Source organism: Peromyscus californicus, unplaced genomic scaffold, assembly GCF_007827085.1.
Source record: "Peromyscus californicus insignis strain IS unplaced genomic scaffold, ASM782708v3 Scaffold_4__1_contigs__length_199733344, whole genome shotgun sequence".
Lineage (NCBI taxonomy): Eukaryota > Metazoa > Chordata > Mammalia > Rodentia > Cricetidae > Peromyscus > Peromyscus californicus.
This window is the reverse complement of record NW_026294562.1, coordinates 90,721,143-91,009,500: the sequence shown is the minus strand read 5'-3', so window position 1 is coordinate 91,009,500 and position 288,358 is coordinate 90,721,143. Positions and strand designations below refer to the sequence as shown.

At 46.4% G+C, this 288,358-nt stretch overlaps 1 protein-coding gene across 3 annotated transcripts; it reads left to right on the top strand.

Annotated features, from left to right (window-relative positions):
• The first annotated feature begins 46,800 nt into the window (after window positions 1-46,800).
• Window positions 46,801-285,611, top strand: Tead1 (TEA domain transcription factor 1). Of its 3 annotated transcripts, none has more exons than XM_052761369.1 (13): window positions 46,801-46,971; window positions 129,373-129,628; window positions 215,650-215,714; window positions 218,209-218,271; window positions 218,361-218,423; window positions 232,996-233,130; window positions 234,420-234,466; window positions 235,291-235,352; window positions 236,891-237,015; window positions 253,220-253,393; window positions 269,228-269,368; window positions 272,048-272,200; window positions 277,278-285,611. In XM_052761369.1, the coding sequence occupies exons 2-13, from the start codon at window positions 129,472-129,474 to the stop codon at window positions 277,389-277,391; spliced, it is 1,299 nt and encodes a 432-aa protein (XP_052617329.1). In that variant the 5' UTR covers window positions 46,801-46,971; window positions 129,373-129,471; the 3' UTR covers window positions 277,392-285,611. The 3 variants fall into 3 exon arrangements, with proteins under 3 accessions (XP_052617329.1, XP_052617330.1, XP_052617328.1); XM_052761368.1 differs by lacking the exon at window positions 46,801-46,971 and adding an exon at window positions 47,402-47,508; XM_052761370.1 differs by lacking the exon at window positions 218,209-218,271 and having other exon boundaries at window positions 46,802-46,971.
• Window positions 285,612-288,358: the final 2,747 nt, after the last annotated feature.

Here is a 288,358-nt window from a genome sequence, read left to right as displayed (position 1 = left end):
ACACAGCAGGCACTGTGCCAGCTAAGCCATCCCTTTCCTTTTTTAACCATCTTTTCTTGTTTTAACAGCTCTATCAAGGTTTCTGTACATAAAATACTAAAAGCCCACCCTCCAGTCCCCCAGGGATAGCTTTTCCAAGGGTCAGACTGGAGTAACCACAGTCACTGAGGGTTTTGTTTGTTTGTTTTAACTTCCATTTTCCAGACAGCCTCTCACAACTCAGATGCCCTGGATAGAACTCACTATTTAGCTTGCGACTTGCCATGCCTACACTAGCCTTGAAATTTGGGGTTTTCCTATCTCTGTCTCCAGAGTATTGGAATGACAGACCACAGCTTGCCCCACTAATTTTCTTTTCTCTTCTTTCTTTCTTTCTTTTTTCTTTTTTCTTTCTTTCTTTTTTTTCTGAGGCAGGGTTTCTCGGTGTAGTTTTGGTGCCTGTCCTGGATCTCGCTCTGTAGACCAGGCTGGTCTTGAACTCACAGAGATTCGCCTGGCTCTGCCTCCTGAGTGCTGGGACTAAAGGCGTGCGCCACCACCGCCTGGCCCTTCTTTTTTTAATTTTATCGATTTTGTGTGTGTGTGTGTGTGTGTGTGTGTGTGTGTGTGTGTGTGTGTGTACACATATAACAGAGCAGGTGTGGCAGTCAGGAGACAACTTTCAGGAGTCACTTCTCTCCTACCACATGATTTCTGGGGACCAAACTCAGGTTGTCGGGCTTATTCATTTCTCTGTCAATAAGCACCCCCATCTCACTGGCTCACCACTGATATTTTAATCTGCAAAAGTCCTTTGACTTTTGACACACCTTTGTGAACGTTGTTTCTTTCCCCGGAATTAATGAGAAGTTAATACCAAAAGTATGCTGACCAATCATTACTGCCCAGCTTCCAAGGCTGGGCACAGTGGCTTGTGCCAGTAAATCTCAGAACTCAAGAAGCTGAAGCTGGAAGGTCGGCTCAAGCTCAGTTTGGATTACGTAGTAAATTCTGGGCTAGCCTGAACTACAGAGTAAGACTCTGTCTCAAAACAAACAAAAAAACAGCTTCCAGGGCTTGAGAGATGGCTCCTTGATGGCTCTTCCAGAGGACCTGGGTTCAATTCCCAGCACCCACATGGCAGCTCACAACTGTCTGTAACTCCATGATCTGGCACCCTCACATACATATATGCAGGCAAAATATCAATGTACATAAAATAAAATAAAGAATCTGCCTATTAAAAAAAAAAAAACAGCCGGGCGGTGGTGGCGCACGCCTTTAATCCCAGCACTCGGGAGGCAGAGCCAGGCGGATCGCTGTGAGTTCGAGGCCAGCCTGGGCTACCAAGTGAGTTCCAGGAAAGGCGCAAAGCTACACAGAGAAACCCTGTCTCAAAAAAAAAACCAAAAAAAAAAAAAAAAAAAACCAGCTTCCATGAAGGAGCCAGGTATTTGCAGCAGGTACCAGTTTCAATGGTGTAAACATTCTACCCTAGACAGCTTTAAGCTGCCAACGATATCACAGAACAGGAAGTTGGGAAGAGATGTACAGTGCACAGTGTGTCTGCCACAGGGTTTCAATAAATGTAAACAACTCAGGCACATGGATAAGAACAAAGCGTGATGAAATTAGGAAAGGATAAATTTAGGGTTTCTAACTTTGTGCTTGGTGTTTAACACAATCTCTGTGTGTTGTGTGCATAGAGGTATGGGGGGCAGGGTTGTCTGTGCATGTGTGTGTGGCGGCCAGAGGTCCACATCTGGCATCTTCCTCTATTACTCTCCACCTTATTTTTTTAGACAGGGTTTCTCACTGAACCTGGAACACAGCATTTCTGCTGGGGCGTCTGGTCAAAAGTCCCTAGACTATGCCTGTCTGTGCCCACACCTGACTTTTTATGTAAATGTTGGGATCCAAGCTCGTGTCTGTAGTCAGCACTTTACCCAGTGAACCATCTTCCCAGACCTTTGGTCAACATAATTTTTATTATAAATTAATAAACTTTTTTTTGCTTGGGGGGTTGTTGGTTTATTTGGAGACAAGGTGTCACTCTGTAGCTCAGGCTGTTCTAGAAATCACTTTGCAGCCTAGGCTGGCAACTCCCAAGTGATGGGATTATAGATAAGAGCCACCATACCTTGCTTAATAAACTTAAATAAGGTTTTATTTATTTATTCTGTATGTGTATAATATGTGTGTGTGTACAGGTATGGACACGCCATGGGACTTGTGTGGAGATCAGAGAACAACTCTCAGGGGTCGGTTCTCATTCTCTCCTTCCATCACGGGTTCTGGGAACTGGGCTCAGGTTAGCAGACTTGCACAGTAATAGCTTTTACTCACTAAGCTGTCTTGTAGGCCCCATAATCTTAAACTTTTAATAATGGCTATGTATAATAACCAGCTCACAAAATTCCAGAAAACTTAGCAATCAGCCCTTGTAAGCCCACACGCCACCAGAGTCGACCTGACAGACTCTCCAGTTTGGGCTTCATTTTTCCACAAAGAGCTGCTCTTGGCAGCTCAGGACACAAACAGTCCCTGCAGGATGCCCCACCCCTGATCTGTCTTGACTTTGTTTTTCGAGACAGGGTTTTTCTGTGTAACAGCCCTGGCTGTCCTGGAGCTCGCTCTGTAGACCAGGCTGGCCTCGAACTCACAGAGATTTGCCTGGCTCTTTCTCCTGAGAACTGGGATTAAAGGTTTGTGCCACCACAGCCCAGTGCTTTACCTATTTTTTGCCCACTCTCTACAGCTTTCTGTTAGTAGTAGCCTGAATCTTCTCTTTCTTTTCTTTAGGCTAGAAAAAAGAAGAGTCAGCCAGGTGGTTCAGAGGGCAAAGGTACTGGCCAACAACAAACCCGGTGGCCTGAGTTCGATCCCAGGAACCCGTACAGAGAGAACCAACTCATATGAGTTGTTCTCTGACCTTCACATGCACATTGTGGCTTGTGTGCTCAGACACATACATACATACTTACATACATAATACAATTTTTAAAAAATAGCCGGGCGGTGGTGGCGCATGCCTTTAATCCCAGCACTCGGGAGGCAGAGCCAGGCGGATCTCTGTGAGTTCGAGGCCAGCCTGGACTACCAAGTAGTGAGTTCCAGGAAAGGCGCAAAGCTACACAGAAAAACCCTGTCTCGAAAAACCAAAAAAATAAATAAATAAATAAATAAATAAATAAATGGGAGGGGGCTTAGAATATAGCTCAGTTGTTATAGTGCTCACCCACCTAGCATACACAAGACCCTGGGTTCAACCCCCAGACCATAAGGCAGGTTGATGGCACCCACCTATGATCCCTACACCTAGAAGATGAAACAAGAGGATCACAAGTTCAAGAACACTCTTGACCACATGTTGAGTTCAAGGCCAGTATGGGTTAAAGACCCTGTCTCAAAAAAAACCATGTTTTTGAAACTAGTTATTTAGCAGCGGTAGAATTGATGCTAACTGCTAAACATAAATCCTCAGCCTTCATCCTCAATGCACCATTTATGAGCTGCAGATCATCAGCCTCTCTGAGGTCCAGGCTCCTACTTAATAAAATGAGAACAGCAGCCGCCTAGGCAGTTGCGAAGATTAAATGAAATAATGTCTATAAAACAGTGCAGCGTTGGGCATGGCTAAATGTCCAATGAATGGTAGGTGTCATTATCTGCTTCGAAAGGCCACTTTTATGTGGTTGCATATGGGATACGACTTAAAAGAGTTTAGAGTAATAACAGACCCTGATGCATCAGCTCATTACCCAGCAAAGGGCCTTCCATCACCACAGTCAAACCACATTATTCTGATGTTCATGTTCAAATAGTAAAGTCGGAAACATCTCCTTTAGCCACTGAAACACCCATCGGACTTTGGCATACTGATGAGTTGGAAGGGTGCATCCACTTAATTCGTCCAGTCTTGCCTGCGTGGGAAATGCATTTGACAAAGTACACATGATGTAGACCCTCGTGGAACTAACTGATGAACTGGTTGGGGACAGGGACATAGAACATGGTCCCATGAACATGTGATTTCACACTGTGACAAGTGCAAGGTGAAGTCAGCATAAGAAATGATTTCAGGAAGCTCTTCCCTAGCCTGGGGTCTGAAGGGAACGTCCTGCCAATATGAGAAGCTTAAGGAGCTGGAGGTGTGGCTCAGTTGGTAGAACACTTGCCTAGCATGCACAAGGCCCCTAGTTTGATCCTCAGCATGAAAAACTAGGCATAAGAGCACACCTGTAATCCTAACACTTGGATGGTGAAGGGAGGAGGGGCAGAAGTTCAAGGTCATCCTCAGCTCTGTAGTAAGTGAGAGGCCAGCCTGGGATTCATAGACCCCTTGTGCTGGCTAGTTCTATGTCAACTTGACACAAACTAGAGTCATCAGAGGAGGGAGACTCAATTGAGGATATGCCTCACGAAGATTCAGCTGAAAGAAAGCCTGTAGGGCATTTTCTTAATTAGTGATTGATGCGAGAGGGCCCAGCCCATTGTGGGTGGAGCTTCCCCTGAGCTGGTTGGTCTTGGATTGTATTAGAAAGCAGGCTGAGCAAGCCATGGGGAGCAAGCTAGTGAGCAGCAGCCCTCTGTGGCTTCTATATCAGCTCCTGCCTCCAGTTTCTGGCCCTGTTTCAATTCCTGTCCAGATTTCCTTCAATGATGGACTATGATGTGGAAGTATAAGCCAAATAAACCCTTTCCTCCCCAACCAGCTTTTGGTCATGGTGTTTCACCATAACAATAATAACCCTAAGACACCCTGGGAAGGAAGGAAGGGAGGGAGGGGGAAAGATTTAAGCTAAGAACTGTCATGAGTGCCACTTCACCCACCAGAGAGCTGAGGAAAAGCATCGCTCCGCAAAGGCCTCAGAGCCGGTTACATTCAAGGTTCTTGAGGACAGGAGCCACCCGGAGCAACAGCACAAAGAAAAGCGGCTAGTCACTATAAACCCTGCTTTGTGGGTTTCGCCCTTGCTGGCCCAGCTGTTGCACCTCTCCAGCACTTTCTAAGGGGGGCGGGGGAGGGGGCGGAGTGCTGTGCCTACAGAACTCTTTATCTTACTTTTGGCCACAAAAAAGTGATTAAAGTTGGGATCCAATGAACTTGTCCGCTATGCTGATGGAGTAAAACGTTTAAGGGTGAATGAGAGAGGGAGCCCCGAGGCTGCGTTCTGCACTGCGGAAGTTCAGCTCCAGTAGTAGAGAAACCTGAAGAAACCAGTAGCTCTGACTGCAGCTGGGTCTCCCAGGTGATTCCAACCCCTGCTGGATAGCAGCTCCTCCCGGCCAGGCTCCCGGGCTCCCAAAGGGCAGGCAGGCCACTCCACTGGTACCAAAAGAACTTAGACTCCCGTGTTCTTTTAGCCATCAGGTAAATTGCAATTTCTGCCATAGTTAATCTCTGGTTTCTTTGACTTCTTCTGTGTCCTGCATGTTCACAAGTGATTCAGATTTGGCCTGGGTAGTGGTGGTGTTGGAGGCGGGTGGCGGCGGCGCACACTTTTAATCACAGTGTTCAGCAAGCAGAGGCAGGTGGATCTCTGAGTCTGCAGCCTAGCATCCTGGTCTACAGAGCGAGTGAGCAAATTCCAGGACAGCCAGAGCTACACAGAGAAACCCTGTCTCGGAGGAGGATGGGTGGGGAGACTGGCGGGAGGTGGGGGTGGGGGGGTGGTATTGTGATTTGGAGATAAATAGCAGTGGTCTGGCATTTTCTAGGAAGATCTTTGTAATCTCGGTCTCCAGATCCATCCTACAGGATTCAAATCGCAGTCTTTAAAGTCTGCAGGGAGGGGAATTGGGGGTGATTGGGGGAGGGGGTATAGCTCAAGGGCATAGAGCACTTGCTGGGCATGCCTGAGGCTGTGGGTGTTATCCTCAGTACTACAAATGAAGAACAATGTTTTAAAATCCAATATAATTTAAATATGCATTAAAGTCTGAGAAACAATGCCCCATTTGTGTCCCTAGGAAGACCATCTCCTAAGTAACAGGCAGCCAATATTAAGTTCCCTACTGTTTGAAATACCAAGCAGGATTGGTTTCCCAAGCATCCTGGTTCATTCACGAAACTCAGACACTCAACCATTTCCAATGGTGGATCACAGATTTTTTTGGGGGGTGTAATTAATTCTATACTAGAGTTTAACTTGTTTTGTTTTCGTTGAGACAAGGTCTATGTACTCCAGGCTGACCTTAAACTCACTGTATAGTACAGCAAAACGTTGAACTCACTATGTAGCTCGGTGTGGACTTGAAACCTGCTGATGTGGGAGGCATGCATCACCCTGTCCTGGTCAACTTAACATTCTTGACTTATTTTAGAATCATCTCTCCTTTGGTTTCTGACCAATTCTTTTTTTTTTTTTTTTTGGTTTTTCGAGACAGGGTTTCTCTGTGTAGCTTTGCGCCTTTCCTGGATCTCGCGCTGTAGACCAGGCTGGCCTCGAACTCACAGAGATCCGCCTGCCTCTGCCTCCCGAGTGCTGGGATTAAAGGCGTGTGCCACCACCGCCCGGCCGGTTTCTGACCAATTCTTAATTCATATTTATTCCTTCAAAACTTAAACACTGGGTGGTGGCGCACACCTTTAATCCCAGCTCTTGGGAGGCAGAGGCAGGTGGATCTCTGTGAGTGAGTTCGAGGCCAGCCTGGTCTACAGAGCAAGTTCCAGGATAGGCTCCAAAGCTACACAGAGAAACCCTGTCTTGAAAAACCAAAACCAAAAAAAAAAAAAACTTAAATTAATCAATGTTCCCAAAGAGACATCTGCTCAGGCCATGATAAATTTGTCAAAAGTGGATGGTTTCTGGAGGCATTGATAGTAAAAAACGGCACTGGTTGGTGGTGCTGGTTACCCGGCCACAGCAGAGCCCAATGTTAGTTTTTTTTTTTGTTTGTTTTTTTGTTTTTTTTTTTTTTTGTTTTTTGAGACAGGGTTTCTCTGTGTAGCTTTGCACCTTTCCTGGGACAATGTTAGTTTTTTTTAGAGCTTTATTAGGAGGAAAAGGGGAGAGAGAGAGAGAGCCAGGTCTGGGGGGAGGGAGCAGAGTGGGAACAGAGAGAGAGCAGAGAGAAAACAGAGAGAGAGAGAGAGAGAGAGAGAGAGAGAGAGAGAGAGAGAGAGAGAGGGTGAAGGTGGGCATCTGGCTTTTTAAGGAGCAGATTGTGTGACCCACATAGTCGCCAGACCCGGAGAAGTGAGGGCAGAATCCTAACAGGCATAATGACCAAAAGTTGAGTCAGAATCAAACGGTTGATGGATCTGGGGTATTGCTGTGAGCTCGCATCCCTGCTGCGGTTTGAGACCTCACTGCAGCCTTGGTTCTGAGTACACGGCACACTCACTCTGTCCTGTGCATGGCTGCCCCAGCACATAGTGCCAGGCAACTGGCCTGATTCACCCCACATCAGTTTAGAAACTATTGGATGTTACAAACTGTAGTATTTTCATGCTAGTAGTTAAAGTTTTCTGCTGCTAGAGAAACAGGACTGTTTAATGACAGGAAATAAAGACTGAATATTTCAGCCAGGTTGTGCTGGACTGTTTCACAGAGAAACTCTTGTCTTGTAAAACCAAAAAAAAAAAGACTAAATATTTCTGACTGTCACTGCTGAGCATGTGAACATCAAGTTAGTATATCAATCAGTGGGTTGTATTGTGTTCCATGAATAAATGTATCCATCTCATCATTATGAATACTTGCTTCAGTCTTTAATAAATCATAAAACGATATATAATCTACACAGAATTGTTTAAGATAAAGTTCTTTTTGTTTTTTCGAGACAGGGTTTCTCTGTGTAGCTTTTGGTATAAAGTTATTTTTAATTTATTAATAGTCGTGTTTGATCTGCATACCTATTTTATAAACCTAAATACTGAGGAGCTTATAAAAATTTCTCTGGCTTGCTGGACATGATAGCATTATACCTTTAATCCCAGAACTTGGAGGCAGAAGTAGGAACTCACAGGATCTCTGTGAGTTCCAGGATAGTCTGATCTACGTAGAATTATAGGCTAGCTGGGACTACATACTGAAATACTGTCTTTAAAAAAAAAATCTGGCAAAAAGAGGTTACAAGAGGGAAAAGTTTAAGAAATCCTGACCTGAAAGAAGAATTAGGATGGCTTGGTGACTTAAGCTGCCTTTGTCTCTCCAGTGACTTTTAGTGAAACAAAAAAGAATACATTGCTTTGAAGGAATGTTAGTGCAGTTTGCCCCTAAAACTTCCTGTCTTGCTCAGTGGCTTCCAGTTTCTTTTATCTTATTAAAAATAACAAGAAAATGTCTTCCAAAAGGTTTTTTGACCTTTGCAATATGAATTTTTTAAAAAGTTATTTATTTTTTCTTTTGTTCTGGAGCTGAGGACTGAACCCAGGGCTCTACCACTGAGCTAAATCCCCAACCCCTATTTATTTTTATTTTTGTGTGTATCAGTGTTTTTTCCTACATCTAAGTGCATTATGTGTGTACAGTACTAATGGAGGCCAGAAGAGGGCGTTGGAGCCCCCGGAGCTGGATTTACGGATGGTTGTGAGCTGCTGTGTAGGTGCTGGGAATCTAACCCTGGTCCTCTGCAAAGGCAGCAAGTGCTCTAAACCACTGAGCCACCTCTCCAGCCCCTGCAATATAAACCTTTAAGGTTATGGTTTTCCTCTGAAATCAGTGAATATTTTTCTAATTGATTTATGCTGTACTAATTTTATATGATTTTCTTTCCCTTTAAAAATTTTATTACATTTGTTTGGTTTGTGAGTGTGTGTGTGTGTGTGTGTGTGTGTGTGTGTGTGTGTGTGTTCACATGCAGACACACCATAGCATCCATTAGATATTAGAGGACAACTTGTGGGTGGGTAGTTCTCTTTTTCCACCATATGGGTCCTGGGCATGAAACAGCTTGTCGGGTTCAGTGGCAAGCACCTTACCTGCTGAGCCATCTTCCTGGTCCTCATTCTATGCTCTGTAAGGAACATTCCCAGCATGGGTATCCTTAGCAACCCTGTTATTTCCCTTAGGAGAGTCACTCATCCCTTTGTTAATTGGAAGAAGGAAGCATTTGGAAGGAATTTCAATATAGACATATTTCAATCTCAATACAGGCATATGGTCTTATCATTAGCATTCAGTGTTTGTATTTTGCATATCTTCATTGGTGTGTTCATGGAAGAATATCAGGTAATATCCAGAGCTCTGTTGATCTGCTGCCTGGAGTCACACATCTACTGTACCAGGCCCCATACATATTGTCCCATAACTATTCCTTATGAAGATCTTGGCTGTAGGCACTGGAGGCCACTGTGTTCCCATGTAGAATGAAGGCTCTACAGTAGCGCAGAAGTCTCAGGCCCTGACCATCCTCTCATTTGCCTTGTAGAGATCACATCCCTTTGAATAGTTGGGAAGAGGAAACCAGCTTGGATGAGCCACTTCTTGCCCTGTTCTTTGATCTGCTTGCCTAGAAAAGGAAAGCACTGTGGCCTACTAAGAAAGCTTAGAGGAGCAAATGTAACTCCTGCAGGAACCCTCTGATCCCCATTTCTGCCTAGACCTCTCAAGTACGTTTAGTGTTAAAGTAATGGATCAAGAAGCCCAGCATTTATTTAGGGGTGTGTGTGTGTGTGTGTGTGTGTGTGTGTGTGTGTGTGTGTGTGCTGTTTTTCAGACAGTGTCTCACCGTGTTGCCCTGGCTGGCCTGAAACTCCCTTTGGAGACCAAGCTGGCCTTGAGCTCTAGAGATCTGCTTCCCTCTGATCCCTGAGTGCTGGGATTAAAGGTGTGTGCCACCACACCCAGTGGTTTATTTATTTTTATTATTGGTGTATATGTGTTTACCTTCATGTGCGTATTCACACCACATGTGTGAAGTGCCTATAGAGACCAGAAGAGGGCATCAGATCCCCTGAAACTAGAATTACAGACAGTGGTGAGCCACCATGTGGGTGCTGGGAACCTAACCCAGGTCCTCTGCAAGAGTAGTAAGTGCTCTTAACTGTTGAGCCTTCTCTCCAGCCTCATAATATATTTCTTAAGAAGACTCTTTTCTGATGCCCTGTCCAAGATGAGTGGCTCCACCCTTGGTGCCCTGTGTGCAGTCTTTTGTCCTCTGTTAGCTACTGACTGATTCATTTATTTCTCTATACTTTGCAACCAGCATAGCTTAGGTACCAGTTCAGTTATTGTTACTATATTCATAGGAACAAATTAACTCCAGATTCTGCAAAGAGACCACTCTAAGTGGACTTTCCTCATTGATCAAGGATGGACAGAGCTGATCTCCAGCAACACCTGAGACCTAGGGCCTATCTTTGTTCTATTATTATATTTCTGGATCTTAGTTCTTCAGTGGTTTTTTTTTCTTTTGTTGCGTCCGTTTGGTTCGGGTTGTAGATTTATTTATTTTTGTGTGCATGGGCATTTTGTCTGCATGAATATCTGTGCCCCATGTTCTGCCTGGTACCCACAGAAATCAGAAGAGGGAATCAGATCCTCAGGAACTGCAGTTACAGGTGTTTTTGAGCCACCATGTGGGTGCTGGGGATCAAACACAAGTCCTCTGGAAAAGTAGCCAGTGCTCTTAATCACTGAGCCCCATAATTTTTGGTTTGTTTGTTTTCCTAGTTTCTCCTATGCTTGAATTTAAAGGATTGGTTGGAGGTAATCAACAACTTAGACACAGTCCATTAGAATTACTTTTCAAAATATTTATTCATGTATTTATCTCTATGTGTGTACGTGTGTGTGTGTGTGTGTGTGTGTGTGTGTGTGTGTGAGAGAGAGAGAGAGAGAGAGAGAGAGAGAGAGAGAGACAGAGACAGAGACAGAGACAGAGACAGAGACAGAGAGAAACAGAGTAGGGGAGCATGCAGATGCATGCTGTAGTACAGTGCTCATGTGGAGATCAAAGGACAGCCTGTGGAAGTCAGTTCTCACCTTGCTGAGGCAGGGTCTTTCTTGTTTCTGTCACTATACTGTGTACTCCAGGCTAGCTGGCCCATAAGCTCCCTGCAGTTCTCCTGTCTCCACCTCCCATCTCACCGTATGAGTGCTGGGATTCCAGATGTTGCACTACTGCATCCAGTTTTCAGTGGGTCCAGGAATTGAACTCATGACAGAAGGCTTACACGGCAAGTCCTTCTACCCACTGAGCCATCTCTTCAGCCCCATTAGGACTATTTTAACACATAACTTGCCACAGGAATCCAATATAATCACATTATTGGAACATGAAAACAGTAACAGCCATGACCTCCATGTACCCAGCTCCTCCCCTATGCCTGCCCCTGTGCTAAGTGGTACCACCTTAAAGATGCCTTCCGGGTGAGCATCATCATCCTAGCGTGAATTGAAGGCTGGTGGTGGGGGCAAGCTGCCTCCCAGCACATTCTGGTAAATGGCAGAGCAGGAGCTGAATCAGTGTGGTGTGAGCTCTTCCCCTCATCTGGTGCCCTCTGGAATACACAACAGCTGGTGTGACATTAGCAAGGCTAATGGGTAGGCAAGTGTTTGGAGAACTCCACAGAGAACGAAGCATGTTGGAGATTATGGAGACTTGCTGAGAGCTTTGGCAAAGGCGCTGGGATAATAGCCCAGGGAGGGGGGCACAAATTGGTCTGGCTGGAGTGTAGGGACAGTTGATCTTAGGGAAAAAGCCTGACTTGGGCACCTCTGAAACAGGCCCCTCTCCTGGTAGGCAGTCCCCACCTCCAAGGACAAAAACCAGAGCTAGCAGGAACTGGACTTGGCCTAGGCCTTCGCTCTGGGACTAAGGAGAGCATAAAGAATGAGGGATGGTCTTAGCCACTTGCTGTTGGGTCATAGATATTGATTGATTCTGGCCCCTACTGAGGGAAACCAGTAACTCACAACACATGCTGAACATGGTCCATTTTTGAATGCGTTTTAAAACAGAATTGGCCCACGTTTATTCTCTGAAGCAGAGCTCAGCAGACGCACGGATTAGTACATATGTTCTGAATGTTCTGCAGCACTCCAGAGGCAAGAAGGGCCTTTGTTCCCTCATTTGCCCAACAAAAACTTATTCAATGATTTCTATATGTCAGGCATTGTGCAAGACGCCGAAGAAGACAGGGGCCTATTGTCAAAACACACAGACTACTGTGGACTCGCAGAGCTCTAGGCAGCCTTGTAGATGCTATGATACAGTGTGAGTGTGCATGACTACAGAGAAGCAGAGGGAAGTGGAGAGGAGTGAGTGGGACTTCCAGAGACACCTCCCAAGAGGAGGCATTAGCTGAGCTGCCTTCTGATGATTAGAGACTGTAAACTCAACTCCCCTCATGTGTACTGTCCTTTGCTCTCTCTCTCTCTCTCTCTCTCTCTCACACACACACACACACACACACACACACACACGAATACATGCTAACATACAAATAAATGTAAACACACAAATAAACACAAACTTATGCAAACTTAACATACACACATACATACAAATACATACAAACATGCATCCAAACACAAAATACACCAAACAGCCACAAATACATATGGTATTTGAAGCACTCCAAAATATTGTTGGTTATTTTAATAATTTCTTTAACCCTCATAAAATATAAAATATATTAATATTTACATGGCACAAAAAAAGGTCAAAATAGTCCTGTTTAGGTGATCGAAATAGATGACACTGGAGAGATGGCTCAACAGTAAAAGCACTTACTGCTCTCACAGAAGACCTAGGATTGGTCTCAGTACCCAAATGGCAGCTCACAACCACCCTCAACCCTAATTCCGGGGCATCTGATGCCCTCTCCTGGCCTCCACAGGCTCCTTCATGCATGTGGTACACATACATACACCAGACATACCTATTTACCTATAGAATAGATACTTTAAAAATATAGATTATAAGCCAGGCGGTGGTGGCGCACGCCTTTAATCCCAGCACTCTGGAGGCAGAGCCAGGCGGATCTCTGTGAGTTCGAGGCCAGCCTGGGCTACCAAGTGAGTTCCAGGAAAGGCACAAAGCTACACAGAGAAACCCTGTCTCGAAAAACCAAAAAAAAAAAATATATATCTATATATATATATAGATATATATATATAGATATATATAGATTACACTGGAGAACACAAAATATGTTCAAAATCATCATGATGATTCATCTTCATTGTGAATTTAACTGGATTTAAAGTCACCTAGTGATACATTTCTTGGTGTGTCTGTGAGATATTTCCAGAGAGTTTTAAATGAGGGAAGACCCACTCTAATCATGGGTGACATCATCTCATAAGCTTGGAGCCCAGTATAAGTAAACGGAGGGAAAAGTAGAAACCTTGATAAGCCCAGAATGATCTCTCTCTGCTTTTCTGGTCCATTAAGATGTGAGCAAACAGCTATGACTTCCCTGCTACAACAGCCAGGACAGGATGCTGCTATAAATCAAAGAATAAAATGGCGGTGGTGGAGCCCACCTTTAATCCCAGCACTTGGGAGGCAGAGGCAGGGGGATCTTCGAGTTCAAGGCCAGCCTGGTCTACAGAGTTACTTCCAGGACAGCCAGGGCTGCACAGAGAAACCCTGACTCGAAACACAAAACCAAACAAAGGGACGAAACTGACAGCCAGGAAGTAGGCCTAAGTGCATATGGTAAATTTGGTGGGGGTTTTTGCTTTTTGTTTTTTGTTTTAGATGGGGTCTTGTTGTGTAGCCTTGGCTGGCCTAGTTTGAGGCCAGGCTGACCTCAAACTCACAGAGATCCACCTGCTTCTGCCTTTCAAGAGCTGGGATTAATGATATGTGCCACTATACCCAGCCCCAAAAGGCCTTTGTAAACCAGAAGGAAGTGTAATGTAGGAGTTAGATGGGAGACTGGTGAGGAGACAGACTGGGTTCCTATCCTGTCTTGTGTCTCAGGATGTGATGTCAGCAGATCATAGATCGCTTCATCTCTCCATCCTCAGTTTCCCAGCTATACCCTAAGGGTCTGCCTGGGTCAGAGTAAATTTAAGTGATATCCACGTATAGGCTCAGTACATGGTACTTGACAGGGCTCCAGTCATGTTACTTGTCTCTCTACAGCTCCATCAAAGGGAAGAAAGAACAGGAAAGCTGTGGTATTTCTGAGAGCTGTTCAGGAAGCCTTTGGATCCAAAGAGTCCAGGAGTAATTATGGCCCTGAGTGACAGATACGGCCCACAGACAGTACTTTCTTGCCTGGATAATCAGACAAAACACAGGAAACTGTGGCTTGGCAGTGGTCCTTAGATAAAAGGAAGACTTGTAGAGCAAACCAGGAGGCGGGTGTCAGGGAGGGCGCACGGGACGTGGGCTGGGCGGAGGAAGAAGAAGCAGTAAAGCTGTGGAGAAGAAGTCCTGTGATTGATGACGTCTGTAGGTGACAGATAATTCCGGTGATCAGAGCGAGGGCAGCTTTTAACTTCTGAGATGTAGAGATCGTCCATGCCAACTCCTCCATGTGCATGCTCCATCCTTGGCAGGAGATGCCAGCCCAGTGTAAGCCTGTCTCCTTTTGCCTAAGCCCAGGATCAGGACAGTCCAGCTTGCAGGATGTAATGGCTAGTTCTCAGAACAGGCTCCTACCCAAACCTAGCAAGCCCTAGGGAACAGGTTCTGAAACTCTAGTACTTGCGTGAATGCCTGACCCAGAACAGGCACAGGCTCACTTAGTTCAAAGCCAGCCCTCTGGGGACAGGTCCAGATTGTTCCAGAATGTTCCTTCAGCCAAGCTGGCTAGGATCACTGTGGCTCTATAACTGCTGCCCAGCGGGATGTGGGCAAACTACTTAAGATTGAGTAGGGTCAGAAAAGACTTTGGTCTCCTTAGCCCCATCCATCAGCCCTTTCCTCTGGAGGCCCTGGGTTCTGTCCCACCCCACCCCTCCACTGTTTCTCCTCCTGGCCTTGGAATCCCCCAAGCAGAGAGGAGTATTCTTCCCCCGGGGAAGGATTGCATCACAGACTGGGAACGTTCTGTGACGTTTGTTCTACTCGGGTTTAGTAAATATGGATGGCTGCCACCCTTGTGTTCTTGGCCCCTCTCCGCCCTCTGAGCCTAGGTTTCCTGACCCACTTGGCGCTGGACATGTCTTCAGAACAGCCACTAGAGGGAGCCTGCCGGGAAGTTGGTGGACATGGAGGGCTAGACGTCTTAGTTATGGTAGAGTCTTGACATGGTGTTGGGTCAGCACCTAAGAGGATCATGATTATGCTAAATAGACCAGCATTTGGAGAATGTTATAGAGGGGGAAAAACAGTCTAACAAGGAAGCAAATGAGCAAACGAACAGCCTCATATCTCCACATGCTCTGTCTGGGCCTCCCCTGGTGGTCTTCTCAGCCATACCTGGGTCCTATAGCCACAGCATTAAGATTAAAACAGGTTTCCCTAGCCATGAGAACCTACATGTGCCTCACAAAATAAAGGCTGAGGAAACCAATGTCTGTCCTCATTTCCTGGCTCCCTTCCATCTCACTCAGCCAAACAGTACCACATTGAAATTAGAGTTGGAGAGATGGCTGACCAGTTAAATGCTTGCTGCTTATCCAGAGGACCTAAGTTTAGTCCCCAGCATCCATGTGGGGCAGCTCACAGCTGCTTGTAACCAGCTCCAGGGGATCTAATGTCCTCTGCTGGCCTCTTCGGGCACACATACACATGTATGTGGCCAACTGGCAGACACACACACTTAACAACAACAAAATCTTTTAAAAAATAGTAAGTCTTAAGCCGGGCGGTGGTGGCACACGCCTTTAATCCCAGCACTCGGGAGGCAGAGCCAGGCGGATCTCTATGAGTTCGAGGCCAGCCTGGGCTACCAAGTGAGTTCCAGGAAAGGCGCAAAGCTACACAGAGAAACCCTGTCTTGAAAAACAAAAAAACAAAACAAAAAAAATAGTAAGTCTTATAGCTATATGAAGGGCTTGTTATTCCACTAAGATTAAAAATAGAGGTCAGGGGGTTGGGGATTTAGCTCAGTGGTAGAGGGCTTACCTAGCAAGCGCAAGGCCCTGGGTTCGGTCCTCAGCTCCAGAAAAAAAAAAAAAAATTAGAGGTCAGCAAGATGTCTCAGTGGGTAAAGTACTTGCCACCAAGCCTGACCACCTAGCAGTCCCATGTCCTTCCAGGTCACTCCGAAGCTCTGAGCAAGGGTCCCCGATCCTCCAATAAAGAGACCCCTGCAACAGCCCCCTCTCCTTGACGCCGCTCTAGGCTCAGAATTGCTCCTTGTTGGTTTTATTCTTCTTTTGAAAGCCAATGTTTCTCTCAGAAAACCTGAGCCCTTCCATTTACCCAACATCTTCCTCCCTTCCACCCTCTCGACTAACCCCAGGAATTATATGACTCATAATGACTAAAACTCAGACAACATAACTCTGTAGCCATAGGAGGCAGATTCAGTGAATTGTGTTTCATTCTCACTATTGTTAATTATCCATGTAAGAGTCAATTGCAGTTAAATAAACAGAACTCAGAATACCTAAAGCCAAAAGAAGTGTTTATTGGGTCGTGTAACTGAAAGCCTCAATGATCTACCTACAAGTGCAGAGAGATCCAGGTATTAACTGGTGCCTGGAGCCTGCCTCTGCCGCCAAAGTGCTGGTACTAAAGGTGAGAGGCGCCACGCCCAACCCTTGGGAGCCATTTTTTACCTTACCAAAAGTAATATAAAAAATACCAATAGCAAGGTATTGTGGCACACACCTTTAATCCCAGCACTGGGTAGGCAAAGATAGGCGGTTCCCTGAATTCAGTCCAGCCTGGTCTATGGGTGAGCTCTAGGACAGCCAGGGCTACACAGCAAAACAAAGCAAAAATATATCAAATGGATAGCAATGAGACATGTAAGACTTTTACACTGAAAAAAAATGTTACTAAGAGAAATAAAAAGCTAAGTAAATGGGGTTGGGGGGCATATCATGTTCATGAATGAAAGGCTTAAAACATTTTAAGAACTGTAATTTTCTCCAAATCTATCCATAACTTATGTGCAATCCTGATTTTTTAAAAAAAATTTTTTTTTTTTGGTTTTTTTGAGACAGGGTTTCTCTGTGTAGCTTTGGAGCCTTTCCTGGAACTCACTTTGTAGACCAGGCTGACCTTGAAATCACAGAGATCCACTTGCTTCTGCCGCCCAAGTGCTAGGTTAAAGGCGTCCATGGGCCACCATGCCTGGTACCAGGCAATCCTGATAAATTTTATGTCAGCAAAGTTTTATGGATGGAAATTGACAAGTTGATCTAAAATACATGTAAAAATGAAAAAGCCGAGAAGAGCCAAATCCAACTTGGGAAAAGCAAGGAAGAATAAAGTTAGAAGCCTTGCGGTTGGGGGTATGGCTCAGTTGGCAGAGTTCTTGCTAGCATACATAAAATCCTGCATCCTGTAATCCCAGCGCTCAGGAGGTAGAGGCAGGAGGATCAGGAGTTCAAGATTATCTTCAGCTACATAGTGAGTTCAAGGTCAGCCTGGGTGGAATACATGATCATGATATTCTGCTTCAAAAATGGGGGGGAGGGTGGACGAATAACCAGGTATCAACAAAAAGTTTAAAGTAAAGCTATAGAGCAATTACATTCCCAAACTGGAGCTGGAAAACTTCAGCGCAGAGGGAGCTCCAGATAGGAATGCCACTCACATCATTATTACTGCCTGCTCCTCTTCCTCGCTGTGCAGAGAACCCCAGCGTTACAATGAGGGGGCCTGCTGATAATAAACGGAAACATTGGGTGCTTGGGAAATATTTACTGATGTGAAAATAACCCAGCTATGTTTGTAATTTTTTTAAATAACAAATATTACCTCACCAAATGATTAATACCTTCCCATATGTATCCATTAGTGACGGGAGAAAATGGGCAGATACCAATGATTGGATTCTGGAAGAGTGAAGTTTCTTCCTTTCTTTCTTTTTTTTTCTTTCAGTTTCATATATACCTGTGTGTGTGTGTGTGTGTGTGTGTGTGTGTGTGTGTGTGATCATATGCCCATATTCCTCTTATCCCCTTCTCCCTCTTACCGAACCCCCTCTCCCTCCCAACAAGCTACTCTTACTTACGCTTCCATGTTCTTTTGCATGCGTGTGTATAGCCTAATGCATTGATTGGGATTGCAGGTATGAACGTGAGTTGGGGCTGTTTACTTGCGCAGGGGCAACTAACTGCACCCCTGAGAACCCTCCCCTCAAGCTGGCTTTCAATAAAGGCTTTTGTCTCCCGTGTGATCCACAGGATGAGGCAGTGGTCCTGACTCTGCTGAAACCTAGGAAGCACCTGGGTCGCTCAGTAATTCTCACAGGTGAGTGTGTATTTAACACCCACATCTCTATCTCCATGCTGGCTTCCGTGCCTGCTCTGTTGTGACTGAGCAAGCAGCACAGCTTGTGAGCTGAAATCAGCTTCCTCTGCAAACAGCAGCTCTGCGGGGCCTTATCTTCCTGTCCTGACTCCTAAAATGAATATTTATTTATGCTCTAATGAAAAAGGAACAGCCTCTACTGACTGCAAAAAGAAATGTCTGATGTCAAAGCATAATTATTTTCAAAATAAATTGAACACAGTATTGTCCGGGAAGAATTACCATGGTAGAGACTTCAGTCTGCAAGGTTGGAAGACATCCTGTCAATACAGGCAGTATCCAGTCAACAAGTAGTCCATGGTACTAACTCGTTAAACATAATTAGCCTTCATTTGTTGGTTTGTTTTTAAACTATTTAACTGGGTATGGTGGCACACACCTATAATCCCAACTCTCTGGAGGCAGGAGCAAGAGGATCAAGGCCAACCTGGGCTACCTGTTTTGAGGGCAGCCTGAATTCTATAGCAAGATCTTAAACAATGTGTTTTAAAAATCTACCTGAAAGCAAGGCCAAGTCACTGGCTGGGAAGCAGCCGTGGTAGTGAGAACAGCATCAAGTTGCCCTGTGTCTGAGGTAGGGAGAAGCCTGGAGAAGGACATGATATTTTTGGTTTTGTTTTCTTGGTTTTTGGAGACAGGGTTTCTTGTATAACAGCCCTGGCTGTCCTGGAACTCACTCTGTAGACCAGGCTGGCCTCGAACTCACAGAGATCCACCTGCCTATGCCTCCTGAGTGCTGGGATTAAAGGCATGTGCCTCCATCACCGGCAGGAAACTGTGCTGTTCTTTGCCGCTGCCCTCTACTCTCACGGGCATAAACCTGATTCAGGTCTTTCTTAGCATAGATTCCTTCTTCCAGGTTTTACCTCTAACCAAACCCACAATCAAATCACCTTTAAAAAAAAAAAAGCCATCCTTTGCCATTCTTTATACCAGCTCAAATTGGTTAGATTACGGTGAGGCCGCCAATCTCTTGATCTTAGTGGCTTTATGTAGCAATTTATTTCTTGTTTATAGCACTATTCTGTTCGACTGGCTTGAGGCTGAATTCTTTGTTGACACTCAGACCTGGGTGGAGGAGGCTTGTCATGGCTCCCCACAAACGAAGGGATGAGGGCACACATTGAAGTGTACATCTTCAGCTATGATAGCATCAGAGGACATTAGCAGGAAAGTAAAGGAGTAATCCAAAGAGCGGGAAGAAACACAGGAAGCCACACATCTGGTGAATATCTCCTGTATAAGATATATGCATCTCAGCAGGAAGACAGGTAAACAGTCTAAAAACAGGCAACACTGGGTGGGCATGGTGACATACTCCTCCTGAAATCTCAGCATTTTAGAAGGGGACGCAGGAGGATCATAAGTTCAAGGCTGACCTGAGCTATGCAGTGAGCCCCTGTCTCAAAAATAAAAACTGGGCAAAAGATATTACTAAAAAAAATATGGGCAGGGTGGAGGTGCTGGAATGATGCTTCAGTGGTTAAAAGTGTATACTGCTCCTGCAGAGGACATGAGTTTGGGTCCCAGTACCCAAGTCAGATGGCACACAACTGCCTGTAACTCCAGCTCCAGGGGATCTAACACTTATGATCGCCAGTATGATAGCACTGACATTCTTTGCACATACACATAATTTTAAAATAAAATAAAGATTACACACACACACACACACACACACACACACACACACGGTCAACAGTAACCAAAAAGATATTTAATGTCCTTTGTCTTTAGGGAAATTCAAGTCACAATCACAATGAGATATCACTGCATAGTTACTAATATATTTACCATGAAAAAGACAAATAATAATATGTTGATAGAGCTGTGGTGAAATTGGAGTTCTTGTATATTGCTACTGGGAATGCAAATATGGGGTGGCCATTTTGCAAAACCATTTGGTAATTCCTCAAAAAGTTCACCACAAATTTATCACATGGATTAGCAATTATATTCCCAAGTAGATACCCAAGAGAACTGGAAACACATGTCCCCACTAAGGCACGTATGCCAGTATTTATGGTATCTTTATTTATAACAGCCCTGAAGCAGAAACAGCCAAATCTTCCATCAGATGATGAATGGATAGAGAAAATGCACAACATCCATACCAGGGTGCATCACTGATCCATTGACTGATGTGGTGTCACACATGGACCACTCCTGAAGCATCACACTACATGAAAGAATTCAGACACAAAAGGCTACGTATCACATGGTCCTATTTTGTATGAAATATGCAGAAAAGGCCAACCCATAGTAACAGATAGAAGACTACCTGTCACCAAGGGCAGAGAAAAGAGATTGGAGAGTGAGTGCCTGTAAATGGGTACAGCTTCTCTTTGGGGTGAGGAGAATATTCTGCAATTAGTTGGTTACATAGCAGTGGCAGAAAAGCTTCTCTGTGGGCATGCTAAAACCACTGAATGCTAACTTCAGTGACTTTAAAAAGTAGAGCTTATGAACAGAATAAAAAATAAGGAGCTAGAAAGATGTCTCAGTAATTGAGAACACTGGCTGTTCTTCCAGAGAACCAAGGTTCAGTTTCCAGCACCTACATGGAGGCTCACAACCATCTGTAACTCTAGTTGTAGGGTATCCAATGCCCTCTTCTGGCCTCCAAGGACACTGCACACACATGTTGCACAGGCATACATGCAGGTAAAACACCTATACACACAAAAGGCAAAATAATTAATAATCTAGAGACCATATCACCCTTTGAAGATAATCCCAGCAATACGATGTGCTGCAGGTCTGGGAGAGCACCTGTCTTGGTTAGGGTTTCTGCTGCTGCAGTGAAACACCATGACCAAAGCAAACTGGGGAGGAAAGGGTTTATTTGACTTACATTTCCACATCACAGTTCATCATCAAAGGAAGTCAGGACAGGAATTGAAACAGGGCCAGAACCTGGAGGCAGGAGCTGATGTAGAAGCCATGGAGGGGTGTTGCTTACTGACTTTCTCCCCTTGGCTTGCTCAGCCTGCTTTCTTAGAGAACCCAGGACCACCAGCTGAAGAGTGACCCCATCCACAATGGACTGGGGGTGCCATCAATCACTAGTTAAGAAAATTCCCAAGTGGGTGGTGGTGGCACACACCTTTAATTCCTGCACTTGGGAAACAGAGGCATGCAGATCTCTGTGAGTTCGAGGCCAGCCTGGTCTATAAAGTGAGTTCTAAGACAGCCAGAGCTATTACACAGAGAAACCTTGTCTCAATAAATAAATACATAAATACATAAATGAAAGAAAGAAAGAGAGAAAGAAAGAAAGAAAGAAAGAAAGGAAGGAAGGAAGGAAGGAAGGAAGGAAGGAAGGAAGGAAGGAAGGAAGAAAGAAAGAAAGTGCCTTATAGCCAGGTCTTCTGGAGGCGTTTTCTCAACTGAGGTTCCCTCTTTTCAGTTAACTCTAGCTTGTGACAAGTTGACATGAAACTAGCCAGCACAGCATTGTTTGCGCATTTGCCAGTTAGACCCCAGAGCACCATCCTGATAAAGTTCTGATGCTGTCTAGTAAAGCTGAGGTCTCCTCTACCTTACAATATTGCACTCTGTCTTATCTAGCCTCACACTGTATGTATTTTGGTTCTATGGACTTGTATCTGTGACTTTTCTATTGCTATGATGAAATATCATGGCCAAAAGCTACTTAAGGAAGAAAAGGTCTACTTTAGCTAATGATTCCAGAGGGACATCATGGTGGCAGAGGCATGGTAACAAGCAGGGGAAGCATGGGCAGCAAGAGCAGGAAGCAGGCTGATCACATGTTCATCTGCACACCGGAGAGGGGTGGGGAGAGAAAACAGAACATGGGCTGAGGCTCTAAAACCTGAAAGCCCATTTGCAGTATTCAACTTCCTCCAGCAAGACTCCTCCTCCTAAAAGTTCCATAATCAGGCTAGCGTGGTCTACAAAGTGAGTTCCAGGACAGCTAGGGCTACAAAGACAGGCCTTGTGGGTATTTTGTTTGTTTGTTTGTTTGTTTGTTTGTTTGTTTGTTGGGGGGGGTTCCATCATCTCCCAAAACAGTACCACCAACCAGGGATTGAGTGTTCAAATATACGAGCTTCTGGGAGAGAGTCCTTGTTCGAGGCTTTGGACTGTTTGTTTGCCTGGTGTCGTGTTGTCCGCCCCCCACTCCCACTACTAAACTCCTGGGGAAAGAGAACAAATCAGGACCCATTATCTGGCCTAAAATACCATATTTACTTTAGTTCTTCAGATAATGTCACACCCTATGTGAATTTATTTCTACTTTAAAGAAAACTAAACTAAACTAGTGTGCTTTTAGAAAGCTCTCCCATGGCCTGTAAAGTTCTGATGGGCCTGAGGTCAAATCTGCCCCTCAATTTTTGGGAGATCTCCTCCAGCATCTGAATTTCAGTTCCTAGTTGACAATAGCAGACAAAACGGAATTGTAGAGTGACTTTGAAAAGTAAACGAGCCTGGGCTTGGTAGTACAGGCCTGTGATCCCAGCTACCTATGTGTGAGGTTGAGACAGGAGCACTTGCAAGTTTGAGGCCTGGCTGGACTAAAGAGTGAGTTCCAGGCCTGCCTGGGGATGTAGCTCAGTGGAAGCAAGTTTTCCTGCGTGAGGCCATAGGTTCAATTTTCAAAACTAAAAAAAAAAAAAAAAAAAAAACTAAAACTAAAACAAAAGAGCAACAATAACAAAAACCAAGCAAGTTCAGTGACATATATGTAGCACAGATCCTAAATGCACAAAACACTCCATAACGGCTAGCCATTATTGTTCTTATATGGGGCTAATGGGTGGGGCTAAATATGGATTCAAAATGAGATTTACGGCATCCCAAGGCCTTCTTTCCCACTTCCCCATCTTGTCTTTCTTCTCTGAATCTACCTGAACTCACATTATCAGCAGACAAACAAAATATGTGTTAAAAATACAAAATAGGTGTTAAAAAATACATCCTACTAAAGCAATGGCTCTGTGGTTAAGAGAACTTGCTCCAAGATCTTGCAGCAGATCAGAATTCGATTCCCTGCACCCACATAACAGCTTACAGAAGTCTGTAACTACAGTTCCAGAGGATCAGACGCCTTCTTCTGGCCTCCACAGGCACCGCACACACACATGTACGTATATTCATGCAGGCAACACACTCAATGCGTGTGAAATTTAAAAACATCCTCAGGTCACATTGTTTTAAAAGTTTAAGTCAGCAAGGATAAAGGCTGAGAACAAACTGTGAATAGTTGTCAACAACCACTTGTTCCAAAACTCGTCTATCATTTTCTTCATAGTACAAACACGTGCAGGAACTCGAGCAAGAACATGTACTTCATGCACATACACCATTCAGGTTCTCTCGCCGTCTCAGTAGCCAGGACTTGTGGCTTCACAGGGACATGGAGACAGCTTGAACCCACTTTTGATCTTTTACAGAAAGTCCAAGAAGCCTTAGGAAGCTGCAGAGTTCTTGCCGCTTTCCCCCACAAGGTCTGTATACTATTTGGCTTCTGGCCTCTCCTGGCTGTGTCTGGTATCGATGGAATGTGCTTATCAATCTCACTCCGGGGAAAACGAAGCCAAACAGCCTGGTACCCTGGTAGCTAAGAGGCTTGTATAAGCTTGTGACATGTCATCCACAAGTGAGCTGACACAGGTTTTCAAGTTCTTATCTGCTGGTAACTTCTATCAGACCATCATTCCACCCCACGTGCACCCGCTCCTCCAGACTCCAGGCTCCCACCTCCACCCCACTCTCTGTTCAGTCTATTAGCATCGACTGATTGACATTACAGCTGAAAGGAATGACTGGGCCAGTGAGTGGGGCTCCCAGATTTAAGTTTGGTGATAAGCTTTGTCGTCCCCTGAGGCAACAGCATGGGGTAATTGGAGGACTTTGGTATTACATAGGCCTAGCTTTGAATCCAGCTTCCTTTGAAGAGTATTTTTAACCTGCCTTCATATCTCTAAACCTGTTTTCTCATCTGTAGAAGGGCAGCTCTCGGCTCCACCTCACCAGGTGTTGGTGGGAAAAAAGAAGTCACAATGGGGTCAGAACTAATATTGTTAGCAGCACCATTATTCCCCTCAGGATACCAATGGTCACCTAGCAGAAACCCAGTTCAAAGCATGCTCTTTTTGCATCTGCAGCTTAGTTGGTTAAAAAAATTTTTTACTATAGGGCACTAGAGAGATGGCTCAGCTGTTAAGAGTGGTGACTAATATTCCAGAGGAGCCAGGTTTGATTCCCAGCATCCATATCGTGGCTCACAACCACCTGTAACTTCACTTCCATGGGATCTAATGCCCTCTTCTGACCTCTGTGGACACTTGGCACCCACATGGCGCACGGACAGACAGGCAGGCCAAACTCGCAAACACAGAAAAGAAAATAATGTAAGAACTAGCCATGGGATGTAGAGACATCAATCTCTAATTTTTAAAGACAGTAGCACAAGGCTGTTGAGACATTTCAACTATACTTCTCTCGCTGAACAAATTGGCTTTTCCCACCTTGAAGATGAACGTAGCCAAAAGCAACTGGGGTCAGTATTTGTGTGTGTACGTGTACACGTGTATGCACATATCATGGCATGCATGTAGGTGTCTAAGGATAGTCTGGGCTATCAGTCCTTGCCTTCTACCTTGTTTGGGACAGAGTCTCTTGTTTTTCTGCTGTACATGCCAGGCTAGCTTGCCCGTGAGATTTTGGGGATTCTGTCTCCACCTCACTTCTCCCCATAGGAGCACCAGGATTACAGTGTGGTATTGTATTCCCCCAAATATTGTGCATGCTAAAATACTTATCTGGGGGCAGAAATCCATGTGTTCAAGGATACAGACAGGCATGGTGACTCATCACACCTTTAATCCCAGAAAGCAAGCCTTTAATCCCAGGGAGTGGTGGTAGAGAGCAGAAAGGTATATAAGGCGTGAGGACTAGAAACTAGAAGCATTTGGCTGGCTAAGCATTTGGCTGGTTAAGCATTCAGGCTTTTGAGCAGCAATTCAGCTGAGACCCATTCTGGATGAGGACTCAGAGGACTCCAGTCTGAGGAGACAAGACCAGCTGAGGATATGGCGAGGTGAGGTAGCTGTGGCTTGTTCTATCTCTCTGATCTACCAGCATTAACCCCAATAACTGGCCTCGGGTTTGATTTTATTAATAAGAACTTTTAAGATTCATGCTACATTACAGATGTTCATACTCCGTGTCTAGCATTTATAAGGGCCCTGGAGATCCAAACTCAAGTAAGTCATCATGCTTACACAACAAACACTGTCTACACTGAGTCACCTCCTCAGGCCTTGTATCAGCATCTCACTAGGAATGTTGGAGGGAAAATAGTATATGTTAATTATATACTTGAGTAAGTTTGCTTGAATGTGCATGCATGTACAGACAGACAGACAGACAGACAGACACACACACACACACACACACACACACACACACACACACACACACACACTCACACACAGTACCAAGAGTAGGAGCAGTCAGATGTCTGTGTCACCCAATCTCACCTCTCAAGCTGGGAGAGAGCACGTGGGGCCATGAGTCAGGACTGAACACCGTAGTCACTGGAGCAGGGAGGCTTGCAGAGTCAGGGAGCAGTTTCTGCTTAATGAAGCCTCTAGGACTCAATAATTGCTTTGAAATCCACACACATTACCAGGTAGTTCTCAGAACTTGACAAGCCAGAAACCCAAATGTGAGGCCCACATAGGCAGCATCTCTGCACACTGGAGGTTCAGGAAAGGCCCAGGGTCATCTCCCAACCAGCATTGGTGAAGATCCAGCTGAGAAGCATATTTTTCCAGTACAATCCTCTGGTCACCTCTAGGAGACAATTAAAAAAAAAATCTCAAGCCATCTGGAGGAGTAGTCTAATTTGGGTTTGAGGTGGGATATGCTCCAAGCAATCCTAGATACTGGCAGCCTCGCACACACTCTGCACTGGCCATGCCCCCTTGGTTCTATCATTTGGGCTGTTCCCAGAACTCCTATGCATATTGTGGATTTGTTAGTTTGCTTCCTTTTTTAAAATTTATGTGTGTATATGTGTGGGGTATATACATGTGTGTATACATGCGGTAGAGGAATATGAGCATACATAGAAGCCAGAGGAGTATATTGGTGTTTTCTCTATCCTGCTCTTCCTTGGTTCCATGGAAGAGGGTCTCTAACTGAACTTGGAGATTTTCCTTTCAGCTAGACTGTCTGGCTGATGAGCCACCCAGGATCCACCTGTCTTCATCCCCCAGTTCTGGGGTTACAAGCATACACAGTAATGTCCAGCTTTTCTTTATGAAGATACTAGGGATATGAACCTGGGCCCTCAAGCTTGAGCAGCAAGTACTCTTACTCACTGGGCCGCCCTTTCAGCTTTTTCATTCTTTGACATGCGGTCTCACATAGAACTTAAAGGTCTGATCCTCCTGCCTCCACCTCCTGAGTGCTGGGATTATAAGTGCATGCTACCATGCTCCGGTGAGCAGTGCCAGGGCTTCATGCATGCTGGGCAAGCATTCTATCAACTGAACCATGTCTTCAGTGCATGATTTTAAGCCACTAAGTTGAAGGGTCAGTTATCACACACTCAACAATACAGGGTCACAGAGTTCTGAGCTATAGTCCATCACTGTTTTCATTTATATAACTCTTATTTTCAGTGAGGTTAACTGCATCAGGCTTTTCGTTTTGGGCCAGCTCCCAAATCATGACACAGAGGCCAGGCTTGATGGCACACACCTTTGATCCTAGCACTCTCTAGGCAAAGGCTGTTGAATCTCTGTGAGTTCAAGGCCAGCCTGGTCTACATAGTGAGTACCAGGCCAGCCAGGGCTACGTAGGAAGATTGTGTCTCAAAAAAAAAAAAAAAAAACCAAACAAACAAACAAAAACAAAGGAAGAAGAAAGGAGAAGGTTCCTAAATGTATGATTTGTCCCTGTGGCCATTATTTCTCTTTCATTTCACCAAAGTAGTAACTGTCATTTTAAAGAACTATTTCTAATATAAACAACTACCAAAACTGCCTACTGGACACATCTTCAATGAGCCCTGAATCATCCTTGGGTCACACCAAGGTGCCATTATCCTTACAGCCTCCAGCATCAATAGACTCCCACAGTCACCTGCCTGTCCCCTGAAAAGGCCTTAGTTTGCACAATGACGAGGAAAAAGTATCAGCCTGGCTGGAGAGAGCCTCCTGCCCAGAGCAGAGCACTGACCATGGAGGGTGCCAGATTTCCTGGGCAGCTCTAATTCTGCAGATTCTGACTTCATTCCAGATATGCACAGATTCTTGTCAGAGGTCCTGTCCCCAGACAGGGTGTGGAAAATATGGGTGTAAATCTCTTTACACATGGGTTTCCTTGTTTGCATTGATCAAGCCATGAAGTGCAGAGCTGCCGTGAAAGGAAGCTGGCGACATACCACAGCTTTATCTTCCACAGGGACAAAGGACTCCAGGGAGAGGATGCCAGGACAACAAAACTGAATTTCCTTTTCCTGTTTCTCTCTCTCTCTCTCTCTCTCTCTCTCTCTCTCTCTCTCTCTCTCTCTCCCTCCCTCCCTCTCTCTCTTTCTCTTTCTTTCTATTAGTTTTGTTTGTTTGTTTGAGCTTTCTAGTGCTCAAAAGGCCCCTTGCTAAAACCCCACACCCCACCCACAGCCATTGCTGGGATTCAAAGGCAGGCCCCCCTCCCTCCAGGAGCCTTCTGGGTGGCTGGGCATCTGGTCTCTTGCCCTCTTATCTAGCATTCCTTCCCAGTCCTGCCCTGGACACTGTCACGGGTTCCTACCAGCCCTCTGCTTGCTGGTCCTGCTTGCGTCATGTGACAGATAGTTACCCGGTTTGCCTTTCTCACTTGAAACTATGGAGCAGAGTCCTCCCCGCGATCCTGGACTATTATTAGGAGGACCGATACCTCCAGCTTCCCACACTACCAGTTAGTGACTGCATTCTAAGCCAGGGCTCCACTCTCCCAAGACAGTGGCTGGAAGGCCATGTCTTCACACCCTCACATGCAGGGACAGCGAGATAGTGACAAACCCAAGTGGGACACCTAACTAAACATTGGTATCTCTGGGAGTTTGGTCTATTTGGTTTGGTTTTGGTTTTCTATTTGTTCATTTATTTTTGAGGTAGGGTCTCATACAACCCAGGCTGGGCTTGAACTTCTGATCTTAATGCCCTAGCCTCCAGAATGCTAGGATGTAAACTGCCATGCTCACCAAAGCAATGTAAATCTTGAACAGCTTGCATTCTCTCTTGGATCCACTCTACCACAGGGGGAAATAGGTGTCAGTCAAGTAGACAGGGTATAGTGATATACACCTGTACTCCTAGCACTTGGATAGCAGAGGAGTAGAAAATCTGAGGCCCTCCTGGTCTGTATAGGGAGTTCCAAGCCAATTGTGGCTACTTATAGAGACCCCAGGGACGGCTAATCTTCATTGTCAACTTGACGGGATGTAGAGTCACCTAGGAGACACACTTTTGGGTGGTTTGGGGAGGATGTTTCCAGAGAGGTTTAACTGAAGAGAAGGAAAGGCCTGTTCTGAAGATGGATAGCACCATCCCACAGGCTAGGGTTCTGGTATGAATAAGAAGGAAAAAAAAAAAGATGAAAGAGAGCTGAACATCCCTTTCTGCTTGCTAACTGGGATGGGATGACTGGCCACATCACACTTCTGCAGGCCTGCCTTCCCTACTGTGGGGAACTGCGAGCCAGAATAAACCGGTCTTTTCTCCCTTCAGTTGCTTTGTCTCACAGATCCCCCCAAAGAAAGAAACAAGTAATGGGATTCCTCTTCTCCTGCAGGTTACGGATTCACCAGCCACTTGCCACCCAGTGCCACCTGCCTAGTTCTAGAGGCTCCAGGAGGACCACGGTTTTCCTTTCCCATCCGCCTTTATATTATACGTTGTCGCACACACGGAAGAGACAAATACTGGGTTAGCTGCCACCACCCCAAACCCACATTGCTCCTACCTCCTGTGCTCTTAGTGAGTTTTCCATGTTGGAAGGGGCAGAACAGGAAAGTGCGGACAACTAACTCACCCCCTTTTCCTTCTTCACACACAAAGCGGGGTCCACTGACAATGTGAGTCTCCACCCCCAGCTCTGGCACAATAGGACAGAGGTTATACACTGGGAGAGTAAAACTCTGTGGGGACTGTGTGGGAGGAACTGTCTGGAGCAGAGACTGGAAACCTCTACATCTGTCTTAGTCAGTCTCCTGCTGTGAAGAGACACCATGACCAAGGCAACTCTTACAAAAGAAAGCATTCAATTGGGGGCTTGCTTATAGTTTTCGAGGGTGAGTCCATTATCATCATGGCAGAGATCAGACAAGCATGGCACTGGAGCAGTAGCTGGTGTGGGCTTCTTTGAAACCTCAGAGCCCACCCCCAGTGACACACCTCCTCCAACAAGGCCACACCTCCTAATTCTTTCCAAACTTCCACCAACTGGTGACTAAGCATGCAAAAATATGGGAGCCTATGGGAGCCACGCTCATTCCAACCACCGCACCACCTACAAACCTGAAGTTCTTGTAGATGAGGTGGAGGATGATGAAGAGGAGGCTGTTTGCTCAGTAACATGAGCAACATAACAGAGCAGACAGAAGTTTGACAGAACCAAGGCAAGAGGCCTGCTATGGCTGAGTCAACACTGAGAATCCAGAAGGCTGTGTGCACATTCAAGGTTGCCCCACACATAGGTTGTGGGGGTGAACTTGAAAGGATTCCCCAGGCCTCATCTATGCTGTCAAAACAAGGTGAAGTTTTGCTTGAACAAGCTGCTTACAGCCAGCCTCTGAGTATATATTCACTGAGTAATAAGTTCCCTTGCCCAAAGGGTCAGCTACTGAGAGGCTGAACTTAAAAATAAAAGTCACACTCAAGCACCGAAGTCTGGAAGACTGGGCATGCATACACAGGACTACAACCTCTGTGGAGCCCTCAGGGAGGAAGCTTGCAAGTTCTGAGGCCCTGGCTGAATGTGAGGCCACATAAACTTCCTGAACTAAGACAGCAGACTGTCGTCCACAGATGCATCCAACAGTAAAAGGTAAGTTTCCGGTCGGGCATGTAAAAAGATGGAAGCCACTGTTCCCTCCCAACAATGACAAAAATAAATCAACCCTTCTTCCAAGGTCCATTAGAGAAGTGAGGTCACATAGCAAACCTTTGCCGCCCCCAAATTGGAGAGACTTCCAAACGACCACAGAGAGTCACTTCTTCCCAGGTCTGTAACCCTCAAGCTGAAACATCCCTAGTCACACTGCCAGGATTGAACACATCTGCGCTGGGTTGATAACATATTGCAGGCTCCTCATGGGCAAGCCTGGGAGATGAAAACTCCAGGGACGGCCAGTTCTTGGGGTTCCCAGACTCCTGTGAATTTTGCATCCTGGAGCTCTGATAGGTTCTCATGGTGATTGTCAGAGAAACCCCCACCCCCACCCCCAGTGCTTTTGGCAGAGAGAGAAGAAAAACCATGTTGAAATACCAAGCACATTCCAATCTTCTTAGCAACTTCTGCCCCCGGGAGAAATGATTTAGCTAGAGCCGGACCAGCTGGAGATTTAGCAGAGCAGAAATGACAGAGAAAAGGGAGACACTTAACTCCAGCTGGCTCTAGCCTTCCATGGGGAAGAAGAGAATTACTGAATCACAGAATCCCAGCTCCTTCTAACACCGCACATGGACGAGAACAATACCCAGTCCACTCCCGTCTCTTGCCCGAACCAATGGGGAATGATGAGAAGTACTTGTGATGTTCACAACCCAGAAGCACAGGCTCACTGTGAGACTGATCACTAACCACAGGCCTAGAGAGTGCTACATGATACCCAGCTCCTTGCCACTGCATTCTGAGAGAGCTATTGGTGACAATTCCTTCTACCCTAAACATCATATACAACTCCAGCTTATCAAGGAAAGAATTTCAGGGCCTGAAGAGATGGCTCAGTGGTTAAGAGCACTGTCTGTTCTTCTAGAGGATCTGGTTCAATTCCCATTACTCACATGGTAGCAAACAACCATTTGTAACTTCAGTTCCAGGGGATCCAACACCTTCTGACTTCAGCCGCCAGGAACACATGTGGTGTACATATGTGCACAGAGGCAAAATATCCCATACACAGAAAATAAACAAACTCTGTGTGTGTGTGTGTGTGTGTGTGTGTGTGTGTGTGTGTGTGTGTGTGTGAATTACAAACTGGACATATTGCTTCACAGCTGTAATCTCAGGACTCTGAAGTGGAAGGATTGCTGTGAGTTCAAGGCTAGGGTCACAAAGTAGACTCTCTCTCTCTCTCTCTCTCTCTCTCTCTCTCTCTCTCTCTCTCTCACACACACACACACACACACACACACACACACACACACACCATACTCAAAGAAAAAAAAAGAAGATTCTGAAGCATCATGAGTGCTGGGAACTGAATTCTGATCTTCAGTGCTCTTAACTGCTCAGCCATCTCTCCAGACCCCCGGCTTCATTTCTTTGCATATGATTGTTCAGAGGTTCTAGTTCCATTTATTGAAAGATGATATTTTCTCCATTATGCTGCCTTGACATCTTTGTCCAAGACAGGTTGATCACCTTTACCTGGGTCTGTTTTTGGCTTTCTTCTTTTTCTTTCTTCCTTTCTTTTTTTTTTAAGATTTATTTATTTATGTATAATATATATGAGTACTCTATCTGCATGTATACCTTTATGCCAGAGGAGGACATCAGATCCCACTATCTATGGTTGTGAGCCACCATGTGGTTGCTGGGAATTGAACTCAGGACCTCTGGAAGAGCAGCCAGTGCTCTGAACCACTAAGCCATCTCTCCAGCCCCTGCTTTCTTATTTTTCATCAACACCACACTGCTTTAATTACTGTAGCCTTATAGGGTGCATTGTAATTGTAATAAGTTGTATTAGTTTATTTTCAGTTGCTCTTGATAAAATACTATGACCAAGCTAACTTACAAAAGAAAGTGTTCAATTAGGCTTACAGTTTCAGAGGGTTAAAGGCCATCATGGCAGAGTAAAGGCATCATGGCAGGAACAGCTGAGAGTTCACATCTCCAACCTCAAGCATGAGATCGAGAGCATTAAATCAAAATGGTGTGAGTCATTTGAGGCCTCAAAGCTGCCCCAGTGATACAACTCCTCTAATAAGGCCACACCTTCAAATCCTTCCCAAACAGTTCCATCAACTGAGAACAGTTCAAAATAGGAGCCTCTTGGGGCCATGCTCATTTTGACCACTATATAAGTGTTCTTGTTATCCATCCTCCACTGTCAGTGTCCATTTTTCCTGTAGTGTTGTATTTCATATCGTGAGTCATTTATCTCTCCACACTAACTTTAGAATCTGTTTGTTGGGGCTAAAGAGATGGCTCAGTGGTTAAGAGCCAATATTGCTTTTGCAGAAGATTAGCATCCATTCCCGGCACCCATGTAGAGTGGCTCACAATCACTTGTAATGCCAGCTCTAGAGAATCCAATCCCCTATACTGGCCTTGAGCATCTGCCCTCATGTGTATACCCCTGCCCCATACATACATATTTTAAAGTAATAATGTAAATTTTGTTTGTATTTTGTGATAGGATTTCTCTGTGTAGCTCTGGCTGTCCTGGAACTCCCTCTGTAGACCAGGCTGGCCTTGAACTCAGAGATTGGCCTACTCCTGCCTCCCAAATGCAGGGATTAAAGGCCTGTGCTCTAAAGTAAATATTTTTTGTGGTGGTTTGAAAGAAAATGGCCCCCATAGGCTCATAGGGAGTGGCACTATAAGGAGGTGTGGCCATGTTGGAATAGATGTGGCCTTGTTGGAGGAAGAGTGTCACTGGGGATGGGTTTTGAGGTTTCAGAAGCTCAAGTCAGGTCGAGTGACTCTCTCTTCCTGCTGCCTGCCACTCCAGATATAGAACTCTCAGCTACCTCTCCAGCACCATGTCTGCCTATATTCGACTATGCTTCCTGCCAGGATGACAATGGACTGAATCTCTGAACTGTAAGTCCGCCCCAATTGAACGTTTCCTTTATAAGAGTTGCTGTGGGCAGGGCACTGGTGGCACATACCTTTAATCCCAGCACTTGTGAGGCAGGTCTCTGTAAATTCGAGGTCAGCCTGGCTTACAGAGTGAGTTCTAGGACACCCAAAGCTATACAGAGAAACCCTGTCTTGAAAAACAAACAAACAAACAAAAAACAAAAAAAAACTTGCTGTGGTCATGGTGTCTCTTCATAGCAACAGAAACCCTATTTTAAGACATTCTTAAAATCATAACATGAGTTTGTCAATATGCACAAAATAACTTGCTGAGATTTCATTTATTCATTATCTCTGTTTATAGTAGATGATTGACATTTGCTTAATAAGAACTAATAAAGATGAAGCCATCAAGATAAAAATCAAACTTAAAATCAACGGAAAGAGCTAAATGGGGAAAAATATGCGAAAACAGAACACCATTTTGAGTAGCATTACTAATCAGAAGAAGAAATGCATCAGGAAGTAAATGTAAGCAGCGATTCCTAACAAAGTGAAATCAGGAATTTCAAATGTCTTTTGAAGTGATCAGATGTTAATCTAATCGATCACGGCTGTGTAGGTTTTTAGTGTAGAACTGGTAACATGTGCAGGGATCTAAGTAAAAGACAACTTTCTGCTCTGAGAATTGTCTTCCCTATAGACTCCTTTTAGGCTTTCTTTTCTTCCCCACTTCCTTTGGGATGACCTTACTCCTTTCTTTCAGTCTCCTAAGCCTAAAAGGTTGGTTTGAGATTTTGCTTCTTTTCAAATGCAGGCTTGTTTACACTTAACACCGTGGCACATTCTTGTTATTCTAGGACCGGGGAAGCAGAAGCAGGGTTGCTGCAAGTTTGAGACTGGTTTCCTTAAAACGTGAAAAAAGGAACAAACACTCTTGTGAGAAATGACACCATTAGCCAGGTGGATTAAAGTCATGCTTTAAATCCCTTTAAATCCCAGCACTGAGACGCAGAGGCAGGAGGATTTCTGCGAGTTAGAGGCCAGCCTAGGTCTACAGACTGAGTTCCAGGACAGCCAGGGTTACACAGCGAAATTCTGTCTCAAAAAAGCAAAACAAAACAAACAAACAAAAAAAAGGAAAAAGAAATGACACCTGTATAGGGCCAGGAAGCACCCAGAGGGAGGACAGTCAGGGGACCCCAACAGTAGCAATGAAAGTTGAGGGGTGATAGCTTGTAATAGCAGTACCAGCATAACATTACCCAAATTTCTTAGCTATACCTGTAACACTTTATGTGTCCAGACAGGATGGCTCATGTATATAATTCCAGCACTCAGGAGGCAGAGAGACTGCAGGCTTGTCATGATCACAAGATCAGCCTGGACCACATAGAGACCTCGTCCCTAAAGAAAATAAAAACAAAACAAAACACAAAACTGGCAAAGTGAAGAAGCCAGAAATCCCAGCACTTTAGAGGTAGAATCAGAAAGATCCAGAGTTCAAGGTCATCTTCAGCTGTACAGTGAATTCAAGGCCAGCCTGGGCTACATGAGACCTTGTCTCTAAATAAATAAGTAAATGAAATTAATCTCAAAAAATTAGTTAACATATCAATCGTGGGCTGGAGAGATACTCAGCAGTTAAGAGCACTTGCTGCTCTTGTAGAGGACCAAAGTTCAGTTTCCAGCACCCACATATCTATAACTTGCAGTTCCAGGGGATCTGACATCCTCTTCTGACCTCCACAGGTCTCTCTCTCTCTCTCTCTCTCTCTCTCTCTCTCTCTCTCTCTCTCTCTCTCACAGACACACACACACACACACACACACACAGAGGATACAGGTATATACATGCAGGCAAAACACTCACACCATAAAACAGAATAAATATTTCTAAAAGAAAAAAGCAATCAATACATTAAGAAAATTTAGAATTGTGCAAGATCTGAATGGATGTAGAAAAGATTTGAGAAAACTTAGCTTTCTACAGAAGACTAGACAAGAACTTCCTGAATTTGAGAAAATATCCTTACTCTCCCTACCCCTGGAACAAACAATAACAACAACAACAAAACAAGCAAACAAAACCCAAAGCCAACCTGCAATGTAGAAAGACAACACCATAGGCTGTGGAAGTATAGGGCATTTGGTGCTCATATATTGCTTGTGGTAATACAAAACAGCACTTTTTCTACATAAACTGTTTTAAAGGTTTGTATAAAGTTAGACATAGACCAAATCTGTGAACTAAGTTTCTGCCTTCTAGGTATTACCCCACAGAAATAAAATTTAGGACTTGTATAGAAGTATGTGCTTGCTCAAAATTCAACAACTTAAACGGTCATCAGATAGAAGAATAAAAGTTTATTTGTAATAAAATATTTTTCTGGGCTAGAGATGTTGGCTGAATGTTAGCCTTATATACATAAAGTCCTAGGTTCAGTCTCCAGCACCAGGTAAACAAACCACAGTGGTACACTGTAATTCCAGCACTTGGGAGCTAGAGGCAGGAGGATCAGGAGTTCAAGGTCATCTTTGCCTATACATGCAGGCCACTCTGGGCTATAAGAGACTCTCCTCCAAAATGATACCAACAAAACAAGATGGAGATGTAGTTCAGTGGTGGAGTGCTTACCTACCATTTCCAAGGTCCTGGATTCAACCCTCAGCACCATACATATCCTCTGAATAATAAATAACAAACAAATAAACAAACAAACACAGAAATCCAGAAAGTATCTAAAATTACAAAGACTGCAGACCAGTCAGCCATTGAGGAGAAGTTTGGCTTTCTCATTACTGAGGGTCTGCGTTCTCTACACAACCGTCTAAGACATTCAATCACCTTTAGGAGGAAAAGTAAGACGGTCTTACTTTTTCAGAGTTTCTAGTCCCTGCTCTGTTGACTCTGCTGCTTTTAGGCCCATGGCTGTACCTCACAGCAGAAGTGCCAGAACCATGTGTCAGAGTCCAGAAGGGGTACTTCATGGCAGAGAAGTGAAAGAAAGGAAAACTAAGAGACCTGGGGCCCACGACCACATCAAAGTCATGCCACAGTGACCTGTGGACCTCTTATTAGCCCTTCCTGCTTCAAGTTCCACCGCCCCTAAAGAATGTCATCCTGCGGACTCAGACTTTACCAGGTGCAGCATCAAGCAACACTGGAGATTCAAGATAAAGAATTCAGGCCATGCCTGAATATACAATATTATTAAGCCAAGTATGGTAGTTCAAATTGTAACTCTAGTACTTGGGAGGCTGAGGCAGGAGAATTGCCATGGATTCCAGTACAGGTGGAACCACAGAATGATATTCTGTCTCAAACAACACCACCAATCCCACTTCAACATTATTAGTGATTTTTACTGTAATGAAGGTAAGGAAAATAATCTTTCATGGAAAATACAGTTATTCAGGCTGGAGAGATGGCACAGAGGTTTAGAGCACTGGCTGTTCTTCCAGAGTTCCTGAGTTCAATTCCCAGCAACCACATGATAGCTCACAACCATCTATAATGAGATCTAGTGCCCTCTTCGGGTGTGCAGACATACATGCAGGCAGGCAGAACACTGTGTACATAATAAATAGAAAATGACATAAAAAAATACAGTTATTCATACATTACATGTATGTTAGTATTTTAACCATCTATCACAAAGCCATTAGTAAAATTCCCACACATATATAATAAGCCAAATCCATCACTGTTGCTATTTAGTAAATTTTAGTCTTAAAAATCATTTCTTTAGGGCTGGCCAGAAGACTCTGTGGGCAAAGGCACCTGCCATGTAAGTCTGATGACCTGAGACTCACATGGTGGAAAGAGAGCAATGACCCCAGAAAGTTGTTCTCTCACACCACACACATGTCCTGTCACATGTACATCCTTACCCACCCCAAATAAATAAACAAAAGAAAAATATTTTAAAACAATTTCCCTTATGTAGCATGAATCTTAACAGTTCTTATTAATAAAAACAAACCTGGAGCCAGGTATTGGGGTGAATGCTGGAAGATCAGAGAAGCAGAACAAGCCACAGCTTCCTCACCTTGCCAATTCCTCAGCTGATTCTGTTTCTTCAGACTGGAAGCCTCTGAGTCCTCATCCAAATGGATCTCAGCTGAACTGTGCTGCTCAAAGCCTAAAAGCTTAACCAGGCTAGTTCCTGGTCCTCACACCTTATATACCTTTCTGCTTTCTGCCCTCACTTCCTGGGATTAAAGGCTCACTTTCTGGGATTAAAGGCGTGAGTCACCATGCCTGGCTGTTTCCAGTGTGGCTTTAAACTCACAGAGATCCGGAGGGATTTCTGCCTCCCAAGTGATAGGATTAAAGGTGTGTGTGCCACCATTTTCTGGTCTCTATATCTAGTGGCTGTTCTGTTCTCTGACCCCAGATAAGTTTATTAGGGTACACAATATTTTGGGGAACACAACACCACCACACCCTTAGGAGTTGGGATATAGCTTGGTTGGTAGAGAGCTTGCCTAGCAGTCCCAAGGCCCTGAGATCAATCCCCAGTAGAGCATAAACCAGACATGATGATACACGTCTGTCATCCTAGCACTTGGGAGACAGGAGGATAAGAAGTCCAAGGTCATCTTTGCCAACACGTGAGTTAGAGGCCAGCCTAAGTTACATGAGAACTCATCTCAAAAAATATTGATCTGAGACTGTGCTGTGCCTGGCCCTTGCCATAAGTGAGCAAGTATGTGGTAGGGAGATGGGTGAGAAAGAGAAGTGGAGTGGTTTGTGTGCTATGAAGAGAGGTGGGACTGGAGATGTGATACAGGTGAGGAAGAGCCTGATGTGAGGAACCTGCACTGCCTCCTGGGACCATGCTGATGTCCAGGCCTGTGCTGTGGCTGGGGCCATGCCTGGGTTTGTGGTCCTACTGCAGCTGGGGTCTGTGTTGATGTCTGTGGCTTGTGTTACCACCAAAGGCAATGTGGATGTCCGTGGTCTGGGCTGCAGCCTGAAGCCACGTTCATGTCCAAGGGCTCTGCCCCTCACGGGCCTCCACACAGCATCACCAGCGGTGACATGGGCATAAGAGAGCTGGCCCCACCCCTCACCTGGGCAGTGTGGGAGAGCTGGCCCTGGGGGAGAGGATTCAGGACAGCTGGCCCCAATGGTGTGAGTGCTGGAGAGTTGGTCCTGCCCCTTGCCTGGCTGGCAGGAGAGCTGACCTTAGTGGTGTGGGCACCTGAGAGCTGGCAGCCTGGCCAACTCAGCTACCAGTCAGGCCCAGATCCAGGGCTTTGAGTTGGCCCAACCTAACACCTTCCCCATTTGTGAGTTGCTGGAGCACATAAAGTGGCTAGTCCTGAGGTTACATATCTGTAGGATCTCCACAACGCAGGGCAACAGCAGGATATCTGAGAGGAGTGTCAATAAGGGTCTAGCATTGATGATATAGCAGAAACCGGAGGCCTTGAACTAGACTACTGACTCACTGCAATGAACTTACACATGTAAAGCTGTTTGGGCCAAAGGGTGTACTGCATGACACACTGCAACTTCTAAAGCCACTAAGATGAAGGACTAGGTGATGGAGAGGCAGGAAAGACAGGAGTGGCATGATACATGCACAGAAAGCTGCGGTTGGTAGACTGCAAAAGGTAGCAGCTTGTTGCCCAGAGGAGTCAATGAGATGGGTTTTCATTTTTTGTGTGTTTGGTGGGTTGGTTGGTACTTCTTTCTTCTTTTCTTTTCTAATTTTTATTTTTATTTTCATTGCGGGGGAGGTTACAAGAGTGGAGGGTGGATATGAAGGACTGGAAAATGAGTGGGGTGGGGGTGCGTGATGAGAAATTCCCAAATATTCAATAAAAAAATCATATTAAAAAATATTGACTTCAGCTGGGCGGTGGTGGCGCATGCCTTTAATCCCAGCACTCAGGAGGCAGAGGCAGGCGGATCTTTGTGAGTTCGAGGCCAGCCTGGTCTACAGAGCGATATCCAGGAAAGGCGCAAAGTTACACAGAGAAACCCTGTCTCGAAAAAAACAAAAACAAAAACAAAACAAAAGCAAAAACAAAACATTGACTTGAATTTTTTTGTCATGACAGTGTATTTGTCAATATTGGAAGACTGCATTGATCTTAATCTTGTAAAGTTAGCCACATGCTATGTGGTCCTTCCTTTGTGTGTTATAGTGGGTATGGAAAATATGAACACAGGGGGCTGGAGAGATGGCTCAACAGTTAAGGGCACATGTTGCTCTTACAGAGGACCTGGGTTTAATTCCCATCATCCACATGGTGGCTTTCAACCATCCATGACCCCAATTCTGGGGGATCCAACAGACATGTGGTGCACATACATGTACACGTGTAAACATTTCATACACATAATAGAGTGATCTTTTAAATAAACAAATCTTTTTTAATGTAAAAAACATAAGCAATTGTCTAGAAGTAAATATGACAAGATATTAGCAACATGCAGTTCTGAGTGGTAAACCTAGTCTTGGTTATACTAATCTATGTGTTGTATGATAGGAACAGTCTCACTTTCTTTTTTCTACTACTAAGTGGTTAGTTTATAATGAAAAATGGATGGTTTTTATTTTTCTCTGCATACTTTTCTCAGTTATGTAAAATTTACAAACATTTGCCGGGCGGTGGTGGCGCACGCCTTTAATCCCAGCACTCGGGAGGCAGAGCCAGGTGGATCTCTGTGAGTTCGAGGCCAGCCTGGGCTACCAAGTGAGTTCCAGGAAAGGCGCAAAGCTATACAGAGAAACCCTGTCTCGAAAAACCAAAAAAAAAAAAAAAAAAAAAAATTACAAACATTTAACATTTCCTTTTCTTGAAATAAGAGGTAGAAGAAAACCTTCACAAAAGAAAAAAAGAGAAAGAGCTACGTTGAATTGAAGATTTTTGAACAGCTGGTACTTGTGTGAACCTGTGTAAGCACTCAAATATTTGAAGAAAAACTGACCAAACAGGCCTTGTCAGTCATTCACAGGCCTCAGCAGGTAGCAAATGAGGTGGGAGGGGGTGGGTTGAGGATGTAAGACTTAGGAGATGGTGAGAAAGATCTAGTCACAACAGTACCAAGTGACGTGAGCTACAGGAGAACTTGCCTCAAAAAGTTAATCACGTTTTGATAGTACAGAATGCATACATTAATCTGTGTCTGTATTCACAAGGTCCCGTGTGCTGTTGCAGCCTATGTATACAGTCCTGGTCAGCTCAGAGTGAATATTTCCATCTCCTTATTGGTTCTTGGTATTTGGAGCCTTGAGTTTATCCCATCCAGGTTTTTATAAAATGCACGATAGGTTATTGTGAGCTGTAGTCATATTGTGAGCTGCATATATACTGTGAGCTGCAGTCAGCCTATCACTGTGACTCGATTTGCCTGGTAAAATGTGGTATTTGAGAGCTGATTGACTTGAGATCTTTTGGCATTGACTTTCTTAAAAGTATTACTTTTTATTTTTACTTAGGTAAACATACGTCTGTGTCTAGGTACGTGCACATGATTGCAGGTGCTTGTAGAGGCCAGGAGAGGGTGTCAGGTCCCCTGGAGCTGGAGTTTCAGGTGGTGGTGAGCCAGCCACCCTACATGGGTGCTGGAAACTAAACCTGAGTCCTCTGGAAGAGCAGCAAGTGCTTTAAACCACAGAGCCATCTCTCCAGCCCCTAACATTGACTTTTTTATTACTGTGTTTAAAGTGTTCTCACTAATGGGATTTGGTATGATATTTAATCTTGTGCATGAAGGTACACTGATCAGCCCTGCCTGTAACTTTCCTTTTCTTTTTTTTTTTTTTTCCTTTGAGACAGGTTTTCTCTGTGTAGCCCTGGTTGTCCTGGAACTCACTTTGTAGACTAGGCTGGCCTCAAACTCAAAGATCTACCTGCCCCTACCTCCCAAGTGCTGGGATTAAAGGTGTGTGCTGTTTGTTTTTTTAACTGTGTACTCTCACTGTGTAGCCCAGGTTGGCCTGAGACTTGCTTGCTATGTAGACCAAGCTGGCCTCAAAACTCACAGAGATCCATCTGCTTCCCTGAGTGTTGGGATTAAAGATGTGTGCCAAAATGCCCAGCTTCTCTAGTTCTGTCTATCTTACTACAAATGACAGGATTTCATTCTTTACATGTCTACCTAATTTTCTTTATCTATTCATCTGTTGATGAAGATGAGGTAGATTCCTTTCTCAGCTATGTTGGATAGTGCTACTTTGGACGATAAATGTGGGCATACAGTTATCTTTTTGCTATGCTGGGCATTGGCTTTCCTAGATTTTCAGCATTAAATGAAGAAGTCTGTACATAGACTCTGCTCGCCACTGCATTCTTTGAGGCAGTATCTCTTACTTTAAACTAGGGCTGACCTATACAGCTAATCTAGCTGGCCAGATTGCTGCCTCCCCAGTGCTGGGTTTACAGACAAGGCATCATGCTCATCCAGCATTTGTATGGATTTTGGGGATCCATACCCCACTCCTCACTCCACACAGCCAGCACTTAATTCACTAAGCTATCTTTCCAGGTCCCAGTGAGTTTGATTTTTGAGCAGAGAAATCAGATATGTTGAGACAAAAATGGAAATTGGTCGAAGTACAGAGATGGGTTAGTCTAAGCCAGAGGTGAGGGTAAAAGACATGTTATCCCAGGCTAGTCCTATGTCCAGTGGGTTCTGGGCAGAAGAATGTTCTGGTTTAGAGATATGTTATCCCAGGCTTGTCCTATGTCCTGTGGGTTTGGGGCAGCTGAATGGTCTGGTTTAGAGACTGAGGGGGGTTATTTAAAGTGAGACCAATTGCTCAGAGGACTGATGGAGGAGAGACCACAGTCCTTCAGTGGTAAATCTGTGTTTTCTACTTAGCCCAGGCTGGCTTTCATCTCTAAGCGATCCTCCTACTTCAGTCAACAGTGGCTGTTTTGGGTGTTGCATATAGGTAATAACATTCATATTTATTCTGTATAGTAGTGCCAAGTGCTGTGTTAGGAACTGGGGAAGGAGATTATGGTGGGTAAAACAGACAGAAGTCTTTGTAAGGAATTCTTTAAAAAATATTTTTAGCCAGCAGTGGTGGTGAACGCCTTCAATTCCAGCACTTGGGAGGCAGAGGCAGGTAGATCTCTGTGAGTTTGAGGTCAGCCTGGTCTACAGAGTGAGATCCAGGACAGGCACCAAAATTACACAGAGAAACCCTGTCTCCAAAAACAAACAAATAAAAAAAATTAAAACAATGTATGTGTGTGTGTGTGTGTGTGTGTGTGTGTGTGTGTGTGTGTGTGTATGCACTCACGTGCGTGGGGCATCAAACCCAGAGACTTGTGCATGCTGGAGAGGTCTCTTCTCCTTAAGCCCCACACTCTACCTCTAGGAGGTGGGTCTAACTGCCTCTCACTGAATGTGAAGGGGAGTCTAAGTGACTCACTTCTTTTCTAGTGAACAGAATATTGCAGAAAAGAAGCTCCGCCGCTTAGGGGGGTTGGTGCAGCTAAAAGGACACAGTCTTTTCCTGCTCCCTTCCTCCCTCCCTCCATCTACCCTCACCCCACTTGCCCGTTGCTTGCCTTTGAAGTCAAGTCAATATGTGGAGAAGCTCAGGAAGTATGCAGAGTCCAATGCAGAGAGAACTGGGGTCCTTCATAATGGCTAAGAGATGCCTTCCACATAGTGAACAATCTGGCTATGGAGACTCCAGACCCAGGCTGGGGAGATGGCTCATTCGGCAAAATGTCTGCCAGGAAAGCATGAGGACCTGAGTTTGGATCCGCAGAACCTCTGACAAAGGCCAGGCACAGGAGCTTGTGACTGTAATCTCAGCCCTAGCGGGTTAGGGTACAATGGGCAGAGACAGATAAATCCCTGAACCTCATTGGCCAGACAGAGTAGCCAAATCGATGAGTTTCAGGTTCAGTGAGAGACTTTCAAAAACTATATATAGGGGATAATCATGGAAGATACCTCCATTCTTCACTGGAGCACACATGTTAAAAAAGGAAGGAAAGAAAGAAGGAAAGAAAGAAAGGGAGCTTAAGTAGTAAAAACAAATTATTGTTACAAATGCATTTTAGCTTGGAAAGAAGTAAACTTTCTTGGCCACGCCCTTCCTTGGGGTTCTACCAGCTCAGAGAACTGGGGACCTCTTTCTCAGGGAGATGTGTCTCAGGAACCCGAGTGGGATGAGGGGCTCTGTGGGGGCTGGTACTGTTCTTTCATGTGTTACAAGTTAGCAGCTAGCTTTCTTTCTGGGGACAGCTTGAGGGAAATGAACTTTTTGTATCATTTACCTAGCATAAAGTTGCTACATCTCGGGATCAGTGGCCCCTGCAGACCAGTGATCCTTTAAGTTCTATGAAGTGCTGCTTTGGGGATGCTGAGAGCATGGCTAAGCACGAAATCTTAGTGGAGCTGCCTGGGTTTGCATCCTTGCTCTGCATTTACTAAGTACACACCCCAGGCCAAGTTATCTTACTTCTCTGATCCCCAGCTTGCCTGTCTGTAAAACAATAATAATAATAATAATAATAATAATAATAATAATAATAATAGCACTTACCTCAGGGCTGGAGAGATGGTTGAGCAGTTAAGAATGCTTACTGTTTTCTGTTCCCAGAACCCAAATGCTTCTGCTTACAAGTGTTATAACTCCAGCTCCAGGGGATCTCACACCTCCTTCTGGCCTCTGTAGGTACTACACTCTCATTAACACACACATACACACACACACACACACACACACACACACACACATATATATAAATTTAAAATAAAACCTTAAAGAATAGTAACAGTATAAAGGTGTCTGGCATACTGTGCTATTTGTCAGGAATTAGAAACAACACAGACTATGAATATAAATCAGAAGGAATTTGGATTTACACTTTATTATTCTCTGCAACTCAGTTTCTCTTCTGTATAAACTGGGTTAAGAATTTCTACTTTATCCAGATGCAGTGGGGATTAATTGAGATGGTAAATATAGAAGGCTACGAATGACATTGGTCCATGAAAAGTGCTATCATTTTAGCGGGTGGCAGCTGTGACTTCTGCCCTCAGATGGATTCAACCATGTATAGCCCTAAACTCATAGGTCCTGGTTATTGGCCAGTAAGGAGATGAAGGAGAGTGCAATGCATGGAACAGATGGGTAGAGGATGATGACTGACTTCCTGTTTGTGAGCAGGTTCTAGACAGAGTACCCTTAGCTGAATGAGACCTGTCTTGTATAGGTGAGTATGAGTTGTGAACTGATAGAACAAATACTCGTGATATAGCTGGACTGAGTGACTTCCAGGTCCTGGGAAGGAGATGTCTCCTTAACCAGTCTCCTCCCCACCCCTTCCCCCTCCTCCCCCTTTCCTTTCTTTTCCCTCCCTCCCTTCTCCTCCTCCTTCATCTTCTCCTTCTTCTTCTTCCTGCTCCTGCTCCTCCTGCTCCTCCTGCTCCTCCTCCTCCTCCTCCTCCTCCTCCTCCTCCTCCTCCTCCTCCTCCAGACAAGCTCTAATACTTTAGCCCAGGATTTCCTGAAACTTGTGCCACTCCTCCTGCCTCAGCCTCCTGATTGCTGGGATTATAGGCCGGTGCCACTACTCCTGGCTCCAGTCGAACAGACTTTGTTGAAGAAAAGTTTTTTAGTATACACATCAAAGAAAGTGTGTATTGAAGGAAGGAGTTGTATAATGTACTGGCCAAGGAATTATAGCACACCACGAATAGCTTTGAATGTTAGTAAGAATAAGAGAACATCAAATCGCCAGGAGCAAACTGGAGTCTGAAGGGTAAGCAGCCTGTCATGGGCAAGACAAACAGTGGTTTAGAAATTTTACCCACTAGGTAGGCTGGCTCTGCTATCAGACTTAAAATATTCTTATTTATTTACATATGTGAATGTTTTGCCTGCATGTATGTACAGTGTTTATGCCTGGTGCCCCCAGAACTGGAGTTACAGACTGTTGAAAGCCACCACGTACAGTAGCCTGGTCCTCTGCTAGAGCAGCGATTGGACTTTATTTGGTGGTGTTATAGGAGATTATCTGGAAAGAAATACTCCTGCCACAGTTTTAAAGCGAAAAATAGTCGTGTATTTTCGAATAGTCTGTCTAGGTGGCTGAGGTTCTTATTGCCAGCCTGTCATATTACTGCATACAAACCAGAAATAATACATTTGTACTTGACTGTGGTGGACATATATACAGGTGAGAAAATTGTATAGAGTTAAACAGATACACACCGATGTGTACAAGTAGATCTGGAAAATCTGCACGAAAATTAATAGCCTGATTGTGATATAATTTTGGCTGACATGGCACGGGGAAGAGCTGGGCAAAGCGAACAAAGAATGCCTCTGTATTACTTTTTACAACGGATTGGGAGTCTTCAATTCTCTTGACATAAACTTTTAAAAATGCTCCAATGAACGATATTTTTGCCTTAAAAACGCTTTAGTAAACGTTGTTTCTAAGCAAATGCGCTGCAGTGAGTCCCACTAGCTTTCCTGAGTTATGTACACTCCGGGAATCCTCCGGCACAAAACAGGCGCCATTAGTTTGTTCTGAAGCCAAAGCTGAAAGAAGGAAGTCCCGGTACGGGAAGGGCTCTCTCCTTTCTGGGAAACTACGGACTGCAACCGGCCCAAGCTGCCAGCATGTCTGTCCCGGCTACCGTTAACTTTAACCGAGTTTCTGAAGTACTGCAGTGTTGCCCACTCCAAAAACAGAGTTCAAACCGTTTATGATTGACCCTCACTTTTTCCCTAAAGGGACGGCCCGGAAAGACTTCTATTATTTTTTATTTTATGTAACCGGGCGCAGGACTTCTGTAGAGTGCAACTCGCAGCACGGCAAGCGAGAACTCTGGGAGGCTCCAACCTTAGTCTGCAAAGCCTAGGATTTGCGCGATCACCATGAACTTGGGTAAAGCGAAAGGGCTAAGGGAGGAGTGGCTGGCTGGAGAAGCCGCCCGCCCGGGCCTCAGTTTCCAGAAGAGCAATCTCCCCTCTAACCCGGGAGCGCCCGTACCTGCGCGCACCCAGAGGGGGGAAACTGAGGCACAGTAAGCGGAGGCGGGCACGCCCGGCCTTCGCAGAGCCCGGCCGCCCCGCCTCACACCGCACAAAGCCTGGAGCGCGCGCCACCGCGCGCGGCCCGCTCCCCCGTGGGCGCCAAGCCCCGCCCCGCGCTCCCCGCCCCACACACATGACGTCACCGCGGCGGCAGGCCCCGCCCCACCCGGCCCCGGCGGCATGACGTCACCGAGGCCCCACCCCTCCGGAGCGAGTTCGGTCCTGGCGTTCATTTCATTCCTGTCCTCATTCCGCACATTCTTCGCATCGCTCGCGCCGCGCCGCGCCGCCCGAGCCGAGCCGAGCCTCCGCGGCCCCGCCGCCCGCCGCGGGCGCCCCCCAGCACTTCGCACAGTCGCTTCCAGCCCGCGGGGAGTCCGCGCGCCGGGGCCCGGGCCCGGGGCGGCCGCGGCGGGGCGCAGGCCATGCGCTGACCCCCCAGCGCGCAGCGTCGCCCGAGCGCGGGCAGCTGCCCCGGCGCGCCCTGCCTGTCCCGGGAGCCGGCGAGGCCGGCCTGGGACGGCCCGGCGCGGGAGCACCGCGGGGAGTACCGGCTGGAGCAGCGCAGGGGCGACGGCCCAGCGCCCCGAAGTTTGCCGCGCCCGCTTGGGCGGCCGAGGTAAGTTGCGCGCGGGGCGGACGCGGGGGCGCGGGCTGCCTAGGCGTCACCGCGATCGGCGCTTTGTGTGCGGCTCCCGGGGCTCTCGGAGGGGAGCGGCCGCGCCGCCCTTCAAGTTGGGCCGCAGCCCCGCGCGGCAACAGGCGGCTCCGCTCCGCTCTTCTGCGCGCCCCTCTCTCCCCGCGTTCCTCTCTCTCCCGCGCTCTTCGCTCCTTGTCCTGGAAGCGCGGAATTCCGCGCGATCGCGGGTGGGGAGAGCGTCCGGCGCGCAGTCTACAGCCTGCAGCTCGGCGACTCCCCCGGCGCCCGGCCCCTTCGGGGTCCGCGCCGACCCGGGCTCCTCCTCCCCGGAGATGAAAGAGGGCTCTCTCGCCCTTGCCGCCTCTCCAGCGCTGCCGCCGCCGCCGCCAACGCCGCTCCAGTGCACATTCAAGTGGAAAATTTTCAGGAGTCAGCAGAAACATTGTGTCCAAAAAAGACTGAGTCGCAGTTACCACCAAACCCGGGAGCCGACTCTCCCTGGAAAACTTCCCCTCGGTAGGAAATACTGGGGGATTTGTTTGTTTATTGGAGGAGAAACGATCCCCAGGAGGGCAGAAAAATCTGGGGACACTTTTAGCCTTTGTTTGCGGCAGCACCACTTGTTTTCGAAGTCCAGAGGCTCGTTTGAAAGAAAGTTGAACTTCTAGGAGTTTCTTTTTTCCTTTTTAAATGTATTTTTTTTAAAACCAAAGCTACATTCTAAGTTGAAAACAATGAGGGGCTCGCATTTATCTTCCCACGAAAATAAAACCCAGACCACAGTTTTCCTCTCTTTTTAATCGTCTTTCTTTTTAAAGATTTGAAGTTGAATGGTGTCACCCGTATAAAAATATTTATGAAACAATGAAATACCAGCCACCAGCGTTTCTCAGGAGGCTTGTTAAGTTCTTAGAAGCTGTCTGTGATTTACAGAAATGCAAATTGATCTCAGTCAGCGCTGGAAACTTACAGATATTCCAGGAATCGGGAGCGTAGAAAGGCCGGGTTTTAAAATAGCGCATTTGAAAGGAGCCGAGGTCCTTGGAGCAAAAAGGTCTGTAAATATGATCAGATTTCAAAATAGTGAAAGGAAAATATTTCAATTCGTACAGATAATGCAAAGTAACAGAACTCGATCTCCTCTCCGCCTTGTGGCCTGGATTCGTTCTGGAAGTTTAGGTGCTCTGGTGGCTTAGGGTGTGCTAAGTACCTGCAGGTGGTTCCCCGGGTGGACAGATCCTTCCCGTTAGGGAGCCGCGATCTACCCGGAGTCAAGGGGTGGCTTGTCTGTGCAAGCCTGAGCTCTTGGGTGGGGGCTAATCTGCCTTGAGACTGGGGCTGGAAATAGTCCTCAGGCTGCACAGACTGCCAGGGGCTTCCGCCTTTCAGCTTAGTATGCGCTTTTCTGTGAATAGCAGGATCTTTGGGCCCAGACACATCTGAATGCTTATAAGGGTCCGACTTAGATCCAACTTTGGTAAGAATCTTTCCTCTTTAGAAGGAAACAGTAGAGCCAGTTAGAGCACGGTTCTGAGAAAGACAAATGCGTTTAGTTGAACCTTTGTCAAAAGCAGGGTTTTAAATTGTTGATGATTTTAAGGGGGAAAGGCGTATTTTTCTAATCTCTGTATTTCCATAAATGGTCACAAGATATTTTTGTGTAGTATTTCTTTGAATGTGCAACTGTGCTGGACTCTAAGGTTTCAGGTTTTCAACAGTTTGCAATTCTTTTATTTGTTGTTGGTATAAAAAAATGAACTGATAAGCTGTCTCCGTTACTGGGTCTTGCTGATGTCCTCAGTAAACCATTTTATTTTCAGTTTAATGGCAAGTATTGTTGAAACTGCAGACTTAGGGAAATATTAGAATACTTTTTATTTTTTTAAACAAGTTTGAAACAAAGCCAGAGAGACACTTTGCCTTTACAAAAGAGTTAAAAAAGGGGGGGGGGCAGAATCTTTGTGTGAGTTCCTCCTTCCTAGGATTCTTTATAAACTCTAGAGAACACTCTGGGATTATTGGAGATTTTGTACAAGCAAAGGCCAGTATTTATGTATATAGTTAGTGACCTTTAATCTGAAGCAGGCGGACATCCTAGCGTAGTAGTCTGACCCAGGCTGCAGGAACTCTGAATGAGTAACTCGCTTCTCCTGTGGGACAGTGTCTGCTTCCCACACAGCACTGTGAAATGGGGAGGGTGGGCTTGCAAGGGTCACCTGGTGGGGAGTCAGCTTCCTGCCCCTCCTGCTTCCCCCCCACTTGCTGCATACAGCTGGAATTATATGTTCACTTTGGGTGCTGGCATCTTCTGATTAGGGAAGAAGATAGAAAACTAAGAGAAAAACGTATTTTAGTTCAGTAGTACATAACCAGTTTTGATTTTAGTTGGTTCTGATAGACACAGAAGCAAATGTAAGAAGGCATATCTTCATGGGACTATCTGGGGAGGAATATCCGTGGTATCACTGGTGTCTAGACTGTGTTTGGCAACATATTGTCAGTGGACACGTATATAACAAGAGCAGTTACAAGAATGGAGACCCCAAGCATGAGACGGGCCATTAGCAGCATTAGGGAGTTGCCTGCTTTGGAAATGGATAGATCCTCTCCGCCCCCAATCCATGGCGGGTTGTAAGAGAAGAGCCTGAACATCTGTAGGATTGTTTTCCCTCTTTAATCTCATGTGTTACGGGTTAATTGTGAGGGAGCATAATTACACTGCTCGCAAATGGAAATTGTGATGGTGTTTTCTCCCTCCAGAGGTCCGTACAGATAACCGTGTATGATCGGTGGGCTTAAAAATGATGACCATGAGCCCCTCACTTCGAAGCTACCATTTTTTTGCTACTTCATTCTGTTCTCCAATAAAGGGAGTGTGAAAGCAGAAAAAAAGTATATGTTTCTGAGTAAGAGCTGTGCAGAATCTGTTGAGTGATAAAACTTTGAGTAGGGTCTGCGCCCCCCTCCCCCAGGTTTAGGCCAGTGCTCACTCCAGCTTCCCCCCCCCCCCCCAACTGCAAGAAAACACCGTTTTATTGTTAATCAAGGCAGGCCCAGCTTCTCTTTCAGAGTTTGGTGACTGGAATTGCAGGCTGCTTATGCCCTACTTCTGAACTCAGCAAGAAAAATACATTGTTGCTCACCCACATTGATCAACATAGGTTGTGCTTGGCTGTCTGGGCATTGGTGTTAGCTGCTGTCATGTTTTGTAGCTTCGTGTTGCCTTTTCTTAGCTGTAGAGACTTTTAGCTCATCTTAATTTTTAAGTTAGAACCTAAATCATGTAGTATTGATATGCTTTGTTTCGTATTCATTAAAGTATAAGATCAAGCAATCAGGTCTGTCCTTAGCACCGTCTCAGGGCTGGGCTGTTTGATTTAGACCTGTCGTGTGGCAGCTATGGTGCATATCTGAACAGGGTATTCCACCCTGCTGGCTTCCAGGGCCTAGTGTGTAATGCTGGAATATTTGGGTCTTCGTTTTTTGGAGGATTTTTATTTAGTTTCAAAGCTGTGAACCTAGTTGCCAGTCCTTCGAGGCTCTCTTTTATGGGTTTCCTTAATGCTGTCTCATGTTTGAACTTGAGGTTGAAATGTGATCATTTCTTCAGAAATGTTCAGTCTTTGCAGTGGGGCAGAATAGGAGAATCTTGTAATGTGTATTTTTTTACTTGCTCCAAGTGAATGGTAAGCCTTGGTTTTGCAGGGCAGGGATTGGGTCAGTGTTTCCCACAGGATGGGTTACTCTCAGATCCCAAGTTCCCATTTTGTTCACTTCTGCAGTTGGGTGTCTCAGGATGGTTTCCTCAGTCTAGGGGTGGGGGATAATAGGTCTCTCTTCTGATTGGACAATGGGAGTGTTCTCCAGAGAAGCTGTCTTTTCAGTTTTGTGGCAGTCCAAGGGAGGATTGTGCATCCACCCACCCCCATTTCAAGCTGGTATTTGTTATCCTAGTGCTTTCTACCTCCTTTCCATATTCACTTTAGTTTTTCAAGGCTCTTTACTATGATTTCATTAGCTTTTTTTTTTTCTCTTTCTGAAGCAGGTCCTATATAGCTGATTTTCAGTTTACTGTGTAGTTGAGGATGATCCTGAACTCATGATCCTCTTGCTCTGCTGCTCAAATGCTGGGATTACAGGCTGGATTACACCATTACACCATTCTGGGTTTATACCTTTGCTTGGGATTAAACCCTGGGCCTCACCAATGATAGGCAACTCCTGTAACAACTGAGCCATATAGTCAACCCTGTATTAACTTTTTCTTTTTTTTGGTTTTCAAGACAGGGTTTCTCTGTGTAGCCTTGCGCCTTTCCTGGAACTCACTCTGTAGTCCAGGCTGGCCCCAACTCACAGAGATCCGCCTGGCTCTGCCTCCCGAGTGCTGGGATTAAAGGCGTGCGCCACCACCGCCCGGCTTTTTTTTTTTTTTTTTTTTTTTTTGAGATAGGGTTTCTCTGTGTAGCTTTGGAGCGTTTCCTGGGACTCACTCTGTAGCCCAGGCTGGCCTCGAACTGACCGAGATACACCTGCTTCTGCCTCCCGAGTGCTGGAATTAAAGGCGTGCGCCACCACCGCCCGGCCCTGTTTAACTCTTTTTAATTAGGAAGAGAGGGTGTTGGAAACGAGCTTAGACTTAAATGTGAACTAATTTACTGATGAAGAGGTTAAGCATCCACCTCTGCAGGGGGACGTTCTGGGGACTTCTAGGATCTGGCAGCTTTATATGTACATGCAAAAGATGACTGTGGCACTGAGCTCTTACAATACAGGACAGTACTGATAGATAAACTGAAAAACGGCTGCTAATGGTGGGAAATGTTGATTATGTGAGAACATACTGAACTTATATTCTCTGGCATGAACTTTTTAAAAAAAATACATAAACTGTACTGCCTTTTAAAAATATAGGCACAGCTTTCTAATTATCATAATTCAGTTCAGCTTTGCTCTTGGATGGAGTTCAAGCGTAATCTCAATTTAACTTGAAAGGATTTTTTTTTTTAATCTGAGAATGTTTAAGAAAATTTGAGAAGTTCGTCCAAGACTGTTTTGCCCACTTAGGTTTGGAGATGGTGGTGGCCAGAGGAAACCAGGACCCGTTTGCAGTAGTTCTGCTGTGAGTACTGAGAGAGCCTTCTGCCTCCATTTTTTGCTTTGAATCACCTGGAGGACCCGCGTATTAGGCAGTTTTTGTGTCACCTGATGCTCCAGCTGCAGAGTTCTCACTGCAAACCAGTGTCTTGTCTTTAATGTGTAGCCAATTCGATAAAAAGAATATTTTATGATCATCTGCAAAGACAGGAAAATCTCTAGGAAAATAGGAAGACACCTAGAATGCTTATGAATTCACTTGACAAAAGACCTGGTCAGTCTTTCATGCCAACCCAGCCTTTGGAAGGTGATACCTGTTTGTCTTCCTGACACCTTGACTTCCTGATGGCTTTGACAGCATCCTTCCCAGGGCCTCATCTCCTGCTGTTTTTCTATGACCTTACTATCGTTCTCAAGCAAGATGAAGTTGATGGAGAAAGGATGACTTAGCTGGCCGATTCCTACTGCCGAAGAGCATGGAGAACCTGTGCAAACCGAATGACTTCATTTGCTCGGGCTCTGGTGAACTGAATTCACTTCCATGGTGGTGGAATAAAAGGAGCCAAGCGTTTTAAATAGCCACTCCCCGAGGCCTGCCTGGCCCAAGTGTTTTTTTTTTTTTTTTTGTTTTTTTTTTTTGTTTTTTTTTTTTGAGAAAAACGCATTGTCTGCTCTTGCACTAGCTGGGAGCCTGCCTGCTCACCCTCCCCCACCAGCCATGTTCCAATTCTGAAGTTGACATCTGCTTTTCTTGTTCACCTGATCTGTCCCCACTCACAAGCACATATGGAGCGCGCGTGCGCGCGCGCACACACACACACACACACACACACACACACACACACACACACACACGCATTCTGCAGGTAGCCCTTGTGTCTGACATGAAGTGTGTGTGGTGTGTGTTTCAAATCTCCACCGGGGGAAACACAAAAGCTAACAGCACAAAATAAACTGTAAACACCATAGCCGCCGACATGCCTCTGCTGCTGGGCTTCTGTCCCACGCCGGTGCTCTCTGGGCAGGCGAGCCTATTGTTGTGGCAGCAACAGGCAGCAGAAGTTGGGGCACCATATGGCCCATGAGGGCCTCAGATAAGCTGTCTAGTGAGTCAGCTTATCAATAGCACTTTGATATGCCTCATTTTCAGATCACCCATCACCCGGCCTGGGGTGTGCTGATGCCCAAACCATTGTGAGCCCACGTTTCCTTTGCCAGGATCCCTTTTGGTCCTTTCCCCTCTGGCTACCTCCTCATCTCAGAGCCTCTCGGAGATCATGGTGGTTGAAGTCAGTTCCCATCAGCTGAAGGGATGCTGGTACCATCCTAAAGTCCTCAGGTGTTGGCGTTGACAGGCTAGCAGAGAACAGGCTGTCAATGCTCCTTTCTTATTGGCGGAGCCAAGAGTCCCCCTAATTCAGAGCTGGCTTTTGTTTTAAGTACCGAGGAGATAACATTGCTGCTGTTTCTAGTCTGATAAGAGGCTCCTGTTATAGATCCAGAAAACCTCCTGAATTTTCTTTCACCTTCATCACCAAGCGCAAAAAATGATTGACATGTCTGTCTGGAAGGGCTACCCATGGTTTGGAAATGGGAAGTGGCTGCTTTTCATATACAGCAATTGTTAAGAAATGCATCTAGAATATTACTCAGGTGTCCAGAAAAAGCTGAGTCCAAGTCAGAATCACACCATTGGTGAGTGGCTGGAGCTGCAGGGCTCTGTGCACACAGTGGATGGTTTAGGAAGCTTGGCCGTGCACATGACCACTGATTTTTCAGCCCCTGGGCAGATGTTTTTGCCTCAGTTACACATGCCTGGGAAGCCAGGGTGAGAATACCCCATCACCTCCCACCTGTATGTGCACACCCACCCTTCAGGCCCTTCATCTGTTTTCACATTTTGACACTTGGATTTGTAATTGAGGGCATGAAGACCCATTTAGTGACTGATTCACAGTACTTCCTTCTGCTTCATGCCCAGGTCAGCCTCTCTACTCCTGCCTATACCATGAACACCAGCCATAGAGACTGAAGGGCTGGACTCCTTAGTGTTCTGATTCTAAAAGGCCTCTGAAGACGTCTGATCATGGGAGGGGACCGTGTTGCATTTGTTTCTCTCTTTTTAGCCTCTGCTGGAGTCAGGGTAAGTGGTGTCTCAGTTATTGTGAGGTTGTGTGTGCCTAGGCATTTAGAGAAATCTTCGTGGAATTAAAAAACAATGTGCACAAGCCTTTTAAAAATGGTTTATTATTATTGATTGTGTGTGTGCCATCTTACTGGCCCACCTTTTTGTACAAAAGAAGCAATAAAACAATCTGGACCATCCTCTCCATGTCTGGCTTCACCAACTCCTTGGAGAGTCCCCTAGCTGTTCGCAGATGTGATTCCCAGGGCTTCCTGAGCAGATTTCTGCTCTGGTTGCGGAGGTTCTGCTGTTTGAGCAGAGAAGGCTCTAGAGCCCCTCGAGCTGGAGCACTTCGGGGTCAGGAGGGTGAGAGCCCAGCAGCAGCAGCAGCAGCAGCAGCAACAGCAGCAGCAGCAGCAGCTCTGAATCAGACTCACAGGAACCAGGTGCTCAGCTCTGTCCTCATGCTTCTTCTCCATTCATCTGGGACAGTTGTGCGTGCCCCTGATCTTTATAGAGCTGCTGCTTGAAACACTGTGCCTTTAAACAGTGACAGCGACTTGGTGGTCAGGAAAAGGCAGCCAGTGAGCCGTCTCCAGGCCCCTCCAGGACAGATGCACAGAGAAGTAGTGAGGAGCTGGTGGGGAAGTATGTGTATCGAATTTCCTGAGTTCTAAAGGGCAAATCTTTATTTTATTATTTTCACTTTTGTGATGCTAAGCATCAACCACTCAAACTCACACACACACACTTACTCACTCACTCACTCACTTTATCTCTCTCTCATGTATTTCCGCTAACTTATATCCCCAGCCCAGGAGGTGTTTTTACTTTTAATTTTCTATCATATATCTCACTCATGCTGGCCTAGAACTCACTATGTAACCTGAGGATGACTTTGAACCAACAGCCCTGTTTCCATTTCCTGGGATAACGGGCATGCTTCAACATGCCTGGTTTGTGGTGCTGGCAACGGAGCCCTGCGCTCCCTGCAGACAGGCAGGCCCTCTACCAACTGAGCCTTGCGGCTCCAGGGGCTTGAGTGTTGTGGTGCTGGGGTGTGTGGGAATGGGAGGATCGTGGCAGGCCTGATCTTCCATGTGACTGAAGACACTCTTCAGAACCTGAGACAGTCGTCACAGAGGCAGTAGTAAGCACACCTAAGAATGTCACATTACTAGGGGTGAGATGGTGTGCAAAAGTCTGGACTTCGGTCATTCTGGGCTGTCTTGGCTACTGTGACCTTAAGCAAAGTATTTTTTGTTCTTGGGCTTTGGTCTTCATTTTGAGTTTCCTCCCCTCTCTTACCCCCTCCCCCCTTTTTAGGGCAGCATCAAGTCCCCTCTCCAGGGTTTCTCTGTGTAGTTTTGGCTGTTCTGGAACTAGCTCTGTAGAACAGGCTGGCCTCAAACTTGGAGCTCTGCTTGACTCTGCCTCTGAGTGCTGGGATTAAAAGTGTGCACCACAGCCGGGCACAGCAGGGTCTTTTTATATAGCCCAGTTTGGCCTGGAATTCGTGATCCTTCTGCCTCATCTTCTGGAATGCTTAAGATTACAGACTAGTACCACTGTGTCTGTCTGCCTACCTATCTGTAAATCTGGTGAGAAGGCCCCCACTGTACAGTGTAAAGTAAGTACTCACTAGAGTGTTGGACTAGAGGACCAGACTTTTTTTAGGAATTGCCGGGGGGTGGGGGGGGGGGTGGGGGGGGGTGGGGGGGGGGGTGTCAGCCTTCAGGGTCGTTTTGGAGACTAGCCAAGGCTGAGGTGGTTCCTCAGAAAACCAGGATCGTATGCAGGCAAGGCTGAAGCAGCCCTGCTGTCTCTGCCTTCCAAGCTTGGAAGCACACTCCCCTGTGCAGTGAGTGGAGGAATCAATCCATCAGTAAATACATGAGAGTTGAAGTTCCCTTTGCCAAGTAGTAAAAAAGAATTAAATGAAAATTCTTCAGAAAATATGTAATTTATATCTGTCTAAAAGAAAAGCCTTTTTGAGGCATCCATCCTGATTCTGAGCTTGGCGTCTACAAGTTCTTTTCTTTGCTGACTGTTGGAAGGGGCCTTTTCCTAGGGAGACAGTGCTCTGGGGGCTTGGACCTGCCTGGAACCCCGTGGGGTTCTGAGAGCACCTAGCCTTGGGAGGCAGAGAGGGTCCCTGTTCATGCCGAACTGCATTGCCCTTCTTGTAATTTTAATTTTTCAGACATGGTTTCACTAGTGTAGCTGTGGCTGGCCTGGAACTCACTATGTAGACCAGGCTAGCCTTGAAGTCACAAACTCTGCCTCCCCGTGCCTGGCCCTCTAGAGACTGCTTAAGGCAGGCTGCCTGCCTTCTGTTTCCTCACCTGGAAGATGGGCTGAGGCATTTTGGAGTGGCGGTTCCACATTGCAAGAGGGACTGCCCCTAGCTCCCTGGCTCTGTGCTCCCAAAGACCACAGACTGCCCCGTTGGTCTCTGCTCTAGTAAACTCCCCGTTTATTGTTTATTGGCGTCAGGTACATTTCACATGATAATTCAGGTACTTGTGGGGGCGGGGGGCGCAGCTTTTTTTCTCTTTTTATTTGCTGTTTGCATATTCAAGAGGACAGGACATTTGTTAGCCTAAGTGATGAATGCCTAATTCCAGGTATCCTGGATAAATGAGCCAACTCCTTGGAAGCCTACTTGCTTTTTTTTTTTCCTTCTTTTAAATTCTTTCACAATTTCATGTGGGTAGTTTTTTGAAGTCAGCTGTTCCTAACTGGTCCTGCTTTGCTCAGATTCTCAGTACAGTTCAGGGTGTGTCATTGACCCGGAGTTTTTAGCCATTCTGGCTGAACAGTTTGAGTAGTTAAAGCTTGCTCTGTGGGAGCCTGAGCCAGGGACCACCTGCATTTTATCGGCTTCCTTTCCTTATCTCCTAGGAAGCTGTGTGTGGAAGGGGGTGCTACTCAGTCAGGTTTCCCAGTCTGAAAAAGTTAAAACTGAAAATGTTGCAGAGAGGGAGAGGTGCTGGAGGGAAGTTTTTGGAGGTGAGCAGACTGACAGTCATCGAGATTTCAAAACTTGCCCCAGCCCCAGCCCCAGCCCCAGCCCCAGCCCCAGCCCCAGCCCCAGCCCCAGCCCCAGCCCCAGCCCCAGCAGCTTGCCAGAAAGCTAGTGTGTGTATACTTTCAGAGGTTAAGTTTTACAACGTGTGAGCTGTGTCTTCAAAGTAATGGACTCAGGATCTGGTCAGTGCACTGACTGGTGTCTGGTGTACCCGCTGCCAAAATTCTCATGAATTTTGGTGGTGGTTTAGGCGATTAATATTTAGACCTAATGAAAGGAGCTTCTATCTTGTTTGCCTGCTTTAGTGAAAGGAACAGGAAGAACCAGAGAGGGACCCATAGGAGTATTTCAGATGGAGCATATTGGGTTGAGTGTAGCCCAATGATAGAGCTCTGGCCCAGCATGTCCAAGGACCTGGGTTCATCCTAGCATAATCTGAGCCCTGGGAATGAGAAGCAGGCAGATCTCTTGTGAGTTCAAGGCCAGCCAGAGCTATATAATGATACTGTCTACAAACAAAGTATGGGAAACCTTTCACCTACTAAGTGCTAGTAATGTTACTGACTCCTGAATGGCAAATGCTCTATGTAGTTACTGATTAAATTTATATACATATTTACTTATTTGAGGCATGGTCTTATGTAGCCCAGGTTAGCATCAAACTTGCTCACTGTATAGCTAAGGATTAGCCTTGAGCTTCTGACCCACCCCCCTGTTTCCACCTCCTGTGCTAAGATGTAAGCCAGGGAACTGTGCCTGCTGGGCAAGCCCTCTACCGGCTGCTCTTAAACTTGAAGGCAGCTAATGCAATGAAGTCATGAAGGATCAAGTAGATGAAGTCACCCTGGAAGGCACATGGGGCTGCTTGCCCATCATGCCCAGTATGTAACTTGATGTAAGGTGGCGGGGAGGGAGGAGACTAAGCCATTTTGATTGACAGCCCAGTTTTCAGCCTCTGCTCTGAATGGTTTTCTTGGTTCATGGGGCCTTTCCTCTTCCCATGTCCTCCAGTCAGACCCTGATTGTCTTCCCCAGCACTGTGGCCACTGTTGAGAGTTTCTGACACTTGCTCAGCGTGGCTTGCCTTGGCACTCTGTTTTACTTTCAGAATGCCCCAGTTCATAGAACGTGCTATATGGCGTTTCTAATAGATTGGCTGACTCCCTGTTATTGGGCAGAAAGGAGAGTGTCTGGACAGGACGCCTGTGTGGCCTTTGGTCTTTAGCTTTGTGGTCTTGTGGGGAAGGAGCGAGGGCCGTTGGACTGCCAGTGCCTCCCTCTCTTCTTAGGAAGACTGCTGGTGTCCCACACACATGGGTGGGGGAGGTGGGGTGGAGTCTTAGAAACGTTTGGAAGAAATCTTTGGCCGAAACCACAAGTTAGTATGAATCATTCAGTCCTAGTGGGTCTTTTTGTTTGAGATAGGGTCTCAATGTGTGGTTTCGCTGGCCTGGAACTCTCTACGTAGATCCGACTGGCCTCTGAACTCACCGAGATCCACCTGCCTCTGCTTCCCGAGTGCTGGGATTAAAGGCGTTGGATCATCACAAGTGGCTCTGCCAGGGCTGCTCCAGCTGTGCTGTCCAGCTGTTCTATTCAGTTCAGTGTCTTTGAGGTTCCAAGGAGACTGGAGCCCAGGGGATGTGTCTTCATTGGGGTTGTTGACTGAGAGAGGGGCGTTGGAGGTACTCTAGGAGTTTGGGGCTTGGTCCCTTTGCTCCAGTGTGCTGGGAAGCCTCGGCTGTTGTTTCTTCTGTGGCCTTGGCACGTGCTGTGGATGGGACTCAAGGCCCCACACCGGCCAGGCAAGATCTTTGCCATGGAGTCATGCCCCTAGCCAGCCACAGGGCTTTTAGATCTACGATGATGTTGGGATGCCTGCCCCTGGAGCTGCTTGGGTGTGTGAGATGTCCAGGAGCCCACCACGTCCACACTGTCCCTCCAAAGCCAGCTCACCCCCTTGACCTTTTTAGTTGTGATAATTCCTGGGCTTCCCAGCAGGAATTGGGGGAGGTAGGGGAGGTAGGGACTGTTTTAAGCCGGTTCTTAAACACCAGTCATTTAAATGTAAATGCTCCTTTTGTAATTGAGGCCCAGGAAGCTCAGAGAGGTTTAGTAAGCTTTCCAAGGTCACACAGCCAGTTCTTAGATATGTAGGCTAACAAAGGGTTTAGGATTAACTCACCTGTCAGGTTTTATTGTGGAATTTGAATGAGTTAAGATAGGGTGCTGTGGAAACAAAGAGACTCCTATGTTAATGATTTTGCCTTGGAAAGGGGGTGGTGAACAATACTTATCTCTGGCAGTTCCATTTTCTCTATCTTGAGTATAAACGTTGCCAAGATCTTAAAGCAGTTGGGTGTGGCCCAGGGGAGCTTTCCATTTGTTTGGCAGGCAAAGAGCAAAGGTCAGCTCTAGCTTTTGACTTTAGTCTGCAGGACTGTGAGGACCTGGAACTGGCCATTGGAAGTGAGAGCAGCAGAGGGTCTGTCTGCTGCTTGTGTTTTGTAGGGGGAGGAACAAGTATGGTTGGGAAGCTGGGGACTGCTCTGCCCTGCTGGTCTCTGGAGGGGTCCCCTCAGTCCCCTGAAGGCTTCTTTATGCAAATAGATCCTGCTAGGATAGCACCCCCTCAGGTGACCCTGATTTCATTTCTTGATGGATTCCACCCTCCACCTTCCCACCAGACCATCACCTGCTTCTCAGAGGCTGAAGTTTGAGATGGGTTTGGGAACAGGTGGTATTTATCTTTGATACCTTGGTTGCTTTGAGAGAGAGAAATGTTGCAACTTGTTTCCTCTTCTCTCCCTAGGTGCTAGGTGGTGGTTGGGGTCCCTGGTCGCTGTCTCCCTCCCTCCCCTCCCCCGTTACAGCACCCTCCCTGTCCCTTTCTAGAAGCTTCAGCTTTGGAGCTTTGGTGTAACCCTCCATCAGCCTTTTTTACTATTGTGCTTCTTGCAAATTCACCTAGCAGGATGGCTTTGCAGTCAGACCTAGTTCCAGGCCCTTTCTACCAGTGACAGCATGACCTGGGCCAGGCACAATGTCATTCCCTGAGAAGTGGGGAAGCAAGTAGCGCTCGTGGGGGTGAGGCCCATGAGAACATAGACGGCCCTCAAGAAGCTTCCCGCTCTCTCCACCCCAGGTCTCAGTCCCGCCAAATGGAACCTTTCCCATTTGGCTCCTCTGCGGGAAGGGTGAGTTTCATGCTTCCCAACTCTCCTCTTTGCTGGACTTCCTGCTCTTGCCCTACCCCCTTCACCCTTTCTCCTTCCTTCCCTGTCTCTTTCCCCTTTTTTAAGACAATTATGTTGCTGTTAGCCTAGGCTAGCCTCAAGCTTACATCCTCCTGCCTCCGTCTCCTGAACTCTGGGGTTGCAGATTGCCAGGCCTGGCTTTTCTGTCTCGTGCACCCCCCCCCCCCAGGGACACACAGAGACACACAGACACACCACACAGGGGGAGAGAGACCGACACATACACATGGGAGGGGGAGAGGCAGAAACGCACACACACTCATGGAGACACACCCATGGAGACACACAGGGACACACACACCACACTCTCTCTCCTCACCAAAAATGGCCATGGGGAAAACACTCTCCCTCCTCCTACTGTACTGGAGTTCTTGGCTTATAGATCACAGCACTCCAAAGTGTTTTTGCAAAGACAACTAACTCGTCGTGATTTTCATCAGCCGCTGCACTGTGGAGAGTTTGGCTTCCGCCATCTGACTAATGTTTGGCCCCAGCAGCCTCATTGATCTTGAGGAATGCTGTTCCTTACCTGTGCCGTGGACATAGCTGTGGGCTTCTAGGTTATTTCAAGGATTGGCATGGTGCCTCCTAAACAGTGTGATTGTAATTAGGACTGTGGTCACCCTGGAGCTGAGTGCTGCCCGTCTGATCTGCTGTCAGACTTTCCTGTTTCTATTCTGTGTTAGATTTCCAGACTTTATGTCATGAGAAAGTGCAGCCTAGCAGAAGGCCGGGAACCCCCGAAGAGCCGTTTCCACTCAGCAGTAGTCCTCTCTTGGCCCCTCTCCTCCAACCCTGTCTTGAAGCACTTCTGGGTGCCATACTGGTTCATCTATGAAGGCTCTGTGTGTGTTCATACTGTGATTGCTTTTGAAAAACACAGCGTGGGGTGCGTGGGGCTGGAGAGATGGCTGTGTAGTTAAGAGTGCTTGATTGCGCTCTCAGTAGAGGACTGGAGTTCTGTTCCCAGTACCCCTTTCTGGCTTGTAATTCTAGTTCTAGGGGATCCTATGCCCTCTTGTGGCCTCTGCAGGCACATGCACCACCCCCCATAACGGACACAGACACACACACACACACACACACACACACACACACACACACACACTTAAACATTTAAAAAGACATCTTAAACCCCACCAATCTTAATATCACAATCATGCTGGCACCTTAATAATTGCTTAGCATTGCTACTGAGAGCGCCTCGATTGATTGCCTCATAAATGTTTTCTCTAGTTCATTTGTTCAAATCAGGGTCCAAGCCAGACCGACAGGTTAGGCTTGGTTGCTGTTTCTTAAAACTCTATAGGTTGGGGAGATGCCTGGGTGGGTAAAGTGCTTGCCACACGAGCAGTACCAGGACCTGAGTTCTGCTCTTTAGAAGCCACATACAGCTGGAGGAGGCAGCACAAGTGTCTGTAAACCCAGCCTTCCCACAGCGATGTGAGAGGTGGAGACAGCTAGCCTGGAGCACACACCAGTGAGCCCGGGCCCCTGCCTCAAACAAGAAGGTAAGGACTCCCTCCATGACGTGTGTGCGCTTGTACTTTACACATGAACTCTGTGTGTGTGGGGGGGGGGGGAGGGGGCACACCCCAGGGTTTTTTTCATTGTTGCCTCCATCTGGATTTTGCAGCTGAACTACATAGTACAGTTTATCATGCTCTCCGCTCCCTGCTGGATTTCAGCAACTGAGAGTTTAGACCTAGAAGCTCTTGAACCTTGAGTTTGATCTGTTTCCTGTTGGTTTAATTTTTTAAAAAAATTCTGTGTCTGTGTGTGCTCGTGTGTGGGTGTGTGTGCGTGAATGTCGGTGCCTGAGGAGGCTGGAGGCATTGGATCTTTTGGAGCTGGAGTTACAGGTGGTTGTGAGATGTCGATTGTGAGTAGGATTGCTAAGGCATCCCTCCATCCCCCAGTTGTTATTATTTTTTTTTGACACGCACAAAATGTCTGCTCTGTCTCACAGTGGGACCACAATTTGTTACGCTGGCTGCCTCTCTCTGGTATTTGATGAGGACTTTGCAAATGGCTACTCCATATTCCTACTCCATATCCTCTATTTCCGTTCCTTTTCCTTTGTTAGAATAGTTACAAAGATACTTTCCCCCACTGTTCAACCTCGTCTTCCAGTTAAAAGGAGGGAGGTGTTGCCACCAGCCCCAGGCCTTACTTAGGCAAGTGTCTGCCAGTCTGCTGTAGCCCGCCATGTTGTTGTTGTTTTGTGGTTTTAGGTTTTCAGATGTGTTTGAATCCATCCTTGTCCCTCGTTCATGCGTATTGCTGGCTGGCAGTGGTGGCTTCATTGCCTCCCTGTCTTTTTGTGGGGACCTTGTGTGTTTGAATCCATCCTTGTCCCTCGTTCATGCGTATTGCTGGCTGGCAGTGGTGGCTTCATTGCCTCCCTGTCTTTTTGTGGGGACCCTGTGCGTCCTCGATGCCTAGTCTCCTGTGCACTCTCAGGTTTACTGAAGTGTCTCTGCAGTTTCTGTCCCTTCTGTAGGAAGTAGTTTGACGTCACACTTGGTTTTAGCTACATCTCTGATACACTGTGCTCCCGTTTGGAAGTGGACCCCACCTACAGTATCTACTCCTTGATTCTTCTTAAGAATTTTCTATGTACATTTCCCTTGCCTGGCCCCCTCCCTTGGCTCTCATTCGCTCTTCCACATATCTGCTGGTCACCTTGTGTTTTTCCTGAAGAAAAACTTCCTAGAATGCCAGCACTTGGAAGACTGAGGTAGGAGGATGACCGTGAGACCTGCCTGGGTATATAATCAGCCCCCCCCCATTCCCCACGTTGAAGACTAACCATGACTGTGGCTCATGGTTTGCCTTCCCCATGTTTTTCTGTTAGGTGTCTCACCTCCTGTCTACCTAACCAAGGCACGATACCATGATACCCTCACTGTTAATGGTTTTTCACTCTTTTTGGGGCCCCCACTCAGCTCCCAAATAAACCACACAGGGCTTATTCTTAATTATGAATGCCTGGCCTTAGCTTGACTTGTTGCTTGACAGCTTTCCTTAACTTTAAATTATCCTGTTTACCTTTTGCCTTTGGGCTTTTACCTTTCTCTATTTCTGTATCCCTTTCTTTCTTTATTGCTGATGGTGTAGCTGGAGTAGCTGGCCCCTTGGGTCCTCTTCTTCTTCTTCTTCTTGCTCTTCCTTTTCTCCCAGATTTCTCCTTCTGTATATTCCCTCTGCCTGCCAGCCCCACCTATCCTTTCTCCTGCTTTGCTATTGACCGTTAGCTTTTTATTAGACCATCAGGTATTTTGGATAGGCACAGTAACACAGCTTCACAGAGTTAAACAAATGCAACATAAACAAAAGTAACACACCTTAAAATAATATTCTCCAACACTTCACTCCATGGTGATTGGGTCCTGCATACGGCAGGCTCTATTTGAAGATGCTACTAGGGTCATTTGCATACATATGTTCAGTAAATATTGGATTAAGTGATATGAACCCTCTGTTCAAAGTCTTTAAGATACAATATATTTAATGTTTTGGTCATTTAAGGAATTTATAACTAATATGTTATTTTTAATAGGTTAAGAAAAAGTTGACTTTGTCGTTCCCGGCAGATCTCTGTGGAACACAGCTATTGTTTTACCATTGTGGGAATACACACCCTATACGTCAAAAAATGAGTGTGCTTTTTGTCTGACAAGGCTACTACTAAATTTATTTTTAGTTATTCCTGCCTCTGCCTCTTGGGCACTTATGCCCATGTTGGTACATCACTTAGGCAGAAGACAGACAGAGGTGGCGGTGGCGAGAAGGCTCAGTTTTTCAAATACCAGCCATATTCTCTTTAGAAGTTCATTTGGCATTTGGGCTTTCAGCCTTAGCGGATACTTTCTTGTTTTGTTGGCCAAACAAAGCCCTGTGCAGTGCAGCACAGCCTAGAAACGGCGTGAGTGAGGAATTCCAAATTACTGTTGTCCTGACTCTACTGAGCTGACCTCCTGGCCTGGGAAACCATGATACACATTTATTGTTCCCCGCCCCGCCCCTCTGTGCTGTGAGTGCAGGATTGTGGGGCTTGTCTCCACACTTTGCTCCATGTGTACCCAGAGAAGGGGACGGAATCTTGTAATTCACAAGGCAGGCCTCTGAGCCTGCAGGAAAGCTCGGCGTCACAAAGGGAATTTTCCTCACTGTCCTGTGCCTTCCCAACACAGTGGAAGCTTCAGGAGGCAGTGCTGTGAGAGAGAACTCTGGATGGGAGCCACTGACGTCGTGTCTGTCAGTAACTCTGATGGAGGAGCCCTGCAGACGAGCGCCTGCCAGCCCCTGTACTTGGGCCTCCCCCAGTCCCCTAGTCTCCTCCACACTCCCCCCATCCCAGCCTGTGCCCGTGTCTTTCCTTCTTGCCCCTCTTTCCCTCTGTACCACCCAGCTTGTATGTAAATCTGTAAGTGCCTGTGGAAACCACTCTTGAGACTTGCCCTGTGCCTCTTGTACTGCCTTGGTGTTGGGGAGGGGACTCCAGGATCCATGGGTTATTGGGCATGGAGGTGAGAATTCCCCCCAGTGGACTTCTCTGTGATGAATAAACTCATGGAGGTCTTCATGGAGCGTCCAGAAATGCAAGGTCCCAGTACTATAACTAACAACTTTTCAATTTATTCTTTGATAGTTTCATACATCTATAATGTATTTTGATCATACGCATCCTCTGTGAGACCCTCTTAACACCCTTCATATTTCAGGGAACCCCCTCCTTCACCAACAAGCCTCTCCCTACTTTGATGGGTTTTTTTTTGACCCACTGAGTTTAATTAGGGTTACTTGCGTGAGTATAGGAGATTAGGAGGTGGGGTGCTATTCTTTTGCAGAAGTTGCTCATAAGTTCTGGACTGTGTGTTTGCTTGTGTATGTGTGTATGTGTGTGTGTGCATGGGTGTACAGATGTGTACCTCTCTGTGTGCACATGTGTGCCTGTGTGTGTGTGCAGAAGGAAAGTGAAGTCTGGTCCACATGAAAGGGAATAAAAGTGCAGTCGTCCTGCTTGCACAGTGGAGTCTTTATTACCCATTGCTCATTGGTCAGCTAGTCTCCTGGTCTCTCTCTCTGTTCCACCCAGCCATGTGCTTCAGCACATCTTGGGTATATGGAGTCTCAACCCCACACGGGCCTGAATTAAAATATTGCTGTGCTAAATCTATTTTTACACCTAGGGGAATGATATCTGAAAATAACCCTATCCCACCTGTTCTCCACTTTGGGGTAGTTGGGTTGATGTCAAGGCACACTCTGTGGATTAAACTCTGATCACCGGTTGCCATGTGATGATGTCCTTCACTCTGCCTGTCTCTGCCTGAAGAATGGTAACCTGGTGTCCTGTTTATTTTGCCGTGAATAGTCATTTGCACTGTAAGAATGGAGTGTGCCTTCAGGTTGGTTTTGAAGTTCCCCAGTCTTAGGGTCAGAAAGATATTAAAGGCAGTATCTTATCCATGAATCATGGGATGAGTCAGTTCCTGAAACCACTACAAGCCTCATAGTTCTTGGCTACAAGTAAAAGCAGGAAATCCAGGCTTCAACGACTTCCTTTCCCAGTCCCAGCCCCGGCTGTAGCGGTGGGGAGGTTCCGCTGCCTGCATGGGTGTCTGAGGAACAAAGGCTCTCAAGTCAATTTGCTGAAACTGTTTATAATTTGTGGTCTTGCTCTGAATCTCAGGCTGTATTGGCACTCCTTGATTTGCTGTGGAGCCCTGCACAGCCCAGCCCAAAAGGCACAGGCTGAGTCCCCAGAATCGCTGCTGCACACTCCAAACACATGGTGCCAGGGAGTCCTCAAACCTGAGGGCTCCGGAGCAGAGTTCTTTTGTTTATTCCCCTTGTGGGGGAGAGAGAGACTGGACACAGAAACACAGACACAGAACAGAGGGGCGAGGGAGAGAGGCGGACAAGCACTCTCCCTATGCTTGCACTCGTGCGCGCGCACAGACACACAGACACACAGACACACACACACAGACACACAGACACACACGCGCGCGCAAGCTCTCCCCTTGCAAAGTGGGGGAGGGGGAAGGGAGGTAGGCCTTTTTGCCCAAGCTCTGGCCCGTGTCCTGATTTTTCCTGCAGTCGACTTCCTAACGCCACAGTCTTTTGTGTGTTTTCCTTTTGCAGTGTTCCAGGCAGTCTTCCATTTGTTTCTTGCTAAACCACACTGTTTGGTGAACTCTCTTGAAGGAGTTAGGGAGAAACGTGCAGCAGCTGTCTCTGGGCGCCTCGGCTCTTTCTCTTTCTCTGCAGCCTTCTCTCTGCACAGCCAGAGCCATGGGGGTGCTGGGCAGGCTCGCTGTGGCTGTGTTAAGTTAGTGTGCTAGGACTTTATTCCCAAACTTCAGAAAGCCTTTGAGTAATGGGCTTGCCTTTTTCATCCTTCTCCTCTGATGATTGGTGTTGGTTGCAGATTTTGATTAAAAAAAAAAAAATGGACCTGAAGGAGTAGTCTGTCCTTGGAAATTCTGATTGGATTCTAAAATTAGAGTGGGTCAGCAGGCCAGTAAAAGCTACCGAGCAAGGGAAAAACCCTGAGACGTGGAGCGGCTCTGGAGCATCTTTAAGTGGGGACTGTTTGCAGCTCATCCCCAGCAGCCGCCCGGATTTTATTTATTTTTGGTGCTGGGGACCAGAACCCAGGACTTCCTGTTTAGCATGCAACCTAACATGCAGTTGAGAGGACCACCTTATGCTTTTTCTGTCACTTGTGTTTGGGGTGTGTAGATAATTTTTTGTCCAGATTGAAGGACTCTGATGGACTTTGAGAAAAACGGCTTATTTGATCTTAGAGGTTCCAGATACCAGCCTGGCACGTGACTCCCCCTTAATGTGGAAACCATTATGAAAATCTAGGAACGGTAGAGGGGCTTTTCCCTCAGGTTGCTTGGGTACTGAACTGAGATCCAATCCGTTGTTGTTATTACTGTTGTCTTGCATTGATTGGAAAATGTGCGCCCCCCCCCCCCCGTAGATTCAAGGCTGGCATTAGAGACCAAATCTTTGTATTGCTTACTGTCTGTGGACCTAGTTTTTCAGTGGGCCAGGAATTGATTCATTAATTAAAATCAATTTAAATGGATTTGTAAGCCTCCTGTAACAGATTATCGTATTAGCCACCTCACAGAGCAGCCCATGATCTGTGAGGAATGTGCTTGTTTCTTTAGGTGCAGTAGACACAGAAGATGGATTCTGAGAAGTCCAGTGGTGTTTGTCAGGATGGGGCCTGACCTATAACCTCTTTGCCAGACATCTTCCTAGCAGGAAATTATCCCTGATACTGCTCTGAGTGTTCCAGCTTTGTGTGTCTTGTATGTTTTGTATATGTTGTTTTTGTTTTTGGTATTTTTTTGGGTGTGTATCTTACATATTTTTTGGTCTCTTTTGTGTGTGTTGTCTGTTGTATGTTATGTTTTGTGTGTCATACTTTCATGTGTGATGTTTTGTGTGTCATGTTCATTTTGCACTGTGTGTGTATGTGTCCCTGTCCGAAGGCTTCTAGGACCTTTGGGTATACTAGTCGGGATCTGCTTCTCTCTAGGCAAGATTCTTTCTGAGAACCTTCGTCTAAAGAGACAGAGGAAGCAGAACCAGATTTCCCATTTGATAAGAAATGGTCCCTAACCAGCATGCAAGCTTAAAAGGTATCTGCCGGTCTGGCGGTGGAGTTACACTCCTTGGACGGATGATACAATGACGGGATGGACGCCCTTGTAAAACATGGGCTCACAGCAGGGTCGGGTTCCCTCAGCTGCTGTCATTCATGCCACTGTTTTTCGCAATCACACCTGACAGGTAGATGCTTTCAGTAGAAGACCAACCTTTCCTCTGATGTTAGGATCAAAGTGGCCACCTGACCCAGGCTGGGTTAACTCTGCTCTTGGGGCTTAAGGTAGAGTTCCCAGCTTCTTTGATGCTCACACAGTAGTGCTCAGGCAGATACTCTTCAGGCAGATGCTACCTGGGGAGTAGGTGTCTGACAGACACATGTGTTCAGAGAAGCATGGGTGAAGCTGGGTGGCCGAGGGGCAACACAGTGCTTGTGCAGAGGACCAGAAAGACCTTGGGAAGGCTGGCATTTCCTGGTGGTTTTCTGCTTCCTACTGCGTGTCTTTCAGGAGAGACTCAGGGTGTCTGGTAGACCCGTTGCCTCAAAGTGATCCTGTATCCTCTCCCTACCCCTTAGGTGAGCCCGGGTGGGTTCTGCTCATGGAAGCTGTCTGGTCAACAGAGTTGTGAGGAAATGTGTCCTGTGAGTGCCTTGGAAAGGCAGCTTCGTGAGTCAGCGCCTCCCCAAAACAGTTCTGTCTCTCCTTGTTCTCCACTTGCTCTGAGTGACATCCTTGAAGCCCCCCACGTATTTTCTTAACAACAAAGGTATTTGAACCTCACTGATACCCATTGCCAGTCTCCTGCCTCCCTTTCTTCTGCTTGTCCACACTGGGGGTTGAGGCTGTGTAGAGTGTGAGTCAGAGTATGCAGCAGGTGAAGACTTTTCCCAGCTGGCCTTGGGGCACCATAGAGTTCCGGTTAGCTGAGCAACTGAAGAGGTGAGCCAGGTGTGTCGTTAGACCTGAGTGTCCTGCCTGGTGGCCCCTCCCCTTTCTCTCCATCTCTGAGCAATGTGGAAGAAATGTTCTTTGGCAAGTGCTTGCCTGTGATCAATTGTAGAACTATGCGGAGCACATGCTGAGGCTTTCGTGTCAGAAAGTCTTGGAAATGAGTGAGTTTTACTAGATGAGGCACCCACAGCAAACGCCGCTTTCAAGGAGACCAGTAAGATCTTGAGGAGCCCGAGAGGAAAGTGGAGATAAACAGGGAGGAGGGTTCATAGGCACCAAAGACCTTCACTCTAGAGGCAGAGGCAGGTGGATCACTGAGTTTCAGGACAGCCTGGTGTACATAGTAAGTTCTAGGCCAGCCAAGGCTACATAGTGGGAGATTTAAACCTTTGACATAATGGAGTAAAAATCATTTATTCATTCACTTATTCATCCATTCATTCATTTTCTTGTGTTGGAGATTGAACTCAGGGTTTTGCTCATGCCGGATGTGTTTTCTTCTTCCTTGGCACACACATGCACACCCATGCACACCCGTGCACACAGACAGACAGGCAGGCAGACAGGCGAACACACACCCCACCTATCCCTAAAATATTTTTCAGAAGAGATTTAAAAACAACAACTCTAATATGGCTAGGCAGTGGTGGTGCACACCTTTAATCCCAGCACTTGGAGGCAGAGGCAGGCAGAATATGTAGTTAGTAGACATAAATTTGCCACACACACACACACACACACACACACACACACACACCCCTCTGTTGATGTCTTACAAATTTGAAACTGTTTAGTTTGGGCATGATTTGACATTGTGCTTTACCTGTTTTGCTCATGAAGTTTAGTTTTACATTTAAAAGTGGAAATATGTTTTGTATTGAGCCAGGCTGTGGTGGCGCACACCTTTAGTCCCAGCACTCAGGAGGCAGAGCCAGGCAGATCTCTGTGAGTTTGAGGCCAGCCTGGTCTACAGAGCGAGATCCAGGACAGGCACCAAAACTACACAGAAAAACCCTGTCTTGAAAAACCAAAAAAAAAAAAAAGGAACAAAAATCTAGATATGTTCTGAATTGAGTGTGGAGATGGGGGAGGCCGTAGGAAGAAGTTATTGGGTTCAGGGTGTGAGGCTCAGGCTGCTGTGTTTCTAGCCCGTTTAGTGCAAACCCAGCTGAGGCTTAGGCAGTGCTTTGCGGCATGCATAGCTTTTTTTTTTTTTTTTGTAAGTTAATTAATTTGTTCCTCACAGCAGCTTGGCGTCTTGTGTGTGTATGTGTGTGTGTGTGTGTGTTTGTGTGCTCACAGGTGTGTGCTTAGGTGCACATGGACTCCAGAGGTTAACATTGGGCATCTTCCTCAGTCACCCTCCATCTCATTCTCTGAGGCAGGGCTTCTCACTAAATTGGAACTTGGATTGGCCAGTGTGGCTTGCCAGGGAGGCCCCGTGAATTGCTCTTTTCTGCCTCTGCAGTGCGGGTGTTACACGTGTGTGCCGCAGCGCCTGGCTCTTTTAGGTAGGTACGAGGATTCACACTTAGGACTTCATGCTTGTGGGGTGAGGAAGACCTCTGCTGTGCTTTCTTCATTTGTCAGCTTTTGTGTGGGGAAATTGACCCGGGGTGGGGGGTGGGGGGTGGGGGATGGGGGGGTGGGGAGCGGGGGTGACGTTGAGCGAGAAGGGTCTGATGAAGATAAAGGGATCAGGTAGGTTTGGGCCGTACTGGAAAGCATAAGAAAGAGCTGGAACAGGCTCAGAGGATGATTTCTGTTGGTTTTCACAACAGACTCACCCAGGAGTGGGGGTGGGGACAGGGTGCTGTTCCAACTGTTCACATCTGATTTTCTAAGTCAGGATCTCCAGGGGTGAAACTTGGAAGCTTCAATGGTCTAAGGCCGGGTTATTGTGTGGCCTGCTTAATTCTGACCCCGTGTATCTCGTTATCTGGGTACCTGGCATAGAGTTTAGCTGCTTGACTTGTTCCCTTGGTTAGAAATGTAGACTCAGACACTACCTGACTGTGTCAAGTTCAGGTCTGTTGGATGCTTGATTGCCTCTTGCTGAGATTCCAGATGATCGGGGTGTATCGGGGTTAAAATTTAAGAGCCGTGCTGTCTAGAAAGTACTCCAGGGATGCTCCAGATGGAGAGCAGAGAGATAATACATGGCTCTTTCCAAATGTGTTGTTTCCTTGTATAATTTATCTGTGCACAAACTAATTATGAGTCAGGTTATCATTTCTCTTTGGGTCTGTGTGTACACTTAGACTTTCCTACTTTGACATGGACAGATGTCCTCTACATAAAATATGAGACCAGAATGTGCTTTACATAGTTGGATATGTATAGAATAGTTTTGGATGCTGTAAGGAGTGAGGTTGGGATCTAGACCTGATTGCTGGCCTCCCACAGAGGTGACATCTTCTCCCCACTGACTTCCTTTATGTGACTCTACACCAATTTCAGTATATTCTATTTTTGTTGTTGGTTAATTACTGTAGCTCTGTAATATATTTATTTAGTGTATGTGCATGCGTGGGTGTGTTTGTGTGTGTAGGCCAGAGGACAACCTGTTGAAGTAAGTCTCTTTTCTCCCCTGTGAGTCTTGAGGATTGAACTCAGGTTGTCGGGCTTGGCAGCAGGCTTTTTATTTTTTAACCAACTATCGAGCTATCTGGCTGGCTGGTGCTGCCAAGTATTTTAATATCTAACAGTTACTACTAATTTCTTTTAAGTTTACATTTACTTACTGAATTTTGGAAATTGCTTATTTGGGTAGAAGATTACAGAAGGTCTTTTATTTGTTTTGATTAGCCACTTCCTGCCTTTTTTTTCGAGACAGGATTTCTTTGTATAGCCTTGGCTGTCCTGGAACTCACTTTGTAGACCAGGCTGGCCTCGAACTCACAGAGATCTGCCTGCCTCTGCCTTCCTCCTGAGTGCTGGCCTTACCCCACCTTTTAAAGAAACGTTTGGTCTTCTCACTCCAATGTGTTAGTATTTCACTGTTTTGGTAACACGCACCCTTGCAATACATTATTTGAAAGCTTTGTCCTGTTTATTCCTTTCAGTAGCAGAAACTCATCACCGGACTTGCCCACTAGATTCCAGCCTCTCAGGAGACAGTCCTATGTGTGTTGTGTTTACCAGTGTGTGATTGCACATTATCTGGTGTAACAGGCTTTCTTTCAGGCCACCAACCAGCTCCCAAATCATGTCATGGAGACTTAATATTAGTTATGAATACTCAGCCTTATCTTAGGTCTTATTTTAATCTGTTTCTCTTTATTTTTGTTTGCCTTGAGGCTTTTTAAACTTTTTTTTCTTTTTGTATGTTTTGCTCTCCTTGCTTCTTGTATCTGTCTGTCTGGCTGCTGCCTGGCTTCTGGCCTGGGTGGGTCCCTGTCTTTCTTCCTCATTCTCTTCTTCTCTCTTCTCCTATTTTTCTGTCAGCTCACTAGCCCCCACATCCCTCTCCTGCCTAGCTATTGGCCATTCAGCCTTTTATTAGACCAATCAGGTGCCTTAGGCAGGCAAGGTGAAAAAAATGCAGCACATCTTTACATAGTTAAACAAATATGGCACAAATGTAACATATCCTTACATGTTAAACACATGCAGCATAAACAAATGTAACAGACACACCTTCACATAGTTAAAGTAATATTCTGCAGCACAAACAAATGTAACACATTTTTGCCCAGTTAAAATAATATTCCACAACAATCTGGTAACTCTCAAACTTAGTCTAATCATGATCCCTTTTCACCCAAGAAATTATTTCGTGCTCTGGGACTATAAGATGGGTGTGTAGATCAAACACTTGCTGATAAATGCTGAGAACATTGTTTTGCATAAATACATAGTACCAGATGATAGAGGTGAGACTAGAGAGATGGCTTAGCAGTTAAGAGCACTTACTATTCTTGAAGAGGACCTGGGCTTGCTTGGTTCCTAGCACGTACATGATGGCTCACAACTGCATACAGTTCCAGGGGATCTGATGCCCTCTGTCTTCTATGGGCACCTGCATATATGTGGCACACATCTCACATAACTTACATGTAATTAAAATATTTTTTTAAATGGCAGAAATATATTTAGGGCTATTTCATCTCAGTAGCAGATTTTATTTATGTATGTTTTTTTGAGACGGGGTCTCATGTAACACAGGCTAGTGTTGAACTCCTTATGTAGCCAAGGATGGCCTTGAACTTCTGATCCTCCTGACCCCACTCTCCCCACCTCCAGTTTCCAGTGCTGGGATTTCAGTGGTGGGGAGGGGGGTCATGACTTCTAGTTATAAGTGGTTTGAGGTTGAAACCCAGGGCTTAGTATTTGCTAACCAAGCACTCTACCAACTGTGCCACATCCCCAGCTCACAAACAGAAATTTTAAAAATCAGAACTACACTCCAAGGTATACTTTGATACTCACATGCTGTCAATCTACAGTACAGAACTGTTGTATTTGTTTTCTGTAAACCATGATGTTTCTACAAGATTGGGCACAGTTCAATAAAAAACCAAAACCAAACACAAAACCCTGCGGTTCACAGTATACAGCAGCCTTGAATCTGAACTTAGGTGTTTCACACAGCATTTTTGGGGTTTCATAGGTGAGACATCATGCATAGTACAAAGTTCACGTGTTGTGTGTTTAGAACCAGGGTTGTTGTACGTCCTATGATCCATCGTGGCTGAGTGTAGCCTGAAGTATCATGGCTTCATTACATACTTTGTTTTAAATTTTTTTTTTGGTAGTTGTGCTTTTAGAAACTTTATTTTTGCCAATTTTTGGTGACTGCTCACATTCATTTGCTTGACTGTCCCCATATTGAATCTTGACCCACAGTTTATAAATTGTGTTCTGGGAAATTTCTAGCATGTGGATCCTCCATATAGCTTGGTTCCCAAAGGCTCTAGCCATGTAATTGATCATCAGTGACCTGTGGAATTATCTGTCATGGATCCCAAACGAATTCTCCACACATCTTGAGATTGTCCTGTGGTCTTCTTGCAGATACTCCAGTTTTCTGCCATTAAATCAAGGCCGGATGTGGTAACCATTGTTTCAGCGCTCTGATGAAATTCCTGAGAAAGCCTCAAAGAGGAAGAATTTATTTTGGCTCAGGGTTTCAGTGGGTTATGGTGAGGCAGAGGTTCATGGTGGAAGGGTGAAGCAGAGTGAAGTTGCTCACTTCCTGCTGGCCAGGAAGCAGCGAGGGTCCAGGACAAGATACAGCCTTCCTTTACCTAGGCCCCACCCCTGAAACTCGTATCATTTCTCTGAAGGCTGGTGGACCATCAGTGGGTCAAGAGATTGAGAAGGTTGGAGCCCTTAGATCTGGTCTCCTTTCAGTGACTGCACCCACCAGCCGGGAAGTCTTTTGTAGGGATACTGACACCGAAACTGTAACAATGAGAGTGTTTTGAAGTATGATGTTTGACAAAAAGGCATGAATTCATTGTGTAGAGTAGAGACTGAAAGTTGAGCATAGTTGGGGCCATTGGGAAGAAATTCGGTCACTTTGTGTTTAGAACCATCTTACTTTCAGATTGTTCTGGAAAGCCGGGTGGTGGTGGTGCACACCTCTGGAGAGACAGAGGCAGGCGGATCTCTGCAGGGCCAGCCTGGTTTACAGAGCACGTTCTAGGACAGCTAGTATTAACACAGTCAGAGAAACCCTGTCTCAAAACAAGCAAACAAACAGACAATAGACAGATTGTTTTGGTATTACTAGTTGTTTTTAAAAAGTTATTTATTTGCCGGGCGGTGGTGGCGCACGCCTTTAATCCCAGCACTCGGGAGGCAGAGGCAGGCAGATCTCTGTGAGTTCAAGGCCAGCCTGGGCTACCAAGTGAGTTCCAGGAAAGGCGCAAAGCTACACAGAGAAACCCTGTCTTGAAAATCCAAAAAAAAAAAAAAGTTATTTATTTTTAAAAGATTTACATACTTTATTTGGAGGAGTGTGGTTGGCTGCATGTATGTATATGCCTGGTGCCTGTGGAGACAGAAGAGCAGGTCGGATCCCTGGAATTGGAGTTACAGATGGTTGTGAGTCACCATGTGTATGCTCAGAACTGAATCCAGGTCCTCTGCAAGCAGAACAAGGCTCTTGATCTCCAAGCCACCTCTCCAGCTCCTGATGGTACTACTTTTTAATGTGAGAAAATAAAACATAACATTTCATTTATTTTGTGTGTGTGCATCCATATAAGGGTACATGTGTGCACACATGCACATGTTGAGGTCAGAGGACAGCTTGGTGACATGCATCTTTTTACCAGCTACAAAATAAGACATTATGGCCAAGAACTTTGGCTCTTTATTTTGTAAGTAGGGATTCCTTAGTGAAATTTGCACTACCTAATCAAGCCATTTCATTTGCGGTACAGCTAGCCAACTTACAAGTTCTCTACTGCCAGGAGTGGAAGCCCTTCAGTTTTGTAGCTGCTCACACATGGGTATTAAAGTATGCTCAAATAGTGAGAGCAGCCAGCTTATAGGTGAATGAATACACAATGCATTTGAAGTGCCAGGCAGATTGATATTACATCTAATTTAGGTAATTGTGTTGCGCAAGCATGCAAGTGTGTATGTGTGTGTATGTCTGTGTGGGTATTTTGCACATGCATGCAGGTGCTAAGGGAGGTACTCCCTGATGCTAGGGATCTGAACTCAGGTCTTTGTGCTTATGCAGCAAGCACTTATCCACCAAGCCATCTCCAAAGCCTTATAAAAACTATTCTGAGCTCAATTACCACGGCCCCTCTCGGGGAGTTTGTCTTCTTGTTGCTCTGTCTGCCAGTCCCCAAGTAGCTTTACCTTGGACAAGACGAAGCAGGGGCCTGGGCCCAGCTTTTGAGCAGGCCACAGTGGTCCCTCCCCAGGGACCCTAGTGCCTCGCGCACCTTTTGGATTCCTTATGTGTACAGTGTATAGTATTTGGAAAGTGTAGACCCATTGTGTTTTCTTTAATAAAACTGCGTTTATCCTTGTGTGGATAGACTGTGTCCAGATGCTTAGATAGCAGGGGGAACTGTTGACTTAGATTATTTTTTCTTTCTTTAAATAAAGGTTTCCTCCGGTTCATCAGCTTGAAAACTAGCCAGAAAAAGTTGGTCAAAGGAGAAGGCAATATTCCGGAGTGTTTTTAATTTTAGTAACTATATTTCGAGGATAATAAGCGTTTTACTTTGCCAGAAACTGTAGCAATGAAAACAAAATGTAAGACATCAAGCCCAAGGTAAACTTTTTCATCTGAGGCTGGAAGTGGAAGTTTGGGGAAGCTAATTAGGGTAGCTAATCAGCCTGTTCTTAGTGGGCAGAAAAGCCGAGTCTCTCTCTGAGAGGGGTCGTGTCTCGGGTTCTAGCTCACGGTCTTGGGGACCCAGGAGGTGGTGTGAAATCTCAGTTCATTCTTCACCAGAATATGAGCAGTATGATAGAGATTCAGAGAACAAAGAGAATTCCACAGACTCTATACTAGTGGCTCAGGGAACCTCAAGCAAGTACAGGCAGCAGCAGGGCAGAAAGGCTGTAAAAGAGCATCATTACAGGCTACCACATCAAGCCATGTGATGGGGCTTGGGGGGCCTGTCAAGAAAGCCTTGGGGCGGGGGCTCCTGAAATCTTCCTGTGTAGCCAAAAGAAAGTCTTACCCTGCGTGGATAGAAGCTCCTGGGTACAGAAGCTACATGCATAAAAAATACAAATTTCTGTATGAAATCCTGTCCAGTGAGTGCTATGGTAATGTAGAAACTGTAAACACTTTGGCTTACAGATGGAGGCAGCGCTGAGGGCCTCTGGCCAGGGCAGACTCCTCCTTAGTTAGCCGCCTAGCTCCCTCTGGCCGCTCCAGAACCTTTTTTTCTGGTCTGCTCACATTTTTATGGCTTTATGACTAGTTATCTGGAGAGGAATGAAGCAAGGGCTGTTATTTTTTTCTGCTCACTTCCTTGATCCATGCAATACCTTGCAGTCCCTTTCGGGGTTTGGGGACTACCCCATAGAGCAGACCTTTCTGTGTGTTTCCCCTTTCTTCCTGTGGCCACTTCAGATAACCTGTGGTCACAGTCTGCTCCCAGCTTGAGGCTGTGTGGTGGGTTGTGGGACATAGAACCTGGGTGTCTCTGTCTGGGAAGAGGCGGAGTTTAGTGGCGTTCGTTTCTTTCTGTTTCCACTTTCCAGGTTAGCCCCCATGCATTGCTCCGTCCTTCGCTTCATGGCTTTCATCTAGAGTGTTGACGTTGTAAGTATGTGGTGGCCCCTTGAGCCTCCCAGCTCTGCACGGAGCAGACATGGAAAGCTGGGTGAGGAAGGACTGGGAGAAGTGGCCTGCTTGTGTGAGGATGCCTGCGGCATGTGTGAGGATGGCCTGCGGGCTGCGAAGTCCCTAGGTGGGACAGACTGACTCCCCCCTTCTCCCTTCGTTTCCTCCTTCCTTTTTTTTTTTTTTTTTTTGAGACAAGAACTCCTTACCTCTACTTTCCTATGTCTCTAAGAATGACCTTGAACTTCAGCTCTGCCTGATTCCGCCTCCAGTGCTGCAGTTGCAGAGCACCCACCACACGAGTTTATGCAGCTCTGGGAGCCAAACCCAGGGCTGCTTCATGCATTCTAGACAAGCCCTTTAGTTATGCTACACCCCAGCCTCCTTGTTGTTTTTCAGGGACTTTAAAAAAATTATATTACATTCAGTATGGTGGTGGTGGTGGCGGTGGCGGTGGTGGTGGTGGTGGTATTTGCTGAGTGTGTGGGTGTGTGCAGCCATGTGTATATGTGTGGGTGCCAGCAGGATGTCAGGTGTCATTTTCAGTTACTCTCTCTTTACTACTTTGAGACAGGGTCTATTCAGTGAACCAAAAAGTCATGGTTTTGGGCTCTTGGAACCTGTCTTCACTCCTGCCCCCATTTACATGGGTGCTAGGGATTTGAACTCATGTCCTCAATGCTTGTAGAGCAAATGCTCTTACCCATTGAACCATGTCCCCTCCTCCTCTAGCTTTCCTTTTAAATATATTAAAAATAATTGTGTCTATGTGCATATGCATGCACGTGGGGGTACCTGTGGAGGCCAGGCGTGCCAGATCCCCCTGGAGTTGGAATCACAGGCAGTTGTGAACTGCCTGGCGTGGTCTGGAAGAACAGCAAGCACTCTTACATTGACCCACTCTCCAGGCTTCTCCAGCTTTCAAAGCTGAAGCACGCTTGGCCTGAAGGATGCTGAGGCAGGAACTCAGCTGACAGGAGGAGCCTCCGGGAGTCCGTTGCATTCTTCCTGTTTCTGGCTTGGAGGCACAGTGCCTTCCATACTGTTTTATATTTTCCATGACCACAAGTTTGTATCCTGTTCATCAGAATCCTAGATCTGCCACAACCTTTCAGTCTAACTTGGAAAATGCTCTGAGGTGCCCAAGTTCTCACTTCCGAAGCTGCTGTGTGTGCAGTTGGTGCCATTGCATAGTGGTACATCATGGAAAAGAACCCTGGATGCTCCCTATGAATGAAAGCCCGTGCTTGGTTAGCAAGCACAAGGAAGACCTGTTCTTTCAAATACTCAAGAAAGCTTGCTCTGATTTCCCCAGAACAATGGCTAGAAATATTTCAGACATGATGGCATGTGTAACAGACACTTGGGTGTCATATATGCAGGTCCTGCTTATTAAATGGGTAGCCTTTGATTAGCACCACATACAAGCACATGGAGTGTTTGTCATGCTAATATGCCATATATATATAGCCTCCCTAATAAGTAAGGTGCTAACGCAGCTTAAAATTTATATATATATAAATTTTTTTTTTTTGGTTTTTCGAGACAGGTTTCTCTGTAGTTTTGGTGCCTGTCCTGGATCTCGCTCTGTAGACCAGCTGGCCTCGAACTCACAGAGATCTGCCTTGGCTCTGCCTCCCGAGTGTTGGGACTAAAGGCATGTGCCACTGCTGCCCGGCCCATTGCCTCAAAGAACTCCCAGTGTTCTAAACCTCTCAAGTACAACAGTTATTGTTGCTTGTGTGTCTTGTGGAATTGTTAAATTAGTGGAATGCAATCCATTAGGCAATCCAGGCTGCGTTAGCACCTTACTTATTAGGGAGGCTAACAGAACCAGCGGTGAAATTGAGACTTAGCTTGAACTGTCTAGGGGAAACAACACAGATGTGGCTCGTACTAAAAGTTTGATAGATGTCTGTTGGAGCCGGGACCAAGTATCTGGGGTAGCGAGAGCCGACTTCACCGAGCTTTCTGTTTTGTTCAGGGTTTGCTTGAACGTATTTCCCCAGAGATGAAGCTAAACTGGCCGAGGAAACCACTCTGTGGCGCCTTCTAAGTTCAACATTTCCTAACAAGAAATAGGGCTTTACATATATACACACACACACATACACACACATATATGTGGTATATATGTAAACATTTTTTTCATACACTATATTTTGATTATATCCTTTCCCCCAACTTCTGCTAGATCTTCTCCATCCCCTTCTCACTGAGCTTTGTTATTTCTCTTTCTCAAAACAACAAACCAAAATAAAAATCAAAACGGACAAACTAAAAACTTAAGGAGCTGGGCGGTGGTGGCGCACGCCTTTAATCCCAGCACTCGGGAGGCAGAGGCAGGCGGATCTCTGTGAGTTCGAGGCCAGCCTGGTCTACAAAGTGAGTTCCAGGAAAGGCGCAAAGCTACACAGAGAAACCCTGTCTCGAAAAAACCAAAACAAACAAACAAACAAACAAAAAACCTTAAGGAAACAATAAGACAAAAACCCCACCAAAAATAAGAGTGCACGGCAGTCCCGTGGAGCCCGGTTTGTGTTGGCTAACTAACTACCCCTGGACATGGGGCTGCCCTGGAGTGGGCTTGACAGACTAGTGCGCCTCCAGTGGAGGAAAATACTCTTTCCCTTTCCCAGCAGGTATCAATTTTGGAGAATTTCTTGGTTAGGGTTGGGACTTTGTGTCTACTTTCCCTTCTCAGTGCTGGGATTTTGTTTGGTTTGAATTTGTGCAAGTCTTATGAAAGATTGATTTCTTTAAATTGTGCGCGCGCGCGCGCACACACACACACACACACACACACACACACACACACACACACACATGTGAGTACAGTTGTTCTTGGAGGCCAGAAGAGGACATTGGACCCACCAGAGTTGAGTTACAGGTGAGTTGCTGCAAGTGGGTGCTCCGAACTGAACTCCAGTCCTCTACAAGAGCAGTACAGACTCCAGTAGCTGAGCCGACTCAAGTTTCCTGCTGCCATCCCCAACATGGGGCTTGCACATGTGCTCGATACTTAACTCCTTTCTTCCCTGTGGCGGGACAAGGTTGATAATGTTCTTTTAAAACTCTGCTCCCGAGACCTGCATCCATCCATGGCTCCTTGTGGCCAACTGACTGCCTGACTCTGTCTCAAAAACAAAATTCCTCAACTACACGGCATTTCTGAGCTGTGGCAGTGACTTTGAGGCTTGATACTCAGATTTGTTTGTTTTTTTTTTTGAGATAGGATGGTACTGTGTAGCACAGGCTGGCCTTGAACTCAAACCAGTACCTACGTCGGCTGCCTGAGTTGCTAGGATCATGGGTATGAGTCACCCACTATACCTGGCTTCAGTATTCAGATTGTGTGATGGCCCTTGAGTTGGGTTTCACAAATTCTGGATTTCAGAACTTAGCTATTACACTCATAGGCCGTCTTCTAGAGCAGACCGTCTCACACATAGACAAGCCTCTCCTGACTACCTGATTGTTCCTCTTGCCTTTTCAGTTCTAACCTGACAGATTTCTACTTTCCAACATTAGTGTCTACAAGCAGAGAGCGTGTTTGCTAGGGAGAGTCGGGGGTGGCATACATGTGCACTTAGCGGGCCTTTCCGCCTTGTACTTCTCTGACAGAAGGTCAGTGCTGTCAGGTCTCTGCAGGACGCTGATCTTTAGGAAGCATCGTGTGTGTCTGTTGAGCCCTGTTGAGAAAGATGGAGGATTGTAGATATTTAAGTGGAAAGTTCTGCTCATCTCAGTCTTGATTAGAATTCATACTGAAAGCATGTCCACAGAGGGCAGTTTTCCCACAGTGATTCTGGGAGCAATGAAGTTCCATGCAGTCCTGGCCAATAGCAGTGATTTTAGTTTTGAAGAAGTAGCTTCAGGGCTAGTAGCTTCAGGACTAGTAGCTCAGTGGTTAGAGCACTTGCCATGTAAATGTGTGGAACAGAATCCAGATCCTGGCACTGGTGTAATTCTGAGTGGGTGTGGCTGCCTACCCATAATCCCAGTGCTCTGAAGGGAGAGATGGGGGAATCACCATAGCAAGCTGTCTTGCCAGACTAGCCATGTTAGTGAGCTTTGGGTTCAAATGAGAAACCCTGCCTATATGAATACAGTAGAGAGCAAGCTAATCATCAATGAGTATAGTAAAGTATGCATGTGTTTTCCAACTGAAATTTTTGGTATCTTTCATGTGACATCCACCGAGTGCAGTAGTCCTTGGGAAGAGGAGGCTGTGAGAGGACAGGAAAGCTGATGCTGAGGACGGATGTGGAAGGGCTGGAGCTGCTCCTGGCTGAGGGTGTAGCTGGTGCTGAGGTGCAGAGGCTGGATATGGGAGGCCCATTGGTTCCTGGGGTACCTACCACAAGGCTGGGGTGGAGTCTCTAGGCTCTGCTCTGTATTTAGGAGTCTATGTCATAACCTTAGTGACCAGCTGGCCTGTTATACTTTAAACTGGGAAGAGATGTGGCTAGATGGTGGGTGAGGACATGCCCTCTGTCTTGAGTGCTGGATTGAAGGGAGAGAAGCCAGGATCAGAGTGGACCCTGCAGGGGTCCTTGTGGTGGCTCAGGATGAGGTGGGGTGACTGACGGCAGAACACACAGTACTAGGCAGCAGAAATCCTGACCAGATCGGCAGTTGGAAGAGATCATAGCAGCATTCATTCTGTGTATTTTAACCCATGTTTGTGTGATGTCTTCACAGAATTCACCAGTGACTTCTAAGCCAAACCTTGGCCTTTTTCCAGCTCAACTTCCTGCCTTTAAGGAGTATTTCATTCCAAACCTCCCCCGCCCCAACAAATGCCAAGTCCCTCTCCCTGGGTGTCTTTCCCTGAGGGGCCTGGCTGGGATAATAACTGAGGTTTCAAGGTTGGACTAAGTCTGTCCATCCATCTGTTTGTCCTCCCTTCCTATCTGTTTGTCTATCCACCCATCCATCCATCCATATATCTATGTACCTGTTTAGAGACAGGGTCTCTCTATAATCCTGTCTGTCCTGTAACTCACTGGGCAGATCAGGCTGACCTCGAATTTACAGAAAGCCACCTGCTGGATTAAAGGCATACACCACCATGCTCCACCCTCAGGTCCTTTCTTAACTGCTACCCACATCTACTTCAGTCCTTCATGTCCCCCTCCACCAAGGTGGAGCCACCTCTCCCCTCCCCCAGTTGTCCCCTGAAGCTCAGCAAACACGCCCTTTACCCTCCCAAGGTTTCCCAAGAGCCGTGAGGAGGCTGGTAAGAGACAAGAAAAGCGAGTAACAAAGGTGGCCATGGCAGTGAGGTTACAGATTGACAGCCCCAGTTCAGCACAGGGGTCCTCCTCAGGAGCTATTGTCCCCGATATCTGGTCTCTGCCTCCCCTGGGAGGCATACCAGGCTTCTCTGTCTCATCTCTTGCCTCATTACCCCTCACATGTGCTGGCTCCCCATCTCTACTCCCTTCTCCAGCTCCGCTGCTCCAGCTCCGCTGCTCACCTGGGTAATTTGCTGTATTGTGGGACATTTTGAAATAGCCCCTAGCTGTTACGTGAAGGAAGTCTTCCTAAAGTATTTCATGGGATCACCCATCTTCCTTAAAAAGTCTCCTACCGTCTACCCACACGCCCACCACCAACCTGTGTTTGTATCCATCTAATAATTTGAGCTCCTTTGGGGACTGTGCCACTGTTCTTGGTACTCAGGATAGAAGAATCTGAGTGTCAGGGCCTCAGGTTTGTCCTTCCCTCTGCCTCTTTGTTTCTGGAACTGTTGCTGGTGTGGCCTCTTTCTGCTCTTGTTTCATCCACTCAGCTTCACTTGGTGTCTATGGGCTGGGACAGCCTTCCTGGCTCTGCTGCATAGCTTTGGGGGAGCCCCTTCAACGTGTTGGCCCATTGTCCATCGGTATGTGGGCTCACTGTGCTTCTCTTAGTTTGCAGAGGAAGCTGAATAACTCATGAGCAGTGCTTGCCCGTTGGCTTGGTCAGATTAAGCTAAAACGGTATTCACCACCAACACCAAGCATTGGTATCCTTAGTGCGGCCGCCATCACTACCGTTCTTCCTGTCTGTAGGAAATAGATCTTGGTCTTTGTGCTTAGTTGCAGAATTTTCTTTTTTCGAATTTTGGGGTGTGTGTATGTGTTTGCATTTGTGTGGGCACATGTGTGGGGGTGCATATGCATGTATGAGTTGAGTGCATATGGAGACTGGAGGTTGATGTCTGGAATCGTCTTCTTACCTTATTTACTGAGGTGAATTGAAACTCAGAGCTCAGCAATATAAATGGCTACTTCGACTAGCTGCTTTGCTGGGGGGGGGGGGCTTGCCTCCGTCTTCTTCTGAGGCTGGAATTCCTGGTGAGCCTACTCAGCTGCTGGGGTCCGACCCTTTGTCCTTAGGTTGCATGGGAAGCACTTTAATTACTGAGCTGTCTCTCTAGCTAACAGTTGGATTCTTTAGTTGAAGGCGAAGTGTTTCTTGGGTGTGCTTTGAGGTCTGTGCAGTAAGTATGGGCGTTCTTAACCCCTTGTGCATGCCAAGGATTGTCTACAGCTCCATTTGATGGAGGGGAATGTTGTCAGTGGTGACTCCTGAGTGTTTACAGATGTGTCCAGTGCCAACAATGCAAATCCAGTGGAAAACATCACCACAAGGTCTGTTAGGTGATTGGTTCTTTATCATTGCATATTAAAAGTAGGACTCTATAAGATGGGTGGGCTGTGGAATGTTCTGGTGTTAAAAGAGGTTCCCAAATTAGTGATCAAGTTCAGAGCTGTAGATGGGGACAGCGAAACCTAAGCTATTCTGGCTACCTTGTAGTGTGTGTGGTGTGATGGAAGGGTGAAGCCAGGTGAATATGGCTTGACAAGGAGAACAGAGGTCTTCCGAGATGAATTCCAAAGGTAGACAATCTTAAATTGGCAACTTGGGAACCTCAGTAAACACACCTGGTTTTCCCCAGTTTTCACTCCGCCATCCTTTAAATGTTAGTTTCTCCTGCTCATGGCCCACAGTGGCTGCAGAAGCTCCAGGCATCTCCTTGCCACAGGAATGCCCAGGAATAGTAAGTTGTTCCCTTTTCTCAGTAGGCGTCTTTCCCTATTGTTGGCCATCTGTCAGACTTCCTTTTCTGCCTCATTTGGACAGTAAGGTCTAACTGAAATACTTATTCCTAGATGAAACCAAGGACCTCGTGAGTGAAATCACCACACTCAGGGGTCCTAGTGGAAGATGAACACATCCTGAGATTAGGACTCTGCCTTCAAGAAAGGTGGTGTAAAATATTCTGGTAGGAAAACCACATCTCTACAAGCAATAATCTGCGGTGCTATTGGACCATTAAAAAAAAAAACCTCTAGGCATTCAGGGTCTCAGTGGGATAACAGCCCCACAGCCTGTGGCTGTCCCCTGTTACTCCTGGTGGTGTTGGGGTAGGGATAGAGGTTGTAACCCCTTGATTTGGCTTTTTGGTCTTGGGGATAGAACCCAGGATCTTGTGAATGCTTCTCCAGTGCAGTACTTCTGAGCTAAGTCCTCAGTCCTCCTTTTTGGCCTTTTTACTGAATGGTCACCATGTACTGGCGTAGGCCTAGAAGATGCAGCGGAGAAGGGAAGGGACAGGCATGGGCGCATCTTCCTTTCTTTGGCTGGTTTGTTCGGTTGTTCTCAGGGCTGCCATAAAAAAAATACTACAGGTGGGGTGGATAAACAACAGACATTTCTTTTCTCACACTTTGGGAGGCTAGAGTCAAAGATCAAGATGTCGGCACTTCAACGTTTCTCCTGAGGCCTTTCTCCCTGGCTTGCAGACAGCCTCTGCTGTGTCCTTACATGGCCTTGCCTGTGTGTGTGTGTGTGTGTGTGTGTGTGTGTACAGTATGTATGCTGGAAGTGTAGTGTATGTGTAAAATATGTGTGAAAGAGTAACATGCCCTTCTGTGACCTTTATCTCAACTTCTATTTTTTTATACTTACTATATGTGTGTGTGTGTGTGTGTGTGTGTGTGTGTGTGTGTGTGTGTTGCATTCGTGCTTTTGTTCATGCATGTGTACCACAGGCGTGCCTGGTGCCTTTGGATATCAGAAGAAAGCACCAGATCCCTCAGAACTAGAGCTATCATGTTGGTGATGGGAACCAAACCTGGGTCCTCAGTAAGAACAAGGGTTTTGTTGTTGTGGTGGTGGTTATTGTGTTTTTTTCTGACACAAACTTTCTCTGTGTAGCTCTGGATCTCCTGGAACTTGTTCTGTAGACCTGACTGGCCTTGAACTCCAAGAGTCACCTACTTTTGACTCCTGAGTGCTGGGATTAAAGGTGTGGACCACCACTGCCTTGCTAGAATAACAAGTTTTCTTAAGCACGGAGCCATTTCTCCAGCCCCCAAATCTCCTTTCTTCAGCAGTCAAATGGAAACTCATTTTAACTTAGTATCATCTAAGGATATTTAAGGAGCCTACCTCAAAAATTTTCATCTTCAGTCAGTTAGTAGTTTGGGTTTTAATGCCTTTTTTTTTTTTTTTTTTTTTTTTTTGGTGAGAAGAGGTATCTGTTGGGTGTGAGTGGGTGTTAGGTATTGCCCTAGACACTAGGGAAGACAGTGGTCATAATAGTAGATAAAAAATCCTGCCCTGTGGAGCTGACCATGAGTGGCAGGCTTACTGCTCCTCTGTTACTGCCTCTGGCTTGGTCTGGGAGCCTCTACCATAAAATGACTTCGCCACATTCCTCATCAGATCAACACTGTGGTTGTCAGTACCTGTGGCCTGCTGTAGCCAGGGAAGGATCCTGTCCAGTTGGAAGGGCTTCTTGAGAGAATGCAGTTGGGACCAGGGGTTGGAGTTGCATGGGGTGGCCTTCATCCTGTGGAGGCCAGGGGAGCAGTGAGGCAGGACCAAGGTCCAGACAGCTGTCATGTTAGAGGTCAAGGGGTCACCTCCTTTGAGTGATTGGTTCTGGCTTGGCTGCTCCATGGGATACAGGATGCCCAGATACGTTTGCATATCAGATAACATCAGCCCTTTACTGCACATCCATGATTACATTTCAGAGAAGCAGTGTTTGGAGCCAAGTTTACTTTAAAAAGGGACAAATTGAACTTGAAGTGGTACCCTGTATTTTTATTTATTAAATCCCTAACTCTAGGATTTATAATAATAGTAATAATAATAATAAAGGAGGCGAGGATGCTGGGGGGAAAAGGAAGAGAGTATTTTTTTTTAATTTTAATTTTTATTTTTTTTTGGTTTTTCGAGAAAGTTTCTCTGTGTAGCTTTGGTGCCTGTTCTGGAACTCACTCTGTAGACCAGGCTGGCCTCGAACTCACAGAGATCCGTCTGACTCTACCTCCTGAGTGCTGGGATTAAAGGCATGTGCCACCACTGCCTGGCCTGAACAGAGTGTATCTTAACTCAATAAAATAAAAGAACTTGGCAAAAATATTGGACTTGTTTTCTTTTTCTTTTTAGTTTGAGGGATTTAAAAGTTTAATTTTCATACAATATATTTTGATCATAGTTTTATCACACCAACTCCTCCATGTTTCTACACACCCCCCAATCTAAAAAACTAGTAAGAAAAAAAAATTGAACTCATATTCTGTGTCACCCCATGTATGGCTCCCCTGAACTCGGACTGTCGTGTTTTTTCTGCTAAGAGCCTCCTAAAGGCCATGGCTTGATGTCTTAGGCTGGGCTTCATGTCCTTCTCTGGTTCCTTGTCTGCCCCTTTCGGGCTGCTGGGCCTGAAGGATGGGTGCAGAATTCTAGCACAAACTTCCTTCCGTCTTGCCTTGTCCTCTCTTTCAGGACAAGTCAATGTCTTGATCCCTTGCAGATGCTCCTAGCCATTAGGCAGGCAGATGTGTGTAAACTGTCAGAGCCCCGAACCTGAGTCCAGAGCTGAGGAGTAGCAGTGTGTATTTTCATTCCAGACTCTGCCCTTAGGTCAAGGCCTTTTCCCAGTAGTGCTGTGGCCCTGGTTTGTACGTTAGGAATCAGCAAACTTTAAAAGCCAGACAGTAAATATTTTTGACAACACAGGCCATATGGTCTGAGCTACCCACCACCCAGCTCTGAGGAGTCGGTGTACAAGTACCCACAGACCATGTGTAAACCTGTGGCTGTGACTGTGTCCCAACAAGAACTCATTAGGGACATTGAAATGTGAATGCTAAGTAATATGCCCTTTGAGTTAATTTTCAACCATTTAAAAATGGTAAACTCATTCTCCTGCCACGGGCCATATGAAAACAGATGGTGGACCAGATTTGTCCTCTGAGCTTCAGTTTGCCAACCCTCTTCTGAGTCATCAGCTCAAGAATATGATGGATCAGGAGCCTGGCTGGCAGCCCCCACTTTTAGGCCGAGTGGTTTTTTTCCCCCTCAGGTCACAGCGTCTACACCTCCCAGGTGACAGATTGGACCAGGATATTAAGAACTGGGTTTAACTTTTCAGCTGCCCATGGATGCAGATCCAAGCCCACATCTCATAGTTAGCTGTCCAAAGAAAGTGCAGGGTGGATCTGTGACGCTTCAGAGAATGCACCATTCATGCTCAAGTCTACTCAGGGAGTCAGTATTATAATGGGTGTAGTTTATAATGATCACAGACTACAATATCCCAAGTAATTTGGGGCTAATAAATAAATAACCAGCGGAATTGAACACTGGACATGATGTGTCCCTCCAGAGAAATGCCACCTGGTACACACAGCCCTGTGCATGCTCACTATTGTGTCATCTAAGTGGAAAGATCAGGTTAGCTTTGACTTCCTGTCACCAGAGCGGGGCTAGCTGCACGTTTCATCCCAGGATGGGGAGGCAAGACCTTTCATTCCTGAGAACCGTGACAGATGGAGGCTTTGTGCTTTGTGGATAGAAGATGTGCTGGGTGCAGCGGACAATGGAATTACACCTCCACAGAAATCACCCCTGGACCGAGAATCAAGTTTGCACATGTGCCCTGCCTGTAGCATTCACTCTTGCTGAATGCTGAGACGGGCTTCTTATTAGGTTATGTTGGAGTAGTGCTCACCACAATAATACACAATGCTCCTGCGGTAACTCAATAATGGCGGGGGAGGGGAAGGAAGGAGACGGGGAAGGTGCTGACTTGCTTATTTCTGAAGTGCTGGGAAGAGTGGCCAGTTAGGGTTCTGGGTCCACCCCTCTCTGGAACCTAGCATGCTGGGTTTGAATCTGCTAATACTGGGACCTTCAGTTAGGAAGTCTATCTTGGTGGTCATTGGACCAGCATCCTGCCCCTACTGCCTGGCTTCTGGCCCACCAACTCTCCGCTTTGGGGACAATCACTAGATCTTGATGTTTGTGGAAGTGCCCAGTGGGGTTTGTACTAGACCTTTCCTGAGTTGGCTTCTTTTTGAGAGAGAGAGAGAGAGAGAGAGAGAGAGAGAGAGAGAGAGAGAGAGAGAGTGTGTGTGTGTGTGTGTGTGTGTGTGTGTGTGTGTGTGTGTGTGTGTGTGTGTGTCTGGGCGCATGCAGATGTCTGCCAACTCATTCTCTCCCATCTTCTTTCTTGTGCCTGTTTTTTTGCACAAGCAGTTCTGAACACCTTTTCCATTCCTAGCACTGTGCTAAGCATGGGGCATGAGGGACCAAGAGCCCAGGAACAATTTCACCGGAAAAGAAGATGCTGGAAAGATGATCACTTTCTTGTGCCCCTGTGTTTTCAGAACCATAACTCTTTTGTGGTTAGGTATTGAGTGGAGGGAGCACCAGCCTTCTAAGTAAGCTCTGCTACCTCCATGTGCAGTTTTACGTCGGGGGCGGGGGTGGGGGGGGATGGGCATAGGAGTTTGGATGTTGGGACTTGGAAGCTGTTGATGTGATTGATTCTTAGCCCTGTGCCTCTCACTGTGTGCCTGAGAGGCTGTTAAAGGCAGACTGTCATACTTCACTTTGGGATGCTCTCATTCGTTGGGGCTAGTCCTCTGGTGTTTAGACTGCTCCAACAGCAGTCTGGATGCAAGTGCTCAGAGAACTGACCTTGAGGCTGTGTGGGAACCCCTTCCTTTTTTTGAGGAAGAAGCTATTTTCCAAGGAGGGGAGAGGTCTTGGAATTCAAAGTTGCAGTGGATAGTGTAGACCAGGGCTTTAGAGCCAGGGCTCTGGGGCTCTCCATGTAATGACATCATCAGACTCCTGCAGGCAGACCCAACCCACTTCTTAGTCTCCCTTTCCTCTTCAGGCTTCTTGCTGGGAGCCACGTGTTTGGAGAGACCCCAAGCAAAGCTAGGACCAAGACTTTAGGATAGGTGTGGTATGTGCCACCCCCCTCTCCCTGCTCCCCCATAGGCATTTGTTCTCCTTGGAATATGAGCCAAGCAGTTGTCTCTACACCCTGTGGATTTTTTTTTTTTAATTTCACAAAAAAGCCCAAAACAACAACAACAGCAACAGTCCTCTAACCACAATAAAGGAAGCAAAACAAAAGGACAGAGGAAAAAGTTCCCCCACAGTCTCCATGTTTAAAAATAACCAGTAGCCCTTGACCACAGTGCCCGGCTTTCTATAGACTTGCTGTCACGCGGAGGCTCAATCTGCCCTCTGCTCTTCTCAGTAAACCTTAAGTAAATGCTTTCCACATGGCTCTGTCGTCCTCAGGATGACTTTTAATGGTCTTACTCTATCATCCCACAGACTGAATTTGCTTATCCACTCATCTATTATTGGGCATTTAGACGTTTCCCCCACAGTTTTGTGCTGTTATAAATGATACTTTGAGATACAGCTTCGTCATGATTGTAGATTATATTCTTAGGATAAATTCCCAGAAGCAGGATTTGGGGGGGGGGCCGTGTTTAAAAGACAAAGAATATTGCTTCTCAGTGGATATTGCTAAATTGTTTTCCAGAGGGAGCGTCTGGAACTCTACAGGGCTGCAAGCAAGGATGAAGGCCAGGGTTTCAACATCGTGGTCCACTGTAGACGCTGTACTTTTTACAGAGGCTTGTTTCAGGGGTGCACCAGGGTTTAGTTGGTCTTTTGTGGATGGTGGAAATGTTGCATATGGCTTTATTTATTATTCCTCTTAAGCTTTTATTTCCTTTGCTTTTTATAGGCAGGTCCTAGCTAGCTCAGGTCAAATTTTTCTGTGTAGAATTTTTTAGATTCTTGGATTTTACAGATAAAATACAAACCAACTAAATGAACAACTGAACCCCCACCCCAGTGTCTATCTGTATAATAAATACTTTGGACATATTTTATGGTTGGATTAACTGTTTGTGATCTTAACTTCCTTACAGGTCATGAGTTAATAGGGTGACATTTGGAGAGCTGAGGGTCTTTTCCTCTTCTTAGACTTCTCTTTGTTCTTTCTCTTCAGCCCCCCCCCATTTCCTGTCCCCCTCCTCCCGTTTTGTGCACTGTGTTTGTGTCTTTGGAGATAAAAACATAAAAGGATTGGTTTTTAGTCATGCGCCTTCGACTTAGAAACACAGCTTTCCTAAATTATGTGGTGCGGAATGAGGAGAGAATCACAGCCTTGTAACAAATTGCCTGTGACTAAAGTACGAAATCTTAGAAAGGTGTGTTTGAGGTTGTAATCTTAGCTGGTGGTGCAGGGGAGGCCAACGTGTTTTTCAAGTTGGTCTTGACTCACCCTGTTCTTTCTGGAATGTTGGCCATCCTCAGTATGACAGCGTCACCCTGATGACAAGCTCTCTCACTGGGCTGTGCATACCAGGGCCCCAGAACTGGTTTGTTTATTTGCCTGGGGTAAATTGTGGAAACACCTCTCCCCCACCTTGCAGCAGCAGCAGCAGCAGCAGCAGCAGCAGCAGCACCCCCCAGCATCTGATGGGCACTGGGTGACTGTTCTCCAGGCTCAAAGTGGGGATGCCAAGCCTAGGCCTGGTCGGTCTCACAGTGATGCTGATGCCCCCTTCCCCAACCCCCTGTCCCAGTCCCTCCTCCCATAGTTATGGTTGCTCTACTTGGATGATGCTGGCCAGGCAGTTGCCTGGTGGGAGAATCTAAAGTTGGCAGTGTAGCCGGGTGTGTGGCGGCTCTGTTGCTGTTTAATTTGTTAATGAAACAAGGAGCACATTTTCCCCTCCTGCACACCTCTTGGCTGTTTGCAATGAGGCACAATTAATTTATTTGTGCTGTCTGTGGAGGCGGATGCCAGCTAATGCAGCGAGAGCTTTTATCTTTACGTTTGTAATGAAGAGGGGCCGGCTGCTGGCACATTGACAAGGCTTACTGATGACTCACTCACTAGCTGACTGCAGATGCTTTCCTCTGAAATAATAAAATGTACGCACACGCAAGCCCGGTTCCTGTGTGAAACGGGCAGAGCTGGTTTGGGAAAGTTCATGCAGGAGAAAGAGGAAGAAAAAGGCGGGAAGCTCCCCCTGGGCAGCCAGGCCTGACTGGCCTGACTAGGGCAGGGCTCCTCTTGTCCTTTCCGGAAGGGGAACTCCCAGCCTCCCTGCCCTGCTCACTCCCTGGGTTGGCTCCTTTGTGCTCCAGTAGGCAGCCATGCTCACAGGCACCTCTCATGGGGTCTGAGGCTTCCCATGCCTCATCTTGGCTCACCAGGTGAGGCCTGCCTGGGAAACCTCAGCATTTGGGGTCCATTTGATCTCAGTCCTGGGAGTGTACGGGGTTCTCAGACCTGGGCTTCGGTGCTGGCCTTGTTTAGTGTGAGTGGCTCCCTGTCACCTCCTCTGACACTTTATTGAGGAGAGCTGTGTTTTATAAGTTGAAGGCACATGGACTAAGATGACTGTTGTCCTGGCTGTCCAGTTAGGATATTCTGACAGTGAAACAGTTTTGTGAGTTGGATTTGTTGTATTCCTCATTCGAGGGATGAGGAAATGGAGGTGGGTAGAGGTGAAAGTAGCATGTTCATGATCACATGAGAAGATACTGGCCTTAAACCCAGTGTCCAAAACTTAACCTTAAGTCTATGACAGTGATTCACTAAGGATGAAATGAAACGTTTAAAAATGGCTGGCCATTGAAACTCAATAATTAGATGAAATTATATATGTTTTATGATATATATCTCCATAGTTCTGTAGGCTAGCTGGAAACCACAAGATACTTAAAAGGTCTACCCGCAGTTCAAGCACTTAGGTGTCTGAGGCAGGTAGATTGTCACGTCTTGGAGATCAGCCTGGGTCTGGGCCATAGAGTATGGCAAAATGCTCCCTCACCTTAAAAAAAAAAAGGCTGAAAGTCTGCATTGGGTCAGAGAAATGCAGTATAAAGTGTAGTCTAGGTAAAGTCTTTTTCCTGGATCAGTCATCTGGTATAGCTGGTTGTGCTAAGGGCCAAGTGTCAGTGTCCAGTTAGACCTGTCTCCTGTGCCAGCAACACAGACATATGCATGCCTTTCCTCATGCTGAGCCAGAAGGGGCTGTGGAGATCTTACAGATGAGGAGACTCTTAAGAGGAGGCCATTCATTTATCCAACCCATGCACTCCCTAAATAACCAGCTGAGCTCCCGCAGGGCTGGAGGACAAGGCATGGGCTGTGACTGGAACAGGCAGCCCGTGGACGAGAACACAGCTGAATGGCGAAGTCATGGCAGGTGGCAGGGGCAGTGAGGAGGGAAGTCAGGGTACCAGGGCACTCCCAATAGGGCAGAGGGACAGTGGCACCTATCAGGACACTTAAGGTTTTGCAGAAAGTAAAAATTGAAGTTTTTAGCTGAAAAATTTTGGTGCCTTACAATTCTCAAATTCAACTAAAGTTGGTCGCACAGCAAGAAACCACTGAACAAAGGCAATCTGTGGAGAGAAAAGCAGTTTATTAAGAGCAAAACTGCTGGGCTGCGTCAGGTAGTGGACCACAGCATCCAGCAGCAGAGCTTGTTGGGTTTTATATGGGTATATGATGGGGAGGCGACTCAGGAGCTAGAACAGCCAGGTAGTTAGTGTGCGCACTCTTGTCCAGCCAGCTGCTAAGGGCTTCTGAGAAATGTTTTAGGGTTTTACTTCCTAATAAAACCTGTCCCAGTTAGGACTTGCCATCACCCTAAAATATTGCCATTAGTACTGCCGTTTTGGGGCCGTTTTATGACCTAACATTCCAGCCTTTTAAGGATAATAAGGGGAGAAGGTGGTTTGTCCATCTGAGGGGTACGTAGCAAAAGGGTTCTGGAATATTAGGGGCTCAAAGCTGGCTGGCAGTGGTAGGCGAACTGAGGAAATTCCTTCAGAAGCATCTGATTTATTGATCATTGGGTCAGCTTGTTGATTTTTTTTCTCTCCCCAGGGGGGGAAAAATCTGAATAGACAGGGCAATCATTACCATGAGGTGGACATTACAATGAGGTGGACATGGATCAGAGAGGGCTGAGGAGAGGCATGAGCTAAGGGCCCAGAGCAGTCTCGTAGGTTTTTAATCCCCCCTATACCTGGCTAGTACTTACACCCCCAATTTGGATACTTAGCCTAGTCTGATCCTCTGGGAAGCAAAGGTGTTTGGAGTTATCCTGGGATGTGGAGGTGGGGTGGGCTGGAGTGGTGGCCTTTGACAGCCTATGGAAGTGTTCCGTGGTAGGGCCACAGTTCTGAGAGCAGGCTGCCTAGGCCATGAGAGTCAGATGTCCTCTGAACGACAGCAGAGACAGGGCAGAAGGTGGCATTAAGGCTGAACTTAGTTTTGGTGGCATGTGTCTTAGCTTTCCGTGCTTGTCACCTTATCTAAGTGGAGGGGAAGACAGAGAACGTCCAGCAGGAGGGAGAAGAAAGAACCCATATTAGGTGTCCTCAGGCCTAGAAGGCAAGTGAGAGAATTCAGGCTTTCGTGCCCTGTTGACTGACAGAAGTACTTATTAGAGAATGGGTCCAGAGTCTGAGCTGTGACAGATGGATCCAAGTGGAGACTTCCTGAGGCTTAGCTGCCATTGTTGTAGTTAGGATGACCAGATGTGGACTGGTCCAGCCTGGGTTGAGGGCTTTCAAATAAACCCAGTCTCCTGGTGAAGTGGTTTGGGCGCTAAGATCAGTAAAGGGATGAGGAGGATATGTGTCTCCAGAGGCGTCATAAGTGAGAGAAGGTAGCAGTCATGGAGTGGGCTGGTTTCAAAAGACGTACATTTCTCAAAAGGATGGGATGGCCCCTTTAACCTTTGATGAGGACTAGGGAATCTGAAGGTGCTACTGTACCCCTAGAGCCCTAGAAACTAGCTGGGTGACTTTAGAGGTGAATGCTGGGCCATTATCCATCTGATTGTGTGAATAGAGGATGTGTGTGTGTGTGTGTGTGTGTGTGTGTGTGTGTGTGTGTGTGTATGTATATATATATATATATATATATATATATACATATATCTTGAAAGTAAGAATGCTATCTTGAAAGGTATCATTTAAGAGGTGTAACAGACCGCTTCTGCAGTCTCAGTCACAGTGGGGAAAGCTACCCATCCTGAGAAACTGTCTACTATAGTAAGAAGATATTTCTGTTTCTTGTTAGGAGGCATCATATTGTGTGAAATCTATCTGCCAGTCCTCCCCAGGAAAGTTACCCCGAAATTGGTGTGGACTGAAGGAAGGCGGGAGTTGTAAGGCTCCCTGTGGAGAAGTTTGGGTGCAGGTGGAGCATCCCAGGGTGGTAGCCTTAAAAGGGCAGAAAGGCAAGGGTGGAAGAAGAGAGGTTGGAGGAAGCGGTAAAGAGGTTGAGACCCAGTGTGAAAGGACAACTTTGCCCGAGCCTCAGGGAACCAGTACCTGTCTCATAGAAGAAGCTAGCTTTGGGGCCCTGCAACGGATCCCGTGGCTTGGAGGGCTTGCTTATGGGACTCAGAGTAGGTAGGGGTTAAGTTTGGAGGGGCCAGGAAGAGAATGGAGGAAGGTGGGAAGGGGTGCCGGCTCACCCCCTTTGCAGTCTTGTCAGCAAAAGCGTTTCCCAAAGCTGTATCATTGCTAGGGTCCTGGCGACCTCAACAGTGAATGACCGCTGCCTGCTCGGGAAGATAAGAGGCTTCCAGCACTTGTAGGATTAGCAGCCCATTGGTAATAGATGTACCCTTGGTGATGGGGAGACTCCCCTCCTGCCAAACAGAAGCACGGTAGTGTGGCATGTGGTGTGCATATTCAGAATCTATCTGTGTATGTTTTGATGAGCTTGTCTTGTGAGGGGCTCTGCTTTCTGAGTAGTGCCTGGGTGAAGAACAGATCTGTAACCTGGTCAGGAGAGGCTCCAGCATAGTCTGCCTGGTGGGAGCTGGAGTTGCTGAGAGAAGAGCTTCCATCTGTAGTCAGGGTGTGGCAGGGGGAAATAGAGCAGGCAGGAGTGGGTGAGGGTAGCAGCTTTAGGGAGGAGTGTAACTGGATTAAGAGGGGAGCAGGAGTCAGGAGAAATTGGACTTTTCTTAAAAGGGGATGTGGAAGAGGTGGAGGATGGAGGGAAATAGGGCAGAGAGGCTTATGTGTGACAGTAGGTCTTTGAGCGGCAGAGGGTCCAAGTGAGTCTAGAGGCTTCCTGGGCTAATAGGGAGGCTGCCGCCAGCGCCCATAGGCAAGGTTGTACCCAGTTGCATGGAAAGATATGAAACAGGCCAAACATGGACCCTTTCATCTGTCCCAGGACCCCTAAGGCCATTCCCCATCTATCAGCAGGGTAGGCAGAGATAAAGGGTTAATGGAGATCTGGGAGAGCCAGAGCAGGAACTTGTAGGACTGCCTATCAGGACCAGAGAAGGCAGGTGTTATAGGTATCGTAGGGTCTAGGGTCTCTCTCTGTTAGGGACTCCAAGCTGCTTGATAGAGGGCATAAGTGAGAAGAGCAAAGTTGGGAATCCAGTTTCTGAGGTATCCCGCAAAGCATAGGAAGGAAAGAATCCATCCTTAGTGGTGAAAGGAGAATCGATAGAGAGGGAGCTTGAGAGAGCAGTGGGGAAAGCAGAAAACCCGAGTCCTTGACCTGAGGGACAGAGATTGCACCTTGGAAAGAGAGACCCTGTATCCCTTGTTTCCTAAAAGTTGAGTTGAGTGGGATGTGGTGTGTTGAGAAGACCAAGGGACTGTAGAGTAGAGTAGGGTGTTATCTGCATATTGAATCAAGGAACTAGGAGATAGGTGGAGAGAGAAAGGAGGGGAGGCTGTCTTGGAACCCCTGAGGGAGGATGGTTCAAAAAGCTGAAATGCTGCTTTGGTGTTGAGTCCTCCTTGGTGAAGGCAGAGATGGTATGTGAGTCTGGGTATAGATGGACAGTTACCCCCCCCCCCAAAAAAAAACAACAACAACAACAAAAGAAACAAAGGAACAAAATAAAAGAAACAGAGGAACAAAAAAGATCCAGGATGGTAAAGTGAGAAGATGAGGAGGGGATGTGAGAAAACAGTATAAGGGATTGGGTACCACCCAGTCTCTAGGGTGTGGTGATATATTGTATATCCTGATAAAATTTGCCTCAAGATCAGAAAGACAAAACAAGCCACTAGTTTAAACATAGAGGCTGGGCAGTGGTGACACACACCTTTAATCCTAGCACTCTGGAGGCAGAGATCCATCTGGATCTCTGTGAGTTCAAAGCTACCCTGGACTACATGAGATTGATTCACTCTAAAAGAGAAACAGCCCGGCAGTGGTGGGACACACCTTTAATCCCAGTGCTAGGAAGGAAGTAAAATGTGTGGGTGGAAAAAAGCTATAAGGCGTGATACACACACACACACACACACACACACACACACACACGCACGCACGCACGCACGCACGCACGCGCACGCACGCACGCACATCTTTCAGTATTTACCCCAATATCTGGCTCCGGGTTTTTATTAAGACCAGTTAGGAGTTGGTGAAACCATCTACCATTGGCGCTACACTAGGGAGGACTGCCATGTTAAAAATCCCAAGGTCCTGGACCAGGTTCTAGGGGCTGTCAGGTTTTACTGGCAGGATAGGAGTATTGAAGGGTGAGTGAGTGGGCTTGAGAATACTCTGCATTCTGAGAAGGCATTATATGATAGGTTTCAGACTTTGTCTGTGTTTTGAGGAGATATATGTTATTGAGGTTTGGAGTCATCTTAATAGGGGAACAATGGAAAGTCCCCGAAGGAGAGGAAGTGTCCCACACTTTGGGGTTGATAAGGGAGTCTTGGTGTGGGGGGGGGGGTAGGGTAAGGCCTCAGTTTTAGTCAGTATGAAAAGAGGCTCTTCAGGGACTAGAAGGAAGAGGACAAAACCCTGAGAAAGTTGAGAAGAAAAGAAGTGTGTATCTTAGCTGTGGTGTCTCTGCCCAGCAACGGGGTAGAGCAACTGGGCATACTGAGGAAGAGAAGCGTGATCAGGTGGCCTCAGAGGGAGCAAAGAAGTAGGCCAGGAGCCCTGGGCTGGTGGGAGCAGCCATTAAGACTCATGCCAGAGACCCAAGATAAGGCTAAGTCTCACTGAAGTGAGAAGGAGGTATAGACCAAATGGCCCGAATAACAATCAAAAATGACAGACTTGTAGAGAAGCGGGTGTAGGAGGGGCAGGTGATTGAGGATTTGGTTGGGGGATACGTGTTGTGGGGCCAGGCCCTCTATGTCTAAGTCGTGGGCAGAGGAAGTCATGAGCCTGAGACTGTGCCAGCTTTGTGAGTTTTGGTTTTAGCCAGGAGGATTTGATGTGTATGGCAAGAGGCATAAGGGGAAGGGCAGGAGCGGAAAGCAAAGAAGGTTGGGATGTCAGGGACTTTGGACCATTTGCTGGTGCATTGGCAGAGGTCATCAAGGTCAGCTAGAATTGGAAAGTCAAATGTGCCGTTTTCTGGCCATTGAGACTGATTATCGAGTTTGTAGTGAGGCCAAGCCGTATTGTAGTGCCGAGTGAGACGGTGAGACTTAGCGGTATGGGGGTGGGGTGGGGTTGGGGAGAAAGATTTGAGGAGACAGGCAAGAGGTGATGACAAGGCCTGGCTTTGAATGAGAGGGTCCCATGGCTAATGAGATGAAGTCCTGAAAAGGGGGCAACAGAGAAGGAATCCCAGCATGGGGCAGAAGGTGCGTGGTCCACACTGGGGACTGAGTAGAAGACCTATAGTGTACACGCATGTAAGGGGTAGGGGACCATGGATCACCGAGATACTGAAGGAAGGAGGGAGTAGTGAGCCCGGGAGGACACAGAACAGGGGAAGTGCTGTTGGAGAGAAACTCAATCCAGAGGGCATCCTCAAGTGGATGCAGGTTGGTCAAGAGAATGGCTAGATCACAGGGATGGGAATCCCAGACCAAGTGATAGGCGCTTAGGAGGGCACTGGCGACTTAGCGGTGAGAGAAGTTGAGCGGGCAGTTCTGAGAGAAGGGCACTTACTTACCTGGTCGGCGAGGCGAGGCGAGGCGAGGCGAGGAGGTGTGCGGGTGAGAGAGATGGACTCAGCAGAGGCCAATGAGCCGCACCACAGGAGGGCTGAGTCAGCAGTTTTGTTCTGTTAAGGGAGGGACCGCGTAGATCTCCACAGGAGGACCCAGGCTTCCCTCCCTGGGAAGGAGGTGCAAGTAGGCGCAGCATGAAACCACCAAATGAAGCCAGTCCTTGGAGAGAAAAGCAGTTTCCTGCACTGCCTTGGATAGTGGAGGACAGTATCCAGCTGCAAAAGTGTTGGATTTTAAAAGGGTATGTCACAGGGCGAAGCCAGAACAGCCAGGGGGTTAGTGTGGACACTGTCAATAAATGAAGTGCCGACAGTTATGGTTAGAAAGGACCAATCAGCCGTTAAGTGCTTCTGAGAAACATTTTAGCCAAACCTGGAGTTACTTTGCACCTCAGCTTCCCAGGCTGTTTCTAACATGGCCTTGTTAGCTAGCCCCCACTCTGCAGCCCATTTGGAGTAAAGCTAAAAAATAGGTGTGGTGGTACTCATGGAGCTGAGGCAGGAGGATTGCTATTTTTTTGTTTTGTTTTGTTTTTTGAGATAGGGTTTCCCTGTGTAGCTCTGGCTGTCCTAGAACTGACTCGAACTCACAGAGATCCTCCTGCCTCTGCCTCCCTTGTGCTGGGATTGAAGGCGTGTGGTGGATTGCTGTGGTTTGAGGCCAGCCTAAACTACAGTGTTGCTGTTTCCGAATCTTAATTGAAAAGCTCATCCCACCGAGGAGTATGGCTGTCTTTGTAGAAAGACAGTGTAAGATAAACATGTTATATACAGCATATTGTGTGTGGATGATGTTTTCAAAGTTAGACAAGGAGCGTGGTCAGTTGGAGAGTCAGAGGCAAGCGTGTGGGAAATGCCTTCCATGCACTGCAGTTGCAGACTGGGAGTGGGTCTGTGAGGTGCTGTGGGTAAGAAAATTCCTTCTGAGTTGCACTTGGCTTCTTGGCGGCAGGAATTCCCTCACCGGGCTTGTTTAGTTCCCTCTTCCTTGTTTAGTCTCAGTATCCATTTTTTTTCTTTAGGTTTTTAATTTTGACTTTCTGAAACTTGTTAAATGCTTGATAAATGTATTGCCATCAGGCTGCTATTTCCTGGAGACCCGGGATGGGTAAGGGATCTCCTGGGTAAAGGGATGTGGTGATGAGCTGGCCATATCCCCTGCACCTAAGATAGTCTCTGCTGGTAATACATGGACCAGGTCAAGGAAGAGGTGACCAGGAGTATTGTGGGAGGCATCCCTCATGTTAAGTCCTGTGACTGACAAGGTGACCTGATTGAAAACACGGATGGAAGGGGCTGCAGTCTTGACCCATTTGTAGCTGCTGGGAATCCTGTTTCTTGCATTTCCCCCCATGAACAACAAAGCCACTGATCTTTCTTCCAGGATCACAGCAACATTCAGCATTAATGTTGCACCTGTCTGATGCTTCCACCGCCAGTCTACGTGCCGCAGAGGTGGGGCAAACAGCTCTTCCTGTGCTAGCTGGAAGGCTCTCAGAAGACCAGAGGACACAGCCTGACAGCCACGCAGGGGCATTAGGTAGCTGTGACCTGGTATAGTCAGCAGGCAGGCAGACAGTTACTTGAGTGGCTAGCATTTGATACTCATCCCTCCAGGCTAGTCTTATAATGGCAGTGGATAAATAAGCTTGCCTCCAGTGTGTTCCCAGAATATCTCTATCTGCAAAACATTTTGGAGGAGATGTTTGACTTGCAAGCTTGTGGTTGATAAAATAAATATATTTTTTAAAATGTAAACCTCTTGGGGAGAGGTTTGAGTTTCTCCCATCCCCAGGGGAAAAAGAGGCCCTTAGTTCACCTCTTTTCTTCCTCAGTGTAGAATTCTTGCCATGCTTTGTGAGAAGAAGCATCTTTGGAATGTGCCACCTGCAGAAATAGAAGGAGTTCTGCCCAGACCATGGGGCCTGGCTATTGTTTGGGCGTGTCGCAGCCTGACACCCGCAAGGCATTTGAGGGCCTGGAATCCTCGGCTCTTACACTGTGTGAAGGCAGACAGCCTGGTGTTTAACACTCAGGGAGTCTTCCCATTCAGTGGCACCTGGTTAGAACAAAGCTTGGTGCCTAGAGAGAGAACCTAGTAAGATGTAGGAACTGAGTTGGTGAAGGACTGACCGTGAACGAGGCCCTGTTGCATACTCCCAGGTTGTGGTAGAGTAGAGGTCCCCAGCCCCACCTTGTTTTAGTGTGTGTGAATCCAAGGGGCATTTGTTCAAATGCACATTTGGACTCTGGGTCTAGGACAGGCTCTGGCAATCGGAATTTCTCAGAAATTCCCAGGCCATTTCAATAATGCCTGTCCACTGGCTATACTTTAAACAGCCTGGTTCTTTTAGGGTTGAGCCAAGTTATATCTTGAGTAAGTGTCTAGTGTGCGTTCAGGATTGTGAAGAAAGGTGGAAGCCCCGCATGGTGGAAAATCACAATTCATCCTTGTGAACTTGAGAGAAATTATCCATTGCATTACTGTCTGGGATGGTAGGTGGTTTGGGCTTTATATATGTGGCTCTGGAGCCAAGTGTAGGATCTTGTGATGTGATGTATCTAGCACAGTGGGGCCGCTAAGCCTGCTGACTGATGGTTGATCATCTAACATTTGTCGGTGCTTTCATGGTAAAAAAGCATGCGGAGTCTCTAGTCCTCAGGTCCTGCTGTCTCCAGATGCCCAGAGTCGGGAGTATGCCTGGGTGAATAATGGGCCGGTCAGATCTGCTGCGGATTGACAGTTCCGCACATTGAAGACTCTGTGATGTCTTGCAGGAAGGAAGTCTGCTAACTTTGTGTTATTTGAGGAAATTGAGTCCAACATATTTATTTGACCATAGTGTGGGGGTCCCCGCCCCATTTTATTAGTGCACGTTGCTTAACCTAAAGTCAGTAATTGATCCCAGTGAGTCAAATGGGACTCATTTGTCACTGGCAAAACATCAAGTAGGGACTGGGAAAAGATGGTTTAGTTGATAAAGTGCGAGGAGCTGGAGTTCGGATCCCCACTGTTGGGGTCAACCCAGGGCTTTGTGCATGTGAGGCAAGCACTCTGGCAGCCAAGCCGCACCTCAGATCGAATGATTGATGTCTCTTAAGTCAGAGGTTGAAATGAAACCAGAGTCTAGAACCTTCTCACTTGCCCCTGAGTTGCAGTCACGGTGTGGAGGCAGCATGGCAGCTTTGCTCTGGGCTCACTTCTGGGCCCTGATGTGTGACCCTCCAGTATCACTTTTATTAGGTTCCTCACCCGTAAAAAGAGTAGTCGTACTTCCTTGCTTACTTTCTGGGCCTGTGCAGCTAGGTCCCTGACCTTCACAGTGCTTCCCAGCTCCGGAAGATTAGGGACAGGAGCTAAGTGCTAAGTTCTCTTCTCCCTGTGGCCCTCCTTCTTCCTTAGGCAGCCTCTGAATCTAGGACTCGTGCTTCTTTGTTCTCAAAAGCTGCCGTGTAGCTGAAGGGGAGACTTCTCTTGAGGGGTAGGGGTTCAACTCCACCTGTAGGAGTTTTAGCCTATAAGTCTTGTCCAGTGATCTTCAGGAAATGCAGTGGCCTCATCATTGGGTAGACCCTTGCTGTGTGTGCAGGGCAAGCATGCAAGTGTCGGAGGCAGATGCAGTTGACCTTTCCTGGCTCTCTGTGTCGTGGTGGTGTCTGGCCCACTTCCCTCAGCCATGACCAGGCAAGTTTGTCTTTAGCTAAAGGTGCATGTCTGCTGTTGACTTGATTTACCCAGCAGGTACCTACATGGAGTGCATACTCATACACAAACACTTGAGTTTGGAGACAGAGCTGTTACAGAAACATCCCAGCACCCAGATAATGGTTTCTTAAAAGAAGTTAGATCTAAAATTAGGTTAGTTTAGTCAGATTAGATCTTTTGTGCTGATCAAGTATTGACATTCTGTAGTTAATTCTTAAGTAAAGTCCTTTAGCAAAGGAAGTTAAAATACAGAGATTAGGGAAACAGAACCCAGAGTAAATGTCCAGACTCGGAGGTAGTCCAGAAAAGCAGGAGCTGGAACGATGTTTCAGGTGTCTGAGGACTGTTTTTTTTTCTTTACAGTTTAGGAACGCAGCGAAGGCTTCCGTCTTAAAATACACACCATCTTTTCCACGCCCCATGGTTAGCCAGGGATCCCCTGCCCCCTCTTCCTCCAGGCCCCTTTCCTGAGCCTTTTCGAGTCCACACTAGGAAAGGAGTACGACAGATGGAAAGGAAAATAAACTGACAAACCAGACCCTGCTCCGCTCTCTTCTGGTACTGCGGTGGTTCTGGGTCATTCTTGGTCCCAGCTCTGGGGAGAAAGTAGCACAGAGAAGTTGTGGAGCATTTCCAGGAGCAGGATTGGAGTGGATGCCTTTGCCAGCATTCTGTATACTCCACATCAAGACCCTGCCCCCCCAGAGACCACACAGGACACTGAGGCTTTCAGGGGGCAAATGCAATGCCCTGGAGCCCAGCTGCAAAACGTGGCTGGGTTAGCCCCAGATCTCTAGGTCTGGACCACGTTGCACACTCCACCTCTCTCCGTTCTCTGCTTGACCTCCCTGCATCTTTGTTGCCCCTCTCCCCGCCCCCTTCCTTCTCTTTTCTCCCCTTTCTTCCTGTGTTTTTCTTTTTCTTTGACCTGCATTCTGGGATTACAACTGGGACCAAGGCCGATAGATACCGTGAGACCTGTGCTGACAGGCGTACTCCCACCCCTGCCCCAGCCTCTGTCCTGTCTACATCCTTGTCATTTCTCCACCCTCGTTGTTGCTAAGGTGTCTTTGTAATCCCTGTATCTCTCAAGCACCTCACTGTGAGGTCTGTTATTATCTACAGCACAGAGCTTGACCTGAATCTGACTGACTGCATGCCTGCTTGTGGCCAGTTGTGATTTAGTCTTATGCAAGGACAACCTATGTGTGAATTTTAAGTTTATAACCTTATTATTTAAAAAAGCTTACACCACCCCTCAACAAAAAAATATTACAGACCCAAATTAGCCAGACCAGTATCTCAGTTGGAATAGTGATTCTGAAGCCTCAGATCTTCACATTGGATTTTACACTTCACTGTCAGTATGTTTATGTACTAACCCATGACCAAACCAAAAATCCATTCAGAGTTAGAACTAGAACAGTTAGCCTTATCTTCCTTCTGTAACTCATTGCCATTAGCTGCATACCGTCCTTCCTCAGTCCCTAGTATTTAGCCTTTTGATTCTCCTTTCTTCATGTTACCTGTACTCACATATACGTTGTTTCCATTTGTACATATATTATTGGTTAGATTTTCCATATGAATGAGAACATGCTGTTTTTTTGAGATTGTGTGGTTCCATTTAAAATTATACATTCTAATTCTATCCATTTTCCTGCAGATCTTAAAATTTCATTTTTTTCTTTATATCTAAATAGTATTCCATTTCTTATGTATACCAGATTTTTCATTATTCATTCATCTGTTGGTGGACAGCTAGGTTGATTCTAATTCTTTGCTATAGTGAGTAAAGCAACCATAAATATGGGGATGGAAATATCTCCACTATAAGGTATGGTGTCTCTGGGTATGCACCAAGTAGAGAAATAGCAGGGTCGTGTGGTAGTTTTTTAACTTTTAAAAAAAACCTCCAAACGGATTTCCACAGTGTATTAATTTGTACCTCCACTAACAGTGAATAAGGGTTCTGCCCCAACATTTGCTGCCAGATTTCTTTTTTAGAGACATGCTGGCAGGTGTGTGTGCTCCTTAGAGCATCCTGGGCTTGAGTCTAGAGGGAGGACTCAGGTTTGTTTACATAGGCCCTTCTAGTGTCTATCTTAACTGTTTGGTTAGTGGAGGGGAACAAGGGACATATTTTGCTTAGTGGCGGATCCAAACGTTTTGTTTCTCTTACCCAAAACATAAACTAAAAGGAAGCTTGGAGGTGTGGGTCCTGGAATAGCTTGAGTGGGCATATAGAAAGTTATGTGGCAGGAACCATGGAAGACGGATTACTAAATGTGTGTCAGCCTTAAGGAATGGAAAGGACTTGAACCCAGGAAGAAAAGTAATTACCACTCAGTACCTTCAGTGCTGACCTCTAAGTAACACTAGTGGTTTAGCAGCTGTGACGAATGTTTCCTAATTTTAGTCCAAAGAATAGGTGTCTGGCAATGGATCAAGCTTCAGTTTAAACTTCTGTTCTTGAAAAGAGGAAAATACATTTGATTCCTAGAGAATTGGAAAGGTGACGCGTGTCACATCCCCCATAACTGTCCCTTACACCCAAGTCTTAGTCCTGGGCTATCAGATGATGGCAGGGGACGACTTCTGTGGACATGGACATTGTGGAAATCACCTTGCTCACAAACAACTCCCTCTTTCTCTAACAGGCAGTGGAGGAGGCTGTGCGTGCCCCCTCTGCAGCAGGATCCTTTCCTTTGGCTTTCAGATGAGAAAGTTCTTCTTTGTTTCCTGGCTCTTTACTGACCTTGCTGACCACTGTGGAAGAGGTCTTATGTGTGAGCCCTGAAGATCACCTCTACCCGACCACTGACCTCTGGCTTTCCACAGTTCCTGTGTGAATTCAGTATTGCTGAAAAATGACAGGTTCAGAGCTGAGTCCGAAGGAGGGCAACGGGAAAGCAGGATACTGCCTTCACTGAGTTTAGTATTGGGAAGGTGGTGGCACTGGCTACTTTTATGTCAACTTGACACAAGCTAGAGTCATTTGAAAGGAGGGAGTCTCAATTGAGAAAACGCCTCCATAAGATCTGGCTGTGAGGCATTTTCTTACATTTTTGGTTGTGAGCCTAGCCTTTTATGGCTGAACTGTCTCACTAGCCCAAGACATTTTCTTAATTAGTGATTGATGGAGGAAGGTCTAGCCCATTGTGGCTAGTGGTCCTGGTTTCTCTCAGAAAGCAGGCTGAGCAAGCCATGATGAGCAAGCCAGTAAGCAGCATTCCTCCATGGCCTCTGCATCAGCTCCTGACTTCAGGTACCAGCCCTGTTTGAGTTCCTGTCCTGACTTCCATCAGTGATGGACTATGACATGGATGGAATGTGATGTAAGCCAAGTAAATCCTTTCCTCCTCAACTTGCCTTTGGTGATGGTGTTTGAGCACAGCAATAGAAACTCTAACTAGGATGGTGGTCTTTACAGGCAGGTACTTAGGTGCACTAGTCAAGGCTGTGGTGGGATGGCAGCTTGAAGCAGGGCTGTCTAGATGGATTTGGGTGCCCAGGAAGGCTTTAAGAGAAATGTCGGTCTGTTGATGGATGGGTAGACTCATCATGGCAAGATGTCTGAGTTCACTTTTTGAACCCATGATAGACATTTGATATGTTCTACTTTCTTTAAGATCCCATGTTATCAGTCTATCTGTATAACTGTGGAATAACACCCAAACCCAGAATTACCATCCTACTTATTTGTAAGTGTGTAGTTTGAGTGATGTTGAGCACCTGGGCATAGTTTTGCCGCTGTCACCACTGTCTAGCCTCAGAACTCTTCTGCAAAAGTGAAACTCTGGGGGCCGGAGAGATGGTTCACAACCATCAGTAATCCAGTGCAGGGAACCTGACACTCTATTTTGTCCTCCATGGGCACTGCATGCTCATGGTACACATTTGAACTTGCAGGCAAATACCTATACTCATTCAGAAAGGGGGGACGGGAAGACACTGGAACTCTGTGCTCATTCCTTAACTCCCCATCATTGGCATCCGTCATTCCTCTTACCCTCTGTCTTTATGAATTTGATTCCTCCAGCACCTCACATGAGGGAGGTCATTCCAGTACCAGGCCCTTTGTTCCTGGCTTATTTCACTCAGTGGCATCGTGTAGCATTTGCCATAATCACCTTGTTTTTTAAGTATGGTTATTCAGGGTCTCATTTTTACTCCTGGCATGTGTGAAGTATTCCTGTCCAACATGCCCATTGTCTTCCTCTGTCACCAAGAAGTCATCCATGTGCTCATCTGTCTTCCTGTCTATTTAGCTACCAAAAGCAGGTGATAAGCCCTTCGTGCATGTTTAACTTTGTGAAGAGAGCGATTGAACCATTGGATGCAAGAGGCAAAGATTCAAGTATTTGATCTCTGATCTCTGATCTTTCTTCTTCTATTCAGCTGTCTCAACTTTGGTCTGATGTTTACCCAAATCTTCATTAGAAACAGTCTGAATAATTTTTAAAGTATGATTTAGAATGAATTTATTTTGAGCGTGTGTATGGTGTGTTTGATTGTGGGTACATGTGAGCCACAGTGCATATGTGAGGAAGTCCTATGAGAGCTTTCAGGTGTCACCTCTTGCCTGCCTTCTGTAGTACTACATAAATTGTTTGTAGTGCTGCATATCTTTATGCTCACTCTGGTCTCCTGTGGAGTTTGTGGTACATTTCTAGGGGGTCACAGAATCTGAGCCTCTTGAGGCTGTCCCCGGTGTAGCTAGTAGACTTTTCACAGTCACCCTAGTGTATTGTGTGGTTTACTCACCATCATGCTGTGATGTTCATGCCACCTTGAAAGGTCTGCTGATTAGTAAGTCTAAAGCAGTGTCTTAAGTTTGCTCGGACGTGGCCCATTTCCCTCTCTCTTGGTGAAGATGCATATGTGATTACTGTGGGTTCTCCATCTGGTTCTAGTTGTGCTCTGTGGAGATTTCCCAGTGTAGATTTTAATTGTTTCATCACCACCAAGGTTGGTGTTATGTGGGAGGAAGTCAGGCCAGGGACTCTTTCCTGGCCACTGAGGATGCGGAGAAGCGGAAAAGCACACTGTGTCTTGTTGGGTCTCAGCTCCACTGCGTCCCAGTGGCTAGCTTGGCTCTGGAGCAGCTTTGCTTTTCTGTTGCCTTTTCTAATGTTTGCCTTCAGCTGCCTTTAACAACATGGCGTGTGTGTGTGTGTGTGTACATGTGTGTACGTGTGTGTATACACACACCTGTGAGAGCATATATGTGTGGAGACTAGAGACCAACCTTGGATATTGTTCCTCAGGTGCCATCCACCTTCTTTGAGACAGGGTTCCTCAATGATCTTGGATCTTGCTGAGTAGCCTGGGTGGCCAGCGAGCTCCGGGGTCCAGCGAGCTCCAGGGGCCAGCGAGCTCCAGGGCCCAGCGAGCTCCGGGGGCCAGCGAGCTCCAGCGAGCTCCAGGGGCCAGCGAGCTCCAGGGTCCAGCTTTCTTTGCCTCCCCAGCACTGGTATTACAGGTGTGTATCAGTGTACCCTGTCTTTTTTCCTTCTTTTTTCCTCTCTTTCTTTTAGTAGGTTCTGGGGATCCGGTCCTCAAGACTATGTGACAGGCTTTGTGCTAACTGGACCATCTCTCCAGAGCTTGATTGCCTCCTCTCCCATTTATTTTGAGGGCAGAAAGCAACGGTGTCCCCCTGTGATCTTAGTTTAAAATGTGTTCACATCATCCATAGTCGAGGTAGCTTTCTATCCCATAGCACCTCGTGCAGAACTGCCATACCTCCGGCAGTTTGTTTTCTGCCATTATAGATCAGAAGACGGACTAGACCTTCCTTGACACCCTTCTCCCTCCCAGCCTTTCTAATAGGTCCCTGGTAAGACAGCCGGTAGCTGTTTATTGATCATCTCCAATGATGGGAGGGTGAGCGCCTCAGAAGACAGTTAGACCTTAGGTTCAAGGTGACAGGACTTGGGTTCTAGTTTCAAGTTTATCTCTATCAGTGGTATGACTTCAGGTGAGTAACTTAATGTTTTTAAAGCTTATTTGTTGTTCCAGATACTGGAAAGTAAGATTACATTTTTACCCCGTAGTTACAATGAGGATAAACAAAATAATAAAACTATGGTCCAGGAATGTGAAAAAATGAACTTACAGAAGTAGAAGGCAGGATGGTGGGTGTCCAAAAGGTGGACATCGGCAGGCATTGGAAGATTGGAGAATGAGATGGCGTTTAGAGAGAGGGTCAGAGTGTCAGTTAGGGATGAAGAAAGCACTCTGGCCATCTGTTTGACAGCACAGTGACAGTAGCTAAGAACGAGGTGTGTTTCGAGGGCAGAGAGGTGGCTCTCCAGGTGCTGATGCTTGCCCCCAAACCTGACAGCTTGAGTTCTGTCCCCTGGAACTCACATGGAGGAGGAGAGAAGAGAACAGAGTTCCTACAAGCTGCCCCCCCCATCTCCACAGGTGCGCCCTGGTATGCACGTGTGCACACACAATAGATGTAAAAAAGTTTTTATTTTTTAAAGATAACATGTGTTTAAAAAACAAAACTAGGGGGATGGAGAGATGGCTCAGCAGTTAAGAGCACTGGCTCTTCTTCCAGGGGACCCAGGTTCAGTTCCCAGCACCCACATGGCAGCTTACAACTGCCTATAATTCTACCTCCAGGGGATCCGATACCCTCACACAGACATACATGTAGGCAAAACGCCAATGTACATAAAGTAAAAATAAATAAATTAAAAAACCAAAACAAAACTGGAGTTTTTTTTTTTTTTTGGTTTTTCGAGACAGGGTTTCTCTGTGTAGCTTTGCGCCTTTCCTGGGACTCACTTGGTAGCCCAGGCTGGCCTCGAACTCACAGAGATCCACCTGCCTCTGCCTCCCGAGTGCTGGGATTAAAGGCGTGCGCCACCACCGCCCGGCACAAAACTGGAGTTTTAAAAAAAGACGATACATGTTTGAGGTGATAAATGCATTAATCAACCTGATGAGATCATTACACAGTGTGTATAGGTATCCAAAAGTATATATTGATTCCCCATGTATTAATAGAAAATTAACTTTACAGAACATCAAGTCCTTATGCCTCATGTATGGAACTATGGGAACGTTACTGTGAATGTGATGTGCTGGCTAGTTTTTGGTCAACTTGATACAAGCTATGTTCATCTGGAAAGAGGAAACCTCACCTGAGAAAATGTCTCCTTCATTAGATTGGTCTGTAGGCAATGTCTGTGGGGATTTTTTTGGGCCCACGGTGGGGTTTATGTGTGATGCCATTTCTGGGCAGGTGGTCCTGGGTTGTTCGAGAAAGCAGGCTGAGCAAGCCATGAGGATCAAGCCAGTAAGCAGTATTCCACCATGGCCTCTGCTTCAGCTCCTGCCTCCAGATTCCTGCCATGGCTTTATTTACTTGGTGCTGTGACTTGGGATATGTAAGCCAAATAAACCATTTCCTCCCCAAGTTGCTTTTGGTCATGGTTTTTATCGAAGCAATAGGAACCAAGCTGAGATGCTTAGCATCTTGCTAGTCTGGTGCAGAAGCTGTAGCTTTGCGTCTCACTTCCACAGTGATTCTGAATTTGGAGTTTATTCTTTTGCAGTGTAGATGGGGTGGACATCCTTTTTGAGTTTATTCCAGCTGGGGCTGTGACCTGCCTGCGGGGCTGGGCAGGGCTGAACTGCGTCCAGGTTTGCACCTTCTCCACTTTCAAAGTCTGATTATACAGGCCCTTGTTTGTCTCTCTCCCCTTTCTTGGCTGGTTTTCCTGCCTTGGCATCCCCACTAGAGGACAGATGAAAACATTGCGAGGAAATGAAGCTCGGTCCACATGCTAGTATCTGTTCCCTTCCACAGAAAAGCACAGGGCTTTGCTGACAGTAAAGGCAGAGTTGGGTTTCCAGATGCATAGCTGTGTGCCCAGCCCATGGCCGTGCTCAGTAAGCTTTGCTTCTTCTAGCACTACTGTGGGAAAGCCGAGATGATTCCGGAATGGTTCTGGCAGGAGGCTGAACTCTACTTGCCTCTTCTACTCAGCTCCAAGTCTCAGCATTTACTTCCCTTTTGTGTTTACTCAGACACTAGCTGGAGATGTGAGAGTTCCCCAGTCCTGATTCAAGCAGACCCATGAGCTCTCCATGCCATTGAGATTTACTGCTGTTAAATGTCTAATGGGACTGATGCGCATTGAGCAGAAACAGTTGCCTGTTAGGTGTGTTGCTGAGTATATTCCTAATGATTGTTTAACTTTGTTTCTAAGAAGAAAATTAAGAAACTGTCAATGTGATGCTGATTAAAATTTTAAGTACCTGGGAGGCTGAGACAAGAGAATTACCATGAATTTGAGGCCAGCCAAGGCTACATGGTGAGGTCTAGGCTAACTTGGGTTAGAGAGCAAGGCCCTCACCCCTAGACCTTTTGAAAATGAAAATGGTTTGTATGTTAACCTGATTTAAAAAGCAATTCTTAAGTAAAATGTGCCTGTGAACAGGACTATTTAAAATATTACCCATCAGTCTGGAAGGGTATCCAATTAATAGGACCCTTGGAGACCCTAGTATGTTGGGCTTTTTAGTCACCCTTTACTGGGTACTGGGAGAGAGGGAGGCAGGATCCTTATGGGGCTCAGGGCACAGGCACTTTACCAATTCTGGAAGTGTTTTTATGTTTCAGATAACCAGCATTGCTGTGCCAGTGAAGTATGCTGAGGGGGTGAGTGGGGGAACCTAGTATTGTCTGGAGCCGGATTCAAGAGGGCAGACGATCTCTTAGCTCACTGCTGAGGGACTGTGTGCTGCATCTGGTCTTCAAACAGGTGGTTAGGAAGTATTACCAGAGTTAAGGGCTGCCTGGATCAATGGAGACATTCTTATTTGTGCAGAAAGCACTTCGTGTCAGTACTGTGTGAGATCCGTGGTTCCTTCTGGGTGGGGTGGGGGTGGGAATAGGGGCTGGGGCTTGTCTCCAGTTTGCACTGGTAGCCTTCCAGTTGTTCCTGTCTTTTCCCTCTGGCGACAGTCCTTAGGAAAGGTTTGCAAGGATGTTTGGCACCACAAGAAAACTTTGGACGAAATGCTGAATTTGACACAAAATGAAACATTGAAACGACTATGGTCTTGAACCTCACACGTCTTTTGAAACGGTGATGGTGGGGTTTCAGGTGCAGAAAAATGCCAAACATTAGATGTTAGGTGGACAGTAGAACCCCCCAAGCCGCAAGGCAGAGTTACAAGTTATTAATGTAAGAAAAAACCCTGAATGTATGGTTCATACTGAGTATCTTGACGGTATGATATGGATAATATTTCCTGGTACATTTCTTCATGTTCCATGTGATGGGTATTTATGGAGAGAGCTATTCCTCAAAAACTAGATTTGAAAAAAATCCAATTAAATGTCTGAAGCACAAACTCTCCAGTTTGTAGGTGGGTGTGTTGGATTTATACTATCAGAGGCACACTGGTGGTTGTGTTGATGGCCTGTAAAGGAAGCCGCTGACTCGGTGGGATAAAAATAAGCGCCTAGGTCAGCCTCCCCATGCTGCCACCTGGCTCTTCCAGAAGAGCAGGCTTCCGAGAGGCCCTAATGGGCTTGTTGAAAGGCCCCACTTGGCTTCTTATTAATGTCCCTCTCTGAGCAGTGCTCAGCTCTCTGGCTAACCTTGTCAGAAGGTTACCCTCGGCCCTCCAGGGCTCAGCTAATTTTAAACCCAGCCAGCCAGTGCGGTGGCATTGTGCTGCGGAGACATCAGCAGCTCCCTGGGAGACGAGGCCGGGGAAAGATGAGTTGAGCCCGTGTATTTTTCTCATCCTCCTGTAAGTGGCCAGGCACACTGACCAAGCAAAGAGAGCTGGGATAATAATGAGAGCTTTTATGGTAAACACCAGGATTCTTACAGAATTTTGAGCTGGTTGATGCATGGTGTGCTGAGCTCTGCATGGACTGTCTTGATTATGACCACTGGGGTAGGTGGGATCCTGTGTTCTGGGCACCAGGCATGGGTTGTGAAGATAGGATCGCTTGATAATGGGTGCCCTGAAGTTCCTCACTGATTCAGTTGGGAGAGGGGCTGTTTCTTCCAGGCTACGAACCCAGAAATGCCACCATTCCTGCCTGTCTGCATGTCTCCTGTTGTTGTGGCTACCACTAAACTATTCTTTGTAAAATCTTTGTTGCTTTGAGCATTTGCAGTAGTTGCTTGTTTAGAATATTGTGGTGTCTTAGAATACTTGTTATCCCTTTGTTTTAACATAAAACATAAACCAACTACAAAGCAATGTGACTTTCGGGGATCTCCACCCCACCCCACCCCAAAATTAAGTTACAAAGAAAACTTAGAGCCAGGCATGGTGGTGCATGCTTATAATTCCAGTACTCAGGAGGTAGAGGTTTAAAGATCAGGGGTTCAAGACCAGTCTTAACTATACACTAAGTTGGAGGCTCTCCTGAGCTGCATGAGAACCCCAAGAATCTGGAGAAAGCTAAACCCAAAAACAAAATCCCAAAAGTTAGGGGATTTTTTTTTTTTTTTTTAAATCTTAGATGCTGATGCTGAGGAGAGACCTGTTTGCCTTCACATCCCCATTTTGGGAATCTCCTATGCTTATTACTAGAATTAGCTCAGCCTTCCTGGTATTTCAAGGCATTCCCAGTTTCTTTCACACCTGTGAGATTTCAGTGGGAGACTTCATCTGCCCAATTGATGGCCTGATCTTGAAGGTTACTTGTCAGGTCCAAAGGAGAGCCTTGGTGCTGGGTCCACACCCACCCACTTATAAAACAGTTTCCAGGAGCCAATTAAAGAGGCTGTGTGTGGAGCAAACTAAGATGAAAGAATGATGGACGTAGAATCAATAACCTGCTAACTCCATAGGGTGATTGAAGTTCACTTTATTTGAAATGGCCAGGCTGGCCAGACCACATCAAGCTAGCAGTGTACCTGTGTGCATGAGGGCTGTGGCACGGGAGGGAACTTTGATTTCATTTTAGAAAGGAACAGAACAGCGAATAAATGCTTTTTTACTAGCATTTTCTTTCTTGAAGGCCTACCTCTCCTACTGTAGACCTAATTAGCTCTGTGGTGCTGGAATTTCGTTTTGAGAACATTAAAGCTGAGCAGCATCGGGGATTTGTAGAGTTGGGAGTCCTTGTATAAACCTTTTGACTCAAATCTGACTTTCATGTATGCTATTGGAAGAAAACCCTCTCTCCAACTTGCCCCTGAAACAGTTTTTAAAAGCACCTTCAAAATGGTCAAGTATCATAGAGACAGAGTTCCTCTGGCTTCTGCGGGAACTGGAGATTGCAGATCTGCAGTGGAGATGTTAAGAAAGCAGCTAGGAATTCTCAAGTGCATTTCTTAAAGCGGGGGCCTCTCTCCTGCACCTATTCAAATGCCTGCCTCTTTTCCTCCCTAGGCCCCTCTTTCTCACCTCCCGGACACTTCCCTCTTGTACTTGGCACGGGTGTAGACAGGCCTGCTGTTATTTTTGTAGTAACTTGATACTTAGAGCAGCCCCCAGGCCTCAGGAGGTGAACTGGCCCCAAGTTGAAAAGGCAGCTCAGGCCCATTCTGTCATAGTCCCCCAAGCAAGCCAAGCAGCTGCTTTGGGGGCGATCACTAGTGAGGACTTCATATCACAGCTCAGGAGGTAGCAGACCCTGCTGGGAGGTGGGGGCTCAGCCTTGGAGTCAAGAAAGAGAGGGTTGGTATTGAGTCCAGTTGGGGTTTGGGGAAGTGGGAAAAAATATTTTCAGGACAGTGACTTGTTGCTTTTGCTCTGTGGGTCTAGAGTAGGGTATGCCTGAATTGGTCTTGGAATTGTTTAGGTGAGGAGGGATTTTGTGCCCCCCTCCTCCCTCCTCCAGGGTCTTAGTGTGCAGCCCAAGCTGGCCTTAAAATGGCAATCCTCCTGCCTCTCCCTCTTGAGTTCTGGAATTATAGGCATGTAACATGAAGCCTGACTTGATTTCTTAAAAGTCATAAAAATGTGTTAAATTTGATGTTTAAATAAATTGCTGTATACTGAACTGTAGTCGGTGTTAGGAGGGCTCCACAACTGAATGGAAAAGAGTTCTTGCCTTTGAAAATTGGTTATGCAGAGTGGACACACATTTAAACTGTAGTTACTAAATATTGTCACATCTAAGATTTATTCAGCAGTTGCTTGAGAACCTGCAGCATGCCAACAAAGTCAAGATGCATGTCACACTGGAGTGTGGTGTTGCACACTTTCAGTCCCAGAGCTCAGGAGGCAGAGGCAGGCAGATATCTGATTTGAGGCCAGGCTGGTTTGCATAGCAAGTTCCAGGTCAGCCAGGACTATATAATGTGAGTCTCAAAAGACAAAAGGTGTTCACACTAGTCTGTATACACTTAGCTAAAGCGGTGTATAATCTGGTGGTGACAGAGACATACTATCTATTAAGGATTTCTTTACCATGGTGATAATATTCTAATTTTTGATGAAAAGAAACTGGGGCACAGTTATTAAGTGCAGAATTAAAAATTCACATGGACTATGTGTTCACTTAACAAGAGTAATTCATTGTTCCAGAGAGAGAGAGAGAGAAAGAATAGTCACTCCCTTATCTGGCTTCAGCCAATTTCCAACCAGAGTGCCAAGATTGTTTCTCCTGGTGAGTTTGATCTGGGTAGAGATTGGGTTGGCTTGGGGGTGGGGTTTTAAATGGCCCTTGAGTTCGCATCTTTTGTAGTGTGAGACCTGTTTTACTGTGGATGCTTCATCTCTGGGCCTCCCACCAGTGCAGATTGTTTGTCACTTGAAGGGCAGGGACGGACAGCTCATCTGGTACCCACGGACATTCACACACACAGGCACTGCTCTGGGTTTTTGGTTAGCCTCCTGCGTTAGCGTGTGTTGACTTTGCTGGCCTTTGCACAGTAGCCTGGAGAGGTGAGGCTGGAATCACCACACTGTCACTCTCAGCCTCTCTTTGGGGACTAGGGAAATATGCTGGAAGACTGAAGACAAAGTTGGGTGAGCATTTATTGGAGCTGAGTCGTGTCCCCCCCCCCCCCCAACCCCCGCGTGCACACGCGCGCACACACAGAATTAATCCATGGTTTTAGGCTGTTCAAACAAGGCACCTGTGTAAACCGTCTCCCTGAATTGTCTCTCTGAGTTGTCACTGTCACACATTTGTAAATTTGGAATGCTTAAGAAATTCCTGAGATGATCTAGAGAGTTTTTCTGGCCTCAGACCATACCAGAAAATGCTTTTGATCTAAAAACTCCGGTTTCACACTGATGAAATAAATTTTTTTTTCAAATCATTTATTTTTATTTTTTGTTCGTTGGTGTTTTGCCTGCATGTGTGCCTGTGTGAGGGTATCAGAAGCCCTGGAACTGTAGTTACAGACAGGTGTGAGCTGCTATGTGGGTGCTGGGAATTCCAGAGGAACCCTGGTCTTCAGGAAGACTAGCCAGTTCTCTTAACCACTGAGCCATCTCTCTAGCCCCCTCCCCCCCCCCCCCAAAAAAAATCATACCCTTATCCTTTCTCCCTCCACACACAAACACACATGCATAAAGCACACACACACACAGAGCTCACATGCTTTTTCTGGAACACAGTTCTGGTGTTTTCTGGCCTGCTCTGTGAACAGTTCCAGCTCTGCTCATGGCCTGTGAAGCCCATGTGCTACAGGCCTAGAGCCTGGAGCCTGGAGCCTGAAGCTCCATCATTCTCTCTTGGCTCCAGCCTTCTATGCTTTCATGCTTGGCTATGACCTTAACACATTAGCACTGTTATACTCTTAGAGAGTTTACTGCTCAGCCTTCACTGTATCCTTCCAAGAACTTGAGTCACAGAATAGACTCCCATTTCTGTGCTCCTGGGTGCATCCAGTAGTCAGTACTCCTGCAGTATGTAGTAACATCATTCAGTCAATCGTTCATGTTTTCAGCCATTAGCTCAGCACATTAGTTATTCATCCAGCTAATATTTGAGGAGGAGGGTCAGTTAACATGTGCCAAGCATTCTGTTGAATATCAAGGACAGAAAGATCCCTGAAGGCTCCCAGACCGGCAAGAGTGGCAGCAGGCAGACTGTGTCCCCTTAATACACTGACCATTTGAAATGCTACCTGTGGGAACACAGAGCAAGCAGGAGCGTTAGGTCAAGTTTCGAGGGGATCTTGAAGGATATTTAATGTGCCTTATGTCTTCTGCATATATTGTGCTTACCGAGTTAGGGTGTCTTACTTAGTTTCTATTGCAGTGATGAAACACCATGACCAAAGGCAACTTTAGGAGGAAAAGATTTTCCATGTAGTTTTACAGGAAGTGAGGGCAGTAACTAAAGGCAGGAACCTGGAGGCAGGACCTGAAGCAGAGGCCATGGAGCAGTGCTGCTTACTGGCTTGGTCCTCATGGCTTGCTTAGCCTGTTTCCTTCTGGCACCCAGGACCCCAGTCCAGGGGTGATACCATCCATAGAGAACTGAGCCCTCCCACACCAATCAAGGAAATACACCCAGGCCTGTCTACAGGCCAATCCTATGTAGGGATGTCTTCCCAGAAGACCCTAGTCTGTGTCATGTTGACATACAAAGTAGCCAGCACACAGTGTTTATTGATTTCCCATCTCTTGTGCCTGGATATGGATGAGGAGACAGAAGAGTATGGACCTCATTCAATAAATGCTTTATTACATTGAAGTAGAATGACTAGAAAATGGAAATGTTCGTTTTATGAGAGTTTGAAAGACTGCAGAATAGCAAAATTAAAAGTACAGAAATAAATTATGGGATGGGGATGGGGGCCGAAGTAGACTTTAGGAAATAACCCAAATTTGGAGACCAGTATGGCCTTCCAGTTTGCCTGAGGGCCCTCCAGTGTGGTTCAGTGCATTTTGGCAGCTGGAGTGGAGGCTAAAACCTTTGCTGACTATGTGGTTACCCCCGCCCCCACTTTCTTTAGAGATCTTTGTAAAAAGCTGTGTGTGTGTGTGTGTGTGTGTGTGTGTGTGTGTGTGTGTGTGTGTGTGAGAGAGAGAGAGAGAGGGGGGAGAGAGAGAGAGAGAGAGAGAGAGAGAGAGAGAGAGAGAGAGAGAGAGAGAGAGAGGTCATGAGTGACATCCCCACCCTCACTGGGGAGGCTCCAGTGCCTGTTCCCATTGGATGGTTCTTCTGCTAACCCTCGGGTGCTCATGGCATCACATCTGAGAGCTGTTGTGCTCAGAACTACTGGAATAGACTCTGAGGAACCCAGAATCAGAACCATCCTCAAATACACAGGCGATTTTCGCTGTTCTTTTTTATCTTTTCCTCCCCCACCATCCTTTGGAGATAAGGTCTCTCTGTGTAGCCCAGGCTGGCTTCAAATTTGTGACCTTTGGTACTGGGCTTACAGGCAAGTGCCACCATGCTTGGCTGGGTCCCCCCCACCCCCTGCCAGGATTTTTATTGAAGTGTAACTAACATGCTTAGAAAAAAGTGCATGCGTCATCAGTATCGAGTCCCTGTATTTTTCCATTGTGAACACTTACGAATCCAGACCTTTTTGTTTTGTTTTGGATACAGGGTCTCTTGTAGCCCAGGTTGACCTCAAACTTCTTTGTAACTATGTATAAAATTTATTAACTCTGTTCCTCTTACAGTCATGTGCCATTATTCTCACCCCTAGTAACCTTGATTAGGCTTTTCTTTTAATTGTCTTATTTTAAAGGATAGGGTCTCACTATGCTACCCCAGGCTGACCTTAGACTTGAAGATTTTCTTAACCTCAGTGCTGGAATTACAGGCATGTGCTGCTGCTACCCTGGCTGATAGATTAGTCTTGTTGGTATTTGAACTTGTTAGAGTAGATCTCTCTTTGCATCTGGTTTATGCCACTAAACAGCACCATTGACTGCAATAGCAACATCCCACAGAACTTTCACTGTGGTAGCCACTAGCCACGGTGACTCCTAAGATCATGATTTGCTGCTGATTTAGTCCTAGCAATTGATATTAAATGCACTCGTCATTAACGGTTACAGTGTTGGACTGTGGGTTTTTTCTAATATTCTATTTTATGACTATGATGCAAGCTATAAATCCTGTAGTTAATAAGAAATTGAGCATCTCCGGAAAAAAAAAGTGGGGGTGGGGGGGATCGAACATCTCTAGCTGCCCTGATGAGTGCTCATATAAATGTTTGTGAACCCAGCTTCTAAAGAACCTCTCTTCTTTGTGGGCCTTGTGAGGATTTGGAATTGCCAAGTCAGCAAGTATGCATCTAGTCAGGTCTAGTGGTGCATAGTGACTGCCAAAGAGTTTTCTAGAATGCTTGGACTACTATATACTCTCATCAGCCGTCTGTGAGGATTCTGGGCACTCAACATCCTTGACAACACTTGTCAGCCTTAGGCTTTTATTTTAGGGCCTGAGAAGATGGCTCAGCAGGTAAAAGTAATTGCGGTGGGGCCTGATGATGTGTTTGAAACTTCCAGAATCCTCCATCTTCTGTAGTAAGATGGAGATAGAGGTGGGAGTCATCCAGAGGCTCCCCGGCCAGCTAACCTAGAATAGACAGTGCAACAACAGAGACAGGGAGAGCTGATGGCAGACGCTTTCCTCAGACTTCCGTGTAGGCCACGTAGTGTCAGGGTGGACATGTTGTGCTAGGTATGTTGAACACCTTCCCGTTGTCTCTTTGCTTTTTATATAGTGCGTTGGTTTTTAAAATATTTTTTCATTTTTGCTGTCTGATTATTTTGTAGGAATTTATTATGTATCAAGTGATTGTTTGGTGACTTTGCAAACTTCTTTGTGGTTTCATTTTCGAATCTTAGTCAGGTTCATACTGTGTAGCCCTGACTAGCCTGGAACTTGCCATCCTCAGTCACAGAAGTCTGCTTTCATCTACTATTCCCCCGATTTTATTTTCTTAATGCTTCTTGAAGTACAAGAAGTTTTTACTTGTAACAGTCCCTCAGTCCCCTCCCTCCCTCCTTCCCTCCCTTTTTCCCTTTATTGCTTTTTTGAGGGTTGGTTCTCCATAGGCTGGCCTTGAATTCCTGTTTCACTCTCTTAAGTAACTGTGATCAAATATTTGCTGTTTCTGTCCACATTTTGTCATTATTATTATTATTATTATTATTATTATTATTATTTTTAACTTTACTTTTGTGCACATGAATACAATTGCCCAAGGAGACCAGAGACCATTGGATCCCTGGAGCTGGAGTCACAGGCAATAGTGAACTGTTATTAGGTCTTCTGCAAGAACAGTGTGTGCTCTTAACGAAGGAGCCATATCTCCAGCCCCGCTCACAAAACATTTTAGATCTATTTACTTATTTACTTACTTATTTACTTACTTATTTACTTACTTATTTACTTACTTATTTACTTACTTATTTACTTACTTATTTACTTACTTACTTATTTATTTATTTACTTACTTACTTACTTACTTACTTACTTACTTACTTACTTACTTACTTACTTATTTATTTATTTATTTATTTATTTATTTATTTATTTATTTATTTATTTATTTATTTATTTATTTATTTATTGTGTGTATGTACACATGCATGCATGTATGCCACTGAGCAGATGTGTAGGTATAGGACAACTTGAGGCAGTGGGTTTCCTCCATCTTTAGTGTTGGGTCTTGGAGTTGAATTTAGGTCAAGTGAGCTTGGTTGCAAGCACCTTTGCCTGCTGGCCTAACTCACCAGCCCCATTTTGTCCTTTGACAGTAAGAATTTGATACATTAAGGTAATCTTCTGGGTCTTCTTCTGAAGTCTTTATTGCTTTTGAAATTCAGATCTAAAGTCTCTTTCAGGTTGATTGTAGAGTATGGTGTGAGATAAGGGTCATTTATTTTGTTCAGATAGATCCTGATTACCCTTATTTATTGACACAACTGTCTTTTACCCTTGTCACAAACCAAGTGCAAAGGTTTGCTTAGGGTTTGTTTCTGGACTCTTGAGATACTGGTCTGTTTTGTACCTTGGTGACATGGACTTACTGTGTAACCCAAGCTGGCCGCAAACTTGCTGTGTGACCCAGACTAACCTCTAACACAGGATCCTCTGGCCTCAGCCTCCTGGATGCTGGGATCATGGTCTGTGCCACAGTGTCTGACGTGTGAATTTTAATATAGGCCATTGTAAGTCATTCAGCGTTGGGCTTCAGAATTGCGTGAGTGTGGATTTGTTGCACCAGGTGAGTCTTACCCACAGCTTTAGCTAGCTTCGTTAGTTATTAGAGTCCTAATGGCCACTGTCCGGAGTCCTGGAGGTAACACAATATCAGTTTCTGTGCCCTAGGTGTTTGGGACTCAAAACTGAAACCCAAGTATGATTTAGGTTAACTGTCAGGATGTCTGCTGGGGTCCTTTAGAAATGGATCCTCAAGGAGTGGTGTCCTCATTTCCGACCTTGTTTCTAGAAGAGTGTGCTATGACAGATCGTTTTTTGATTTCCTTAGTTTGCCAGGGGATGAGGGTTGTTTTCCTTCTTGGTTGTGGTAGAGCCTAGATTTTGGATCTGCAAGTGCTGGAGAGATCCATGAGGAATCCCTGCGTCTTCGGAGAAGATTTGATACAGTGTTTGTGGTAGGTGAACTTGAGCAGGGCTTGGGCTCCTTAAGTGAACAGCTCAAAATGCCATCTTGGTTCAAGATTTCTGTGTTGTCTGTCTGACCTGTGTCCCAATGAGAGGTGAGCTGTGGATTGCCCTTCTCTCTCTGTTCCTCCAGTGTGTCCATCAAAGCCATTCTGGTACTGGTGGAGGCCCAGACCAAAAGAGTAATTATAATTCCCAGAAGCTGGAGAGGAAGGCAAGGATGGTTCCCCCACATATAGTGGGAGTGATGTTTCTGATGCAAGGGAGTGGGCATTCTGAATCACCTACAGGGTGGGGGGCACATTAGGGCAGATCAGCTGCTGGACTCTGGTGTGAGTCCAGAGCTAACATATCATTAAATTGGCTGGCAGCAAAAAGTGACACTAAATGAATGTCTTTTGTAATCAGGGGTGACTCCTGAGGCGTTTACCTATAGATCTGCCACCCAGGGAGCCAGTGTTCCTTGGTATGGTGCTCACTCACAGGCATTACTTCAGGCATGTGGTTGAAGATGGTTTCTTACAGGGTTTAGCCAAACACAATGTACGTATTTATCTGATATGTTTTAAAATATGAACTGTCGGCCTAGAGAGATGGTTCATCAGCTATGAGCACTGACTGATCTTCCAGAGGACCTGGGTCCGATTCCTACATGTTGCCTTACAACTGTTGGTAACTATACTTTCAGGGGATCTGATACCCTCATCTGGTCTCTGTGGGCACTAGGCATGCATATAGTGAACATAGATACATGCAGACAAAACACCCATACTCATGAAAATACAATAAGAGTAAAAAATAAAAAGAAATAAAAATAGGAATTGTCTACTTTCAGATCTTTAAGAACCATGAGTGTTTCTGTGTGGGAATGTGCATGTATGAGTACAGGTGCCCTGGAATCTAGAAGCCAGAGCTGGAGTTATAGGTGGTTATGAACTGCTTGATGTGGATGTTGGTAACTGAACTCTGGTTCTCTGCAAGAGCACTATATGCTCTTAATGGCTGAGCCATCTCTCCAGCCTTGCTAAATGCTAAGATACCCTGAGGATGAACAAGACTTTCTGAGCAAGGAAGATTATGGTTATGTTTAGGTTACTGCCTGAGAAGTGTTCATCTTACTAGTGTTTTTTTTTTTTTTTTTAAGCATATATTATGGTTGACTTGTCTAATCTGAAACATGCGTTTGTTCTGTAGACCACTTGGAATTCAGGAGGCACTCTTGGGGTTTTGTCAGTTAACCTCTGGGCAAGGTTACTGGTTTTCCTCTTGAGACACTGACGGCTGCTTGAGGGTAAATTGTGGTCTTCTCTTGGAGCTGGAAGATCATCAGTATTAGGGTTGAAGTCTGTTTCTCCAGGACAGTTGTTTAGCTGGGCATATTCATTACACCTCTCTTGCTGTGACACTAGCTGGCAGAAGATCTTGTGGAAGGAAAGGCTTATTGTGGCTCACATTTCAGGGGGTTAGTCCATCATGGCCAGGAAGGCACCGTGTCAGGAAATTGAGGCAGCTGCTCACATGAAGTCTGCAGTCAGGAAACCGAGAGTAACAAATGTGTGTTCAGCTTTCTCCTTTTTATTCAGTCCAGGACCCCAGACTGGTGGATGGTGCCACCCACATTTAGTGTAAGTCTTCCCATCTCACTTGACCCAATCTAGATAAGCAGTCACAGACATGTCGTCTTTCTCCTAAATGGTTCTAGATCCTGTCAGGTTGACAGTCAATGTAACTGTCACACTGGAGGGTCTGTTCTCAGCCTGCTGACTGCCTCGTGTTGTGTTCACTGTATCTTTACATCAGGTTTTGTGCATTGGAGAGGCTGGGGGTTAATCGCCTGGCACTGTGCGTAGGTGGCTGCATCTTTTGAGGAATTCCCAGATGAAGGAGAATTGTGGTCACCTCGGATGGAGGTGGAGGTGGGAGAGAGGGGCAGAATTGCTATTTTCAGTGGTTCATGAATGGAGAGGGTAGTTCCTTTATTGATTGGTAACAGTGTGGTAAGGACTGTATCACATAAAGTCAATCCAAGCTTTTCCTGAGCCATCACGTGGGCATACCCAGACCTGATGGGACTGGGAAATAAGAATATCTCAGGATGGTAATGTCAAGCCCTCCAGTGGGTGCTCAGGAATGGTGGACTGGGTGAAGAGTTCTTGGCCTGTGGATGGGTTTTGTTGATAGGAAGGTGATTTTTGAAACATATAAGAAATAATTATGATTAGCCTTTCCTTCGTACCAAATGTAGAGGGAACCTGTTGACAATTGGAGCCCATGACACCAAACAAGGCTCACTGGTTGCTGTCTGCCGTGTGATAGAAATTGCTTCCGAGTCCGTATTCTAGAGAGTTCTGCCATCTCTGACAATTACACATACTCTTCAGTTCCACCCCTCTGGCTGCTGAGCCCCACATGACTAGGCCACTTGTTAGCAGGTTTGTGAGTGTCTGAGATGATAGGAAAATAATTACATGCCCCACTTTACATATGCAAAAGCAATTAACTGTCATTAGTGCCCAGAATTCCTCCCAACTGCCCAGGGAGGTGAGTCAGTGTCATCACTATTCATTAGGAATTAATTAGACTGTGCGTGGTGATGTCAGCTGTGGACAGAGCTCGGAATTCAGCAGTGCCTTCCTCCTGCCTGCCGAGGCTGGCGAGTGAGTCTCATCTGCCTGTGGAATTCACTCCGTCTCCACAGGAGACTCCGATGCTGTGAAGCTTTGGCCAGACTTTAGGCAGCTTCCATCTCTGTACCTCCTAAGGCGGAGATAATACCCAAGGGCAGAGCAGTGACAGGAGGGCCTACAGACAGAATCTGTCACTGTTCTTCACCTGGGATCCCTGGGAAGCTGTGGAATTGTATTTAGATGTGCTGTCTGAGATTTCATTGGAAGGAAAGTTCCTTGTCGCCCGCCTCAGTTTTTTTTTTTTTTTTTTTTTTTTTTTTTTTTTTTTGGATGGAGTGTAGCTTTTTCCTCACATAAAACATCTGGGCTTTTGTGAAGATCACTGTGACCTTCAAGCTATCCAATTCGTGGTCAAGCTGAGTGCTATAAATACCTCTCTGTGTGATTCCCTTTCCCACACCCCTCCTTCCCCCAATGGCTCCCGCTTCTGGCACCTCTTGAGCTAGTGAAGGTCTTGGCTTATTAGCCCTCCTCCCACCCACCTTTGCTCCCCCTGGCCTTACCAGTTCCTCTCCCTTGAAGAGGAGCCTCTGGTCCTCACTTCACTTTCCCCCTCTCCTGCTTTCCTTACAGTTTTGTCTTCTAGTTCTCTCTCTTCTCTAGTGGTCCCCAGAAAAGGGAAAGAGGGAATGTCAGCCGTTCCTTTAAATAAGCGCCCCCCACCCCCCAGGGGTTCTTTGTAGCTTTGGAGCCTGTCCTGGCCTCGAACTCACAGAGATCCTCTTGCCTCTGCCTCCCGAGTGCTGGGATTAAAGGTGTGTGCCACTGCCGCCCAGCTTAAGTAAGGTTTATGATCAAAGTAACCTTCCTCTTAGGATTCAGACCGTATTTGTCTCTTGCACATAACTACTAGTTGTTGGTAATAATGGCTGATAGATAAGATGTGGGACCATACACACTCTGTCTGGCTTGTGTTTCCTTTGACATGTTTCTAATATGGTGATTCCCCCCACTGCCATTTTCTTGTGGACCTCTAATATGCTCTTCAAGCACTCCATCACTGAGCTCCATCCCAGTGCTGGAGTGGTTTCTTTTAGTACTTACTAGTCAGTGGAAATTTAGTTAGTGTGAGTTCGGGGGATGAGCTGTCATGTTATCAAAACATGCTCAGGTCATCTGGGTGATGCTCACTCCTTTATTAGCTATTTCTGTATCAGTACTGTGTCATCATTGGGGTGAAAATGTTAGGGTGAACATAATGGTCCCTTTCCTGGAGTGCATTGGGGTGCAGAGAGAGGGCACAGTAACGCAGGAATACAAGATAGTGGGTGGATGGATGAATTGGCCTACTTCATGGCTAACAGTGGACACTGAGGCACATGAGATGTGGTCCTGGGTACTTAGGCAGACATCTAAGTCCAACTCATAGTCTGGCTCCTCTCCTCCGTTTTCATAGACAATTAAGACACTGGCTAGAACAAGGTTTTTGGATTTCCTTGACCCTCATGCTCAGTGGTGTTTCATTAACCACAAGGGCTAGTTTTAATGAAGGGGTAAGATGTTTCCATGGTGAGGGCCTCATGGGAATCTGCCACAGGAAGAGCACCTTTTCTTGTCACATATCACATGTGTAGAGTTGGTGTCAGAAGCGCCTGCATTTGCCCTCCCCTCCCTTCTGTCCTCAGGCTCTTAGACTCGGCTGTGTGGGTCAAGTGCACTTATGACACCTCCCCCTTGCTCTTAGCAATCTTCTTGAAGTGTTGGTGGGTTCTGAGAAAGGAATGTCCATGGCGGAAGGGCGGCTGTCTAGCCAATTAGCAGGCTTTTCGGGTTATTGTTAACAGCTGTGTTTTGAGTAGTGCGGGGCTAGGAAATTTTAGGAGGCAAGGGGCCTACAGAGTGGTGTTCGTGATGGAAACTGAGGTCCTTTGACTACATAACACGTACACATGTTTTTGTTGGTTTCAGCAGTCTTTCCTTGGAGACACTTGAACCACCTTGCCCAAAAGAATATGAGAAAGTTTGTGAGAAAGTTTGAACTAAGGTAGATATTAGGGAGCTAGTTGTCAACAATGTGAAATTTCTGTTTGGTCTTCTGAAGACTTTTAAGATGCAAATCCTTAGTAAATTGATTTCCTTTTTAAGTGAGCTCTCAGGGGCATACCTTTATTCCTCTACTGTCCTGTGTTTGGGGTGTATTTTGGCATCACGGCATGCTTTGTCTAGAGAGGATTGACCGGATAGTCAGTGAGTGAGGGCACATGATTTTTCAGATGACAAACTCTTCCTTTTATCTCACTGCAGTCAGATTTCAGCTGCTCCCCCCCCCCATTGCTTTTCTACATTTGAATAGAATTTAATATCTCCATTGTGTAAGTGAAAACTTGAGCTTTAAAAAGATTAACTAATTTAGTTTGAGCCATGTGACTCTCGTGAGTGAGTCAAGTTTTGAATCCATATCCCAGTTTGAATGTAACACACATACACACACACACACACACACACACACACACACACACACACACACGTCTTACTTCTTCATTCTGAATCGAGGGAAATTGGACTTTCATATTCAAAAGATGTGTGGGGAAGGGAAGACATCAGCTCTGCAGATGGCCTGTGAATAATCCATTATATTCTGTAGTGGTGGTGATGGTGGTCGTCTCACTCACTGTGTTGGCCTTGGTTTCTGGGTCCTCTCATCCCCACCTCCAGAGGTCTGAGATGACAGGCGTGTGCCACTGTACCTGACTTGATTAGATCTTAATGCTGGTAATAAGCAGGTGCTTTTTGGTGTGCATTCAAATCAAGGTAGATTGAGCAGTAACCAGCTGTATACATGTAGGATGCTCGTAAAGTATGACTGATACTCTCACAGTCACTAGAGTGACAAGGACAATTTCCAGGATGAGGTGGCTTTGGAGCTGAGGAGTGGAATGCCAGGATGGTTATTTTGGTATCTAGTATGGGGCGCTTTCTCAGCCAGCCCCACCAGCCTTGTGATCAAAACTCTCTGCCCATACAGGGGCTCATCTTACAGTTGGGTTGTAAAACCAAGAACCCGAGTAGCTCTGTAGATTTTGTGCCTGGTGTGTTTTTGGGCTGTGCGCTGCTTTAGGTCCAGAGGAGGTAACTTCATCCTGCTGAGCTCCAGAAGGATAAATTGCAAGAGCCTAATCACAAAGTTCTTTCTTTCCCTGTAAATGAATCAAAATGTGGGAGTGTTTAGAGCTATGTTTGTGCTTCCTGGGTGGATGGATCAATTAATGTGTGTGACTTTTAGCCTGAGAAGCAACTTGAATGTTGTCTGCAAGCCTTTGCCGCTAGTCTTCTGAGGTGAGGCTATCTTTGGTGGACCGTTTGGCTAGTGGATAGGCTTTCCTTATGGTGGAGTCTTCTTCCAAGCATCACAAAGTGGGGCTATCCCCTCCCTTGTGATTTCAGATGCACTGGTGAGGGGTGAGTGGTTATGAAGGCCCATAGGGATCCCAAGGGTTGGTCAGCCGGTAGGAAATGGATCTTTGAGGAGAGGCTGACCTGAAGGATGGATAGATCCTCAGGGATGATAGGGTCAAGTTAAGTGAGGAAATGGGTGTTGACCTAATTGGCTGTGCAGTGTCAGCATCCCAGTGTGAAGGTGGGAGGTGCTGAGGAGCCAGTGAGTGCCCTCCCACTGGTAAGTTCCAGCATAGCCTGTGTGACCAGCTGATGAGATAGATGCTCTTAAGACTTTGGGTGGGGGTTGTTGGTATGTTTTCTTCTGGGGACTATACTTTTAGTTGCATAAGAACCTTCTTCCTAGGCCTCCAAAGGCCCAGGCCCCTCAGCTCTCACTCTGCTGAATTCCATCCCTTGGCTATAGTGGTTGAGCACCCACACATCTAATATATATCTTTAAGTGCAACTTCCTTGAGTGAATTCATTCTGCTGGGATCTGTCCTGGCTTGGCCTATGGTTTTATATGTGTGTGCATTGTTTTTTTTTGTTGGGAAAGAGGCTAGCCACTATCAAAGAGTTCCCTCCTATTCTCGTAATTTCTCCAGTAAGCAATCACTAGGGTGGTTACAGCTTAGCTCAGATTTTATAGTACTCTCAGATCCCAACCCAAAATGTAATCACTTGAAAATTCAAAAGGCCCATGAGGCAGGCAGGCACCCAAAGTTCATCGTGGGGCCAGTCACAAAACCCTTTCTTGTTTCATAATTTATACCTTGACATTGGCAAGTTTTGACGTCCTGTGTAAGCGTATGTGTGTTGGTACGGGGCTGTCAATATTTTGCTGACATGTTCTCTGAATGATGGCTTAGAGATAACAGTTAAAACCAAGCATACTACCTTTTTTAAAAATACAAATGCTAGCCAGGCGGTGGTGGTGAACGCCTTTGATCCTAGCACTCAGGAGGCAGAGATAGCGAGATCTAGGACAGGTACTGAAACTACACAGAGAAACCCTGTCTTGAAAAACAAACAAACAAAAAAGCCAACCAACCAACCAAACAAAAAAAAAAAAAGCTGCCAAATTGAAGAAAGCCAATGTGAGGAGTCCAAAACCACCTATCAGTTAGACCGTGGATTGTGCTCTATTCTGAGGTTCTGTTGACCCACGCATTGGTGAGAGGATACGGTTGGGAGAGGCAAGGGAAGAAACTCAGTTGTTTGTGCTCAGCTGACAGCACCTTGGAACATGGGCATGCTTTCCTCTTGCCTCTTGTGTTGAAATATTGCAGGGATATAAGGGGAGCAGCAGTGATCACATGAGGCCCTCCCTGCTCAGGCACACCATGATTCCTTTCCCATCCTCCTTCTTTTGGGGAGCCCTTTGCATTAATGATCTGATGTGGTTTTCACAAAGCAATATTGATATGTTAGTGTGCAGCCAGCAGGGAGTACTGGATTAGATCATTTTCACCTTGGTGTCAAGCCAGCGTGACATTTGTTTAGAAAGCTTATCCCCTTGTGACTATAGGAGGCATGTATAATTGAAAGGGAATGCGTTTACATTTTGGAGGAAGATTTCTTGTGGTTCTGTTATCTCCACTGCCCAGAAGAATGAAGGAAAGATTGCCCCACAGTTTCCAGATGACTGGGAGAGTATGCTGCAGGACCGGCTGCTGCCCCATAGGGATGGGGACATCCCCACAAGGGTGGCAGGTGTGGAAGCGGACTGGACTGGTCTCTGCTTCATTCAGGGTTAGAGTTTAGGACCGGGTGACCTGACTCCACAGGGGTCCACAGGTAGGAGCCCCAAAAATCAATGTGCTAGGTCTCGGTCAACTGGTACTACTGACTGGTAGGATGAGTACCTGCGGCACTAAAGTAATCTCATTTCTCCTGTCCCCCACTCTTGCATGATCTTGTATTGAGATGGTGTGACATTTCACTTAGGATGTCAATTGCTAGAGTGAAGCTGATATCTTTTATTTTACTTTATTTTTTTAAAAAAACTTGTTCTGCTATGGGGATTTGACTACCCTTGAGTATGGCACTGCTTGTAGGGTATGGGTACTTAGTAAAAGATTCTCACGTGAGAGCCTTGCAGATGTAGCTCTGAGTGATTGCCTTCATTGGTGAGACTTTCCTCTCATCGAGGAAGATTACCTGGCTTCAGCTGGCCGCTAATGTTTTTGTAGGGTGCTTAACACGACACACAGTGAACACAATCATCTGGGATCTCAGAATTCCACATTCTTCACTGGAGTTATTGTCCACAAAACACTAATGGCCAAGACCCTACAGTGCAGCTCATAGGAACAGTGTGTGGATGATGATCCCGTCCTTATACTATTTTATGATTTCTCTTTTAGGTTTGTTTTCTTGAAAAGGCTCCAGGCTTCGGCTTGGAAAATCCAACCGCCAAAATTGAGCCCAGCAGCTGGAGCGGCAGCGAGAGCCCTGCCGAAAACATGGAAAGGATGAGCGACTCGGCAGATAAGCCGATGGACAATGATGCGGAGGGGGTCTGGAGTCCTGACATAGAGCAGAGCTTTCAGGAGGCCCTGGCTATCTATCCGCCGTGTGGGAGGAGGAAAATCATCTTATCAGACGAAGGCAAAATGTATGGTAAGTGGCCTGGAACATTCCTTTCAGGGACTGCAACCTGCTGTGGTGGGAGGGATGTTCTCTGAAGCCAGCTCGGATGCTCTTTGTGGAATGACAATTGGATATCCCAGGGACCAGGGCTCCACTACAGAGGAGTGTCAATAAGGGATACTGGGATAACATCTCTTGGGGTTTTCTCTTTCTTCCTGCTTGACAGGCCTTCTGGCAGATGCTCTGAAGGTCCAGGTGCCACAGTGGCATTCATGCAGGAGGGAACAAGTTCTTCAGAACACGCCCTCCATCTCAAGGGAGTCCTACCATTTAGCTCCACATAGCTGGTGTCAGGAATGGGACCGAGTCTCCTGAATCCTTCCCACCCTTGCAGGAAGAGCCTGTGATTTAGATTTGTATATGACATTTATTTTTATTGGCTGGGGATGTGGCTCAGTTGGTAGAGTGCTTGCTTAGCATCACAAAACGCAAGGTTTAATCCACAGCACTTGGGAAAGTAGGCATGGTTGTGCACGCCCTGTAATCCTAGCACTCTGGAAGTAGAGGCAGGAGGCCCAGAAGTCCTAGTTCATTCTTGACTACACAGAAACTTTTGGCCAGCCTGGACTACAGGAGACCCTGTTTCAACACTATGCCCCTCTACAAAAAATATTCAAATCCCCCCCCTGAACTGGGCAGATAAAACAACCCTGAACTGGGCAGATAAAACACACGCGTGGGCTTGAGCAGCCTGTTGGACTCTGCTTCCCACTTGCAGTTGAACGGCCAGCTGAGATGCTGTTGTCGTCTCCCCCAAGCCCCCCTAAGTACCAGCTTCGCCTTCTCTGGGTGAGGTCCTTCCTGTAGGTAGGCTCCAAAGGCAGCTGCACGAGGAAGGCAAGCCCAGCTTTCCGAATGGTTCGGGATTGCCAGCAGCCACAGCTAGTGTGATGCTTGCCTCCACAGTGTTGGGATGTCTCTCTTCTTTTCCAGAATGCTTCCAGCTTCAGACCTGTGCTTTTTGGCCACCTACCTTTTAGGGAAGCAGATGGCAGGTGGTTGCTTGTACATAGTGTTTGTCTAATTGAGTTGACAGAGTTTGTGTTGTCACCAAGTCTAAAGAGATGCAAACAGCGTAAATTCCAAGAACACCAGCTCATCAACTGCCCGAGGCCGTTAACTCAACAGAGGAGTGATTTATTTCTCAGTAATTCCAACTCTTTCTGTAATAGGATGTTGTACCTTTAACCCTGCACTTCTCTGTCAGCAGCCCAAGGAGGCTGTGCTCAGACCAGCAAAGGCTGCTGAGGAGGAGAAAGCAGATGGTGGCACAGCTGCCACCAGCTGTGGCCCGCCTGCCCTCCCCCTTCACCATGGATGATGTAATGGAAACAAAGACACTTTTGCTCTCTGTGGCACGGAGCCTCTCAGCCTGTCATGCACCCGGGAGTGAGAACCCAAACTTGTGGCATTTGTTTTAGGCTCTTGTGAGTTCTGCTGTAGCCAAAGAATCCTCTTTGTATCTAGGGTAGCAAAGTTGGGCCAAAACTGCTCAGCTGCCATGGGTGGATGGTTTCGGGGCCTTAGGTGTCCTGAGTCCTGTCGTCCCCTGCTTCCCCTCCCGTGGCTTTCATTCGTTCGTTTGAGATGACTTTGTCACGTGTGGGGAAGCGTAGCTTTGGGACATTGCGTGTGCAGCTCCCACTCATTGACTCAGAAATTGTTTTAATCTAGGTTAATAGTGTAAGCTGGGTTTGGTAGTGTACACCTGTGATCCCAACACTCAGGAGGCTAAGGCAGGAGGATAAGTGGGGGTTTAGGGCCAGCCTGGGCTATCTAGTGAGACCATGCCCAGAAAACGACAGTTTGTTTGTTTGTTTGTTTGTTTTTCTCCATTGAGATTTTCCTTTGTGGATAGTTGACCATTTTGCTATAACTCATTGTGAACTTTTTATGTGAATATATCTTTTAAGGTCTCTGGCTGTGAACTGAACCACGGGAAACTTCAGATTTGAGTTGTTCTGTCCACAATTAACCTGATCACTTCTGCCCTTGATGTTGTCTAGTTTTGAGCTCCTGGGAAACATAGTCAAATAAATGATGACCACAGGTCCTTGGGGATTTGCCATGTTGGACATTGTGGTTTTAGGGCTTGGAACTTAGCGGGTTATTAGATATTGGTAAGCTTGGTGTTGGCTGTGGGACATGTCTGTATCACCAGGGTACTTCCCAGTTCTGTTTTTGAGATGGGTTTCTTTTTCCTTAAGTCAACACTATCCGATTATTGTCTGTGTTGGTAGCCAGCCAGATTTAAAATGAGGCAACCCTTTTGAGGGAACAGCTTCAGGAATCACAACTCACTAGGGAGGAAGAGTCTAGGACTGGTTGTGGGTTTTCACAGGGCAGAGAGTACAGAACCTGTAGGATTTTGTTTCCTGACTGGGGAGGAAGAGATGGATTTTCTGCGCTGAGCTTGCAATATCCTGGTCTTTCCACGGAGGAAACACTCCCCTCAGCTCTCCATCATTGTGCCATGTAATAGAATGCCCTTGCTATCTTGGCACAAAGTGTAGTAGTTCCTGGACTAGGGGAGGTGGAGATTGGACCCCCACTTCATGGGAGCTGCCTCTGCCCTGCCAGGGACTTTGCAAGTAGAGAAAGTTGACTTTCCACAGTGATACCTCAGCCTCTTGGGGACAGAGTCACGTGAGATATAGTGTAAGGCCAGAACCACCTCTGTAATCAAGCTTTTGCCGTCGCATACAAGAATCAGAACCTAGGTGGACCAGGAATCAGCGGTCCCTAAGAGCTTTAAAAACGAATGCACTGGGGTTCTCTGCAGTCAGTCATTGTGTGTTTTCCTTGAGAATGCTGCTGTTCCTCTGAGCATTTGTGGAGTTCTTTGTGATGTCACGAGTCCTGAAACATTGGAAAAAGCAGGGTCAGTTGCTTTGTTTTGGTAACGAGATTTCCATCATGGTTGACAGGAGAGTAAATGGAAAGTTCTTTATGATAAGCTTTCGTCCCTTGGAGAAAATGGCTTAATTTTCTGTTACCTTGGATTTCTGGGCATCTGAGGCTGTGTATCCGGCCTCTGTGTGCCTGGCCGTCTTCTCTGCTCCCTGATGTACAGCGCTTATTCTCAGGTTCTGCCTCTGCATTTGCTCTAAAGGCACACAGACCTCTCTCTTTAGCTCTGCCCCTCATTTCTTATCTTATTTTTGCATAGCTGTGTGTTTCTTCTTGTAGTGGGGAGGCTGGGATGGGAGGGAAGTTTTTAGTGAATGTGCTTGTCTAAAATTAGATTTCAGGGGAGTACACCCTACAGTGGAAACTGACAAAACAGAGCACCCATCCAGGGGAGTACCTGTGTCTGTTTCCCCTGTAACTGAAGACACCAGTCTGGCAGTGTGGTCAGATGTCCTTGGAATCCTACAAGGGTTGGGACAGAAACCAGTTTGCAGTGCTTGTCAGCCCTAGAGGCAGACAGGTGCAGTACTTAGCAGTTTAGACTGTGTAATTAATATGAATCCTGGCCCTGCACTTTTAGGTCTCCGGCTTCGGGCAAGTTGCCTTCTTCCTTCTCCCTGTCTCAAAGGCTGAAGATCCAACTTCAGAGGATTGTTACAAAAAGTAACTGAAGTGATTGTGATCTGGTATTGCACATTGGGATTGAAAAACATCTTACATACGAGTGCTAAATAAGTGTTTGTGAACCGAAAACATGGCAGAGGCTTCTGCCTTGTGTTGTCCTAAGGCTTTATATGTTATTTCCAGCTAACTTCCCTAAGAGCTCCCTGAGGTGCTGTGATGAGGGGGCTGGGCAGGGAGGGGCCAAGAAGCTGTGGATGTGGTGTCTGGAAAGTTTCAGATCTAGGTCTGCCTAGCTCCAAAGCCTGGCCTGCTCCTGCTAGCCTTTCTTTCCATCCTTGGTAGAAGCCATTGCCCAGGGATCCAGCAGATCAGTGTTGAGCACCAGCTGTATGCCAGTCTCATGCTTGGGGTTGCCAGGATGACGGCAGGGAACCAGACAGACACAGTCAGAGTCCCTGCCCTCATGGAGCTGTCACAAGTTCATTTGCCGGCAACTGACCTGAGGTCAGGGCCGGGTGCCAGAGATTTCTGGGAAGTCTGAGGACGCTTTGAAGATGGTCACCTTCTACTTAGCCTTTTGAAGCTTGTTCTTGGCGACCAAAGTCCAGGACACCTGGCCTGCTGCTGGCAGGAAGAGAACACAGCAGGGAGGGTCCAGATCACAAGGCTGGCCCTGATGCTGGCCAGAAAGATGTCTGGAAGGTTCTAGTGTCCTAAGACTCTGCAGGCACAGCCACTGCTACACAATGACTTTCTCCTTCTGTGAGCAGACACCTCTAGCCTCTTTCTTGAGAACAGCTGGGTGGGAGGCAGCCCCCTACCCAGCTTTTTTTTTTTTTTTTTAAGTGGTGCTGGCAATTAAATCCAGGATCTCATGCATGTAAGACAAGGCTTCTGTCAAGTGATTCATATCCCCAGCTTTATGTGGGGGGTGTCTTTTGTTGGGATGTTAGGTCCGCTGGTCAGTCTTAGAGAACTAGCTAGTTCAGGGGGACAGGGAAGATGGATGTGTGCCTCTCCCCCATTTCTAACTCCTGTCTTGCCAGTCACGAGCGGGATTTGGGATTGCCTGTTGGCCTGTATTTTCAAGAGGAAGGGGCTTGCTCAGTGAGTCAGGACATCTGCCCAGGGACATCAGAATGAGTGTGCATGGGTGAACACAACTGTGTGCCCATCAGACAGCTAGAGGGGCCCATGCTGGCTCTACCCAGCCCTAAGAACCATTTAAGGAGAGGCAGGACTGACTGTCTGTGCCTCCACAGGAAAACTGCTTTCATGGTTCATTTTGGGGTTGAGGACGGTGGCTGCGTCTGTGGAGGCTCTGGTATGTAAATGATTACAGACTCCAGTGCCTACAGTCGCTGGATCTTAGGAAACTGTGTCTTGGGGCCTGAGATGAACATATCTTGCTAGTTATCCGTCTGAGCATCCTATGACATCTTTAACTCCCTCCCTTCCTTCCTTCCTACCTACCTACCTGTTGTTTCAAGACGATTGGTTAAAGTGTGAAACACACAGAGCTTTACCCTGGGACCGTCGGGAAACAGGGACTCTGTGTGCTTCCTGCAGACTTTTTGTAGGGTCAGACGCACTGAAGTATCTTGGATGCTTCTCGCTTGCGCTCTCAGAACCTCCGCTGTGGGCAGTGGTAGAAAAGGGGAGAGGAGAGAGGGGCTTGCTCATTTTGTCGCATAGGTGAAGGCAGAGGACCCTTGTTTTTGTAACGTGTGTTGTCAGTTCTTCGTTGGAGGATTAGGAAGGAATTCTGATCCAAAGAGGGACACCAGGGGAGCCAGGGTGAGTTCTGGGCTCCTCACTGCAGATGAGTAATAGGGGATTTTGACCCAGCTTGGTTCCTGTGAGACTAGCCCCTGTCATCAGTATTTTGATTGGGAAATAATGGGGTGGGGGTGGGGGTAGACATGCAGGCGATTATTCCCGAGGTGTGTGGCTTAGTAATGGGTCATGAGGGAGGAAAAGGAAAAAAATGCCAAGTCATTCTCAAATTCTTCTACTTCTTAAGGACTTTGCCATGGCAGTGGACAGTCAGGAGTCAGGTGGATTTAGAAGTCACTCACTGAAGTGTGTGTTCTGACTATGAGTTGGGGACAATATATAGGAAGTAATGAAAACAGATGACCTGTTTGAATTGCTTTTTAGAATGCCGTTGTTTCCTTAGTCCTCCTAACAACCCAGTGACAAAGGAACTCTAGGAATCTCCATTTTGTGGCTGAGGAAGCTTGAGGTCACACAGCAGAGAAGCTGGAGTGGACATTTCTAGCCAGGTCAGTCAGTACAACTAAGTGTACCATGGAAGTATATTTTGTTGTCGAGGTACACACTTTAGTGTTGTGGGGAAAGGTGTGGGGAAGGAGGGAGAGAAAAATGATTGGGAATTTTCTGCTTTGGAGCCTGTCCTGGAACTTGCCTTGTAGACCAGGCTGGCCTCGAACTCACAGAGATCTGCCTGCCTCTGCTTCCCGAGTGCTGGGATTAAAGGCGTGCGCCACCACCGCCAGGCTTAATTTCCATATGTTTAATTCAAGGTAGATGAGTGGGCAAGTGAGAATGAGAGATAGACAATTACCTTTTATAACTTTGAATTTTGGGGAAGGAAACACTTAGTGGTTTCTTTAGATTATAAGCCCCTTCTGGCCAAAGATGATGAAGGCATATTTGTAGGTAGTTGTAGGTGACTTCACACATGATCAGTCTTGTTCAGGGTGGTATAGCCATAGACCTTGACAGGGAACTTCACAAGACTTTTGGAGCCTGAATTTCAGAATGGCGGGGTAGAAAGGGGAGAGCCTCTTACCATGAGTCTGAGCAGGGAAATGAGGATGCCACCTGGGCAGGTGGTATAGAAGCTGCCAGTGTAGCCAGGTACTGTACCGAGGAGGGCATGTGCACCACACCAAGATGTCTGGCACTCATTCTGAGTAGAGTGAGACCTCTGCAGCGTTTTGGGAGAGGTACATGACTGACATGACTCACTCTGTGTATTACAAAGCCACTTCTTCAGGCAAAGACGAGTTAGATGCCTCTTACCACTCTTCCGTTGGCATTGCAGCTGATGCTAGAGTGTGCCTTGCAGATGGGGGAAGTTTCCAAGGTGGAACCCACGGAACCGGCTGACCAGAAGTGGTTTGTAAAAGAATGGGAGGTTTATGTTGAGGTTACTCCTGGGTGATGGAGAGGTAGGTGGACTGTGGAATGAGGTGGGGAGTAGAGACAGGAGAGGCAGGTTTGGGAGAGGGTGGGAATGAGGTGCCTTGCGTCATGTACTTGTTCCAGGTATCTGTCGATGGGGCTTGCCCTGTGAGGTGTTAGAAACTCGGGCCTAGAGCTCAGGTTGGAGATGGACGAAGGAGGAGAGTGCATTCCCATACTCCAGGAGTGGTGGTGCGGCTTGTGTGGCCTGATTAGCAGTTTAGCAAGGCCGAAGCTGGCGTGGGTTAAAAGACATCATTATGTGTGTGTATTGTACAGTGCACACACATGTATAGGACTCAGAGGATAGCTTGCGGTAGTCAGTTCTTCTCTTCGACCTTATGGGTTCCAGTCATCCAACTCAGGTCATCAGGCTTGAGGGGACAAGCATCTTTACCTGCTGAATTATCTTGCAGGCCCCTGGTGTAGATTTTAAATGAAATGTCTGGAGTTGTGAGGAGAGAAAACACATTGCTTCCTATCTCTCCCCCCCCCCCCCCAATCCAATTTTCCTTCCTTTCTTTCTGACAGGGTCTTATATAACCCAAACTTACTATGTAGCCCAGGAACATGACCTTAAACTTCTGTTCTCCATGCCTTCACCTCCCTAGTGCTGGGATTGCATGAATGGGATGCCATGCCCAGTGTGTGCAGTGCTGTGGTTGAACATAGGCCTTGTGCGTGCTGGGCAAGCACTCTGCTGAGCGACACACCAACCCCGAGATGGCCTTTTCTGCTTTTTGAAACGAAAGAGTCTGGTTCCTCAACATGATTATCAGCAGCAGAAACTTGAGCTAAGAGGGGAGGGGAAGAGAAGGAGAGAGAGGGGTGGGGAGGGAGAGGGAGAGAGGAATGGAAGGAATACTCAAAGAATCTCTGGGAGTGTGCTTTGAGTACTTGGGTGAATTAGGTGGTCATCCAGGTTTGAGAACCACAGGGCTGGTGGGCATAAAGTCTTTCGAATTGCCAAAAGAACCGAGTGACTCCTGATGTCCTCCTCACACTGTGAACTGGGTGACTTCATTCAGTCTGCCTTTTACCCACCAGGACCATTATCATGACCTAGGCTCTGGGGTGGGTGTAGGTGGTGGTCTTTGACCACATGTGAAAGAGACATGATACCTTGGATGGCTGTCAAGTTAAGAGAAGACTAATTTTTAGGGCAGGAGATGGGTGTGGCCACATGGTGAGTCAGGGAGAGCAGTCTGTGAATTGCGGGTGTTTTTGATGGAGCAAAAGCTAGAAGGGACTTTGGAGGGCTGACAGTGATTAAGGCCACATGGCTGAGCTGGCCCATAGCTGTGGAGGAGTGGAGTAGGCTTCGTGCAGCTGTGGGAGAATGGGACCTAGACAGACAGGGTGAACAGAATTGCTGGCTGAACCACAGAGGGCCCAAGGGAAGTTGGAGGTTACTACTTTCTTTGTTGAAAATTTTATTGAGATAATTATAGATTCATATGCAATTGTAAGAAATAATACACAACGGGGTTCTTTGTGTGCAATTTGCTCATTGCCCCCATGGTTAGGTTTTGCACAATTGTGATACCATAGCCAGGATGTTGACATCAGCACAACCCATTGATCTTACTAAGATTTTCCCAGTTATACTTGCGTGCGTGCGTAGTCAGGCTCGTTGGGTTGTGTGCAGTGTCTTCTCTGTTCCATCAGTCAGAATGCAAAACCCTGGGTTGCTCCTTATTGACCCCGCCACATTCTGTATTGCCCTTTCCTTACCTATCTCTGTCTTCTGGCAACCACCAATGTATGCAGTCTTTTGACAGTGGCATCCCTCACCCCCCCAACTCAGTCCCATTCACTCATTTCCTGGAGACGATCCAGTTATATGTGCATATCAACAATTTATCCCTTTTTATCATTAAGAAGCATCCCACAGTGTATGTGAGCCACAAAACTTTTGTGTGTTTGTAGGTATGATGCAGTATGCGTGTATGTGGGTGTGGAGATCTATACACACACACGTGGAAGCCAGATCACATCAGGTGTCCTTTTCTGTCACTCTCTGCTTTTTTCCCTTCAGACAGTGACCCTTGATGAGTCTGGATCTAGGCCTAAAGATCCTCCTGTCTCTGTCCCCTACAGCACAGTGACAACAGGTGTGTATGCTGCCATGCCTTGATTTTTACATGAATGCTGGTATTTGAATGCAGGTCCTTTATGCTTACACAGCAAGCATTCTTAGCCACCGAGACATCTCCCCATCTCAGGTTCAAACGGTGAAACATATTTTGGAGAGCATCTAGATTGACTGGCCTTTTGCTACCTCCTCTCCTCTGGGAGCATTTGTTTTTGGATTTCTAGTGGACTCTGTGGGGTAAATAACTCAGGAGGTGGACGTTGAACTCCCAGGCTGTTTTCCAAGGTGGCTGCACTGTTTCACATTCTCCCCTCCATTCTCTGCACCCTCACCGCCTTTTCATCCTAGCCGTCTCTGTTTATGTTCCCCATTGTAAAAAGGGGGTGTCACACTAGCCCCTGCTTTCCTGGTTCGCATTCCATAGGGACTGCTAAAGTGGACTATCTTTTCCTGTGCTCATTTGGTGGTATACATCTTCCTTGGTGGTGACATCACTTCAGGTGTTTTTTCTATCTCATAATTGGAGTTTTGGAGAATCTTCTAGATTAAGGGCTTTGTGGGATTCATGGCTTGAAATATTTTCTCCTTTTTGTAGTGTTTTTTTTTCTTCTATCTTTTTTGTATTGGGGTTGGAGGGGTGAGCATCAAAAAACCCAAAATTTTTCAGGTTAGTAAAACTTTTGAGTGGGGAGTGAGTAGGATTTTTGTTTTTTCTCTTTTTGAGACAGGATCTGGCCTGAGACTGGCCTTGAATGCCTGATTCTTCTGCCTCTTTCTCCCTAGTGCTGAGATTTTATGTGTGTGCCACTGTGCCCAGCTGGGTAAAACTTTTAATTAGCAAAAAGCAGAATCTTAATTTCCCTGCTGTCTAAGGGGTTAGCATTCCTTCTGTGAGTCATGCTCAGTGCCTAGCCTAGAGGCTCTCTGTTCTGTTGCTTTAAAAGTGTCATGTTTCATACCACATTGTGCAATCCATTTTCAATTAAATTCTGTGTCAGGTGGAGAGCTAGTTTTTTCAAGGGAGGCTATTGGCATGATTAAATATCTTAGGTCTATCCATAGCCTGACATCAGAGTGGGAGCTGGTGTGTGTGGGGATGGAGAACATGGAAGATGTCGAGGGCCCCAGTCATGACAGATGGAGACTGTTGGCGGCCCTGTTGAGTGAGAGTTGGGACGGGATTGCAGGCTCTTGAGTAGACAGGAAGATTGAGTGAGTTTTGTGGTATGGACACTGGTATAGCCAGGATGTGTCAATGTGGGCTGTGGCCATGGAGACAAGGAAGAAGACAAGCATGTGGGGCCATCAATGATCTGTGTTGGTTTAGAAGAAGTACAGTGTGTATTTCTGAATAAGGTACCTGATCACCCTTTCTAGGGAACTTTAGATGACCCCTTGGCTATGGGTAGAAAGAGCTTGATAAATTTGAATAGCTTGAACCCAGTAGACAGCAGGTGGCAGAACCTGAGGAGAAGGGACTTGAAGGTTAGAAGACATGCTTCCTTTTTGTCTGGTTACACACCATATGTATTTGTGAGGTCTCCTTAGACCAGTTATCATCAGCAGAATGGAGACAAGAAAACCAAGGTATTCCTCCCTTCTCCTTAGCAGCGTCAGGAGAGAATGCAGTCATGTGTGAGAACATGCCTCCAACAGAACTGGTCTAGGGTTTTTGGGAAGGCTTGGCCCAAGGAGTGTTGTTAAGGAGAGATTGGGCAGAGTTTCTGCAAAGGAAGAGTGGATTATGTGTAGAGCAGACTTTATGGGCCTGAGTTACATGTGATGGGAAGGACCTGTAGGGGCCTGTTGTTGGGCAGAGGGGAGGAGCCCCATAGCGGGCAGGAGGTTCTGCAGCCTCAGGGAGAGGGGAGAAGACAGATGCTGTCTGATAGACAGACAGACAGACAGACAGACAGACAGACACACACACACACACACACACACACACGCACCCCACCTTCCCCTTGCCAACCTCTACCTCTAGAGCCCCATGTCCTTGTTTGGTGATGGGTGGCCCCATGTCCTTGTTTGGTGATGGGTGGTCTAGTTTTATGTTTGCATCTCATTCTGTTGATACTGAAACCTATCAACAAGTCTAAATTACCATTTCTATATAACCATTGCAATGCTTTGTTGATTACTAAGTAAAGGTTCTTCTTGGTATCTTTCAACTTAGTAAATTTAAAAGATTATGAATGCATTATGTGGGTGGGATCACAGAGAACAATCTGGAGTCATTTACAACTTACAGTGGGCGCTGAGGGGAAACAGGGCTGCAGTACTCCTCTCTATGATAGGATTTGGTATTAATGGGATTTTAAAAATAGTGAACATATGTTGCTTTTGGAATTAGAGGAAAAGAGATAATTATATCAAATTTATTTTTTCCTCCAAGTCAGTACTACTCGTTAAAGACAATTGTGAAGAACAGCAAATAGTAGAAAGGGAGCCATGGTGCCTGGGTGCACTGTGGCAAGGTGTCCCCAAGGTCCTGCTTTGGGAAGCCACAGAGGGATCCTGGGGTGGAAGGGTAGGGATCAGAGAGCATCTCTTCTCTCACTTGTGGTGGCTGGGATGCCAAGCTTGGGGCACAGGGGGTCACAGGGTCTGTGCTGGGGTGGAGAGACAGAACAAAGTGTTCTTAGCATGGGTTTTAGGACACGAGGCAGGAGCTCAGCAGGTGCCCAAACACTTGGGTCTGTCAGTCAGCTGTCCAGACCAGTCAGGGGTGTCCTGTATTATGCCTTGTGATAGAGCGCTGGGGTGGGTGGGGGAACACACACACATCTATTCTTCAGATGCCCAGAGGATGGGTGCCATCAGAGGGAGTTGGATCTCTGCCGAGCTGGGATTTTTTGTCAGTCAGCCTGCACTTGAGAATAGACATGGTGTTTGGGGGAAATTTTTTTTTTTTTTTTTAATGCCAGTAGTTTTTCTGATGACATGCTATTCTTTGTAACAGATTCCTGGCAAGCAATCTCCTACCTGCCCTGCCTTTAGGCACAGTTGGTGCGTTTAGCATTTAAAAATGCTCCAGGGACTTTATGGCATGTTGCAAAATCTCGCTTGACTCTAATCACTCATTAGATTATAGTTCATTGCAGATGGGTTTCATTGACCTCATGCTTCTGTTACATGTCTGTCTACCCTCCTTCCCTTTCCACAAGGCCTCCTTTTCAGGTAAATAACAAAGTCAAATCTGTACTGTGAAGCCCATCTGGATATTATTTTTTAAACTTCTCTTCCTGTAACATTCTTTCTTTCCTTGTTGGCCTTCTAGAATGCACACTGCTGCCGGGGCCTGTAGGTTTATTGAAAAAATTAATTTCCAGTCATTGCTGCACACCTTTAATCCCAGCACTTGGGAGGCAGAGACCAGTCTGGTCTACCGAGTTAGTCCTAGGAAAGCAAGAGCTATGTAGTGAGACTGTGTCTCAAACGGGGAAGGAGGGAGAGAGAACCTGTGCTCCACAGCCATTTCCTGTTATTGTCACACACCCCCCCACGGGGGAAGGGGCAGCCCTGACTGTCCTGGAACTCACTCTGTAAACCAGACTGGCCTCAAACTCACAGAGATCCACCTGCCTCTGCCTCAAAAGTGCTGGAATTAAAGGCATTCACCACCATGCACGGCTTACAACTTTTTTTTTTTTTTAAGGAAATGATTTGAGTCATTACCTGAAAATTTTCTGTAGAGCATTGTTCTTTTTGCAAGTGTCAGAGAAACTTTTAGATAAGTTAAAAAGGAGAATTCTCTGGAGGATATGTAATTGATGAGCCCAGTGCCAGTTGACATGTATTGTATGTTTATAAGTTCAGTTTTCTCCATGACTTGCTCTTGCCTGTCCTCTTTCTGTGTCACCTGTGAGTTGCTCGCTGCAGGATTGAGATGACCCGGCAGCTGTCCTCCTCGTGAATGATTCTGTTCCAAGCGCAGTTGCTTCCGTGACAGCTTAGGAGAGCTGGTTGTTTATAACCACTTTCTGAGTGAGGCCCCAGCATGGTGGTGTCCTGATAAGGACACGCATACCTCTAAAGTAGCTGCAGCCTTAAACGGTTGATTGTGAAAAGGGGATTGTGGAGGTGGAGTGCCCCACATTAGGTATCGCCTGTTTTTCAGCTTGCAGACTCCACATTAGGATGTGTGGTTGCGTTTACTGTCTTGCAGCAACACACAACTCTCAGTGGAGATGGGATGTTGACTATGAAAGATCCTGTCAGGTTGTTTAGGTTACTAGGGTTGTAAGCTGTGTGTTGGGCAAGCATTCTCAGTGCCTGTGTTCCCTGTGACAGCACCCTTGGGCGTTTCTAGCTGCAGAGGCTTCTCAAGTAGCTTGAACACTGGCATAGTGATAAGAGCCCTTTGAAATGTGTTTAACTATGGCTGGGCATGAGCACTGGGGAGACAGAGGCAGGCAGATCTCTGAGTTCAAGGTCAGCCTAGCTTACAAGTATGAGTTCCTAGACTGCCAGGGTACACAGAGACCTTGTCTAAAAAACAGAATAGAAAGAAAGAACGGTGTGTTAACTGAAGCCTGGACTGAATGGGGCAGGTATTGTGACAGGGAATCATAGCAGTGATAATAAAAACATTTTTATTTTTATTGTGTGTGCAGTGTGCCAGGTACTGTTCTAAATACCTAACTTATTTAAGTCTCTGGATTTTTACAATAGCTGCCATCATTATTTCCATAATTCATACAGCAAATGACTTCTAAGGAGAGAGCTCAATGTGACCATTTTTTCTTAGAAGAGGTCCAGGGCATGGTGATGTCCTGATAAGGACATTCACACGTCTAAAGTAGCTACAGCCTTGAACATCATTACAGGCCAGAAAAGTCTAATTAATTGCCTGGGATTATATAGCTAGTTATTGTTCCAGCCAAGCCACAAGGCACAGTTTGGGTCCAAAGCCAGAATTCTGATCTTGCTGTCCCAGGAGCCTGGTGTTTCCACACTGCTATCTGCTCGGGTAGTTTTGGCTCCAGGTCACAGTGGAAAAGGGAGAAGGTATTTTCCTGAATCTGGGGGCATCCTTGATTCCACTCTCTGTTTGGGAAAATCCTACTGGACTTTCAAGGCCTTGTAAAAATAAATATCCCGCCGGGCGGTGGTGGCGCACGCCTTTAATCCCAGCACTCGGGAGGCAGAGCCAGGCGGATCTCTGTGAGTTCGAGGCCAGCCTGGGCTACCAAGTGAGTCCCAGGAAAGGCGCAAAGCTACACAGAGAAACCCTGTCTTAAAAAACCAAAAACAAACAAATAAATAAATAAATAAATAAATAAATAAATAAATAAATAAATAAATATCCCTTCTAGGGCTGGAGATGGCCGAGCAGTTAATAACATCAGCTGCTTGTGAAGAGGACCTGGGTCCAGTTCCCAGCACCCTACATATTGGTTCACAACTGCCTGTGGCTCTCGTTTTAGGGGAATTTGACTCTTGGCATCCAGGGCACAAGTATGCACTTAGTGCATATGCATATATGTATATATACATATACACATAATATACACACATCTACGTATACACATACATATACATATATACACACACATAAGTATGCAGGCACTCATCAGTACACATAAAATAGAAAATATCTTAACAAAGCCATTGGTCCCTGAAGTCTCAGGCAAGGAGGATCGCTAGCTCCTGTTCTAGCTAGTACACTGTTAATCATCCGGCAAAGAGCTCTGCAGACTTGACTCTTTTTTTTTTTTTTTTTTTTGGTTTTTCGAGACAGGGTTTCTCTGTGTAGCTTTGCGCCTTTCCTGGAACTCACTTGGTAGCCCAGGCTGGCCTCGAACTCACAGAGATCCGCCTGGCTCTGCCTCCCGAGTGCTGGGATTAAAGGCGTGCGCCACCACCGCCCGGCCAGACTTGACTCTTAAGTTATGCTAAGATCTGTAGAATTCAGTTTGGGTTTGGGTGTGTTTGTCTGTGTGTCCCCAGCTCCCAAGGACTGTCCAAGGGCAGATGCTGTGACTTGACCTCTCTCTGTACCCCTGCCTCAGCAGAGCATCGGCTTCAATGCAGACTTTCAAGCATGCTGGGCTCTGTGGAAGGTGTTAGTAATAAGCCTACCATTTATCCCGAGAGGATTCCCTTCATTACATCTCACCATTTTTTTAAATCACATTTAAGGATGTTCTGATGAAATAATGAGAGTAGCTATTCATTTCTTAGATAAGAAACAACCCAGGAGCCCAGGCTTGCTGCTTCTGGTGAGAGGAAACCTCAGTGGGGCCTTGACGGCCGCCGTGTCTATGTGCCTGAGGTGTTTTCAGTGGCAGGCGTGAGGTACACACATGGATACATGCTTGCATGTTGCTTGTCACAGATTCTCTCTGCGTTCAGTTTAAGTTATTTGAAAGGCGTTTTGAAGCGTGGTCATTCTCAGAGGACGTTGTATGTGTAAGCTGTTGGGGAGCTCAGCTTACCAGTAACTTACCAGGCTGTGGTCCTGGCTAGCTGCTGGTTTGCTTAGGGACTTGTGAGCTAGCTTATCGGAGTCCATAATGCAGGGATTGAGCATAGAGCTAGTGTGGAGCATCTAAAAGGATAGGACGGGGTATGTGATAATGAAGTTAAGGGAGAGCCAAGATGGTGAGGAAACACCCTAGAAGAGTTCAGTTTCTCTGTTGATGTACCACACACAGGGGTTAGGATATTCACCCACTGCTTGGGAGAATTATTCTTCCCTCTAAGAGACTGTCTCCATAGTCCTCTTGGTAGATGAGGAGGGTTTGAACCTGGGCAGAGGCTGTGGGAGTGGCAAGGACAGGGTGTAGGATGGGATTGTGCCTTTAGGTCTTTATAGCAGAGACTAAGTGTTAGAGCTTACAGTGCTGGGGTGGTTGGTGGGATGGAGCTTTTGCATCTGCATGGCTGACACTGTCATTGGATGGTAGACAGCAGGGAGGAGCAGGTTTTAGGGGGCAGCTTTGGCGCGGTATGTTTGGATTGGGGAATTTCGATGCAGTGGGTCTCTCCACAGGCATGGGACAGGTCAGGATTCTTTGGAAGACATCAACACAGTTTGGGGTTAGGACCTTGGAAGTGGACCAGATCGTGTTGGTCATGTACAGGATGGAGGAGGAGTGAGAGGAGAACCAAAGGAAGCAGTGAGGACCACCCCTGGTCAGAACTCTGTCTAGCTAAGCCATGTGGACATGTTAGTGAGCATCGAATGTGTTCAGTATTCAGACATGCCGCCTGGCCAGCTGGGATGCAGGCATGATGGTTTTCCTGCCAGCCTCGGGAGATGCCTAATGCCCTGCCCTGCTCTACTCTGGAGCTCCCTACAGGACATTCCCTGGTCACCCCATGATTCTAGCCTTTCCAAACACCTTTACTGCAGCCCCCCCCCCCCCCCCCCCCCCCCAGTGGTGAAGCCAGCAGGCGGGTGGCGGTGGGTGGGGGGAGGGTCCTCCTTTCTAAACCCACATTAACTTGGTAATTTGGGGCCCGCCCCAGGGTCTAGGAAAACCCAGAGATCGTTGGTAGGTGGGGCCTGTTAGAGGATCAGGGCCTGCCCTTTCTCAGTGTCAGCTCAAAGGTTGCTTCCCAGTCATTTGATACCTTCATGTGAAGATGTGTTTGAGCCCAGGCTGGGGCTTTCTGGGGGTCTGGGAGCTCTGAGGACGTGTGGGCCTGCATGTGCTCCTGTGGGCTGGCGTGGAGGGGAGGGCAGGCTCACAGCAGCTGCTCCTGGAACTAAAAGCTAGGGGATCTGGAGAGGGCAGCCGGCCGCCTCAGCTTTCATGGAAGCTGCTTCCAGTGAGGCCCTTTCCTGGTTTTAGTTCTGGGGACACGCTGGCAACCTTGTTTGCAGCTGCTCCCACATGGCTGCCACCTTCCGAAATCCAGTCCCAGGGCTCAGACGTTGTTCCCAGTGTGTCCCCAGCCTAGGATGGGTATCCATTCTAAATTCCAAACAGAAACACTTTGGAGAGTAAGTGTTGTAACGACAGCAGGAGAACCAGAGTCAACCAGGACCATGGCAGGCAAAGCAGGAAATGGGATCTTCTTCCCCCATCCCAATAGCTCCCTTTTGGGCTTACACTGTGCCATCCCCCAATCCATGACATCAGGTAGCAGGGACTTTTAGATATGGGTACTTTGAGGTTTGGTCTGTGGAGCAGAAACTTCAGGGCCCTCCCACATTGGCGATCCAGGAGAACAGCAGGTGGGAACCCTGAGGAAAACCACAGGACGGACTGTCTGTCTGTTCCTTTGAAAGTCCGTGCATGATGGTCCAGCATCTAGATGCGAGTGATTTGATTTTCAGGACTTGGGATAGATCTGAACATTGAGTAGCTTCCTTGGATTTTAGATAGGCACTTGCCTTCCCATGGCCAGGGTGGCCTGCTAGTAGCACATGGCTCACAAGAGCCACTTTCTCCTCCAGGCTTCTGTGACTAGCTGAACTCCTGAAGCTGAGGCAGTTTGCAGGTGCAGAGCAAAGCCTGAGGCGGCAGGCTCCTGCAGAAAGGAGGGGGAGCTGGTTACTTGCCCCTCCTGTATTGTTTCCATCTGAGCAGCTGGGCCTCTCAACCCTTGGCAGAGCAGGGGCTTTGACAGCAGAAGAGGTGGACGCCAGGGCTCTGTCCTGTGTCTGTCTTAGCCAGCACCAAGCCATTTCTCATCCAAGTCTGGCAGAACTCAGATCACCACAGGGCCTCAGTAATAAAGGACAGAAAAGGTCACTGGGTCTTCAGATGGCACCCTACAGTTCTGTCTCCCCTGGGGGTCCTGGGTGGTTTGTGTCTCACCGTTCTCTCCTGTAATTAGTACTAAGATTGCCATGTTCAGTGTGGGGTTCCCAGTTAGATTTTAATTGTGGATAAAGCAATTGTTTTATTTTGTTTTTTCGAGACAAGGTTTCTCTGTGTAGCTTTGGAGCCTGTCCTGGAACTTGCTCTGTAGACCGGGCTGGCCTTGGACTCACAGAGATCCACCTGGCTCTGCCTCCCGAGTGCTGGGAATAAAGGCGCGCGCCACCACCGCCCAGCAATAAAGTCATTTTTTTAATTCAAGCATGTGATATGTGAAGGTTGTGTTTTGCATGGCAACCCCAGTTAGGAACAGGTCAGCTTTGCTCACTGCAGAGGCACGGGGAGCCAGTCACTGCAGAGGCACGGGGAGCCAATCACTGCAGAGGCACTGGGAGCCAATCACTGCAGAGGCACGGGGAGCCAATCACTGCAGAGGCACTGGGAGCCAATCACTGCAGAGGCATGGGGAACCAATCACTGCAGAGGCACTGGGAGCCAATCACTGCAGAGGCACGGGGAACCAATCATTGCAGAGGCACTCGGAGCCAATCACTGCAGAGGCACTGGGGAACCAATCCTTGCAGAGGCACGGAGAACCAATCACTGTAGAGGCACTGGGAGCCAATCACTGCAGAGGCATGGGGAACCAATCACTGCAGAGGCATAGGGAACCAATCACTGCAGAGGCACTGGGAGCCAATCACTGCAGAGGCACTCGGAGCCAATCACTGCAGAGGCATGGGGAACCAATCACTGCAGAGGCATGGGGAAGCAATCATTGCAGAGGCACTGGGAGCCAATCACTGCAGAGGCACTCGGAGCCAATCACTGCAGAGGCATGGGGAACCAATCACTGCCGAGGCACTGGGGAACCAATCACTGCAGAGGCATGGGGAGCCAATCACTGCAGAGGCATGGGGAGCCAATCACTGCAGAGGCATGGGGAACCAATCACTGCAGAGGCATGGGGAACCAGTCACTGCAGAGGCACTCGGAGCCAATCACTGCAGAGATATGGATAGCCAAGTCGCTGCAGAGGCACAGGTGGGCCAGTCACTGCAGAGGCTCGGGAGTTAGTCACAGTAATCTTTTATTCAGTCCAGTGGCAGTTGAGTGTCAAGAACAACATATAGCAGATCCTGTCCCAGGTACTGGAGGTACTGCGGTGAGTAAAACCAGGTGTGAACTCCTGAATTGGTGGAGATTCCAGTGGAGTGTGTGGCGGAATGTGTGGCAGATTAATGGAATATGCGAGCTCCATACCCAGTCAAGAGAAAACAGCCAGCAAAGATGGCTGTTACCCCCTGTCACTGTACTCCCCTTCTCTTGCCTGCTTCCCAAACAAGCCCCTTTCTATTTTCATGTGTATGTATATGTCAGATAATGTGTGTAGAGTCAGCACATAAAACATAGTATTTTGTCTGCCCACATAACCCTTGTGTGTGTCCCTGTCCGTCTATCCTAGTGCCTTTATGGAGGCTACATTGGTACCCTGTTCTATCACTCTTTGAGACAGGGTAATAATCCTCCTGTCTCCACCCTGTACAGTGAGCGGCAGTGTTATAGCCCCATGCTTTCACAGCAAGCACTCTTACCCACCTACTCCTCTCTCCAGCCCTGAAGTTGGTTTTTAATGCATGCCTGTGTACTAATTGGCTTAAATTGAAATTGTTAGAGAGCTGATGAACCTGACGCCGTCTCTTTCTTTTCCAATCTGAAAAGGCAGGTAAGGCACTCTCTGTTTTACCTGGCCAGGGAAGTCTGGGATCGACCTGCACACTTGTAACACCAACACTCATGGGCTTAGTTGAGAGGACAGAGAGTTCAAGGCCAGTCTGAGCTACATATCTAGACCCCACCTCAAATGCTACATGAACAGGGTCAACATGGTGGCTCAGCAGCTACCAAGTCTGATGATCCAAGTTTGAGCCCCAGAACCCATACAGTGGAAGGCGAGAACGGACTCCTGTGTTGTCCTTTGACCCCATACCTGCACCGTGGCATGCATGCCCGAGCATAAACAAACAAACAAATAAACAAGAAAAGGAAACATTTAAATGGCACACAAACAGTGAATATATTCAAAAGTAAAGATATTCGTTTGATTTCATAAAATAACTATGTTCTTTGGGAAAAGAAATACTGGGTTTATGAAGGCTTGGCTTTTAAGGAGTGAAAATTATTCTAAATGTCAGCCAGTTTGATGATGGGAATTTGACAGTAGAGGCAAATATTTTCCAAAAACCGTTGACAAGCCTGTTGACTAGAGGCAGACTGGTAAGCGAGCCTTGCCGAGGACTCACTGGGCGTTTTTAGAATACCCACAAAATATGTTTGAGAAGGTACAGACAGAAGACATATTATAGCACGTCTATAGCACACAGATTTCAGATGTGAAAATAAACTGGTGCCTCACCGCTGGGCCCAACTGTATCCAGAGTGTGTGTCCTGTGCCTCAGGCACAGCCCAAGGTACCTTGGAAGGGCTGACTGCTTGGAAAACTTGGAGTAAGGTAAAAAATCCAGGTGTATATGGATAATTAGAAAGAAGGGCAATAGCTTTCCTGTTATAGGCCAGGGATTCTTTTTTTTTTTTTTTTTTTTAAAGGGGCGGTCATATATTTAAACCTGGAGTGTTCAGTGAGGCTACTCACTGTGACGAGGGAGCACGCTCCAGCATTATTACTCTCACTTTTGACTGTAAGGCCTTTGAGTCCAGAGTCCTTTCTGTAAAATGGGTGTAGTGGGGCTGACAAGATGGCTCAGTGGGGTAAAGGTGCATGCTACTAAGCCTCGTGGCTCAGTTCTGTCCCTGGAACTCACACGATGGAAGGAGCGCAGGTTTCCCCAAGCTGTCTCTGGCCTGCGCACACACACATTGTGGTGACACCGTAAATAGATATATGCCATTTCAAAAATGTGAAAAATAAAGCTGGGCGGTGGTGGTGCACGCCTTTAATCCCAGCACTTGGGAGGCAGAGGCAGGTGGATCTCTGTGAGTTCGAGGCCAGCCTGGGCTACAGAGTGAGTTCCAGGAAAGGCACCAAAACTACACAGAGAAACCCTGTCTCAAAAAACAAACAAACAAACAAAACCCAAAACAAACAAAAAAAGGTGAAAAAATAAAACCCATGTGGAAGATTACTTATGCTGGTTAAATGAGGTGACTTGTACTGGTCCCTTCTCCTGTGCGCAGTTTTTATATAAGCTCCGGTATATGACTGCCAACATCATCCTAACCAGCATTGCTTTTGTTAGTAAAGATTTATTATTTTATTTAATTTTTTTAAAGTTAAAATATTACATCGTTTCCCTCTTCCCTTTCCTTCCTCCAACCCACCCCACCCTTTCTTCTGTTAAATTGTTGTTGTACATACAAATGTGTATGTATTCATATATATGTATATATATCCTGCTAAATTGTTTTTATTACTTTATCCTTACCGTGTACATGTGTGTGTGTGTCTATGCACATGAGTGCAGATTCCTGCAGAGCCCAGAAATAACATCAGAGCTCCTGGAGTTGGAATTACAGTCAGTTGTGAGAAGCCCAATATGGGTGCCAGGAATCGAACCTTGGTCCTCGAGAACAGTCACATACTCTTAGCACTGAACCATCTCTCTAGCTATATTGTTTGTTGACTGAGACCAGATGATGGAGTAATCTGGGGGCTCTCCAGTTCAAGTTTGGGGTGTATAGCCAGCATCTTTCTAATGCTTTGAGGGGGAACAAGCCGGTGAGATATATAGACACAGAATAGATGGAAGCCCTGAGTTCCAGTGAGTGTGCCTTCCTGCTGGCTCCTCCTCTCCAGATGGCTGCCCAGCCAGCTTGATAATTAGCATCAACAAATGTAAGCCGAGAGTGGAGCACACGGCATGTGGAGGTCTGCGCCTGGCTGGGGGTACGGCTGGGCTCAGCTGGGCTGCTGTGGGCATCACCCTGACTTGGGCCTGTCCAGGTCTCAGCTGGTGTACAGACACCACTTCACATCCTAGGTCTTGCCCAGTGGGCTCAGGGAGCAGAAGGGCCCCAGTTGGGGGCTGTGGCCTCCAGCTGCTTTGAAGCCTGTGTTAGGCCTGCGTCCCTGCTCTGCTATTTAAATCTGTCACTTGCCGGTGACAGCTTCCCACCTCAGCAGTGACAGTGTGCGTGTTACAGGTTTTATCTCATTACCTCTGCAGGGCTCGGTCCCCGGGCCAGCGGACTAACCATCCATGCAGACGGGCCCTGCTCCCTAGGGGCAGCTCCCGAGCCTGAGATGGGCCTCTTACAGTGCCTGTCCCTTGCCCAGAGGGGACCTTTCTCCCTAGCATGACCAGGGATGGGGCTTTTGTTCTGTTCTACCTTGATACTTGGGCATAACGCCTAGATGTTGCCTCTACCGCTTAGCTGAATTCTTTGGGCAGGTCATCCTATCTCATGGGGATTGTTGCTTCAATAGACAGCTTGGAAACTGTTCACATGTATTAATCTCTGTGCCCTTTGGGACAGCATTTGCCCAGTGAGTGACTGGTTAAGTTTGGGCAAAGAAGACAGTCGTGTCCTCACCCCTGTGTGAGGTTGAGAAGATGCATGTCATTTCCTTCGCTGTTGCCTAAGGGAATCTAGTGAAGGGTCACTTGTATTCATTTCCTCCCTTCAGTATGAGATAGGCTCAAAGAGAAGCTCCTGTGTACTTCTCGTTTATTGACCCAAACTTTTGCTGATGTTGCTAGTGGATCTAAGCAGGCATTCCCTCTTAAGGGTATGTAAATTGCCCCAAAGGCACACAAACACTGAATCCCACTATGTATTCCAGACACACAGACACCGCCTTACACGCTAGGACACAGTCATCATTGTGGTTAGTAAGCCAATGGATAGTGTGGGTGGGAGGGGACCTGGGGCTCCCCCTCTCATCGCCAGTGAGAACGTGAGTGGTGAGCTTTCTTGAACAGCAACCAGGGAGTTCTCAAATGTTCAGCAGAGAGCCGTTCTGCTTGAAGGAATCAATCTATCCAAGAGAAGCAAACACACTTCTATGCAGACTCACACGCACAGGGAGCATTTTCATGGGCAGTCTTTGAGTATCCTGATCTCTTAGGGGCTGGGCATGAGGACACTGTGGAGATAGATGTTCCTGGGATTGTTTAATGTATTAGGTCTGGTCTTATACCTAGCAAGTGCCAGACATTCAGCCTCCCTCCTTTCCAACCTCTGACTGTGTTGCAGGAGAGAGGGTTGGTAGAGTCCTTTATTAGTGAAAGGTATGTGAGGTGTTGCAGGCATTGGCCCTGAGTTCCTCCAAGCAGCCTGGTGGACTTCTTGTTATGTGGGTTGCAGGCTTTGGAAGAAGGATTCCTGGCTGATGGGAGGTTCTGTCAGGAATGGGATATCTCTGAAAGACCTGATAAGACTTTGTCAGTTTCAGAGGTGGGCAGGGCCTCCTTTGAGAAGATTCCAGTGATTGAGATACCTGAGCAACAGGCTTTTCCTGGCTGCACCCAGTTATAGGTGACAGGTGGGTGAGTGAAGAACAGGGATTAAGTATTAGCCCCAGGGCCTTTTGACAGAGATGTGGGACCAAGTTAAGACAGTCCTCTGAAGAAATGCTCTCCTGCATTTGAGAGATGAGTTCTATTAGGTTTACCAGGATAAAGGAATGTAAGGTACCACAGAGGTCTATTAGCAAGCTCAACAAAGGGAGCAGTTAGAATTGGAGTTGTAGATTCATCTTTCCTGAAACTCAGGCTAGGGGGTGGGAGGTGAGGCTGTAGGTGACCTCAGGTGTGTCCTAGGACACTCCTTCAGGTGCTTGGGGATACTTTGAGATCACCTTCCTGATTAGAACCCTTGATGGGTGAGCTACAATGACCTAAGATGAAAGGAAGTATTTTTAAGAGTGATTTCCATCTCTGGTCTGGTTGATAACAGTGCCTATCCCCTCTGGGGCATTTCTTAGGCATCTGGCCTTGACCCTCCATTGGGTGGGGAGGGGGGTGGGTTCTAAGGCCTCTTGAGCAACAAGAAAAGGAAAGTAGAGTCCACGATGTCCTTTTTAGCACTCTGAGGAAAGTTTGTGGCTAGCCGTACAAATAGGCTAGCCTGAACACCTGTTGTCTTTCACGGAAGCTGTCTTTGCCTGTGTGATGCTCACACTTACATGTGGAGTGGCTCTCGGGACCCCACTGTGTTGCCCTCTGAGAAGTTCTGGTGTTAGAATATGAGGCTGGGTTGTGCACAGACTAGCTTTTGTCTGCAGAACCTGGACTCGGTCCCCAGTGGGTCATCAGCTTTAACACAAGGCAGTTCTGTGGAACAGCTGTGTGGCTACTGTGAGGATTAAATGAGACACAGGAAAGTTGATATGATGCCAGGAGCATGGTAAAATGGTAAAAATCAGAGTTAGTGACCTTATCTGCCATGCAAATGACTCTTAGTGAAAATTGTAACTCAGATTCTCTAATTGTAAAGGACACTCCCTGCTTTCCGTTTTAGTTGTAGCACTAGAAGAAATTGAAAAGCATTAAAATAAATTCAGCTCTTATTCTGGAAATTAATCAAGTGAATATTATTTTGTTTATTCATTGACCATGCAACGTAAATAGTTTATTTAGCAAAGTGTAAGGAGCCTGGCCAGAAATATTGACTATGGCCTAATTAAGTTAATATTTTGATATACATCTTATCTTTTTTCCCCCTGTGTTTGTAACTTTTTGTAAAATTGAATATTGAGATTATAACTTTTCCTCCCTAGACAGGGTTTCTCAAGTATATCCCTGGCTGTTCTGGAACTCCCTCTGCAGACCAGGCTGGCCTTGAACTTAGATCTGCCTGCCTCTACCTCCCAAGTGCTAGGATTAAAGCATGTGCCACTACCCTTGATTTGAGATTATAGTTTATATACCTACATATCATTGAAAAATCTCTGAAGTTATTTTAAAATCGTTTGTAAGTATGTATCAAGAAATGTGCATAGGGAAATGCATATCCATATATATTCAAATAAGCTTTATTTGTTAATTACCTATTTTTGATTGTGATTAAAGTGATTTCTCCCCACCTCCCCTTCCACAAGTAGCTAATGAGAATATCCTAGAGTAGTAATGTTGGTAATTTTCTTAGTGCAATTTCCAAAATGTAGTTAAGGTGGATTATTTTCTTGAAGAGCTTTGATAACCCTGCCATGTTACCAGTGTGCACCCTACTACAAAAGTAACACATTCAAAACCTTTTCCAAGTCATGATCAGTGCTGGGTCTTTAAATGTAAAACATCTCTGATAGCTAGAAAATACTTACAGCTAGTTTGATCTGTATTTCCAAATGCACACACATGTGTGCTCACTTTCTCTCTTGTGTCTCTGTCTCTCTGTCTCTCTGTCTCTGTCTCTGTCTCTCTCTCTCTCTCTCTCTCTCTCACACACACACACACACACACACACACACACACACACACACACACACACACGCACACACTCACACTTAAAAGCACCTGGTGTTGATAGTTGGAGAGGTGGCTTAGTGGTTAAGAGCACTTGACTGCTCTTCCAGAAGTCCTGAGTTCAATTCCCAGCAGCCACATGGTGGCTCACAACCATCTGTAATGGGATCAGATCCCTTCTTCTGGTGTACATGAAGACAGAGAAGACTCATATACATAAAATACATAAATAAATAATCTTTAAAAACAAAACAGAAACCCTGGTGTTGAGTAGTTGACTGAATTTGGGGTGCTGTATGAACTTTGGGCTTGGAGTCCCCCTTTGGGACTCGTGGCAGGCTGTCTGGGTGAGAGCAAAGACTCCCGCACTGCTGCTGATCGGACCCTTCACCTTCTGGGCAGTTTGCCTTGCTGCTGCCGTTTGGTGATGTCCTCCGGACTAGCTGGCCTCTACGTTCCCAGGCTATTCTGCCTTTCTGGGTCTCCCACCCCAGTCCACCCCACTCCTATATAGAAGTTCATGCCATCACATCCGGCTTTATACGTAGGTTCTGGGTGTTGAACTTCTACTGTCAGGTTTTACACAGCGACACTTACCTGCTAACTCACCTTGCTGGCCTCAATCTTCTCCCTTTTTGGAAATGTCTTGGCTGATGAAGCCCTTGTGGAAGATGTAGATAATCCTAGAGTCTCCTCCTCATCATTTTTGCTTTTCAATTTTTGAAGGTTTATTTGTGTCTGTGTGTATGTATGGGCCATGTGCATGTGGGTGTCTATAGAGGCCAAGGGTGTCAAATCCCCCTGGACCTGTTTCAGGCAAACCACCGGATAAGCGTGCTGGAAATGGAACTGTGGTCTTCTTTAAAAGCATTGAGTACTCTTGACCTCTGAGCCATCTTTTTGCCTTTTTTGCTATAGGGTTTTTGCCATGTGTTTTTGGCTAGCCTGGAACTTGCTATGTAGCCCAGGCTGTACTTGAACTCATCATCACAATTCCTCCCATCTCACTCAGCCTCTTGAGGACTGGGATTTGAGTACGCCACCACACCAGGCTCTTGTGTTATTCTTTGGGGCATCTTTTGTATGCTCATTTCCCCTTCCATGCTTACCACTCAAGTCCCAGTTGCTTAATACAGAAGTAATCTAGCTGTGCTTATCCTTGCAAATAGAAATTAAAGTGACTCCTTCCATTAGATAGTGAGGTCAATAGATAGTCTTGTGGTGGCACCCGCCTTGAATCCCAGCATTTGGAGATAGAGGCAGGTAGATCTCTGTGAGCGCTGGGCCATAGTGAGACCTTGTCTCAAAAAGCTGGTGGCAGGGGAGGAAACTACACCTGTGTTTTCACCTTGCACTCCTACCCTCGTGGCCTCAGCACCCTCACCTTACTGTTTCTGCTCACTCCACGCTTTCGTCCTGTACCTTTACTTCAGCTGCCCTCTAAAAATCCCCTTCCATAAATGCTTGTTGATTGCTGATTGGAAGTGATACATGCCTATCCTCTGGAAAGCTCTCTGCTTCCTGTGATTGAAGACTCTGGCATCCAGTTCCACTTCCACCTGCCGCTTCCAGACCACTCTGCCTGACGTTCACTCCTTCCTCCAGAGACTCCAGAGTACTCATGTTATCTAGCATGTTTTGTTAACTTTGTGGTAACTTGACTTACTTTGATTAATACATCTCCCAGCTGTTAACCCGGCTCCTTAGTCAGGTTCAAGTGGGGTTAAGCTTTCTTCTTTAAAAGCTAGAATTTGATTGTATTTTCCCCCATCAGATACAAGGCATTGACCCACACATAGTAGGATCTCAGAGCTTCAGGTCAAAGACAGGCATGAAGGGAATTGGAACAAGTGAGTGCGTTTATTGAAACAAGCAAATCAAGAAAGGCTTCTGGTGTGTTGAAGGCAGCAGGGTGCTCTGTGTGATTCCTGGAGGGAAACAGATCTTATATTTACAGAGCTTGGCACAAAAGCAGTCCTGGCTCCCTTTTTCCTTCGGATGCTCTGAGACTCTAGATGCCCTGTCTCCATAAAAGGAGCTTGAGTTTCTGTGGTGGTAGTGATTAATGTTTCACGACAATCCCATCACACTGAGGGGAGGGGGAGTGGAGATGTAGGCTCAGCAACTGAATTCCTTTTCTTTCCTCTTTCCATTCCTTCTCCTGTAAATAAGCAATAAATAGAAACACAAATCTGGTGATTTTTTTTTTTTCCTGGTACCATGTTGAAAGTAGAAAGATAGGCGATCATAGCTATCCTGAGGTACAGTCATGTTCTTATTGGGTGGCTGCTAATGGCAGACTAAAACCTGAGAACACAGGTTTATGAGAAGTACTTATCCACTGTTTGCTTGTAATTTACCTGTAGTTCTCACTTTCAAATTAGAAACAACTGTGCACTTGCTTTGCCTTTTCTTTAGACAACTTATTTAAGTTTAAATTACTGAAGTTATAAAACAACCCTGAAAAGTCATGTGCCTGTCCTTTGACAGATGCCAATCAGTGCAGTTAAAAAGTCATTTTAAGGGCTGGAGGCATGACTCGGCAGCTAAGAGCACCTACTGATCATGCAGAGAACCTGAAATTCTTTCCCATCATCCCAGGCCAGGCAGCCCACAACTGCTTGTAACTCCAGTCCCAGGGGGACCTGATGCCCTCTTCTGGCCTCTGTGGGTACTGCATTCACATGTACAAACCCACACACAGACACACACTTAAAAAAATCTTAAAAGAAAAATCTTGAAAGAGGGCATATTTTTCATATTTTTTGAACTCCTCCCAATAATTATTCAGATGGTTTTGAGCCCATTATTGCCAACTGAATTCCTAACTCTGTGGCTTTTATTCCCACAAATCTTTGTGTTTCTTCCCTCTTGTTGCAGAGTCTAGCTTTGTGGCCCAGACTGGGCCTCTGTCTTCCTGCCTCATCCTCTTGAGTGCTAGGATTGTAGGTATGCTCCTCACCCCTGCCTCCTGCCCCCAGCCAGGCCCCAGTCGGATTGTGTGTCTGTGCGTCTGTGTTATCATTACAGAAAACAGCTTCCCAAGCATAACTCTCACAACACTTTATAATTTCATTTACAATCGCCTTTTCAGATACCATATCCCTTACTTAGTTCAACAACTGTAAGACCAGAGGAGTTGTCATTTATTTCCATTCAACAGAAGAAACTGTTGAGAGAGGTGGAGAGACTGGGCTGTGTCCGTAACACGACACACGCATTGCAGTTCGAACCATAGGACCTCCTAGCCCTTTGCTCTGACAGCCGTGTGTGATGTAAGTCTCTGTCTTGAGGTCACTTGTCAACTTGGATGGAAACAATGGTTCGTTCCATCTGGAACCCCATGTGTAGATACACTAGATGGCAGAAGTAGGCGGCTGAGAATGTTGTTTTTTTGAAAGAGGGGAAATTACCAGGTGCTGCAGTAAATTTTTTTCCCTTTAAAAAAAATAAATTAAATTGGATAACAATTCCTTTTTTGGGTGGTGTGAACTGAGAAGACCTGGAAGAGTTGTGCGTGGTGGCCATCAGGAAGCTCTTGCACAGTTCACCAGTTCGGATGAGGGTTGGTTTATGGAAGAGACGGACAGTGGGCGAGCCCACGCTGTGGGCAAGCCCCACTGCAGGTGAAGACACTGTGGTGGACATGTAGGGGATTGTTTCCTACCTCCAGAACCAGGCAGGCTCTGCCCTGAAGGATCTACAGCCACCCATGTGTGAGAGTGATGAGTCAGAGCCTGGCTTCCCATCTAAGATTACTGCGTCCGTGGTGATCTCAGGCCTCCGTTTATTTTAGTCTAGAGACTTTGATCGAGCAGCGGTGGCATCTCCATAGTCACTCCGGACAGAAGGGCAGATGAAGAAGCTTCTGCTTGGGGACCACTCTCTCACCAGCAGAGGTGGCTTTTGGGAGACATGGTTTTTGTTCCTGTTTATTCTAGCCTGGCTCAGGGAGCTGACAAGGGGGTGGAAGACAGCTGAGCCACAGAATTAGGTGTCAGCGGGAGTGGGGGAATAATATAACCTAATGTGTTAACCGATGACCAGCTCTTCCCCTACCCCTAAGGTCTGGTCCCTCTTGATCATACAGATTGGGACACAGGGAGCATGGTGAGCCTGCATGGTGGTACAAAAAGGAAAAGTGCCCTGCCAGCCATGTTTTTTTCTCTAGGAAGACTGTGGTAGGGCATCTTACCTCCCCAGTTTCCACCTCTGCCCCTGAGCACGCGTACTTGTCTTATAAGGCTAATCTCACTGCTTTGTTTACTTTTTGAGACCAAATCTCATTGGAGCCTAGGCTTCCTCTCCACTTTGGTATGCAGCTTTGAAACTTTGAAATCTTAATCCTCCTGCTTTAGCCTCCCAGGTATCCATATTACAGGCATGCATCACCATGCTGGGTGTCTCGTAGATTTTTTTTTTTTTTTTAATTTCATTTACTTATTTGCTGGAGGAGGGCACTTGCCACAGCACTTTTGTGGAGTTCAGAGGACAACTTGTGGACATCAGTTCTCTCCACCATATGGGTTTTGGAGTATCGAAGTCAGGTTGCCAAGCTTGCAAGAGTCTTACCCACTGAGTTATCTCACCATCCCCTTCTCAGATTTTTAAGGGTCCTGTCAGTGACTCTGGTCTATGTACCTCTTGTGAGTTGGGGTCAGTTAGGTTTTTGTGTTCACTGAATTTAGCACACCGTGTTTGCTACAACTTTCATGGCTGGCAAGTTCTGTTGAACGTGTGGATGGGTGGATGGATGGATGGATGGATGGATGGATGGGGACAGTCTGGAAGAAGCAGAGGGAACTGATTGAAATGAGACGAGGTGAGATGCCCCTGGGCACTGGCTGATGAAATTTAACCCAGGTAGGGAGGGGCTTGGGCTGCAAGCCTTATTAAAAAGCTGCCTGCTGCAGAGCAAGTTAACTCCTGCTTTCACAAGAACAGACCCAGTTTATACCAGCGACTGAGCCTGGCTGTGGCAGGTAGGTCCAGTGCCCACATACAGTTGAAACTGTGGCCATGGTCACTGGTATTGTGGGCAGAAAGGGTCACAAGTCTGGTCACAATACCTTTCCCCTCTTTCTAAAGAATTAAAGTCTCCAGCAGTTTTATGCCATTGTGAAGGAAAGTAGTTAATAATTGGAGACTCTGGTAAACAGCTGTGGTCTCTTGACTGCTTACTCTAGAGTGGGAACTGTAGCAAGCACACAGCTAGCTCAGTAACTCTGAAACTGGTATCTGTTGTAACTGTGAAACCCAGAGCTCAAAGGGGCCGGTATTGCAACAGACAGTGCCCTAAGAACCTGGGTGTGATCCAGCATGTCTGCGTTCACAGCTCATGCACTTGTGGAGAGGTCAGCCATGCCAGAACACCACCCTGCTTTTCTGAGGCTGTTTATGAACCTAGATGCCCCAGAGTCCAGCTGAGAATCCTCTTCTTGTGTCTCTGAGAATCATGGCCGGCTTAATCCAAATTCTGCCTCTGGTAATGAGGGTGGATACTCCAGCACACATTGATCTGAGGTTCTTAAGAATGAAGAGGAATGCTTTATGTATTCTCTTAGGCAAAGCTTACTGGATAGTAATGACATTTATTAAATGCAGATAGGTTTCATGTAACCGGCATAAACAACTACTTGGGTCTCAGTGGAGGTATCAGAGTCCTTCCAAGTCCTTCCAAGACCTGCTGGTCACTAGTGGTGATGTGCTAATTCCCTTCAGTGTTGATGTCAGTAAAGGGCTACAGGTGAGGCCAGCCCTTCAGAACCTATCATTGCTGTCTCAGGACCAGCCCGATCAGCTTGGGATCGTGATGGGAGAGGACAGAGCCAGTGGTCAGGCATGGACATTTCAGTTGCGCTTTTGTGCTTGTTTATTGAGTGTGTATAATGTTGAGGCCAAAGAGTATGGTGTGTTTATGGGTTTTATTGTTGGTTTTTGAGCTATATCCAGCACTGTTTTCCATGGGGAAGTTGAATCCCAAATAAGGAGAGATTTATCTCTCTGTTTTGAAATGCCTTTTTTCCCCCCTGAATTAAAGCATGAAAAGTTAAACTTATCATTTACAAATGATATGCGGGGGGGCACTGAGGCGATGGCCTCAGTGGGTAAGCGCTTGCTGTACAAGCATGGAATCCGAATTTGGATTCCCAGCACCCATACAAAAGGTAGGGCCAGTTGCACATGTCTGTAACCTCAGTGCTGGGGTGTAGAGACAGGCGATTCTGTGGGTTCTCTGACCAGCCAGTCAGGCCATATTAGTGGGTTCCATACGCAGTAACAGACCTTGTCTCAAAAAATAAGGCAGAGCAATAGAAGAAGGCACCTAGTTTAGACTTCTGGCCTCAACACATGCATGCACATTAGAAACACACACATGCACACAAAATACTGACATTCTCTCATGCATTTATCTGGTGGTTGTAGCTCCATGATACAATGCATGCTTAGCATGTAGCAAAGCATGCAAAGCTTTGGTCCAACCCCAGGACCCAAAAAACAAAGTTTTTCTGCCCAACCCTTCATTCAAACACTTCTCCATTGTCTCCAGGCCGCAGTGAAGATTACTGTTCAGGAAAGGGTGAGGCCTTTTATTGGTACCCTTGAATCTGCTGTTGCGCTGTGCAGCTTGCTTCCCTGGTACGTTCTGGTGGCCAGGTGCTGTTAATCCAGGTCAAGATGAAGAAAACGCACTTTTGTCAATTCCCCAGGCACGTAGCCGACCAGCCAGGTCTCAGGTATTCCAGATATGAGCGACGTGCTGTTGTTGCGCAAGGCTGCTGCATCGCTGGCGAGGAGATACAGAGGCCTGCCTGCCCCGAGCCCTTTGTTCTCCTGCTTGAAAGCAGTTAATTAGCAACTGTCTCCATAGCAACTACCTCATAGTCCAAAAACATTGTCTAGTTTTTCAGTTTAGCTTATCACACTGTTTACCTGAAGGGCTTTTCAGTGCTCTGAGTCTCATTTGAGTTGGCACCGTGCCTGTTAGGGAAGTGAATTGTCAAGAAAGAAAAAGCACCATGGTAGCCAGGAGCCAAGCAGCCTTCTGACCAGGGCCATCCTGGGTGCTGGATGTGTAGAAAACAAAAGTTACACAGGCCTAATCTTTTTACCTATATTTTCCTGCTTGGCAGAAAACTGCCGTCCTTGCCCACCTGGCCCTGAGTTGGGAGGCTGCTCTCTCCTCTGTTCTTGAAAGGCTTTCTAAGCTCTTTCACATTCCCTGTTTATGGTAAATTTTCCATTATCGCTCATCCTGAAACCCCAGGTGTTCTCAGCCACACAGCATTCTAGGAAATTTCTTCCTCCTGCGGGCATTTCTGAAGGCCCCCGGTTGGTGGATTTAGAAGCGTGTGTGTAAATTAGAACCACTTTGTTTTCCCATCCTAATGAGGAAGGGCTCCTCTTTCCTACCTGCTGGTAGCTTCCATGGCTTATGTGGGCCATGTTTGAGAACAGGCGACTTCAGGTGGCTTTAAGTAAAATAGGAAGGAGAATTATGGCTTTTCATAAGCCACAAAGATGATAATACTTTTCATGGCTTTTGTTGATTGAGTGCTGTGTGTGTGGCCCACCTGGAAAGACAAAGTGGGAGGTGGGAAGGCTCCCTGGCTTCCTGAGTGCCTGCTGCGGTTCACCCACACTGAACAAGTCTTCATGGAACTGGCTCTTCTGGGCTGCGCATAGTGACCCCACAACTTGGCTATGTTGTCAGTGGGGAGCCAAGGTCGGGAGGTCATTGGCTGTCAATAGGTAAGGAATTCTATTCCAGGCTTTCACTCTATAGTTATGGGATTGCTGGGTGGGTTTAGTCTGTGTATAACAAACAGACTGCAGTGTCCTGTACACCTTTGCTGAGAAAGCTGAATAGAGGGGCTGGAGAGATGGCTCAGAGGTTAAGAACACTTGTTCCTCTTGTAGAGGACTCGGGTTCTATTCTCATAACGAACTGTCAGTAACTCCAGTTTTTGGATCCCTCTTCTCTTGCAGGCAAAACACTCATAATGATAAAATAAAAATAAATAAATCTTGAAGCATTATAAAAGCTGGATAGAATTGGGTGGTGTATATAAACTATACCAGTGCTTAGGCCGAGTCTAGGAAAAACCACAAGGCACAGCTGTTCTGTTAGCTTTCCTTGGGCCCTGTGATAATAGAGTACGATATGCTTGAGACCTTGGCTGGAGGTTGTAGCAGGGGAGTAGCTTGGAATACCCTGGAGGGTAGGCAGGTACTCCTTTGTCTGGGGAGGTGGTTCACTTCAGTGTGCAGCCTAGGAGGGGCAAATGCTAAACGGTGGGGATGGGAGGAGACGCCCACCTACCCAACCAGATCAGCTGAAGCAATCCTGATTGTCAGCAGGATCACAGGCTCTGCATCCAGATCACCTTCGCATCTACGAGTAGGACATTCTTTTGAGGCACCCCCCCTCCATCTAATGCCTAAAATAAATGTTTTCTACAAAACAAAGACGGCCTATGAAGTCTCCCTCCCTCAGTCCTTTACATTCTTCCTTTTCCATCTCACTATATAGCTCAGGCTGGGTAGGAACTCACTGTGTAACCCAGGCTGGTCTGGAAGTAACAAACTCTTGATTCTGCTTCCTAAATACAAACATTATTCTTCAGATCTTTTCAGGGAGCGGAAGGGAAAGTGCTGTGTCTGAGCTTGTATTCCAAGACTTTAAATTCAATTCTGTGGCTCAGTCATGAGGATGTAACCCCTTTAAATATGGGCCGAAAAGCCTGGCTTTTCCCTAGTGGAGATCTCTTGTACTCAGCATAGGCTCATTAAAACCTGGCCGTTCCAGGCAAGGCATCTTCTTTTCTTTGAGAAGCACGTTAGGCAGAGCCTGAGGTTAATGTAGTAAACAAGACATTTGATATGATTTAATCATGTCTCCTTGTTAAAAATAGATACATATTTTATGGGCTGAATGAAGAGACAGATCTGAATTGCAGCTGGTTAAGACCCAAGGTGAGAGCAGGTGAGGAAGTGGGGGGGCATTTTCTGGGGGGTGGCCATGCTGGCTTCTTTAGTGCCTGGCCTTTGTGTAGTGTCCTGAGTTTGCACCTATGTTCTTGACTCAGTGTGCAGAAAGGAGTCTGCCGGTGTTGGAAGAGTGAGTGGGGTCATCTAAGGAAGGAGATGGTCTAGATGTCCTGGTTTAATGCAGACATGAACACCAGACTCAGCAGCTTGATGAGAGCCCAGTGGTCCATACATGTGGCTCCTGCAGCAGTGAACGTCATCAGGCAGCATAGCTGGAGGAGAAGGTGCCTTTCATTGACTGACGCATGGAGTTAGGGACTCTTTCCTTCATGTCCTTGGTACATAGGCCCAGTTACTTCTGAATATGTTGGACGTACATAGGTGGACAAAAGGGAGCTGCCTCCTCAGAGAGAAGGCGGAGATTGTAGTGTTTGTTCTGCAGAGGACAGCTCAGATAACGTAGAGAGTCAAGTATCCTGCACAGTATTGAAGGCATGGGGCATATTTGATGTGGCTTAGACTTGGCAAAAATGGAAAAAGCATCTTATACAGTACGTCCATGGGTTAGGGTGAATCAGATTTGGCTTCTGGGTCCAGACGTACTGAATGCATCTTGAAGGTAGCCAGATTGTCCTGCTGCTGCCTCCGCCTCCTGCTAAGTACTTTCTACCAGTCCTACAGAGATAGACTAGACCGCTGCTGTGGGATACAGGGAGCCTGTTTGATCAGGGGCCACATGACCTTTTAGTGATCTGCTGTGCTTAGGGTGAGTCCCCTTAAGATTGTGTAGTCAGAAAACTTCTATCTAGAGAAGGCATGCCATCCATGTGAGGGACAGATACTCATAATGAACATAAGTAATACAATTAACAACCTGCTCTGCATTATTTACTTGTGTCTTAGGGTGTGTGTGTGTGTGTGTGTGTGTGTGTGTGTGTGTGTGTGTGTGTGTGTGTGTGTGTGTATGTATGTGTGTGTGTGGCTGTGCATGCAGTTGTGTCCATAAGCCAGAGGCAGACTATAGGTATCTTTCTCTGTTGCTCTCCTCTTTGGATATTTTAAGACAGGGCCTCTCACTGAGTTTGTCAATTCAGCAAGAGCTGTTAGGATCCTTCTGCCTCCACCTTCCCAGTGCTAGGATTACAGGCACTCACCGCCATACCTGGCTTGTTTGTTTGTATAAACATGGGTGCTGGGGATCCAAAGTCAGGCCCTTGTGCTCACGTGGCACCCACGTTACCATCTAAGTCATCTCATTCCCTATCTGTCTATTTTGAGGGGAAGTTTCAATTTAGAAACATTAGATAGAACCATTGTAAGTGTTGTTTATGAGGTGGATACTTTTTACTACAAGAAATTCTTTTTATTATTTCAGATCACAGCTCCTGTCTAATTCACTGGGACTGTTATGTCATAATTATGCATTGCGGGTGTTTAATTCCTCTTTGACCCTAGAACTAAAGATTATGTAATGTAACCTAGTGATTGTAAAAGCATTGCCACTATTCAAAGAAAACAAAACTCCAGGTACCTTTGATGTAGACTTGCTAATGTGGGGGCTCAGGTTCTTTGCACAGCTTGGTGTAGTTTCACTTGCAAATGACTGCTCCTCACAGTGGCACCTCACACTACAGTGACAGACTGATAGTGACCCTTTCCCATGCAGCAGAGTTTAAAGACAGCCCATGGAGGTTTTGCAATTGAGACTGTCTGCAGAACCATGTGTCCTGTGGTTAGATAAAGATTAGTAGGCACAGAAGGCATTGATTGATACACCTTGTACCTTCTTGAGGATTGATCTATTTAAATCAGGTTAGTTTTATAGCTCATTTGTTGCTTTTCAAAGCTGATTAGGTGATCTCAGGAAGTTTCTTTTATTTATTAATTTTTTTAACCGTGGTATTGTTGAGGGTATTTATTTAATTCATGAATAAATTGAGGGTTTGTGTAGGGTTCTCACTGGTCCAGCTAAGATAACAGTATTTTCCTGTTGGAATGGGACCAGACCTGCTCCCTAATATTCAGGGGCCCCCTCAACAGGTCCCTGCTGGGGGATGTCTTTCAGTATGCTGTGGATATATGTTGTTCCCCTTGGTTAATAAATAAGCTGCTTTGGCCTATGGCAAGGCAGCTTAGAGGCAGGCAAGAAATCCAAGGAGAGAGACAGGAAAGAGAAAGGCGGAGTGAGGGAGATGCCAGACTGCCATCCTAGGAGCAACACATAATGGGATGCAGGTAAAGCCACAGAACACGTGGTGATACATAGCTTAATAGTTATGAGTTGAGTTAAACCATAACAGCTAGCTAGCAAGAAGCCTGTCATAGGCCATACAGTCGATAATTAATATTAAGCCTCTAAATGGTTATTTTATAAATGGCTGAGGGACCGTGGGACCAGGTGGGACAGGTCCCCGAAGCACTTCTCGTACTGGAGGATGCACACAACAGTGACCCTAGTTGAGCTTCTGGATAGTGACCATCATCGGCCCTGGTTATGTGGTGGAGTTTGTAGCCAGAAATCCTGGCATCTTGTCCTAGGTGCTGGTCTAAAAGGTGAAAGAGAGGATCCTCCTGACCCCCAAAGACTCTGCACCACCAGGGAGTATGGCTAGCTTACCCGGTACCACCCGCCATAGGAGGAGTGTGGCTAGCCTACCAGGTACCGCCATAGGAGGAGTGTGGCTAGCTTACCAGGTACCGCCATAGGAGGAGTGTGGCTAGGTTACCAGGTACCGCCATAGGAGGAGTGTGGCTAGCTTACCAGGTCAGCAAGCAGCCCTACTGTGCTCAGGTCTCAATATTGTACTGAATATATTTAAAAACGCAACTAGGGCTTGGCTGACTATGAAGATTCCAAAGCTGGCAGCGTGGTTCTCACCATTCGGTTGGGTTGGAAGACCTTTGCCATCTTGCCTTGTACATGATCCCACTGTCACTCCAGTCTCAGAGTTCAGTGGCAAACTAGGAGCTACCACCTGGTTGTTTGAATTCGCTTTTCGTCTTCAGTTTCTGGACCCCCAGACGTGCTATGCAATTCCCACAACTGTGAAATTGCCTGTAAAAATTGCAGGATACATCAAGCAATCAAATGAATTGGTAGATTGGCTCCCACAGGCGAAGTCCTGAGGCTGCTTTTTGTTTGGGCGGGGGTGGGGTGGGTGCCGACAAACTCTTAACTAGTAATATATGGGTTACGGTAAGAATCAAAAGTAGCACTCTTTGGACAGAAGCAAACCACATTGCAGGCTTAAAAAAAAATGTTGTGGAAAAAATGTAGCGTAACAGCACAGTCAAACTGTCATGTTAATATTCACGATAAAAGCTCCATGTATGAAAGCATTCTCTGCTTGGAAAAAGTATTTGGAAGTGGAAATGTTTGTGTGCATTATTGTGTTGACAGGGGTTGTAGAGGGCTATTGTCTGAGTATGACAGACTGAGATGACTTTCAGGGAACGTCTGAGGGGGAACCTGTTGACTGTTGACCTTCCCCTGTAGAAGAAGGGATGGGGATGGTCAGTGGCCCCTCACCTGAGACCTGTCAGCCATTTGTGTGTGATTCTCTCCTGACTGTATGTAACTTTTTGGTCAGGTGCCTGAGCATGTAGTGTGGAAGATGAGCTGATGGACTCCATCTGTGCAGCTAGGGGGAAGTTATCACCCATGCTGGAGTGTGACTTTATGGGGCAGCCTCTTTGGAGTTGGACTTTTCCTCCCTGGACCTTCTGGGTGGTTTTGTCGACCTGAGAATCCTTGTTTAAGCTCAGTTTCTTAGCTTTCTGCTGGGGAGTGGGATGGGGCGAGGTTCACTGTCTGGAAGTTCTTTGTATGACCTTTAACCAGAGAGCTCTTAGTCTGTGCCTCTGAAGGAGCTTCTTGACATAATGGCTGGCCCTGAAATGAGTTCTTTGCCACAGTCTCTTCCTCTTCTAGTGACAGCTCTGGTTCTTTCCTTAGTTTGGGAAATGGTACTTTTGTCAGCCTGGAGGCCAGTAGACACTTGTGCAAAGGTGACTGGAAGGTGCCTAGGTGTCCCCTAACTCTGCAGGACATTTATAGCAGCCTCTGCAGCACCCTTCTCCTCTGCTTACCCAAAGCACTCAGGCCAGCCTCTTCTGTGTAGAGTAGGTGATCTGAGTGGCACTGGCCTCATTTGAACTCCAGAAGTGGGTTACAGTATGCACAAGTCAGACAGCCATGCCCATGGTGGCTGTTCAGTGCTGGCATGTGTCATGTGTGCCACAGCCAGGGCAGGGCAGAAGAGGATCTGTCTTGGTGGGCCTTCTGGTGGAGCTGAGTTGTCCCTGATTGGAGCATCGTCAGGAAGTCAGCCCTGCCACCTGTGATGGTTGAATGTGAGGGCATGAAGTCTGTAATATGGCAGGTGACTTATGTGCATGCCTGGCCACTGCTGAAAATTAGTAACAGCTGGTGGGAGCAAGATTTCTGATGGTGCTGTGGAAGCTGCTGGAACAAGACTTAAATGAGTCATTTAACTTTCTCTCCCTTCCTTTGCTTGAAAGTCAGTTCCGTTATTATTTCTTGGAGCATATGGTCACATGATATAAAGACCCTTGCCACTGGGAACTCAAGACTTTGCAGCAACAGCCTGCACAAATCCTGGTTGGGACCACATAACCGAGGATGACCCCGAGCTCCCGAGTCTGGGGTGAAGGTCTTTAAGTAAGTGTACTCTACCTATGTCAAAGGGATCCTCCAAGCCAGAGTCAGCTAGATAGAGGTGTCTAGCTAGGATCCCCATGGAAAGGCTGCCTGAGCTGGTGCTGCTGGCCATAACCCCACCTCTTGGGAAGTTCCAGGTCATTCTCAGCTAAGCTACATAGGATGTTCCAGGCCAGCCAGACTAAGTGAGATTTTTGTCTTTAAAAGGTGACAGAGGGCAGCGGTGGCGCTCGCCTTTAATCCCAGCACTTGGGAGGCAGAGCCAGGTGGATCTCTGTGAGTTCGAGGCCAGTCTGGTCTACAGAGTGAGTTCCAGGACAGGCACCAAAACTACACAGAGAAACCCTGTCTCAAAACAACAACAACAAAGACAACAGAAACCTCTGAATTGGGGATGTAGAACTAGTTCTCTTCTGGGTTCAGGAGTGTGTACTGGAAGTTCCCTCCTTGTAGATTTCAGAGCAGAAGGTACTGGGCCCGACTGGGCAAAGGGCTAATGTGGGAGGCCGAAAGGAAAGTCTGTGGCAAGTACCTGGAGTTCTGCTAATGACCCCCAAGGCAGCTGCTCTGCGAGGGGGCCGAGTGGTGATGGCTAAGAGTAGCTGGCATCCAGATACTCCTGGGGAGTTATAGTGGGCACTGGAGGGTGGCTGGAGTGGCTTGGAGGGAGGAGGCTGGTCCCTGTGAGGATGGATGCTTCTTGTGCCAGTGGCTGCAGTGTGAGAGCTGGAGGAAGCCCGGGAAGGCAGGCTTTTTTTGTTGTTGTTGTTTTGTTTTGTTTGTTTGTTTGTTTGTTTTTCTTATGCAACTATGGAAATAGCAGCTTTCGATCACCCACAAGGATATCCACAGTTAGGAGAGCTTCAAGTAAATCATGTTGTAGGATTGGAGGGAGGGAAATGATTGTGAAGGAAGAACTGTGGGATGCAGACCGTCTTCTCTACTGCACCCCACGTTTGGACCTGGGAGAATAACTGTGTATGTTTTCATGTGAGTCCGTCCATCTGATCTGTCCATCTAGGTCTGTATGTTTCATTTCCCCCCCAAAGGTGCATTTGACAGATGCTGTTAAAGCCACGGCCTTTGATTTTTTCATCCTGGCTTTTTTTTTTTTTTTTTTTAAATCCAGTTACTAGCCATGTGGGTTTGTGTGAGCCCCCTCACTTCTCTGGACCCCAGCATACCCCTTCTTGTAGGGCTGTTTGAGGGCTCAGTGAGTGAAGACTACCATGCATGTGGCTTGGTGTGGACACTCCAGGTGTATCAGCTTCCCTCCCTTCCTGACTCCAGATGGAGTGGTTCTGGAGGATGTCAGCCTGAGTTCCAAGTTTACTTTGAACTCTCCAGATTCTGTTAGGACTAGGCAGGGTCTGGAGTCACTTCCAAGGGTGAAAGGAGAGGAGCCACTGTCCATCACATGCAGGTCTAGCTTTCCTGGATGTAGTCGGGAGGTGCTGACGATCGCACTGGTGGCCGAACAAGCACTCCACCGAGGATGTGTTTCTTCCTGTTGCCATGTTGAGCATCCTGGGTCTGAACAGTCGGCCACACACAGGCAGGCTGGCTGTTGTGGAAACTTTTCTCATCCCCCCTCACCTGTTTGTGGCTTGTCTCCCTTACTCATTAGGGCTGGCTGTGAGGGAGATGTGGAAAGAGACAGTGTAGGTCAGTGAGCACTCTCCATGGATGGAGGATTCTGGCAGAGGTGGGTAGAGCTGAGGCCTCAGGGGTGCCAGAGTGTGCTCAGAGTCCATCTGAGCATCTCTCTTAAGTGTGTGGTGTCCTGTGTCACTGGCATTGTACTCAAGTGCTGGTTTCCACCCCAGCTTTTGAGGCAGCCGTTCCTTTGAACTAGATGTATACACAGTGCCTTGATAGGTTGTTGGGGTGTGCAGAGGGTGCTCTGGCTTGCACAAAAGAGGTGCCGTTGGAATCTTGGACATCTTTGATTCACAGTCTCTAGCCCACGGCCCCCCCCCCCCCCCCCCCCCCCCGTCACTTTTAGCCTAGCCAGAAAAATTACCGTGGAAGGGAACGCTGAGCCTGGATTGGGAGGGAACCTCTTAAAAATGCTGGGGCTAGGCCCCCATGTCATGGAAGGGAAGACCAGCTTGAGGGGCAATTCAGGAATTCATCAGGAGCCAAATAACTGTGGAGAGTCTTCATCCTGGTTCTCTCACTGCCAACCAGCAGGGATGGTAGAGAGGTGAGGTGTGACCTCAAGTTCAGCACCGTGTGTGTGTGTGTGTGTGTGTGTGTGTGCATGTGTGCGTGTGCGCGCCTCTGTCTGTCTGTGGCAAGGAGGGGCAAGGCATGTGCTTGTTCCTTTGAGTCCTCTCTGGAGAGGCACCTGGTGCAGAACTGGGCCCCCTAATGGCTGCTGACTGAGTGCTTAATGGAGATGCAGCTGCCGATAAGCAGCCATTGAAAAGGGATGCAGGCCAGCTTGGCAACATCAAAGCAAGTTTTGTTTGTAGATTAGGGTAGGTTTCATTCTGTGACTCTAGAGGCCTTTCTCCAAGTTGCAGAGAAGATGGTTTTGAAAGGGAGGCTGGTTTCTGTCATTCAGGAGGCTGCCAGGGCTGCAGAGTCTTTGTTCCTCTGGGATGGCAAGGCCACTCACTGTCTTCATTTGCGTGTGGAAGTGGGGAGAGCTCCCAGCCGCCCCTTCCTCAGGGGTTTCCATTTGTTTTGGCTTTCAACCCATAGCTAGGCAGGGATGTACTCCTGCATGGAGGCTGAGGCAGGAGGACAGAAAGTTCAGGACCAGCCTCCACAATATACGGAGAGCCCTGTGTCCAAGTAATTACTTTCCAGTCATTCTTTATTGTAGGACATTTAAAATAATTTTAAAAGTGTAGTTATTGATAAAGGGTGTGGCTGGAGAGATAGCTCGGTAGTTAAGAGTGTGTGCTGCTCTTACAGAAGGCCCAGGTTTGGTTCCCAGCACCCATGTTGGCAGCATTATAACTGCCTGTTACTCTGACTCCAAAGGGATCTGATGCCTCTGACCTATGCAGACACTCAAGACACCTGCACTCATGTGAGCATACAGGTGTGCAGGTGCGCACACACACACATACATACACACACACACACACACACACACACACACACACACACACACACACACGACAAAATAGTAAAAATAAATACTTGAAAATTTAATAAATTTATAAATAGAAGAATCTGGAAAGAGTTTAGAAGTATAACTGAATTAGGATGCAACAGTGTTCTCCCATGGTTGTGCGTGCCCTGACTTCATTCCTCACTTAATACTGGGCACCAGCTTGATGCCATTTCTCTGAATCTAGTTTTTGGTTAAAAATTGAGTCACATGTAACCAAGTAATTCCAATGATTTGTGGATTATTGCACTAATTTGTAATATATTCAGAAGCATTAGGGACCAGATGATATTAGAATTGGGTATATCTCTTTCTTATATTTTTTTCAGGACCTAAAGGGTGGGGGAGTCCCACACTTCTTGTGTGCTTTTAGACCCGGGGTGTGTAGGAGAGAAGGTATTGGCAGCAGCAGCGGCACATGGAAGTTGTTGACTGCCTTAAAGATCAGTGAATTCCTTCCTGGCTCCACCCTGGCTCAGGGGGAAACACAAATGCCGTCGTCCTTTTCAGTTCCTTACTGATTGCTGTACTTCAGGGTTTGATTTGGCTCCTAACTGAAATCTTCAGTGTTTCAGAACATACAAGGTTCTTTTTTTTTTTGGTTTTTCGAGACAGGGTTTCTCTGTGTAGCTTTGCGCCTCTCCTGGAACTCACTTGGTAGCCCAGGCTGGCCTCGAACTCACAGAGATCCGACTGGCTCTGCCTCCCGAGTGCTGGGATTAAAGGCGTGCGCCACCACCGCCCGGCCATACAAGGTTCTTATGAAGCCAGGCATGGCTTTCGTTAAGGTGGGACAGACTGGGGACCACCCTGCCTTCCTTTCTCTGGTGGTAAGCTACTGAGGGAGCGGATGCCATGCTTGCACATGGCAAGTAATCCGCTCATGTCCGTGTTCCACGTGGGGCTAGATGGAAGGCAGACCTACTGGCCTTGTTACCCCTGCTTTCTTTCATGTCAAGGTCTTCCTAGTCACGTTCCTGTTACGCCACCAGTAAATGCTGGCAGGATTTTACAGAAGCATCACAAGAATATCCGTCTTAAACGTGGTTCAGCTTCCAGGATACCTGAGTCAAGATTGTCTGCTACTCATCCAGGGATCCCCTTTTCTTCTACACACGTGTTTTCCAAGAACCTCAGAGTTACTCTAATAGTTTAACTCCCCCCACCTCCTTTGAGGGTATTCCTGCTAGAATCTAAGCCTTGAATAATTGAAAGCATTTGTCTGTGTATTCGGGGCTTCCATGCTAGGCCCTAATCTAGGAGCTCAGGAAGAGGTCATTTGGGTGACTCTGAAATTCTGGCAGAACAGTTCAAGAAGGAGGAAGCGTTTACCTTCTGCCTGTGAGACTTGGAGTTCAGAGGGAGAATGCATACTCTGTGGCTATTGGCTTACCACATCTGTGCACATCTTCCCTGTCAGCATAGGGTGATGAGCAGAGGTCATGATGACTCCAGAACAGCTGGCCACAGACCACGGCAGCATCAGAAGGAGAAGTAGAGAAGGCAGAACTGGCAGTGGCCCTTCCCCTGTGGTCCCCCCACCCCTATTTCCTCGATGCCTTCTGTGACTGCCTGGGCAGTATTACCACAGGCCTGCTGGATTGGAATAGTGCTTATTCCTGTGGCTGGTGAGCTGTTCCCCCAAATCTCTGTGACGTTTATACACACCACACGTGGAACAAGAAGCTCATACATGTTCACTAGTAGCTGGATCAGCAGCTGGGGCTGGACACTCCTTGGGCTCCCACTAACTAGGAAATGGGGTTATTTCAGGCCCTGTGCTGTGAGGACTGCTGGTATCTCATTGTTCAGAATCAGTGTATGTCAGGTATGGTGGCACATGCCTGTCATCTTGGCTAGGGATATGGAGGCAGTAGCATTGTGAGTTTGAGGCCAGCTTAGGCTGCACACTGAGACCTTATCCCAGAAAACCCAAACAAACAAAAGCCACTGAAAGCAGAGTTTATAGTAAACTCTTTGGGATAAAAGAAGTTCAGAGAAGAGATACCTTGGAATCCCTCCTCGGACCTAGAAATTGTTAGGTCTTACTTCAGAGGGAGGTGTGGATAGATATGCAGTGGTCGACATAAGGGGATAAATTATCAGTGTTTGGGATTTCTCTGTTCTTGTTTATGGAGACTGACATGGACTTAATAAGTAACTTGTTGATCTCTCGTGCCCCATTTCCATCTTTTGGCAGATGCAAACACCTTCCATCCTTTGTGAATGCTATGTTCACCCATCTGTCATGTGTATAATGTGTTCTCTGCCTTTGAGTTCCAACCTCTTCAAAACTGCTGGCTTCATTGCCTGAGTGCCATCCAGCAGTGAGATCCTGATGCCCCCCAAATGAATTATGAAAAGCTTTTCATAGTAATATAATTGATCCACTGTTGGCCACACTTATAAAAAAAAATCAATGTATTGTGTTAATATTTCATGAATGCCCACGTTGCCAGCTTCTTGCAACGGGACTAAACTATAAAGAATGGGAATTGTTTCCCAATAGCAGAGCACATGGACAGAGTGCCAGGAAAAGAGAGTTTGGGGTTGACTTTCAAGTTGGAAGTGCAGTTGGGCCATTGAGAAACAATCCTCTGACTCATGTCAGATTGTTATAATTATTTAATGTCCACAATGCAGCCTTGTCCCCATGGATTTATACTGGAGAGGTTTCTTACCCACACATTGTGGTTATTAGCTGCAAAGAAAGCGGCGTTTGTTTATAACGACACAGGGTATATCAGTGTGGCAAAGAAAACACTGCAGATTCTGTCCTAGGAAGAAGGCAGGAATTTGGCAGGCAACCTGTAGGAAATTAGAAGACACACTCCGATTACTTCTCACACATGTGGGTGGGACCCTCCAGTAACCATTAAGCACCTTGATTTTTAACCTTCGCTGCACACTGCCTTTACGGTGAAAGTGCGCATCCGCTTTTCATCCACAGAGTATGCAGTGCACAGCTGCAGTGTTTAGTGTGTCATTTATCCCTGAGGAACCCCCTTTTCAGCGTCGTCCTGTTTCCCTTAAATTTGTCATCACTGACATTACACAAGCAGTGATGGGCTGATTTCAGGTCCCTAGAACTCATGAAATGCCATTGTGACTGTGTGTACCTGAACCCCAGCAAGGGCATGAGGAAACAGGCAGATCCCTGGGGACTCAACGACCAGGCAGTCTAGCTCGAAGAGTGAGGTTCAGTGAGATCGTGTCTCACAAAATGAGGTGGAGAAGCCATCATTGAAGCAGCCTGTCCCGATCCCAGCCTCTGCCAATCTCCCTGTGGCTGCACAGGCACGTCTATACAAACTCACACACATCCATGGGGTCTGAGTAGGTCTGACATCCCACATCTCATGGTTTCCAGAGACAAAAAGTTGAAGGAAGACTTTAGGGTGTCCCTGGAAATTTGGCAGCCTTGGTGGTGAGTGGTGTCACCTAGAATCATGATTAAAGGTGTCCAGCTTCTTGGGTGATGGAAACCCTTTGTGTTAGAGAGGTCTGGTAAGGTCCGGCTCTGCAGAGTTGCCCTTCTGTGTGGGCATCCTGCCCTGGCCCTTCCACCATTGTCTGAGCTGTCAGAGGAGATTCATTATCAGTGGGTTTCTCAAGCTCAGAGGGCAGGGAGAAGACATGGAGCCACAGCAGTGTGAAATAACCCTGGGGCACTCAGACACTGGGGTGTGCATTTGGAATTGCACCGGAAATACTTGGAACCTTTATCAGCTCAGTGGTGAAATGAGAAAACTCTTATGACTCAGCTGAATACTGACTTGGGACCATTGTGAAGCAACTGAGCCCTCTCAGGTTTTGCGAGAGCACAAGTAGGAAACAGGCACACAGGCTGTGAACTCCAGGCACGTTTCAGGCTTTTGTTGTTTCTTTTTTGGGTCACAGGAAGTTGGGGAACTCTGGAGGCCTCTGGGCACCATTGAAGTTACCTAGAGACTAGAGAACCTGAAAGCCAGGTGAAAGCCAGGCTTGCGTTTCCTGGGGACAGGATGGCTGCATGGTGGTGGTGTTGATACTTAGGGGACTTAACAGTTTTTTAAAATTAGTTGCATGTGTGAATGTTTCTCTTCTCTTCCATTCCCTCCCCTCCCCTTCCCTCTTTTCCCTCCCTTCCCCTGCCTTTGTTACCCTCTTCCTGCTCTCTTCCCCTCCTTCACTGGGCATCACACAATAGACAAGCGCTTATGTGACAGACAGTACCCTATCCCCAGCCCTCTGAGCCTTCGTTTAGACATTACACTATTTCTCTCACCTCGGTTCTGTATATGCTACAGGAGAATGGAGGACTGCAAGAGTGGCCTTTCTTTGTAATCCATGGGGCCAATTTTAGGCCATTGGATTTAGTGAGTCAGGACTGCTTCACAGACAAGGAAGTGGCTTGCTTGCTGGGTTTTGAGCTCTAACACATACATACTTCTTGCTTTTTTCTTGAGGACAGCGACAGCTTCTCACCCTTCCTGTTACTAGAGGTAAAAGAACCAAGTTGCTGGGAACTCAGCCAATTTAGTCAGAGGAGGGGGCAAATGGCTGAGGGATCAAAATGGCTGAAGGGTCATGGTGACAGGTCATGAAGGATGTTTTATGCTACCCTGTATAAAATCCTTCATCAGTGCGGAGCCTTGGGACAAAGGTCTTAAGAGGAAAAGTATGATGGCGGATGTGACATGGTCCAGCTTGAATGCCATATGCTCTGGGCGCTTGCCTTACAATAATTTCCTTCAGTCCCTCAGACCCTGCTGCTGTGGGGGAGGGAGAGCGGACTCTTCATGGCACCCTCATGGCTGTGTGTCACCCCCACCCTGTTCACCCACGGGCCCATCTATAGCTCTGGTCTGATAGCACTTTGTCTTGTGAGAAGAAAGACACAGTTGTATGTCCCTCGCGCTCATCCCACTCCTAAAGCGTCCCCCTTCTCACCCAAAGCATGATCTCAGCGGGTTCCGAGTCAGACGTGTCACGGAGCCTGTTTGGCAGCAGTTGTCTCCATTAGCGATGAGCTCGCGATACCGTAAAAGAGGGCTTTGGAGTAGGGAACGGATTGGGAGGGAAGTGCCGTTATGAAAGAATCAGAACAGAGTAGTATCTGTTCAGGGTCACGACTGCTGTTCGAGGGGTTCAGGGCAACCCAGACTGTAAAGCCCCTTGGTTTGTTCGGGCACTGGGCATGTGAGTGCTGTCTCCCCCAAATTAGCTCTATTTGTTACCATGTTATCATCATGCTTTGTTGTGCTGTGGACGTTCATACATGAACTTATCAATACAAGCATTTCCAAGGTGACCAGAATTCTACTGCAGATAACAGGGGATCAGAAAGTATAGTTTATAGGGTACGAAATCTTGGCTACCTCTCTTTCAGATGTCGACTGTTGGCAGAGGAAGGGCTGAAGGGGAGGGAGTGTGTGCAGCCCTTGTTGTGCCCTGTTTCTTCCTACCTGCCTTGTTTTGCCCCTGTCCTGGCTTTGAGGAAACAGTTATACAGCTGGTCATCTGTGTACTGGGTTCTTCAAACACCCACAGACTTATTCAGGTAAAGAGGTTGTAACAGTTTAGCTCGTATTTATACCATGCTAGGCATTCTGGGTGATCTAGAGGATATTTCAAGTGCACGAGATATTTGCAGATTGCATGACACCATTCTGTAGAAGAAACATTAGCATTCAGATTTTGGTACGCAGGGTCCTCTTGGAATCAGTCCTCCATAGATACCAAGGGATGCCTAAACACAGATTTCAACAACATAGTTCACACCATTTTTATAACTCTTATTTTACATAAATCAACTTTTTTAAAATTCTCTCAGTTACCTAAGGGGGTAGGTACTGCCATGTTCCTGTTGAATAGGCTGAGTGGATTAAAGGCATGCAAGTTAAATCCCAGAGCTAGTAAATAGAAAGGCTAGGATATGAACCCAAGCATTCTGGCTTCAGACCCCTCCCTAATTAGCCCCAAATATGTAGGGTGTAATATCCCCCACCTGATGGATTCACACTCATTTGACAACCTACAAAATGTGATGTCACCTCAAGAGGAAAACTTTTTTTCTTTATAGTATGTACTCAGATTGCCCATCCCATGCTTTTTACTTTTTGCTTTTCATTTTGCTGTGTGTATGGTGTGTGTATTTACATAGGCATATATGTGGGGAGGCCAGAGGCAAGATAGAAATGGGTCATCCTTTATCACTCCGTCTTATTGCCCTAAGACAGGATCTCTCACCAGACTGGAAGCTTGTCTTTTTGGCTAGGCTGACTGACTAGTGAGTCCTCAGAATCACCTGTTTCTACTCCCTATGCTGCGGTAACAGTCATGCCCAGCTTTTTACATGGGCATTAGGCACTCAAACTCAGGTCCCCATGTGGTAGGGCAAGTGCCCACTGAGTCATCTGCCCATCCTCACGTGTGGAGTCTCACAAGGATGAACACAGAAAGGAGTAGCTGCAGAGCCATGATGCCTTTTCCAGGGACCGTGCCTTGTGTCCTCAGACCCTGGCAGCCACAGGGCAGCTAAGCAGGGGCCTAGCAGTTTCTCTCCCCTGCTATGTATGCACCTTGGAGAACAAGGTGTCATGGGGCAACTTGAGTTTCAGGAGTGCCCTGGTTCTGATATCAGTGTGGCTGCACAGACAAGATTAGCATCCATATTAGTAACGCCCCACCCGGAGAACCCTGCAATTATCTCATGATTTTATCTAATGACTGTTCTTTTCAAAGCTTATTGGGGTAATCTTCCGAGCATGCCTGATTACATGTTGTACAGACAAGTGAACTGAAAAAGCACTTCAGAGCCTAGCCTGAGTTTAATTTGTAGTTTTCGCATTTCAAGACAACATTTTTAGTAGGTAATTGTCCAGTAATTTTTTAAGAATATATGTCAGTTTTTTCCTACTTTGAAGTTTCCGCTCCCTTAGCACATCTCAGCTATGGTAGTGACAGCGAGAAGAGAGTTCCTGTGTGGGTTGTCCCTTTTTTCACCAATGGTGTCTCTGAGCTCTCTAGGACTTTTTTTATATTTTGATTAACATATTTTATGCATATCAATATTTTGCCTACAAGCGTGTATATGCCACATTCCTGTCTGCTAGATTCCCTGGAACTGGAGTTATATACAGTTTTGAGTCACCATATGGATATGGGGGTTGAACACAGGTCCTATGGAAGAGCAGCCAGTGCTCGTAATCTCTGAGCCATCTTTCCAGCCCCTCTTTAGGAACTATGTATTGCCAAATAGAACCTTCTAGCACTTGGTTGTGGTAGTGGTGGGGGGTGGGAGCCAGAGTAAATTGCCACCATGTCATCTGGGGCAGGTTACCTGGTCTCTTGAGCCTGAAGGATGTTTCCATCTCATAGACCCGGCCTACTTTGAAAGGCTGTGTATGTGAGACCACGGTGGAAGCCACTTGGAAGGAATCTGTAAGGCCGGCCAGAGACATACGTCAGCTGTCCTTCTGGGGCTACTGGGGATCTCTTGGGTGACCTGGTTGGTCATAGTACCTTCCCATCCAGAGGGGCTTTTTGTAGTGGGGACCGTCTTGAGCGAAGGGATAGGAGAGTGGGCACTCACGGTCTTCCTCTAAACCAGTGGTTTTCAACCTGTGGCTTGCAACCCTTTTAGGGGTTGCATATTGAATATCATGTGCATATCAGATATTTACATTATGTTTCACAACAGTAGCAAAATTACAGTTATGAAGTAGCAATGAAATAATTTTATGGTTGAGGGTTCAGCACAACATGAGGAACTTTATTAAAAGGTTGAAGCATTAGGAAGGTTCAAAAACAACTGCCTAAACCATTCCGGGCTGGCACTAACCTTTCATGGTAAAAAGCTTTCTGAGAGAAGAAAGATGAGACATTGCCTATGCCCCTGGGACTTTGGTGATGCAGTAACAGTCAGTGGGCAATATACTGCCTCAAGAAAATGGTGAACCTATTAATGGAGGGGCAGGTGGCTCTCAGGTATTTCCTTCAGAAGCTGGGGACCTTCCTACTACTCCCAATGAGCACATATTTGGGTTCAGGGCAGGGGTGTGTGATCAGAACTCCTCATTTCTCCAAGGTCCTTTAAAGTGTGAACTTCATAAACTGGGGAAGAAAGACAGAGTTCTGCCCCTATTTCCAACTTCTTTGGTTCTTTACCTCTCTCCTGCTAAATTTTAAGTCCCCCAAGGGACTCTTAGATTTCTGTTTATTTTCTCTGAAATCCTTTGTTTGTTCATCCACTCGTCTTTCTGTCTCAGATTTATCGCACTGTGCAGTAGGATGTATGGCCTGGGGATAAATCGGCAGCACACCGTGGGTTCTGGTTTCTAAGTGTGGTGGGTATCCAGCTATAGTGAGCAGCTTGTCCAGTTGGCTGCCAGCAGTTGTTCTGCGCAGGTACTGTGTACAGGATAGACTGAGAGTGTGTCAGAGCTGGGAGTTAAGCCAGCAGTCACATTCTCAACATGCCCCTTGCTGGGCCATCCAGACCTTTGCCTTTTTGAGAAAACAACGTTGGATGCTGCCTGATTATTTCCATCCTAGAATCCAGTTTTCAAAAACTGCCCTGGCCCGCCTCGCTTTGGTGACCTTTTCCTTGCTTGCAGCAGTCCTTGCTTGAGATGTGCTGTGTTTGCATGTACTTAGTTGTTAGTGACTTGATGCTTTTTTGCTGTCTGTTGGCTCCTTTTGGTTCTCCTTAAAGTTAAAACACGCTTTGATTTTTTTTTTAAGTTTGCAAGTATATTTTTTGTTTTTGGGGTGTTCATGGGTCGTTAGTCTAAGAAAATAGTTATCTAGCTCTGTAGAGAATCACTTGGTAGCTGATCTCATGCAAATGATGATTGTGGCTTCCTCCTAAGACATCCTGGAGGCAAGGTGCCCGTTCCTCTCTTGCTACTTTTGTTCAAAATGACACTGCAAACTCGGAATGACAGTTATCCAGATTATAAATAAGTAGAACTGCCTTTGTCTTGGTAGGTTGGTCTGGTATTGGACAATCCCGAGAAATACAGACAGACCGACGGACAGGCGCACACACACACACACACACACACACACACACACACACGAGGGGGGGAGATCAGCAATTTTACAGCGTATAAGATCAATATGCAAGAATCAGCAATATTTCTGTAACAGCAGCGAAGCCTCTGCAAAGAACGTTAGAGAAGCAGCTCTAGGGGCAGGTGAGATGGCTCAGTGCATACAGGTGCTTGCTGCCATGTCTCATGTCCTGAGTTTGATTCCTGGGCCCCATGTAGTGAAGGACAGACTTCATTCACCTCAAGTTATCCTCTGACCCCTACATGCAACACACACAGAGAGAGAGAGAGAGAGAGAGAGAGAGAGAGAGAGAGAGAGAGAGAGAGAGAGAGAGAGAGAGAGAGAGAGAATAAAACAAAACAAAAACAAAATACCCAGTTCTGCTCAAAGAATGAAATTGGTTTTTTGAGACAGGGTTAGTTTCTCTGTGTAGCCTTGGTGTCCTGGAACTCACTCTGTGGGTCAGGATGGCTTTGAACTCAGAGATCTGACTGCCTCTGCTTCCTGAGTGCTGCAATTAAAGGCGTGTGCTGCCACCACCAAGAATAAGATTCTAATGAATAAACTTAATGGAATAAATAGGAGGCTTCAACAGTGAAAGCTGTCCAGCTTTACTGAGGAGAAAAGATGTAAACAGAGCTCTTTCATCTTCATGGATTGCAAAATTCAATAGTGTTGATTCTCCCCAAATTGACTTAGCTTCAGTATGAGCTTTGAAAAAATCCAAGCATGTTGCTTCCTTAGTGTGAGGTTGAGAGCCATTTCCTGAATCCATACAATAAAGCAGAGGGACCCAAGAATAAGAACATCCTTCTGAAAAGAAAGAAAAACATAATGGTTTCAAAACTTACCACACAGGGCTGGAGAGATGGCTCAGAGGTTAAGAGCACTGGCTATGCTTCCAGGGGACCCAGGTTCAAGTCCCAGCACCTAGATGGCAGCTCACAATGTCTGTAACTCCAGTTCCAGAGGATCCAGCAGTCTCACCTAGACATACATACATACAGGCAAAACACCAACACATAAAATAAAAATAAATTAAAAAAGATTTATTTAAAAAAAGCAACTTAGCACACAGCTACAGTGATAGACCATGTTATTGGTATAAGCTTACTTAGACAAAGGAAAAAAATGGAGAGTGTAGAAATAAACCACTATTCATGTTGATTTTTCCTAAAAAGGAGCCAATGTAATGCAGAAGTAATAGAGTTTAATATTGTAGTCTTCCATAAACACTGCTAGGAAATTGGATAGCCACACATACACACACAGTGATAATTTTAGGGCCTTATCTCACATTCCATGTACAGAATGTAGTTAAAAATGGGTTGTAGGTCTACCTGACACGCAGAATCTCCCAGAAAAACATTGTACAAGATCTGCATGACCTTGAAGTAGGCAGAGTGTTTAGATTATAAAGCCGGACCCGGAACAATCCATTTTCCTTTCTAGGATATTTGCTATATTTATTTTGTGTATGTAAATGCGTGCATGTGTGTGTGGGCGGGAGGCTACTCATGCCATAGTGAGTGTGTGGAAGTCAGAGGAGAGCTTGAAGGATTCTTCTTCCACCATGTTGTCTGCAAGATTGAACCCAGGTGTTTAGGTATGGTAGTAGGCAGCTTTACATGATACCCCCCCTTCCCCAGGATTTATTTATTTACTCTGCTCTCACTCAATAATTAAAGCCATCGGCTATTCTAGATTTCTGCCATACTTTCTTCTAAGTCACCAAGCCTTCCTGGAGAAGAACTTGCATCAGTGTGTGGGAGTTGTATGTTGGGTTACTTTTTTTTTTTCTGTTTTCTGTGGACCCCCAGAGTATGACAATCTTTGGTTCTTTGGCAAAGAAGATTACATGAGTGATTTTCAAGCCATGATTGATGAAGTTGGAAACAGCCCAAACCAATAAGCAGTCACGATGGGATAAAAGTTAGCATGGATTCAGAGCATGCTGTATGTGCTTAGCTGTACAAGGCTCAAGCCCATCTCTTGATATCATGCAAGAGAGATAAGAAATTATTTTTCCTGTAGGGCTGCCTTGAGCATGAACTGAAAGAAATTTTGTTCAAAGAGTTAGCATTGAGCCTGGCAGTAAAAAACCCATTATTTATATTGCTGAGCAGTTGATTTTCAGGTTTAGGATGCTCGGGGCTCAGACTTTAGAGGTTCCTGACTTAGGTTCCAACTCATAAGTGTTGCCTGCCATGTTCTTTTAAAAAAATACAATTCAGTGGAAAGCCAGAGCAAGTTCTCCTGTTGCTGCAGACATGATTTCCTTTGGGCTGTAGCTCTCCCCATGGCTTGAATTCATAGAGTAACTAAAGCCCAAGAGGGAATTCTTCTCTAGTCCCTGTCTCGGAGAATCCCCTTGGTGAGATTGGGAGGTGCCATTCTGTTATTGTTTTCAGGGCTGTGAGCCTTCTGGATAGAACCCAGTGGAGTTTCGTGAGTGCAGAAGAATTAAGTGACTCGAATAAGAGCATTTAGACTCATTATCTCCAGTGACATATGCCTGATCTGGCGTTATCTCTGCACCTGCATAGTCTGGCTCCAGCCAGCGTGTGTTCTCGGTAGGGAACTGCACTTTCTAATTGTCTCTGCATTTCTTGCATTGCAAGGAGACTGTGCCTGTCATTTTCTGAACTTGGTCTTAGATGAAGTAACAATCACATCTGTCAAGTCAAATTCAGTGCAGAGGATTCCGTCTCGTCTTTGTGCTCTCAGCAATGCTGGAGCATGATGGGTGTCAGGGGAAAGGAAGACTCATGTGAATGAGTTACTTGGCGACCCTGATCTTAGGGAGGGGGAGATTGGAACTTGTGCCTGCAAACTCTGTGTCCTCAGGTACCCACTGTTGTGCCTTGCAGCTTCTCCTGGAGGCAAAATTCCATGGATTTTCTCTTGGTGGCATTCTCTGCATCCCACGTTCCTATTTTCACCCTGGAAGGGTGAAGATAACCCACTTCCATGCTTAGTGAGAGAAGAGAAAGATCCTAGGACCTTTTCTCTGAGCTCTGGACAAACTTCCACAGATGTGATATTTTGTTGTATGCCTCCTTGTGTCAGGATGGCTCGGATGGATGCTTTGGTCCCTTCCCCACCTCTTTTGGCACAGGTTGTTATATCCCTAGCCAATGAACAATAAATGAGAGAAATTGACCCTTCCCGGTCATGGAAAGTAGCAGCTGGTGAAACGTGAAGAGAAGTACGTGTTCCAGAAGGAGAGGTGGTGGGCCGCAGTGGAGTGTGTTTGGCTGAAAAATACGTTTGCCTCCTTCATCCTTATCAATAAAAGATCCTTAAAAATCCAACCTTGGCTCTGTGTATGTGTCCCCTGCCTGTGTGCCTGTGTGGAAACCTGAGGTACATGTTGAGGGTCTTCCTCAATGGCTCCCTGACCTTATTTTCTGAGACAGGGTCTCTCATGGGGCCTGAAGCCCAGCATTTCAGTCAGGCAGGCTGGCCAGCCAGCTTTAGGTGCCCTGTCCCCTATAGCGCTGGGATCTAGGCCTCACTCCCCCAACGTGGGTAAGTTCCATGGATCTGAACTAGGGTCTTCCTGCCTGAACCAACCCCCTAAGCCCCCAGTTTGACTCTTGAGGGCCAAAGGTGCCGCTGTGCCAGGGCCACGGGATGGAGACCTCTTCCTGGCAGACACTTGATTCACAAGAGCGCTAATTATTCCTCCTTCCTCCAGTGGCTTCTCGAACAATCACTCTGCTTGTTTGGTGCCCAGTGTGGTGTTGGACAGTTGGGCCTTTTTGTTTAACTGTATGTTCATATTGTTCTTTATGTACTTAGTTTATAGCTTATGCAGCAGACATTCTGGTCAATTAGCTTCTTGTCCGGCAAACTGGGCGCTGCTGGGCTCCTTTCTTCTTATGTTGTGTGGGTTGGTTTCAAGTTACAGGGTTTTTATTGGCTCCTCTTTGCTGAACCCTGGTTTCCAAAGCCTGGTGTTTATGAGCTGAATTTCTTAAAGGTACAGCTTTCTTTTTTTTTTTTTTTTTTTATGAGTTATAATACCCAATGCATTAGAAAACAAAACAAAACAACAGCAACAACAAAAATTGGGGTGTATGTGGAAGTGTTTGGTGTGTGTGTTAGTGTGTGTGTGTGTGTTTGTTAAAAGAAACATCATGTACAAACCAACAATTTAAATGAAGGATAGGAAGTTGGCTCAGTATATACACCTACTCCCATCCCCAAACTCCATTAAAGACGAGTCACACTGTATAACCCTGGCTGTCCTGGAGCTCCCATTTGTAGACCAGGCTGGCCTCAAACTCCACAGAGTGGAGAGCAGTTGAGGAAGCATATGACATAAACTTCGGGTCTCTGTACACAGGTACCCATAACATGCAAGCATGTACACACACACACACACACACACACACACACACACACACACACACAAGACTTGAAGCGAATGGTTTTCACCTCATTTTTACTTTATTGGTATCAGCCTGGGCAGCCTTATTCTTCGATGGCCTCCCTCTTGGTGTTCATTTTCTCCTGTCCACTCCCACTCTTCTCTTTGGTAGGGTTTTTTGCCTTTTCTCTTCAGTGGGAGTTTTTGGAACCTGCATCAAACACTTTTGGGAACAAGTTGGAGTAGAAGTAAGTAAACTGTTTAAATTCTGTTTTGTCTATGTAGATGCCAGTTCTACAGACCGTACCATCATGGGATATAGACAGCATCACTGTAAAAGTTTGTATTGCTGTTTAAGTATTGGAAAGACAAATTTCCATTTCCACTCTTTTCTTTCTTTCTTTCTTTCTTTCTTTCTTCTTTCTTTCTTTCTTCTTCTTTCTTTCTTTCTTTCTTTCTTTCTTTCTTTCTTTCTTTCTCTCTGTCTCTCTCTCTCTGTCTCTCTCTCTCTCTCTCTTTCTTTTTTAAGACATAGCCTGGTGTAGCTCATGTAGCTGATACTGGCCTTGAACTCATGCTCCTCTCACTTCCACCTGGGATTGCGGGTGTGCACCTTCATGCCCAGCTCCCTGGGATCCCATAATGCCCCCCCTTTGTTGATGCTGGTGAGTGTTACGATGCAGGCACGTTTGGAGGATCGTGTCAGAGGCTGTCCTCCCACACTGAAGCCTAGCATGCAGGGTTTTACCCTGGTCCATTTTGACCCAGAATGCCCTCAGATTCTACATGATAGTCTTGACTGTACCCTTGACTTTCCATAGTTTCTTATGTTACCTAGCGCAGAAAATCTATTAGAATGTTGGGGTTACTCACACCACCATCTCCTTCCTATCCCCTTGTAAGTACCCCTTAAGTTTCACTCATTGAGTGAGACTCTTTACCCAGCTCACTGGGCCCTGTCCTGGACCCAGAAGGTGTGTTGGGGATGACAATGCAGAGTCCTTTTGAGTCGTTAGTGCCAACTGTCATTGAAAGTAAGATACTGCTCATCTCGGTACCTTTGTACTGAGAACTTACTCTTGCTGGCTTTGAGTACCAATTGGTAATGCTCCTACTGATGTCCTTTAGGCTGTTTGTTTATCCTTGTGTTCACTGAGCTCCAGTGTTCCATGAGAAGGAAGCATGAACACTAGGTATGAGTCTGCAGCCCCTACTACCCCTCGCTAGACAGGATTAGTTAACCTGGGATCACAATGTACAAAACACCACAGTTGCCAAAGTCAGCGTATACCAGTACCACCCTACCCTGGAATTTGCTCTTGTTCTTACATAATTTTTTTTTCCCCGTTTTTTGAGACAGGATTTCTCTGTGTAGCTTTGCGCCTTTCCTGGAACTCACTCTGTAGCCCAGGCTGGCCTTGAACTCAGAGAGATCCACCTGCCTCTGCTTCCCGAGTGCTGGGATTAAAGGCGTGCGCCACCACCGCCCGGCCTGTTCTTACATAATTCTTGAGTATGAGCAGATTTCAGAGGCCATTTTCCATTCTTTCTCCGTACCACTCAGTGTGACATTCAAAGGCCTTTCATAGGGCGCGATGGGTAGAAGTTTGCTAAGCTGAGACTTGGGATAGAGGCCCTGAAGGGGGTTAGACCTAGGAATACAGACTCCAGGGAGCCACTGGAGAAAAGACCTAGAGGATGTACAGAAGCCCTTGTGCTGGCAGGGGGAAGACCTAGGTATCTTTGAGGGGACTCTGCTCACTCTTGGCATTTCTCTACATATTATTTCATTAACATCTCCAGTGGCTTCTACTATGTTATTTCTTTTTTCTAGTATCACTGTTTTAATTTCTGAATCTATAGACAAGTTGGCCCTGATGGCGCTTTTATTTATTAATTTATGTTGTATTTGTCTTTGCAGGAAGTAAGGTAGTTTTTTTCCTGGTTAGCTTGGCTGCCCTACTGGGGGATTTGCTCCTGATATCACAGCCCCTAAGTCCTTGGTCCTGGAAGGACTCAAGCCTGGGCTTGGTCTCCCTCATCCTCAGAGATCAGGGAGCGATGCTCCAGCTCCCAGGGCCTTGGCCCGGGGGAGAGACTTGTCTCTCACCTCTAACTGAGCCCTTTGTTCTTCGGTACTTGCTGCTTGTGTGGTTTAATAAAAACAACCTGGAACATGTTCTTAAAATGAAACACGTGAATGAATGTCTGTGTGCACACAGACCTTGTGGCCAGTTCACGGGAGACTCACATAGTAGGTGCAGGCAGAGTGTGCAGCATGCCTCGCCACACCCACTTGGTTCACTCTTCTGTTATGTCCTGTTGTCTGAACTCAAGCTTTGCCAGGTCCCTCCGTCCCTTTGTCAGGTGCAGGGCCCAGTGCTAAGACAGAAAGATGATGGCTTCCCTTCTCCCTCATGTTGGTCTCCTTTGACTTAATACCCTCCCTCCCTCCCTCCCTCCCTCCCTCCGTGTGTGTGTGTGTGTGTGTGTGTGTGTGTGTGTGTGTGTGTGTGTTGTTTTCCAGACTTGCCTTGAACTTGCAGTGTAGCTAAGGTTGATTTCTTTGAACTCTTGATCCTTAAGGCTCCACCTGCTGAGTGCTGATATTACAGCTGTGTGCCCCTGTACCCAGATTGTGCGGTGCTGGGAATTGAACCCAGGGCTTTTGTGCTTTCTTTGGCTCTCAGTTTACCTCTCTGACTCACCCTTCCCAGTCCTGTCTTCAACTCACCCAGTTCATCTCTACAGCTCACCCAACTCATCTCTGGTATCTTCTGAGTGTTCCTATGGAGAGCTTCCCGTTCCTTGCCCCTGCCCAGCTAAAGCTTTCTCCTCCCCGAATTCCCCCAGTGCCTGCCTCTGATCTCACATCTTCCCTTTTACTGTTAATTGGCACCTATTCCCCTCTCACCCCTAGAGTGTGGATGCTCTGCCTCATTATCCTCCTGTCTCTGAGATCTTGCTCCAATATAGTTAAGAAATCCTTGTTTGGATTAGTTTTTTTTATAGCTTTCTAGAGGGCCATCCCCTATAGGAACATTATGATAGTCTCTATTTTGCCTATTAATATGTATGCTGGCCTTGCATTTCATTTATTTTGAAACGTGTAACTAGAATGTAAGGCACCTTTAAGTTGATATGCGAGGCAGGAGCTTTCCTGCCCTCAACAGGTGTGAGAGGATCTGCAGCGCAGTGGGAAGTGACTGGCAGATGGATGCCATTTCTCTTAACTGCCCTTCCCGTGGAGCACGCTGGCCTTCCCTCCCTAGCCATGCCAGTGTTAGTAGGTTTCAGATTTTTATGTGTTTATTCCAAGCTTTCTTTAAATGTTGTGGACCTTAATACCTTTGTGTCCTTGAAAGGATTGTCTGTCCCTAAAGTCAAAGCAAGCAAGCAAACATGAGACAAGACATTGTCAGAGATGCTTCGATTAAGATGTTCAGGGTACTGGTCCTTGCCTGGACAAACCTGATTACTTAAGTCAGTCAGTCTCTCTCTCTCCTACCCTCCCTCCCTCTCTCCTCTTCTTCTTCCTCCACCTCCTAATGTAATTTAAGAATTTTAAGAGAAAAAGATGTTCACAAGGGTTATAGAAGACTGGGGAGGAAAGTCAAAGTGTTTGGTGAATCAAGACTAGACTACTGGGAACCAGTAGTGTTCCCAGAGCTCTGCAGACTTAATGTACAAATGCTGGTGAGACTGCTTCTCCCCTCTGGCTAGCCAGGCTGACATTTCCTTCTGCGTTTTGCACTAATCATTAATAACTATACTGTTGTCACAGCTCAAAACTTTCCCATTGACACTTCAATCATTTTGTAAAGATCTCAAATGTTCAACCTTTATAAAGCTAACCTTTAGTACTCTATTAAAATGTAAGAACCGCTTGATTCCCAGCAAATGCTCCGGCTACTGGATCATGAAAGCGTTAGTTTGTGCCAAGGGCATGAGGCAGTACACTTGTTCCCTTTTAACAAATAATAAGAAGTTTGACTTTTCATTTACACATCCTGCCAATTGCTAACAAGTTTCCATCTCGTTCAAACACCAGATTGATCCTAAGAAATTGAAAATATTGATTTAACCCTCCGTCTGATTCCTACTGCGGGCACCTGCTAGCGCAGCCTTAGCACATCCCGATTGCTTGGCCGTAATTCCTCAGGGGACCACTAATAACTACCACATCTGTCTTTTCATCTTTCGAAATTATGCTAGCAGTTGTCCAAGTCAATTGTGATTCATTTGATAGTGCTCTCCTCCAAGACATACTGCAACCAAATAGACTTGCTCACCAGTAATATATCTGATGACATAGTTAGCTCTCGTTAATTGACAGAATGATTCAGGCTTTTATGGATGGCATTAATTGGTCCCTCGTGTCCATGCAATAATTGACCAGACAGAAGCAGCAGCATTAGCTCTCCTCCAGTCAGGCGAGTTTGGAGATGAGGTTACTGTAGTGAGGATGACAAAATGTCTGTGTTTTTAATCAAGACTTTATCAATGAGTTGGGGGGAAAAATAAAAAGAAGATTCAAGGGGGAATTCAGATCATCTTAACTCTGAACGTCGTGTTCCAGCCTGCAGAGATGCTCCAGAGTGCAGCTTGCCCTTCTCCTTAGTCCTCAGGTGTACTAGGGTCTATTTTAGGCAGCACTGGATGCCCCTGAACCCGAATCAAGGTGACATAAAGGAGAACTTTAGGCAGCTGTTTGTGAAACTTGTCCTTAGGAACCCAACACCCAGGGCATGCAAAATCTGAACACATGGAATTCATCTTCAAGCCTCTTAAAGAGGTCCAAAATGTTCCATTAGTGCTCTGAAGCTTAGTTGTCTCCTGCCACCATGTTCCTGGGGAATTTCCACCCCCAACCCTCGACAAGATACAGCCCCCTCCCCCCAATGTATAAAATTGTTTTACAATGAGGCTGGGGAGATGGCTCAGCAGTGAAGGGCGCTTGGTTTCTGGATCCCATGTCTTGAGGCTCACAGCCACCAGCAACTCCAGCTCTAAGGGAATCTGACACTCTGGCGCCCTCTTCTGTCATTGGCAGTCACTTACACACACCTGCACATACACACATGTAAATATAAAAAAAATGAACAAAAACCAAAAGCTGTATGTAAGTAAGTCCTGCTGTTTATCCCCCCCCCCCATACCTGTTTAGCCATACATACTGGAAAATCCCAAGTGATAATTTTAATTTATATTGCTTTTTGACTTGGTGTGCTTTTTGTCATAATAGCCATTCTTCATTTTTCAAAAGCCCCCGCGGTGCCTCCTCTGTATTTTCTAGATGGAATTAGCAGGCTCTTCTTTGTGTTTGCAGGTTGGTGACTTGTTCACAGAACAGACCTGGAGCTTGCCTTGGGCCAGCCAGGGCTCTGTTTGATGGCTTGACACATGTAATTATGTAAGGGCTTAATAAATGTCTTCTGAATTGAGTTGCAATCATTACCTTTTGAGGAATGAGAATTTGAAGTTGGAGTCCAAGAAGGACAGCTTGGATCAAATTGGATATTGTGAAATCCTGTGAGTAAATGGCTGACCACCAGCCCTGGGACATTATTACAGTGTGGTGTAAAACTATTTGAGGTATGGGAGGCAATCAGTTTCTCTGTGTAGAGGAGAGGACAAGGTGAGGTATGAGGCAGAGTTGATTTTTTTTGTTTTTTTCCTGGTGATTGATTAGCGTAGACTCTTCACACTAGCTTAGTTCCTTGTGCTGTGGGCGGCGACTGTGGGCACCTCACACTCACCAGCACAGGCAGTGGGATCTGACAGACCACACTCCCGTGGCATGATCAGCTGTGCTGTGGGTGAACTCCTCCATAGGTCATAGGCTCTGCTTCCTCCCCAGTCAGATGGAATGTCATGGCCCAGGCTTGAAATTGTCACCGTAGTGAGGAGCTGACTGGACATAGGTTGACAGGGCCTGAGGGTACACACAGCAGATTTTCCACAAATGATTCTTGGTGTTGATTAAACATAAGGCTTTTTGTTGTGGTGATGATACATTTTTAAGTGACATTTTATTTACCCTGTGCACACACAGGTGAGTTCGTGGTGGTTAGAGGACAGCTTATGGGAGGGAGTCTGTTCTCTCCTTTCTGTCCTGTGGGTCCTGGGAACGGAACTCAGATTGTTAGGCTTGCCTACAAGCACCTTTACCCATCTCTTTAGCTGAAGAGGGCTTTCAACTCCTTCCTGATCCTCCTGCCTCCTGTTCCTGAGTGCCGGGACCCAAGTGTATACTGCCATGTCTGGTGTATGTGGTGCTGGGGATCAAACCCAGGCCTTAGTTTATGCTCAGTGAGCCCTTGGCTAACCCAGCGATGTCCCCACCCCGGTGGAAATCCTCCCTCCAGTTGCTTGGGGCTTCCATGGTCCCAGAAAGCATGCTTTTTCTTATCCAGGACCCAACAGCAGTCCTGAGTGTGGGACGGACAAACCGTGCTTTTCTGGTTGGTTGGTTTGACACAGGGTCTCATACATGGCCTTGCCTGGTCTGGAACTCATATAGACCAACCAGGCTGGCCTGGACTTCGTAGAGATCCACCTGCTTTTGCTTCCTGAGTGCTGGGATTAAAGGCCTGCACCATCATGACCCACCAGACCTCACTCTTCTAACTGGAAAACATGCAGCCCTGTGTGTGACAGGATGGGGGGGGGGGGTCACTGTTGTAGGGAAGATCTAGCAGGAACAGTAGAGTTCCACGTTATTTATTCCGCAGGGTGTTTTCATACTGGTCAGAGATGACATCTGCTTCTCAGTGGGATTATAAATGGTGAAATGAGCCGGGCAGTGGTGGCACGCGCCTTTCGTACCAATATTCAGAAGGCAGAGGCGGACACATCTCTGAATTTCAGGACAGCCAGGGCTATACAGAGAAACTTTGTCTGGGGACCCCCCCCTCCCCCAACATACACACACACAAATGGTGAAATGAACAGGTAGGTGTGTATGAGTCCAGTGCTGCCACTCTGCAGTGTGTGTCAAAGCGGCACCATTTACCTCACCATAAAGCTATCAATCAAAAAACAAAACAAAGTTTGTTAAACAACCTCCCTAACCCCCCCCCCCCAAAAAAAAAAATCCTGCCATCTGTTCCTCTTCCTGTGTTGTTGGCTAATGGGGTTGTCTATTGTAGCTTGAAGGAGTTCAGCCAGAATGCTTATGCTTCATCCCAAACTGGACCTTAGGGTACAGGATGGGGTAACAGAGAATAGGTCCAAATACAGAGAGGGCTTTAGGAGTTCAATAGACCCTTGGGTTAGGGCGCTTGGTATCAAGAGGTAGCCAGAAGGAAATGACTGCCTTCTGTTAGGTCATTGACAAAGTAGTCAAAACTTCCCTCTTCCCTGCGGTGCCTGGAGTGGGTTCCGGCCTTTGGAGCAGGCTTCCTTTCATGACTTGGCCTTGCACTTACATGCTCATGGAGATGTGAACCAGCTGCAAGTCAAGCTGGATCTGCCTGCCTGGGGTCACAAGTCTGCTCCACCACATTGGCTTTTTACAAAGTGCTAGGGAGCGCGCGCGCGCGCGCGCGCGCGCACACACACACACACACACACACACACACACACACACACACACACACACACAGAGACAATTACAAATAGTAAAAAAAGACTTTTAAAAAAGATCCATTTTTCCTTTGCAAAGATAACCTTTGAAGTCATTGCTTTGTGAAATGCAGATTTCCTTTAATCCAACTAAATCAGCATCTTCATAGTTTTTATGTTTAGCAATTAAGCACACGTTAATTAATGGTGAACATCCCGTAGTGACTCTTTCCCTCTAGCCAAGCAGCCACGTATACCCCAGTGCAAAGGCAAACAGCTTAATTAACTTACCTTCATCCGCTGTCAATCATCTGGAAATGAACTATTTATAATGCTCAGGAGTGTACACCACTAGCAGAGTTTGAAATCTGCTCAGGGTTGCAAGGAACCAACATGATTACTTCCCACCCATTCCTCTGTCGGGCTTCTTCCCTGCTGATCTTTCATGCTTGCAATCCCAGCATTTGGGAAGTGGAGGGAGGGGGATCAGAAGTTTTAAGGTTTCACCTTGGGAGATGGCTAAGAGGGTAAAGAGCTTGTCATACAAGTATGAGGACTTGATTTTGGATCCCCAGCACCTACATACAGGTGGGGGGATGGTCTGCCTTTCATCCCAAAATTTAAGAGTTGGAAATGAACTATTTATAATGCTGGAATTTAATTTATAATTTGGAAATTAACTGTTTAATTAGTCTAGCAAAGGTGGCTAGCTACACTAGTAGAATCTGTGTGCCCAGAGGTCCCCAATGCCAACCTGTTGGGGTCCACAGAGGTCTCCTAGTGAGATCTGAGCTTGCTTTATACAGCAAGGCTGCATAAAGGGATGGATTGACCACATGCATGGTTACTAAGTATTTGGAAGGGTCTGCACTTGGCTATGCTAAGGGGAGGTCTTTTGCTCCACTGCTTGGTGTTTTTATAAAAGCCATTTAGAAGAGACAGAAGGGGCTGGTGGATCTTGATCCAGGCTCTCCTGAGACTATCCTGTGTTTCTGTCTCTCTCCTCTATATTTCTATCTAAATATTTCTCACTTCTCCCTGCTCAAGTGTACCTTGGGGGAAAAAGTGGGACATGCCCCCCCCACACCAGCCTCAGATTATCACACTGTGCCCACACATACATAAGCACACAATATCCACTCAAACATACATGTAAGTACACACACTCAGACACACACCATATACCTGGAAAAGAAAAAAGAGTCTAAGATCATTCTCAGATAAAGAATGAGTTTGAGGCTAGCCTGGCTATACAAGATCATCTCAAAATTCCCCCCCCCCAAAAAAAAAGTAGCATTTCTCATCACATTCTAGCATTGTGTTTCAAGTTCTTAGCCACGGCAAAGACTCAAAGGGCCCCCACACTGTGGTAAGTGTGGAGTGGGCAGTGCTGGACATTGGGGTGACGGTGTCTGTCGCTCAGGTTGAGTCCGTGTAGAAGCTATCAATAGCTTGGATTAGTCTGGGGCTGTCACACTGTCTGTGACCTAAGAACAGCACAGTGTTCTGAATATCACGGGGTGGTGGCATCCTCCTAAATGTTTCAGAGAAGGTGGTGCCTTGCTTATAGTGATCCTGGAGTGTCATGGAGCGACAGTGTTGAGTTCAAGGTCATCTTCAGCTATATAGCAAGTTTGAGGCCAGCCTAGTGAGACCACAGTCAGTCATCTTCTCCTAGTCTGGAAGCTGGAGTCCAAGGCCTGGATGCCTTTTCCCATGGCTGTTCTTGCCTGTTTTCTGTGTCCGTACATAGTTCGTCTTCTGAGCACAGGCCTCCCTTCTGTCTCTTCTTCTTAGAAAGGACATCATCCCTATCTGATCAGATCCTCTCACCCCTTTATCCTCACTGAACTTCCTAAAGTTGTTCTCTGACCTTTATATGTATCCCCCCCTTTGTACCTCTAAACCCCAAAGAAAAGAAAATAAAGAAGAAGAAAAAAACCCCAAAAATCAAACAAACAAAAAAGATTAAGTCAGGCCCCAGTTCTCCCTGGCTATAAAGGGCTCAGTGTGTATCTCTTGGTATCTCTTTGCTTTCATTTTCTCATCTGTGACATTGGCATTGTGTGATGAACCTCGGGTGTCTTCTGGAGTCAGGCACTCCGTCTTCAGGTTCCTCCCAGTCAGGGCAGTTGCAGATACTCTGAGTGTTCACGCTTTGGGTTTTGAATGATAATGTTTTGTAATTAGGAGGCTTGGAGAGATGACTCTCTCTCTCTCTCTCTCTCTCTCTCTCTCTCTCTCTCTCTCTCTCTCTCACACACACACACACACACACACACACACACACACACACACACACACACACACACGCAATTACAGCGTTTCTCAGCAGAAAGAATGTGTGTGGCTCAAATTGGGGAAATAGCCTGATAAATTTCTTTTGACAGAAAACATGTCACCACAGAAGCAGCTCATAAAAAAAAAGAAGAAAGAGAAAAAAAAGAAAAGAAAAAGAAAAAAGAAAGCTCTGAACATTGCTGTTCACAGACATGCATGGGGAAAGTCCTAAGTAAGCCTTTTTTGAAAATAGTATTTTCATTCCAAGTTAGTTTAAAAAGAACCCACACACTTAAAAGAATCTTATTAGAAAAGTACTGCCTATAATATTTGTCTTTCTGGTTCATTAGTTCTGGGAAGTTATTGATCATGTCTTCTGTGCTAGGCAATGTCTTGGGAACTTGGGGATACAGAAGTTATAGGAAAACACACTTGCCATGAAGCGTCTCAGATGGGTAAACTTGTGTCTTTGACACCAAGAACAAGTGAGACTTTGAAAGTAGAAGGGCCTCTCACAGCACACAGTGGAGGCTTTATTTCAGCTGGTTCTTGGCAGGCGAATGGGGGTTTGCAGGTACAAGCAGTGCTGACATTCTCTGTAGCATGTTCGTAGCGTAGTGGTGTGTTGTAGGGACCTAGTAATGAGTTAGAGACGAGGAAGGCCACAAAGCAAGACTTAATTGAATGAAAGAGAGAATGGTTAGTCTCGTAAGGAAAATAGGCGGAAATGGTGAAGGCTGAGAAGCAGCCATGCAGGATGCTGGGCAGATTGTAGGTACTGCCTGCTCACCCTGGAGCAACTCCCAGACAAGGGGAGTGATCTGCAGGTGCTCCACGAGTTAGTTTTTGTGGACTCAGGAAACCTGCTTTTCCTTTGAAACCTCTAGTGCCTAGAATTCAGTGGTTCTAGGTAGTAGCATGCTAACATTTTATAATTGTGTGTGTGCACACATACACACCCTTAAACACTACATGATGATATCACTAATGTCAAGCATTTGTGTCAATGCAATTTTCAAATACTAAAATATGGTACGATTTTTATTGTAAATTCTAGATAGGCCATTGATTGTCATGAAATACTTGCACTGGATTCCTTTTTCCTCCAAATCTTGTACTAGTAGCTCAGCAGCTACCAGACAGGTAAGTAACCACCCTCCACCTCAGACCTTACAAACATTCGGGGAAGTGTCTGTGTTTCCTCCCTTATTTCCTCTCCCCGAAAGGCTCTGCTGTGCCGCCTTCTCTACCCATGTATCAGCACCCAGCCACTCCCCTGGGTTTCACTTCCATTTGGAGTGAGACTGATGAGTAGGCAGCCCCTGAGAACATGTTAGAGGTGTCATGTAGTGCGTATGTACGAGTGCGTATGTGGCTCGTGGTGTCTTTACCCAGCATCACACTGTTGAGCTTAGAACTCATAAAGGGTTTAACTCGGTTACTTCTCTTTTCCCTCTCCACTGTGGCTGCCTTTATCTCTTTTCAAGCCCCTCTCTTCCTCCTCGCTCCTTATGTCCTTTATGTGCTGCTGGGTGTCCTCTTTTACTCCCTTGGGTTCAGTACTCAGAACTGTGACCTTGGAGTCTGCTCTGCTAGACTCTGCACAGCCAGCGGCCTCCTGGAGAGCTGCTCCACATGGATGGCTCTTATTTTCAAGTTCACCTCTTCAAGATGCAGCTTACTGCCTCCCTGCTTTTGCCTCCTTCTCCTGTGGTATTCTTTGTTTCCAAGGATGGTGGAGCTGAGAGTGCCCGGTGCCACTGAAATCCAGCCATCTTTTCTCCAGTCCTTTCCGTCCGTATTCTCAGTTCCATTTCCTTTTGTTTTGTCCTGTCCTATCTTGGGGTCTTATTTTGTAGCCCAAAGTAGCCTGGAACTCACTCTGTAGCACCTGCTAGCCTTGAACTCACAGCAGTCCTCCTGCCTCAGCCTCCCAAGTGCTAGGATTAAAGGCTTATGCCACCAGGCCGGGCTGATGACCTTTCTTTGTATCCATATTGAGGAAGTCATGAAGGTGGCTTCAGCCCCCAGTCTTGGTTTCTCCAGTGTGTAGGTGTTTGGGCATTCCTTTCTTGAGTGCATGTACCCACCCACAGGATGGAGCCTGACCTCCTGGTACAGCTCTCCCAAAGTTCACCTTCTGTTGTCTGACAGAAGCCTTATGCTGAGATGCTCAGTGAACGGCAGGAGTGGTCTAACTTGTTTCTGCATGGAGCTAAATAGATACTCAGTTGTGTTCATGTAAAGATCTCAGCAAATCAGTCAGCATTCTTATGTTGGGATGATTATTTGTGGTAATGTTTCCCACTTAACTTTCACATGTTTATCTTCATGAAGTAAGTGTCCATCTGTAATGGTTAATATTGGTTGTCAGCTTGACAGGAAGAGTCAAATCTGGGTACATCTGGACATTCTGGACTGGGTCATTTGCAATGGGCAGACTCACATGAAATGTGAGCAGCTCTGTTCCGTGGGTTGAGACCTTGTACTGAATAGGCAGGAGGAAGCCAGCTCTGCTTCCTGGCTGCATTTGCTGTGTGGACGTCTGACTGACATTCCTTCCCTCTGCTGGTGGACTGTACCCTTAAACTGTGGGCCCAAACACAGCCTTCAGTTGCTTGTCAGAACAAAGAGAAGCAGCATTAACACAGTGTCTAGGCTGGCTGTATGCACTTCATGAACTGAGATACTCTATCTCTGTTGGGAGTAGGGGTGCCCCGAATGTCTGTCTGTCGTCGTGTCGTGTGCCCTCCCCCCCCCCCCCCCCCCCCATACAGTGGCACTCAGAATTCTGATAGACATTTGACAGCACCTCTTAGGGCTTTCATGGGATGCAGGGGTGTGCACAGGAAACACTTCCTGTCCTTCAGCTAGGTTGTCCCGGGGGTAGGCATGTCTGAAAAGTGAAATAGAATACCTTCTCCCTCCAGTTATTGACTGTAGCCACCAGGAACTTGTTACTGTCTGACAAAGCCTTTTAGCTTGAAACCCTGCTGTGTGTGAGGGGATCCTGTGGTTACAGAGAGGGACCCACCAAACTAGTTTATTCGGAGATTTTAAGAAGCAGGGAGAGGCAGTTAATAAGGAAAGCTCTGAAAAATACTTAGCCACTGTGCTGTGCCTTTCCCCCACCTACATTTGCTGTCCACTGTGGCAAGGGAGGACGCGACCCAGTGGATGCCTTTCCTCCAGTCCCACTAGCCACCACATCCTCCGCCTCCAGTCTCCTTACAGCAGTGTGCTTGAGAAGATGGTTCCGGAATGAGAAGTGAGTGTGTTACCTTAGCAGGTAGACACCCTTCTTCAGAGCTTTTCATTCTGCAGAGAGAAGCTGGGGGTCTGCTGGTCCCCATGCTGGTTTTGTAGAGTTTGGTTTGGAATGGGAGCCTCCTTTGTGAGCCCTCTGGGCTGTTGATGGGGCAGACGACCTTGCCTTGGTTTGTACTTTGAAACAGTGTTCAGAAGGAAATGGGAGGGTTGTTCATTGACGGTCCCCAATAAAACTGGGACTGCTTTCTCTTGCTGTCCAGATGTGTTTGGAGGGTATGCAAAAGTAGCCAGAAGAAACAGCAGCATTGTAGTAGAGCTCTGAAGAAACTAAGACTAAAATGTTAGTAATTTTGCCACAAGCTAGCACTGTTAATGGGAGAGTTCTAACCAATACTTTTCCCTGCAATTTTCTGTTCACGTGGAGGAAAAGTCTCTTTTAAAGTATACTGCGACCTCATGAAATACAGTTGTCAGAGTTATAGATGTTCTAGAACCGTAGTCAGGACTTGGGGAGGTGGCTCAGGTTGGAAAGTAACTGCTGTGCAACCATGGGTGCCTGGGTTTGGATCTTAAGTACCACAGCCATATTAAAAACTGGGTTTAGCTACCCTTGCTTGTAATCCTAGTTCTGGGGAGGCAGAGGGGAGGGGAGTGCAGGAGCTGAATGTATGCCCCAGGTTCAGTGAGAGATTCTGTCTCAAAAAACAAGGTAGAGAGCATTGAAGAAGACACTCATGTCAACTTCTGGCATGCACGCACGCGTATCTGAATGTATTCAGATTCTTTAGTCTCTGAATTCTGCTAAGTCAAGCTGTTACCAGCCCTCAAAACCACTCCTATAACACATAGAAAAAAAACCCAGACGAGCGTTAATCACAGGAGCCTATTATGTTGATATATAGCTTGTCATAACACATTATAATATTACAGCAAATATATTTAACTCACTGAACGTTCTCAGGGGGCTCCTAACTCCCGTTCAGATTGTTCTCTGAGCCTGTACTGCAAGGTCTAGCTAGCTGCAGAGCCTTGTGATTCTACTCTGTCACTTTTGCTAAAGACCAAGATTTAGAATCCTTTTTCCGGGGGGGAAAAATCAGTGCACTGTTTGCCTGTACTTAAAAGTCTGTCTGGTTTTGTCAGCACCTGCAAACAGGAAGTTGAGATTTGAGGAGAAACCTTTGGCAGTGTGCACCAAGCTCGCTGGCGAGCAAGAGTCTCTGTTGCCTTGGAAACCACACTGCTGCCTCCTGCATTAATGGAGAATTGGTGGACTTCCGGAGGCACTCTTGTTCAGGCTTGTAAATCTTTCCAGAGAAATGAAGGTTGACTTTTAAGACGTTTCTCTGTCCTCTGTCAAGCGTCTCTCACCCCCACCCAGGCTCTTCATGAGCTCAAGAAATTATATGTGGCTTCATAGCTAGTGGTTTCTGTCTGGCAAGAATGTCTGAAGGCCGTTTCCTTTCCTTCATGCTTAAATCACGTTTATTCCAGCCCGCTTTGCTCCATAAATGACTTTTTAAAAGTTATTGTGCGCCTATTAGAATTATGTGGGTTGAAAATAAAGGAAGAAGGAATGGAGGCATCAGCCATGACATGCATTGAAAACCTTCTCATGCTGGAAGGGTGTTCTATGCTTCTAAACTGCTCTTGACTTAAACATTCTAAATTTCCCTAGCCCTTTGTTTTTTCTCATTCCAATGAGGCACCTTAAGATAATGTCCTGGATGTTTTAAAAGTAAACCGGCCCCCTGGACTCCCTCCTCCACATTTCCCCCCAGCTAATTGTTTATCTGGGAGAATGCAAATGGTGGTTTTAAGTCTTCTAAGTCATCCATCATGCCTGGCAGCCTCCATTGTCTCCGTTTTGGGTTTGAGCCAAGCCAGACTCTTTCTGTTGGTCCAGGGGGGTTGGGGGGAGATTTGTTCACCAGGCTCTGCCAGATCTGTTCTTGGGGAGCTGAGCCCTGGTGTGAGCAGATCCTTGCAGGCATGTCAGTTGCCGTCCCATGCACTGGGAAAAGGAACTCATGGGTGCTTGTTTTCTTAGGTCACATTAATAGGAAGTAGCTCCCTATTTCAAGAAGAAGAGGCGGGGCTTGCTCTCTGCCTGTGTCAGAGTTCTTGTTAGCTTTTTAAATGCATTTTTGTGGATGTAATAAAATACTGTTTATAGTCAACTACAAAATAAGTAATTACTGTGCAGCCAATGAAATTCAATATAGGTTTGTCGCAGTTTTTTGAATTTTAATTAAACCAGTCTTCGAGTAAGTGAGAAACACTGCCACTTTTGTTGTGACAAGTGACATTGACAAAATATTAATCTAATGGTTTGTTTGTCTGTAGGCCCTGGGGGTGGGATTTGTTTTTTTAGTTTGTGCTTTCTGAAGTGAACAGAGAAGAAGAAGCTCTTTAAAGCCACTGAACTGAGAGCGCCATGTATGGAATATTCCATCACTGATAACTTGCCAGCCACAATTGCATGTGTCTCCTTTATGGCATGGAAAAAATTTTATGTTTTTAAACCAGATGTCTCTGTGGCTCACTTTTTTTCATATCGTTAAAACTGTAGCTGGGATAAATAACCAACTATTGACTACAAAGCCTAATATTAAGGAGTAACCAGCCCATGTTTCTGTTACATCATTTCCTTTTTATTTTACTTTATAAATTACCTTGTGGCTTAAAAATGACATCTTCGTGGTGGTAGAGGATTCTTTTTATGGCTGAATTATTTAAGTCATTTTCTCTGGAGATTCTTTTAACTTGAATTTAGATAATCATCTGGAAATAACGTATATTAAGCATTTTAAAATCAATATTCTTTCTGTCAATTTCTTGTTCTCCCTCATGGGACCAGGATTTGATATGTAAAAACACAGTTTAATTACAGGTTCTTTTATTTCTGAGTCCTTACTACAAAACAAATTTTAATCAAAAAAGTAAAAATCTTAACGTTTTCTCATCGTTAGAGCTGACCTAAAGCCCAAAGGTTTAAGCGTGTTAGGAATTTGTGACAGAATGGAGTGGCTACTACTTTTCCTGCCTGTTTGTGAGTCAGTTGGAAAAACAACACGGTTCCCGTGAACACTTACTTGCCTGATTAGACTGCTGCCACCTCCATCACCGCTGCCACCATCAGATTGTGGGGGCTTGGGGATGTGTTTGGGGGTGCAAGACGATTGATTCTGGACCTCCAAGTACAGCAGCAGAAAAACCCACAAAGCACCATGTCTAGAGCTTGTGCCGACTCTGAGTGCCAGATCAACCCCTGTATTTTTTCAGGGATGCTAACCCTCTTGTAACTGCTAAATTGGATTTGTTGCTGAATGAAGTATCAGCTGCTGTTGGACAAGGCCATAAAAGCCAGCCGGCTGGCCCCTTTGTAGGCACGGCTTAGCCAACGATTGATATGTTTTAGCACTTTCAGAATTATTGTGATTAGGAGGAAACCATTCTGAATGAGCGAGAGAAAAGGGGGGAAGGACATACAGCCACAGCTGGTGAGCAGCATGTGTTTGCAAAGAGGAAGTCGCTATTATGGCTTTCTCCTGGTTCCTGCCCTGAGTGACGAGTGTGAAATCTTTAGAGGAGGAAGCCATATCTCTACTCCCTCCACTGGACTTACTCCGTAGTCTGGCCAGAGGCATCTGGAATGTTGTGGACTTGAGAAATCTGTACATTTAGAGTTGGGGCATGTACATCCTCACAAAGCCAGTGCCTAACAGTGCTGGTCTCCACATGTGGATTAATTGAGTTAATTAACTGTAGAGATTTCAGTAGTAACAACAATGACCTGTCTTTCATTTTCCACACCTTAAGACATGCTTAAATTATGGCTCTGTGTCCTCTGACCTAATTGTGTTCCTGCAGGCTGAATGGGAAGACACTGAACCTGGTTAAGGGTTTAGACTGCCCAGGTACTGTACAATGTTTTTAGAATGAGCATATTTTTAGGTACCACCTGGCCCAGGAACTTTTGCACAGATCTTGGGCCAGCCAAGAGGCAGCAGTTTGAGTGGATCGGAGTGATGCAGCTTCCCCAGCACTTCCAAATGCGCACGGATGGGTTGTCTCTCTGGCATTCCCCGAGGGCACCCCATTCCCGTTCAGAGTTTGCTCAGCAATACAGCTCAGGAAAGAGGCCTGCTTGCCAGGTCCTGGGGAGAGCCTTTCCAAGCCTGTGAAAAGCACGAAGCATCTAGCAGCCGAGCCTGCTTACAGCTGGCCCTCCTGGCCCTCTGCTAGCTTTGATCTGCGAATCAGGCCGCACCATGAATGCCCTTATTGTCATGTTATGTGTACACAGTGTGTGAATTATTGAAAATAGGGAGGCCTGGGCCTCATCTGGTAGAGATTACAGTGCAGGCATGCTGGGCGAAGGTCTGTAATTGAAAATCCCCAGATGCTGTTTATTTGCCCTTTGTCACATGACCTGCAGCAGGAAGATTGTCTGAACAAAACTGTTGCCTGCGTGGAGAGTGGAGCCTGCCATCCCCCACCCCAGAGCCTCCACAGGCGCAGTCAGTACACAGCTTAAACACCTGCCCGAAGGATTTTAAAAGGCTTAAAATAGAGTCGCTCCTAGCATTTAAATAGAAGGCATCTTGCTTGTTGGTTTAAACTGCTTAAGCGGTTGTTGACTTGTGGAACCTTCTATCCACACAAGGGTTTGCTGGATAATTACACTTGGAGATATCTTTACAAAGCAATATTCAAGGCTAGAGCCATATAAGGATATGACGTTTGGGCTCTTGAGTATAGTGAATGAGCTAGCAGATGTATATTCCTTCTATCTTTAGAATACATTGTGGCTACCCAGAGTGAGTTGATTCTTAACCTGTTTGACCTGTCCAAAAGAAGAGATGTTTCCTAGAGAATATTTAATCATCGATTAACTTACCCTTTGTGGGTGGGTTGGAGCAGGATGCTAATCCTAAAAGCTATGAAGGTCACCAGAATTTTAAAAAGAAAATCCAGGTGTCCCAATACAAGCCTGTTAACCAACTACTCCAGGGCTATTACTGAAAAGATTACTTGATGCACAGTTTTCAAGATCAGCCTAGCCATCATGGGGAGACCTTGTGTCGAATGGATGGATGGGATGGGTGAGGTGGGTGGATGGATGGGGGTGGGGTGGGGGGTGGATGGAATTTGAAGATAGAAGGTTCTCTGCTTTCCAAGTTAATTCCACTGGAAAATAGGGCAGGCTGCTCACCCTACCTTGTGGCCCTGTCTTGGCTATTTTTCAGGGGGAGGAAAGGTCACAGATAGCTCAACATTCCATGATCTTTTCACCCAGACCCTGTGTAGCTCAAGGACAAGAGCCCTGGGTCTTGCCGCCTCCTGCCATTGTGGAGCTCTTTCCTGTTCTCTGCCACACGAACACATCAAATTTCTGCTTCCTGTGTGCCATGATGCTGCTCTTCAAAATATATGTGCTTTAGGAAGAGACAGAAGCCAGCATCAGTACAATCATCATTCAGTAGCATCTTCTGAACATAGTGCTGGGAGCCAGGAGAACTGTGGAGACAGAATGTAGTCTCTGCCTTCGTGAAGCTCAGCATTTGCCAAAGAAATTGGGTAAACCCACTGAACACATCACCAGGCAATTCCAGTTTGGGTATCCAGAGAGTGAGGTGCCAAAGGTCAGGATGTTCTAGGCCATGGTGGTGTCTTAGCAACTTAGAAGTTATTGTTCAGCAGATGTGGACCACAGGGGTAGGGAAGAGTGAGGGCTAGTCATTTTACACAAAGATGCTGCGGTATAAGGATGTGTCAGGGAAGTGTGTGCACAGAGTGGCAGGTGAGAAGACTAAAGGCGGTACCTGGGTAATTAGAAATGTAAGATACATAAAGACGGCCACCTCTCCTGAATCTCACATTCCTCCTAGAGAGGTGATGTGTTTTAATGTGATTGGCCACTGTCTTAACATGAAAGGGCATTTTCCAAGCCACTGCTTTCTCTATAGCTTGACCTCACAGGGGTTGGAAGTATCCCAGGTCACAGACCCAGAGCAGGGCAACCTTAGGAGGCAGCATCACAGCACTTGTGTCTGGGCTGTTCTTCAGCACAGCTCTTTCTTCCCACCGAAGCTGGTCTGCTACTAGTACTACAAACCATCTCGCCTCAATCTTGGACTCTTTGAGGGTAGAATGTGTCCTATACCAGAGTGTGCATCTCATACATGGTCTTGTTGATATAGTACAAGGTCTGTAGTGGTGGAGGAATGGCTGTGTCCTGTGATGGCCTTGGCTTCATGGGCAACAGTTGAGACCTACTCTGTATTGTAAGTGGTGCACAGAGACCATTTACAACGGAGCCTATGTGATTCAGTCCATTTCTTGGTTGAATTCTGCCACTTTCTATGATTTTGTTCTTCTTAAGCATTTTGTAATGATTGTGTGATGATGGGCCTTTTCAGAATAGTTGGTGGAAATTAAGCAATAATGAGCTTGGGGAACTGCACTGGATTCGCACCCCTGAAGGAAGTTTTGAACCTGACTTGCAGCATCTGTAAGATGGGAATTGGGTACAAAGGTTCAGTATGTGCACAGATTGGGCCTTGCATGGTACTGATGTGTGCCAGGTACTCAACGAGCTTGGGTGGCTCTCTATCACCTCATCACATTGTCCATGCGAGCAATGGGATTGCATTTAGCCTAACCCTCAAGTTCACATTCTTCAGTTTGAGTGCTTTTTAAAAAATGCTGCTTGAGAAACATTATTAAGTAGGCATTTTTATTCGACATGCTTTCTAAGCATCAGGTGATCGATCATACGTGAGGTTCATTTTGACTTAGGGCTTGTGTGACTCACTTTTGTGCAACTCTTGTTCAGTAGCTGTAGAAGTTTGCTAATTCTTCTGGAGAGTTAATGTTTTCACAGAAAGAACTAAGTTTCTGCTGTTTGACATTCTTCCTGCCTATCCACACAGAGCTTGTTTTTTTTAAACTGTCACAATTCATAAGATACTTGGCCACTACACTCAGCCACCGGCATGGCGGTTGTCTCTCAAGACAGGGTTTTTTTTTTTGTAGCTCTGACTGTCCTGGAACTCAGAGATCCACCTTCCTCTGTTTCCTGAGTGCAGGGATTAAAGGTGTGCACCACCCAGCCCTTCCGACTCTTAGCCTCCTTTAAAAACCAGGTGTCTACTATTTTATCCAATGAAAAAGAACTATTTTATTTTCACAATTTTTAACATTTATTGAATTATTTTGTGTGGGTAGTTGGACTACCCAAAGGTGGTTGGACTCATGTCACCTTTCAGGTATGAAATTCATAGGATACCTTGTGAATTTCAAGGATTGAACCCAGGCCATCAGACTTGGTGGCAACGCATGTCATCCCACAGACCAGAAGAGTCCATTTTAAATGAAAAGATCATAGTGTTTCCATTTCAGTAACATGGGAGCTGGCTTATGCCAGATGCCCAGTAGGGTGGTGTCCTGGACAGAGCACCTTTGTAACCCTCATGAGGGCTTTCTATACCAGTAGGTCCAGACTCTAGAAACACACACCAGTGTACTGGCATTACTTGACAATGATAGGCCTACAGTAAGGTGCCAGAGCCTTCACACTGTGGCTGGCAACACATGCAGTGGACCCTCAGAGAATGCAGTTTGCTCAGCATTACATGGGAAAGCAGCGGTTCAGATGGAGTTACTCAGTGTCTCCAGAGAGATCGAGGTGGCCATGATTTCAGTGGCAGGAGGATCTCTGAGTTTTCGGCTAGTCTGCTCTATATGGCAAGTTCCTGGCCAGCCAGAGCTACATAGTGAGGCCTTGTCTTAAAGAGAGAGGAAGAGAGATGGGGAAGGAAGGAGAGGAGAAAAAAAAGAAGCAAGCAAGCTGGGGTAGAGGGTGGTCCTGCTCACAGGACACCCTGAGTGTAGTTCCAGCACGGGGAGCAGACACACCCAGAATCGTGCATCAGTGCGTCAGTAAAGAGTCTCTGTGAAGACCTGCAGTTCTTAGCACTTCTCATGTGTGGATTTCACACTTCTCTAAGGCCAAATAATTAATAAATAGACAGAGTGTTCTTAGCAAAGTTTTTCATTAACGAGGCTTTCCTGGGTTAATGTTGAGATTAGCTCTCTTTTTGGACTAGGTCCCTCTTTCTGTGGCAGGTGGGTGGGGCATGAAGAAGGAAGGAATGAGTAGTGGCCGCACTGGTGGAAGTGTTGGATAGCAGAGCTCAGGTCTGGAAAAGTGTGCATCTCTGAAATTGGGAACAGAAAGCACTTTTGAGATCAGGGATAATGGTAGTGCTTCCCAGCTCCCATGATCCATTAGTTTTTTTTTTTTCCCTTTTGTTCTTCCTCACACAAAAGAGAGGAGCTTGTTCATTTAACTAATACAAAAATATGGATTGGCATGTACAATTGGAAGGTGCCGAATATGGGGTCAGAGGGAAGCAAGTGGCCTCTCCGTAGCAGCCTCTGTTGTAGGATGTGAAGGATGCAGCAGTGTTGGAGGCTTCATTTCTGCTCCTGGAGATCCCCTGGAAGAAATATGGCAGCTGGGATGCAGGGGGATGCGTGGGAGTTGCAAGCAAAAGAGGAGGGAAAGAGTGTTGTAGGGAGGGTGGCTACACAGACAGAGGTGTGGAAGGCAGAGCTGTGGTTTAGGAAAGCTCCTGCCTCATTCTTGAGCAGGAGATCCCTGCACAGGAATGCTCTGAGGATTTTGTTTTCCTCATAATAGACATAGGAAGGGTATACTTGCTACTTTTCACATGGCTCTGATAAAATACTTGCTAAAGCAATTTAGTGGACGAAGGATTTATGTGGCTCGTGGTTCGAGGGATACAGTCCATCATGGAGGGGCAGCATAGTGGCAAGGATTCCTCAGGGCTATTGCTCCTTAATACCACTAACCAGGAAGCAGAGACAGGGCAAGAAGGTGGAGTTGGGCTGTAACCTCATGGCCCTCCTTCCCCATCAACCCACTTCCTTTAATGAGTCCCTGCAACCTCCCAAACAGCATCATTAAATTGGGGACCAAGTGTCATGGCTTTTGCCTGTTTTGGTCATCTTACTTTCAAACGATTAACAGAACCCAACATAAACAGACGTGGGCCTGAAGGAGATGAGTTGAAAGGGGCCTCTGTCAGAACCACCTCTGTCCTGAAATCCCTGGTCAGGGGTCTCTTCAGGTTGCTGCAGAGTTGAAGGCAACAGGTTGAGACTCCAGTGAACCCTGTGCACATCGTGGGTGTGTGGGATGCCAAGATATTGAAGATGCTGAAGGTGTCTCTTGGGAGCTTCCAGTCTATAAGATAGGCACTTGCCGTAGAGTCTCGTCTGGGCAGTGACCAGGCACACAAGGAAATGAAGAAGAGCTATAGGACTAGGGAGACATGTTGACTCCCATGCTGCTCCCCTGGTGACAGTGATGCCATCGTTCCTCTCGGACACCGGGCTACTTGCTTGGAGCTCACAGTTCCTTGTGTCTCATTTTGCTTTGTAATCCTGCGGCCAACACCCTTGACCAACACCCCTCCCCCACCCCCGGAACTGTGACTATGTGTTTCAGATGAGCCGTACCTGCATGAATTTGGGTTGATAATCTGCCCTAGTTCCATCTGTCACCGTGATAAATTACACTGGCAAAGATAAAGGGGAAATGAGCTCATCGTTCCAGGGTTGAGTCCATCGTAGCAGGGGAGTCACGGGGGTGAGCCCTTCAAAGAGCTAGTCACGCTGCCCCCACCGTTAGGAACGAGGGGAATAAGTGCATGCTCATTCATTTGCTTTCTGCTCAGCTCCTATGCTCTTCCACAGCTCAGGGCTTCATGCATAAAAAGATGGCATCATTCACTGGGGTGGGAGCCTTCCCACAGACATGCCCCACAGGCCAACCTAGTGTAGACAGTTCCTCATTGAGATTCTTTTCCTGGATAGCTCTAGGTTTGGTCAAGTTGGTAGTTAAAGCTGTCATACGGTCTCGGGGATAGCGAAGCTGTGGGTAACTTTAGAGTGGCCGGGTGGGTTCATGGACCTGGGAGCTGGGTATGCATCTTGATGGCAAAGTGAACTGAATGATGGGGAAGGGTGCCATGAAAAAGAAGAAGTTGGGGAACAGATTATGGTGACACACTCTAGGACATCCTACTAAGCTACTGATTTAGGCTGGAGGCAGCAGAGACACTGAAGGTCTTGAAGCTGTGGACTGTCTATCTCAGAACCATATTGTGAGTCCCAGTGGTCAGTGAGGAATGGACAATGGCTTGAAGCACAGTTGGAGTATTAAAAGGTAGCACTGTCCCCTTGGGGATTAAGGAGGTAATTGGGTGGTATATCTTTATTGCTTCATAGAGAATTAGCCATTAGAAAACATCATTCCTGCTGGACAGTGGTGGCACATGCCTTTTTTTGTTTGTTTTATCGAGACAGGGTTTCTCCATGTAGTTTTGGTGCCTGTCCTGGCTCTCGCTCTGTAGACCAGTCTGGCCTCGAACTCACAGAGATCTGCCTGGCTCTGCCTCCTGAGTGCTGGGATTAAAGGCGTGCGTCGCTGCTGCCGCCGCCGCCGCCGCCGGGGTACATGCCTTTAATCCCAGTGCTCAGGAGGCAGAGGCAGGTGGATCTCTGTGAGTTCAAGGATAGCCAAAGCTACACAGAGAAACCCTGTCTCGGCTGGGGGGCGGGAACCATATTCCTACTTATTTTTCCACAGATCTGTTACAGCATGGATTGTATGTATGCAGAATCAGAACTGCTGCATTCAGCAAAGCCTGAGCCATTTTTACCTGCTCTCCTGTAGTTCTGTGCATATGTATTATAAGCTGTCTTACCCCCATGATAAAGTTATTTTATGGGGTCTATCACTTGATATAATGCTATCAAGGCGGTGGGCTGATGATACTTCCAGGAAGCTAGATCTTGAATTATTACCAGGCACTTTAAAGAGATTCTAGGGAGACTCGAACTTCTGGCCGACCAGGGGTCCATCAGTCCTCTGTTGTGCTCTCCTTCTAAGTATCAGCTGTTCTCCTGTGCCGCTGAATGAAGAGACCGGTCATCTCAGGAAACTGCCACCAGTTCCTTTATAGACCTTTAGCTCAGGAACATGCAGTCCTAACCCCTGACAACTTAGAAAGTTGCCCTGTCCTTTCCTGGTGATTTTCCATGTTGGCACTGGGTTTTGGTCAATGATTTATATTGGGGATTAACTGAGACATTGGCCTGGCTACTTCCTCCTTGACAGTGCTCAGGGACTGATTGAAATGCCCCTTTCCATGAAGTCACCCTCTCACGCTGATCCTGCATCCCTCCCATGGAGACATTCACTCCATTTCTTCGTGCCTACCTATGGCCTGCCTCGGTACAGTGAGCTGAAATCCAGCTTTATTCCATGCTCCTGTGAAGCTTCCTGCCTGGTGTGTGCTGGGGGCAGGGAAGAGGCTGCAATGTGGTGTTTAAGCATTCAGACATGGAAGCCTCGTAGTCACGAGGAGACTGGGTGCCATGTGAGCACATAGTAGGACCACCCAGCCAGGTCCTCTTTGGAGATTCTCTGAACATTATAAACTCCTGTAAGTGGCATCACTTTGCTCTCATCTTGCCCGTGCCCCATCAAATGTAGACCGGGAATGTCTTCCCCCTTGGTGGGCAACCTCCACTTCCCACTATGCCAGGCAGGTGACAATGGTGGTAGTGGGTAATTATTAAGCCTTAATGTTAGTAAAGTAAGACCCGTGACTGCCTCCTCTGGCCGGGTCCACGGATGCACACCCCCAGACCTCTGCTGAGCTGGTGACACTTGGTCCCTGCAGTGTCCTGCTATGCCTTTTGGTTATTCGTTTTTACATTCTAGAACATTAGCTTTTCCTTCTCATTTAGATGAACTCCAGCTTAATGAAAATGAATCCTAGGGTTAGAAGCTATGTTCATGCCATCCTGTCTGAGGAGATCCTCCATAAACCCGTCCACCCTCGTGCTGTGTATTGCTGCTGGCATTGGAGGACAGAGCCTGCATCTAACCCCACTTCCCTTATCCCATGGCTGTGGTGCTGTTGGAAGGCTTCTCACGTCGTCTTCCCACTGCATTGTTTTCTTGGCTTTATGGTGGTGGTCCATGAACAAATTTGGCTATAGGGCTGTTTATGTCTCAGGTGATGACATGCTCCGCTAACACTGAACTGCTGAGTAGAACAGGCAGGGAGACCTGCATACTGTCATTTCAAGGGCCAGAGGTGTTTAGAAAAGTGGGGGGGTCTGGTGGTCTTGTACCAGGTCAAAATTCTGGGAAGACAATGCTATCAGAAAGGCGGATAGACTCTAGGCATGCAGAAATCAGTGGGGACGTTCCAGTTCATGGGAACACTTGTCCACTAGTTGTACAGGAAAGACAGAGTTCTTTGAGAATATCCTAGGAATCGAATAGCCCTTTGGGCTAGATCAGGATTGAGGGTGGTGTATGACTAACCCTGTAGCTGTACCCATAGATCAATGACTTTCTGATAACAACATTGGTCAGATATGTTGTCTTACATCTGTGATCTGTTTCCCATTCTTTTGCATAGAAGATGGGGGTGGGGGTCTTCACATGGGTCCACAGTGATGGGGGTCCTCACATAGATCTGCTGGGGGATGAAGGGCAACAGAGTATTTCTTCTATTCTAGTAGGGCCTGACCCCTTTCCATACTTCTGAAAGCCTGGGAGCCCTGCCTGAGTTTCTTTATACTGGCTGTAGCAGGGACATCCTATTCTCCCCCTCTCCGGCACTCTGACTCCATTCAATAACAAAGTGGCTCTTACTCTGTTAAAGCTGAGTGTCTCTGGGCTACAATTTGTAGCCACAGACCCAGAATTTGCTGAGCCTCAAACACGACCTTGAGGCCACTTTCCTTCACATATACAGCCCACAACAATGTTAACCAGTCTCCTCTGGGTTTAGAAGTCCAGTTCGAACTCTGTGCTTTTCAGTGAGTTCTATCTTGTCCCTTAGCAAGAAGGTACACTGTGCTATGGGCAGGAAAAGCCAGAGAGCAGGCCTTCTGTCAACCATTAAGTTCAGACATCTGAGGTCTGGGGAGGGTAGCATGGTAGGCTAAGTAAGTAGTCCAGGCTGTGTGGTTTGTGACCCTGGCCTCCTGCCTGTGAGAGAAACACCCGGGGTCACGAGGTCTCAGACCAAAGAGAGGGTGTTGGAGTTCTGCCATGAGGTGACATTTAGTAATGAAACGTGACAATGCTCTTGAGAAGGGATGTGTCAGGAATGCCAAGTGGGACCTGTGTGGCCTGCGGCCTCCCAGCTTCTGATGGCAAGCCCAGGGAGTGGGCTTAGCAAGCTCAGTGGGTCTGAGGCAGCCAGTGTGGTTTTCAAGAGTCCCAGGATCCTGCTTCTTCAGAGATAAACTTTTATCTGGCGATAGTGGTCAGCCTGCCAGACTGGCCTTTTCACTCCAGGTAATGATATGTTCCAGAGAAGCTTTAGATGCCTTTACCTTACAACAACATGGCAGGTCTTGGTGGCTAGGGACAGGAAAGTGAGCATCTGTGGTACTGCACACACCTGTGATGGTGCACACACCTGTGATACTGCATGCCCGAGGTATTGCACACACCTGCAAGCTCAGCTGTTGGAAGGTGGAGAAGGAGGTTTAGGAGTTCAAGGTCATCTTCCTGGGCCACATGAGACCCTGTCTCAAAAAACCTAAACAAATAGGAAGATTAAATATAGCCTGACTATCCCTAATACAGAAATCTGGAGTGCATTTGAAACTTAGTGGAAAATTCCAGGTCTGACCTCATGTGACAGGTTGTAGTTAAACCTTGTTGTGCGTGCGTGTGTCTGTGTGTTTTAAATGTTATGTTTCCTATAGGCTAGTTGATAAAGGCCTTATTTATTTTAAACATACATGAATTCCATGTCTAGATATGGGTCCTGCCCACAAGATAACCTGTTTATATATGTAGATATTCCAAAAATCTCAGGAAAATTCACAATCCAAAACCACAGTTGTTTCAGATAATGTGTAGAAACTGTGTGGGGAGATGATGTAAAACTGAGTTTACCTTGTTGAAGTCTATTTTACAATGTAATGTTCATGGAAAAGAAAGCACAGAAGAACTGGAGGAGCAAGAGTGAACATTTCTTTTTCTTTTTGGTTTTTCGAGACAAGGTTTCTCTGTGTATCTTTGGAGCCTGTCCTGGAACTTGCTCTGTAGACAAGGCTGGCCTCAAACTCACAGATATCCGCCTGCATGTGCCACCACCGCCCGGCTAAGAGTGAACATTTCTAACGGCCAGTGTTCTGATTGTGGATGCTCAGCGAGGCCCTGGAGTGCAGCCTGGCGCCCTCCCAGTTACAGCTTTGCTGGATTGTTGTGGTGTCTGTCCCAGCTCTTGAATAGGAAACTTACACAGTTCAGTTGAGGGGTGATGGGCTTTATAGACACTGTGCTTTGAGAGAAGTGTAAGTGGGGGACTATGGTGATGGCTTCGTCGGTAAAAGCAAGCACCGGGAACTGGGTTGATTGGATCCCCAGAACCCATACTTAAAAAAAAGCAAAACCAGATTTTTCGGGTAGAGTGGAACAGACACAGGGGGACTGTTGGGACTTGCTGTCAAGTTAGCCTAGAAGATAAATGCTGAGCTGAGTTCAGGTCTAATGAGAGACCCTCCCTGTCTCAAGGCAGTAAAGGAGACTGGGCTACTGCAATATGAAAACAGTCTTCTCTGGCTTCTAAATACAGACACTTGAATCATGGGTGCGCGCGCACGCGCACACACACACACACACGTACACGCTCTTGCACGCACATATACACACATGCTCTCACACAAAGGAAATAGAAGTAGCACTCAGGGTATCCTGTCAGGGTCACAGAAATCCAGACAGTTGGAATGCCACTCTTGTTTCCTAAGTCAGATTATTTTAATTCAGGCAAGATTTAGGAATAAATGTAGAAAATATTTTAATAGACTCAACCATACGGTTTCTATTTTGGTTTAAAGGATTTCTATTTGCTATTTTTAAAGAATTATTTAAAATAATTTGATCCAGGTAATAGGTTAGCCTGTACTTCCAAATGAAACCATGCAGTACAGTAATTGAGTTAGGCAGAAAGGGTTGAAATCACATGAGAAGTTTACTAACCATATTAGGACATTGCTTGCAAGAGAATTGCTCAGGCAGATCTACGTGTTATCTTAGGGAAGACACACTGCATATGTTAAAACAGTTTCAATATCTAAAAGACAGAAATAATTCTGAGCAGAGCATGAAAGAAAATAACCCAGGCTTTATCCAGTGGTCTTGTTAGCTGGCATGGTGGTGCACACCTTTAATCCCAGCACATAAGAGGCAGAGGCAGGAGGATCTCTTCTGAGTTCAGGGACATCTGGTCTACAGAGTGAGTTCCAGGACAGCCAGGGCTACACAGAGAGACTTTGTCTTGAAAAATCAACGCCCCCCCCCCCCCCCAAGTGGTCTTGTTCATCGCTGGAAAATGATGTGACAGTAAGATAGGCTCTCCTCTTCTTATTTTAATGGCAGATCTCTGTATAAGCGGGCTGGTCCCCCACCCAGATCTCTGTGTAAGCGGGTTGGTCCCACACACATCTGCCTTAAACTAAACCTTTAGTGAAATAACCAGAGAGGCGAGCATAGCACATCCCTGCAGAAAGGACCTGATGGAGAAGTGGCCTTTAGAGTCACTTTGCAGCAGGATTAAAGCACAGTGCCATTTTCATGGGTGCTTGTGGCTGTCCTAGATAGCCACCTTACTCCTTCAAACTGATGCTACGAGAACTCGAAAACCGTTATGTCAGGGTCATGCTGCATCTCCTAGGCATCTTTCTGTATTCACAGAAAATAAGCAAGTTTGGGGCAAGAGCCTCTCCTGTGCCACCTGGACAAGGTCCAGGCGAAATTGCATGTTGCACAGAGCCCTGGCCGCTCAAACAGCCCTGAATGACTGCCCAGAGAGGGCCCTGGGCTGGAGGGTACTCGGCTGATCTGTGGACATTGTCATTCAGGTCTGGTTTCTGGTAATTAGGCACTCCTGGCTGGGCTCGGCTGTCAGTGAGCCTTTATGACAAATTGCAAAATCTGCACAGCCTTCTTAGAGATGGACAAGTAGGCCCAATGACACTACAGGAGATATTGGCAGCGAGAAGTTTGAAAGGGGATGCTCACAGAATCACCCCCCCCCGCCCCCTCCCCAACTGAATTCAGAAGCCCTTCTCTAAATGCTCTGGAAAAGGTACATTCAGTTGCAGAGTTGGGATCTGAAAAGATTTCGACAGGCTGGAATGATAGGCTCAATTTAATGGGGTGAAATGGGAATAGAAATAAATGGAAAATTTTATATTAGGGGTTTGAAAAATACCAGCAGTTCTGAAAGGAGGGGGAACAGGATGAGGGGTGTAACTGAGGAACACCTTCACATGGTGGCTTACAACCATCTATAACTTCAGTCCTGGAGGATCTGACATGCTTTTCTGACCTTAGTGGGCACCAGGCATGCACATGATGCACAGACATGCAGATAAAACACCCACATACATTGCTGAGCACTCGGGAGACTGAGGCAGTCATGTATCTGTGAGTTCGAGGCCAGCCTGATCTACAAAGCAAGTTCCAGGATAGCTGGGGCTGTTACACAGAGAAACTCTGTCTCAAAAACACCTACCCCCATCAAAAACACAACACCCATATACATAAAATAAAAATAATAAATTAGTGGTGGTAGACAGCATCAGCAGAGTGAGTGTCTAGGCTGACAAGGTGATGGGCACACTCAACTTCAGAGCATGATCCTTCTAGGTCTGCATACTCTTCTGAAAGGAAGAGCTCAGTTTCCCTTAGTAAACATTTTTCTCAGACAGTGTGCTGTTTTTCTGTCAGGAATAAACTGAAAAAGCTCCAATTAAATAATCAGAAAAAAAATCAAGGTCTCATCTAGCCCAGGCTGATCTGAAATTTCTGATCTTCCTGCCTCCACTACCCAAGTACTGGCATCACAGGTGTGCACCACCATGCTTGATTTATATGGTCTAGGGAGCTAGCCCAGGGCCAGGCAAGCACCCTGCCAGCCACCCCAATTCAAAAGTTTTTCTCTTCGGGTTTATTTTTCTTTGATGTATATGAGTGTTCTGCCTGTATGCATTTATGTATGGGCACTGCATGTGTGCAGTGTCTGTGAAGAGCAGAAGGCGGCACCAGATCCCCTGGAACTGGGGTTATAGATGGTTGTTAACCACCATGTGGGTGCTAGAAGTTGAACCTTGGTCCTGTGCGAGAGCAGCCACTGCTTTTAACCATTGAGCCATCTCTCCAGCCTCTCTCTAGTTCAAAATTCTTGAATAGTGTTTCTATTCTTAACTTTTTAGGGCAGTGCTTCTCAACCTATGGGTCTCTACCACTCTGGGGTTGCGTTATCAGATATCCTGCATATCAGATATTTACATTATGATTCATAACAGTATCAAAATTACAGCTACAAAGTAGCAACAAAATAATTTTACGATTGGGGTCACAGCAACATGGGGAACTGTATTAAAGGGTCGCAGCATTAGGAAGATTGAGAACCACTGCTTTTAGGGGCTTTGTTTATTTATCCTTAAGTAGCCCACCTTACTATAAATTCTTCTTTCTTGCAGGTAGAAATGAATTGATAGCCAGATACATCAAACTCAGGACAGGGAAGACAAGGACCAGGAAGCAGGTACAGTACCCCGCCTGCAAGGTTTGCATGTCAGCGAATGGCCCGGAGACATTGGGCTGCCTTGGCTGCTGTGCTTCAGCTCTAGGAGCCCCAGGCCCAGTGCCCTGTAAGGAGTCCACCCTGTAGGCGTCCTGGAGTGGCTTTTTCCCACTCTTCACCATTTCTGTGGCCTGAGCGTGCACTCGTGTGCTGTCATACACATATGGCATAGTTTACTGCCAAGCCAGTATCTGAAGCTCCCCTTGCTAAGGTGTTTTCAATCCTGCCATTTTTTCCCACCTCCCTAATATCTGCCAGAGTTGCAGAAGGCTGCAGGTGCACTTAACCCTGGCAAGCCAAGAGATTTGGAGGTTCTGTGCATTTTAACATCCTGAAACGATTATGTAATTGTCATGCTTTCAATGAAGTCACGCCAGTGGCCTTTAGCAATGGCCTAAATACGATGCTGAGCGATACACTTGCAGGGCACTGTGGCTTCTTTAGCAACGGCTTTTTGTCAGCCTCTGCTGCTGTAACTATAAAGCAGTTACAATTTTTATACGCTGCAGAACAGGAATGGGAATTCTCTTCTGACTCTGGCCAGGGCTCTACCTTCCCTGGTTTTTTGGTTTTTTTTTGTTTTTGTTGTTGTTGTTTTTTTTTTTGTTTTTTGACACAAAGCCCATATTTCTGATGTGATCAAGTTCACAATTGGAATGGGTGGGAGATCAGTCTCTAGTATTAGAAAAAGAAGGGAAACAAAAATGTGATGGGTGGGTTGCTAATGGAAAAACTTTTTTTAATGTTAACCCATGTGGAATGACATGGCACAGAGTTCAGCAGCGGCAGCTCACTAGATGTGGTAGAATATCCCTCTAATCCCAGCCACTTGGGAGTCTGAGACTGCAGGATCTTTTGCGCCCAGGAGTTCAAGACCACTTGGGCAACCTAGTGAGAGACCTCATCTCAAAATAATTAAAGGGAGGTGAGGGGATGAAAACTGAAGCCTGAATGCGGCCAACTCACCCATGTCTCTTTAAGGCTGAGTGGCCGCAGGGGCCCGCCCCCTCCCAAAAAGCTTCCCCCTCTGGAGTGTGGATGGGGGGGGGGGCTGGGCTGTCCCCCAGAAAGGCTGCCTGTGCTGGTCCCTTGCTGAGTCAGCAGAAAGGAGTGGCCTCCCACCAGCAGAGGCGGGCCAGCGCTGTCTGCTGGGGATGCATCCAGCCACAGCCCTCACTGAGTCAGGGCATCAGACAAGAGTCTGGGTGAAAATGAGGACCAGCAGGAGCCAGATGGAGGGGTGAAGAGGATGGGGGAACCCCCTGCTTCTCTGGAAACGGAAAGAAAGCGAATTACTGAAACTCAAAAAAAAAAAAAAAGACAAATTTAACCACCAAAATATCTTTGATAATGCCGAGTCCTGTTGTTAGAGTCACTGGAGAATTTGAAATGAGGTGACTGCCAGAAAGCCCAGGTCTTTGAACTTGTAATGGGAGGGCTCAGAATCTTCCCAATGCAGACAGCAGGTCTCAAGAGCTGAACTGGATTTTGGCCGGTGAGCTCTGGTCACTTGCCTGGTGACCCCTTCACTTGGGGCTTTTTAAAATTTAATCAAGTCCCACTGAAATAGACGCTGGTTTGCCTGCCCAGTGTGTGTCAGAGGCCTACCTGCCAGTGTTTCCACACCTAGCTCCATCCTCAGGGTGCCTGTAGGCCATATCTGGCGACACCTCTCCAGTGTGGTGTTCAGCAAAGTTGAGTGGTTTTCAACCCAGATTTTTAACTGGCTGGCCTGGCTGGCTGGCTGGCTGGCTTCACACATCTCGTTTTGTAATAATATGCAGATCCACTTGGCACCCAGTCGATTCCCAGAACAGTAGAAGGATTAAAGAAATTTTAAGGGAGGAAAAAAAGGCTCTGCTAACTAGGTTTCATTTCTCTTGGAGATCTAATTTATGTGTCAGTATTATTTCGGTGTTTGCCACAGAATCCAGCGTCCTCCAGGAGCTCAGAACCCCCTCACAGCCTCAGCTGTGATTCTGTAGAACACGCTAATTTATGGACACTCCGCTCTAAATTGAGAAAGGAGGATTTTTCCCTCCTGATACCGAGAAGGTGTAAATATTTTCATTTACCTCTACCCCCCGCCTTTTTTATTTCATAAAAAAGCACCCCTCCTCTCCCCCACATGGCTCTCCAAATAGAGGTTTCCCCCAGCACTCACCTGTGGTCTCTTCAGGTGGGAACATGGGAGGTGAGCCTGCCCAAACTTCTGAATCAAGTCACTGCAGTGAGGACCCTGTCCGTAAAGCTTTAGATCAGTGCTGGGGCTTGGTGTCTGGCCGGGACTGTATGTTCCTAACCGCAGAGCTTCGTTGAGATGCAAATAACCTCCCCCACCCCTCCCTTCCCAAAGAATAGCGATTTTATATTTGATTTCCTTTTTTTTGTTTGTTTTTTGTTTTTGTTTTTTTTTCTTGTTTTTCCTCCCCCTGCATAAACCCGAAAAATGTAGGTGTCTAGTCATATACAGGTCTTAGCAAGAAAGAAAGTTCGAGAAATTCAAGCCGCCATTAAGGTACGTCTGGCTTGCCCAGTTGTAGGGGGCTTTTCATCTCCATGGTTACAGGCTTTTCCTTTGTTTTCCTCCCTTCCCCTACCCTGCAGGTGTCTAGTCACATTCAGGTTCTTGCCAGAAGGAAATCTCGTGATTTTCATTCCAAGCTAAAGGTATGCGCTTTTCTGCTTTTTGGCTTGTGGTTGCTATGCACCTCACTTCCTGTTTTCCATGGTGACTGGTGAATGCCTGGTGCCGGGATTCTTGTAACCTAGCTTCCTAGCATGTGAGGGCTGTTTACATTTCTTTGTGTCTAATCTCTCCGTTTCTGTACTGGCCTCACATTAAACTCTGTGTGTGTGAGTGTGTGTGTGTGTTCCCAGTAACAACGCAATCGCAGCAGAGAGCTGGTCTTGATAACTTCAGCACAGAAACAAATATTTAAAAAAAAAAAAAATCTAATAACTGCCCTGTAGCACTGGGCTAGCAATTTGCACCCAGAAAAAAACAGTTGGTATATACTTAAAAAAAGAAAAAGAAAAGAAAGAAATCATCCCTAGAGTTGTTGTGAAATGACTTTATAACACACATTTAGAAATGACGCTAATTTGTATTTTTAATGCATTTAAAAAAATACTTATGGGACTGGAGAGATGGCTCAGTGGTTAAGAGCACTGGCTGCTCCCCCAGAGAACACAGGTTCAATTCCCAGCACCCATATGGCAGCTCCTGACCATCTGCAACTCCAGTTCCAGGGGATCTGATGCCGTTTTCTGGCCTCGGCCACCAAAACACATATACACATAAAACAAACAACAGTAATAGTAGTAATAATAATTTTAAGAAATTTTCATATACATCTCTTTGAGCTCAGTATTTTCATCAGATGTCCTCCACATTGTCTGACATGCTGGTTTGTTTTGTTTTTGTTTTTTTTAAATAAGTCTCTTTAGTAGAGAAGTTTAAACCAGGCTTGGTAGCTTATACCGGTGATCCCAGTATGTAGGAGGCAGAGGCAGGGAGGATTGCTACAAATTCATAACGAGATACCATCTCAAAAATACAGAGAAGAAAGAGATAAAGAGATCTGCAGATACGGCCATAGGCAAAACACAATGGATCTTGGAGATAACTAAAATCTCAAACTCGTGTGCAGGTTCATGTAGAGCTTTTTTATTTGTGCCTCATTTATAACCATGTGCCTTTCACAGTAATAAGGAAAGATTAAACAATTAAGGCACTGATAATTTCGAGTTCCTTTTCCTGCTTCGGAGTTTATAGTAAAGTGTGCATGACTTTTACGTCTCTTCAAAGCACTAATCCACAGCCTCTGGGAAGGTCTTTGGTTCATAGTAAAAATTAATTTAGGATCATATTGTTGCTATTCTCAAGCCCCCCCCCCCCATTACATTTGTGGTTTTATTCAACACCAAAACAGTGTCATTTCCTAGTGCCAAACACTGGGACCCCTTCCCCAAATCCATCAATGTTAAAAATGCATGCCAGGCCAGCTGGCACAGAACCAGGGCAGGAAGGATGTGCGCTCCGCAGTGGGCAGCATGCTTGCTCGCTCGCTCGCACGTGTGGCTGATGGTGGCTGGCTTTGAGCTGCACTGGCTGAGCAGTTGGAAGGCTAAAGGAACTTTCTAGATCCTGCTTTTTAACCAAAGGTGCTGTACTCTCTATGTGGATGTAACTACCCCAGTGCTTGCTCAAGTTCTCACTCTGATTCTCGTTTCTCTAGGCTAATGAATTAATGATGTACAAAGAAGTTTATAGATACCAATTTTATGTTTCCATCTATGATGTTACAATCTATTTCTCCACCATGTATGTGTTCCCTGTAGGCCGGGGGTGGGGTGGGGGTGGGTTTGGGCAGGGATGGATGGAAACCTCAGAAGGTGATTAAAAAAAAAAAAAAAAAAAAAAGTCTGGCTCAGAAGGGATCCCCTTGAGGTATGAGAAGTCACTTGGAGGCTTTTCAAACTGTCTTTAAATTAAATGTGCCATGGTATTATGCATACACCTGTATTCAGACAGACATACTTGTTTTTATATATTTGTTCTTAATAAAAAAGACTGCTTTCTCCTCCCTTTCAATCCAACTTGGCAGGAGGGACAAGGAGGCAGGCTCAGCATTTGAATCAAGAAGTGCCACTGCCTTCTGGTGGCTTCTTTCATTCTTTTCTTCCATACTCCTCTTGTCGAAATAGAGTCCTTGGGGTTTGGGATTTAGCTCAATGGTAGAGTGCTTGCCTAGCAAGCACAAGGCCCTGGGTTCGGTCCTCAGCTCTGGAAAATAAATAGAAAGAAAGGAAGGAAGGAAGGAAGGAAGGAAGGAAAGGAAGGAAGGAAGGAAGGAAAGAAAGAAAGGAAGAGTCCTCATGGGGCGGTGGTAACACATGCCTTTAATCCCAACACTCAGGAGGCAGAGGCAGGCAGATCTCTGAGTTCGAGGTCAGCCTGGTCTACCGAGCAAGTTCCAGGACACCCAGGGCTATACAGAGAAAACCTGTCCCCCCCCCCCCCCCAAAAAAAAAAAAAAAGACAAGGAAAAGAAATGGAGCCCTCTCTGTCTCTCTCCATCAGCTAATACCAAGCAAATGTTCCAGGCATGGCACTCATCGGTGGGCTCTTGGCAGCCAATCCCCTGTCCCAGAACTATCCATGTAAATGGGACTCTGAGATGTAGGGCACTGTTGGCTGTTAGCAGAAAGAGCCACGATTTGATATGGAGGGAGCACCATGACCACATTCCCGAAGAATGACCTTCAGTGTCTGGGATTTCAAGGACAAATGTTTAATTCTGATGCGGAGCCTTCTGTGGTCTTTCATGGAAGCCCACAAGTTCTGATTTCAAGAAAAAAATTATGGAAGAAATTATGGTTCAATAGGTCAAGTTCCTAATTGACTTGACAGAAGCTACCAAGCCTCATAAAGAGCTAAGAAAAGATTAAACTCGGCTCTTTGTGAATCCTAAACTAGCCGAAGGCTTCATGCCAGCATACTGTAGAATGTGGCCACCCCTTGGTCCCTGGAGCTGGACACACAGACCTTCCACTAAGTGCCTACATTGCACCATTGAGCTGATCTATGGAGGTAATTTGGAGTAGACACTGGTGGTCACCAGTAACTTAGTGGATGGTGGTGCCTTGTCACTGATCTAAGGGCCTCAGCACAGTCAAGGAGGAAAAAGATTGGCTGTTGGTCTATCTGCTTGCTAGCCGTGTGACCCAGGGACATTTTAGTGTTATGTTGCTTCACTGGACACCAGCAGAACATGGGTTTGTGTCGCAGATCTTGGAGCGGGAAGGTGGTCTCATAGTCTTGTCTCCGCTCTCTTGGCTGGGCTCCCGTATCCAGCAGCTCACAGGGAAGACACAGTGACAGGTATCTTCAGAGTTCACCACAGGGACAGGCTGATTGTCCTGGTTGAACTCTCCTAATAACTGATGAGTTAAACTCAGAGCACAACTTGAAGTCATCTTGAAAATGACGTAAATAGCTTCCAGGTATATAGTGGGGGTGGCAGGAAGTAGCCAAAATTCCATGCGCTATTGTGTTTTCCTTGAGAAAGATGTAGGAGGCTTGTTGGAGAAGGTGACAGATGACTTGGCCACCACTGGTCTGTTCTCATTGGCAATGCTTTTTTCCAGGCTGCTCACCATGTCTCCATATACCCAGAAACCAGAGTGGGATGTGTGTTTGGGAGAAGGGGGTGCACCTCCTGTGAATACTAAAACCAGGGTCTCATTTCCTTATCTTCCCAGAGTTGACAAAATTGGCATGTGTACAACTGGGTCCCTGATGAGTATACTTCCTCATGAGACTACTTGCTTTAAACGTGTGTGTGTGTGTGTGTGTGTGTGTGTGTGTGTGTGTGTGTGTGTGAGAGAGAGAGAGAGAGAGAGAGACAGAGAGAGAGACAGAGACAGAGAGACAGAGACAGAGACATGGAGGTCCGAGGACAACTTTCAGGTGTCTGTTCTCTCCTTCTAGCATATGGGTCTCTCGTCAGGCCATCCCCTTTACCCACCGAGCCATCTCTCCATCCAAGCCTAATGGCTTCTCCTTTACAGAACAGGGTGTGAGAGAATTCTTTAGGTTACTGGTTTTCCAGCAGCCCTCTCGTTTGCTGTGATTAAACACCATGATGACAGGAACTTGGGGAGGGAAGAGTTTATGTCATCTTGTAACTCTCAGGTCACGCTCCATTACTCATGAAACTCAGGGCAGGAACCCGGGGGCAGGTACTGAAGGTGAGCCATGGAGGAACACTGTTTACTGGCTTGCCAGCCTGCTTTCTTAGACAACCCAGGACCGCCTGCCCAGGGGTGGCACCGCTCCCAGTGGACTGGGCCTCCCTCATCCATATCGGTTATTAATCAAGAAAATGCCCCTAGAGTTGCTTACAAGGCAATCCGATGGAGGCATTTTGTCCTTTTTTTTTTTCACAACTCTAGCTTGTGGCAAGTTGACGGCATCTCTCCCTTCTTTTACAAGGGTATTTGTGGTGTGTATATGTTGGGGGGTGTGGGGAAGTAGGTGTTGGCATTGGGGTTTTCCACAACTTCTTTCCGTCTTACATTGAGGCAGAGCTCCAGAGCTCACTGAGGATTAGGCTGCTCCAGACATCCAGCTTGCTCCAGGATCCTTTGTTTCTACCACCTGTGTGTTGGGATTATAGAAAAGGCCACCATACCCCCCCCCCCCCCCCCCCCCCCCATTTATGTAGGTACTGGGGAATTCAGACTCAGGTCCTCACACTTTCATGGGAGATGCTCCTCCACAGTCATCTCCCCCAGCCCACTGAAAAATAGCAAAGCTCATATTTTAAGTTGAAAATCTTACTGAAACTGTAACATGAAATATAAAAGTGGATCTAATTGACACCCACTCTCAGATCCTTAGCTGTACATTGTCCTTTGGCTGCTCCATGGAATATCGTTTGAGAAACCACCATCCCTGCAGCACGCAGGCAGAAAGAAGGCCAAGAAGGCCTCTAATCCCGGAGCTGGTTTTCAGCCTTAGTGTCCTACTAAGTATGTGTTTCTGACTTGGGTTTCTCTGAACAAAAAACGACCCACAGAGGTGACAGAGCCTCTCCTGTGGCAGTTTCATTGACCGTGTTGCTACTGACTGGTTCTCAGAGTGACTCTAGGCTCGATCACCTCCAGTATGCAGACTCTAAGTCCGTTTCCATTTTAGCACCCAGGAAAAGGTTCTGTTGAACTTTCAAAACAAAGGAATGGTTGCTTCACTCAGCCTCTGGGGTTTCTTCAAACCTGGTGTGCTGCAGGCCTTGACTTTGTAGAACTGGTAATCTGGGGAAGCACTCAACTTTGTGCTAATTCCCTGGTTGGTTTCCCATAGCCAGGAATCTGCAGTAGCCATGAAACAGGGCCCAGAGAAGAAAGAATGCCTGACCCGAGAGTGGGACATTGAAGAATATTCTGTGGAGGGGATACAATTAGAACTGGGTGTAGAGGAACCCGTTAAGTTTTCATATAGGTGGGGTATCTGGAGCACCCTGAAGAGTACCGTGGAGGTGGTCCCTCCATGGAGCAGCCCTGTGTCATCTCACTGAAGTAGGAGCATTTGCCCAAGGTGCTAGGGAGCACACAGGTTATTCATAAGACCCTTTTGGAAAGACCTTACGGCTTGCTCTAGGAGGATGGCTAAGTAAGAGAGGCTAAGCTGGAGGCAGCAACCTAGTGCCTGAACTATGACTGTGATAGGAGAAGTGGGTGCCTGGGCCAGGGGCTCCTCCACAGCCTGGGCCCTGCTTGGTTGCCTTCATTTGTCCCTTCTGGTCAGCCTCCACTGACTCCCCACAGCCCTGCTATGACTGCTTTGGGCTCTCTCCTCAGTGTTCGTAAGAGAGAAGTATGAACACTAGTTCTATTCTTAAGTCTGTAAAATATATGATAGAACTTCTGAACAAGAATTTAAAAGAGATTTATTTATGTACTCTGTGTATTTGAGAGTTTTGTCCACATGTACATATGCACCACGTAGATGAAGATGGCATTGGATTCCATTATATACAGTGGTGAGTGCTGGAATTGAACTCAGGACCTCTGGATGAGCAGTCAGTACCTTTAACTGTTGAGCCATCTCTCCAGCCCTCTGAATAAGATTTTCAGTGACACATTTAAACTGTAGCTTGTTAAGAGCTGGGAAATGGCAGAGTCAGTAAAATGCTTGCCAAGCAAACAGGAAGACCTGGGTTTAGATCCACAGCATCTATGTAAAAGCTGGGTGTGGGGGCGCATGTCTTATCATTCTAGTGCTGGGGAGGTCCCTCAGGATCCCTTAGTCTTGCTAGGCAGCCAGCCTAGCTTGTCTCAGAACAATAAGGTGGAGAGTGATTGAGGAAGGAACACACACACACACACACACACACACACACACACACACACACACACACACACACACACACACGGTGTGACGGAGGAGACCTAAAACTGATTAGCGGGGAGAGTGCATCAGTATTAACTATGAAGTTTTTACTCTTTGCTAAATTTTAAGTATAAAAGTCAGTACATGATCAGATGTGCTTGCTCATACCTGTAATCACAGCACTGGGGAGACAGGGGGATTGTCACCAATGTAAGGTCAGTCTCCTAGATCATCCATAGCTACATCTCAAAAAGCAAAACATAATACTTAGGTTTCTGTGCTCCAGAAGTGACTTTTTGTTGATGTTGTTACAAACGAGTACTTTTTCTAATTTCCTCCAACCTTCTTCCCTAACTAAACTTAGTCCGTCCCCCACTTCCCCTACTCCCAAGCCTTTCTTTTGTTATTTTGATAAAATAAAACCAAGGGAAAACTCTGTCCCCATCTTGCCCTGACATTGTATTAAGCTGGATGTCACTCATTGTCTACCAAGAGTTCTTGCTGTTGCCCCTGACACCAACACAAGACTCCCTCAGTGTTTACAGCAGCCTCAGAAGACAGACTGGTCACTCACTATGACCCCAGATTCAGGCCATGATCATGTGGGAGAGATGCAAGGTGGAGCAGCTGGGACTATAGCCCAGTGCCTGAGCGCTTGCCTGGCGTGGTTGAATCCCTAACAGCGGAAAAAGGAGAAGAGAAATGTGGACTGACACTAAAACCGTGCATTCGAGCAGGGAGGCTGGTGTCGGCCGCTGAAGTAGACACTCAAGAAGAGCCCCTGAAGACGGAGAAAGGAATGAACAGCATTTGTGGCCAGAGCACCAAGATAGTGGAAATTCACACAGTCAAGGGTTTATCTTATCTTGATCAAAACATCTAAGAAAGAAGCAAAAGTGTTTCCTGCAGGCCTCAGGGAGCTTATCTTTGAGGATGCTTCCCTGCTTTGACAGAGCCCCTCTGACCCAAGGCTCTTCTGGGAGTGGGTGTGTTTTAGATGACCCTCAGCTTTATAGCTGTCCTGATTCCATCAGCAAAGTAGAAGATGGACCCACACAATACAGTAGGCAAGTGGCTTCTAGGTCTACAGCATAGATGGATTGGAATTCACAGATGCCAACTTGGAGCTGGCTGTTTGATTTAGGACCAGCTGCATCTGCTGTACCGCTTTCTTTATTGTCATTGACACCCCAGTCCCCTGCAGTTAGAGTCTTACCGAAATCTCAGGGTTCTAGGAGACAGCATAGTGGTCTGAGGAGCAGCTTGCAACAGTTGAAATTCTTCCCGACTCTGAAATGTTTTATTCTTCATAAATTTATCAAAATTAGTTCTTTCAGACTTTCTACAGATTGAGACTCAGCCTGCCATGAAAAAATAATGTAGCTGAGTTTTCCATGTTTTGCATATTTTTTTTTTCCCTCTGTGGAGTTTCTACACAGAGATTTCTGCTGAGTCTCTTTCTTCACCCAAGATGCCCAGAACCATCATGGCAGAGACCATGGGACCCATACCTGGCTATGCAGATGACCCAGGAGATAGATGGAGCCAGCCTTTCTACCTCATGTTTGTGTTCACATGATTGCACAGCATGAGACAATATGTCCTCATGTTGGCAAGAATCTGTCTTGGGCAGGTTTGTTTGTGTCCAGCCGTGGCATGCAATGAAGAAAAGCGCCAATAATGCCTTATCATAGCAGAGCTGGTGAAGACACATGTGCCTCTGATCTATCCAGTGACTGACTAAATTATTAGCTACATGAACTCTCCTGAGGCCTTCCTTCATTTCTGCCCTGGGGCCCTTTGTGGTAATGATTTTCCAGCAGACCTTTCTTTCCAGTCTACCATTGCTTCTGATAAGCAAAGAGCTTAAAGTTCAAATCCTTGATTTCATCTTTGCAAGTTCAAGAACCTCCATGGAGCATTGCTCAAGTGCACCCTGCTGAATCCAGTTGGTGTTACTAATAAGGCCTACTCCAGGGGAGGCAGACATACTGCACTCCCTGTGGTCCTCTGGGCCACACATGAGGAGTGAGACCTGAACAGAACACAAGGTCCCAAGCCTTGATGGGAACCTACATACTTCTGGCCATGTCTTGGGTTTGGGAATCCATGGCATCTTCCTTCAGGTTCTCTTGCCTTCATGACATGAATCCTTTGACCTCAGAGGTACTTTAGCTGATATGGGGTAGAATTAGAATCTCCACAGGAATATGGCAATGCAGGACTGACTTTGTGAGCCCAGCACTGAATCTGTTTGCCTTCCTATGCAGGCTGAACTAGGCCTCAGTTTTTAGGGTAAACTGAAGCAGTTCTATGTTTTTATCCCTGAATTGAGAAATCTCATGCTAAGCAACCTCCAAGGTCTGTCAGAGAACACTCTAGAATAACGTTGGTAGCCAAGATTGTACAGTGAAGACCAGAGCTCCTGAGCCACAGGTCATAACAGGAGAGGCCTGGATGGTGGGCCAGTGGTTTGCCATCTTGTCTGGTCTGGGCTGCCCTTGTTTCTGATTTAGCAAAGGTAGTAAGGGCTCAGAAAAGCTTTGTGACCTGCCTAGAGTCACAGATCTGACCCTAATTGTTAGCCTGTCTGAAGCCAAAGCCAAAGCAGGGCTACCCAGAAGGGTTCCTGTCCCCGACTCGAGGTGCTGTGTGTGGGTTCCCTCCAGCTGGCCCTTCTCTGAGTTTGAAGGAAATGGCAAAGATGAGCAGTGAGTACTAGCTCTTACTCCAGATCTCAACTGCCAGCTCCCAGACAGAAGGGCACGACACAGGAAGGTCTCTTTTCCCAGAGCCTCGCTCCAGACCACAGCTGGCCTACATCCTCGATTCCTAGGACAGTCTCAAGGCTCACCTACCCAGCTTCTCATCTGCAGTTCTTTGTGAAGCCAAAGGCTCACATCAGAAGAAAAGAACCACTGTGGACAATGACACAGTGCTAAACATAGCTCTGTACATTTGAAAATGAACAATGTGTAAAAGCCTTGAAACATTTTTTCTTTGATGTGAATGGAGTCTTCGGCATTTCGAAATACAATACGATGAATTAATTGCTACTCATTAGGCAGCAAGTCAGGCCAGCGCTGAATGTGGCTTCCCTCCTCCACAGTAGCTGCGGCCTGACCAGAGTCGCCCCTTTTGTATTTGCTCCCGCCTTCTGCAATGATAAGCAAATTAGAGATCGGAGCTAGAAAACATTCAAGTGCGCCATCCTTTGCCCAGACCACCTTATGTTTTTGTGATGTTTATCTGCTCAAGGGTCATGGCTAATTATTACAGAGGTCACGTGAATCCACACTATGCTTGATTAGAAACATCTGCAAAAGTAATTCTTAGGGAAGTATTTTGTGTTGTGTTTCTGGTGGGGGAAAAAAAAGGTTTTTCAAGCAAATTGCTGTTTTCCCTTCCTTGCGTTATAATTTTATGTTGCTGGGAAAAGTGTTTGCAGGAAAACATTTAATAGCTCATGAGAGCTTTTTACTGTTGGTCTCTGTGACTTCATATGTCTTTTTCCTGCAGTATTGCCAATTTTTCCATATGAATAAATCAGATTGGAATCTTTAAATTCCTAGATGATAGTTCACGAATAAGTTGGTGTGTTATATGGTTTATATATACACACTGTATATTCTGTATATTAGAACTTTACAGGTTATATATGCTGTGTCTAGCATGCTAGTCATTAACGGCTAGCAGCTGAGATACACTGCGTATAGGAGCATGCATTCTGTTTATTATCCTCAGTTTTTCTGTGGATAGTGTCTAGCGACAGTGAGATGGTTTTTGCAAACTGGATGCCGGCAAACCATTGAGAATGGGAAAGACTCATACAATACTTACAGTGTCTAGACTTGAAAGGTGCCCTCTTCAGCCATGTGCATTCACATTGCTGCCTTTCCATTATGTATATTACGTATAGGTATTTTCCTAATACCACGTCCATTTTGATCACAAAGGGAGGGCAGTCAGCAGGACAGAGCTCATCTTCATGAAATATGAAAGCCTGTTTCCTTACTAACAGTTTGGAAGGGAGTTTATGAGTGATTGTGCAGATGGGGCAGGGCCAGTGAGGCCCTTGATGGTGTACGGCATGAATTGAATGGTGAGGAAGAGGGTAGATAATGAGACTCTTACCTCTAGCCCAGACTTTTCCAGCATCTTTGGCCCATGTTTTGCTACTCTCTGGCAGTTCAGCAGGCCATGGGCTCAAGAGGGACAGGGAACATGAACTTGTCCCAGGTCTCTCCTCCTTGTTTTCCTTCTCCTGTGCTCCTGTGTACACACACACATAGTATTTCCTGGAGTCTAAGATGGGCAGAGTATAACTCAATATTGATTTCCTACAGTGTTTCAAGATAAAACAGTACGTTCATCCTTTGTAAATCTCATCCACATCTCGGAAACATCCAGAGGTGCAAAATACATCTCAGAGTGAAATTAATTTGCTGTGTGAGCATAGCTCACATTTCTTACATGCACCAAGACTTACTGTGTCCATCAGCCCCTCTTCTGTCTGAGGGTGAGAGGAGCCAACAGATAAAAGGCCAGGATATTATCCCATAGTGACACAGGCCAGCGATTTACCCAGGTTTGACACTTAGGGTGATAATTTTTCCAAAGGTAGGTGTGTGTCTCTGTGCTGCAAATGACAGCTGCAGGATCGTCTGGCTGGACCTCAGCTCGGTGAGAAGGGCTGCGCCAGGCTCTTGCCCTGATTTTCATGTAGCCCTACCAGTGCTTATTACCTATCTCCAGGGTTGCTTTGGGTTATAGATCCCCTCCTCTAAACACACACACACACACACACACACACACACACACACACACACACACACACACACACACACACACACACACCCCCCTACCTTTTAATTTACCAATGTATCTTGTAGATGAAGGGCCACTGCTATGAAATTTAATGAATAGAGAGAGTATTTCTGCTGACAAAGGTAGGAAGTCACAAGTGTAGACATTTTAGTCCATTTACAGAAAATTGCCTGTTCTCAGGCAGGTGGGTCAAGTGCAGGAGTCACTACTTGAGATAACATTTCCATCCCACACTTGGCTTTCTGTCTGCCAGGACAGGCAGCTAAGAGGTGCCTAGATTTGAACAAACTACTTGGTTGCTACTGATCATTAGGTCACTGGCCTTATAGATTATGATGGGCTGGTTATAATGGATTTCACCAGCCACCCTCATAGCTACAAGTATGTGCATTTATAATGGACCCAGAAGGGTGTAAGAAATTAAGGTGCAATTCTTCCTAAAGTGAAGGAAATGAAAGGTATGGCATGACTTGTCCTAGGCAGGACAGGAAGTCAGGCACTTCACTCCCCGACAGCGTGTGCTTCTGTCCAAGAAAGCTCTGGGTACTGTAGACATCACAGAAAACAGTGCCCTTTCTCTTCTGCATTCAAACTTTGTTTTTATTTATGTACCTGCCAGAGTGGCCAGTAGTCATTAAACAGATGAATCGGGGCTGGAGAGATGGCTCAGTGGTTAAGAGCACTGACTGCTCTTCCACAGGACCCTGGTTCAATTCCCAGCACCCACATGGCAGCTAACAGTTGTCTGTAACTCCAAGATCTGACCCCCTCACACAGACATACATGCAGGCAAAACACCAATGCACATAAAATAAAAATAAATTATTAAAAAAAAAACAGACAAATCAGATCTTGTTCTGAAGCTATAAGAGCTAAACGGCAAAGATAGTTTTTTTTCTCCCTTCAGGCTGACTAATTTCCTTGTTCCAAAAGAAGAGTGTGGCTGGTGAGATGACTCAGCAGGTAAAGGCGCTTGCTGCCAAGCCTGATGATCTGAGTTCAATTCCAGGGACTCACACGGTGGAAGGCGAGAACTGACTCCTGCAAACTGTCCTCCGACCTTCACATGTAGACACATCCATACTTAATAAATGTTAAAAGTTTAAGGAGACTATCAAGCCTTCATGGACATTTTGAAGAACGTTCGAACATACCTAGCAAAGAGAAATGTTTCAAGCAGGTCCTCATAGCCAGTAGGTCTTGGAGATTCAAGGAACTGGTTTCTCTCTGGACCTGAGCTTTGGTTTTACAAGTTGCCTTACTAAAATGTACCAATCATATTCTACACTGGGGCAGACAGAATCACTCCTCTCATCAGCATTTCATAAACACAGAACTCACAGGTCTCTGAGAGGCTGCAGGACTTTCTCACGGAGCAGAGCCAGGTCTTGGAGTGATTTTGTACCTGTTCTTCTGAATTCACACCAGCTGAACAGGCAATGAGTCAGGGCCTCTCTTTTTGATTCTGCACCCCAAAGAAGTGAAGCCTGGGGAAGGCACCTGTGACCATTCTCTCAGTCTCAGCAGATTGCCTAGTGAGCTTTTCTAACCTCACCAGGGGTTGACTGGCTTCGGAGCTGGAGTCTAATATGATAGGCCCAGAGACAAACTAGCAAGTGTGTATTGGTATCGTGCACTCTTCACTGTGAGTAGAGCCATACTTACTGCTCATAGGTTCCCTTCTGAGGGGGATGGCTGGGCAGTAAGTACGTATATGGAGCCTTAAATTTTACTTACATCAACTTCAGGTTAGACAGATGTCAGGTTAGAGGTTTGACTGGCTAGTTAATAAAACTTGCCTTGAAAGAGTGCAGTCTGGTGAAGAGATCTTAAGCATCATTCCTAGTCACTCTAGGCCATTCTAGCAGGGACCAGCAATCAAGCCAATGTCCCCAGGCCTTCACTGTGTCCTTGATGCAGAAGTGCCATGGCATGGCAGATGTTCACAGTGTCTTGAGTGCAGCCTGGAGAGCTGGCACAGGGCTCCCTGCTCTGGAGTACAGAGTACAGAAATGTCAAATTGCGTGTTAGCTCTTCCTGCTCTCCCTCCTTCCACTCACTTTCAAAAAACTTAGAATATTTTTACTCTTTGAGAATCTGTCTCTTGATAAGAGCTTTTAGAAAAATTCTCATGGTGTTCCTGGTGTGCTGGGACAAAGTGCTGTCCACACTTTGGAGAATCAAATGCATCTTTGTTAGAAGCTTCTAGAATAGTTTCCTAGTCTGATTCTTTCTCAAGCTCCTCTCAACCTTCTCTTTGGCAGCTCAGCCTGTTTATTTCTCACCTTTGGTTAACTCTGTATGCATGGGAGCTGCCTCCTGGCTGATACTTAGTGTCTTCTCAGCCACTGTCCTTCATTATAAACTCTGAGCAGCAGCTTTGTAGAAGGCACCACAGTTTGTGTTGGTGTCACTATTTTGTTCCTGCTTCAGTGGCCTCTGGGCTCTGATTATAGACCCTCATCCCTCAAGCCTTGCGAGCACCCATGGGGCCTGCCACACACAAGGCCTGACCATTGTTTCATCTGTAATGGGGATACCACATAGCCCCACAGTCAGGGAGTTGGGGGGTCAGTTCTGTCAGTGGTGGTTTTTGGATAGCTATCTGTATGATACTCTCCTAAAGTATAGAAAATGTCCACATTCACGTATGCATTTTTATAGCACCCGAATGTTGTGTTTATATACATATGTATTTTTTAACTAAAGAAGAAAAGTAACCCTGCCTTTGTACGTGATCCTTTTAACAAACTGTTTATTATTGTATTCAGGTAACAAGCATGGTAAGTATATTCTCTAAACTGAGTATTCTGTATTTTAGCTGTGCTTGGCAGACTTTTATTTTGGCTAGCTTTATGTTACCAGTCTTGGCTTTTTAGAAAAGATCCATTTAGGAAAGGAAAGACTGTAGCATCCCCTACACTCTGAGCTTTGGTTAAAGGAACCACTGTAGCCTTAGCCCCATAGCATGTGCCCTGACAGCATGCTGCTTGGCTGCCCACCCCCTGCCCGTCTGCTGCTTCTGAGCTGCCCCTCCATAGATATCTGCCAGGGTTCCTGGGCCTTGAATGACCCCAGAAGGGCCTGGCACTGTGGCCCAGTGACAGCAGGCACCCAAATAGTGCTCCCTAAATTCTGTAGCTGGCCCTGCCCCTGCTGATAGCTATTCTTCTTACCTTTCACTTGAAAGCAGGGTCACCCCTACTCCTAGTGTGATAAATCATTGGAATTCTTCTGGAAATAGAAACAATGAATACATTGTTTGGCTCCCTATCTATTGGAAAATGGATTAAGGGTTTAAAACCCAACCTTGCCACTAGGTATTGCTTGCTAGTAGCCCTAGTTCCATGAGCCAGAGTCACAGCCTCCTGGCTGTGGTGTTCTCTCTGTGCATGTGTGCTTCCCTGGCCCCTGTGTGGCTCTGTATTTTAGTCCTTGTGCTCGTGGCTGTACTTTTTAACCCACATGGTAGCCATGTGTTCCATATTAAGTCAGTGTGTCACTGTCATCTTCAAGGATCAGACTGCCAAGGACAAGGCCTTGCAGCACATGGCTGCCATGTCATCAGCCCAGATCGTCTCGGCTACTGCCATCCACAACAAGCTGGGGCTGCCTGGAATTCCACGCCCCACCTTCCCGGGGGCACCGGGGGTAAGTTAGGAACCAAATCCAGGAATGATGGTTTATTGGGTATGATGGTGTAGCTACTCAGGATGCTGATTTTTAGGAGAATCACAAATTTGAAAGCCTGTTAGGGCTACACAGTAAGTTCAAGGCCAGCCTGGTCAATTTGATGAGGCCCTATCTAAAACTAGAATTAAGAGGGACTTAGTGAGAATGTGGCTCAGTGGTAGAGCACTCACTCATCATGTATGAAGCCCTTAGTACAGTCCACAATATCACAAAATAGATAGTGGATGGATGGATGGATGGATGAATGGATGGATAGATAATGAATAGAATAAAAGATAGATGATAGATGGTATATAGGTAGATGGTGGATATATAGATAGATGGTGGATGGATGGATAGATAGATGATAGATAGAGGATGGGTAGATGGATGGATGGATAGATATATAAGACAAGGAAGGTGAAAGATGAGGCTAGAAAGAAAAGAGAAGGAAAAGAAGGATTGGTGGGAAGGAAGAAGGGAAAAGAAGAAAAAAGGGGAAATAAGAGGAAGGAGAAAATTGGGAAAGAAATGAAATTAAATATTTTGTTTCTGGTGACCCATTTAGTTGTGGCCTGCCTCTTTTACTCTTTTTCCTGGTTCTTGGTCTCCATCCCTGTATCCTCAGGGTCACTTTATAGCAACCACTGGGGCAGCTCCCGAAGGCCTAGAAGCTGTTTGTTACATCTTGTTTCACCCCAGGGCCATCTTCAGTGGTGTCAGTGTCATGCCATTTTTGTAGATCCTGAAGCTGAGGTTACTCAGTAATGAGGCGCCAGTAGAGGTGACTTGGTCATTCCGATAAGTAATACTGTCATGATTCTGCCCTTCTCCCTCTTGATGGGGAATAGCAGGTACCAAAGGCCTTAGGTATGCTCATAGCAAAAAGGAGTGCCCTAGTTGCTTCTCTAAGCTCTGGCTTTGTTATTTCAAAGTCCATGTGTTGCTGCATTGGACCTTGGGAGCTGCATACTTTGGGGTATACAGGAAGCACTTGGAGTAGAGGAGGGCCAGCCTTTGCAGAATAAACTGACCTCTTGACCTTAGGAGAGTTTTCAGAACGTGGCGGCTAAAGGGAGCTGCTATTACCAGGTCAGGGGTAGGCTCTGGTCTAGAACACAGCACCAGCCACACCTGTACCGAGGATGCCACAGCAGGCGGGTGGGAGCAGTCTGGTGTTCTTCAGTAAGGGCTTATCATGTGGCCATGTCCCGAACTGCACTTTAATGAGAACGTATAACCTGAAGCTTTTGCCTCTTGCTTTCCAGTTCTGGCCTGGAATGATACAGACAGGACAGCCGGGATCCTCACAAGAGTAAGTCTGTGAAAGGCCTGGACAGCAGGGGTTAGCCCACCCTGGGGGGGATTTCTCCTGAACTAGGCTTTCTTAGGGGATAAGGGAGAGAAGACTGTCAAACGGAAGTCCCTGAATCTGCCTTTCCTTGTGTCCCCATGTTCTCGGACATGAAAAGGAGCCACCTTTGAGAGTATAGATTCCTTTCTCCCACCTTCAGTATTAGCAGTGATACAGCCGGAAACTTGAATTAGGTCTCCCATCCTTTGTGGCTTTGGCTGCAGCACCAGAGTCTCCCTCACCTGTGAAAGGTCAACAAAGATGCTGTCTCTTTCCACTGTGCTTGTCCCTGCAATGGGAGTGCTTGATAGACAATCCCAGAGACCCCTTGAATTCAGGGAGCAAGCTCAGCCCACAAGAGGCGGAAAGGAATTTTTCTTTGTATATATTGAGCCATGTGGTCTGGAGAAGGGAGATCCTGACTCCTGGCATCCTAAACCTTTCCTAGGCCATGACAGATGACCTAGGTCTGTGTGGGCATGAAAAGTGCTCTCCATGGGTGTCTGCTACACCATGGGGAAGTCAGGATGAACCCTCTCCAGCTTGTCACACCAAATCATTGTGGGTGTTTGGTCCTCTGCAGCCTGCTGACCAGCCTCTCCCTTGGAGGGAGAAACTTCCTTTTTGTAGATACAGTTCAGCATGGAATGGGCAACCCAGTGCAGGCAGGGAGCCAGGCAGTGTGATGGGGTCATGGGGGAGTCCTGCTGGAGACCAAAGCCAGGCCTGGGTTGTAGCCACCACTGTACCCATAATTTTAACTCTTGCTAACTGTTTGTCCCCAGTGTCAAGCCCTTTGTGCAGCAGGCCTACCCCATCCAGCCAACAGTCACAGCCCCCATTCCAGGTAAGTCTCCCTGCTTCTTCAATGGAGAGCGAAGGGCACCCTGGGTCCCAAGAGTGCAGTGATACCGTTCTTAGCCACCACCAGCTGCCCCTCTTCTTTTCCCTCCTAAGGGTGGGCCCTATTTTGAAGCCAAGAAAAGTCCCAGGCATCTCCCATCAGATGCTGGGTCCCTTCACTCGAGAGTTCCTCTCCCAGGGGCTCACTAGTTAAGAGCCCCGATTGCCATTGCAAAGGCCCTGGGTTCGTTTCTCAGCACCCACATCATACCTTATAACCATTTGTTAATCCAGTTCCAGGGGATACAATCCCCTTTTCTGACCTGTGGGTACCAGGTGTGCCCATGGTGCACATACGTGTATGCAGGCAAAACATTGAAGGTGATAAAAATTAGTAGATTAAAAATAAATCTAAAAGCAGCCATGTCTCCCAAGAGCTCTTCCTGCGGGCTTGTTGGGAAACAGGAAGCCTGGCCACTTTCACTTAAGACGCCGGGTCCCACTTAGGAGGGAAGTTGTTGTGGTTGCCGTCTTCAGCAGCTGCCAAGTCCTGTACTCTGAGTCAGGCACAGCTAACTTCAGCTTTCTTAGCTAGTGAATTTTGGTTCCTCGGTGGCTTCCTTCTGTAATTAAGGGCTGACATAGACGCTCATAGCAGAAGCTCTGAACCTGGCTGGCCCATCTGGCTCCCCTTCTCATGAAAACTCTCTCATCCAAATACACATAGTGTCACTCAGCTGAAATTCTTGAGGTACTGTATAATCTTTGACCTACCCCTTTAGTGTCCCAAGTAAAATTGCAGTCCCTTGTTACCCTCTGTTTCCATGGAGCATCCTGAGGGAATGTTCCTAGTCTTGAGATGGAAGATGAGCCAGTAGCAGCAATGCTGTATGGGTCCTAGCTTCACAGGATGCCTTCACAAGCATTTCCTTAGATGCTTCTGCCGTTCTCGGCTTGCTCTCCAGCCCGCCCTCTTTACCCAGGATTACCTGCCTATATTAGTTGCTTTGACAAAATACCAATACAAGCAATTGAAGAGAGGAAAGTTTTGTTTGTTTTCTCAATTTGAGGGTAGAGTCCGTCTTGGCAGTGAGGTCATGGTGGCCGGAGTGTGAGGTTGCTAGCTGGTCACATTCTCTCCACAGGCAGGAAGCAGAGAGAGATGAAAGCTGATGCTCAGCTCTCTGTTTCTTCTATATGTTGTCCAGGGCCCTAGCTGTGAGATGGCATTATCAGGATGACTCTTTCCTTTTCCTAAGTTAAACCTCATAGATGTTTTACCATAGTGATTGTCAATTGAAAACTGACAATGGACATTAACTATCAACCAGCAGTGTCCTCCTGCCACAGTCCCTTAACCTTAGGTGGAGCTATCTTCATGGTGAGCCTCATGTAATCTGTTCAGCTGTCACACTGCCTGAGTGCCCTTAGTGGAGGGAGTTGTCCTTTCCTTCCAGGTCCTCTGTGTTTGGAATTCCATCCCATTGAGGTCTAGGAGGAGGTACATGTGGACTTGTGTAAAGGTGACAATTGTTATTTCAGGGTTTGAGCCTGCATCAGCCCCAGCTCCCTCAGTCCCTGCCTGGCAGGGCCGTTCCATTGGCACAACCAAGCTTCGCCTGGTAGAATTTTCAGCTTTCCTTGAACAGCAGAGAGACCCAGACTCGGTGAGTATGCCCAGAGGGGTGTGGCTAGTGGCAAGTGTTCCATGGCTGCTCATTTCTCCACTCTGTGGTCTATCTCTTACTGACCCCCTTTCCCTTACACCTCCGTGAAATGTCCTGAGTCAAAACATGACATGGAACAGCCAGGGAGCCCTTCTTCACCCAGGGAGAAGGATGCTCTTGGCAGCTAGCTCCAGCTTCAAAGGTGGGTGTTTATTGCTGCTTGGACCACATGTTCCAGGGAGTACCTTGGCTGGAGGGCAGGCCCTCACCAGGCTTATGTAACGTTTATTGAGCATTCTTATGTGGCTGATATGATGTAAAGTATTTGGACACTATTAGATAAATGATGACAGTGGACTAGTAACTTCTTCAATCATATAGTTAATATTTCTGGGTTAAAGGTTCATTCTAAAACACTAAAGTCTAAACAGTCAGCCATCATATTATCCAGCATCTCTAAGTCTGTGGGTCCCTCATTCCCTCCCAAAAAAAACCCGAAAGCATCATCTTCAGAAGTAATGTTGGTGCTCTGTAGACTGCAATGCCTTATCATGCTGTAAACACCAGAAACGCAGGCATCTGGACTTTGTTTGTCATTTTTTTCCTTCTCCTTCCCCACCCACTCCATCTTGTACACATCATCCCATGCATATGCGAGCCTCCCTTCTTGCCCACCCCCAGAAGCCCGTACCCTTTGTTCACGCCCACTCCTTGGCTGTGAGTGTGAGGGTTGCATCTGTGTGTGGGTGAGCCCCAGGCAGCAACTGAAGCAATCATGAGTTAGTGTTGGGATCCTCACCAACTCCTTGCCCTACTGTCTCCCAGCTCTGACCTCTTTGGGAACCACGCTGGACATGTGGTTCCAGGAGTCACTGTGGGTCTTGCTGTCATCTGTTATCAAGAGAAGGAGTCATAGGCAGGGCTTGGTGGCACACACAGAGGCAGACAGATCCCAGTGAGTTTGAGGCCAGCCTGATCAACATAGTTCTAGGACAGTCAGGGCTCCATAGTAAGACCCTGTCTGGGACACAGAGGGAGGGAGGCAGGCAGGCAGGCAGACAGACAATAGACAGACAAACGGAGGTGAGCACACAGTCATAGTGAACAATATGCTGACCTTCAGATGTGACCGTCCGTGCTCTTGCTTGGCTGAGTGCAGAGATAGGTACCCAAGGCAGAGACCCTGCCCCAGAGGTTATCAAAGCACACCAAGAGTTCACGTGGGGCCTGCCTATACACCTGCCACCCTGAGGGCTGGCAGAGAATGGGGCTGTGTAGCAGGAATCTTAAAAGTTCTTATTAATAAAATCAAACCCGGGGCCAGTTATTGGGGTGAAATGCTGGAAGATCAGAGAGACAGAACAAGCCACAGCTAACCTCACCTGGCCAACTTCTCAGCTGGTCTTGTTTCCTCAGACTGGAAGCCTCTGTGTCCTCATATCTGAATGGCTCTCAGCTGAACTGTGCTGCTAGAAGCCTGAAAGCTTAACCAGCTAAATGCTTAACCAGCCAAATGCTTCTAGTTTCTGGTCCTCACCACTCCCTGGGATTAAAGGCTCGCTTTCTGGGATTAAAGGCGTGTGTCACCATGCCTGGCCGTTTCCAATGTGGCCTTGAACTCACAGAGATCCAGAGGGATTTCTACCTCTGGAGTGCTAGGATTAAAGGTGTGAGTGCCACCATTTTCTCGCCTTTGTATCTAGTGGCTGTTCTGTCTCTGACCCTTGGTTTATTAGGGTGCACAATATTTTGGGGAACACAATATCACCACAGGGCTGCTCCAGATTTAGGGGACAGTGAAGTGAAGCAGTAACAAACGGGAGTGCTGCCACAGGGTCTGCTCTTCTCCGGTGCCTGGAGGCTGTCTGGGAAGAGTTACCTGCTGGGCTAATCCACACAGGTGGGGGCACTGTGAGACAGCAGAAGAAGTCTTTGCTTCTGCCTGGAGGCCGGCCTCACCTTCTCCTTCCTGCATCCCATTTGTTCCCCTGTGCCTTGCCATTGACTGTCCCCATAGGCCCCTTTAGGTAGGTTCTGTTTTCTCACTTTGCAGAGGAGGAGACTGAGGCCAGGTGACTTGAGCTATACAGTTAGCAAACAGAGGACCAGACGACATCCTCCTAAAGTGTTCTCTCCTCACTGCTGTAAATCACACCGTTGATGAAGGACCCTGACTGCCTGCATGGTCCGTCCTGAGTAGGTCTCTCCCTCTGTACCCTATTGCTGATGTTTGAAATACTCCTAATTAAACACACATCAGATTTCTTGACCATGGTCCTTCAGTGTGGGCAGAACATCCTGGAAGCTGCAGATGCTCAGTTCCCCTATAGCCTACACACACCGTCTCCTGTACTTTAAATCATGGATCCCACCCCCCTCGTTCTCTCTCTCTCTTTCTTTCTTTTTTGCCGTGTGTGGGTTTTCAAGACAAGGTTTCTTGTTGTTGTGAATTTCTTATTTTAAATAGTTTCATACTGCACTGTTTGGGGAGTGTAGATGACACTATCCCATAGACTAAGGTTCAAACTAAATAGAAAGGAAGTACAGTATGCTAAGGGCCAACTACATATAGTATGTCAGAGGCTGAAAGTTGCTTGTTCTTTGTGTACTGCTCCTGCAAAGAACTCACCCACCTGCAACTCCAGCTTCCGGAGATCTGATTCCCTTTCCTGGTCTCCAAGGGCATGTGCATTCAAAGACACATGCATACAGAAATGTAATGAAAACTAAAATCTTTTTAAAAGTAAGGTTACTTGATCTTTAGTTTAAAAATGTCTAGTTTCAGCTGGGCAGAGGTGGTGCACACCTTTAATCTCAGCACTCGGGAGGCAGAGTCAGGTGGGTCTCTGAGTTTGAGGCCAGCCAGGTCTACAGAGTGAGTTCCAGGACAGCCAGACCTGTTACACAGAAACCCTGTCTTAAAAAACAAAACAAAGCAAAATTGTCTAGTTTCAAGGTTAGAGATGTAGCTCAGTGGGAGAGGGCTTATTTAGTATGAATGTACAAGACCCTGGGTCCCGCCCACAGCATTTCAACAGGAAGAAAGTAAGTATAATTTCAGACAATGAAAATACTTTTTTTTCTTTAAGGATTTATTTATTTATTATGTATACAGCATTCTGCCTACAGACCAGAAGAGGGCACCAGATCAAATTACAGATGGTTGTGAGCCACCATGCGGTTGCTGGGAATTGAACTCAGGACCTCGGGATGAACAACAGCCAGTGCATCTCTCCAGCCCCCAAAAATACTTTTTCTATACACACATGTGTACACGTGCATGCACGCCTGTGCACATACATACACATATCTATGCACTACATGTGCACAAAAAAAAGGAAAAAAAGAAAGAAAGTGCTTTCTAATATATCTTGATGTTTCTGACTTGGGGTATGACATTTATATCAAATTCGCCAACTAAAATCATATCACTTTTATGTATTAATTTTGTGTTACCTAGTCTGTCTCATATATTATTTCTTAGAACACCCATTTTGTATTTAAATGTATAATATGAATATATGGGGGCTGGCTCAGTTGGTAGAGTGCTTGCATAGCATGCATGGAGCCCTGGGTTTGATTTCAGCACCACATAACCTGAACGTGGCTGTCTATGTCTATAATCCCAGCATTTGGGAGGTAGACACAGGAAGATCAGGAGTTCACAGTCATCCTTGGATCGATAATGAATTGCAAGCCAGTCTGGACTACATGTTTAGCAGGCTAAAAATTATGCATCTTCAATTTTGGTGGAAACACAAGGGCCCAAAGTGTGGTTTCTGGAAGAGAAAAGTGGTAATTGACTCCTTGAAGTGAAAGGGAATTAACCAAGTTATTTAAAGTATCTAACAGTGTCTGAAGTGCCAGCCTTTGCAATGACCTCACCTACCATCATTCACTAGGCAAACACCCTGTGCTGTCCCCTGACAGGCCCAAGTGCTGCTTCAAAATCAAGATTAGGCTGAAAAATTCAAAACATGTGGATGATTTCTTTGGCTCTTGAGACTTCCGAGACATTAATTTCATTTGTATTTTTGTTCTATGATAGAAAAGTTCTGGTCATTTAAAATACTCAGCTGGTATGTTTAAAGACATTTGGAAATAGTTAAAATTTAACATGAAAACATTAATCACATTAATTTGATAAGGAAATGAGCAAAGTGGCCAGTAGTTCTCGGATCTTAACCAAATTGAATGTCGCAGTTGGAGTGTCTAGATCTTTGTTCCATATCTGCTTTCAGGTGTATGTGTTCTGTATCTTTGCTGCCGTGTAGGCTTGTTTAAATCATGAGGTGGTGAGATATCCTCAATAGGGGCTGGGGAGATGACTCGAGCTTGAGACCACCTTCTGCTCTTGCAGAAGATGAGTTCGGTTCACAGCACCCACATCAGGCAGCTCCCCAGGGGCCTGCAGGCATCTGTGCTCATGTATATATTCCTACACACAGACACACATGCATACACATAATTGAAAGGAAATAAATCTTAAAGAATATTTTTAGTAGGAGAACTTACAGGTAAAAAAGAGATGAAGCAGCCAGACGGGGTGCTAGGGGGCTTGTGTATTTACTCTGTAGCTTGATGCTAAAGTAGGTCACTCTACCTCTTCCTGAGTAAGAGGCTTGAAGGGGATTGCTGTCGCATAGGCAGCTTTGAACCCTGGTCTTCTGTATCATGATTGCTTAGCTGCCTAACAGCAAAGCCCAAGAGCCTTGAACCTAGCCTGTCTCCCTGGTACAGGGCTGTCCACTCCATACCAGCCTTTCCTGAAACTCCACTGGCTCACCGTGTGATGCTGCTGTCATCACTAAGGACTTCTCAGGTTTACCACTGTCGTGTGGACAGTGTTGGTTCCAGTAGCAGTTATGGCCGGTACCTCTTAAACCTTTCCTATGTGCCAGCACTATATGTTAGCTGATTTAATCCTTAGGAAGTAGTGTGCCTAATGTTAGACTGCCAACTGATACTCAAAATGGGACTCATATCCAGGTCAGCTGACTCTGAGTCCTGAGATTGTGACCAAAAGGCTGTCTGGTTCATTTATGTCTGAGGAATAGCCTGTGTTCATGGCCCAAGGCGGTGAGGGGCTAATGGAAGAATAGTAGATGGCAGCACGCCCCCTGCTGGCGCCGTGTCCTGTGTGCAGCAGATGGCAGCACTTCCCCAAGTTGGTGGTTGTTTATGTTGGTAGAAAACCAGCAAGGCAGTCCCTCTGTTACCTTTGGCTCCACTAGAAGCGAAGAGAAAAACAGCAGAGGGTGAAGAAAAGAAGGAAGAACCTAAATAACAAAGACTGTTTTAGAAGTGGTTGGGAATGCTTGAAAATACCCTTTCTATGTGGTTTCGGTGTTGTGCAGTAACGGACCCAAAGTGTGAAGTGCAAGCTCCCCCATGGATGTGGGCAGTTTAAAGGGCCAGTCCTGGAATTGGGGCCCAGTGTCTGGAGGGGGATGTAGGCAGCTGTTTCCTTGTACACACAAACTCTCAGAGCAGGAAACTGTGAGTAGTGTCCTGTGTGTGCCTGATGAAGCCTGCATGGTTCCTCAGCCCCCACCCCCACCCACTCCTGGGACAAGGAAGGTTCCTTCAGTAGTGCATCGCCCCTCTACTCACCTGCAGCACGGCTTCTCCTTGTCACTCTTTCCAGGTGCCAGGTTCCATGTCCACTGTGGTCTGAGTGCCAGCACAAGCAGGAGCTAAGAGCAGGAAAGGAGAGTGCAGGGCTGCTTAGGTGAGAGCTGTATTAGAGAAGTGGCCGGCCGCTGGGAGAGGATGACACGGTCCGGCTCTGGTGCGGTACTGGAGCACGCCTGACCATGCGAGGCCCTCCTGAGGTTGCCCTTGGGTGTGCCTGGTCATCACTAGCACTTAACAGCAGCACCATCAGCACTGTGCTAGGCATTTTGCCTCCGAAGTGTGAGCTCCAGGAGCAAGGGGGAATGGAGAGCTGGGTCCGCATTTCTGGGGTCTCCTTTTACAGCTCAGCATTCTGTGAAGGGAGTTTATTTCTCTTTTATGTCCTCACCTGAACTCTTCGGCCCGCACTTTCGTGACATCTGTATCTCATACAAAGATAAGATTCCGTGACTTCTTAGCCTGTGAGCCTCAGTTTCCAGGTTTGGGTGTGAGCATAGTTGGGTTTCTGGGTAGCTATGTTAATTACACATTGCCAAATGGTTTTTGAACTGATATTAAAGTACTACAATGGGAAATTGGGCCAGATGGTGGGTAGTGAGGGCAAAGCCTTGGGGAATAGCCAGCTGCAGGAGGCAGAGGGGTACCTGGGATGGCTGAGCATGCCGATGGAATGCAGAAGAGCCATGGAACGGGAGGAAGCTTTTAATGCAGTTTCTTGTCATCCTTAAGTTAAAAAGATCCTGGCATTGGTGCTGGGACTCCACCTCAGATGTTATTGGAAACAGTTCACAGATAGATGGAAGGGTTGGCTATTTGAATCAAAAGCCAGTGGCTTGAGGCAATTTAGGTAAAGTCCAAGCAATAAATCACTAATACCTAGGGAGGTCTCTGGCTGGACAAGTTCCTCCCCCTCCATACTGTCTTTCAGTGAGAGGATGACAATGACCTCAAAATGGGGGAGAGAGAGGATCGAGATGGACAGTTAGTTCACAGACGGGTGTGTGGAGGATGAGGGCAAAGTCCAGACATTTGTGTTCTGCTAGGTGGAAATTGCTGAAGGGTGGCCTAGGCTAGGGATCCAGCAATGCCTGGCTTCTGCTCCTTATCTCTAAGTGGCTGGAAGCGTCTCATCTGGAGCGTGGGAGCCTGGGCTGTGGTGTGAGTGAGTCAGCAGCCCTCCTTGCCTAAGGGAGTCCATCCTGCAGGAGACCATGGGCCTCTGACCCAGCTCTCATTGATGGCCCACTGATGTCCCTTCAGATAACCTGATTCCTTCCAGTAAAGTGGTTGGGCCAACATAGGCCCAAAGATGATTTAATTTTCTTATCTTTATAGCGTCTTTCAAAGGCTTAAATTCCCAGCTCCAGTAAAATTCCTTTGTCAGACCACAGTTCTGACGTTGGTTGGTTCAGGGAAATGTCATCAGAACAAGTCAAAAGAAATTAGCATCTGGGAGCCTTTGTGTGAGAGGGGGGGCAGAGGGTTGAGGATGGGCGTGGGTTGGAGATGGAGAGTTTAGAATGGATTTCCAAGCATCCTTGCCTCTGCCCTGGGTGGCTGGAGCAGGGTGGTGTGTCAGTTGTGAAGCTTACAGGCTGGGTAGGGGCTGCTAAGCCAGTTACTGTCTCATGAGGCATGTAGCTGGCTGATCAGGGAGATTGTGAAGCAGCTCTCTTTCACTTGACCTTCACATCGACCCCTAGAGGTGACCCAACCAGCTGTCATCCTTGTGTTCAGATGACACCGCCCAGAAAGGCTGAGAAGCCAACATGCCTCAGGTCACACAGCTCTCCAGTAGTAGATTCCTACCTGGGTGTCCTTGACATCCTCAAAATACATGGTCCCAAAGTACATTTGACCTGGGGCTTGGAGGGGTGCTGCAACTTGGTTTGATGGTGGGCTGGGCTCAGGTGGGTGTCTCCTGGGTTTTCCTCTGTGGTCCTACAGGAGGACCCGATAGATGAGGTGGCATCCAAGGCTCTGCATGATGCCCAGGCGTGGTGCAGTCCCTCAACTCTTGCTACTCTGACCAATGCCAAGTTGTCCCACACCCGGCACATGGCTTCCCATGACTGCAGCCTGTCGCTGGGTGGTTTATATTCTCTGAGCTGGTCTGGGAACTCACCCTCTTTCTTCATTAGCCTTTGGGGAAGAGGCAATTGAAAGCATCTGGAAATGCAGGTTTTATAGACATTTCACAGAGGCCCAGCCAGGCTCCATCTGCTTTCTTTGGCGGGTCGGCGTCCCTCCCACTTGCCTTCCCTGTGGCCGCCCTGCACTCAGCCATTGTATCTTTTCAGTTGCACTGGGTAGAACTAGGAAGTGAGGAGGAGGCATCCTGGTATAACATCCTAGAAGTAAAGGGATGTAGCACTCTGCAGTACTTAATCTCAGGAGGAAATGCCTGGTTCAGGTTCACCAGCTCTCTGGCAGCTGCATAGAGGCCCATGTAATCCCCAGCCTCTGTGGCCTGAGTCTGCAAGTCACTTTCTTGTCTTGACTCCACACCCATCCCCTGTTCCTGCCATTAAAGGCTGCCCAGGTCACCCTGAGGGTGCCCAAATGGACAGTCCAAGCTAGAGCGTGACAGGAAGCAAATGCAGGTGATTTGTCCTCATTCTGATTCAGCCTAGACATTAGTATCCTCCGACATGAGTTATTTGTCTCAGTTTCTTTAAATTCCTAAGTGGATTATAATTTTTCCCTTGGTATCATTTGACAGCAGTCATTTTTCAAGATTTACTAAGTTCTTCAAATACTTGGAATTTTTGGGAGAAGTTTAGGAGAAGATCGCCATCTTCAGGTTGCATGGTGCAGTGCAGCTCTCAGGCCTATCCCTGGGCACAGAGGTTTATTTGTAGAACTTTTCCTTCTCCCTCCCTCCCTCCCTCCCTCCCTCCCTCCCTCCCTCCCTCCCTCCCCTTCCCTTCCCTCCCCTTCCCTTCCCTCCCCTTCCCTTCCCTCCCCTCCCCTCCCCTTCCCTTCCCTCCCCTTCCCTTCCCTCCCCTTCCCTCCCCTTCCCTTCCCTCCCCTCCCCTTCCCTCCCCTTCCCTTCCCTCCCCTTCCCTTCCCTCCCCTTCCCTCCCCTTCCCTCCCCTCCCCTTCCCTCCCCTCCCCTTCCCTTCCCTCCCCTCCCCTTCCCTTCCCTCCCCTTCCCTTCCCTTCCCAAAAATGAAGTGGCCACATCAGAAATCTCTAAATAAGGTAGAATATTATCAGTCCCATTGGGAAAAGGAAAAAGGTTGGGATGGAAGAGAAATCAGTGAAGCCCCAATAATCATCAGAGACTCTGTTCCTCTTTGTCATGGATCGGGCACATCCCCAGCCACTCCATCTCATTTTAGAGGACAGACCTTTAGTACTTCCTCAAAGGGAGCCTCTGGTGCCGGAGTCTTCTAGCCTGAGGGAAATTCAGGTCACAGCTCTCACCTCACTCCAGGAGTGATGGTAGCTGTGACAGTGGGGCTCACCTCGATGACTCTGGAACTTGCCAACCTCTGGCTCTGTTTTAAATCACTTTCCATGTTGTTGCTCTCTGAGGGAACACACCACTTCAGATGGTCTCAGCCCAAGCAGAGAAATGTCACAGTTATGGAGTAAATGGTATTTGTGACAGATTCTCTGTGCTCACTTGATAATGTAGTTTCCATGCATTCTCTCACTTAATCCTTTGGCGGTCATGTAGGGCAGGAACTGCCTTCAAATGGAGGCGACTGGGGTAGAGGGGCTGGAAGCCACAGCTCAGAAGGTTCTAGGAAGAGGATGGAATCTCAGCTGGCTCCAGGGTCCAGGTCTCCTCATCCCTCTGTGCTTTCCATTAGCAGCAAAGAGCAAATGGGGCTAGAGACCTGGAAGACAGAAGCCTTGCTTCAGCGAGGAGGAAGGTCCTTGTTACCCCTTCCACGTCTTGTTCTGTGACTCCTAAGGATTTCTACTCATTCAGGCTCTTAGTGACAGCAGTGGAGACAGACTAAGATCACGGTGGTAGGAAGAGGAGCTGAACAGTTCCTCAAGTTTCAAGTGGACTTGCCTTGTCGGGGGGGGTCCCACATGCACAGTCACCCTGACTCCTGGGCAGCCATCTTGGGCCGTAGAGGAGCTTTACAGTCTGACCCATGGGTCTTCGAACCCCAGGGAGCCTGTAGTCAATAGAGAATAAACATCCTAAAAGTCATACTTTTGCTTCCTTTTACGTTCTTTTTTCCTTCCTCACCCACCTCCCAGGCTCCATGGTAGCTTTTCATGGACTGTTTTTAAGCTAAGGCTAATTGAACCACATGGTCTATAAGGAAAACAGTCATATGCCACCGGCTGTCTCCTCACCTCCTTGTCCCTCTTATTAGTGATAGCTCTGCACAGCTCTTACAACCACTTCTTCGTATTCTTTTAGATGTAATTTATTATCACTTGTGTGTGTGTGTGTGTGTGTGTGTGTGTGTGTGTGTGTGTGTGTGTGTGTCCATGCATGTGCACACACGAGTGTACATTACACTGGTGATGGAGCTCAGGTCTTCACACTTTGGAAGGGCCCTTTTTCATGATTTTTAGAAAATACTCATTAACTTCTTACTATGGGAGAGTAGGATTCAGCTCTCTATATTTAGCATATGCTAAGTATAAAACACCTGCTTCCATTCTGCTTTTAACGCCTTAGTGTAGGCTATCAGAATTTCTGGTTTAATTCTTCCTTCACTTACATTACAAATCAGTTTTATTTTTCATACAGCAAGCAGTGTGATCTGTTTGCTCTATCTTCTTAGAGACTTGTCCCCAAGAGTATGTAATTGCCTCTATTCATCATCTGTCCGGTTTTTTATATCTACACAAACATATCTTTCTGGGGGTTCCAGGTGCACACAGGCACCCCATTTCTAGTACCACTCTAGAACTTTGTCTGGCAGTTCCAATAGAGAAATCTCCCATTTTCCTTGCTACCACCTCTCCAGGACCCCACAGCCCACATCCTACTGGACCCAGTTATTGCCCAGGCCCTCACCTTTCCAAGAACTGCAAATGCTGAGCCATCTCTTCAGTCCCTGTAGTCATTTTATGAAAAGAACCAGTTTAACTGTGATGTGCAGGAGAGGTGGTGGTGACAGTCTTCCATGTCCTCATGTTCTCAGTATCAGGCTAAAGGTGCTTGCTTGCTTAGGTGGGGAACGTGGTTCTGACCACAGAACCATGATCTGGTAAGCTGCCTTCACACAGTCTCTTCACAGTCTTCAAAGAAGAGCACCTTGCACTGTTTGATTATGGGTTTAGTGTTCCTAGCTCAATGCCTGGTGGACGGTAGGTGGTAGGCGTGTTGGTCATTCCACTAAAATCCACGGAGAAAATACAGAGTGGGTGCCTTTTCTGTTGTTGCCCTTGATATTTGGGTGGCTACTTATAGCTATAAAGCGCCTCGGAAACTATTTTTTTAATGTTTTCTTATAATTTTTTAAGTTTATGGTTTCTGTGGGGCATGTGCCACGGCCTGGGTGTAGTGGTCAGAGGACAGCTTTGTGGAGTTCTCACCTTCCACCTTTGCACTCCTCCTCCTCCTCCTCTCCTTCCAGTGCCTTAGCTCAGGCATACATGAGAGTGTCTCCACCTGCTCAGCTCCCCCGGTCCCATCTTTTGATGTTTACACGTTACTGTTTTCAACTCAACAGGCTGGGTTTTGAAGAATTATAGTCCTGGGTCTTGTCACAGGTCATTTCTTGGCAGCTGCCTTCCTTTGGAAAGTGTTTTCCTGCTCTGTTTGTTTGTGTTTTGTTTTTGTTTTTGTTTTTGTTTTTGATGTATGTACCACCTTTTGGGGGAAAACATCATGCCTTGGGTTTCTTGGGGAAGGAGGCAGCTAGTAGGGAAGTATCCATCCCTACCCCATTCCCTTAGGAAGGAATTACAGCCTCACCCAGTCTCTTTGGTGTTTTGATTTCGTTTATACTTAGGCACAAGCACATCAGATTGGTTTGTTCATTTTGCCCTTTGGGTTTGCAGCCAGAAGCACTCCTGAGCTGCCCAGGTTGAGTTGAAGGGGAAGCGAGGTCTGTTTGTTTCATGCTGTGGTCTCCAGGACACCTCCTTCAGTCCTTTGTATTCTTAGAAACAGAGTCACTCCTTGGCAGCAGTAAATCCTGCAGACACTGCTGGCCAGGGTTTGGTTTCAAGTCCCCAGCCTTGGAGAGACAGTGCCAGCTTCTCTGTCCCTTTCAGCCCTTTGGGCACAGAGGTCACGTCCTCCAAATAGAAACCTACTGCACTTGTGACTTGATCTAGAATTCTGGTTTAATTTCACGGACTTGGGAAAAGCTATTCAGCTTTTCTCCTCGATTCAGCTTTCAGGAACAGTTGAGTGCACATCTGGAGGGCATAGATGGTTCCTCGGGAAGATAATAGTGATGTCTATTGTGTGACTATGTGTGACTTCAAACAACAATGTGTAACTCTGAGCTCCTCTTTCCTCCTCTGTAAGGAGAATGTAAAGTCCGCTACAGCAAGGATAACCTGAAGTCATACATATGAAAAGCCCTGGGACACAAGACCTGGTGTCCCTTCCTTCCTCACAGGCAAGAGGTTCAGTTCCCCCTGAGCAGCTGGCTCTGAGGGTTAGGCTCCGTCATTTAAATCTGCTACACAACCTCTTTTTGCTTACTCCTAGCTTTTGAGTGATGGATATTTTTTTTTCCTACCCCAGGATGGAGTGAATATTCATAACCCAGACCATAAATTGTCTTAGCGGCTAGTTTATTGACTGCTCTGTGTCTGGCAGGCTTTATGCCAAGCACCATCTGCCCATCATAGTTCCCTCTCATCCTGGAACTCTTCTGCCATACAGGCGCCGTGCTGCCAGAGTGCACAACAAGTTCAGAGGGTTCCTTCTCCGTGCTCAGTCAGGACCATGGTACCACGGTTTTCAACTTGTATGAACCCGTCCTGGGGAGATGAAAACAAACGTCTCCTGACCCCAGGCTAGGCATCAATGACAAAATAAAGTAAGGATTCCATTCAAGTCCACCTTGAGAACCAGTGAGTCCACTGGGTTCCCTTAGAGACCATGAGTGAAGGGTTGCTTACAGTGCTGTGGTTGACCCCCTCTTAAAAAACAAAACAAAACAAAAAAACTACACTATCAAAAAAGCTTCCCTCAGTATCAATGGCAGCTGCCCCATAGCTGCATAAATGAGGTTCCCTTTCATTTAACCATCCACATTCTGTCTACTTTGGGGGTCCTGAGACTTCAAGGCAATGGACAGCTCAGACAAAATTATATACAGCTGGGAAAGAGTAGGAAAGAGTGACTAGATCTCAAGTAAGGTCTCCTGACCCTCCCACTCCCTCCTCCCATGAGGAACCCTCAACAAGCTGGATCTGGAATGTATTCATTCCAGCAATGTGGGCAATCCCAGCTGTTCTCATGAAGATGGTAATGGCTCTTAGGCTCAAAGGACAGACTTCCACAGCCTGGCTATCCCTTCTCGGTCCCTATGAATATGATAAAGTTCTCCCTTCTGTTCGCCTTCCTGACCTCTTGGCAAGGAGTGGTCTGAGCTCCAACATTTGTGTGGGCCCATTTCAATGTCAAGAGCAAAAGGACTTCAAGCTTCAGAGCCTGTTAACTTTGTTCCCACTTTGCGCTAGCCTATGGGCCACCGGTGAGTCCGAAGAGCTGGGAGCTCAGGCAGGACATCTGCCTTCGATCCACTGCATCCCCAGGGTCCTGTTGCACTCCATTCTGTTCCATGACTCACTGCCTGCAGGAGGCAGCAGAACTGGGACCACTCAGACTTCAAGCTGGAGACTACTTGTTTCTTCACTGTGCCTCACATCTTTCTGTGGCCTTTGCTTTTCTTGTCATTGAGAAGATGGCCTTGGGACTAGAGAGATGGCTCAGTGGGTAAGCACCCCTGCTACTTCTGCAAAGGATGAGTTTGGTTCCCAACATCTACATGGCAGCGTATAAACATCTGTAGTAACTTCAGCTCTGTGGGATCTGTACCCTCTTCTGGCCTTTGTGGACCACAGGCATGCAGGTGCTGCATATACATACATACAAGCAAACACCCATACTCATGAAAATAAATAAAAATGAGAAAATAGTGTAATAGCTTTTGCATAGATGTACCCCGACTTTTCAGGCCTTTGAGCATAGACTCACTCTCCTCTTCCACAGAGGCCTGCAGGCTCTCAGTCTGAGCTCAAAGCTGCCAGGCATCTGGTCCCTATGCTGAGTGTAAGAGTGTAAGAGTTCTACAGGGTCCTGTTTCATCTCACCTGGAATCTACTAGTCTTGAAAGCCTTGGTAAAATTAGTACTCAAATGTTGCCAAGAGAGGATTTGGTCATCCTAAAGAAGATATCCACCTAGTCATATTCTGATGTATGGGATACTGGCATCACATGAGATGTCCATCCTTCTGCTTCTCAATGTCATGGCCAGAGGTCTTCAGTTGGATAGCAATCAGAATAGCAGCTGGCATTCCTTTGGGGTTTATTTTCTAGAGTTTATAGCTAGTCAGGCAAGTTGATAAAACTGAATTATACATAACCCCAAACCATTTCTTTGTGGAAGTATTTTTAATATGCAAGTATTCACCAAATCTCAGGAGTGCCATTTAAAATGACAACAGCTAGCATTTGAGTGCTTGCTTTTCATTGGCTCAGGATCTATGACCAACTTCCAAGTATGGTGTCATTTAAACCTCTGACAATACTGTGAGATTCATTCCATCACCCTTTGGACACTAAGGAGGCAAGGCCACTGCCACAGATGGCATACACTGGGTATAGGGTTTTGTCCTTGAACTGGCTGAATCTGGACTCCACGTTTTTGTTTTGTTTTGTTTTTGTGTGTTTTTTTTTTTTTTTTTTTTACCAATGGGCAAATATGGTATGATATTTTGTTTGTGTTCTGACAAATAAAGCTTGCCTGGAGATCAGAGGGTGGAGCTAGCCACTAGTTAACCATAGAGGTCAGGCAGTGGTGGCCCACACCTTTAATCCCAGCATTTGGGAGGAACAAGTAGGAAGGTCAGGAGTTCAAGGCCACCCTGGGCTACAGGAGATTGACCCAGTCTAAAAGAGAAACAGAGCTGAGTGCACACCTTTAATCCCAGCTCTAGGGAGGTGGAGACAGGATCTCGCCTTCCCCACCCCCCTTTGGTCTGAGGATTCGTAGAGGTAAGAAGTTTCTAGTGGTTGCTGCTCTGCTTCTCTGATCTTTCAGCTTTCACCTTCAATATCTGTCTCTGGGTTTTTATTGATTAAGACTAATTAGGATTGTGCTTCAGGCAAAGCTGTAGGAGTGTTTGCTAAGCCTTCCACAATTTGAATATTAACTATTATAGTCTAACTCGGGTTATAGTTGGTAAGCTGTTGGTTTAAACAGATTTAATGGGGGGTCCGCTATGTACAGAACTGGGGTGCAGTGTCCCTTGTGATTCCTTGAGCTCTTCTGGAGCCCCTGCTCTCCTGGACATTGCATATGAATAAGTGGGAAACGCAGGCCTAAAGTGTCTGGTATCAAGTTTCTAGATAGTAGCTTCATACTCATCTACACATTGGATCTCTTCAAGGAACTTTAAAAATGACCCATGCCGGGCCTCAGTTCTCAGAGATTCCAGTTTAGTAAGAATGGAGTCCAGGCATTAATGATGTTTAAATAATTGTTGGGGGTCAGGACACTTCTTTGTATTTCATGTACAAAGTTGTAAGCCAGGTGTGGTGGCAATATGTTTTATCCTAGTACTTAGGAGGCAGAGGTAGGTGGATGTATGTGTGTTCAACCAGGTCTACATATCAAATTGCAGGCTAGCCTGAGCTGCATAGTGAGACCCTGTCTCTGAAATGACAAACCACATAAGGTCTTGTAACACATCAGGGGAAGAAAGAGTGTCCTTTATCAGTAGATGACTTAATACAATTTGAGCTTTTTGTTTCTTTGTTCTCAATTGACCTATGCTTTTTTTTCTTACTGTCCCTGTTTGGCCATGGAGAGTCTTTACTCACGGCCCTAACTTTGCACTCAACTGTGCTGACCAGCCCTTCACACGGAAGTTTTATATGGGTTCCTGTGTTGGCTGGTGACCCCGAGGCTCAGCACTCTCATTTCTGCCAGAAGGAAGGGAGTACCTCCTTGAAAAGCTGACAGTGCATTGTGGGTGATCGCGTTAGCAGCTGCAGTCATCTAAGGTTTACACTGTGGATAAGGAGCTGCAAAGGGTGTTGACGTCACTGTCGGGTGAGCCAGTGGAACTGGGTAATAGAATTGTCTCTTGGTTTGGTAGTTGACATTATCATGGTATCTTAGTGTACCTGAGGAGCTTTCTTGGGCGTTTCGGAAACGGTGTGACCTTGCCCATCAGTGACAATGGTTGTTTTCCTCTACTCTCTCATGTATCTTTTCAGAGGTGGGATTTCAAGATTCCCACTCGCTCTCCAGCTCACGCAGGTGAGTCCCTGTTCTGCCAAAGCATTTGTAATGGGAAGGTCTCCGCTGTTCTAAGAAAGCATTTGTAATGGGAAGGTCTCCGCTGTTCTAAGAAAGCATTTGTAATGGGAATGTCTCTGTTGTTCTCTTGCAGTACAACAAACACCTCTTCGTGCACATTGGACATGCCAACCATTCTTACAGTGACCCATTGCTTGAATCTGTGGACATTCGTCAGATATATGACAAATTTCCTGAAAAAAAAGGTGGCTTGAAGGAACTGTTTGGAAAAGGCCCTCAAAATGCCTTCTTCCTCGTAAAGTTCTGGGTGAGTAGACAATGGCTGTGATTTGGCTGGTTCCCGTGAGTGAGGTGCAGTACAGCCCGCTGTAGTTCCACACTGACTGGGTAGGTGGGCCCCAGAGCTTCCTCGTGGGGTGACTCATAGGTGGCTGGAGTCACAGTGCAAAACTTGAGACACTCTTCCCTTTCTGCTGCATTTCACCCCAGTAAGCCAAGTGACCTGTGACTTTGACTGGAGCATGGAACCTGGAGTCAGGATGAGTGGTGTGCCTCAAGGTTTTCTAAGTATCAGAGAGGCTACACGGTGCCTTCGCCAGTCATGGCTTCACTCCTGGGCCGGGGAAATGGCTCAGGCGATAACATGTCAGCCATACCAACACAGGGAGGGATCTGAGTATGATCTCCCACACCCGGGTCCAAAAGCCAGCTGTGGTAGCAAGCACCTGCCATCCCAGTGCTGAGGAGGGAGGATGGGAGGGTGCCTGGACTTCACTGGGCAGCCAGAGTAGCCTGCTTAGGCCAGTGTAAGCCTTTGTCTCAAAGAACTAAGCTGATGGCTCCTGAGGGACCACACCTGAGGGTGTGCTCTGGCTTGTACACACCAGAAAAGAAAGAACTCCATTCCTGCTTTCCCAGGCCGGGGGCCACTTGAATTATCCTCGGTGACCGGGCTTGCTGATGTGCCTTCACCACCTCTGAAAGATGCTCTATGTCCCTTTCCCTCTAGTGGTCAAGTGTGGGCCAGCGGCCTGCTGATAGGGCTGTCCGGGCTGTGATGTGTGGGTACTGAGTGGGGAGCACAGGAGACGAGCCACTAGTCCCCAGTCTACAAGAAGAGGCTTCAAGTGTTTGGGCTTCTCGCTGTGTCATTCAGGGCCCTCGATGACCTGCTTCCAAGGTGCTTTCCGCCTGGGTTTCGCAGGCCCCTTGGGCCTCCCTTCCCTTCCGTGTACTACACATCGTCACGCTCATCTAGATACCATTGTCTTGTCCTCTGCTGTCACCAGGCCAGCTACTTCCTCTCTCGGCACCTTCCTCACTAGAGCAGAGCATTGATTCCCCCCCCACACACACTCCTGTTTCATTTTGTGGTTAATCAGTCCCCATGCTGGGTCATAATTATTGGGACGTGTATTCAGCTCCCCTCTGGACTCTGACTGCCCCCAGGGGACCTTATTCACAGAGTGGCTTCCATTTATTGAGTGCCTGCTGCGCGCTAGGCGTGGGCTAAGTGCTTTACATGGATTTCATGCTCTAAGTGGAATTTGTCTCATATCCAACTAAGAAGGCAGGCCTGGGGATGACAAAGGACAAGCGGCTTCAGGCTGGGGACCTGGTGCTTGAAATCAGATCTGTCAATTTCAGTCCACCTCCCTGTGTCCAGGTGGCTTAACCCATGGGCCCCAGAGTTTGTCATCCTAAGACTCTCTATAATTGTGACACCAAGCATGTGTCCTAGAGGAAAAAGCCTGGCCAATGTGGGAACAAATGGATGGATGAGAGGAAAATGTATGTTTTAAATTCCTTGGGGGATTTGCACATTAAATTTACCCCACTTTTCCATCCTTCCTTGGGGACTAGGTTACCCTGATTAAGGCATCAGCGTTGAAACTTGGGTGGATGTAGCCAGCGTTAACATTTAGGGCAGCCTAAGAAAGCTGCACAGGCCACTTTGCTAAGCTGGTGGCTGCTCGGGATGGGTTAGAAGGTGACCACCTGCTGGGTCCCTCAGGATCCTGCATGCCTGTTCGCTTTCATTCCGCAAGTTCTCCTGTATCGCAGCCTGGTTTTGAACTTGTTATGTCGCCAAGGATGATCCTGAACTTCTGAGCCTTCTGCCTTTCCCTCCAAGTGTTGGGATTGCAGGTATGCGTTACCACACCAGGGCTCCATGCATGCTAGGCTATGCCTACACCCTACCACCTGCGCTCTCCTGCCTGCCCTGCCCCAGTATCTTTTAATGGATTGATAAGATCACAACTGTACTTGTTAGAATTCTGAAGTGTGACTTGCCCTGATCTGTACCCTGCTGGTGGTGCTCACACCGGTGACGTAGCAGCAGTGTGCTCAAGGAGGTGACACGGTAGGACCCAAAGCTAAGGCTCTGCTCCTGAGATGCACCATCGTTGGGAAGTAGGACAAGTCAAGGCAACAAGTCCTGTGTGCGTCCGATTACACCGAGGACCTAGAGCACATGTTGGCAATGAACACACCGAGCCCATCTGGACATGGAAAAGTACAGACATTATTGCCAAAGATAAAGTTCAAGTTTGTAAAGGGAAACTAGAATTTTGGGAAATTTGTCCCTATTTCAGTGAACTTGCCAGGTGCCCAGTACCTAAAGGGCTTTCTGTTCTTCACAGTAACTGAAAGAACTCTGCTGGGAGACTGACAGATTTAATGCTGGAGAAGGCAACCTTGGTTGGTGTGAATTTGGATTGCTCACACACCAGAGCTAACCCTCGAGAAACTCTGGCTGAGGAGCTAGCTCAGTAAAGGGTTTGGCAAACAAGCATGAGGACCCCAGTTTGATGTCCAGTGCCTCTATAAAAAGCCACCTGTGGTGACATGCACTGTAATCCCAGTGTCAGGGAGGTAGAGACAGATGGATTCCTGGGGCAGACCAACCACTTAGCCCAGTCTACTTAGGGAGTTCTCAGCCAGTGAGAAACCTTTGACCCCAAATATGAGGTGAGGCCGGCTGGATGGCTCAGTGGGTAGAAGTGCATGCTGCCAAGCTCGATGAGCATGGTCGAAGGGAGAGAACCAACTCTCACCAGTTGTCTCCTGGCCTTCCCCCGTGTGCTGTCCTCCCAGAATAAACCAACAAACAAATAAATGTAATTAAAATAAGAAGACAAGGTGGGTGGCTTTTAATGGACAACACCAGAGGTTGTCCATTGGTCTTCTTGACACAGTACACACACACACACACACACACACACACACACACACACACACACACACACACACACATACATATACACACACACACATACATACACACACATACACATACATACACATACACACACATAAACACATACACATACACACACATACACATAAACACACACACATACACACACACACACACATACATATACACACACATAAACACACACATACACACATACACACGCACACATACATACATACACACACATACACACACATACACACAAACATAAACATACGTACACACACATACACACACACATACACACACACACATAAACACACACACACACAAAGAAAGTATGGCTTTTGTTGAAGAAAAATTGGTGTAATCACCTGAGTAACCTATTACAAATGTCAAACAGTGCTATTCCCACTTACTATTTGTTTGTTTGTTTGTTTGTTTGTTGAGGCAGATTCTCTGTAACTCAGGCTGGCCTCAAACTCAGAGATCAGACTGCCTCTGCCCCCAAGTGCTGGGATTAAAGATGTGTGCCAGCACCCTGGGCCTCCTTCTTACTACTATAAAAAATATAGGCGTGCTTAGCTGGGCCTGGTGGTGACCTGGGGCAGATCTCTAAATTTGAGTTCAGTCTAGTCTACAGAGAGAGTTCCATGTCAGCCAGGGTCTCGCAGGAAAAAAAAACCTTTTTCGAAAAAGCAAACAAAAAATCACACACACACACACACACACACACACACACACACACACACACATATGTATGCTCTGCATGCATGCTTAAATTTTAAAAGGTGTGTATTAGTATATAATTTATTTTTGGAGGCTACTATAAGGTAAGGTAAAAACTGTCTATGGTACAGAAGATAGATATGAACTATGAAAAACAAAAGCTGTGTTTTAAGCCTAAGAACGGTCCTTGAGTCAAGTTTGATAGTCCTATTGTCAAAGACAGGAAATGGGGTTTATACAAGTTAATAGGAAAGGATAAGATAATTAGAAGAGACCACTTTCACTACTTTCAAATTAAACAGCAGTGGATTTTAATGATGATAAGATTTCTTATAATTAACATTTTATTTGAATGTAAATTTATGTAGAAGGTGCTTGGACAGATTTTTATCTATCTATCTATCTATCTATCTATCTATCTATCTATTTTTGGCTTTGCTTCCAAAATTGCTCCTTTTACCCAGTGGATGAGTTGCTTTCCCTGAGGGGACCCTTGGGTCATGACTCTCCTGATAATGTCTCCTGATAAGGAGGCCTAGATAGCAGATGTGTGGCTGGTGGTGTACACACTTAGAATGTTACTCTATGAGCCCAGATACTTATCTGTTCTATTCAGATGTACAGGATTAAAATTGAGCACTTCCGTGAATATGATAGAAAACGTGACTCCTTCAGTACCACTGCTGGGAGTCCTTAACCTTTACGAGGAAATTCACTCGAACTGTTAGAACAGAGGAGGAAAGGCACTTTCAATCAGGCTGCGGTTTGGAGTCTCACTGGCTTCTGTAATGACTTGGTGAAGATGGGTTGCGCTCTTAGCATCTCTATCCTTGGGTATCAGCAGGTGCGTGCCGTTCACGATGCTTCAGAAGGTTTAACGCTCCCTTTGAAACAGCCTTTATATTAGTGATTCATTTAGCAGATTCTTTTCTTAGTGTGAATTCAGTAAATTACAACAGAGACCCCTGTGCCTAGCCACTCTCCCTTTTGCCTTTTTCTCAAATCAGGAGGACTCTTAATTTGCTCATTTGATTGCTGTTGAAATTCCATTTTCAGAGTGTCTGACCTGGGTTCAGTAAGGCAAGACAACCCGAGGTGTTTCCTAAGGAAAAATAACTGTGCTGCCATTTCACAGACCTACAACCAAAGCAAATGACAGAACCCAGAACGCCAGTGTGGGCACCTCAGGCAATGGAAGCTTAAGCTGTCATTGCCCAAGTGGACTGAGCTGGGCAGAATTAAGCCAAGTAATGATTCCAGAGGAAGTGAACCAAAATAAGGAATGTAGATGAAGCTAGTATCTTTGAGGGGATCTCAGATTTCTGCTTTCAATCCTAATAGTGCTCAAGAGTGTCAAATAGTCATGTAAAGAAAGCTGTATGTTTTCACCTTACAGCCCCAATCTACTCATAACAGGGTTTGATGTGATGAAACCTTATTCTTAAACTTAATTGTAGCAATGAGAAAGTAATATGACATTGTAGCTGGGGGCTGGAGAGATGGCTCATCTCCTAAGAGAGCCTGCTGCTCTTACAGAGGACCAGGGTTCATATCACAGCCCTTACATCAGGTGGCTCACAACCCTCTGTAGCTCTAGGAATCTGACACCCTCTTCTAGCCTCTGGGGACACTTGCACATACACATGTACACACATACACACAGAATAAATTGAATCTGCATACATGTGCATATATACACATGAATCTTTTCCTTTTATGTTTTTGAGAGGGAAACCTTACCAGGCTGGCTAGCCTGGAACTCATTATGTACACTAGGCTGCCCCTGAACTCAGAAATCCCCCTGACCTTTGCCTCCCAAGTGTTGGGATCAAAGGCCAACCCCAAAATACAACAATTCTTTTAAAAACTTGTAGTTGTACAGATATTATCTTGTTGCCAGGAATAAAATTTTTCAATGTACATTTAATACTTGTTTTCTTTCCAAATCATAAGTGGTTATATCTTAGAAACTAAGAGGTATATTACCCTATATTCTTAATAATGATTTTCTCTGTAATGTTCTTGGAGTTACATGCACTATAAATAAAGTATGTTAATGCTCACTTAATTTACATGTTTACTCTTTTTTTTTTTTTTTTTTGGTTTTGGTGTTTGAGACAGACTCTTTCCATAGGAGCTGGAGCTACAGGTGATTGTGAGGCACCCAATGTGGGTACTGGGATCTGAACTCAGGTCCTCTGGAAAAGCAGTATACGCCTTGGTTGTCCTGGAACTCACTATGTAGATCAGGCTGGCCTTGAACTCAAAAAATATCTACTTTCCTTTGTCTCTTAAGTGCTGGGATTAAAGGTGTGTGTGTACCACCATGCCTGAATAACCACTGTTTTAAGGAATTAAAACCATACAGATGTGAGAGAATTTTCTGAACCAGGAAAAGGGTGAGCAAGTTACCTCGCATGGGGGCAGCCTGTAGAACCCACCCAGAACCTCTTCATTTGGGAATTGTCTTGACCGCGCTGGGAGAACGCCTCTGCCAGTTGGCTGGCCAGTCCTCGACGGCTTTCCCTCATGGGTCACTGGGCTTAGTGTTTGCTAGCAGAACCCAGGACAGGGTACAGCCATTCCTGTGTGTGGCTGTTTAAACTTGATTGCTGTCCTGGAGCTGGCACTGAACAGCGGGGCATCAGGGTTGGGGTAGGTACTGACACACAGGGGCATTGCCCTTCCCACACTGGTTTTGGTTGTTGTCTGTAGTTCCAAGGCATTGTGTTAGCTAAGCGGACACTACCACTGAGCTACACCCCCAGCCTGGGGACTAGATGCTTAAAACTGATGAGCTAAGACCCTTAGCCACAGAGGAACCCTCTAATTTGTTGTGTGTCGACAGAGATCCAGTGTTAACTCTCTCCCTCACATTTCAAAGTAGGGTGGAGAGAGGGCTTGGAGGTTAAGAGTTAAGCCTATACTGCTTTTCCAGAGGACCTGAGTTCAGATCCCAGTACCCACATTGGGTGGCTCACAACAACCTGTAGCTCCAGCTCCTGTAGGTCAAACACCCCTGGCTCCCCAGGACACCTGGGCTCATGTACACAGACACACAAACACATAATCAAAAAGTAATAAAAATTAAAATCTTATGAAAGTAATACAAGTTAGTTACAAGTGGTTCAAGCAGATAAAGGACTACAGTTCAAAATGTGAGACAGCCTCTTGGTTCAATTTCCTGTCAGCCAAGTCTGTGAGCATTGTACATGGCTACAGTGTTTTTACTACAGAAAAGATTACTCACATGTATCCTCAGACCTCAGCTCCACCCCTTGCCTTCACCCTACCCCAGGGCTTTATAACATTTTCTTTTCTTTTCTCTTTTCTTGAGACAGGGTTTCTCTGTGTAGCTTTGGAGCAGCTTTGGAGCCTGTCCTGGAACTCACTCTGTAGACCAGGCTGGCCTTGAACTCACAGAGATCTGCCTGCCTCTTCCTCCTGAGTGCTGGGATTAAGGCATGCACCACCACTGCCCGGCTAACATTTTCTTACATCAGTCAGAATTTGAGGATAAGTCTTTATTAATTTTTGTTCTTTTTAGTAAAGAGGACTGGTTAGCATGAGTAGAATTACTGGGTGAGTAACTAACCAGTGCAGGCTTCCCACTTAAATTTAAATTCTAGTGCACGTGTCTCTGAGAGTGTTGGACCATTCCAGTACCCAAATTCTATGTGATGTTTATCTGCCGTGCAGATATTACTGGGTGGCCTATAGCTTCTTTACCTATAATTGTTATTTCACTGTGTGTAATTGGTTGCCTGGTGGTTGTTGTTTATTTAAGAAAGACATTTCATGTATGGAACCTCCAATCCAGGAAACAGTCCCATTTCCCGGGAAAGCAGCAGCATTCACACACCCGAAGAAGTGGGATCAGGCTGCCTCCACTGGGCGGGCACCCTGGACCCATTGTGTGACTCAGTTGGAAGGAAGGCACTGGCCTGTGTAGAGACTTCATGGGCCTGAGCCCCCGACTCTGCCACAGTCTGTAGTCTACAGAGGTCTTTACCTGGAGTGGGGTGATATTAATTGCATTTTTGTAAATGAATGCTGGTATTGGTGGGAAATTTGCAATGCAAACACAAGGCCTTTTCAAACTAGGCTTGTTGTAATTAGAGCAAGCTTTTAAGATTCTTTGAAGTACTAAATGTTGATGAAATTCAAATAGGGGTGTGCAATCTGCACAATAAAGGGGCCCTGGTGGTGTTTTTAAAAATCGTCTATTTTGTGGATGTAAATATATGCCATAATTAGTGGGAAGTAACTTGAAGAGCCGGGCTGGCTGAGTTTATTCCCGTTATTCTTATTTAAAACAGCTGTGGCCAGAGAGCTGCCTCTGTTTCTGTTGTGTTGGGCAGGGGCACAATGGCTCCAGTGAATGGATGCACTCAGGGGCCCACTTCCCTGCCTGCAGCTCCTTCCTTGTCCCCATAGGCAGCCTGTCTAACTGGAGAGGTGTCCAGCATCACCCCAGCCTCTCCTGCCCAGACCCAGAAGCATGTGGGGCTGGCTTCAGGGGTCTGGGCCAGAGTACAGATGCATGCAAATGAAGCAGGCTGGGAGGACTCTGGGGCTGCCAGCTTTCTCCAGACCCACCTTTCACCCACCCAGATAGGCTCAGTCTCATAGGGCCCTGTTGCCCTGTGCAGAGCAATTGTCCTTTGGCGCCTGTGGGAGCAGCTGGGAAGCCCACAAGGCGTGCCCTGCCTGGCCCAGCCTCACCATGTGGCAGGCCTGGACAGCTGCCCACAGCAGGGCCCAGCTCCTGGTGCCGTCTGCCAAGCAGCCAGATGCTGCCATTGGGAAAAAATTGCTTCACAATTTGAGATCTTGGTCCTTTGATCATGGCTTAGAGAGGATGCAGAGGAGCGATTCAAAGTGGTGGTTTGAAAACAGCCCATCCATCAGTGCCTATTACACTGGCTCTTTCGGGGACAGTCCTAGATGGTTGTCACTTTTGCAAGCTCATAATTCCTCCCCAGCCCTTCTGCACATTAAAGAATGATGGGAGATAAGTAGAAAGGGGGTGTCTACGGCCTGCCCCTGTCCCCTTATGTCCCTACCTTAGGGGTTCTCTCCTGCCATGGTCCAGCAAGCTTCTCTTCCTCAAGCTGTGGCACAGCCAAGCGTCCTTACGATGTGGACTGCCACTTCCCAGCCAGCATTGGCAGCATGGGCCTTTACCTCCTGCTCCTTTACCCCTGTGGCCGCAGGTTTTGCAGGAGCAGTTGCTCTGCTCTTGGCCTAGCCCTCCTTCCTGCCACCCTCTTCAGGATCTGGATCCCACACATCTGGACCAGACTTCATGTTTTCAAAGATGAAGTCTAGTCCAGGTGCATTTTTAATGTTTACCCAAAGTGGGCACCAAAAATAAATAAAGGCCATGGAAACAAACAGTGAGCCATAACCTTGAATAAATAGGCTATTGAGCAAAAGGACAGTGAGTAGAAACCATGCCTTAAAGGGTCTCATGTAGCAGAGGCTGGCCTTGAACTCCTGATCCACCTGCCTCTCCGTCTCATGTATGTAGATTACAGGCATGTGCCAGCACTCCTGGTTTCAGCCCTCTTCAGCATGAAGCCAAGTCCCCATGCATGCTGGTGGAGCTCCCTCCCACCTGAGTCACACCCCTAGCCCCAGGAGCACTTCCTGGTGCAATAGTTTGGTTGTTCTTCCTTTGACTTTCCAGAACTTGCCTGCAGATAGATCTTGGGGTCTTTAATCCACTCAAAGCGCGTTGGCCACTGTAGTACTTCTCAAATGTACTGCTTTTTCAAATGTAGTTGGACTTTATTTTGTGGGGACCTCCAGCCCCCAAATAATGACAGGGAGACTTCATATTAGTTATGAAAGCTTGGCCTTTAGTTTAGACTTGTTCCCAACTGGCTCTTTTTTTTTTTTTTTTCCTTTTTTCTTTTTGGTTTTTCGAGACAGGGTTTCTCTGTGTAGCTTTGGCGCCTTTCCTGGAACTCACTCTGTAGTTCAGGCTGGCCTCGAACGCACAGAGATCTGCCTGCCTCTGCCTCCCGAGTGTTGGGATTAAAGGTGTGTGCCACTACTGCCTGGCCCCGACTAGCTCTTATAGGTTAAATGAACCTGGTTTTATTAACCTGGATCTGCCGTGTGGCTTTTTTACCTCTCCGTCATTCTCTGGGTCCAACTTGGTCTGAGTCTAGCTGTCTCTGCCTCTTCTTCCCAGAGTCCTCTTTCCCCAGAAGTTCTGCCTGTTCTCTCCTGCCTAGCTATTGGCTATTTAGCTCTTAATTAAACCAATCAGAAGGTACCTTAGGCAGAGACACATCTTTACAGTGTAAACAAATATTTCACAGCAAGTAACTTCTTTTTTGTTGGTTTCCAGAGGGTATTCCAGAATATCTCTACTTGTGCCTTTGTGGAGAATTGGTGGGTTTATACCTGTCTGAGCAATTACACCCAGTGTGTCAGATATGACACGATACTCACAAATCAGTCAAGCGTTCCACTTTGTTTATCTGGGAAAAGCCAGCTTGCCATTCACACCCGTGTGGATTGAAGCTAAGCCTGGTATCTTGATGGCCATCATCATGTTTATTGGTTGTACTTAGTAAGGTCTCTGTAGATGGGACGCTGTCCTGGTGCACAGTTCAGTTGTGGAGTTGACAGGAGTGAGGGCTGGTGACGCTTGCTAACTGTCGCTACTACAGGTGCTCACAGGTGCATTGGTGTGTGCCCATTCCTCACTGCATTACAGCAGCTGTTCATGTCTTCTCCTCTAGTTATAGATGAGAAATGGGAGGCCCTGCTGCCCATGCCATTGTTCAGATGACAGAGAAGAGGCATGACTGGTGAGGCAGCATCCAGAATAGCTGGACCGGACAGGCAGGAATCTAACAGCAGGGGGCAGCTTCATGAAAATGGATTGGTAATTTGAGTCCTAGGATGGAGCCCACCGGAGAGACTGGGAGAGTGTCAGACTTGTCTTCTAACCCCTGGAAGTCTGGGTGGATGCTACCGGAAGCAGTGATGCCAGGGAAGTCAGGGTCTTCTCTCGGAGTTCTCAGTCATTAACAAGAGGATTTAAGAACAGACTCAAATGGAGTGGAAGGGCAGTTCTTTCTAGAGTTGAAAAGAAAATCCCCAGAGCAGGCCAACTGCAAGTCTCAGCACTGCTTGGAAGGAGAAGAGCAGGGGATGGGAGGCATGCCATTTGAGTTAACTGCTGGGGAGGTCAGCCTGCCACATGGTGGAGAGGCAGCCATATGGCTGGGAGGCGGGGGAGCCTCAGACGAAGCATAAGGAACTCCAGGGTGCATGAGGAAGCATGCTTAGAACACAGGGAGAAAGAGGAAGAGGGAAGATGAGGCTTTTCTGAGTAATTCAGGAAAGTGGACAGGTTCATGGAGCCCTATAGTTGTGGTCCCAGTACACTGTGGCCCTGGGGCAGGAATTCTGGGAGAAAAGTATATTATCTCATTAAAGCCAAATTATTAATCCTTTAGTATGGCTTGAGGTGAACCTGCCTTCCTAAGAGTGGGACCATCTTCCTGAAGGGCAGTTAGTTCATTAGCCAGGTCCTGGACCTTGCCCACCTGGACTCTTAGGTCTCTACCCAGGCCAGAGATTCATCTCTAGAAGAGATGCTTTTCTCTTTTTTTTTTTTTTTTTTTTTTTTTTTTGGTTTTTTCGAGACAGGGTTTCTCTGTGTAGCTTTGCGCCTCTCCTGGAACTCACTTGGTAGCCCAGGCTGGCCTCGAACTCACAGAGATCCGCCTGGCTCTGCCTCCCGAGTGCTGGGAGTAAAGGCGTGCGCCACCACCGCCCGGCAAGAGATGCTTTTCTCTTAATGGACCTTTACTGCTGGCTTATCAGCGCCTGTGCTAGGCAGAGTTGTGATGCCCCAGGGAGTGCCATGTCTGTATCTATGGGGTCTGTGACTATGCCACACTACCCAGCAAGGCACAGGGAGGAGGTCAATGGGGCTGAGGTTCAGGTGGGAGGGTAACTTACATTTCTGACCGAGCCCAGTGTAATCATGGGAGAAGAGTGATGGAGAAGACACACCCAGAGAGATAGGAAGGAATGAAAGGAAGCAGGAGCAACCCATGAGAGATTCGGGTGTCCCTTAGACGCTGGAGCCGGCTAAGAAACAGATTTCCCCCAGTCTCCAATGAGAGAAGACAGCCTTGCTAATCCATAACTTGGTTTTAGCCTGGTGAGACCCAGTAGGATTTCTGGCCACCTGACGTGCAAGATCACTTCATGTTTTAAGCCTCTAAATCTGAGGCAGTTTGTTGCAGCAGCAGTAGGAAGCACATTGGACAGAAATGGAGCTATGTGACCATTGACTGCTTCCTGCAACGCTACTGAAGAAATTCATGGAAACACTTAGACATGGGTTAGCGCAGGCCAGGGAGCTGCGAGAGGGGGTTCTGCATGGAGGAGAAAGAGTTGAACTCTGCAGCCCCTTCATCCTTAGGGCAACTGAGTGGGTCTCTCAGAAGGGTTGCCTCCTTGGGCTGCCCATCCCTCCCCTTTTCAGAACCCACTCCAGAGTCAGCCTCTTCCAGCTAGCTCAGGGTACAAGATGTATTTCACTGGTATGCAGCGAGTGTGGGTTTTCCTTCACTGTTTCTTGTATTTTTCTATGTATGTGCTCGCAGAAAACACCCTGTGGTTATATTAAAAACTGGCAGGAATAGTTTGAACCCCCAAGAGCAGCATAATTTTTCTCCCTTATTTTTTTGTTGTCAGAATTCTGTGAGTTAGGTGTCTGTTTTTCAAAGATTTGTTTATTTGATGTGTATGGATGTTTTGTCTGCCTGTACATCTATCTGTACACCAGAAGAGGTCATCTGATCCCATGTGACTACAGTTATAGATGGTTATGAGCCACTATGTGGGTGCTGGAAATTGCACTCAGGACTTCTGAAAGGGCAGTCAGTGCTCTTAACCACTGAGCCATCACTCCAGCCCAAGTTAGATGTTTTTACACCTGAGTCTTTGGTTGTGGGCAAGGCAGCAGGGTGGGTAGTGGGTTTCTGTGAGCCGCAGACTAATTACAGCTGTCTCCTTTGTTGCTATGACACGTGCATTCTTATGTTTTCCTTGCTCTTGAGGAGTTCGTTGACTAAGTTTCTTTCAGTGATTTATTTTTTTATTTTATGTGCATTGGTGTTTTGCCTGCATGTGTGTCTGTGTGAGGGTGTCAGGTCCCCTGGAACTAGAACTGCTGAGAGGTGTGAGCTGCCATGTGGGTGCTGGGACTTGAACCCAGGTCCTCTGAGAGACCAGCCAGTACCCTTAACCACTAAGCCATCTCTCCAGTCCCCCTAAGTTTCTTTCAAGAATAATTCTAATGCCATCAGCTGACGGGTAATTAATTCTCTTTCACATCAGTGCCATCTCCTAGACTATCTCTTAAGAACATCTGTGATATAGTTCATGACTGCATGATTATTTTTCACATGTAGGGATAGCTTTTGTAAAGCAGTTGTGATATTGCCAAATGGGTTATTTGCCATTCTCTGGGGAAATCTTTTAAAATCCAAACTCCGAAATTTGCATCTTCAATTTGAAGTTCTCTCAGAATTTTTGTTTTGTTTTTTTGGTTTTTCAAAACAAGAGTTTCTCTGTGTAGCCCTGGCTGTCCTGGAACTTGCTCTGTAGACAAGGCTACCCTCAAACTCACAGAGAACCACCTGCCTCTACCTCTTGAGTGCTGGGATTAAAAGTGTGCACCACCGTTGCCTGACTTGTTCTCTCAGAGTGTAAGGGAAGAAGAAACGAGGGTGGTGCAGAACCAGCTACTAAAGTAACAAGGGTGACTAAGCAGTGAGGAATCATGTGGCTGAATGTCACAGATAAAATGCCGGAAGACCAAGCAAAGCGCTGCAGTGAGCATCTTGTAAGGAGGCTGCTCTTAAGTTTGTTTGGTTTGAGACAGCATCACATACATCTCAGACTGGCCTCAAATGTACTATGTAACTGAAGATGACCTTGAACATCTGATTCTTCTGTCTCCACCTTCTGAGTGCCCAAGTTTTGAGGTATATGCTTGGTGAGAGCATTCTACCAACTGACCTTCAGCCCCAGCACCTTGAAGTTTTCTTTTCTTATCTTTCTATCATCTGTCTATCTCCATCCATCCATCCATCCATCCATCCATCCATCCATCCATCCATCCATCCATTTTTCTGGGTGTTTTGCTGCATCCAGTCATGTTGTGGAATCTGTCTGTGTACTGCATGAGTACCTGGTACTGAAGGAGGTCAGAAGAGGGCATCAGATCCCTTGGAACTGGAATTACAGTCAGTTGTAAACTACGATGTCAGTGCTGAGAATCAAACCCAGCTCCTCGGGAAAAGCAGCAAGAGCTTTTAACCTTTAAAGGCTGAGCCATCCCTCCAGACCTTTAAGAACTTTCTTTTTTGATATTGAGTCTCATATAGCTCTTACTGGCCTTGAATTGACCAAGTCTCATGTAGACCAAGCTGGCCTCAAATTTGCTGCAGTCCTCCTGCCTCAGTCCCCAGAATGAAATTGCTGGGCTGTGCCACCATACCTGACCAATAACTTAAGGGTAAGTATAATGATAGATCATCTACTCCAAATGGAAGCTCGTCAGCAGTATCTGGATAGTCCTAAGACACAGCAATGACCCAGGGCAAAGTAGAAATGAACATGATCTGGTGCAGGCTTAAGCTAAGAGGGTTGCTTGTCTGTGGGGAATTGACAGACAATGGCAGGAACCATTCATTTAAAAAAGTCTTCATTATTACCATGTGCACATAGTTCTAAAGTAATTTTACTGGTGAAATACCCCTCCAAATTGTGTGCCTAAATAATTAAGGAAATGATAAATTGGAGGTTTCTTTTACATACATAGCACATGCATGCTTTAAAATAGCACTCATAGCCTGAGTTATTAGCCTTTAGTAATACGCACAGATGCATTAGAGGTCCTTTGCTGCAGTTGTTTGTAACAGCTGTCTGAGCCTGCTGCAGCTGCAACTTCAGCTTGAGCAGCCAGTGCCCCCACGGACAGCCTTAACCGTTGGTTTCCTTTAATGGATTTGTAAATGAGTGACAGGGATGGGGAGAATGAAGAGGCCGACTCAGCCACTACCATTCTCTCTTTAGAGTTTGAAATTTTAAATAGAGCTGAAATAGAGTCAGCACTGGATAAAGAAAGAGAACACCTACTTCACTTGTGGAATCTAGATTTGCGACCAACATGGGTGGCAAACTTCCCTTCAGCTTGTAGGGTTGGAAGTGTGAACATTGAATGCTGTCGTTATCAGCTTTGCTGATGTCAGTCCGTAACTGTCATTTTAACGGTGGTTAATATGTTCAGAAGATGAGCTGGAGAGATGGCTAAGAGCACTGACTGCTCTTCCAGAGGTCCTTAGTTCAATTCCCAGCAACCATATGGTGGCTCACAACCACTTGTAATGAGATCTGGTGCCTCTTCTGGCCTGCAGGGATACATGCAGGCAGAATACTGTATACATAACAAATAAATAAAACTTAAAAAAAAAGATATGTTCAGAAGATCTATGTGTATTGATTGACAAGTTACCGTGCGTGTTGTAAGTGACTTGAGTAGCTGTGATTCAGCATCTTTGTAGGGTGGTCATTAATAGGAAGCTTTCTTCTTTTGATTCGGTGTCATCTGGAGGGGCCTGGTTTTGTTTTGTTTTTTTTGTTTTTTTTTTTTGTTTGTTTGTTTGTTTGGTTGGTTTTGTTTTTTAAGTCTCTCACAAGATTGGCGAAGTACACAGTCAGTTCATGCCCTGCTTTTCTGTACATTTTAGAAACTTACAGAATTTTCATTACAAGGGTACAGTGCTGTTCCAATACTAAATACAAGGGAGTCAGGCAGAATGCATGCTGGTAGCATGTCCTTACAAGGGACAAGTTCCCAGATGTGTACAGATGCAGGGCTCAGTTGGTGGAGTGCTTACCTAGCATGCATGAGACCCTGGCTGGGTTTAACACCTGGCACCTGGGAACTGAGTATGGTGGCACATTCCTGTAAGCACTTAGGAGGTGGAGACTGGCTATGTAGCAAGTTCCGGCCCCACCTGGGAAGCAAGTGGCTTCCCGCCAAGGTGGTGTCTGTAGAGAGGTCTCTCTTCCCCGCTGCATAGCTGCTCGATGGTTTACTCTGTCCTTTGTCACCATGATCCTAGGAGGAGAGAATTAACCTGCCCCACTTCCTTCCAACAGGCGGACTTAAACTGTAATATCCAAGATGACGCCGGGGCTTTTTACGGTGTGAGCAGTCAGTACGAGAGTTCTGAAAACATGACGGTTACCTGTTCCACCAAAGTGTGCTCCTTTGGGAAACAAGTAGTAGAAAAAGTAGAGGTAAGTTGACCTCTAGATGAGAAAGTCCTCTGGGAGCTGTTGCCTTCCTTTAAACATCTGGTTGGCAGCGGGGTGGAGGGCGGTGTTTTTTCTGGATGTCTTTCTCTTCCACTCACACCTTTTCCCTGATAGATCCGTAAAGGTCAAAAGGATTGGGTGGCTCCTGAAAGCAAACAGGATGCTCTGTGCTAGCCTTCTCTGTGAGGGAAGTCTTGCCCAGCCGGCCTGTACCGGTCTTCTGGGTGAGAGGCCCCCTGGGGGTTCTAGAAGGGCCTCTGGGTCAGGATGCTTCCCTGCTTCTAGCTGCAGGCATTGTGGGCAGTGGTGAAGGTGGGTGCAGCTGCGTGGTGCCCCAACTCTAAAACCTGACACTTGGAGTTGGAAATTGTTGCTTTTGCTACTTTTACTTTTTTAAAATTTTTATTGTTCTTAGTTTAAATTTCAGTGGGAAATGTTGACCCATGCCTGTAATCGCAGCACTCGGGAAGCTGAGGCATGAGACTCCCGAGTTCCAGGCCAGCCTGGGGTACTCACCAGAGTCCCTGTCTCAAAATGAACACAAAAACTCAAGCATTTCATACAGGCATTAGGAAATATCTACATTCAACTTGCATATTTCGTGCCTCCCCTTCTTTCACAGACACGTTTGTCTTATCAGAGTCTTCTGCCTTCCCCACCACCGGAAGAGTCAGACTTTATTTGCAGCCGTTCTGGACTCCAGGGCCAGGACCTAACCAGCCTGTGGCAAGGCTCCAACCCAGCTAGAGGCTGCCTGGCTGGAGAGGGAAGGTTTTAAGGATTTGGGCAGAGCCCTAAGGGTGTGGGCTGCCCCAGAGCCTCCTGAGCACAGCTCGTGCTGTGTGAGGCAGACGGTAAAGAGGCAGGAAAGGATACGGTTGGTCGAGTTGATGGTGAATTTAATAGAGGTCATGAGCTTTCTTGAAATGGCTTCAGTGGGACTCCAGTAAGAGGTTTTAAATGGAATTTAGTAACTGTGTATTAAAGCTTAAAGAGGAGGGGAAGCCAGAGGTCACACTCTCTATGTTTGCCAGCAGCAGTGACCAGAAGGTATGTTTTCAAGGGACAAATGGGGATAATTGGAGATGGAAGAGTGGTCTTGAGAGACAGGAAATATCAGTTAGGAGCCCTGAGCACTAGAGATAATTAAAACTGGAGTGGGAGAGGAACTGAATGCTCTGACAGAGAAGCAGGAACACGAAATTAGGATTAGATTTGGGGGGTGGGTATCACCCAGCAAGATGCCCAGCAGGTAAGGCGCTTGCCGCCAAGCCTAAGGACCTGAGTTCAATTCCTGACACCCATATGGCAGAAGGAGAAAACTAACTCCTGTAGTTGTCCTTTGACCTCCATGTGCATGCCAAATACATACATACATACATACATCAAACAGACAAAATAAATGTGAAAATAGTTATACTTGTTAATATTAATCTTTTTTCCAACTGAAACTGTCTCTGTAACATTCCCGAATATCCTAGGAGCTTCTGGGTCTTCTTTCACCCCCTGTGTCTCTGTCCTACCCAGTACCCTGTGGCCTAGTGACCTTGTAACTAGGCCCTAGGGTCAGGTGAGACAAGTCCATCTGACTGCTCTTTTTCCGGCTTTGCTAAACTAGGAACCAGCCTTCCTATTTCCAAATAATGTGCACTTTATTTAGTGTAACGAAAGAAAGTTTGGGCACTATAATTACATTTAAAATGATATGTTATTAATATTAAATCTGTTTGCATTTCTGTCTCATTGTAGGTATTCTAATAAGGTTTTATGATTTTTATCATACTGGTTTGTTTCTTGTTAAATTCTGAATATTTTATGATTTGTGTCAGTTTCATGTTTCTAGATTCTGGTTTCTAGACCAGACAGGCTTTGGGTTTTGGAGCCTGATTTAAAGATCTGTATCAAGGATCTGTCTTCAGAGCTATGCTTGGTGGTACATGGTTCAAGGCCAGCCTGATCTACATGTCTAGTTCCAGGCCAGCCCTGGCTACATACCTGTCTCAAAAGAAGACCTATTGCTGGGCGGTGGTGGCACACACCTTTAATTCCAGCACTTGGGAGGCAGAGGCAGGTAGATCTCTGTGAGTTCAAGGCCAGCCTGGTCTACAGAATGAGTTCCGGGACAGCCAGGGCTACACAGAGAAACCCTGTCTTGGTGGGAGGATCTGTTTTCAGAGTATCCATTGCACCAGATTGTCCTGTTCAACCCCGTGGTTCCTCCCTTAGGGTCTTGAATTCTCTGTGGATTCGGGCCTAGTGGCCACTTCTTGCAGTCTCCTTGTACCATTTTTGGTTCGGTGCTAACAGTTTTGTTTTGGGGCTTTAGAATCATGTCCTCTAAGTTTGTGTTACTTTGCCTCTTCCCTAGAGTTGTGTGAATACAATGTGTGTGTTGCCACACACATACTTTTTGCTGAAAAAAGAATCTATCAAATCCTTTAAAGGTTACCCTTTGCCTCATTTTTTTTTTTTAAACTTCCAGAAAAATAATAGATGCTGTGTATAGCAGTAAAGGTAGGGTTTGTTTTTAATTAGGTAATCTACACAAAGAACAAAGCATGTTAACTGATGATTCATGTTGAAAAGTGCATGCTTTCAGAAGCAGCCATCCTCTGTGTTCTGAAATATAAAAAAATTACTCAAACCTCTTTTCCCTTGCAGACGGAGTATGCAAGGTTCGAGAATGGCCGATTTGTGTACCGAATAAACCGCTCACCAATGTGTGAATATATGATCAACTTCATCCATAAGCTCAAACACTTACCAGAGAAATATATGATGAACAGTGTTCTGGAAAACTTCACCATTTTATTGGTAATGTTTGTCTCTCTCCTGGTTTGGCATTGACAGAGTCTGTCCTGAGGCGTGTTGAGGACAATGAGGAAGGTGGGTGGGGAGGTAGCAAGGTTTTCAGAAAGAAAACTTGGATATCTGGTGGTCAGGCAGCAACTGAATTACATGACCCAGCCAACAAACATGGGCTGTAGTGGGGCTTGGATTGAAAGACAGGTCCAGGTGCGACCTGAATTCAGAACCAAGACAACAGGAAATGATGGCCCGGGTCCTTCGGCACCATGGCTGCAGAGTTGAGAGAAGTCCCAAAGACTGTTTCAAAGCTCCAATGCCTTGATTTTGGATCTGTTCCAGAATCCGAGACTCTTGTCCTCAAAACAGGTTCATAAAGCATTTTGTTAATAGGTTTTATAAGGCTTTTTTAAAAAGAAAATAATTCTTGATTAAACTGGAAGACCAGAATGCCAAAACAAAACTCAGTGAGAACAGGTTTCCTGGGGGGCTGAGAAGGCCCTCTGTGATCAGACAGTACTCTGAATGCCTGCCACATGGTTCTGTTACCAGAATGGCGAGCTTGCAGGTTTACCTGGAGAATGCCTTACCTGACGTGTTGGTCCCACCGGGACGTGAGTCTCAGTCAGATTGATCCTGTTTTGTTTGGTTTGAAAGGCTCTTTCCATTTGTTCCTTCCTATTTAAAAACAAACTGATTTAGACTTTATGAGGTGGTGCATGCCCCCTGTAATCTCCATACTTGGGAGGCTGAGGCAGGGGGATCAGCAGGTTGAAGGCAGACAGACATAATGAGACCCTGTTTTCAAACAAGCCAGTGAGATGGCTCAGGTAAAGGTGCTTGCCATGCTGACCTAGCAACCTACGTAGTCATGGCATAGCCAGGATGAGGAGTCCATGCCATCAGGGGCTCAGAGCTTAGACAGAGGGCCGGCATGCATGGATGGGATCTTTCCTACAAGCTTGGCTTACTCTAGAGAGAGAGACTCTTAGTGGAGTCTCAGCTGTGCCTGTGTGCTCCTGAAGCTTAGAAACTGGAAGGCTGAGGAAATCCAGAACTCCTGTCTCTAATGTCAGCAGTAGCCTTTTGGTGGAAGACGAGGTTACAGAGTGTGTGATGGCGGGGAGCAGGTGTCTGTCTCAAACTGTGCTCTGCTGCAGTCCACGTGTGTGGGAACTGGGGAGCTGACTCAGTCAGTACCACACAAGTGTGAGGACTCAGCACTGTTTCTCTGCACCACAAGAAGCCAGGCCTCATGGTACTGCCTGGGGAGGCCAGGACAGCTCAATCCCCGGAGGCCATCGGCCAGCCTGGCCTAATCAGTGAGCTCCGTATTTAGATAGAGATCATATCTCCAAAAGAAAAGAAGATAAAGAGGAAGAGTGATCAAGGAGAACATGCAGCATCAAACTCTGGCCTAAGTAGACACAGAAACGAGTGCAGGGCTCAGTACTCGGGAGCAGGCGGGAGTGTGGTGTTCTTTCTAGACTTCGCAAACACCTCGATGACTTGAAGTCTTAAGTGGGTGGCCACCCATCTCTCTTAGCAGGAGTTTCAACTCCAGCTCTGTCTGTGACTGCACATTGAAGATGATGATAGCCCCAGTCCCAACTCTGCCTCAGAGAGCCTGGCTGAATTGAATGTGGCCCTGAGATGTCAAAGCCCCTAATTCTCACAGAGCCAGGTGCCTGTCAGCAACATGCCTCTGGATATATAACTTCCACCAGCAGAGCTATCCTGGGACCTCACTGGGTTTGGTTAAAAATGTCATTACAGCCAGTCATACTGGCACATGTGTGTAATCCCTGTACTTGGCAAGTGGAAGCAGGAGGATCAGGAGTTCAGGGCCAACCTAGGCTATAGGAAACCCTCTCAAAACAAGTGTCATTAAGAGGTAAACAAAATATTTTGATATAAGCAATTAATAATTGCCAAGAGTTCCAGGAAAGGCACAAAGCTACACAGAGAAAACCCTGTCTCGGAAAAAAAAAAATTGCCAAAAAACATTTGTTAGAAATAATATCATGGGGCTGGAGAGGTGGCTCAGTGGTTAAGAGTACTGGTTGTTCTTCCAGAGGACCCGAGTTCAATTCCCAGCACCCACATGGCAGTTCATAACTGTCTGTAGCTCCAGTTCCAGGGTACCCGACACCCTCACACAGACATACATGCAGGCAAAACACCAATACACATGTAAAAAAAAAAAAGAAAAGAAAGAATGAAAGAATATTATAGCTTTAGAAAACCACAGACTTCAGGACTACAAAACATAAACCATCTAGTTGATGGACAGGAGAAATTACACTATCTGACCAATTTAAAGTCTTGCAAACTGGTAGAGTAGGCTCTCTGGTTGCATCCTTTCGCCTCAGTAATTGAGCTGAGCACATAGAGGCAGTAATAGCCCAAGCAGAGCTGAGAAAGACAAAGGTGACCCATGAGCCGAGTGTACCTGTTGTCTTCTGAGGTTGCTTACTTTATTTTCCCTCTGCTTCTCAATCTCTTTGATACCAAGTTTACAGAGGTTGGACCTCGTGCCGTAGGCCTGCAATCCCAGATTCTCAGGAAGCCAAGGCAGGAGAATTGCACATTCAAGGTCTGCCTGGGCCCACAGAGAGTTCAAGGCCAGCATAGGCAAGTTAGTGAGACCCTGTCTCAGATTAAATAGTGGAAAGATGGCACTAGAGAGCTGGCTTGGCAGTTAAGAGCACTTGCTCTTACAGAGGACCCAGGTTCAGTTTCTGGCCTCTGAGGGCACTAGGGGCATGTTACACATATATACATGCAGGCAAACACTCACACATATAAAGTAAAATCAAATAAAATATTTTAAAGCAAAATGAAAAGAGACCTGGGGACACACAGTGGTAGAGAACTTAGCTACCGTACACGAGGCTCTGGGTTTTCAATCTTCGCTATAGACAGAGTGAATTTATAAGAATATGGGAGTGTCTAAGTCATTTCTAGCATTATGCTGGATACAAAGACCCTTTGCAAATGCAATTATAAAGTTCTTACCATGAACTACAGTATCATTTTTGTGGTGAAGGAATCATTATGACGCACTCAAGGTCATGGTGATTGACAGACTATAGTCATGAAATCAGAAAACTTGAGCTGAAGGCCCTCTGCTTTATGTGCCTAGCCAAGCCATCTAAAGTCTCCAGACCTGCATGGCTGTCTCCATTCATAAAGGGATCACTCAAATCTGTATTCTCCACCTCAAGGTGACCATAAGATCCTTTAAATTCCCTCAGCTACACCATGGGGATAGCATTGACTGCTAGGAAGTGATTTAACAGCCATGCGCTGTGCTGTGATGACTTGCCTGTTGAGTCAAAGAAGCAAGTGAGTAGATTATGATAGAGTCATATAAATTGTTAAGTATTTCTGAACTAAGCACTACAGAAGTCCAGAGAGATGTGGGGGTGGGGTTCTCAGGGATGGTAAAGAGGATGTTTTAAGTTGAAAAACAAGTTGGACATTTTTCACATTTACCAAGCAAATAAGACTTTACCTAAGTGCATATTTGGGTGTCTGGTGCTAGGAATATTGTGATGAACTGAATGAGTGGAGCAGCCATCTCAAGGGCAGATGAGGGAGGCAGGCATTCATCCAGCAAATGAATGGAAAATAAAATGATCACCAGTGTCCGGCAAAGAGGGTCCTTGTGCTGAGATGGGATTATGTAGCTCATAGGTGGGGAAGACCTGCAGGTGGGTTAACAGCTTTGAACTGAGTAGTGTAGAGCAGACAGCGCCTCAGTCTCCTCTGTCATGGGGAAGGTAGCACCCAGTCACAGAGTTGTGAGGTGGGATGCGACCCTGTCTGGGCCAGGTATCTCATACCATGGTAGACGCATAGTGAGCACACAGCATTGGTGGTTGTTGGGAGTTTTGGTCACTCATCAAATGCTTGATCATGGCGTACCATGCCTGAGCTGGTTAACTAGAAGACGTGGGCTAGTTCTTCATAGTCCACAGATGAGCTGGATATTGAAAACAACCAATCTGTATGAATCACATAGCTCCATGGAGAAAATCAGAGGTGAGGCTTTATTTTTTTCAATCAGGGCCCCTGAGCTTGGGTGCTTGAAAGCAAGGGAAACTTAAATGGGTGAAGCAGACCGTTGCCAAGGGGAAATTAGGCCCTTGACAAGGTAGATAAGGCACTCAAGTTCAAAATGTTTTTGAACATGAAAGTCACAGAAAACCATCGAAGCGTTGTGAAGTTGTAAATTTGATCGGATTGGCCTTCTGAATGTTCCTTCTGAGGTGGCATGGAGGACTGGGGCCAGCATGAGGAAGAGAGCCAGAGCTCAGATCTGAAAGAGGCTAATCATGGGTGTGAGGGAAAGCACCCAGGGGGAATGGATGAGCAGTCCCTAACACATTGTGAGAGGTACAGCCTGTGTCAGCAGAAAGCAGCATTTTCAACAGGATTCTGTCTGTACCACTGTCTTTTATACAGCAAATACTTCTGCTGCATCCAGGTACTGCTGGCTAATGTGTCCGTAAAGTTAACTCTGTAGTTGGCTGTTGGGAAGTAGAATTGAGCTCAAGTTAAATATAAGATGGGAAAATGAGATTTTAAATGTTTTTAACAGAAATAAATAACTATAGTGAATATAATAGTTAGCTTGACTTAACCATCCCATGATGTATCATAACATTACTATAATATATACAATTATTTGTCAATTCAGATTAAGATAAAAAATACTAAAATAGGTGAAAGTCACCTAAAACATGTGAATGTCTTGTGAGAGAGGATTATTGATGATAAACAAATTAATCCCAAACACAGAAACCACACCAGTTCTTACAGGTGACCTGTTGGTTGCAGGTAATGGGTCAGACTATCTCTAGGATCTTCCTTGATTATGGTACTGGGCTCAGATGGGGTTCCAGTGGGATTTGTAATCTTCTGAATGTGTTGGAGGATACAGAGTGAGGCTGAACGGGTCTCTGATCCACCCGTCACCTTAAGACGGCTCCTCTCCCATCAAATCATACTCTGGGCAAATAGACCATGCTCTCATTTATGTGGGGTGATGATATACATGCCTTTTTTTTTTTTTAAACAGGTGGTAACAAACAGGGATACACAAGAAACGCTCCTCTGCATGGCCTGTGTATTTGAAGTTTCAAATAGTGAACATGGAGCACAGCATCATATCTACAGGCTTGTAAAGGACTGAACCTGGTTATTTATATATATAGATATCTGTATATACACACACATATGTGCACACACACACTCTCTCCATTATCGAACGACTGACTGTAAACCTCACCACAGGTGATGCCCTGGCCCCCCAGGTCACACCCTGACTTTTCTAAATCCTGTTTGAGTGAACTTATTATTTTTTTCATGTGTTCATGCTATCATTGTAGCTGTGAAGTTGTGATGCAGTTTTTTGTGTATTCCTCAGATCTGCAACCCACAATTCCTTGGGGAAGGTGAATCTTACCAGCCTAAACCTCTCTCTCTGCAGACCTGTTTCCTGTTGTGGTAGAAAATAATGAGACAGAGGATTGGCCACGGAGCATTGATTGCCTTTATACAAATGTATTTAGTTCTTTTTGTTGTTGTTTTTCCAACATAAAATTCTTGTTTTAAGATACAAGTAAAATTAATCTTTAAATGTAAATTAGTACAAGAAAACTAAGATTCTTCAGACTTATCTTTGTAACTAATTAGGGTGGAAGTTATGGAAGAATGTAATTCACTAAATTATTTTTTAAATGAAATCTTTCTTTCTTTTTAAAACCAAATGTTAAACTATAGCCTTAAGAAATACTTGGTAGAAGTATCCTAATGAGACAAATTTTGTACCTTTCCCTCCCTCAAGGTTAAAACTAATATCCTAATTCATTAAACTCTTGAAACAGGTGTTGCAAAGGAAGAAAATGTCACCCCTTATCCTTAACATATATAGTATATTTAAAAATGTAAAATTGTATTGTACTAATGTGATAATTGATTATTTAATGAAAAGGAAAAGATGGCTCTTTTTGCAATAAGTAGATAATACTGAAACAAATCTAAGCTTACAATGTTATCGTCTTGTGTGTGCAGTTGCATTTTATATGGTCAACCAAAATTTTCTATGGAGAAGAGTTCACATTTGAACCACTGAAATTTAATAACAAAATTTAAAAATTGGCACGAATACTGCACTGTGAGTTGCAAAGGATGCAGAATCCTGTGGCTGGGAGAAAACTGTCATCATCTGAACAAGTGCGAGGCTCATCAGGCTTGGTGTCTGCTCCCCAGAATGTCACTGTCACAAGCCTCCTCACCAGCCTGTGGGTAGTGTGTTGTTGCTGGTAACCCCCCATGCATGGAAGCATCTGTCCTGATAGCTCTGTGTTCATGCGCATGTGGATATTCAGTTCTTTGAACTCCTGCCTCCCGTAGTTTGCTGGTTACTTACCACCTTTCTCTTGGTCTGCATTATAAACATGGGTAGATTTTCCCTAAGGGCATCTCTTGACATCTCTTCATAAGCCGCAGGGGCACTTTATGTGCTCCCCCGCCCCCCTGCCCCTCTCTTTTCCCTCCACCCCTCTCTTGATCTTTTCAAGCAGAAGCCCTCATTCAGGAAGTTCTGTTTCCAAGAGAGATTTCACCTCTCTGATCTGAATATTCCAAAGCATTGCCCAGCAGAGTTGGCTTAAGATGGCCGGTCTGGGGTTACTTCCCTAAGTGCTTTCTCACTGGGGAAGCAAGAAAGGTTGCCCCTCTACTTCCCAGGGATGGTAAGAGGAAAGTAAGAGTTTCCTTACACACATGTGCACATGTGTGCACACACATGCATGCGCACACAGGAATATGTGAACATAATAGAACATGACAAAATTTTTAAGTTAAGAAGCATGGCAATTTTTTTTTTATACCAAGGCTATCAAGTAAACTCCTACTTCTGCTGTTTCCAGGTGACACACACCCCTTCTTTGCCCCAACATCTGCTCTGCCTGTGCTTTTATTATATTCAGCAACTTGTGGTCTTTAGTGGTTGGGCATGGCTGGCTAAAAGAACCAAACTGGATTGACTCTGTCTCCTCCCAGCTGCATCCCTGGTCCCTGGGAAGACCTGAGGAGAATGTGCAAGACTTTGTCATTAGCAATGTGCCTCCTTTACGTAGGCCAGCGGGGCATTGTTTCTCTTCAGGAGAACTGCCTTGGTTCCCTGATTCTAAGCCAGCCCTCAAAGGAATGACTACCCTGGGTTTCTCCTCTTCTGTCTGTCTTCAGATCAGATGTTTAAGGCTCTGTCCTGGGGATACCATTAGTTAATTTTTTAGGGATGTTTCTTTAGCTTCGATTTCCTACATCCTTCCTCTAGAGGAATGCCCTACTGTCCTGAGACCAGGACTATATGAATGGGTACAAATGATCTCCTGTGGCTACAGGCCAGGCCTTCCAAGAATGTGATGGGGGAGCGGTCTACCACTCAGGCTCTGGGGGTTTGTTTCCCATGTACCACCTAGAGGATAGTGGCTGGCAATGGGGAGGGTATAACTTCACAGAATGAGGATGGTGTCTGTGTGGCCTCACTGTCTATGTACTCTTCTTCCAGAGCCTTTCTGGGGGTGGGGGTGGGGTGGGAGTTAGGAATGACCCTGACTTACTTTTGGCTCTTAAAACAGTGATACAATTCTTTAAAATATATTCAACCCCTATTCCTCCCCCTAACTTATTTCCATCCTCATATCACCCCCACACAACTTTTTATTCTTTAAAAAAAGAAAATAACCACCATCTTAGGGTTACCATTGCTGCAATGAAACACCATGACCAAAAAAAAAAAACCAAGTTGGGGAGTCAAGGGTTTATTTGCTTACGTTTCCACATCATAGTTCATCACCGAAGGAAGTCAGGGAAAGAACCTGAGACCGGGAATTAATACAGAGACCCTGAAGGGGTGCTGCTTACTGGCTTGCTCCTTGTGGCTTGTTCAGCCTGCTTCCTTATAGAACCTAGGACCAGCAGCCCAAGGGTGACACCATCCACAATGGGCTGAGCCTTACCCTCTCCATCACTCTGTCACTAATTAGGAAAATGCCTTGCAGGCCTGCCGAGAGCCCTTCCTCCTCTGCCCCTCTCTCTTTCAAGACAGGGTTTCTCTGTGTGACAGTCCTGGCTGTCCTGGAACTCACTCTGTAGACCAGGCTGGCTCAAATGCACAGAAATCTGCCTGCCTCTGCCTCCTGAGTGTTGGGATTAGAGGCGTGTGCCCCCACCCCCCGGCTCTACAGCCGGTTCTTCTGGAGACATTTCTTCAGTTGAGGCTCCCTCCTCTCAGATGACTGTAGCTTGTGTTAAGTTGACACAAAACCAGCCAGCACACACACACACACACGCACCATGGCAAATTTGTGCTGCCCGTATATATACTCAGGGGTGTGTAGACATCCACTGGAACGTGGTCAGCCTACCAGGAAGCATACTCTTAAAAGAAAATGGACTTCCCCTACTCCAAAAGCTATCAACTGTCTAGAGCCTCAGCCCCGGGGTGCAGGCTCATGAGCCCCGTCCCCCCTCGGTGCTGGAATTTGACCAGCTTGTTCTCACAGTTGCTGTGAGTTGATGAGTGCTATGATCCTTTCATGTCCAGAAGACAGTGTTCTGCTCCAGTGCACCCCCCCCACCTCCTCCTCTCAGTCTCTCTGTTCTGTCTTCAGTGTGGGTAGCTATAAGATTTGTGAGTCTTCTAGAGTTTCCCCGTTTAATCAATGACCCAGTTATCCCAGACTTGCTTGATTTCTCAAATGAAAGCCTAGGGCAGGATTTGTGTCCTAACTTCTAATCCTGACCTCTCTAATCCTTCTTGGTTCCTTGTCCCCTCCTCCCCTAGACCGGAAGGATCCCCTTGGCGAGCCCTGCCCTCTCTCTTCTGTGACCCCTCCCTTCTTAGTGTTGGCTCACAGTGATGCTAGGACAGATCTGTCAGGGACATAGGTAGACATCTTGCTTAGTCACTGCATAGTTTAGAAGCCATCTTTCCAATGAAAGAGACCGAAATGTCCTGGGACCCCCAGAGTCCAGCTCACTGGAGGCCAGGGACATTGGGCTAGTTAATTGGCCATCACCCTGTGCATTGTCGGAGGTTTTGAGACTTCCTGGCCACTTTGACAGTTGTCACAGCTCATTGCCCTGGGTTGTGCAAGGTTCAACCTTCATTGGAAATGGCTGCCCTTTCTCTTACTTATCATTAGCATATTGATAACCAGTTTTGCTTCGCTCATCCTGTGAGAACTTCTCTCCTATAAGCTTTTTTTCTGGTGGGGAGGAGCGTCGGGTAGAGGCAGGTAGGTGGTTCTTCTGCAGCATCCTTCCTCCTGTTTAGAGGTGACTCCTGGGCAGCCACCATCTCCCTCCTGCTGCTACTCTTTCTCTCGTGTCTGAGAAAGCTGGGTTCAGCTGGCCAGCACCCTCCCAGTAGCCATCTGACTTCCACTGAAAGAGTACTTCTGATTTGTCCTGTGGCCCTTGCTTTATTGGGGCTTAAAAAGAGAACCCCCCCCCCCCAGATTTGACTCTTTCTCACAAGCTCCCCACTCTCCTCCTCAGCCTTTAATTGTTAGGGTGAGTTTCCTCTGCACTGCTTGCTTCACGCTCGCTCTCTGGGCTTTCGGGATGGAGCGGGCCTGGATCTGGTCCAGAAGGTGGCTCAAACTCAGTCCCTAAGAGAGCACAGTCCATTCCCCTTCACCGTGAAGGGATGAGATGCCTGGTCCAAAGCCTCCCCGGCTAGTCAGTCACAGACAAGGGTGAAGGCTTCTCTTTCTTCTGCAGCCTCCCCTGGGTAGAAGCCATCTTTCCTTGGTGCTCTGTGCTGAAGTGATCCCTGAGAACGCATGGACGGGTCACTTCAGATCCCCTGTAGCTGTCTGGGGACCATAAGCAGATGGGAAGTCTGATGTGCCTCTTCACTTCCTCGGAGGACAGTTCTCCAGCCACGGGCTTTGAGTCAAATTTCTATTTCCCACCCATCCCAGCAGCAACGTCCTGCTCACACACCAGCCAAAATAGAACCTTTGGGGTTCAAATTCCTCAAAGGACTTCTCAATCCAGGTCCTCATTAGGCTTCAATACCATGGTGGCACTAGCCACTATTTTTATACAACCCTAAATTCTTGAAGTCACATGATGGTCAGTTTTACAAACCAGGTACCTGTAATTTGTATAATTTTGTATATGCTCTGGTGTACCACACCTGTCCTAAGGAAGGGTAGAATAACTCTGTGTTGGTGTCCTCACCTGTGACATTAGGAGGATGCTTGAGTTGCTGACTTCTATGTTGATGTTTCTGTGGCTAAGCCCTGCACGTGTCTTTTCTGAAAAGCCTTAAATCTTGGTGACGTCACGTCGTAGGGTGTCGGTGTGACAGGCTGCCTGGGAACCGTGAGCCCTTTTGTAAGCTGGAAGCATTTCTCTTACTACTGTTACTTTTCATTTTCTTGAAGGGAGTTTTTAATTCACAGCTGCCAAAGCCTCCCAGTGAAGCAGTGCCTTAGTAATACCTTAGTAGCCGCCAGCCTTTTCTCACGCCTGGTCTCGGTGTCCATGTGCTAATTGGCCCAGTTTCCGAAGCAGGACAAGCCAAAAGCGTTCTCATTTTTGTTTCAAAAGCCCGTTTTTTAAATCCAGCTCTCTAGAAAGCTGATGACTTGGTTTCAAACAACCTAAATCAGAACCCAAGTCAGTTCTTTGACCATGCTCTCACATACGTATCCATACCAAAACTAACGGCTGCAACTCCGCAGTTTACTATGAAGAGTGAAATGTACTTTTCATTGATGCCTTTTCAATTCATGACCAAATACTTAGCTATTTGTGAATCTTCTGCACTCCAGCATGAAAGTGCCTTTGGCTCGAGATTCCATCTTAGAAAGTGCCACCATAATAACGACAATTTGTAGAGAGACCAAAAATATTTTGAGATCACCATAATGCCTTTGGTTAACCGGGATGAGTAACCAACCACAGGCCTCTATTCATGAGAGCACCGCGTGGTCCCTGCCTGCTGTGAGTCTGCCTGCCAGTGGGGACCCCACCACACACTCACCTATAGCACAGTGCGGCAGCGGGGAACCCCGCAAACTGTTGTGTCTGTGTGTGCCGACTCCCCCGACCCCCGGCATGTCCGTCAACTCGTCACCCAGCTCTGCATCCTTGGGAAGGAACTTGCGCACGAGCACCCGAATCCCGAATCCTGGCCAGTGGACAGACACCACGGCTTTGCCTTCTCCATGTGTCCACACCCAGTCTGTGGAGACTCTCGTCCACTGGGAGGACAGTGCGCACTTGCCTGCTTTACACAGTGATACCATTTGGTTGTTGGAAGCCTCGCATCGAGATGACAGTGCAGAACAAAAATAAAAATGGATTCATTAGGGTCATTGCAGTTGAAGTGTCTTTGGGCAGATTTGCTGGCTCCAGATGTCCGAATGTGCTGTGAGAGACTTCCAAAGAGCACAACATTTGCAGTTTTCAAGAATGTTCTAGTCCTCAGAGAGCCAACTCTGAAGTCTGTGTCAGCTTAGAGTAAAATCTTTGTGCATCTGGAAACCTCATACAGTAAGGAAAAGGACAGAGGAGGCAAAAAGAAGCCAGGAAAAAAATAGGGTCTTTTTTCTTTTCTTATTTTCTTTTTCCTTTTTTTAAAAATTCCTTTGCTGATATAAGTGTAAAAGTAATGACAGACGACTTTGAAAGTTAGCCTGGAAACTGTACCAAACCCACATCCCTTCTCCCTGCCCTCCCCGGTGTCTAAGAAATAGCCTCTCTGGGCTCTGAAATTGCAGACGTGACTTGCATCCACCCCAAGTTGTATAAAAGTCCTGTTTCGTTTTGTTTTTAAAGAAAAACACCTGTCAAATGGGAAGGCGAATTCCTTAGCACAGGTTAGAGCTGCTTGGTTGGTGTCTTGGACTCCTCCCTGGCAGGAACACACCACAACTTGGAAGAAATTAGTCAAGTGTGTTTTCTTGTGCCTCCTTCTAGCCATTGATGTCTTGTTTGGTGGTAGTTGCCTCTCCTAAACTCTCTGCTTACATCCTCAACAATGAAGGTTTTGTGTTTAAAATGGACTGATTGCAAAGGGCAGGCCTCACTGAAGTCAGGCACAATTGGCTGAGATGAGATATCTGTATTTACTGCTCCGTCCTAACTTGTTCCCTCTGTGAATCTGCATTGGGTTCCTGTGGCCCACACTACGTCATTTTAGGTAGAAGCAGCATTTGTGTGTGTCCCCACCCTTGTTCATGACCACAGGGTCAGCTCTCCCACTAGGCTCCAGCCCTGCTCAGCCTGAGCTTTGTCAGGTTTCACCATGGGCATCCTGTTTCCCCTCTTTCTTAGAAAGGTGGGCAGAATTGACACATCCATTATTTTGGAAAACCTGTCCATGAGTTTTATGTTTTTATTTTTCAAATTAATTGTTCTCTGTGATTAGTTTCACTGTGTAAAATAGATCTAAACTGCACTTCTTTAAAAACAAATGTATGTCTCCTGTTACCTCCTTGAAAGATCAACTTCTCTAGGCCTTTTTCAATGGGCTTATGACTTCAGACAAGGAAAAAAAAAACAGTAAAAACAAAAACAGTACGTGCCTGAAAAATGACAAAAAAAAACCACTTTTTTTTTTTTTGTAACAGTTAAAAAACCTGAAAAGCCTTTACTTCTTTGATACGCTCAAATTTGATGAAAACTGGTTTTTGCCTTGTGTGTTTGTTCACATTCTAAGCGACTTCATGGCTTCTCTGGTGTCTTGTGTAAAGTGTATAGGGTGGGCTTGTGGCGGAAGTGTTTCATCTGGTCAGTGGTTCCTTTGATATTGTACTGCTGCTGGGTCTGGGCAGGAACCCGAGCCTTTGGGTGACAGGGTTCCTCTCCGGGGAGACCGTGGAGAAGAGGGTAGAGGGGCTCGTCCACATGTTTTCTTAAACTGTTTGCAGAAACTTCCAGAAGGCATTTGGCTAAACCTCCCGGCAGTACAGTATTCTTGTATTTGTTAACGTTTGTGTTTAGGTACTGGTACCTTTCTGTTAAAAAATGTTGTAAGTGTTGGCTTTAAAGTGAATTTATCTTTAGTATGATAGTTATATGAAAATTATAGGGTTTGTGTGCAGAGAATTTTTTTATAAAGTGCTTTGTAAAAAAAAAATGTATTCTAGCTTTCGCGGTACATATGTGTGATAACTTTAATATCCATGACAGTTAAGTGCAATTATTTCATCACTCTAAAAATGCTATTTTTGTGTCAGTTCCTGCAGGTGTTTTCATGTCTTTGCAAAGTGACACATTTTGATGCCTTCTTGATAAAGTGGTAGACATTTTGTAGCTTTCTAGAAACTTTGTATCCATACGGTATCAATGAAAAAAATAAAGAAAATGAAAGTGTGGGTCACCTTTCTTGTCTGCAAAAGTCTGTTGAGAATGAAATCTGCCTTCTTTTGTCTTAAGTTACATTTACTTTGTTGGGATGGGAAGTCCACAACAGCCAATGGCATGCTCAATCCTCTCCACCATGTGAGTGTTGGTGATGGGCTCGGGTCATCAGGCTTGGCAGCCAGTGCCTCTACCCATGGGGCCATCTTGCCCTGTGTGAGGGTGGGGTTATACGAAGGATGGAGGGAAGTGGGTTGGAGCTGTGGTTGTGTCTCCTGTGCCTGATGACTGGAGCTTTAGGTGTTCCCTAAAGGGCTTCTCAGCCACATACTTAGTTTGAGGCCAGCCTGGGCTATATGAGAACCTATCTCCAAAATCAACAAAAGGTTTGTGGAATAGCTTAGCTGGTCTGTGGTTCCAGACACACCCTGAGAAGCCATACCCTATGACTCACAATAGCCTTACTCCTATGTTGTTAACCTGATGCGTGCATGCTGGGGACCAGGGGCAGGTAGAGCCGGGGGTCGGAAGTGCACAGAGAAATGCACTGTGAGCTCCCTGCTCGGTGCCTGTGTTCTTGGGGTTGGTTGCTTGCTGAGTCGTGAGCTCTGGCCCCAGCAGTACTGGTTCCTGTGTGACAGCAGGTCTCATTGTGCCCCTGTGTTGGTATAACCATTTTGTGATATATTCCACATTCCAGTTTCAATGGCATTGCTTCCTGAGACCCAGAAAGGCTACCTCGTCCAGAGTCATGACTAACAAGGATGGAGCCTTATTTAGGTTCATTCAGCCTGATGCTTGGGCCTGATCCCTTGGCCTGTGCATCTTGGTTGACTATACAACGGAGCAGCTCAAGGCCAGGAGGAAATGTGAGTGGGCGGAGGGATTTCACCAAACTATAATGACTGGGACTTTTGGCAGTAACAGTAGGAGCCCTCAGCTTGTGACTTAGGCTTCAGGGGTCTTGCTTCTCTTTATTTCTACCTAAAGCCTGGGCACTAGAATTGTATTACTTTGCCAAGGAGTGGGTATGCATTTCCCTGCTCATGTATTTTCATCGGTGCTGTGATCTAGTGCAGAGCCGAGGAGAGGCCCATGGGAGCTTTTTGTCTTGAGCGAGACCCCTCCCTATTTCCTTTAGTTCATACACTCTTGGAGAATAGGAGTCCTTGACAACTTTGCTACAATGTGATTCAGATCTAAGGAAGTCATAGGCCTTTCTTAGGTTCTTAACAGCTGGTAAGTCACAGCCACGTCTCTCTGGCCCCTCAGCTTAGCACTTGCATATATCAGAAGCATTCTGTTAGTGCTGGAGGTTCCAGTGGATTCTGCAAGGAGGGAGGCACCAGGAAAACAAACACCAGAGCCTAAAGGCATTCGGGGAGCATGAGGGAGGGTAAGTCAAAATCTGAGGGGACTGGCAACTTTGCTGGGAATTCCCCATGCTCTCTTCCTGCCACACTGCCTCAGGTACTAATGAACACAAGTATAGAAAGCCAAATTACCTCTTGTGTACTGAGTGACTGATGGAAACCCAATCAAAATTCATAGTGGGAAGTTGTAAAACTGCAGAGACATCTTGTTCTGTCTGTCCAGTGCCTGTTCATCAAATGTCTTGTCATAACAGCAAATAGGCCACTGACTACCTGGCTCTTCAGCAAATGTTTTCATTCACTTTTACCTCTAAGAACCCAAGACTTAACATTTGTGCTCTACACTATTGGTAAAGAACCAAATAAAAACTACAGATAACAATTGAAGCTGGCAGGATGGCTCAGTGGGTAAAAACACCAACTACCAAGCCTAACAACTGGAATTCATTCGGCCTCCAGGACCCACAGGTTGGAAGGAGAGAATGGACTCCCACTAGTTAGTAAATAATGTAATCTTAAAAGAATGAAAAACAGATGCCAGCAATCAAAACTTCAAAAGAAAACTAGTATCCCCTTATTAATCTCCAACTAGTATCAAGCAAGGTAAAAATTCTCACTAGAGCCAATGAGGATTACTTAACAATGGTACAAGTTTGGATTGATGTGGAATAAAATGCAAGACTAATGTGTGCCCATTAACATAGCTACAGAGTAAAAAGTGGATAAATTGATGACGTTGTATGTGGGGGGACCCGCCCCCACTTTTTCCCCAGGGTACTCTTGAGTAGGGAGAAGTGAGAAATATTTAGATAGAAATGTAGAGGGGAGAGAGACAGAGAAAAACACAGATACCCTTGGGAGGGCCTGGATCAATATCCACCAGCTCTTCTGTCTCTTCTAAAGAGCTATTTATAGAAATGCCAAAAGGTGGAGCAAAAGACTTAACCCCTAGCACAGCCAAGTGCAGACCCTTCCAAACACCTGGTAACCATGCATGTGGTCAGTCCATTCCCTTATGCAGCCCTGCTGGGTAAAGCAAGCTCAGATCTCACTAGGAAACCTCTGTGGGCTCCCACAGTTAATAAACATTCGGTTATAAAACACATATACAGCACAGTATTTGAATATCAGAATTTGATGAATATGTTCTAATTTACTAAGTGCAAAATGCTGAGCTGTACAATTGGAGGCTTTAAATTATTTTCAAGAATATACAGAATTTTTATGAATATTGGTCATACCCAAAGCCAGCAGTCAGGAAATCAGCCAATGCAGTGACTCAGTGTCCAAAGTCTTATTGGGACACAGCCATTCCTGTTTGTTAGCCTACTGCTGTGGCTACCTTCACACTGTGGTAGCAGAGGTGTCCGTGACAAAGACCCTGTAGTTCACA

Excerpts from the sequence above, each read along its gene's own strand:
- Tead1 (XM_052761369.1), top strand. The coding sequence starts at position 129,472 with ATGGAAAGGATGAGCGACTCGGCAGATAAGCCGATGGACAATGATGCG. Across the intron at positions 218,424-232,995 it reads ATTTTCATTCCAAGCTAAAG|GATCAGACTGCCAAGGACAA; the intron begins GTATGCGCTTTT and ends GTCATCTTCAAG. Across the intron at positions 253,394-269,227 it reads TCTTCCTCGTAAAGTTCTGG|GCGGACTTAAACTGTAATAT; the intron begins GTGAGTAGACAA and ends TCCTTCCAACAG.